General features: G+C 37.8%; 18 protein-coding genes and 1 long non-coding RNA gene across 38 annotated transcripts; 11 read left to right on the top strand and 8 right to left on the bottom strand.

The window, feature by feature from the left end:
• The first annotated feature begins 3777 nt into the window (after positions 1–3777).
• On the top strand, positions 3778–10413 carry fibpa (fibroblast growth factor (acidic) intracellular binding protein a). The gene is made up of 11 exons (XM_058397907.1): positions 3778–4116; positions 4202–4313; positions 5430–5628; positions 5714–5840; positions 5920–6020; positions 6551–6684; positions 6852–6960; positions 7072–7135; positions 7283–7369; positions 7450–7547; positions 9530–10413. The coding sequence occupies exons 2-11, from the start codon at positions 4229–4231 to the stop codon at positions 9597–9599; spliced, it is 1074 nt and encodes a 357-aa protein (XP_058253890.1). The 5' UTR covers positions 3778–4116; positions 4202–4228; the 3' UTR covers positions 9600–10413.
• A 780-nt stretch (positions 10414–11193) lies between these two features.
• efemp2a (EGF containing fibulin extracellular matrix protein 2a) lies at positions 11194–20250 on the top strand. 2 transcript variants are annotated; one of them, XM_058397975.1, is made up of 11 exons: positions 11194–11410; positions 15078–15319; positions 15448–15496; positions 15617–15829; positions 16392–16514; positions 16793–16909; positions 17506–17625; positions 17744–17863; positions 17993–18119; positions 18615–18810; positions 19348–20250. In XM_058397975.1, the coding sequence occupies exons 2-11, from the start codon at positions 15224–15226 to the stop codon at positions 19507–19509; spliced, it is 1323 nt and encodes a 440-aa protein (XP_058253958.1). In that variant the 5' UTR covers positions 11194–11410; positions 15078–15223; the 3' UTR covers positions 19510–20250. The 2 variants fall into 2 exon arrangements, with proteins under 2 accessions (XP_058253958.1, XP_058253959.1); XM_058397976.1 differs by having other exon boundaries at positions 15126–15319.
• A 13283-nt stretch (positions 20251–33533) lies between these two features.
• Positions 33534–39558, top strand: npas4a (neuronal PAS domain protein 4a). The gene is made up of 8 exons (XM_058396289.1): positions 33534–34132; positions 34527–34690; positions 34822–34924; positions 35030–35330; positions 35435–35544; positions 35761–35896; positions 36006–37768; positions 37888–39558. The coding sequence occupies exons 1-8, from the start codon at positions 33958–33960 to the stop codon at positions 37914–37916; spliced, it is 2781 nt and encodes a 926-aa protein (XP_058252272.1). The 5' UTR covers positions 33534–33957; the 3' UTR covers positions 37917–39558.
• Positions 39559–51453: 11895 nt separating this feature from the next.
• mrpl11 (mitochondrial ribosomal protein L11) lies at positions 51454–91928 on the bottom strand. Its single transcript, XM_058396286.1, has 6 exons — positions 91823–91928; positions 75381–75534; positions 59317–59412; positions 53229–53322; positions 52549–52708; positions 51454–51680 (listed from the first exon to the last, which is right to left on the bottom strand). The coding sequence occupies exons 2-6, from the start codon at positions 75501–75503 to the stop codon at positions 51578–51580; spliced, it is 576 nt and encodes a 191-aa protein (XP_058252269.1). The 5' UTR covers positions 75504–75534; positions 91823–91928; the 3' UTR covers positions 51454–51577.
• tmem265 (transmembrane protein 265) lies at positions 67115–73053 on the top strand. The gene is made up of 2 exons (XM_058396285.1): positions 67115–67701; positions 70384–73053. The coding sequence occupies exon 2, from the start codon at positions 70386–70388 to the stop codon at positions 71400–71402; it is 1017 nt and encodes a 338-aa protein (XP_058252268.1). The 5' UTR covers positions 67115–67701; positions 70384–70385; the 3' UTR covers positions 71403–73053.
• A 1936-nt stretch (positions 91929–93864) lies between the features above and the next one.
• LOC131357450 (choline transporter-like protein 4) lies at positions 93865–100156 on the bottom strand. The gene is made up of 22 exons (XM_058396423.1): positions 100123–100156; positions 99468–99516; positions 99183–99256; positions 98988–99066; positions 98289–98388; positions 97918–98049; positions 97764–97824; positions 97572–97683; positions 97345–97428; positions 97121–97233; positions 96868–96990; positions 96610–96712; positions 96377–96469; positions 96123–96225; positions 95648–95907; positions 95485–95569; positions 95238–95339; positions 94791–94864; positions 94556–94626; positions 94363–94457; positions 94175–94259; positions 93865–93982 (listed from the first exon to the last, which is right to left on the bottom strand). The coding sequence occupies exons 1-22, from the start codon at positions 100154–100156 to the stop codon at positions 93885–93887; spliced, it is 2130 nt and encodes a 709-aa protein (XP_058252406.1). The 3' UTR covers positions 93865–93884.
• Positions 100157–108038: 7882 nt separating this feature from the next.
• On the top strand, positions 108039–109494 carry pfdn6 (prefoldin subunit 6). Its single transcript, XM_058396342.1, has 4 exons — positions 108039–108230; positions 108889–108959; positions 109080–109204; positions 109337–109494. Exons 1-4 carry the CDS (start codon positions 108167–108169, stop codon positions 109455–109457), a joined length of 381 nt encoding a protein of 126 aa, XP_058252325.1. The 5' UTR covers positions 108039–108166; the 3' UTR covers positions 109458–109494.
• A 4192-nt stretch (positions 109495–113686) lies between these two features.
• Positions 113687–114962, bottom strand: her5 (hairy-related 5). Its single transcript, XM_058396234.1, has 3 exons — positions 114912–114962; positions 114669–114764; positions 113687–114552 (listed from the first exon to the last, which is right to left on the bottom strand). Exons 1-3 carry the CDS (start codon positions 114960–114962, stop codon positions 114055–114057), a joined length of 645 nt encoding a protein of 214 aa, XP_058252217.1. The 3' UTR covers positions 113687–114054.
• A 2592-nt stretch (positions 114963–117554) lies between these two features.
• her11 (hairy-related 11) lies at positions 117555–119171 on the top strand. The gene is made up of 4 exons (XM_058397793.1): positions 117555–117643; positions 117801–117896; positions 118105–118198; positions 118346–119171. Exons 1-4 carry the CDS (start codon positions 117617–117619, stop codon positions 118927–118929), a joined length of 801 nt encoding a protein of 266 aa, XP_058253776.1. The 5' UTR covers positions 117555–117616; the 3' UTR covers positions 118930–119171.
• Positions 119172–139236: 20065 nt separating this feature from the next.
• fgf20b (fibroblast growth factor 20b) lies at positions 139237–141906 on the bottom strand. The gene is made up of 3 exons (XM_058397574.1): positions 141001–141906; positions 140486–140589; positions 139237–140313 (listed from the first exon to the last, which is right to left on the bottom strand). Exons 1-3 carry the CDS (start codon positions 141266–141268, stop codon positions 140068–140070), a joined length of 618 nt encoding a protein of 205 aa, XP_058253557.1. The 5' UTR covers positions 141269–141906; the 3' UTR covers positions 139237–140067.
• A 67-nt stretch (positions 141907–141973) lies between these two features.
• On the top strand, positions 141974–159154 carry micu3b (mitochondrial calcium uptake family, member 3b). 4 transcript variants are annotated; one of them, XM_058397568.1, is made up of 14 exons: positions 141974–142427; positions 144158–144302; positions 145841–145872; positions 145966–146044; positions 150176–150223; positions 150331–150413; positions 150496–150561; positions 150774–150815; positions 152410–152505; positions 153237–153328; positions 153491–153662; positions 155542–155650; positions 155765–155922; positions 157369–159154. In XM_058397568.1, the coding sequence occupies exons 1-14, from the start codon at positions 142188–142190 to the stop codon at positions 157435–157437; spliced, it is 1431 nt and encodes a 476-aa protein (XP_058253551.1). In that variant the 5' UTR covers positions 141974–142187; the 3' UTR covers positions 157438–159154. The 4 variants fall into 4 exon arrangements, with proteins under 4 accessions (XP_058253551.1, XP_058253553.1, XP_058253552.1 ...); XM_058397570.1 differs by lacking the exon at positions 152410–152505 and having other exon boundaries at positions 141975–142427; XM_058397569.1 differs by lacking the exon at positions 150774–150815 and having other exon boundaries at positions 141976–142427.
• A 3016-nt stretch (positions 159155–162170) lies between these two features.
• zdhhc2 (zinc finger DHHC-type palmitoyltransferase 2) lies at positions 162171–177702 on the top strand. Of its 2 annotated transcripts, none has more exons than XM_058397573.1 (13): positions 162171–162470; positions 166217–166243; positions 166631–166722; positions 167490–167610; positions 167773–167842; positions 167940–167972; positions 168698–168818; positions 169409–169541; positions 173104–173230; positions 173318–173404; positions 173697–173812; positions 175679–175754; positions 176290–177702. In XM_058397573.1, the coding sequence occupies exons 1-12, from the start codon at positions 162344–162346 to the stop codon at positions 175717–175719; spliced, it is 1095 nt and encodes a 364-aa protein (XP_058253556.1). In that variant the 5' UTR covers positions 162171–162343; the 3' UTR covers positions 175720–175754; positions 176290–177702. The 2 variants fall into 2 exon arrangements, with proteins under 2 accessions (XP_058253556.1, XP_058253555.1); XM_058397572.1 differs by having other exon boundaries at positions 162173–162470; positions 166628–166722.
• A 2049-nt stretch (positions 177703–179751) lies between these two features.
• Positions 179752–185377, bottom strand: cnot7 (CCR4-NOT transcription complex, subunit 7). 6 transcript variants are annotated; one of them, XM_058397511.1, is made up of 7 exons: positions 185204–185377; positions 184084–184296; positions 183814–184007; positions 182205–182366; positions 181883–182027; positions 181603–181713; positions 179752–180925 (listed from the first exon to the last, which is right to left on the bottom strand). In XM_058397511.1, exons 2-7 carry the CDS (start codon positions 184198–184200, stop codon positions 180794–180796), a joined length of 861 nt encoding a protein of 286 aa, XP_058253494.1. In that variant the 5' UTR covers positions 184201–184296; positions 185204–185377; the 3' UTR covers positions 179752–180793. The 6 variants fall into 6 exon arrangements, with proteins under 6 accessions (XP_058253494.1, XP_058253495.1, XP_058253499.1 ...); XM_058397512.1 differs by lacking the exon at positions 185204–185377 and adding an exon at positions 184818–184957; XM_058397516.1 differs by lacking the exons at positions 184084–184296; positions 185204–185377 and adding an exon at positions 183519–183578 and having other exon boundaries at positions 183814–183954.
• LOC131358030 (uncharacterized) lies at positions 184921–188202 on the top strand. Of its 2 annotated transcripts, XR_009205334.1 has the most exons (4): positions 184922–185060; positions 186002–186150; positions 186245–186364; positions 186491–188202. It is a non-coding gene; the product is annotated as an uncharacterized LOC131358030 (long non-coding RNA). The 2 variants fall into 2 exon arrangements; XR_009205333.1 differs by lacking the exon at positions 186002–186150 and having other exon boundaries at positions 184921–185060.
• Positions 188203–188806: 604 nt separating this feature from the next.
• mtmr7a (myotubularin related protein 7a) lies at positions 188807–201009 on the bottom strand. The gene is made up of 14 exons (XM_058398049.1): positions 200775–201009; positions 200337–200459; positions 199336–199498; positions 196217–196374; positions 195920–196048; positions 194754–194888; positions 194523–194655; positions 191903–192012; positions 191677–191802; positions 191153–191202; positions 190864–191064; positions 190593–190727; positions 189829–189955; positions 188807–189717 (listed from the first exon to the last, which is right to left on the bottom strand). Exons 1-14 carry the CDS (start codon positions 200796–200798, stop codon positions 189436–189438), a joined length of 1896 nt encoding a protein of 631 aa, XP_058254032.1. The 5' UTR covers positions 200799–201009; the 3' UTR covers positions 188807–189435.
• Positions 201010–203574: 2565 nt separating this feature from the next.
• On the top strand, positions 203575–218951 carry slc7a2 (solute carrier family 7 member 2). 2 transcript variants are annotated; one of them, XM_058398009.1, is made up of 12 exons: positions 203575–203860; positions 205202–205572; positions 206406–206561; positions 207401–207566; positions 207684–207820; positions 208402–208624; positions 210275–210411; positions 213127–213229; positions 214453–214640; positions 214939–215105; positions 215826–215934; positions 216331–218951. In XM_058398009.1, exons 2-12 carry the CDS (start codon positions 205209–205211, stop codon positions 216483–216485), a joined length of 1905 nt encoding a protein of 634 aa, XP_058253992.1. In that variant the 5' UTR covers positions 203575–203860; positions 205202–205208; the 3' UTR covers positions 216486–218951. The 2 variants fall into 2 exon arrangements, with proteins under 2 accessions (XP_058253992.1, XP_058253991.1); XM_058398008.1 differs by lacking the exon at positions 210275–210411 and adding an exon at positions 209869–210008 and having other exon boundaries at positions 203576–203860.
• A 1200-nt stretch (positions 218952–220151) lies between these two features.
• Positions 220152–225374, top strand: pdgfrl (platelet-derived growth factor receptor-like). Its single transcript, XM_058398010.1, has 6 exons — positions 220152–220312; positions 221082–221352; positions 222457–222608; positions 222737–223036; positions 223146–223282; positions 224215–225374. Exons 1-6 carry the CDS (start codon positions 220258–220260, stop codon positions 224404–224406), a joined length of 1107 nt encoding a protein of 368 aa, XP_058253993.1. The 5' UTR covers positions 220152–220257; the 3' UTR covers positions 224407–225374.
• Positions 225375–225899: 525 nt separating this feature from the next.
• On the bottom strand, positions 225900–255584 carry mtus1a (microtubule associated tumor suppressor 1a). Of its 6 annotated transcripts, none has more exons than XM_058398003.1 (14): positions 255185–255584; positions 250749–252480; positions 249759–249996; positions 248265–248435; positions 244933–245040; positions 236198–236421; positions 232521–232587; positions 228957–229171; positions 228586–228691; positions 228426–228499; positions 228145–228240; positions 227628–227741; positions 226766–226863; positions 225900–226572 (listed from the first exon to the last, which is right to left on the bottom strand). In XM_058398003.1, exons 2-14 carry the CDS (start codon positions 252432–252434, stop codon positions 226356–226358), a joined length of 3414 nt encoding a protein of 1137 aa, XP_058253986.1. In that variant the 5' UTR covers positions 252435–252480; positions 255185–255584; the 3' UTR covers positions 225900–226355. The 6 variants fall into 6 exon arrangements, with proteins under 6 accessions (XP_058253986.1, XP_058253984.1, XP_058253987.1 ...); XM_058398001.1 differs by having other exon boundaries at positions 227628–227744; positions 255185–255582; XM_058398004.1 differs by lacking the exons at positions 249759–249996; positions 250749–252480; positions 255185–255584 and adding an exon at positions 248697–248714 and having other exon boundaries at positions 227628–227744.
• A 1780-nt stretch (positions 255585–257364) lies between these two features.
• LOC131358062 (acid ceramidase-like) lies at positions 257365–267533 on the bottom strand. Of its 3 annotated transcripts, XM_058397552.1 has the most exons (19): positions 267389–267533; positions 267245–267291; positions 266990–267080; positions 266468–266551; positions 266280–266358; positions 265835–265909; positions 265680–265725; positions 265442–265586; positions 265299–265353; positions 263631–263712; positions 263335–263466; positions 263082–263205; positions 262331–262387; positions 260152–260326; positions 259909–260068; positions 259467–259564; positions 259246–259334; positions 258938–259125; positions 257390–258668 (listed from the first exon to the last, which is right to left on the bottom strand). In XM_058397552.1, exons 1-19 carry the CDS (start codon positions 267455–267457, stop codon positions 258509–258511), a joined length of 1956 nt encoding a protein of 651 aa, XP_058253535.1. In that variant the 5' UTR covers positions 267458–267533; the 3' UTR covers positions 257390–258508. The 3 variants fall into 3 exon arrangements, with proteins under 3 accessions (XP_058253537.1, XP_058253535.1, XP_058253536.1); XM_058397553.1 differs by lacking the exons at positions 257390–258668; positions 258938–259125; positions 259246–259334; ... (1 more) ...; positions 259909–260068; positions 260152–260326 and adding an exon at positions 260558–262225 and having other exon boundaries at positions 267389–267526; XM_058397554.1 differs by lacking the exons at positions 262331–262387; positions 263082–263205; positions 263335–263466; ... (8 more) ...; positions 267245–267291; positions 267389–267533 and adding an exon at positions 260491–262128 and having other exon boundaries at positions 257365–258668.
• Positions 267534–267761: the final 228 nt, after the last annotated feature.

Consider the following 267761-nt stretch of genomic DNA (forward strand, 5'->3'; position numbering starts at 1 on the left):
AACCATGACCTCAGAGAAGCAACTGTTGTTTTTCATTAATCTGGGAAAATTTATAAGGCCATCTTCAACAATTTGAAATTGTTGATGTTGGCCTTATAAATGATGTTGGAAAGGCCAAGTCAATTCCAGACCATAACCCCATCAAGATTTGGCAGGATCTCAAGAGAACTGTGATTTAAACAAATGCCTTTAAACTTCAATGAACTGAAGCAATGTTGAGGAAGACAGGGCCAATTTTTTTTTTGAGAGAGACTGAACACATTTACTTCGTGTTATTATTACACACTGGTGCTTGTACCTGTTATTATATATATATATGTATTTATTTATTTATTTATTTTAAAAATAGATGAGATCTGTTGGGTTTTGTTGTTGTTGTCATCTGAGGTTATTTGTTTGTTTATAGAAGTTTATGAGGACCGTATTGAATAATTATTAACATATAACAGAAGAAGGGCCTTTTTTTTTTCACACGACTCTATACATCGATCAGGCATAACATTATGAGCACTGAGAGGTGAAGTGAATAACACCGATTATCTTCTCATCATGGCACCTGTTAGTGGGTGGGATATATTAGGCAGCAAGTGAACATTTTGTCCTCAAAGTTGATGTGTTAGAAGCAGGAAAAATGGACAAGTGTAAGGATTTGAGTGAGTTTGACAAGGGCCAAGTTGTGATGGCTAGACGACTGGATCAGAGCATCTCCAAAACTGCAGCTCTTCTGGGGTGTTCCCGGTCTGCAGTGGTCAGTATCTATCAACAGTGGTCCAAGGAAGGCACAGTGGTGAACTGGCGACAGGGTCATGGGCCGCCAAGTCTCATTGAATCACTTGGGTGAAGTCTGGCCTGTGTGATCTGATCCAACAGATGAGCTACTGTTGCTCAAACTGCTGAAGAAGTTAATGCTGGTTCTGATAGAAAGGGGTCAGAATATACAGTGCATCGCAGTTTGTTGTGTTTTGTGCAGCAAAAGGGGGACCAACACAATATTAGGCAGGTGGTCATAATGTTATGCCCGATTGTGTACATTATACAAAGTAAACAGGTATAAATATTTTCAGGCTTTTTCAATAATTTAAAAAAAAAGAAAAAATATTTTTATTGCCTGGAATGCGGTTGCAAGATGCCCAAAGTGTCTAATTTTGTCATACTTATCAAAAATAAACCAGGATAAATAAGCACTCTATATATATATATATATATATATATATATATATATATATATATATATATATATATATATATATAGATATATATATATACAGGGGTTGGACAATGAAACTGAAACACTGGCCAATTTAGTGTTGGAGGTTTCATGGCTAAATTTGACCAGCCTGGTGGCCAATCTCATTGATTGCACATTCCACCAGTAAGAGCAGAGTGTGAAGGTTTAATTAGCAGAGTAATAGCACAGTTTTGCTTAAAATATTGCAATGCACACAACATTATGGGAGACATATCAGAGTTCAAAAGAGGACAAATTGTTGGTGCAGGTCTCGCTGGCACATCTGTGACTAAGACAGCAAGTCTTTGTGATGTATCCAAGAGCCACGGTATCCAGGGTAATGTCAGCATATCACCAAGAAGGACGAACCACATCCAACAGGAGTAACTGTGGACGCAAGAGGAAGCTGTCTGAAAGGGATGTCCGGGTGCTAACCCGGATTGCATCCAAAAAACATAAAACCACAGCTGCCCAACTCACTGCAGAATTAAATGTGCACCTCAACTCTCCTGTTTCCACCAAAACTGTCCGTCGGGAGCTCCACAGGGTCAATATACATGGCCGGGCTGCTATAGCCAAACCTTTGGTCACTCGTGCCAATGCCAAACATCGGTTTCAATGGTGCCAGCAGCGAAAATCTTGGGCTGTGGACAATGTGAAACATGTATTATTCTCTGATGAGTCCACCTTCACTGTCTTTCCCACATCCGGGAGAGTTACGGTGTGGAGAAGCCCCAAAGAAGCGTACCACCCAGACTGTTGCATGCCCAGAGTGAAGCATGGGGGTGGGTCAGTGATGGTTTGGGCTGCAATATCATGGCATTCCCTAGGCCCAATACTTGTGCTAGATGGGCGCGTCACTGCCAAGGACTCTGGAGTCCAACCATTCTGGAGGACCATGTGCACACAATGGTTCAAACATTGTATCCTGAAGGCGGTGCCGTGTATCAGGATGATAATGCACCAATACACACAGCAAGACTGGTGACAGAGTGGTTTGATGAACATGAAAGTGAAGTTGAACATCTCCCATGGCCTGCACAGTCACCAGATCTAAATATTATTGAGCCACTTTGGGGTGTTTTGGAGGAGCGAGTCAGGAAACGTTTTCCTCCACCAGCATAAGGTAGTGACCTGGCCACTATTCTGCAAGAAGAATGGCTCAAAATCCCTCTGGCCACTGTGCAGGACTTGTATCTGTCATTCCCAAGACGAATTGATGCTGTACTGGCAACAAAAGGAGGCCCTACACCATACTAATGAATTATTGTGGTCTAAAACCAGGCATTTCAGTTTCATTGTCCAACCCCTGTATATATATATATATATATATATATATATATATATATATATATATATATATATATATATATATAAATCCATGTATGTTGACAGACGTTTAGAAAGTACATAAGTTTAGAAAGTACATACATTACTGTGCAAATTAAATCTCATTCTAAGAAATTCCTTACATGGGTACATGTCACTGATTGTTTTGAAGTGTACTTCTTTCATTTTAGGTAGCAAGGGAAATGACAGGTATCTAGTTCTAACTTTAATAGTGTCAGCTTTTGAAAACCTCTCAGATAAAACCTTTCTTTTAACAGGAAGAGGAAAATATTCTTCTGCAGTTAGTGCTCTTAAAACCTTGTTATTACATTTAACATCCAAGAACTCATAATTGTCAATAAACAAATCAACCAATGTAGGTATTACACAAGAATATAGTAATATACCTTTAATTAAATTTATCAAAGCTACAGGAATAGCACTGACAACTAAAGAAAATTGTCTTGAAAATGATCATAACTTAATATATTACCATCTTCATCCATTAAATGGATTAAATTCCAAACTCCTTTGTCAATCCAGTCTTTATAAACTAAGGATTTCCTCTTGTGTTCCTCTTCTCCATGGTGTCGCTCAGGAGGACGTCAGGACTGGCTTCACATTCTTCCATCACACCTCTCTCTATCCTTACCTTCACTGCATCATTCACTAAAGAGAAAACACATTCTGCTCATGGCAAATCCTCATCACTTAGATTTATCATCAGGAATAAACATTTGACACTATTTTCAACCCTTGAAATTACTTGAGGTGTACCAATACACCATGGTTCAGATTACTGATATCAGGAACTGTACTGAAGCCATAATTTCTGATACATGGTCTATTTTATGCTGTAATAGAGATCTTGTGACCAAAAAAGAAAACATAAACTGTCTTAAATCATGATGTTTCATACATTTTGGTGGCATAAGCTTGCAGGGAGAGAGTCAAGCACAAAATCAGATTATTACAGTATTTGTTGTTTTTCAGGGATTATTCCAAATTATAACATTAAGTGGAGTAAAATTATGCTTGCACAACATTTTCCAATGTCGTAACACCTGCACATGAAAATCAGATAACTTAAAGGGCAGTTTTAATGGGTCAAAATCACATCTTAAAAGAAAAGAAATTCCGAATATCAGGAATATTTGATTCGCACGCGAGCTTTTTCGCTGCCTGAAACCATCACAGGAGGCAACAAATCATACTGACCAAAGGCGTGTCGTTTTTTCATTGACCCGGAAGTGTTTTTCATCTCTCTCATCAGTTAGCTAAGTGGTTTGTTTGTTTTTGTAAGATGGTCGGCTCATATCGAGCTCAGTTTATAAATCCAGTTATACATTTCAGTGGTTTAATTTGATCGCTTGTGTTTAATATGTCTTAATCAGTATTCAGGCTTATGCTGTCCGTCCAAAGTTTTCTGGCGCTAGTTAGCAAGCAGCTGCGTGCTAATGGCAGCTAGAGTGTAGTGTTTATAGGGCTAGCGACCTAACGCTACATTTCCCAGTAACAAACAAAAACCACAAAACCGAATAATATAATCTCTTTAGCGGGTGAGTGTACAGTCCAAAATATAGGCATTCAGCTCGGTCATTTGTATAAATGTTTTAGAAATGTAACGCATTTCCTTTATGCTAGATAAATACATACAGATTTCAAACCAAGATGTCAGTGGAGCTTGACGTGTTTGTTGGAAACACGACCATCATGGACAAGGAGGTGTACCAGCTATGGCTGAATGGATATACAGGTAGCTACATTCACTGTTTAGAGAAATGATCACACATTAATGACCATCTGTATAGCTGGGGGAGGACTAAAACTAGAGTTGTTGGTATTTATTTGATCTATTTATACACTATATTGCCAAAAGATATGGGACGCCCCTCCAAATCATTGAATTCAGGTGTTGTTTTTAAGGGGTGGTGCACCAGTGCACAAAGCAAGGTCCATAAAGACATGGATGAGTGAGTTTGGTGTGGAGGAACTTAACTGACAGTACAGAGTCCTAACCTCAACCTGATAGAACACCTTTGGGATGAATTAGAGACTGCGAGCCAGGCCAAAACTGGGACGTCTGCTTTTACATGCACATGAATTTAATATGGAGTTGACCCACCCTTTGCAGCTATAGCAGCTTCAACTCTTCTGGGAAGGTTTTCCACAAGGTTTAGGAGGGTGTTTATGGAAATTTTTGACCATACCTCAAGAAGCACATTTGTGAGGTCAGGCAGTGATGTTGGATGAGAAGGTCTGGCTCACAGTCTCTGCACTAATTCATCCCAAAGGTGTTCTTTCAGGTTGAGGTCAGAACTCTTTGCAGGCCAGTCAAGCTACTCCACACCAAACTCGCTCATCCATGTCTTTATGGACCTTGCTTTGTGCACTGGTGTACAGTCATGTTGGAACAGGAAGGGGTCATCCCCAAACTGTTCCCACAAAGTTGGGAGCATGAAATTGTCCAAAATGTCTTGGTATGCTGAAGCATTAAGAGTTCCTTTCATTGGAACTAAGGGGCCGAGCCCAACCCCTGAAAAACAACACCTGAATTCAATGAAAAACAAAACCTGGTACTCAATAATATCCTGTAATGATCTGATTTTGTGCTTGACTCTCTCCCTGCAAGCTTTTGCCACCAAAATGTGTGAAACATCATGCTTATGTTTTCTTTTTGGTCACAAGATAAAATAGACCATGTATCAGAAATGATGGATTTGGTACAGTTCTTGATATCAGTAATCTGAATCAGAGTGTATTGGTACACCCCAGGTAATTTCAAGGGTTGAAAATAGTGTCAAATACTTATTCCTGAAGATAAATCTAAGTGATGAGGATTTGCCATGAGCAGAATGTGTTTTCTCTTTAGTGAATGATGCAGTGAAGGTAAGGATAGAGGGAGGTGTGATGGAAGAATGTGAAGCCAGTCCTGATGTCCTCCTGAGCGACACCATGGACCAGTTCCGAACCTTCCAGATGTGTGAAAGGCTTCTGCACAATCCAGCAAAACTAGCTAACCAGCTTCTTTTCCAGATACCGCCAGATCGACAAGCCATGCTGATTGAAAGGTGTGCAGTGTTAAACGACTAATCTGTCTGTTTAATTAGTTCCATGAACATTCCCTGACGGTTTTTGTCTTTGATGACTGGGCAGATATTACGCATTTGATGATGCCTTTGCACGTGAGGTTCTTGGAAAGAAACTCTCCAAAGGGACAAAGAAAGACCTTGATGATGTTAGTGCAAAAACTGGCATTACTTTGAAGAGCTGCAGGCGACAGGTGAATATAACAGTAAAGCAGTTTGTAAATGACATTGGATAAAAGTTTGGTGGTACTTGATGCATTGTTTGTCTCCTAGTTTGACAACTTCAAGCGAGTTTTTAAAGTGGTGGAAGAGCTCAAAGGCCCCCTTGTGGAAAACATAAGGCAACACTTTCTACTCCCTGACCAGTTGGCAAGGTGAGAGAGAAGTACAGTTGCTCATGCTCATGGCTGAAGGGATATCTGCCTTTAATGATCTGCTTCTGTGACTCTCTGACTATTTTCTGCAATTTTACTTTCATTCATGTTCATCAAGGATTCTCCAATTTTAACTTAACTGTGACGTGTACTGCACATACCTTGTGTCAACTCAGTGATGGTACAACTATTACTATTAATATCACAATAGTAACACTTTCTACAATTATGCATTCATACGGGTGCACCAAAAACAACAACTCAAACCTTCCTTTAAAATGACTTTAATTGTAAAATTAAAATTAAAATCTGAGCTGTACCAGAACATGAAACTGTGTTAGTGCTCATCTGTGGAAAAAATAGTTATAAGAGACATTGTTGAAATGTCTCTGGATTATTATTATTTATGCATTTATAGCTACAATCATCCATTAAACAAATTTAATTGTACTCTGGCAGTGCTGCTGATTCTGCCCTTTAATTCCTCTCCCCTATTTTCTCTGGACACTGCTGCCAATTTCATTTTACAGGGATTATGCGGCCATTGTGTTCTTTGCCAATAATCGTTTTGAAACGGGGAAGAAGAAGCTTCAGTATCTCACTTTTCAAGACTTCGCCTTTTGTGCTGGGCAGCTCATCAACAATTGGACAGTTGGAGCTGTTGGTAAGAGAATTTCTTTCTTTTTTTTTTTTAAATTATTTATTTATTTGACAGTCAGTCATTTTAAATACATCTTTGGATTTTTAGTTTATTTGAAGGCTGGGATTTATCAATAGTTGAGAGCCTTAAAACTATTACTGTTGCTGTAATCTTTTTTCTTCTGCACTAAGACAACATGGTGGAGGACATGGATGTGGATCTAGACAAAGAGTTCCTTCAAGACCTCAAAGAACTCAAAATGTTAATCACAGACAAGGATCTTTTGGACCAGCACAAAAGGTATTAGATTGCAACCTGGCATGAGGTGGGGACGTGGATGGAGATTAATGGAATGGATGTGTAAATGCCAACATTTTGCGTTGTAATGAAGGCAATTTCTTGTCTCTTTAGTCTAGTATGTGTAGCTCTGCGAGGAAAGACTAAAGTCTTCAATGAGATGGAAGCCAATTTTAAGGTACGAGTCATTGTAACCTGTACTGCATGCATTACAGTACACACTTAAACAGTATATCAGTGTTTTCTTAGAAGAAAATTAGTAGTTTCCTGTTGTGTTTGAAGCATAAAGAGGCTGGGTTTTTATTTGTTAAATATTTCTGTTTAGAATCTCTCCAGAGGCCTTGTGAACATTGCTGCCAAATTAACGAACACAAAAGATGTTCGCGATTTCTTCATTGATCTTGTAGAAAAGGTAATATTTATATCTAAGGTTCTTGGATTGTAAAATACCCTTGATTTTGACTTGAGATCTCACTTATGTTCCTTTCGTAGTTTATCGAACCATGCCGGTCGGAAAAATGGTCATCTACAGACGTCAACCTCTACCTCACCCACTACACAAACTCGGCACACATACTAGACAGTTTCAAGTAAGTGCTCTGTCGTGACAGCAGAACATGCGTGAATGAAATTTCTTCTCATGTAAAGGTCTAAAGGTTTTCTCAACTTGTCGTTCTGGTGAAATACAGTACTGTGCAAAGTTCATGGGTACATTGAGAGAAATTTTGTAATGCATTCTGTAATGCAAAAAGTTGGTGAAATTATAAGAATGGAGAAGTTTTAAAAAAATATATTTTATTTATGCACTGGACTGACACAATTAACAATACAAACAAATGAATTATTGAGAAAAATATACAAAGAATATTCGGAATTGTTTTGTAAACCAGTTTTACACACTGGAGGAAAACAAAAATATATTGAAAATAGAAAGAGGTTGTTACAGAAAATACCATCATTAACCTTCTGTCATATGACTCAAGTGAAATCCTCTTGTGGATTCAAATAGTTTTTGTGAGCTGGACTTACTAAAACATAGCTGTTCTGTGTAAATAATGAAGACAAAGGGCTTGAGAAGATTTCCAGTTAAGAAGTATTAACTTTTTGGCTGTCATCACACCCACAATTAAGGCCTGCTGATAAGCATGTTCAGAATATCCAACAATTGTGATCAGGTTGAATGGTTTGGACAAGTGTGACAGTGTCCCATCTGTCAGCTTGCACCCATCACATTGTGAGGATATGGAGGTATATATTTTGTTTAAACTAGTTTTTGAGTAATGATGCATAGGACACTTCATTCGAAGAACCACCAACAAACATATATTAATGGACAGTTATGCTCTAGACAATTCATTTACTCAGAAAATACATATTTAGGAATCATCCAGAATGACTCAACCAACTAAAATTCTGGAGTTCTTATTGAGTTTTAAAGTAAAAGACCTCATATAGTTGGCACAGTGGAAATAACCTAAGCTACTCTTGTTATAATACTGTAATAACTACTAAAACATCTCACTTTACCTACATTGATCCTGCCATGAAAATAGCCATTGAAAAGCATTAAAAGAACAAAAAACAAAGCATCATCACTCATCTTGTTGGACCGGCTACTTAAAGGTGGCCAGTGCTCACAGATGTTGCACAGATGTAAAAGCACGAACAAAACAGCGCACTCCAAGTTTCAGGGTTAGAAGATAGAAGCCTGTATTACTATAATTTATCTCTTTTAATTTTTGCGAATAACTGTAGAAAAAATGGGACTGAGGAATATATTTGAATTTGGTCTTCTATATATAGAACTCCTATACAAAATAGTCCATTTCCTCTCCATGCTGAAAAAACTCTGCCAGTCTGAAAAGGCACAAATGAATGATTGCATAATATCGGGGCATTCATTGAGACTTTCTGGAATTTACAGACATGACTGTAAGCTAAGGAATCATTTAAAATGGTAAAACTGGGTAAATTATCCACTGTGCAGTTTTAGAAGAAGGAAATTAGATGGTGGATTTCTCCAAGTGTTTTGGAGAGGGTTTACTTTTCTTCTAATCAGTTTGGTTCCCACTTTCTCTCAGTCAGACCTGATGATGGTTTTATCTGACTATATACTTCCTTCAGCATTAACACAATCTCTACAATAGTCTTTTTTTTTTTTAATGAAAAAGTTGAAAATGTTTTAGTTTACTGATGTAAAATCGATATCTAAGGCAAAAGTGTGTAGGATTTTGCACAGGACTGTACAGTGTTTTACCAGTGGAGGTCACTGTGTCTCATATTGTTTTGAAGTGAATGCAGTTACCTTCTTTCTTGTCTTGTGATTTATACACTCAGACCACTGTGGAGTGTTTGTTTGTGTTTTCACGACACCTACCAATATACTAAGCGATGACACATTCACCCCAAACCATGTGAATTAGGGACTTCTCATACAAGAGTTCTTGTGTGGTTTGTGCAGTTACAAATACATAAATAAGTCAAGCGTTATTTGGTTTTACTATAACGTAGCTTCTCCGTGACATTTTTTTATGCTGTTCTGCCTCACTCTTTCTCTTTTTCTTGTTCTCAGGCACCAGACAGTCTGGACTAGGTATATGGGAGTTATTAAAAGCTGCATCCTCAGAATGTATCACGAATGAGGAATAACAGTTCTTTGTTGTTTCTTTCTCTCCTCTTCTCCCTTAATCAAAACTGCGTTGGACTTATCCCAACCCAGCTCGCAGTCTGACCCTGTCTTCCTTAAATCCTAGTGTTCATCATTTTCCTCCTCTAATCCTTACCCAAATATCTCCAACAGCTGGCCATCTCCTGGACTCCCTCCTCCCACCTCCCCCTTCCCTTTATCCTGTCTTTATTTCTTCAACCATTGGCCACTGTCTATCCTGGGATGACTTGTAAATAAACAGAGTATTCTATGAGACCTCCGTACACTGCATCCTCACTGACTTAACTATGTATGGCCCAAATATTGCTGTTGAAATGGTCCTCAGTGCTAAGATTAAGATTTAGACACTGTTAGGTTTCTCTAAAATTCTACAGTTGGAATAATTTTGAATTCACAGATTGATCACTGAACCATGTGGTTTGTCATTTGAACAGTTAAACCAAGTGTGAGATTTTGGAGCTCGATGTGTGTGTGAGATGGATGTCGTGTGTGTGGCCTGGTGAGAGGGTGGACTGTGCGGGGGGGGGCGACAATTTGTCAAGATTTTAGGGGGGTACACATGGTGTGTGGGAGTTCACTGTTGTCACAGACCTCAGGCAAATGCCAGTACATGAATATTTCTGCTCTCCCAAAATCATTAAAAGCTGTTCTTTTAATATATGTATGATTAAATATAAAGTGCATTTTATATATTTATTAAATATAAAAATGTCTATAGATATGTCATAAAATTATCTTTTGTCATATTGTAAAGCACTGATTTGGATAAATGTGTCAATAAATCCATGTTGAATCCATATGAAATGCTTTAGACCATAATTTGGGATAGGGTTTGTGTTACTACTCAAAAGAAGAGTCTAAGCCAATGTGAAAGCAGGCAATCTGCCTAGAATAATATTAATGAATTAAAATTGTAATCTGTGTCACTTTAAACTGCATGATATTTAAACATTTCTTACTTTATGTTGTCAGTAAGGTCCTCCATTTTAAATATTTGGACAGAACAAAGAAAGGATGTTTCCAAGCAGACGTGTGTGCAGACGTGCAAAAAGTCTCTTCCTCCGCCTTGTTGTCTCGCGCTCTCTGTCTCTGTCTCTGTCTCTCTCTCTCTCTCTCTCTCTCTCTCTCTCTCTCTCCTTCTCTTGCTAATTTTTGACCACATTCCACCAGCCTCTCTCCCATGCTATAAATATCTGGAGTATGAAAGGGAGCAACTGAGCAGTGGAGTGGAGTGAAAAAGATGGGTGAGATGAAGGTTGAATTGAGGTGGGAGGGGGGAAAAATGGAGAGAAAGTTGCAAGCTGTGGGGGGTAAGTTTAAATGAAACCAGGTGCGTTACAGCCCTAATGTGCATGTGTGCAACTGTGTGAATCTATGCACTGTTGTTCTCCCGGCAAATCGGACAGATTTGGAATTTTGGAATTTGGGCTGGAGACCAGGAATTTTCATCCTGGGGGGTGAGGCGGGGGTGTCTTGGGGGGCGGAGGATGGCTACACAGGGGGGCCTAGAGGGGGGGTCAGAAGGGGCTGTCCCACTCTTTCTTTTTTTCTTTTTTTTTTGTGAACACGCTCACACTCCAGCTGTCTGTCTCCACACTCCCTCACTCTTGCACTGAAGAGGCAGAACAAGGCAGTAGAAGAAGAAGAAGGGCCCGAGAGGAGCAACAGAGAGCAAAAGAGGCCGGAAGAAAAGAGGAGTGTAGAGGAAGAGCCAGAGACACACTCTAAAAGCGGAATCAGAAGAAAGTTCTTGACCAAAAAAAAAAAAAATAATAAAAGTGCCCTGTAAGTAAGCATGTGTTATATTTTTAAATGAAGTATGTATCTGAAAAGTAAAGAGAATAAAAATGATGCTGTTCCAATCTGAATAGATGATTATAGGATAAATTGATGCAAAAATGCTGATGTGGTCATCATAATGAAGTGAAGGCCATGAGGCTGAGAGCAAGCAGACAATGAGACAGGAAGAGAATGTATGAGTGTGTGTAAGACAGAAAGAGAGGGTGAAAACGACAGTTTTTAATCATTCCAAGGCTCTTTAAAGATCTTTCTATGTCAGACTTGCTCTTAATGAACAGACTTTTGCTACTTTCGTTCAGCCACAACCCATTAACCAGCACAGACTATAATCACCATGCAACATCATGTAATGCCATTTATATATCTTCAGCTAGTCCCCTGCGATGCACCAGACAGTAGTTATTATTCCTTTGGTGTATATTACCCAACCATCAGCATGTTGTTACACATCATGCGTCACGTACGTAGTATTGCAAAACTTTCCCAACCATTTTCCAGCTACTATTTCACAACTAGTCTAAATGTCACTTCTCGTTTGATCTCCATTTAGACAAGTGGGGTGCAGTGGCTTTGGCTTTTAAGAGTGGATTTAATGTATGAGGACAAGTTGTGTATGTGTGTGCTTCTCGTTTCGGTCTCATTGTATTAAATAGACAACTCCTGGGTTCCCTGAAGTTTTGGGCATACAAAAAATCCCTGAGGTACTTAGTGGTGTGAACATTTGTGCCTACAAAAACATTTTGGCCCCCTGAAGAAACACAGGTGCCATAACAAGAAGAGAAAACACACACACAATTAAATACCCACATGACGTCACAGCTGAGAACAGTAGCCTACTATACTAACACAAGCTACTTCTATACTGCAAAGAGCTTCTGACCTTTATTTATGTATTTTTAGTAATTACTGACATTTGCCTGCATTATTTTATATGGGTTAGTGCTGACTTGAGCATTTATTCAAATTAAGAGAAGCATGTTGTGCCCTGTGGCTCAGTGTCACTGAAGACACTGCAAACATTTGTGCTCTGCATCTTCATTTATAAAGAAACAAACCTGCCCTTGTGTTTTACTTCTAAACTAATCGAATATCTTTGCGCATTACAGTGTAATGTAACCCATTCAAAATATTACCTGAGAACCAAGTAACACACCTCCTTGGCTAGAGTCATATATTTCTATTAAGTATCATGGCAGACTTCACACATGATGCTGAATGCTGAAAAAGCATTAACACACTACTCTGGTTTACAGTGATCAGTGGTAGAGCTATGTCCAGCATGTCCACACTGAGAGTGTTTTGAGCAACATTGACAGAAAATCAACTTCATAGTTAGCTGAGAAGAATAGAACAGAGCACAGACACCTCACCAGACAGGATGATGTGATTGTGTGTGTGAAATTCAAAGAAATGTAGGAAGAAATCCTTTGTTTTTATACATGTAGTGTTCCTCAAATGTGTACCAGTGAAAGCCAAATGACTTCGAACTTAGAGGCTTACTTAATATGCTGAGATGTATAGTTGTTTGCTATTATGCACCAGATACACCATTTCATTTTTATAATTCATAAGTATGAATGGAATATAAAGAAAAAATAACTTTAATATCGCACCACTGGGAGCATAATGTGTGAAATACCCAAGAAAAGTCCATGCCAGGTAGGTCTGCTTACTCTCTGGTGAACTTCAAGGGGCTTTCCTGAGGATGCGAGACTCTGGGAAATCTCTGCCACAGTCCGGATGACCCGAGTGTAGAGCTGTGGCCACATCCTCAGCAGTGGCGTTCCATAAAACCAATGGACACTTGGCGCGCCACAGTAGTCTAAATTGCTCTTACCACCAAACATACTCTGACCAGTGTCCAGCACAGTTCTGCCCTGCCCTTGGGTTGCTACCATTGCTGATTGTGGGCTTTCTCAAACTATATGCTTGCTGTAGAGGCTGTGTGTGTGTGTGAGAGAGAGAGAGAGAGAGAGACAGATTCTGTTCTTTTTTGATTCTCAGGGTTTTATGAATTTCATCACTAGTGTTTCTTTTTGATTATATTGTTGAATGTACATGAGTTTCTATTTGAGTTTATTAGTTTATTCTGTGGTTATTTTCTGACCTTTCCCATAAGTCTGTATCTAAATGGAGAGAGAGGGAGAGAGAGAGAGAGAGAGAGAGAGAGAGGGAGAGGGAGAGAGAGGGAGAGAGAGGGAGAGGGGGAAGGGGGGGGGAAGCAAATGAATACCTAGTAGCAGTTGGATGAATAAAGCTGGCAACTAGTGTGTGGAAACAGCCACATCAGTTAACCATAATAATGATTTTTATAAAATCATATAAAATATCAGTTTTTCCCCCAGAAGACTCTTCTATGACATTCCAAAGGATTTTGTGTCACTGGGTGCCTTGATAGCTCATAAACTGGCCCATCTACCACACCACATACAGGTGTGTATTAGAAGGAATGTCTTTGAAACATAGTATTAACACGGGCTGTGCAAACTGTGTGCAAATATGTGAATTATGTGGAGAGCTTTTATTGTAGGCACATTGCAATCACGACTTGAGAAATCATGAGAAACAGCAGTCTGTCAGAGGAACAGAGTAAAAGGTAATTCTATCACAAATCAAATTTGCTGGTGCATTCAGTGTTTAATAGGATTTGTTTGAGTTTGAGGTTTCCTTGTGTGTACTGTAAGTCAGTATGAACAAAATCGTGTGGTTTGGGCCAAAGCAAAGCAATCTCATTTGGTGGCTGATGTAACAAAATCAGAATGTGTGTTTGCGTGTGCATGTTGCCTTGTGGCTAGCTGTTTATCACTTTGAGTCAGCTTTACTATACCAGCACATAGGCCAAAGCCTGTGAAACTGTGACCACAAGGTCTGACAAAGAGATTCATGTTTTTGGAGTCCAGACAACTTGTGCTTTCTTTGCATGCGTATCTGAGAGTTTGTGTGAGTGAGTGTTTTCATGCGTCAGGAAGACAGTGGTTATGATCTTCCCCCATGCTATTTTCTCTCTGGCACAAACCAGCTCACTGCACTGCACTACACAGTCCAGTTTTATAAGTACTGCATTTGGCTGCTTTTCTATTTATTCTCCAGGCAAGAGACCTGAAAGACAGGACTTATTCAAGCTGACAGATTTACTTAGAAATCTCAGGCCTCTCTCCTACCAAGAACAGTAACTGAAGTTTAAAACTCTAAATGAGCTCTTTCAGGACTCTTTTGATTCAGTAACATGTTCTAGCTAAAAATGTCTGAGAGCATGAAAGGCAAGCTGTTAGACTTAGTCTGGTAAAATATTAATAAGTGTGTGTATGTACAGCATGTAAAAGATGCTGATGCCATGCAATTGTAATATAAGGGTGACTATTTGTGTGCAATTCAAGTTCAGCCACGAGAGGGAGCCATCAGGTTGCTACATACATGGTGACCATGTGATGAAGGCCAATTTAGAGGTCATTTAAAGTACATATGAAATCTGTGGCAACATTTAAACAGGGCATTAAACGCCTTTACAAAATATGGAGATAAAATTTTTTAAAAGAAAATCACCTGATGCAATTAAATCTGACAAATGAACATGAATGAACCGAATGTCAGAATTTTCAGACCTAAGGTACTTATTTGGTTCTCTTGTGCTCTCTATTTTTGTGTCCTTCAGATTCTGTAGTCTGATTTTGAACCTCTGTTGTTCTCATCCTTACCCAAGACCCTGCAGCGTGTGCCAGCGTGTGTCTGTGTTTGACACGCTACTCGTACGTTTTCTCAGAGCTTCAAAGAGGCAGGTGAAAGCGTCTGTGTGTGAAGATGTGGTCCGCGTGTGCTTCACTTTTGTGTGTGTGCTTTTCTGTGCTCCTCCACCAAGCTATTTCACAGCCACCCACAGAAAGTGACACCTACACGGTAAGGAGGGAGGGAACTGTTTCCCACTCTTTTCTGTTCTCTGTTTATTTCATAAGCACACAGTATGTCTTCAAACATAATATCTAATAATTTGCATTCATGATTATTATTCTTTGCTGAAACTTCAGGAATGCACAGATGGCTATCACTGGGATCCACAAACTCAACACTGCAAAGGTAAAACATCTTCATGCTTCCGAATCAATGCACATATTATGCTTTACATTGACATGAAAAAAAGACTCCGGTTATAAAAAAGTGAAGTTCCAACTCTCTGATCCCTTTTCCGCCATTCAGACATAAATGAATGTGAAACTATCCCAGAGGCGTGTAAGGGTGAGATGAAATGCTTCAATCATTATGGTGGCTACTTGTGTCTCCCGCGCTCTGCCTCAGTAATCCCTGCCCATGAGCCACCCAACCAAATCCCTGCTGGTGTGGGCAACACCTCAAGCGAGCCCTACAACCCCTGTCCCAGTGGCTATGAGGCGGATGGAGACAGCTGCGTGGGTGAGTGTGTTTGGAAATGTGTGTGTTTTGGGGAGGGGGGGTGCAATGTGGGTGTTAACGAACAGGTGGCAGAAGTGAGTGTGAGTATTGTAAATGCACGCTGATGTTTACATGGAATGAATAAAAGGACAGAAATTACACCTAACATTAGGGTTGTATATGTGTAGGAGAGTGTTTAATGTGGGTTACGGGTTCTAGGACAATTCAGCTAGTAATTTAGAAACAGGTGGTATGTTAGAAAGAGGTTGTCTGGGAGTTTTGCAAAACTTGGCAGGGGGTAGTCTGCAGGAGGTAGAGGGGATTTGGAGGGCTAAGCTATTTCCCAGCTGCTATCAGCAGTTAAACCCTCATTACAGCACCCCACAGTTGGATTACTCAGCACTCAGCAAAAAGTCACACAGTTAGCATTTCTTTATTCCTTCAAGCTGTTAGTCATAAATCAGTATGGCCGCTCTGCTGCAGTAACAAAATACCAGAGCAGCAGCAAATATGTAAGTAACAAAGGTGAACTCGAATGTGGCTCACGCAACCTGCATGGTGAATTGTTTTGATGCTCTCACAGATGTGGATGAGTGTGAACGGGATGAACATGACTGCCAGCCCAGTCAGGAGTGCATCAATACAGAGGGCTCATTCACTTGCCAGTGCCCGAATGGATACCGCAAAGTGGGAACGGAGTGCATCGGTAAAAAGCAGCAAATTTTTTTTAAAGAGGCATAAACAGAGTCGGCATATCGCCAGTTCATACCGAATGGACTTACGTACTCATGCTCATTTGTGAATTTTTCCCAGTGGACTTTTTAAAAAGTTTTTTCCCAACTCTAATTTAGTAAAGCAGTGTCATTAGGATACAGAGACATAACCTTTAACTGAGTGTGATTGTGCTGATGAATGTCTTAATGAAAAATAATGGACCGAGCTGAATGTGTAGTTCACCTGAATTTCTCTTTTCACTTTTGTCAGACATTGATGAGTGTCGGTACCGGTACTGCCAGCACCGCTGTGTTAACGTGCCCGGCTCTTTCTCCTGCCAGTGCGAGCCTGGCTTCCAGCTGGCAGGCAACAATCGGTCCTGCATTGGTGAGTGTGCCCACACACTGCCACCCCCACACATAACCAACAATGCTGTGCCCTGAGTCATAGTCCATCCTCCACACACACTCAAACAGTGCACACACAGTAATTTGGAAAACCAGGCCCACATGCTGTTGTACAATATCATCCTACACCTTCAGCTCCGCTGTATGTGTGCCAAAGTCAAAACAAACTGCCACAACACCTCGAATAAGGTGAGTAAGTGACACTGTGGCGACATAAGGGAACAATTACTGTGGTATTGCAAAACACAGGGGCAAATCCTACGAAAGATTTTGGTGTATTGAAAAAAATAAACCTGCCATTACTCTGTCCAATACTTTGTATAACCTCACACAAATCATTATGAGTTTAAGTACAAACACTATCTACAACTTTAGCATTTATAAACGTGGCACATGGTCTACATGAGGCACATAAAAAATTATTTTTATGTTGCTGATGTCACAATAAATGAACAAAAAACAAAGTTCAACATTGGCAAGTTTCTGAATACATAATGACTGTGCTTTTTCCATGAAACGTGCACTTTAAAACGTACATGTAATTTCTGTTTGCTGTGTCATGATTTGTGGCTTCAGACGTGGATGAGTGCAACATGGGCGCCCCCTGTAGTCAGAGGTGTTATAACACCTATGGCACTTTTGTTTGCCGCTGTGAGCAAGGGTATGAGCTGGGGCCAGATGGATTCGCATGCAAAGGTGAGGCATAGACCACTACAGCAAATACACAGTGTAACATAAACAACATATTACTAACTTCTTTACATTTTGCTACTTTTTAGCCCATCTCCTAGTGTCCTCTTTATTCTTTACACAGACATTGATGAGTGCAGTTTCTCAAGTTACCTCTGTCAGCATCATTGTGTAAATGAGGCTGGCAAATTCTCATGTGTCTGCCCAGAAGGCTATCAGCTCCTCGGGACTCGTCTCTGCCAAGGTGAGCGTCAGTCTCTCAATATCTACTGCAGGCTCTGAGCTCATTCGGCCTTTCATTATTTTCTCATTTGAACAATTAAAATTGTGTTACTTGATAACATTTTTTATTTGTATTTGTGTCTTAATGTAGATATAAATGAGTGTGAGACAGGAGTGCACCAGTGCACTGATAGCCAAACGTGTGTGAACATTCATGGCGGTCATCATTGCTTTGACACGAACCGCTGTCAGGAGCCCTACGTTCAAGTATCAAACAAGTGAGTGAAGTGGTTTTAGCCTAGCTGCTCCATGTACTCACATATTCCCTCATTCATTAAAATAGCATTTTTGTTCTCTTTTTGCCTTTACGTGGATTCACGTCAGGAATAATGTTGTTTCTGAAACTGCACTATGAGCTTTTCCAAATCTGTGGATTGCCTTAAAGCATAATTTAATATATTCTACATCCTTCCAAAACCTGACATTGTTAATAAGTGGTGGGGGTTAATGGAGAGCATCCAGGGTTATACATTTGTCTAACCTGTAGAGAATACGCAGGTGAAATTTGACACTCTTAAGGCTTAAGTTTCTCTACTGATGAAACGAATAATGCAATATCTACTGGGTTACTTCTGGACAAATGAAGATGTGAGAAAGACTGTGTAGTAGCTAACAATGAGCCCCTTCAGCTCCACATCTCATTCTTATTTGAAAAGAAGAAAAAACACATGCTCCATTAAAATCATGTATCTGCTGTAACCCTCTTTCTCTAGTCGCTGTGTGTGTCCTGTCTCTAAAACTGGCTGTCGAGACTTGCCCTTCTCCATTGTGTACCGTTATATGAGCATCACCTCAGAACGGTCAGTACCCTCTGACATCTTCCAGATCCAGGCCACAAGCGTCTACCCCGGAGCTTACAACACCTTCCGTATCCGCTCTGGAGATGACAATGGAGACTTCTACATAAGGGTAAGATGCAATTTATTCACGTTTACTGATTTAAAACACCCTGGGGCTACTATTCTGAAAATTATCCTAACAATCTTGGCTTTTGAATTGGATTGTATCCTGCAATCTGTCTATTTCTGGGATTTAGACTATTGAAGCCAGAATGTGAGCAGTTAATATGTGAGAACATGGCCCTGGGAGGAAGGGAGGGAGCGAAGGAAGGATGGGGAGGGGGAGGGGGCACTGCTGTTAACAGTGGAAAAGTGCCAAAGTTTGAGGACAATGCAGTTCTATTTTGGTGCCAGATTTTCTGTTTATAGCTTTTAATAGCTGAAGGAGCAGGGGGACACTGCACTGTGCTGTTACTAAACCTTTTTATTTTGATTTCTGGAGCCATAAATGTGCAGAGAAAACTGTAGAACCGTATATGTGTCATATAGTTACATCCATCAGTTTCATTGATGAGCATTTATTTAGTTATCATAATATCACTATACTATACTATGTTAATATCAATTATGCAGACTTCTTAACCAAATGTGTTGTCCTTTCCTTTAGCAAATCAACAATATTAATGCTATGCTGGTGCTAGCCCGTGCTGTGACTGGACCCAAAGAGTATGTCCTGGACTTGGAGATGGTTTCAGTTAACCACCTTGTGAGCTACCAGACTAGTTCAGCTCTTCGCTTAACAGTCTATGTGGGGCGTTATGCTTTCTAACTTTGAGTTACATTTAGAGCAGGGAGGGGGAGAAGGGCTAGCAAATAAAAAGAGGCAGAGGTGTGAAGTACGGATGACATATCCATCGAGGATGAGGAGGGACTGAGTTGGCGTAATTAGCAGAACATCTCCCCAAGTTTGCTGGAAGAGCAGTGCCAAGCTATCTCATAAGAAATCAAAACAAACTATACAACTACTACTTCACAAGTGAAGCTGGTCTTACAGAAAGGTAATATAATTGCATACACAGCCATACCACACATATTGTGTATGAATTCCAAATAAAAAGGAGCTGCACTACAGTTTCAAAATCTGCTGTACAATCCATATAGCTTTTACTTTTGCCCTTTCTCATACCTCTCTTGACATTCTTTTTTTTTTATTAACTTGAGAATGTGTTTTCTGTCTATTTTTTTGCCTCTTAGCACAAATTCATTCCACTGATTAATTTTTGCCACAGCCTTTGCTGATGGCCTGTGCATCTTCCCTCTCTTTTTTCAGATATATGTAGCAGCTTTAGTGTACAAATAATATATGCAGCTCTGCAAACTTCTTTCTGTGCATTGTGTGCCATTACCATTCTTTAGTAACCACTCAGTCCTACATCTACATGTCTATATCTTCTTTCACCCCCAAAGTGATCACTAATATTCACGTCATTTGTGTAGTTGTCATACCATGCTGTCATTGTTGTACTTTTGTTGAACTTATTACTGTAATAAATATGATAATACCATATCATTATGGCTGTAGACCCCTATGATGAATTGATTTTTATTATGGTCTATGTTTTGCCCTCTTTTTTTTTTGTTTTCATGGTTCATTAACTGAGTCTATGCCAATGGGGTGTTTTATATTTCTTACTTTGTGGTATCTCACTGGTATAGACATAACCGTTAAAGTCACAGCAAGCAAATGAATAGTTTACTATATGTCATTTTTTGCAAAGTATCTCAGCAGACAGAGATGAAAGATTTCATTGATTGTTTTCCATTTCTTTATAAACAGAACATAACTAAATTATATTTAAATGCATTGATCTACTTGGTCAAGAGTATCCTTTTTTATCAACCCATCGTAAAAAAAAAAAATATATAAGGGTGGAGAACCTTGCAATGTGGCAACTCTGTTAATAGCATTAGGTCTAAGGAGGGATCCCACTTGGTTAGGAGGAACATTTACTGCTTGGCAACGGGCAGCTGAGTTAATTATGGCGACGTAATGAGTCCAGATCACAGTAGGCTCACTGCAAACTCCTAGAAAAAAAGGTTAAATCTAGGTCTCTAAAGTTATCCATATTTATTATTTCTTTAAAAGCCTCTAGAAAACCCTGAAAAACCCTTGTTTTTACCCCAGTGGTTGCAAATCAGTTATTTAGAGAGTTATTTACCTGCATCCTGATCATTAAAATCAATAAGTAATTTTTAATAAAATATATTTTTACCCAGATTTCCGAAAGCTTTACCTTGTAAAACTGAATCCTAATTCATGAGTAGGTGGAAGGTAATAAAATCTTAATTTCACCTCCTTAAATCTGTGTCTCATACAGGCACCAAGGATGTTAGTCAAACTTTACACAGGCGAGGACGACAGCAAGATCACCATTTAACTTTTGTGAGGCAAGGAAAAACAAATCGGAATAATCTTCAGTAGTAGAATATATAGTTTGGCGAGTTGTCTTCAGTGTCTCTCAGTCAGCATAGTCGATTTTACTTTTTCTTCCAAGGATGATGAATTGGGGTTCAGATTCTGGTGAATTTAGAGCTACAGTGCATAGTTTGTTGAAAGAAATCATTATTATAGTTTGTGATATGATGTTTTTGACACTGACAAGAGGCATAAAGGAAGTAAACAAACCAGAAAATCAAAGAGCAAGAAGCAATTAATCAAAAGAAAAAGGATTCAGAATTAGTGAAGGTTTAGCTGAATTCTTTCTGAACATGTAAAGAACTTATTTATGCTAAGGAATAATAGTCGTCTGATTTATCCTTGTTGTATAATTGAAAAGTTACGGTTTCCAGTGTTCAAAAGATGTCCACTGAATAGCCATAATAGATGTTTTTATAAGATCTTGTTGGATGACTGCTGAACATCCATTATTAACACCCACAGAATATCTTTACAATATTATACTATACTATATGTTTACTATAACTTTTTATGACATTATTATTAATAGCTTTTTAATAGTAAATACATATTATACTAGAGCTTAACCAGCTTTACATTTTAAATGGAGTACAGAAACATTTTCTTAACCACAGTGGGCCACTATTCCACACACTAACTACCATAATTAAGCCATTCAACTTCATTTTCACTTTCTCGCTGGTGCAGTGTCTGCCTCTCCTTCCCATCTAATTCATGATGGCCCCTGCCCTAGAATATACCTGAAATATTGTTCATCCTGGCTCCTGCATAACAGTTTTTTTTGGACATTTCAAAGGATTCCGCTTGGAAAACTATGATCCATTATAAACCTTCAAGTTCTCTTTCTTACTTGCAGTACAGCTCTTCTCATCCCAAACACTGCAAAAAAAAAATCCATTCCCTACTCACAATAATACTGCAATACATTTGCAGTGACAGCAAAGACTTATTATTTTTTATAAATGTGAATTAGCTAAGGTCATAGATGATGCCATGCCCAGTATTAGCATTACTATGAGCCAGTATGTGCTGACCTCTACATAATCCATGGCTAAGACATAAAGAATTCCTTTTGTACTCACTTTTCAGCCCGCTAATTAAACAGTGGCTCAAATTATACTTAACCTCTTCATGAAGATCCTGAGCTTTTTAAAAAGCTTCCCATCATCTCCTATAGATTGGACAAAACTCCAAAGACATGCTTGTCAGAAGTGAATTAATTTTGTATCCTTTTAAATTTGTAGTAGTCTTGCATACAACATTCTCGAGGTTTCACTGGCAAATATATTGATACAGCCACTAAAATCAAAGGCTGTAAAGGATCGATTTTGATCACCTATTACTCCTCATGGATTACCACTCGAGTTGTTTACTGTCTCTTCTGTAAGGGATAGAAATGACATACATTGGCATACCTACCAAGACAAGCCTGGAGAGACACTTCAACAGCAATGGCCACAAAACTGATCACATCTCTGTTCCCATTGACAGTTGTTGTGAATATAAACAGCTCTATACTCTCAGAACTCCAGAAAATCATGGAATGAATGGCATTTTTTGATGGCATCATCAAGCATTCTGAATTTTTAGTGGTTTCACCGACTGCCACAGATACACTTTGTTTCCACAGCTGTTCATGTTTCTGCATGAAATGTCCAGTTTCTGTGTCCTTGAACAGGGCAGTGTGCATATAGCAGAGTGTATATATTTCTTGTGATGAATTAGAGACAGACAAAGGTAAACAGAAAGACTCATAAGTCAGAATAGAGCTGCCACATTGGCATGGAATATACAGATTTAATTAAACTAACTATTCACGATAAATTATACTATATGGCCAAAATTTTATGGACATCTGACCATGACACATTTCTTTCTTCGCTGCAGAAGTAGAAGCACACAATTGTGCAGGATATCTTTCTTTCACTGACACTAAGGGGCCCAAATCTGTTCCAGCATGACAATGCTCCTGTACTAAATTTCCCCACTGTGGGACGAATAAAGGTTTATCTTATCTTATCTTATCTTATCTTATCTTATCTTATCTTATCTTATCTTATCTTATCTTATCTTATCTTATCTTATCTTATCTTATCTTATCTTATCTCACACAATGCAAAGTCCATGAAGACATGGTTTACTAAGAATGGTGCGGAAGACGTTGAGTGGCCTGCACAGAGCTCTAACCTCAACCCCATCAAACACCTTTGGGGTAAACTGGAACGTCGACTGCCCACCAGGCCTCCTCTGGAAGGGGATGTTCAAACATCACCCAAAACCAATGATCAATCAAAGAAGCTAAATTATACGTAAAGCATTCAGGATAATTTCTTTGTCTAAAGGGATTAAATCAATATACTGGCAAGACTGGAACCTAACTAAAATATTGGTGCAGCAATAGACACTTCCACCAGTGTGGCCAGCAACAGTTACAGACAGGAACAATTACAACGTACACCTCATGCAATAGTATCCTGTCCATCACCAAGATCAAGAGAAAAGGGCCCAGAAAATCATTAAGTGCACAAACTATTTGCTTCGGCACACACCCGTCACTCAGAATCCTCCCATATATAAAAACACCTATGCTCTTCGTTCAGTTGTCGCTGATGACTCATTCTCTGCAAAGCCTTACATAATTATGGCAGAAAGTTTGGCGTTAGTCTGCCACAAGGGGGCAGTGTAGCACACGGAGTTTCTCATAGGCCCAGAATAGAAACCAACCTGAAGTTAGAGAATCTCGCTGCTCGTTTTACAGCCTAATTGACCAACTTGATAATGGTGGAGGTGTGAAGGAAGCCAATAAAGAAATGTCAATAAATTTCCGTAACTGGTGAGAAACATTCACATATCTTGTTTTCATCTGGTTAGTTAAAGAAAGATATAGGCATACACTCCTTTATTAATGTTTAAAGTCATATGAAAGACACACACACACACACACACACACACACGTTTGTCTAAGTTCCTTTTAAAGACCTTCCATTGACATAACTGCTAATGTAGCTAATTAATGAAAGGCTCCACATTAACTCTAACCTATATAAATCCTAGCCTTAGCTTCAGTAACCAGAAAGAAACTTTCTGGCTCTTCTGGAATAATAATAATAATAACAATAATAATAATAATAATAATCATAATAATAATAATAATAATAATAATAATAATAATAATAATAATAATAATAATAATAATAATCATAACCATAATAATAATAATAATAATAATAATAATAATAATAATAATAATAATAATTTATTGATAAATTTCTTTATTAATGTATGTTTTTTTTCTATAGAAGTTGTTGTGGGGATTAGCCAAATATTGCTATCCTAGCAATGAGGTCAGTCTGATCAGTGCCTCATAAAGGAGAGCATGACAAATTAGGTGAAGTTGATAGAGTGGGTGGCTGGGTGGGGAGGATGTGTGGTGAGAACGGGACATAGTCGTGCTGCTTCCTGTCGGATCTCCGGCAAACCACACACCCAACTGTGAGTACAGCGGCAGGAACGAGCCGTGCTGTACCCGCCCTGTGGGCACATGGAGAGGTGGGCAGGAGAAGCCGTGCCAATGAGCCCCCGCATGCGGAGGAGGTTGCGAGCAACAAATTGTGTATACACTCAGTTTTAAGGCATGCTTCAATGTGTATGGAATTTTGTGTGAAAGAGAGACAGAGAGAGATAAAATACATATCAGGTAGGATTTCCCCTTTGGTTTAATTTTCCCTAAACTGTGTGTGTATGCATGTGTGTGTGTGTGTATTGATGGGTGAAAGCAGGACACATTTCCATAACTGGTGGACATCAACAATCACACACCCAGAGTAAGAAATATTTATGATGATCATATCTCTGTATAGCCTTATACATTGTGCGCATACTGTATCCTGTCTAGTGACGAACATAACGGACAGAACAGATGGTAGACTATACAAATGACATCTCTGCAGCTTGCCATTGCTAAGGTGTATCATAAAAGAAGGGATTTAAACATTATGGCTGCAGCAGCACAACTGAAAGGGGAAATACAGATTCAAGCAGTTATGCTGCACCATGCACATGCAGTCCATATACCAGACAATTTGATGATATAATCTTTTACTTAAAAGCAGTAAATTATGTCCAAGCCTGTTAACCTTGCAACTGTGACATACCATATACATGTACACAATCAGACATGATCAGATATCACATGCGTCTATGGATGGATGTTGGAGAGAATCGTATATTACCTACAACCCTATATTATCAATATTAGCTATGAAAGAGGCAAGAAAGGAAAAAAATGAAAAAATTTTTCTCATCCACCAGGGCTTTGTCTGAACACGGTGAGCCTCCTACGTGGTGAGAGGTAAGAGGGGAAAATACAGCTTATCTGATTACTCACTGCCTTTAACGAAAGACTCAGCACCACAGCTACCCACAAGCAGCTGCCAAAACCCCAGCTAGAACCTCAGCCGTTTCCCTCAGACGAGAACAGAAACTGGGACCGTGTTTTCCATCCTGGACTGTGTGGTACAAAGATGGCATATAGACTGGGGAAAAAAATGCTGAACAAAGAGTTTAAAACATTCTTTATACCACAATTTGTCCTTCAATGTGGAGGGTTGATAGAAAATAAAAATATTGTATGTATGAATTTAATAAATAAACTTATTAAATGCCCAAAGAACAGGCCTTTCTTTAGTTTTAGGTAACAGCTATAATAAGGAAAACATAACACCACCGAGGAGCTTCAGTAATAGCCTCAGTTACAGTAACAACCCCTGTCAATCACTGTTATAGTATCAGTATCTTCTTCTAGTTGGTCTTGGCATTTTGCCCTGTTCATTCATCTAAACAAGCACTCCAAAACCTCAGCAGCATTAATTACCTGAAAACAGAGATATGAGGATCATAAATATTTCATAGACATGTCTCCATATTGAAGAAACAGATTCAGTACAAATAAGAATCAGCAAACAGGAAAGACATTGGCCTATAGACCCCAGGTTTACTCTATCTAATGTGTAGTGCCCGGGTTAATTGAAAGTAAAAGCTAATGAAGGATCCAATAACAACTCCAAATATAGATACATGATTATTCCATGACCCAATACCAAGGAAGAAACCACCTGTTCAAGTGGACTGTAGAACATCACAGTGTTTGCCCCCAATAATGAATCTAATTAGATCTGGATCTTCATTATCACTGAGCAGTCAGGAGGCCAGAAAGAGACACTCCTGAAGGGGCAGAACAGGAGGAGACATGTTGGTCACCCTTAATTGAGTCATTTACTGAAGGGAATTACATTGACCTCTGACTATTGTAGGGATGTCCTGATTATGGTTCTGTCTAAATTACAATGACATTGACAACAAGAGTCATCTACCTCAACTGCCACTGATTGTATGTAGATGAATCAAACAACCAAGCTAATGCTTCACATGGCACAGCTAATAAGGAAGCCATGTTTTGTGTGGATGAAAAGCCTTTTCCTTTTAAAGAAAGAATTAAGTCACAAAACATGCTTAAAGGGTTTTGGCTATTTATTATTAATAGATTGTACACTGTGAAATGCAAGAATGTGCAGAGTTCCATGCTACTTAGTGTATACATATTTGCTGCCCAGCCTCGCCTAATGTTTTAATATTGATTAATATTGAAATTAATTTCTTTGTCCCTGTTAAAGCTTCTGTAACCAGACCCTCACAACTATCAGCATAACATTATGAGCACTGAGAGGTGAAGTGAATAACATTGATTATCTCCTCATCATGGCACCTGTTAGTGGGTGGGATATATTAGGCAGCAAGTGAACAAAGTTGATGTGTTAGAAGCAGGAAAAATGGGCAAGCATAAGGATTTGAGTGAGTTTGACAAGGGCCAAATTGTGATGGCTAGATGACTGGATCAGAGCATCTACAAAAATGCAGCTCTTGTGGGGTGTTCCCGGTCTGCAGTGGTCAGTATCAATCAAAGGTGGCCCAAGGAAGGAACAGTGGTGCGTCAGAATTGGACCATGTGAGCATCAGAACTGGACCATGGAGCAATGGAAGAAGGTGGCTTGGTCTGATGAATCACATTCTCTTTGACGTGGATGGCTGGGTGTGTGTGCATTTTTTACCTGGGGAAGACATGGCACCAGGATGCACTATGGGAAGAAGGCAAGCCGTCGGAGGCAGTGTCATGCTTTGGGCAATGTTCTGCTGGGAAACGTTGGGTCCTGCCATCCATGTGGATGTTACTTTGACATGCACCAACTACCTAAATATCCTTGTAGACCATGTACACCCTTAATCTGCCGTGCCACAAAGCAAAAATGGTTCAGGAATGGTTTGTTGAGCACAACAAGGAGTTTAGGGTGTTGAATTGGCCTCCCAATCTCAGTCCAATTGAGCATCTGTTGGAAGAGCTGGACAAACAAGTCCGATCCCTGGAGGCCCCACCTCACAACTAACAGGACTTAAAGGATCTGCTGCTAACATCTTGGTGCCAGATACCACAGCACACCTTCAGAGATTTAATGGTGTCCATGCCTTGGCAGCAAAAGGGGGACCAACATAATATAAGGCAGGTGGTCATAATGTTATGACTGATCAGTGTAAATGCTTACTTAATATTCTTCTCTGTATGTGTGGTCACCATAAAATTGCCACATGGTGCTATAAAGGAGTAGTCAATCAAGCAGAAAGGCTACCATTTGAGGCAAAAACACTCGAAACAGAGGAAACAAAGAACAGAGACCAAATGCTACACAATGCAAGAACAAGGTAGTGTGTAAACGATTCTAGTCCAATTAAAATGGACATTTTCATAGCTCTAATGTAATTTGACAAAATGTACTGCAGATACATGGTGGATAGAGGCAGAGTGTCCCCTACTCGCAAATTAAAAACCATTTCTGTATAGTGCACTAGGCCAACAGACTGAACCTCATCTCATTTTTGCTTTCTTGTCTACGCAGCAAGGCATATATTGTCTTATATAACTGTCTGCCACTAATTTATGAGTTAGAATGCAAACTGTATCAAGAGGAAATTCTCTATGATTGTTGCGTTTAACCCTATAAATATGGCTACCATAGTTGGAATATAGCTAAATACAGGGCTTACATACAGGAATACAATACAAATACAAAGAGAGAATGGTTGATAATAAAGAATTCCAGTGATTACTGAGTGAGATCATGCTAACTCACCCCGACAAGCCTATATTCATTATTAGCCACAAGCTCAATCTTCTCCTTTACGATAACTAAGCCATTTCAAATATTTCCTGTGAACACTTACAATCCGTCACAATCCGTTTGGAGATGACAGAATGTCCTGATGGTGAATCATTGAGTAATGTGTCAGGAAATTTCTCAGTGGATGCATCTGTGTTTGAACATAAGGTGTCAAAGAAGCCTTCATTCAGCTGCCAAGCTCAATTCTGAGTCGACTATTTTGTCACAGCATCTCCCGCTCTGAAAACACCCACCAAGACCAGGCCAACTAATACAATAGACTCTTGCTTTCATTCATTTGGTGTGATACCTTAATTTCCTACTCCATATCTCTCATCCCTCCCTCCTTCTCCCTCTTTATCTGTAGCACTTCATTTTCTGCAGTTAAACATTGTAAACTCACTGGGTGGGGTGAATTTCTTTGCACTGGAAGAGTCAGTGAGGAAGATAAATTGTCAGTTAAATAATAGTCTCTGGTGGTCTTTCTTAGACACTGTTCATTTACCACCTGTTTTAAATAATTACAACACTGGATTTTGCATCAGTTTCCTTAAAATCTGTAGCAGGTGAAATTTTATCCACCAAAACCTGATTTGCAAATGTCACAGCTATGAAATGAGACAGGTACCTGGGGGAAATGTATTTTAGTTTTCAAGGAGAAGGAGTCTGGGGGAAATTGAGCAAGATAAAAGCAATAATCATAAACCAGCCTGGAGCTAAAACAGGCACTGAAGTGTTTATTTGTTCTCTTACTCTCTGGTTAAATCTTGCTGCTGCCCATAGTCTATCCTGCTCTAACAGTTAGGCACCAACCTTGATCTTAAAGGTGAAAATAAAGAAGAAAAAAAATCTATGTACAGCTTAGATATACAGTGCCAGGACAAAACCATAACCCACTCAATTTATCAACCCATTTAGGGTTTGGCAACAAGATATATATATATATATATATATATATATATATATATATATATATATATATATATATATATATATATATATATATATATATATATTAGAACATAAGGTGGACATCTATAGCATCTATAAAGACATGTTAAAACTGCAGAGCTTATGAAGGATAAAGCAACACTTAATCTCAGTTTAACAGCAACATGAATTATGGCAAAAATGCAATAGTGAAGAATAAAGCTACAAATGGTAATTAATTATAGTCAGAAACTATGTAGTATTAAATTAGATGGGAGAAAAGAGAAAGTGACAGACAGGGAGGGAAAAAAAGCTTCTGCTAGCAGGTCTGTTGTGATGTCATACATCTACATCACATCACCATGGCAACCTTGCATCAGCACCAACTTACTGAAAAAGAGAGAAGAGAGAGAAAAGAGAGAGTGCTGGCTTAGTGCTGGTATGTATTGCAGCAATTCGGAGGCCAATTCAATTAAAAATATATATAAAAAGGTCGATGAAAGCTTGATTATTAGTAAGGTTATATAATGTTTCATATTGGTCAGCTATAGCATTGCATGAGCTTCCCAATATGTCACCAAATGTATAACATGCTTAAACATTATCCTGACATTTATCAATGAAAAAGCATTGTGGAGTCCTGAATGGGAACTTTACATTAGGAATAAGCCAGACTCCTAATTTATAACTACCTTCACTGAGTTTGTATGGATAGAATGAAAGCCTAAGGGATAGAAGTCGAATCTAGAGAATGAGGGAGTGAGAGAATGACACCAGAATCAAAAGTCCAGCTATTCCTACTGTTCTGTGCCTCAGCTTCTAAAAATAGACTGCACATGGAAAAAAAAAGAAGAAGAAGGCAATGGGCTGAGGGGAAACATTGGGAGTTGAGGAAGAGAAGGAGAGGCAGTATGTGGGTGTGTGTGGGCATTTGCTCACTTAAATTAGGTACATGTACCTAGATAATGCAGAATAAATTTAAATACCATAAACATATTGAAGTATCATGCATATTGTTCTGAAATGTATATATAATAAATAATATATATAAAATAATCAATCAATCCTAACTCCTGTGGTGACTACAAGTATGCTGGTCTACCTAAAGCTGGACTGTACAGTAGCATCACACTATCACAGATCCATCAATCTATCAATCTGAACATCTATCTGTCTATTTATACATGCATCCATTCATAATCTTGTGCTACCATTCAATTCTACAACCCCGACTTTACCTTTGCAATGCATTATCTCTCTCTTTTATAGACCCTCTCTTCCGTCCTCTTCTCTCACTCCAGCTTCGGAGGGAGTGGGAGGTGTTGCTAGGCGACAGATTAGCTCTTTTCTTTCAAGAAGCAGAGTGAAGACCTTGATTCTCTCTTGGTAAAAATAAACACCAGCCAGGAGAAAGAAGCTTGAGATGGAGGACAAGCATCCTTCAACTGCAGAAGAGGTTGCTAACATTTTTTTTCTCAGTCGAGCATGTTACAGTTCTATCTCCATTTTTAAAATGCTTTCAGGTTCTGAGTTGGGCAGTATATGCCTGCCATTCTTGTGATTCCTAATTCTGCATAATTAATATTTGTTATAACTGGTCCTTTGTTTTTGTTTGCGTGTATGTTCTCTCTTTTTGTCAGAAGCATGATCAGCATCCCAACCATATTATCAACTAAATAACTAATCAAAAGTCAGAAACAAGTTGATGAAACTGTGAACTTTTGTGGATTAACAACGAAGTCTGTGCAATATTTAATTGGTAATTTTGATATAGAAGAACCTGAACAATGAATATGAACAATGAGTGGACAAAAGCATCCACTCATTAAAACAGGTATAAATAATCAGAATTGTAATCATATAATAGTCATATAATAATAATCATATTGTAATGATATAAGAAGTATACACTTGTGCCTGAAAAAACAAGTATTGTGCTTATTTATTTATTTCCCCCATTTTTACACATAATTTTCTCAAGCAAAAAAATGATTACCTATAGTGCAACATATTCCATGACTAAGCATAATCTTTGGTCAGAAAAAAAAAATTAAATCCAAAAATATTCTGTGGACTTCCTGTCTACAGGGATGTTCCAGTTATAAGGCAGAGTTATCATATTACACTAGACTCCCTGGTGTACCTATTCCATGCTTCTTTTACATTCATCTCCTTCTTTCACCATTTACTCACGCCTTTAGCTCTGCTGATGTGCTCCATTTCCTGACCTCCCACAAGGCCCACCAGGAGAAGTGTGACAATGATGGCCATTATCACACGAATCATAACCAAACTAGTGCTCATCCACTGCTGCAGGCTTGAATGTAAAATTTCCACATTCACATGTCCCAACCCCAAAGATACCCCACCCAAAAAAAACCCAAATAACCCAACAACAACCCAACAAGTTCTCTATAAAATACACAGTATGCAATGTCTTTTTTGCAGTTTGTGGACTGAATGCCTGATCACTTTTCATAATATTGTTTATATGTAGGAAAATAAAACTCCTAAGAATTAAATCTCATTGTTTTTATTGTTATATGTTCTTGATTAAACTATTCAGTCTTGCATTAAGGTCCTCTAATCAGCATTATTATTGACTATTCGACCCAGACTTCACACAATTGCCACATTCTCAGTTTCATGTTTTGTTACAAATCACAAACATTGTGTCTATAAATAACAAAAGCCCATTTTCATTGAGCCAAGAGAAATGTGTCAGTCACCACTGTATGGTTATTTTAGGTAGAGTGACGTGAAGTCTAGCGCCTCACACTCCTAATGCAACAAGTCTGAAACACAGCACTGTAACCTTGAGCTGTGCATCCATCCATCCATCCATCCATCCATCCATCCATCCATCCATCCATCCATCCATCTATCTATCTATCTATCTATCTATCTATCTATCTATCTATCTATCTATCTATCTATCTATCTATCTATCTGTGCATAATCTACGAGACCCGCAAGGCTATAACCCTTTTGAATGAGTGTCAAAGCAATGAATAATGAACTAGAGTGATTAACAATCTTGCCACGCACTGCTCTCTTGGGCAATACGCGAGGTGGCCCTGAAAGCAGCTTCACTGCGGAAAAGACAACTGAGTCACTTAGAGTTGCCAAATATAGATCCCTAAAAAAGGTGCCTGTTGCTTAAAGTGAGATCTATTCAAATCCAATGGCAGGATCATTGTTTTCGCCCTTTACAGAACTCACATACTGGTGACTCACATACTGGCTAATCAGGTATTCTGGGCAGTGACAGTTATGAAGGGTAGAGATAAGAAAAAAAACACACATTGAAAGGACACACCTGAAGAGACAGGTTCCTTTCTGGTCAGAAGGAACTGCTGATAAATGAAATGATAGATTTAAACAGATTTAATGTGTGTTTGGAGATCTATAGTAAGATCAAGTAATCAGAGTGACCTAGCAATGTCAAAGCCAAAATCATCTTACTTAAGTTACTCTTTGAATACTCAGGTTGTTAGGTGAATCATGTTTTGTGCTTGGTCTATCAGCCATTTGCGTTGTCATATTTGGACTGATTTATTGGCTGTTTGCCGCAGCGTCAGTTTGCGTGCACACAGTCTAATTAGACAGAGCTCAATTCAACTGCATTTCTGTCAGGATCACACTAGATTTGCCATATAAGGGTAGAAAGCAAGAATGTATATAATACACACAGTCTCAGTCACGTCACATGATTTATCAAGCATAGATTATTCTCAAAAATGATCAATTTAGCCATTTCCCCAATTTCCTCAACATTACAGTGTGCAATAACAGGGTACAAGAGGATTTCCTGAAGTAAATACACGACGGAGGCAACAAACAACACGATACGCTATATATACGTGAGCATCATGCCGTCGAATATCTATCCGAACATGCAACGATGACAAATGGAATAAGATCAGATTAATGTTCTGCATCATAACTGAACTTTCTAGTTAGTTATAGTAACGGAGGTACGTGAGAAATTATTCGTTGCAGTTCATTTAGAAAAACCCCCCTTCGTCTCCCCCCTCCTCCCTGCACACAGGAGCCCGGTGACTCCGTCTACGTTTCACACTCTGACTCCACCCACCGCTCGGTTTTGTCCAAATCGGGCTTTTTGCGTCGCCGGGGCTCCCGATTTCAAGCCTACGTCATCATCAGGGAGAGGGGATGCTGACGTCGGAGCGGAGTCAGAGTCAAGAGTGGAAGAGTTGGGAGGGGTGAGAGAAGAGAGTTTCAGCCTTGTGAGCATTGATATGAGGCACATCAAATCACCTAAAGCAACCCCCCTTCCCCTCTCTCCTTCTTACGTCGGTGTTGGCGCGTTGGGAGCCCCCCTACACCAGCCTATATAAGTACCCGGCAATCATAGTAACTCCACCAGATTTACGGGCTCCCGATATCTGGGCGAGATACGGCTTTTCAGCAGCCAAACCGACCAAGACTCCGAACCGGAGGAAGTATCCAGCCAGCCTCCGGTCCGCAGGCGCTTTGGCGGAACCGAAGAGGAAAAGCCGGACATGTGAGCATACCAAGACAGAGTTAGACTCTGACCGCATTCAGGGAAAGACAGTCGGGGCTTTCCTCCAGTCACGCTACAATCAAAAATACATCGCCAAATTACCTTTTAGCTTCCCCTCGAACATCGACCACGATGTACCGTTCCACTAAAGGAGCCTCAAAAGCTCGGAGGGACCAGATAAATACAGAGATAAGGAACCTGAGGGACTTGTTGCCTATCTCCGATGCGGACAAGGCACGGCTCTCCTATCTACACATCATGTCCCTTGCGTGCATATACACGAGAAAATCTGTCTTCTTCTGCCAAGGTAAATGATGTTTTATTTTGAATATATCGTACATCATTTTGCTATTTTAAATGGCCTGTTGTTAACTGCGTTTGTAAAGCATTCGATTTGAGGCCGATTTTGAGCTGTAGTATTTTTGCCTATGCGCAATATGTGAGTTATAGCAACAAGTGGATCTTGTTGAACAGATTTTTTTTTTTGATGAACTGGAATATATATTGAAATATATTGCACAATGTTTGGAAAAAAACCCGAGAAATATGGATCTGTCAAGAGAACATGTCTTAGAGATTGCAAGCTGCTATCCGTGGTGCTAACTCATAGTTGCTGTCCATGGTGCTAAAGAACGGGGTTGTGCTTATGTCTGGAGAATATATGAATGATTCACTGATTCACTGTACGACATTTCTTTCAGAGCCAGATGCAGCAGGCAGTGCTGAGGAAAGTGCAGGATTCCTCTCATTTCATGAGCTTTCTGAGCTGGTGCAATCAATGCCAGGTTTTCTGCTGTTACTGACTGCAGAAGGAAAGCTACTTTACCTGACGGACAGCGTCTCTGAGCACCTTGGACACTCAATGGTGAGTCTGAATATAGACATTTTTATTATTACAGTATCTCTATTTCCTATTATACAATTTATCAGTGAAATTATGAGTTGTTGGGGTGTGAGGACAATTTGCCTTATGGAACATTTTTAACACATTTTTAGGTAGATTTGGTTGCCCAAGGGGACAGTGTGTATGACATAATAGACCCTACAGACCATGCTATTATGAGGAGTAACCTGGTGCCTCCAACTTCCCCTGATACTGGTAAGGTTTAAGTGTTGTCACATTCCTCAGTGTTTACGTGTGATTGAGTCATTCATGTATGCAGTGAAATAGATATTTAATTTTCCCCCCTCCTTTATCATTTAGATCGATTGTTCCGCTGCCGTTTCAACACTTCCAAGTCAGTGCGAAGGCAGAGTGCTGGCAATAAGCTTGTTTTGATTCGAGCTCACTGCTTGCAACCAGTTTCTGGCCAGTCCCCACCAGGATCCTACTGGACTTCCAATCCAGTGTGGGTGTGCTTCTGTGCACCTCTGGAACCCCATCCACCCCGACCCAGCACCTCCACTGAACAACTTTTGATCCCATCATTGGAGAGCAGTTTCCTCCTAGTGTGTTTTCACTCACAGCACAGTCGAGATATGAGACTGCAGGATGCACATGATAGGTAAGGTCAGGTGCCCCCTAAATGAGCAATTATTGTTTGTATAATCTAATTAAAATATACTAGATGTATTAGATTCTCACTAGTAGTGTCTTTATTCCCCACAGTGTCAGTGTTTATCTGGGTATGGATGTGGAGACTCTTCGTTCTCATTCCTGGTACAGTCTACTCCATCCACAGGACCTTACGCATGCTTCAGCTCAGCATCGCAGCCTATGTAAGTGTCAGATTGAGTTGATTCATCTCATGATTGGAATAGCATAAGTCACCTCACCACCAGCTTTCACTGTCTTTACATTATATGAAACCATCCATAATACATCATTGTAGTAGAGAAGCACTTCCAAACACCCACAGAGAAGATGCATGACTCAAAATCTCATACTGGGTGGAATGTCATGACTCATACGTTTCCTCTTTTCTTTCCACACAGTGAGAGAAGGAGGAGAAGGTAGAGCTGAAATGGTGGTTCGTGTGGAGGCTGGGGATCATTCATGGGTTTGGCTTTACATGGTCCTGCAGCTGGAGACTGGAGAGAACCCTATCAGCAGCAACAATTATGTCATAAGGTAAAGCTTAAGCCTCATACATCTAATAATAGATAAAGTTAGAACATCTAGTAAAATTAAAGTCAGTCTGAATATCATTAACATGTTACTTTTATTTTCTATTCCCTAGTGAATCAGAAGCCTGGGCAGTGAGACAACAACTGAGCTCTGAAGAGACCCAGCTTTCTGTGGTGCTGAGCAGCAGCGCCTCCCAACAAGACACCCTCAGCTTGCAGAGTCCTGATACACTATCCAGTCCTGACCAAGTGTTCACACCTGGGAGCAGTGGTCTGTCGGGTCAGTCGTTTGACTTCAGCATGGCAGTATGCAGCACAGGCTCTACAGAGGAACAAGGTGCAAGCTCTTCTATTGAAGCAATGCCACTGGAAAGTGGCCCACGATCTAGTCTATCCTCTCTGGAAGAAGAAACCTTGTTCCAGCAGCCACCCAGTGAATCAATGGACAGGCCTTCAGCTGCTTCATCCCCCGACACAGTTGCAACTGTGTCAGATTTGGACTTCCTCACTCAGAACATTCTCCTGCCTCCTGCGTTTCAGGTAGATCCTCCATTACCTGCATTACCCCTCCCTTTACCCCCTGTGCCTACCTCCCAGGCCCAGCAGACTAAGGAGTTTGTGTGTACCCCCCCATATACACCTCAGCTAGGGAGCAGCAGCTTTCCCTTTGGAGAACCCCTATTTAGTTTTGATCCCACTGGTGCCACCACACCTCCACCCCTTCCATCTACTGCAACAGTCACAACTACAGTAGCTCCCAGTCTTTCTCCATCTGCTCCCTCAAACCCTCAGGGTAGTCCTTCTCCTCCAACTACCACACTTTCCACCATGGTGCCACTCACCCTGCCAGCTTTGTCTACAGAAATTCTCTTCCCTTCAGAACCATGCAGTGGCTCACTCTATGAGAAGCTTCCTCCAACCCCAGACAGTCCAGGTGATGGGGACTGCACTGTTATGAGTCTGCCTGAAGTACGCGGTCCACTGTATGTTGATGTCCCATATGGGCCACTCCCCTACCCACCTGAAGGCCTGCTCACACCTGAAACCTCACCTGGAAAACAACCGAGCCTGTCTTTCTTCTCACTTGAGCAGGAGAGAGAAAAAGAAAGAACTGAGATCTCACTTTTAGCCCATCATATAAGCACACTAGCTGAGGGCTTCTACCTGGATCCTCTCCTCTCTAAGCTGTTACCCTCTCCTATCTCTCCTCGACCTTCATCTCCATCACTTGACTCAGAAGGACCTGAGACCATCTCTATGCTAGGTGAATTCTACCCTGTCAAACCCTGGAGAGGTTTGGACCTGCCCATCTTCCCAGATGATGACTCTCTGTTTGAAGAGAGTGTCTTAGAGACCATCTTCCAAGATCTCTCCTCACCATCAAACTCTTCCACCCCTTCCTCTCCCTCCAGTCCTCCCTCTTCCCCACCAACTCCTGAGTGCTGGCATCCACCCCTGCACTTTGACAGGGTCTCTGCTATGAGTGCCGGCCACTTCTGTAGCGTCCGATCGGCGCACTCTAACCACGCGACCGGGTGCGGGGTCACACTGTCACCAGTCAACAAGGTTGACATAGTGGATGGGAAGGCGGCAGGCGAAGTTGCCATGGAGACAGAGGGTGTGTCATCACCACTGTCAACCAGTATCCCGGCATCTCCACCGCTACAGCTGACAGCCTCGCCTGTCACTCCGGTGCCTGTCGACTCACCTGTCAGCCCCGCATCGCCTGGTCTGCCCTGCGCCCAGTCCCTCCTCGAGGAGCTGGCCGCCTTGGAACCCATGTTTGGGGCAGGTGCCTCGATCGCCCCTGGCCTGGGGCAACAAACTGAGTTGTATCAACTCCAAAGTCACCTGCCACAACAGTGCTTCCACAAAGGTAAGAACAGTTAATTTTCTGCTAACAATTTTCTGTAACCCTATACTTACAGTAATAGAAAGAGGCAGAACAAAGTATTTAATAACCTGTTTTTATTCTTCTTCCTCATTGTCTTTCAGATGGGAGTGGAAGTGATCCTCCGTTCTAAAATAAGTCTGTGACTTACTTCATTAAGTATGGCATATTGTCATATTTCATGGAGCTACTTTTACTAAAAAGTGAAGATTATTTAACTGTATAATTATATACATAATGTATATAAGGATAAAAAGACTTCCTCATATTGCTCATATGAGAAAAGAAGAGTCAGTCATATTTTGTTCATGTATTTCTCCATGAATTTATATGTCAGGAATGGTGCACCATCTCAGCAATGATGCAATACACTAGCTGTGTTGACCAAGTTGTGAAAGCACTTGGAGGTCAGTTTTTGTCTCTGCTTTACTGTAACATGAGCTTTTATCAGAGACTAAGATCTCTTACTTTGCAAGCGTGGCTCAACATACAGACTTGCATTTGTATTCACTCGTAGTGAAAATACTCTGAAGTTGTGAACTCTGAAGATGTGAACATAAAATCTTACCTTCATATCTCAGATAAAAAACAATCAGTATAAAGCTCAACACTTATTATGTCAGCGTCACAAACACAAAGCCCAATGTATAGAAAATGTACCTAGCCATTTAATATCATAACAAGCAATTTCTATAGAAATCTTTTTGTTATTTAATATTTCAATATTTAGATTAGACTTTCTTCAATGCCAACTGCACTACTAAATAAGAAATCCAGGCAACACTGAGCTTTGGGTTTGTGGCTGCTATGTTCTTTTTTACAAATCTGTGTATCAGTGTGGTGTACAAATGTTTCTTTAATCTGTGAACATATATAAGCCAGTGTGCAATAGAGAGAAGTTTCCAGCACTCTTTAATCAGTCCAGTGGACACCCTTTGGAGAAGAAGCCACCAGCTGACACTGAGAACAACAGACGATGACTGCACTCCACTGGACTGATGCTTTGGCTAGTGTTAAATGGCTCGTTGGTCAGCCATATTCATGGGCAGATGCAAATGCACTGGACTTTTGCAGCATCAATATTTGTAATGCTTGCAATCTGTTGTTGCTCTTGTATGCTTCGCACAACCAAGACTTGCTGAACTCAGCCAGGCAGCATATTTATACAGTGAATACCACAGTAACATCGTAACTTTACTGTGTGCGGTGTAGAGTGGTGAACATGACCGCATGAATGACCAATTCTTCTTTTTTGAGAGGCGTTTAAAAAAACCCAAAACAAACAAAAACAATGTGAACTTTTGTTTTAAAAAATTGAGTGGACAATAGGGATGGGGGTACTATTTCTATTCAGTTACTAGTCGACATGGGATGAGAATGGTTCAATTCCCATGGTGTCGACATGCTAACGTAGAGTTGTCTACGGTCAAGTAAAGGATTGATTCCTACGTTCTACCTATTTACATGCTAAGTTAAAAAAAATTATTATACTGTATGTGTGCTGTTATACAGAATGAATGTTTGGTGTACATGCCTCTAGACAGGCATGTGCTGAGGTTTTAAGTATGGTAATAGGATGTATACATTTGTAAATTTGTACAAACAACAGATCTGTACATAACCAGAGACCTTTGTATTGTATATTATGAAAAGATACTTGACATATGCTCTATATGAAGAATGGACATTGTGGATCAGTGTTCTTTATGTGTCGCTGATAAGTGTATTTGGCTGTCAAAATCAAATGCATTTATATTAAAGTGCACTTAAACCTGCCCATGGCTTCTGTATCATTGTCTTTAGACTTTGCTTCTTTGAGCTTTTCATTCTAAGCCTCTTCTCTTTGCTTGCTTACTATCATCTGTCCATCACTCCCATTCTCTCCACCATTCCATTGCATCCCCTCCCTTCCAGTACACTCCCTCTCTCTTTCTTACCCTGGAGCATGGACTGCTCAGCAACAGCACTGACGCACACTCATGATGAGACACTATCTGACTCAATGTGACGCACACGCTTGACACAGAGGCTCTCGCACATAGAGAGCCACTTCCCACTTTGACGCACACGTGCACTGAATGGTGCTCAAAATCCCTCCCCTCTCCTCCTTCACTGGCAGTATACAACGTACCTGCTATGCATACGTCACACAACAGCCCTGTTAGATTCCATATATGGGCTTTCCTGCTTAGGGGTACCAATTTTAGCTCCCTCCTCCCCTTTCTCACAGCATCCTTCCCAATATGGAGAGAGAGAGCATGAGGGAGAAAAACAGAGGACAATGCATTGGTATGCTCACCATATTGCATATGCACATAGGTACTGGTAAGTGTGTTTAGGCATCTGATATTTATTTAAGCAAACAACCTAACATAGAAACCTCACACATTCCTCCCTATCTGTCCTATAATGTCATTTTTACTTCTCTCTTTTTCTTTCTGTCTTTCTCGCCTATATGTATATATACATTGCAGAAGTGAACTGTGGCCATAATTTTAAAATGCAGTTAAGATAAAGGATAGAACATCTTGATCCAGCACCAGTTATACATAGACATATGCTGATGAAAGACCAAGCGGAACTGCACCGAAACCTAGACTGGCTCTCCTATGCCACACTGTGGCAGAAATAGTACACTCTCATTCTATCACAGAAAGAAACAAAGAAACAATCAGCCTGTTACAGATTTAGAAACCATCAGACTGAGCACTATGTTTAATACTGTAGTCACTCTACAGAGCATCATTAGTACAATGCCCACGTTTCACCCTAAAGCAATCACAGATACAGCTGAGTATCGAATATAGTGACAAATATAGTGATGTTAGATTTACCATTGACTCGTTCAGATTTAATTACAATTTCCACAGGATCTTAAATGACAGTCTAACATAAACATCATCGCCAGTAATGCTCAGTAGAGGATGTGCTTTGTGAGGCAATTAAAAATGTTCAATCTAATTTAGTTAATGTTGGTCCAGTGCTATGTTTCCATTGCCATGAGTCAATGACAGGCTATTACTGATCATTTGGTCAGCCCACCCACAAAAATATGTATGGTCACTAAGACCATAAAACAAGCAAATATATCAATGGCTGAAACTTTTTACCCTGGCTATGATGCAAAGAAAACACTAAATTCATAGTGTGGAGAATGTCACCACATAAGGCAGTGCTTATCACAGATGAAGGGGTTATACTAGTCAAAGACCATGTCAGCCAAAAAGTGGAACAAGGAAGGACAACCTGTGAACGTGTGACAGGATCATAAGCACCTGAGGGTTACTGATGCACTGGGGAGTAAAAGCTATCCTGTCTGGTCTGATCCCACAAAAGAGCTATTGTAGCATAAATTGCTAGAAAGGTGTCAGAATACACGGTGCATCACGGCTTGCTGAATATCAAGCTATGAGGACAAAGGAAAGGAAGCAAGCTTTTTTGAGAGAGTGGCATTTGATTTTGACTTTTAATTACATTTTCAGAAATTTTCATGCAAACTGAAATCAATACACCTATCAAGTGATGTTTTGCTCGGCACCAGAGCGTTGAGGCATGTTTCAAAAAGGTAGGGGACTTTCAGCAGAAGCTCCATCTCAATCCTTGTGCTTATATCATTATAACAGTGGCCTATAAAATGAACACATGTGCAACTAATAGCTCTATGAAAATACAGAAAACAATCTGTACATGCCACATACCATCACTGAGCACTTGAATAGAAACACTATATTAGTACTAGGTAGAGTTTCCCTTTGCTCTCACAAAAGCCTCAATTCGAGGCATGAATTTCACAAGATGTTGGGATCATTCCTTTGAGAATCTGCTCTATGTTAACATGACTGCATCATGCAATTCCTGAGTTTTTTACAGCTGCACTTTCATGCTATAAATTTCCCATTCTACCACTTCCCAAACGTGATATTATTGAATTTAGATCTGGTGACTGTGAAGGCCACTGAAGAACATTCATGTTCAAGAAACCAGCTTGAGATGACTTTTGTTTTGGTGCCTTATCATGCTGGAAGTAAACATTCAAAGATTGTAGCTATAAAGGGATGAAGATAGTCAGAAATAACACTCAAATAATCAGAGGCATTCAAGATGAGTGAATGTAATTAACTGGTCCAAAAGGTGTCAGGAACATCATCAAACCACCTCCACCAGCCTGAACTACTGACACAAGGCAGGTTGGATCCATGGATTCATGTTGCTGGTGCCAATCTATGTACCTCAGCAGAAATCAAGATTTATCAGATCAGGCTATATTTTTCCAGTCTTCAACTGTCCAGGTGATGAGTACACTGCAGCCTCAGCTTTCTGTTCTTGTTTGACAGAAGTGGAACCCAATATTGTCTTCTGCTGTTATATCCTATCTGTCTCAAGGTTTGACGTGTTGTGCATTCTAAGAAGCTTTTCTGCTCATCACTTATATCTGAGTTACTGTGGCCTTTGTATCAGCTTCTATGGCTTGCCGGGCCAGTCTCTGTTGACCTCTCTCATCAACAAGGTGATTTAAATCTACAGAACTGTGGTTCACTGGATATTTTTTCTGTATTGAAACATTCTCTGGAGACTTTTGTGCCTGAAAATCACAGGGAATCAGCAGTTATAGAATATACTTAGTCCATCTGGCACCAACTAAGACCAAATTTTTTTCTTCTTTCTTATGGTTAATATGAACATTAACCAAAGCTGATAATCTGCATCTACATGAACTTATGCATTGCACTGCTACCACATGATTAGCTGATTAGATTATGGTATGTGTAAAGTGTTAAGGATAGTACTGGTGTTCCTAATAAAGTGGTGGGTGTGTGTATATTGCTTAACATTTAGGCCTTGTATGGGATAAAAATGGAATACATCCATTTCTTTTTGGCCTTAACTGGTCTAGATGTTACACACAGAGGGATAAAATAGTTTCTCACGAAAATATATTTTTTCACCACTAGAGGTCTCTAAAGGTCACTTGATGAGAGCACAGTTGGCTGGACAACATCATAATATTTACATCATAATACAAAGATTTAAAGAATCAAATTCATTATTAGTATTGCCATTAATACGCAGTGCAGTAGGCACGCTACATTGTTCTGTTGGACACAGTCAAAATCAAGGTCAAAGAGCTCTCTGTAATATTCAACCCCTGCTGAGAAATCAGAAATCAGAAAAAGTTTTATTGCCAGGTACAGCAAAGGGTGAGCAAGGAGCACTTTACAGTACTAGGAATTTGTCTTGGTGTCAGGTGCAAACATATACACAGGTAAATAATTTATATAAATACTATATAAGGTGACTAGAAAAATATAAAAAGTGAAAGTGACTGTAACATATACACAGATGTGAAGTATGCACACAATGTATAATGAGATAAGTATTGTGTACAAAAGTGTGAGCTTGAATGAACAGGAGTGCAATTTAGAATTTAGAAGTGAGTGTCCGGGTTGGGGGGGGGTCATCTGGGGGTAAATGGGGCACTGTTCAACAGGCTGACTGCAGTGGGGAAGAAACTGTTCTTGTGGCGTGAGGTCCTGGTCCTGATGGACCGGAGCCTCATGCCAGAGGGGAGGGACTGAAAAAGTTTGTTTCTGGTATAAGAGGGGTCGGCTGCGATCTTGGCTGGACGTCTCCGGGACCTGGAGAGGTACAGCTCCTGAAGAGATGGGAGACTGCAGCCAATCACCTTCTCAGCAGAGTGGATGACACGCTGAAGCTTGGCCTTGTCTCTGGCTGTAGCTGCAGCAAACCAGACTGTGATGGAGGATGTGAGGATAGATTCAATGATGGCAATTCCCCAGCATCTTCTCAGGGAGGAGAAACTTCTTCAGCTGCCACAGGAAATACATCCTCTGCTGAGCCTTCTTAGTGAGGGAGCTGATGTTCTGTTCCCACTTGAGCTCCTGGTTAAATAAATGCTGTGATGGAAAAGGAAGGATTTTAAAGGAATAAGTTCTGAACTTCTGTATGCATCAATGAATTAGTCGAACAGTCTTGCAAATTCACATAGGTGTGGATGTAACCCAGTCTTTCTCTACAACTGTTCCTTCCGATCATATTTCGCACCATCACAGAGTAATGTAGCAAAATGGGACAAAACTGAAAGTGGGTGTAAATACTTTCTGAACTGTATATGCACCCTATTTATAACTATAACTCATAAACCTGATTAGAGAAACTAGACTCTAACTGGCCATGAAATTACACTCAATGTCAACGAATTGCCAGTACTCACATAACTTAAATTAAGCAATAGAAAGAGTATAATACTTACGATAAAGGTCATTCTCATTCTCTGTTCCTTTATGATAATGTTGAAGACAAGAGGGGTGTCTGAGTCGGTTAGAAAAATTATAATTACTAAACATAAAAATTCAATAGGGTACAAAGTCATCTCCACACTCTCTGGCACCCCTGTTTCCACAGATTGCAATATTAAGAAGTTTATAGCTCATGAAACCATCAAGGACCTTCAACAACCTGGTGGTAATTGAAAAACTGACCAAAGTCTTGGAAATGCTGGAGCAAACTTTTGGAAAAAAAGAATAATAATAATGATATCATCCAAAGCTAACCTAGAGAGACAAAAAGTGAAAAAGTGATAGTTTCAACTTATGCCATAAACTCCAGACTAAACCAAAAAGGGCCTTATGGACAAGGACCAAGTTAAACCCCACTACTGAAAGACAAAAGTAAAAAAAAAATGACTCTATGGCAAATGCAGTCCCCTAGTTTGCTTATAGGTAATGAAATGATTCTTAATGTAAAAACACTAACTTCAGTTAAATATGGTGGAGGTTCCATAATGTTGTAGGATGGCTTTGCTGCCTGTGATACTGGAGGCCTTGAACAAGCTGAAGGAATCATGCAACGAGTCAATTATCAGGGCAAGAAATGTACTACCCACTGTCAGAAAACTGGGTCAAAGGTCATCAATCTTCCAGCAGAACAATGACCCTAAACATATATCCCAAATCCCCAAAATAGAGAAAGTGGACTATATTAAACTGTCCAGCAATGAGTCCTGATCTCTATTAAATTGAAAACCTTTGGATAGAAATCTGCTATTGTTAAAAGGAATTCTGCTAAAATGAGCTAGAACAAAGTGAAGCTGAGGATTAGAAGAATATAGCACTAGAAAGGTGCTTACAGAAACTTGGCAATCAGAAACATTTGGAGGCTATTAACCTTGCTGAGGGTTGTAAATTACATTTTATGGACAGATACCTGCAGTACTGCCCAGGCCATGTTTTCTTGTTCTATTTTTAATTTTGTTGTGTAATTTTAGACATTCCCAATCTCAAATTCTGAAATGATGAGACATGCTATATATGAAAAACATGAGTGCCACTAATGATCAAAACAATTCATATACTTTTTTATCCATTGAGAAAGAACAGCTGTTCACAATGAACAGTATTGCCGAATCACAGTTGTAGATGTTACTCAGTCTTTTTCTGCAACTCCTCCCTCCAATCATATCTGGCATCTGACCACACCATCAGAGTAATACAGAAAAATGGGAAAAGACTCAAAGGGTGTGAATACTTTCTGAAATGTATATGCATCTGATTTATTACAATTCTTCATGAGCTTGATTAAAGAAACTAGACTCTAACTGGATATGAAATTATACTCAAAGTCAAAGAATTGTCAAGTGCTTCCAGTGCCTTTAGTGCTGCCCAGGTTATGTTTTCTTTCTCTAAACTAAACATGAATTGAAGACAGCATCTTTTTTAGTGTATAATTTTAGACATGGGTTCCAATGATGCTGACCAGACCTGTTTATATACTTTTCCTATCCGCTGAGAGAGGACAACTGTGCACAGTCTGACAGAATGTTGCCCCATGGTGAAAGCACATGCACATTAACATTAAATAAGCTGGAGAAAAGATCAGACATTTCACCTAAATGAATTCTGATGGCTATAACTCATTTATTATGTGTAGAAACGTTTTGTTTCACCATGAGATATATCCACATAAATTGGGTTTTATTAGAGATTCAACCAATAATAAATCTCATGTGGTTATTTTGATGAAAGCATTCCTGAGAGTTCAGTGAGGTAAGTGGCCCACTGTGTTCTGCAGTGGCCCCTTGAAAAAGACAAAAGGATTTCATGACTACATTATGCAAAGGTCTCTTTTGAAGTGTGTGACAGCGGCTGGCACGGTCATCAAAGTAAAGCCATTTACAGTGGTCAGAGAATGGGTAGTCACAAAGCCAAAGGAAATAAAGTGCATCTGAGACATCATAGTCACAGTGTTTTATCATATGCTCTCTGTAAATCACATGAAAAGGGAATACAAAATAATGTCCACAGTGAACTTGATAATCCACTTCCATGCACTATTCAGATAATTAGTAGGAAGGTACAATTCAATAGGCCTATACATCAGTAGCTCTTATAGCTATTAGGATTGAGCAGGGCATTATATCACAAGGACTCGATGGCATAATAACAGTCATTTGGAATAAACTACAAACACTCACACACTCACCTTCAGGCACTTTGGCAGCTGCATTCATGATTCTAAATGGTTTTTTTTTTTGTATTGGTTTGATGCTGTGATCTATCAGAATACTAAATATCGCAAATAGAAAACACTTTGGATCAAACTAAAAAAAAAACCCAACTTTGTCCTTTTGTAATTTGTACTAATATTGGACAGAGTGTGCTTTTAGTTTCTTGCCCAAAGGCATGAAAGAGAAACAATTATCAAATCTGAAGCTGAATTTCATGTATGATACACCTTTTTAATCACTCTGACAGTGTGTCTGACATGACTGTCAATGATAGGCTTCATTAAGCTACTCTCTGGGCTAGAAAGAATACATCCAGCATTACTTCTGTATACCATGATGTGTATTTTTCTTACAGCCATAGGTGGTGCTGTTGCACCTGGCTCCACAAAAGTCCAAAATAATCCAAAACCAGGTTTAGAGACCAGGTTCAGTTTAGCACTCCACATCAGGCTCTTGAAGGTGCATGGCAAATAGAGACACACTGCTAATTTCAAAATGTCTGTGACAATTTATTAGAAACAACATCCATGGTGCAGTCATGCACTGTCATGGCAACCACATATACCTACAGTCTAAAGGGTTTCCTGTATCTCTGTGGAAGACACTTTAGCTGTGTCTGAACAACCCTAATATAGTAGGCAAAAAACAATACACCAAAAGAGCAATATGTCTGGATTCTCAGTATTCATAAAAGAATAGGTAAGAAATACCCAACTGACTTACTGCTTCTGCTGAGATTCTACAGTATGGGTGAGCTGAGTAGAAGTTAAGAAGTTTAAGCTATAGCTTAAACGTTGTTTCTTGTAGTTAAAGTGTACTTGTTTAACACCTGAGTACATTGATAACTTAAGTTTAAACAAAAAAAAAAAAACAGTTGCATATTTTTTTCTTTTAGTTAATCTGACATTGAAGGTCACATGACGTGTGTATTAATACCACACACATGATCAGTAGATACTGTCACAATACACAATTTTGAACACACACTTTACTTCTAATGCATCACTGTTCCCAGAAGGACCCCTTTTTATGAGAAAAGCCTTACGTCAGTGATATTTGGGGGTTAGCCACAGCCTGATAACCCACTTCCTTACTCCTAACAGGCCCCAGGAGGACTACTGTTGCAATTTGTTAACAAGCCTAGCAATCTCAGCAGGAGCTTGTGCCACACATTGCAATCTGTCTGAATCCAATTGGCAAGCTATAATGTTTTCCACACTTTTAGGTGACAGGGTTGCCAACACTGTTAAAGAATCTATCTTGAGAATCATGACAAAAAAAATTCTTTGGCTTGCTTTACTATTAGGGAAAGCTTCCCCCCACGTTCATGCAAGGCCAGTGTGTAATGTATGTGAGGATAGAGTTGTCCCAAAAGGCTTGCTTCTTTGTGAGCGCACACGGCTGCCAGTTGTCCAACTATGGCATTATCCTTATGATTCAGACCAGCAGAGGTAACAAAGCCACTGTCATGCATCTTGTGAATACCCGTGGTGGTCCAGAAAGGCCAAAGTGTAGGACAAATATGATGTACATAGTCACTTTGTGACTTTGTTGAAGGTCTTGGCATGTGTATGTATTCTCACTGCACTTTGTGGTTAAGACTGCTGAAATGTCTGATATGACTGTCCATTAGTTCAGCTGCATCTGTTTGAAGGAAAGCTAAATCAGTATCGATGGATGCACAGAGGCAGACTAGCAATTTGATCATGGGGTCTCAATAAGTGCAGCTAATAGATTTTGGCCAAGGATGTGACAGCTTCTCGTTAGAAATACAGAACCCAATCTAACAGACTGTGTAACATTATTCCAGATCAACAAAGCATGTATTTGTATATAGTAATACTACATCAACAAGTAAGCTAAAACTATGCCTTTATGAACTTAAATAGCAATTGAGTGATCTATTACAAAATTAAATCATGATAAAACCCTTCAATATCATTATGAAAATCTGTCATGATGATCAGTCCATCAGCCCAATCCACAAAAATCCATTTCCATATTGGAGCACTTGGGCAAATATGCCTTGCATACCCTTATACTTGCTTTTTAAATATAAGCTCTTGTGCATGGAATTAATGGCTGGCAAACAATTTCATCACAATGGAAAAAATACAATACATTATATCCATATCATATGTATATATAATGATATGATATATTAGTGAAATTCATATATACTGCAGATGCTAGATAAAAAAAATTTGACAGTTAGGCACTAAGGCTTGTGCGTGACTAGTGCAGTGCCACCCTGTGGCAATTCACGCTATCAGTTCCTACCTCTATGATTGACTATTTTCCTGGTGAAATTGAAAATGCCCAAAGGGAGCTCATAAGACGCAGGACATTGCATGTCAGAAACATTGCACTTCTAGTTCATAGAACCTTCAGGCCAGGAAGGAACATTCTGTATATAAAATTATGTGAAGAAAAAAAATCTCTCCTATGGTGAAAATTTCTTGGTGTAAAAGTATTTTTCAATACACAATATATACTCAGAGGTCATGCACACTCCCATGATTCTGGGTCTACTTGTCCTCTTAGAGGGATTACTGCAGGTCAATACTGATCACCTTTATCCTTATATCCAATATCCAGGTAATATATATCCAATAGTATTTTTCATCATATCTGATTGCTGATAATTTCTTTAACTATGTGGAAGAAATATGACAAACCTAGAAGGACAACTGGCTTAACAGGTGTTTGCACTCACCAGGGAGTGTTTGCCCATCTTTACGGGAATGCAGCAGTATTGAGTATATTTGTGTTTGTTCTGTCAGTCTCAGAATGGGGAAGTTGAGTGAATCCAGCAACCTCAATCTTTTTGGAATCACACGGAGACAACCATTATGTACTGCCCAGGGCATAGAAATATTTCTGGCCTTCACTTGCTTCTGATAGACACCTACTGTTGCACTGCAGCACTGTGTGGAAAGTGATATAACAGTTTTTATGAGCTCTTTGTTTCTTGGGCCCTTACTAGATACTCAGTGGCAGACAGGCTTATCAAAGGACCTTTTTGTGTGTCTGACTACTCTGTGCTCTTAGCACTATATACTATGTAACATTTGCAAAAGCAAACTGCTCTTACATGAATACATATTTTGAGCACTTTTTTACTTTCCATAGATGCGTAATCTCAAGCAGAACTTGGAGCCTATACAAAAAACACTGGATGCAAATCAGGAATACGAAAAAAATTAAACTTAAATAAATCACAGGGCCTCCCAAGATACATGATACCATTTAAACCTATTGTAACTGGAAATGGGGAGCACAGTAACTTAGTGATTGGCATGTTTGCATTGCACCTACAGGATTGGGGGTTCAGTTCCCACCTCTGTGCTGAGTGCATAGAATTTGCATGTTGTCTGTTGGGGGTTTCCTTCTCTAGTCCAAAGAAAAAAAGCCTTTATTTGTCCCATACACATTACAGCTAAGGAAATTGATACAGCGAGAGTTAAGTGCCTTGCTCAAGGGCCAAAGATTGGCAGCTTGGCAGTGCTTGAGCTTGAACTCCCACCTTTCCAATCAGTAACCCAGAGCATTAACCATTTGAGGCACCACTGCCCCACATGCATTGTAGATTGACTGGCATCTCTAAATTGCCCATAGTGTGAGTGTGCACACGATTGTGCCTCGTGATGGGTTGGGCACACTGCTTAGAGTGTCCCTTGCCTTATGCCGAGTCCCCTGGAAAAGGCTCAAGGTTTCCTGCGACCCTGTGAAGGAGGAGTGGTATAGAAAATGGATTGATGGACGGATATAACTGGAAAATATGTTGGAGGATGGTTTGTCAGCTATTTAAAGATCCCACCAGGACTTTGTAGCAAGCATAATCAGTTTTATAAACACTCAGCCAACACTTTATTTGGAACATCTATCCACCTGCACATTTGGGAAATTATCTAATCAGCCAATCATGTGGAAGCAGCATAAAGCATACAATTATGCAGATACAGGTCAAAAGCTTCAGCTCACGTTCCCATCAAACACCAGTAAGGTGACGGAATGTAATCTGAGCGACTCTGACCATGGTGTAGTTGGTGGGACCAGGTTTGGTATTTCAGAAAGTACTGATCTCCTGTAGTCCCCATATAAAAAATGGCACAGGAAATTAAAAAAAAAAAAAAAAAAAGTTAAAAATTCATGGAGTGAATACATTATATAACTCAGCCATGGTTATCAGAGAAGCATTTCAGATCATGACAAACCTTGAGGCAGATGGGTTACAACAGCAGATCATCACATCATGTTCCACTCCTGTCAGTCCACAGCAGGAATCTGAGGCTACTGTAGACACAAGCTCACAGACACTGGACAGTTGAAGGTTGGACAAAAAAGTTGCCTGGTCAGACAAATCTCGATTGCTGCTGTAAAATGCTGATGGTAGGAGCAGAATTTGGTATCTGCAGCAGGAATCCTTGAACCCAACCTGCCTTGAGTGAACAGTTCAGGCTGGCAGCAGTGGTGTAACAATGTGGGCAATTTTTTCTTGGCACACATTAATACCTGTCAAACATCATTATCGTGCCACTACCTATTTGAATATTGTTGCTGACCACATGCATCACTTTTTGGAAACTATTTAGCCATCTTATAATGACTTGGTCCATTATTTTAATGCAGCATGACACAAAATACAAGTGGTTAATTAATTGGGTTAATTAACATGACGGGGAGTTCAAACAAACTTCACTGGCCTCCAGTCACCAGTCTGAATCTAATAGAACACCTTTGGGATGTGGTAGAACAGGAGATTTGCAACATGAATGTGAACAAAAATCATACACATATGAATACCTCTTGTTGGCATGGACCAGAAGAAATGTTTCATAACGTATAATACATGCCATTGTAGATGTACTGAAAGAAAGGAGGGGGTCCTACACTGTATTAGTATTTTGTTCCTAATAAAGTGTCCAGTGGTGCAGTTATACTTGAATTTTTCATACTCTTCCGCTCCTAACCATTGCACCTGACATACTAGTGGGATGAAGAGACAGACACAGAGAGGGCAATTGAAGAAAAAAAAAAAGAATCTAGAGTGAAAGATAAAAAGAGAGCAAGTGAGATGGGGGAAGGGAAAGAGTGTGAGTATGAGAACTAGTAGATCCAATAACCACTAGGAACACAGCGGAGGTAATATAAATTTATTTTATTACCAAAGGGGGCCTTGTGTAAATTCGGGGATTCTGTTGTCTGCACAATGCAGGGGCGTATTGACATGGAATATAAATAACAAGCAGATACAGTGAGATTATTATTTATTTCTTTTTTCCTGTGGCTGCCTCCATGTTAGCTGCTGCTTCCTCCTTCAGTCTCTCTTCGCGCTGTCGGAGAAACTCGCCGTAGTCTTCGGGTGACAAGCTGACAGAGCGATGACAAGAGAGGAGTGAGGGAGCAAGCGAAAGACATACCGCAAGAAGAGAGGAGGGTACAGAGGCAGGAGGTGGAGAATGAGAGAAGACGAGAAGAGGAGTGGGGGGTGGGGTGGGGTGGGGGTTGAGAGATACATCAGCATTACATTAGAATTTCAAAATTCTCTTCAGTTCATTGAAATGCAGAACAAATGTCTTTCATGCATGCATGATGAGTCAGGCTGGTTGTGCTTTAGTGACAAGGTTCATTCACCCAGGAGCAACAATGTCATCTTTGAGACATCTGAGACCTAGTTAACTAATGTAATGAGGTTCCGTTCTCATACCCGTTCCAAATGCTAATAAATCACGCTGGCATGATGCCATTTCAAACGGATGTTTGTACATCAGTTAACAGAAAACTTCTTTGCCAGGAGGTAAAAAAAAAAATCTTTGGCTATAAATATGTGCATAAAGCCATTACCTAGCTCTCACCAAGATTCCTCATCTTTATTTAACTATTAATTATGCAAACTATAAAAAAGCATTTTTCAGCTAGAAAACCGGGTGCAAATTGAGTTCGCTAGGGAGCACAGAAATTTTCGAATGTGGATGAAACAGAAATCTGAAGAATTTGGAATGATGGCAAGATGATTTATCTACACCGTTTAATTTTTTTTTTTTTTTTTTTTTTTAAGTTTTGCATTATGAACTGAATAAAAATGTGTGACGAGGCATCTTCCCAGCATAATACTCACCAAATGCTAGTTTTTATATGAAAGTGGTGAAGATGTGCTGCATGTATAAAGTCTTGTGTATTTGATGTCAATGTTTGAGTCGGTGTGTAACAGTGCGAGAGACAGATTTGTGTTTCTTACTCGTCGACAACTTTGATGCCGAGTGATCTGGCTGAACCGATGATGCTCTTGACCACGTTCTGCATGGACGCATCCTGCAGCTTGAAGCACTCGTCCTGTGCCTTGACCTTTGCTATCTCATACACCGCCCTAACAGACACCATACCCGCCATCTCATGCCCTAGTGGGAACAGCAGAGGCACAGAGCTGGTTAGGAGTGAAGAGATAGAATCAGACGTAGAGGAAAAGTGGGGGAAAAAAACCTAGAGCACAAGAGCAAAAGCATAAAAGTGTAACAGTATGACAGTGAGAACAGCACCAGAGTAAGAGGGGTGCAGAGGAAGAAAGAGAAAACTTACAAGCAGTCAGAAGGAAAGGAGAAGAGAGAGTATTAAAAGTGCAGCTGTTAAGAGAGGGTATAATTGAAGCAGACTTGAACATAGGAAAATGAGGCAACATTTACAATTCTCTTTCCATCATGCAGCACCTTTTTGCCACGGATTTTCTCTGAATAAATTTGCTGCTTCTTCTGGCATGGCTCAGCATAAATATATCATCAATCAAAAAAAAGCAATCTGAAGACAGTCTGTCCATTCGTAAAACATAAGCTGGGACTGTAGCATACAAATGGCTGGCCCAGAGCTGCATGAAGGCCATGGCGATGTATGACCACAGCTTTAGTTATAATAGGGCTAACTCACCAGTTTTTCCTGCACCTTTCTCGATGCCCGCTGCTTGTTTCAAGAAGTAAGATACCGTGGGCTGCCCGATCTTCAAGTCATACGTCCTATCTGGCTGTAGAGAGGAAAAAGAGACACACTCAATGGATAGTTCATCCATTAAAGATAAAAAAAGATTAAAAAAAAAAAAACCTAAAAAAGGGTTTTGAAGTCAGAATGACAGCAGTAACAAATTGACCATATGCTAAAAACATGGTCAGCACAGCTGCAGTGCTTAATCTCACTAGTGTGAAGACGTGAAAAAACTTTTTCATATTTACAAAGATTTGTCCACCTCTAAAACCACGGCATGTAAACATGCAGCTATTAGTGACACTCTGGGCTCAAACTCTGCAGGTGAGCCCTGCAAAAAAAAAATCTAATTGCTATTCACAGCCTCAAAGAGTCTTTTGTAGACTCTCTGATGTGTCCAGTGAAGCTAACATGTTCGCACACCATAAGCACACACTAGTCTGGGCTGCTACTGAAGCTTTAAGGCAGGGATTAAGTGTCACAGAGTGGATCAAAGACAATGAGCACAGAGCAGACAGCCTAATGGGACCGCTGGGAATTCACAAGAGACCGACATGGCAGCATGGCCCAGCTAGAATCGACTGCAGCCATCCAGCTAAACTCTGAACACAACATCGCCAATTAAACGCCACAAAATGATCCTTACTTAGTTGAGGCCAGCTAATCTTTTACTTCTGACATCCTTAATCCATGTCACTACAAAAAAAAAAAAAAACTACAATTGCTCTAGGGCCTGCTTTGCATTCAGCTGTTAATCATTATTGTTATTTCCTCTTTTGTCTTGAATGCCAGGACATTTCTTCACTAGCCATTTGCATGTTGCTTAAATCAACCACAAGACAAATACAAAGCAACAGCAACTCAAAATTTCAAAATGATGAATTACAAATGATGCTGCTGTTAAGAATGAAATACAGTAAATAGTACATTAAGGTATATAAAAGTCTTCTTTGACCGGATCAATGACTTCAGACAAATTCTCTGAGAAATTTGTTAGATATTATGGGCTATTACACAATATGCTAATGCATTTAACGATTTTTTTTAAATCGTTGTGTTATAAATAGATTAGACACGATCATTTGTGAATATTCATTCCATCAAGCCAATTAAGGTCAGCAGGTAGAATGTCCTGGTTAAGTGTTCAGTGTATCATCCTATAAAACAGCTCAGTCTAGCATTAAATTTGACTTATTCCACACTGACAGAGTGAAGCTGGCAGGACACTCGGCTTCTGAAAGCAAGATCCAAAGTATGTTTATGAATGTTGTTTATGATCAGCACGCTGCACAGAGGGATATGGCCATTCACCAGCTTCCCCAGGCTTCAGTGAACCATGGTCAGGGTCATAATGTTTGAAAGGAAAAAATTCGGCCCAGTAGTGAAATTACTCATGCAGTAACAACAAAAAAGAATTCCGACTGCGCCACAGAGCTCCGGGCTTTGCATAAGAGGCATGAACCGTGGACCAAAACACAGTTGTTTATGTAGCAAAGTGTTTTTTGTATCCATTTTCTTAGAAGACATCAATATAAAGTAGCAACAATGCTCTAAAATAATTAAATAATTAAGAACAGTAATTAAAAACAAATAAGATGTTTAATTAGCATTTGACAATGGGAAGCCATCATCATTATTAAATTATCATCATCATCATCACATTATTAAGACCTTTTGGATCTAAATAGGATAAAAGTTTCCATTGTTAATAGACAATAGTAAACAAAATAATTGGTATTTTTTTATATTTCCAGAAATTGTTGGTAATTGCTGGTATGTAGAGCTGAGACTCAATTGTTCTTTTCAGACTTTCTATTAAGATCTCTCAGCTGTTGTTCCAAAGCACATTTAGTGACTAGAAGAGCTGCTGCATTTGCCAAAAGCACTTCAAAACCAGATCCATGAGAAAAGCAAGTCCAACATCAAAACTCAACCATTTAGCCTTTGGACATCATTAATTAAAGCATCAGGTGCTCAGACTAGGTGACAATCTGTGCTGCATTTTGTGCAGGATTCATTCAGTGAATCACACCTCATGGGCTTTCAACACCACCACAAACAAGTAGCTCTTAACCAAATGAAAAGAAAAGAAAAACCTTGACAAAGAAGTTTAATTTAGTCCTTGCCATGTGGGAACACTCAAGTGCAGGTACATTTGGGGGATTAAAATATTAGGCATAGGCAGCAACACTGATTTTATTTTTGATCCTTTAAAAGGGATAATACCAAACCTGGTATCTGAATAAAGACTTCTTGTCTATTTCAAAAGAATAAAAACAAAATTTCCATGGTGGAAATTTGGTAACATGGAGATTAAGGTGATTATATGTGACATAAATAATTTAAGACTGTTCTCTCTCTTTGTGCTTAATTACAGAAATAAGCCATATATATATATATATATATATATATATATATATATATATATATATATATATATATATATATATATATATATATATATATATTCTCTCTCTGTCTCACTCTCTTTCTGTCTCTTTGTCTCACTCTCTCTCTCTCTCTCTCTCTCTCTCTCATGCCTGGAAGGCTGCCATTATGTGTGAGTGTGTGCATGAAATGGACTGGCAGGTGGAAGGAAATGGTGGAGGGAGCTGTCGCTTTATATGAATCTTGCATATTATTCGTGAAACAAATGGTAAAATGGTTCAAAATGGTCCTTCATTTATTAAAATTATGTCACAGTTTTCTCCACAAAGTAATTGAAAAAAAATAATCCTACTTAAAACGCCAAATTTGTTTTGGCAAAATTAGTCAGTTAAAACATAGTTATGCCAGATATTTGGTGATAAAATTAATTAAACTTATTGGCATCAAGCGAAAGACTCGTGAAAGAGTAATAGTGCTGCGGGGAGGGGCTGTGTTCCCAGTGAGGAAGAAAGAGCAGTGCAGGATGAAAGAAGACTGAAAGATACATACAAATCATCTCAGGAATACTGTGGTTAAATTATTTATTTAATCTACTTCACTGTGTTAGTCTTATTTTAACATGAAGACAAAATGAAAGTGTTATTTCATGTGTGATGGGGACAGTGAGCATTTTATCACCACACTGCTGGTTCAGGTGAAGCAATGTTAACTCAATCATGGCTAGCTAATAATCGCTAGCTAAACATCTCATGCTACTGTTTATGGAGTAATATTTTGGACCAAACGAGCACACACACACTGTGTAATGTGACAAAATTAATCATTCTAATTGATTAAATTTGATTAAATAATGATCAGCTGTTCTTGTAGGATTTCCTTCACGTCTTATCTTTTTTATCTGGCTGCTGAAGACATGGTCTGCAAACAGCTTATACACTATATTGCCAAAAGTATTCGCTCACCCATCCAAATAATCAGAATCAGGTGTTTCAATCACTTCCATGGCTACAGGTGTATAAAATCAAGCACCTAGGCATGCAGACTGTTTTTACAAACATTTGTGAAGGAATGGGTCGCTCTCAGGAGCTCAGTGAATTCCAGCGTGGAACTGTGATAGGATGCCACCTGTGCAACAAATCCAGTCGTGAAATTTCCTCGCTCCTAAATATTCCACAGTCAACTGTCAGCTGTATTATAAGAACGTGGAAGTGTTTGGGAACGACAGCAACTCAGCCACGAAGTGGTAGGCCACATAAACTGATGGGGCGGGGTCAGCGGATGCTGAGGCGCATAGTGCGAAGAGGTCACCAACTTTCTGCAGAGTCAATCGCTACAGACCTCCAAACTTCATGTGGCCTTCAGATTAGCTCAAGAACAGTGTGCAGAGAGCTTCATGGAATGGGTTTCCATGGCCGAGCAGCTGCATCCAAGCCATACGTCACCAAGTGCAATGCAAAGCGTCGGATGCAGTGGTGTAAAGCACGCCGCCACTGGACTCTAGAGCAGTGGAGACGCGTTCTCTGGAGTGACGAATCGCGCTTCTCCATCTGGCAATCTGATGGACGAGTCTGGGTTTGGCGGTTGCCAGGAGAACGGTACTTGTCTGACTGCATTGTGCCAAGTGTAAAGTTTGGTGGAGGGGGATTATGGTGTGGGGTTGTTTTTCAGGAGCTGGGCTTGGCCCCTTAGTTCCAGTGAAAGGAACTCTGAATGCTTCAGCATACCAAGACATTTTGGACAATTCCATGCTCCCAACTTTGTGGGAACAGTTTGGAGCTGGCCCCTTCCTCTTCCAACATGACTGTGCACCAGTGCACAAAGCAAGGTCCATAAAGACATGGATGACAGAGTCTGGTGTGGATGAACTTGACTGGCCTGCACAGAGTCCTGACCTCAACCCGATAGAACACCTTTGGGATGAATTAGAGCGGAGACTGAGAGCCAGGCCTTCTCGTCCAACATCAGTGTGTGACCTCACAAATGCACTTCTGGAAGAATGGTCAAAAATTCCCATAAACACACTCCTAAACCTTGTGGACAGCCTTCCCAGAAGAGTTGAAGCTGTTATAGCTGCAAAGGGTGGACCGACGTCATATTGAACCCTATGGATTAGGAATGGGATGTCACTTAAGTTCATATGCGAGTCAAGGCAGGTGAGCAAATACTTTTGGCAATATAGTGTATATGCAAAGTGTCTGCTATACAGAACTCTTATCCCCTCTTGGGTTATCATGTTTTTTTTATTTTCAGACAGACTGTGCATTTCCTAAACCCTCTAACTTCGATCATTAGCTTTACAGTAAAATCAGGATATAAAGTGTACCTCAGGAACCAGAGTAGAACATCATTTAAAGCATGACTACAAAAGTGATTGTAGGCACTCTTTTCCTCTGAAAATATCTCCTGCTCACAGTGTTTTTATGCTTTGTACACCACAAAAACAACAGAAGCTGACTTTTTCCTGCCTCTTGGTATTCACAGCAGCCATCAGTAGGGAAAAATCTCAGGAGGATTAAATCTAAAGAAAAAAATATCAAAAACTCCAGCGTGTGTCATGAGAGGCCCCAGATTGATATCACAGCAAAACAAGATCAATATCAGATGCTTATTCACAACAAACTATATATTTTTTTCCACTTTTCTTCAGATATGCAGGTTGGATTGGATGACAGTGCCATGGTTTAATGGTGCAAATATTACTCAATGATAACACATGCCTAAATTTGCAAGAACATAAAGTGTCTCCCTACGAGACATTGTATATTTATTCAGAAAAAGACAGAAAGCAGCAGTTTATACTATCAGACAGAGTGCTTAACTGGAGCACTGCTAAATGAAAGAAAAGAAAACAGAACCTGCTTTAAGAGCTTCTGGTTAGTCGTGCGACCCCTAAAGTTTGTCATGAGCAACCCTAAAGAAATGAAAAGAAATCCTTCACAACTTCAGTATTGAGTCTCACAGCCTGCCACCCTGGCATTAATTCCACATGCAGCACAGCACACATGAATCCATCTTTATGTTAGAGCTTGAGACAGGGTGCATTTTGCCCATTATATTACTTTACCTGCCTGGTAAAAAATATAAGCAGAAAAGGAGGAGACACAAGGACTGGATTGAAGGAGACAGAGAAATAAGAGGAGTCAGGTAAGGCTCTCCTAATGCACCCAAGACACAAATCATTCAGGGTGCTCCCATTACTCCACGAAGCACTGAAGCGAGTACATTACCAGTATTAACTCCAGGGGCTGAAATGATAACAGTGTCTTTGGCGAATATACTATAATAAAGAAGATCAGACAAGTTCAGGCCAGGTGAAACCTATGTGAATTGCATTGCGGCGGCTACTAATTCCAAAGTCTTTGCACCGCAGTTGATTCCAGTCAAATCAATGACTCCATTTGAAAATAATATCCATGCAAGCTTCAATCTACGATTTTACATTCATACTGCATCAGTGGCTGCTTATAACAAGTGGGTTAGAACCATACATGAGCATCTCCAAGGACTCATATAAATTGGATAAATGAATATGGGCCAAGACAGATAATGATAATTTGCCACAATCCCAGGGCCATGTGGGAGAGTGGGCTACACAATGCAGAATGAATTTAATTATAAAAGCTAATTAAAAAAAGTGTTCACATTTTACCTTGACGTTGATCTTGATGGGAAGAGGAATGCCTTCTTTGAGGTCTTTGGTTTTTTCATTGAAGTCCTTGCAGAACGCACCAATTGGGATCCCTTGCTAGAATGACAAAAAAAACAGGAAAGAAGACTCTGTAAAAAAAAATTCTGAATAGGTGCAGGAAAAATGATATGATACTGATGAGATAAATTAAGTCAATTCACTTTCTTGATATATTGCAGGCATCATTAATTTTCTTATAGCAACTGCAACCTCTGATTTGAAGCAGCTGATTAGAATGTAATAACTTGCCTTATATAACTTTTCAGTGTTAAATAACTTTTGTAACCTGAAAGGTATAATTTAACAGTTAATGAAAAATATATTGTGATGCATTGGGTGTATTGATCTAATATGATATTCATGTCATGATATAGCTGATGTCACCTGCCCCTCAATATAAATTGATACACTGAATATTTCAGACGGTCAGCTTCTGGTGGCTTTCATTTTAGGAATACCAATTACCCTTTAAGAAAGGCAGCATGGTGAGTGTCAATCATTCAATAACTTATTGGTGCACTGCAAGTGCCTGTGCATGCTTGGATGCCTGTGTTAGCACATGAGTGGGAGAATGGAGGAGTCCATTTAGCCAAGGGTGAGTGAGTGAGTGAGTGTGCATGTGTGTGTGTGTGAGTGTTTTTAGAATATGGCGGTCATCACGCCTGTGAGACGTGATAAATGAGATCCTTGTTACTGCTCCCTGCCAGATAGAGAGTGAAATGTACAGCTGACATTAAGTGAGCACTGGCTGCCATTTCCCCTGCGTTCCTTCTATTCAACATGGGTGCATTTTCTGTGACACTAATTCACAGGCCACTACTAGTCAGTAATTTAATTACAGGAAATAGAGAGCTATGCTGACCTTCCCAAAGGCACCATGTTGACTAAGGCTCACTTTTCAATCCTGCTGCCAGATTTAAGATAAAGGTAGGCTCTGAATTTCTGAACCAAATCATTTAGGGTCAGCCTGACATGTCAAGAAATGTCAGGCAATCATTAAAAAGCCTGAGCCTGGAAATTCTAGCCCCAATACACACTGGTTCCAAAGCACCTTTGCTGTGCAAGGTGATTGCAGTTCCATTTACATTTCGAGTTTAGTTGATCTTTTTCAAAATCTAACATTAATATGGATGTTTAGTCCTGTTTAGCAATATACATTAATGAATTACTAAAGTTTTCTTTATGCAGTGGTGTCGAGATATGACATAAAATGGGATTCAAAACACTGACCTTATCTTTCAATCAAATACTAATAAAACCTATATCAAACAGATAAGAACAAATATCCTTGGACAGGACCACAATAATGCACCTAAGAAGAACTATTTTCAAAGGAAAGATTTATTTGAGGACATTTTTTTTATATGACAAAAGTGCTGCCGTTGCCATGCCAACTCAAAGAAAATACTACCGGTCTGGATGAGTTAAATGCTTTTGGACGCAGGCACCAAGTAATCTTCCTCATGGCAGATGGCTGGTGTGTTGCATTTGAATTTGGGGGAAAAAAGAAGAGGAAAAAACAACTTGTGCTAATAAAATGCAAAACAAAAGCGCCCGAATTCAGTCTCCCTGCTGACTTGCTTATTAACAGCAATCTCATGTGAACCATCCTGGCATCCAAGCTAACTCTCATTCAGCTGAAAACAACAGAGCTGAGTAAACAAGTGGGGTGGGGTGGGGTGGCTGGCAATTAAATACAATTTTTTTCCCTATTAGTTTGTGTTTTCTGGCACAGGCTCATCAGATCTTCCTCTGGTAAAAAGTCTAGGATTTAAAGCTAATGCTGTCCCACGTCTTTCCATCTGCCTTTTAACTACAAAGCAAAGTAAAACACTGCAGCTGGAAGGTAGTTCTAACTATAAAATGGATCATCTGCTAGACAAACTGCAGACAGTTTTATAAGAAAGGCACGTGAGTGTCGCTGGAGGGGACTGAGACTAGAGATGTGATATAAGCAAGAGCATACTAGGGGCACAAGACCAAGTCAAATCGAGTCAAGCAATGGCAGCCATAATGGACGTCTAGATGTTTCATTATCATAAGTGTGGCCACTATAAGATTGGAAAACTGTCTAAGTGAAAAGGAGAGTCAGTCTCTTTGGCACTCTTTCTAAAGCTTGGTGTTGGTTCATAGAGATGCCAAGTGTTTAATACAAAGGCCACAGAGGTTTCACTTTGATGCTCTGGCCAAATTGACAGTCCAGCCTGCTAAAGCCTAGGGATCTAATCATCCTGATGTCAAGCAGTCCAATTAAATCCTTTCTTTCCCCCGCCGTGACTGATAAAAGAAGAGTAGTCAGGAGCAAAATGGTTGCTCTACATCACCTTGATGGGAGCATTTAGCTTCCCCTAGACAACTTACTCAATACTTCAGAGGGATATTAAAGTTCTTTATCATTTTGAGACTCTCATAATGTATCCTTTATGACAGGAGGTCTTAAAAAAAAAAAAAGATGATTCTTCTCAGTCATGCCTGATAAAATTTATAAAAGTAGATGCTGTCACAGCAAAAGAAGCGATATAAACATTCCACTTTACTGGAAACCATGTTTTCAAAATGACCTTAAAAATAGTCAAGTGCTCTTAAATATATTATTCCTTCAGTCAAGGTCTCCTCAGCAGGGAAAAAAAACCCTTTAATGAATAACTAATTTCTGCTCCAATGTTCTAATCAGCACAATTTGACCCCCTAATTATGCCTTTTATTATAAAAGAAGAAAAAATGGTGCTTAAAATGTTTTGCACAAAATAGTAATCAAGTTGTTGCCCTCAGTTCTTGTTATTAACAAAACAACAACAACATTTTTCATGTTTTAAAGTTAATGTTGCTTAACCTGATTCTTCACCAAAATACTAGACACCAAAAGAACCAAGCCCACCAGAGATGCAGTCTCAAAATTTATAGGTCTTAGTATTTAAAATCTGGCAGATCGTAATAATAGAGTCATTTTATAAAGGGCGCCAATAATATCTTATGACCCCAAATATCTGTAAATGTGTCCTTCATTCAGCTCCTGTCTGGTCAGTGGAACAGGAGCTTTCAGAAAAAGGTCATTTCAGTACAAGTCTGGCAATATGTACTTTCACTGAACTGTCTCGCTGGATTAAACTCAGAATTAAAAATGTAAAAATGTATAAAAAATATTTTTAAAAGTGTGTTTAATTAGCATGATTTTACACAGAACTTTAACTGGAAACGGAAATAAGACAAAACTGTTATGAGGTTCATTTATCAGTACTGGCTATAAAATAAGTGACATGATTGAGAATGCTTATATCTACTGATCTGCAGAATGTGGTAGCATTTTGGGGTCACTGACTCCTGATACATTTATTCTGACTTACTATTCACCACCTTTCAAAAGAAAGCCTGGCTTTCAGCACCTGGAGTTCACGATTGTAGCTTTTAATGGAACCTGGGAGCCTGGGAACTTGTCATAATGGACACAATTAATTGTGCAGAGATTGAAATCTGGGTATTGCTGCCAAGCAGCTACAGTTGGGTCGTGGTTAGCTCTCCTAACACAATAATCCAAAATATATGCAAATCAACAAAACAATTGTTTCATGAGCATAGAATCAAACACATGACATCCAACCATTGGTCCCCTGATCTAAGCCTCACTGAAACCTGTGGAGTGAGCCGAAGAGAAAATTCCCCATAAGAGGACATCTCAATAAGCAGTGATTCTGACTCCTTGCTTCATATTTTTAAATCTCAACATGCATTATAAGCGAAGACTCTTGAACAATTGAATTACTAAATGCGCTTTCCGGATGAGGGCATATGAAGTTTTCTTATAATACATTTACTTCAATGAAAACTCATATATATAAGCTCTTATATTTTCAGTGTGCCAATAATTCTGGAGTTGACTGCTGTTTGATGGACAAATTTTCTATGCGGGATGTTTCAGATATTGATGGATAGTTATTACGAGGCTGTATATTTCCATGTGTGATATGACATGATCATCAGTGGTGGAATGTACAGTCAGTGCAAACAAATTTTCTCCCTGAGCACATTAAACATTCCAGCCTAACTCAACAAAGAGCAGTTCTGCGAAGCATAAACACGAGAATTAATGAGCACTGTCCTATGTGAACAGGGACTGATCCTTACAGCTGAATTTTGAACAAGCTGAAGTTTGAATAGAGCAGGATACAGAGAGCTGATCAAAATGCAAGTACTGACAAGAATGCAGAGAAATTTGCAGCGAGGTTTCAGTGTTCATTTTTATAAAAGGGTTAATTGTTTGAAAGGTTCAATTGATCATTACTTTATGGGGCTATATATGTTTTTTGTTTTTTTCTACTAATGGTAACATCACTGCATCCTTCAAAACCAGCATCTGCTTTGGAAAAACTGGCACTTTAAGGACAAAAAAACCCACTTGAATAACTTAATAAAAAACAACCAAGTTGGCATCAAAACTGTTTTCCATTGTCATTTTAAGGTTATCCCAAGGCAAATTAGTTTAGCAACTCAATAATGCATCAGGGGACGATGACAAATCAAATCAGATAAATAAACTTTCAAAATCCATTATATCATTTAAAATGTTGACAGTTTAAAATTGATTCCTCAGTCTGGTGTTATATTTTTTCCCCTAGCAATAATTGAAAAAAGAAAGAAAGAATTTTTGAGGGCACTTTCTATAAATGTGATCTGAAATGTACAATGCATAGTTCTGAGTGCATATATTCAGAAACAGAGCAGATAGCTTCAGAATAGGCAGCTTTGTAGTTTTCAGTGCCTGCTACTTTAGTGAGTCTCACAGAGATATATTAATGGGTCAAGACATTCAGGAAAACGCAGAAGAAACAGGGTTCAGTGTATTAAATGCAATATACCTTTGCAGCTTCTTACTGTTGTACTGTTCTGCAGTAAATCTACTGTACCCTTCACTACTACTGTACATTATATCTTTTGAAAAAGACAAGGTAACAAAAGGTATAGATACAAATGCTATATAAATATATCACAGACACACATTGTATATGAACATGTACAGCAGATCCTTTAAATCTTGTAAGATTTTGTAGGTCAGTATGCCAGATTTTTTTGCCCAGCACATTCCACAGATGTTCCTCAAACCATTTTTCAACACGCATTATCCTGCTGGAAGAGGTCACTGCTGTTAGGGAAAACCACTGCCATGAAGGGGTGTACTTGATCTGCAACATTGTTTAGGTAGGTGGTATCAACCACACAAATTCTTCTTATAGTCCATTTTAGTGCCATCTCTTCACTAGGTGAACACCCAACATTACCTGCCGTTTGTGGAGATGCTTTGACCCAGCTGACTAGCCATCACAATTTGCCCCTTGTCAAAGTCACTCAGATCCTTACACTTGCACATTTTTCCTGTTGCCAACACATTAACATCGAGAACTGACTGTTCACTTGCTCCCCAATATATCCCACCCCTTGAAAGGTGCCACAGTAATGAGAGAATCAATGCTATTCACTTCAACTGTCATTGCTTTTAATGTCATGGCTGATTAGTGTATAATACCCATATAACACCCATATAACTGAGAGAGCTGATGCACTCATGAAACATCACATTTAAAAAGCTTGAAAAACAATGTAAATAGTAATTCAAGGTAACACTGATTTTTTTTAATTATATCCCTGACTGAGAGAAGGAGAGAGCTCAATTAGTATTTGAAATAGTTAGAAGAACAGAGCAGTGTTTAGAGGCTAAATGCTAACAGAGGAAAGTATGGGATTTTATGGTACAATGACCAAATATGGCAGTTGAGTAATGGGTGAAAGTGCAAGAGTGAAGCAGAAAAAAATGGCCATTTTTAACTTGCAGAAAGATTTATTACAGGGAACATTTAAAATGAGTGAGGAACCATGTGTGGAACAGGACACGTACATGAGCATGATGAAGGACTTGTGGCAGGAAAGAGGATTAATTGTGCTATGTATGTAACTATGGGAAATTCATCGCCCTGGCAGAGGGTGGCAGGGTATAATCAGGGACAGGGTTAATTAAACTGTGCAATGTGAAACACTCTAATTAATTACCCTGATTCCTGTTTTCCTAATTTCATTTACTGCAATATCCCTTGTCTTATCACATTCCTCCCTACCGGGGTGGCATGCAGATGATTAACTGTAGACTATTAAGTTCCCTGACTCCAACACAAGACTTCAAACTTGGAGCAGGAACCCAGCAAACAAGGTTCATGCAATAAAAATCAAAAAGTACATTAGTGAGGACACGATTAAAAATTGAAGTAAAACATCTGGATGTTTGATACCCTTGATAAAAATGTTAAAATATCTAATATTTTATAAACTGGACATAAAGTGTTCTTTGACAAATACTTGGAAACGAAACGAAACGACTACTGAAACGAAACCTTTCGGATCAACCACTGAAACAAATCCTTTTAGACAAAGCACAGGCATGAACTCAGAAACTACTGCCTCAACACATCAAAGCTGCAATTGTTTTGGGCTTCCCTTATTTTCATAGGTAGACCATCTGTGTGTAAATGAGGTGTGTGTGTGGTGACAGCTCACTGCTACTGTGTGAGACAGATGGCCATGGGGTATGTGAGTATGCTGTTGGATTGAGACTTGTTTGCGCTGGAGGACATTTGGGCAGCAACCAGGTCCTCAGCACTCCAGAGTTATCCTTCACGTCCTTCTAAACTTCACTGTGCCTGTCAGGGAGGGAAAGTGATGACTGTGCAATGCTGGACATTTGCAACTCCCTCCTTCCCCTTTCTTCATGCCCTCATTTTCTCTTTCTCTCTCCTCCTATGCTGAGAGCCACAGAGCTCACTGACCTTCAAAGACACCCATTGGGACTAAAGACAGAAAGCTTGAGTGCAACTGAGGGGGGGCAGGCCAAAAAAATTGAAGTTGGGTAATAGAAAATCTCTCCGTGAAAATCAGTGAAGCACACAGATGATTGTGACAAGAAAGATGACTTGGCCTCCCCTTTCTCTCTCCATGGGTCTGATTAAACCACACACTCAAATGACCCCTGCAACCACAAGAAGATGAGGTGGTAAAGAAAATGGCGCACACACACAGAGAAAGAGAGAGAGAGAGAGAGAGAGAGAGACTGTGTCAGGATCATTTGGAATTTATATGTTAAGAAGACAAAAACCTGCATGGCGGGGCACTTAAAGAGGGTAGGGAACAGATAACAAGATCATGCTCAATTTCTTTCTATGATGCTGTGCAAATTAGATCTGAAAATAAATCACCTCCTCTCATAAATTCAACACTATTCAGAGACTGTGAAAAGGTAATACGTTTGACTATCAGTTCATTTCCTAGCTGGTGCAAAAATTAAAAGAACAGAAGGTCAATCACCATCAAATATGCCTATGATGAAAGAAATGAATGTTCAAAATAGGACCTAAAACTGCTAGGAACCTGAAAGAGTGAAAGATTAAGCTATGGTAGTAAAAAAAAAAAAAAAAAAAAAAAAAGAAAGCTGGAGCTTGGCAACATCTCGAGTACTAAAATAATTAGAATATGAAATAATTTATGACTGAAGATCTGGGACCTCTCGTTTCTCATGCAGTGGCAGTTACTGTGTCTATGACTGAATTAGTATCAATGTAATTAAACAAACGAAGACAGCTGACTAGTGACTGCCCTCCCCTAACACACTGACAATTCAAACATACCCGCCTGCTATTTCGAGTGGCTTGGCCAGAAGTGAAAACGGGAGAGAAAGACGAAACTATATGGGGGAATGGGGGAGGGGAGGGGGGCGAGTGCACGTAGGCTGCCTACAAATCACACGCCGCAATCATAAACTCGAGCCATGCGCGCGCTTCATTATATTATTTTCCACACGCTAGTAAGCACACCTCGTCTCGGCTTATCGTGAGAATTAAACTTTTAACATCCGAGCCGCTTGCAGATTTCGATTCTCCAGCACTACTCGTCGACTTTTCCTCCGAATCGAGCCCTGCACAGAGCACCGAAAGAGCGCGTGAAGCTGGTGAGACTGCGCGCGACAACCTGAAACCGAATCGACAGGCGCTCGCGAGAGGTTTAGGGGAAAAAAACGGTTTCATGGAAAAGGTCCGTGGACTGTGAGGGGGTGGGGGTGGGGTGTGAGTGGGGGGCAAAGACAGTATAAGAGAAAATCTTCGGATTTTCCACAAACCTGACCGGAATAGCAGGCGACTTGAGGTTTGACAATGTAGCTATTGAGCTCTTTCGCATAGCCTAAATGGCTTCTTTGGATTTACCGGTATGTGGTGAGATTGGGGCGCAGCGACCGAGACATTTTAGCCAAACAACCGAACTATTCCGGACGAATTCGACTGAAAACACGGCATCGGATTCTGTCGATTTAAGGTAAATACGAATCTACTGATACACAAGACGCTGAGATGCTTAGTTTGGTAAATAGTCTGCCTCCTCTAAATAATGCAACAAACTTCAGCTCATGTGCCTGAACCGCTGCTTCATTATCCACACAAACTTTACAATTAAAGTTTATAATGAAAATTCTGAACCTGCCAATAACAGTTATGTACACTTAGAAAAACTACCTAAAAGCATGTGTGTTTATTTTAATCTGACCTGTAAAAAAAAAAACAACAAAAAAAAAACACCTGTTCATCCAAATCCTTGCTGATCTCTGTGATGGACACACATCCAGGTTATAACACTGATATTATTTAAGCAGTCTGATTATATTTGTAATGCTTAACAGTTCAATGTTATTAAGCGAGTACATAGCTGGCGAATATGACCTGGCCAAATCAACACGACATTGTTATGTTCATGTCACTGAAATGGATACTTGGCTCTGTCCAACAACTGTGGAAACACCTCAGTCTCTCAGTAGTAAGCAGTCCATCTGAGACAAGTCTTTTGTACTGAAGGGAAGGCCAACAGGGAATCTGTGCCTGAATAATGCATGCAAGCTCACACTTGCGGACACACGATCACCTGTGTACTTTCCACGCCATTACTCATACCCGCCGTAAAACAGGGCACATTGTCTATTGGCACATTGCAAGCCTAGTCACTATTGATGTGCCTGGAGAATTTTCAACCAAATGTCTATATTTATATCAAAGTGAATTACAGGTTGAAAGTTGTGTCTGGGGAAAAAAAGGTCTACCTCATCAGACAGACATACCAGGATTTGATTTGATAATACAGCGATTATCAGACGTACCATTTCCAACCCTAATCCTCAGACACAGCCGTTTTGAAACCCACATTTCATTTCAGGGCTGAAAGTGTCTACTTTTAATCAAATATCAGCAATGCAGACTCTCTTTTCATCACACAATGAACCAGGAAGACTAACAATTTCAGGTCATTTACTAAACATTTCCTTCATTTTGTCCATTCTATGTATCAATGCATTTAATTTCCACAGTTCCCCAGGACTGAATAAATTTGTCTGTTCCTGTGGATTGATATTCCATGTTTTCATCCTCAGCAGTCTCATGTGCCTTTTGTCTCTCATTCTGTATCCTGTCACTAACCACCTCACTCATTCCCCGAGACCTATTTATGAACTATCACCATCATGCACTAACATTTTATTAGGTCTGTAAAAAGCCAAGGGAATGAATCATTGTCTCTGTCTCTCTGTCTCTCTCTCTCTCTCTCTCTCTCTCCTTCCCTCAACAATAGGATTCTCGGTTTAGTTCTCTCAGTTTCTTTCAGAAAACAAATATATTTGTGTAAATAAACGTAAATATAATATTACTTAATACTATTAATATATAATGTAATAAATCTAAAAGTGTACATACCCAATCTTTCGCCCCAAGCTGATTATTCAAAAATAAAATATGTAATTGCATGTAATATAGTAATCTAGTGCAAGCCTTCTCATTAGGACAGATTTAATTAATCTCAGCCATGGACCATGTATTCACAACGATGCCATTACCATATTTCTTAAATGCTAATGATTTTTATATTAGGATGCCATTGATCATTGCAGCTCCTAACACCCAAAGCTGCCTGGTGGGCTTCACAAAGACAACTAGCCATAGAGCGCAACTAGCTGAGGATGTACACATTCGATTTGACTGTAAAGATTGCAATCATTTCCTCACACAAGTCAATAAGAAGAGTAACAGTGTCCTTGGAAGAACTACTGCTTTAAAAAAAAAAGAATGTATATTACATAAACAAGCATGTGATAGTTTGGTAGAGGTGTGCATGGACTATAAGTATTTGCAACACAGTGCAAATGCTATTGTTTCAAAAATTGATCCTGCAAATAAAAGCCATTTTAATAGCACTATCCTTTAGAACATATTGGCAGCTCAGCCACAGAGAAAACAAGTTTTATCAGCAAACCTGACCTCAATTTTAATACAATTAATTAACAATAAATAAGGCAGCAACACCGTAATTATTGTTCAACCGATGCAGAACTTTTGAGGATGTGCAAAGACAGAAAAGAAAAAATAAATGGATTAAAAGCATTCATGATGTAAGAACAGGACAAGTCTGTATTTGAATGACCTTATGGAAAAATCCACAAATATACTGGGATGGAGAAAGTTGTACTCATGTATAAATAAGTATCCAGCAGTCCATCTTAGCTGTTAGGGAATAACATGCCATCTGTGTGTATTAAAAGATCACATGTATCTTCAGTTTGTTTCTTTATTCTGGATAACAGACAAAACTGCTGGGCTCCTGTTCGAAAACAGCTGAAATAATAAACATAGCCACAGGGACAATGAGTCGACTGCCTGTTTCAGCAAATAATTACTGGAATTAATACTGAAACGCTCACTCTGCCCAGATATTGGATATATGTGTGTTATAGCTTATCTGGTCTATCTTGCAACCAGGATGTAAGTGAATAATTTTAAAGCAGAAGCATGGCAAGTGCAACATGTAAATATTCTCTTTCCTCAGCATATTCTAATTTTATGCTTATCAGTATGCCAAGCCATAGTGAAAAATATAAACCCTATAACCTCTGAGTATATCCCCTGATACTTGACACAACTTTGCATTCTAACAGTGTCCTTGTTTCTTCTTTTGCTCCAGGCATGTTACCTTCACCCCAGGTGTGTTTGTCCACCCTGGTGACAGTGAGCACAATGGCTGTGCTTGACCTCTATCTCCTGGAACAGAGCATGCTGGGGCGTGGGAGTAGGGCTTGGCCGGCTGCATGGGCATGCACAGCTGTGGCGCTGGGTGACCTGGGTTTCCTTCTGGCGCTTCGCTTTGTGTCAGCTGGTGTTGCGTCTGAAGCTCGCTCGCCCCGGCGTGCTTTTGCCAGCGCTCTCTGGTTCCTGTTCCTATCCTTGCTGGAGCTCAAGCTTTTCTTTGTGTGCCAGAACTACAGGCATGAACGGCGGCCAGCTGACCCATTGGCGCGCAAGACCCTCACTCTTCTGCTGTCAGTGGGGCTGCCCTCGCTCTTTCTAGTACTGACAGGAGCTGAGCATGTAACACCAGCACACAGGAAGCAGGAGGTTCGTGCCAGGCTCCTTTGGGTGGCCCTAGACCTTCTAGATGTGTTGGACCTGCAGGCTGGCCTGTGGGAGGAGGCCCAGAGTGGTGCAGTGGTCCCATTATGGGTTGATGGTGTTGTCTTCTTCTACTGCTACGTGCTGCTGCTTCTCTTGCCCTGTGTTTCACTCACTGAGCTGGCACTCCCAGGGCTGAGGCGAGCACGCAGGGAAGCTGTGTACCCGTGGCTCAGTCTGTTTGCCATCAATGTGATGACACTGGGGCTCAGGGCCGTGGGTGTACTCTGGTATAGGGACCCAAGGATATCCACAGTATTTGTGGGGAAGAATGTACTGGCACTGGCTGTCAAGCTTAGATCAGCTTGGGACATGCACAGAAACGGTAGCGCTGGGGGACAAGGAGAAGGAGGTGAGGCTGGAGGGAGAAACCAGAGCTTGGGGATGGATGCAGGGCAAGTGGAGCAAGGGCAGGGTGGCACAATTTCATCCACTCGGGACAACACACTCTTGCGCACTCATGGCCAAAGCCATACAAGGCTGGATCATGCTGATAGCTCCCTGGGACCTGCCTACATTTCACAGGAGCTCTAGGTGGACAGAACACCACTGTGAATAAGCAACAATGACAGACTTACTTTTTGGTCACCAGTTATCCTTTCAGTCTGGATTTCGGCCAAATACCAAGTAATAACTATTCTTCTGAGCACACTTTCTCTAATTGATGGTTGCATTCTGTTTAATCCTGTTTAATTCACCATCATATGAAGAGAGTCATTTCTGCTATCCAGTGCCTTTTCTATGCCTGAAAAAAATTCATTTAACTGCAAAGAATCACTTAGAATGCTTTTTATGTTTATAAACAAAACAGCAACATTAATACAAAATTTTATTTTTTGTGCATTTTTTTTTTTTTTTTATGCAGATGATTTTTGCCTGTTCCCAACATTCATTTCTACCATGTTAGTATGCAGTGCTTTTAATTAAAACAAAACAAGACAAAACACAGCCCTCTCATCATCTTTATCCTTGCTTTCATTAATAGGAATTTTCTATGCTGGTTAAGGTGCACTCCTTTTCATTTTTAATATATGACAGTCTGCTTCCCATCATACACATTCTACCCTATTAGGCCAAATTACACAGAATCAGTTATATTTTTCATTGTTTTGAACTATGTCAGAGACTAATCTTACATATACCATAGCCAATCCATTCTTCATATTTTCACCGTTAGGTCTGTGATTTCTAACAGCAAGAAATAAACATGCAAGATGTAATTTATCTTAAATCACAAATGTTCAATTTGAATCACAAATGTTTTTTAACTGTTTAGTAATATAAATATTATGCATTTTTATACACTTTTTTCACATTTCTGTTGAGTAAATATAAAGCATGTCGAGCTTATAAACAATGGTAAAAATTTTAAGTCTGTTATTAGCTAGTCTTTTTTAAATGCACTGATTATGTAAAAGATGAAAATGCATGAAACAGAAACATCATTCACTGCTTAATAATTGCAAGACCCATAAAACAAACATGGCCGTGACAGACCAATGGGCACTTAACACACTGAAAAATATAAGATATTTGATCCATTCACATCACTATTTTATTTACATTATTACATTTCCAGAAGGATGTTCACATGATTCCAAGAGGACGGGATTCAATGAATAGAAGGCAGTTTTGTTATGAATTAAACCCTAAGCCTGTGTGTATAGTAGTGGATATTATGTATGCATAGTAAGGATTTCAAAGAAAGCAAATTCCACAAATGGATATTCAGAAGTCAGTCATAAATATAGAGCTATTCATTATAAATACATTCGGGTAAAACACTATGGAATTGGAGACCAATACTAAATACATAAATATGGGACTATTTTAAAATGAACAATTATAACAGTTTAAAGTCAACTAAAATGTAATTTTCTCCCAATTAAGAGACAGCGTCTTAATCAGAAAGACTGCATATCTGGACTGATTTTTTTAAATGGATAAAGTTATGAATTAAATTTAATGATGCTGTAAATGTAGCAGATGAGTGTTCAGTCAGCTTATGCTTTAAACCACTGGCATGTTCTCCTTACAGAAAACCATAACAAATTAACAACTCCCTTGGTCTTTTATTTTAACCTTTTTTTAAATTGTACATTTTAAAATGTAATGAAATCACCTAAATCCTGCCCCCACACACATTATGATTTCATGGCTTGAGTGAGGTGCATGAGTAACTGTCTGTGCATGATATATATATATATATATATAAAAATAAATAAAAATGCTAATTAATAGGATGTGTTGGATCAAGTGCTGTTTTATAAGCTGCCAGACAACAGGGGAGGAAGCCATATTGTTACGTTAGACACAAATTTGCAGTGATTAATTTGATAATTAGCTTAATTACGACTATTCATGCTGAAATTCCTTGGCTATATCCTACACTCCTGCTAGATGTTTTAAATCAGTGCTTGCCATCTTCTAATTCATATAATTTAAAAAAAAAAAAAAAAAAAAAAAAAAAAAAAGTTGGCAGCCCTCTGAAATTACTGTGCTCCTGAACAATGAACATACAATAAATGTTTTCATACATGTTATGAGGTTTAAAATACAACAGGAACGACATAAGAGAAATAAAAGATATACTTCAAAAATGCAGCACATTAATCAAGTGCCTTCTTACGAGCATCAATTAAACCTAAACTTACTCTACAATGTGTAGTGTGAAGCATGGCTCTGAAACATTAGTACTCTACTGTAATAAATGTTTGTTGGACACCAAATTATCCATTAGTCTGGATATAGACTGATGAGACAGCTCAGACCCGGAGAAATCTGATCAACTCTATGACCTCATATTTTATAAGAGCTACAGCGACTCCCCGGACACTGTCTGAGGGATTTGCATTGACATTCTTGTTCATTTTTAAAGACAGATGTGTCATCTCTATTAATCAAGTTTCCCTGTTGTGGAAACACTGTCAGTGTATACACATCATCATCATAATCATTGGCATCCATAATAGATTATTTTAATGCATGTGAAATGGCATGAAACAAATATATGGGGAGAAAATGGCAGAAAATGCTGATTCACTTCAAATCCCTCGTTTATTACAGCTATTATCATAATTATCAGTACAAAAAGTGGAGCGATTACTTGTGTAATTATGGCATCAGACTTGTGCATGTCTGACTGAAATGCCAAGAACAACAAGCCTTATGAGGTGGTGATACAGTAGGTCATGGCCTGGAGGACTGATAGAGATTTCATTCAAGCTCCTTCAGTTGTCACTAATGGACTGTTTACTTGCTTGCCTCTCAACTATAACTCTTACTGACGTAATTAATTTGAAAGGGACTTGTTTGTCAATAGGCTATGTATTCACATGCAGCTCCATGCGTGTGATTTACGGCTAATATTTGCGGGACGGATTGAAATAACACAAAACATGCTGATAAAATTGAGGGAATGGGGTTCCCTTCATTACGATGTATGAACAGCACTGCTTTAAGTGTGTCACTTGACTGGAGATAGATTTCAGATGGATGAACAGAGGGGGATTAACAGAACTGCAGTCGATCTCTTAAATGTTCATCTTTGCCTTATTCTCCATGGCAAATATTTTCTTTGTAGAGCATTATTCCGGAAAAAAAAAATTCCTTCAGCAAAATACCCATTCCTTCCATTTAAGCATTCAAAGCATTGTGCACATTTTTGCTGACATTCTGTGTACTGCTGCCAAGCTAGGTTACACTTTGTGAAACACCAGTAGTGGCTATTTATCCCTTGTTTTCTTTTACCTTTTGTTTCTATCCTCCATCCGGTCTTAGCAATTTTGCTTTGAATCATAATTTATTCACCTCAGCTGCATTTGTCAGTTCCATCTTCCTTGCTTGTTTCTCCTTCTTTTATTTCTCTCATTTGTTTAAGTTTGCTCCCAGGCCGACATGCAGCCTACCTCTATATGTTTACTCTGTCAGGGTTGGTTAGACAGAAAGGAGGAACACCGAAAAAGCGAGAGAGGGAGATTAAAGGGCTAGTGCCTAAAGCTAAAAGGATGATGTGGACAATTTATTTACAGTTTACTACAACCACACATATACACATATTCATACCCAGTGTGCATGCACACACACACACACACACACACACACAAAATACAGTGTCACAGCATCAAAGAACGGGATCAAGCAAAGATGCTGACCGTGTTTTGACACAGTTTAAAACACATGGCATTGCCTCGCTTGACTGCTACTCATTTTATCTAATTTCCAAGGCTGAACAGATTCCCATATGCTGGAAAGCACACTCTGGAGGCCAAGCAAAAGTGCCTTTATAGAGAGGCACGCAGGCCTCGGTTATTGTCATTAAGACAGACAGCAGCTTAATGGCATCATTAGAGTTTCAATTACACTCTTACTTAACTAGGTGTTTTATGTGTAAACAGCTATAAGAATGTGTCAGTATACCGCTATATGAAGCATCAGTCTTTTAGATAGACAGCATAGAAAAATGGAGGAGGAGGGGAAAAAATGAAATGTACAAATAAAAATTCTGCCTACCTGTCCCAGGATGGGGCCCAAGGGAGGCCCTGGAGCCGCCTGTCCTGATCGAACAATAGCTCTGATCACACCACCTACTTCCACCTTCTTCACTGCTTTCGCTGCCTTGGATATTTTGGACATCTTCTGTGTGTTTGCCTGGACCTTGGCCTCCCTGTTCACAAAAGTAATTGCTGAGTTCTAATTTAAGCCATTAAAAATTCAGTGTTCTTCAATCAATACATGACCGAAGGCAAAACAATGTGTTGCACACCATCTCTTAGGCATGCTTGCTGTGGAGCCTAAGACTACATTCACATAGCCGTGGCCGAAATCTGACTTCTTTCCAAATGTGACAGATTTGTTACTTGCATGAATGTGTGAACGAACAAAAAAAAAAAAAACACAAACAAAACCAGACTAACATTTTCAATTCCGACTTGAGCCCATTTCAATATGTGGTACTGAAACTTGATGATTATCGGATATGTGAGGGAACTTTTACATCAATCCTACTTGACATTATCATAATTCCATGCTCCTGGGAAGGCATGATGGAGGATAACAGCGAAGGAGGATTTCATTAGTGGGATGTTGAAGTAACAACCCTCATGAACATTTGGGGTGATGAAGCAAAATTAGACGGCACATAATCACAACTACTCAGTGTTTGAAGCGATCTCAAAAGAAATGGCTGAACGAGGCCATATGAGAATCTTACTGTAGCATCAAAGGAATGCTAAAAATTTAAAAGCAATATTTAAAAGAAACCAAGTATGCGAACCAAAGAAGTGTCTGTGGCTGAATGAGTTTAAGAATGTGATCTGTCCAGAATAATGACAGATATAAGCCACAGTAAAACAACAACAAAACAATATCGGTCAGTAAATGGGATTTGGGCCAGTTTTGCCAGATGTGTGAACTCAAGTCACATCTTGAGTCAGTGCGGGTGAATATGTTTGCAAAGTAAAGAGCAGTGAATGGAAATAGGGATGGAAAGACAACAGAAAACCCAGATATGTGGGGGCTCTTATATGGCACACACACAGATCCATTATAAGCAAGCTCAGGCCCTATAAGGCACAGTAATAACTACAGAAAGGCTCATACTGTGCTCTACACAAGAGTGCTAGAGCGTGGCTGGAGTAATGCCTGAGGATTCATTCAAGACTGAATTCAATTGACAGATTCGATCAATTACTTGAATGATGCAATGGCCTCAACTTTTGTTCACACAGAGGTTATTTTAAACACACACACACACACAATCTTTAAGCTCCTTACACACAGATGAATGGGCTACTCATTTGTGAAATCAGTATGGAAGAATGGCTTTGCAAATAGGCTAACGGGATACAAAACCCACAGGGTGTCTTAAGTGCTGTTTAATCAGTCACGGTATAGTCACATTAATGCAATGCACAGCGGTTATGAGAATCCATGAGACACTACACCCAGTAAAAGGAACACACTTTGTAGAAACAGGCACAATGGACCTGCTTTAAAGCTTTATTGCAGCAGATCACAGATCGAGCACACAAAAGGGACAAAAGCAAGGAAACCCTTTGAAGAGCACTGAGGCAGCATGAAAAGCGTGACCAGGACCTGCACTTTTAATATGTGTACTGTATAAGACAGAACAGTGTTCAATGAAAAAACCCACACTTGATTTGCTTTAAAATGCCAGGCACGTCAAGCCCTTTATTTCCATCCCTCTTTACGCTGCTGCTCTAACGCATTTACGCTCTTTAAGAAGTGTGTTGCAGGTTGGATCAATTTATTAGCCAGCAAGAGAGTGAACGCCTGGCAACCTTCCACTCCTGTGCAATCTCTATGTAGTATCCAGAATCTGAAAAGTCCTGACAGCAAGTCGACTGCCTGAGCGAAGCAATTTACTGAAAAAGAGCTATTTGATCTGATTCCTGGTTTATCTTTCCAAGAACGATGTATGCCTTTGTTTTGTTTTGTTTGATAAGGGGCAGTTTCCACAATTGCTTCTTGCTTCACAAGACTTCTCTGGTCTTACAATACTTTTAGCCAGAACAATAAATAATAAAATGATTGTTTTTCTTCACTCCAACAGCACACGCAGGGGAGTGATACCCTGTTTAAATGTCAGCCCACCAATTTCAGGATGTCAGTGTTTATAAAAGCTTACACTCTGTATAAACCAAAAGGGTTCTCGAAAGACATTTTGAATGCTAATCCACTACCAAATGGCTTCTTAGCTCTGATTTGATTCTGTAGCTAACTGAACGAAGCGAGACCAGCAAAGAGATTAGTCTTTCTGATGAAGAAGCCCTGACAGCGTCTAAATATGGAACTGCATTCTCGTTGTTGATGACAAAGTTGTATCTAGATATGACTGGCCAAAAAATGCTTGCTTGCTTTCCTGGAAATGATAAACTATAAAATAAAAAAAAAACTCATATTATGCTTTCATTTCAGGGGCCTTTAAACTTAAAATTGTGAAGGTATCACTTTTTAATGAAAGAAAATAAATCAACACAAAATTTGTTTATGACGTGTTTTTAAAGATTTCATTAATAATGTACAATGTTCATTACTGAGTATTTTTAGATGCATATTAGACATACCAGAATTTCTCTTACATATGGGATGCTTCGGCACTGTGCACTGGTTTATTGACAACTAAACAAGTACATTTTATTTCATTTAAAAATACATTTAATTTATGAATACATTAAAAAAAATCACTGTGCCTTGTTTGTAAATTGGCTGTGGCAGGAGTGCAGGGAGAGATAGAGCAAAGAAGGGGAGGAGCAGAGTGGCAGTAATAAACTAATGAGTGAAAACAGCAGATGGAGCTGATAAAACATTCCCCTTTCTGGTTAATGTTCAGACATTAATTATCTTTTGTGTTTCATTGCTAGCTAATAACTTGTAATTGTAAAGAAGCCAACAAGCTAGGGGTGAAACAATACACGTCGGTCATGATTCAATTCAATACACGGTATAGAATGCACGTTTCGATTCGATTCGATTCTCAGAATAATTGAACACAATTGTAATGAAGAAAAGTTTGGACTGCAGAGACTCTTTTTCAATTTCTGAATCATGAAAAATGCAAAACAGTATTTCTTTTTTGGATTTTTTGTCTGTATTAGATTAAATAAATGAGAAGTTACAGACAATTACAGAGAAAAGGCACTACATTCAACTGAGAAAAAATATATGTAATTGAATAAACAAAGCTCTGAGCAGGTGAAAATGATCTATTGAAACATAACAAGCGTCACAGCAGCCTGGCATCAATTTGAGAGAGAGAGAGAGAGAGAGAGAGATGTGTATGGGGAGAGGAAGATGGCAGTGTGGAGTGAGACAATAAGACAAAGCTGAGGATATGGAGGTGCAAGAGCTGACTGTGGGTGTGAGAGAAAGAGAGAGACATGAGTGTAGGGCAGTGAGAGAGAGAGAGAGAGAGAGAGAGAGAGAGAGAGAGATGAGAGTGTTTGCATTTCATGAAAAATTCCAAAACCTTGAAGAAAACTTTCTGTATTAATGTTTTCATGAAGACGATTAATTGAAATTTGGAATGTGCATTGTTCATTTGATTTGCTTTTATTTTGAAGCATAGATCCTCCGGATGTAATATGTATTAAGTGGGTACCTCTAACATCTGAGGTGAACTCAAAATCTCAAGAGTTACAGATATGTTGGTTTACGTATTGATTACACCAATATTACATCATTTTTTCCACCCACTACTGAAGAACTGTGAAGGTTAAATGTATGCCAATAAGCAGCCTAATCAACTGTTTAATTCAATTCTCAGATGAAAATAATGAAGTTTAGATAAAAAAGGTAAGACCCAAATCACAGCAGTGCGAGCAAGAACAGCAGCCGGCGATATTTGATTTATAGCCCAGAGACCAAATATGACAAAGACACACACGACTCTTCGTACAAAGTGCTTTATGTAGCATTTGCATATATAGATTTACAAGCTGACATTTTGAAAGCCAGCCAGTTCATCAGGTTTCTCCGTCTATTGATATATTTATTTTCAGTTTGAAACAAATTGAACTTGCACACATGGGAAAACAGCTTTGTTTAGACCCAAGAATAACCAATTTGTAAGACCTGCTGAGCAAGGCATCACCCCCCCATCCCTTTTTTTCTGAACAAAATGAGCTGCATTTGTAACAATAAATAGTATACGAAAGTATATGCTACTAAAATTGGCTACTCATGCATCACAAAAAGCATTCATGTGGTAAATTACTAAGTGAGAAGTTATATTAATGATGAAAGTGTAAAAAAAAAGCTAACCAAATGGTGCATAGAATTTACTGCAATCACAATCTGGCTAGTTGTTTTTCATGCTTTTGCATCAGTTTTAAGAAAGCAATAACTGCACGGGTGAAGAATATGCTATTTACAGGAATAAAATACAGACTTTTTCTTGTTGACAACAGTGGGTTTTTTAGTCCTTACAACACATATATTGTATAAAACTATCCGTATTTGCAGGTATTACAAAATGGTATAAAGAAACACACACACACACACACACAATCAATTTAACCTGCTATGGTGCAAATGAAAGTGACACTAGGTGCACTGCAGAGGCAACAGCAATTTAACCCCTAAAAAAGGAATGGTTTTACTGGTGGTAGCAAGAGACAATTGCTCTCTCCTTATCATTCCTGAGAGATTTGTCTCTAGTTTTGTGGGTAAACTCACTCCATTAAGGGTGGCATAAGGGCCTGACATACTCTAGTAGGACCATTGCCCATTTGGCTTTTACCAGAGAACACTGGAAATGGCAGATCTGTCACTGGTGTCTCATTCTCTTCACGGATGAGAGCAAGTTCAAACTAAACATATGTGACAGACGTAAAGGAGTTAGGAAATTGTGGGGAATGTTATGCTGCCTGCAACATCATCCAGCATGACCAGCGTGACAGTGTGTCAGTTCTGGTCTGGTGAGGAATATCCTTGGAGGGTTGTGCAGACCTCTATATGCTAGCCAAGAATACCCTTACTGCTATTAGGCACCGGGATGAAGTCATCAAAGCCAGTGTCAGACCTTGTGCAGACCTGGTGCAGTGGGCCCTGGGTTCCTCCAGTTCCAAGACAATGTCTGGCCTCAGGTGGCCAGTGTGTGTAGGGAGTACACTGTCTGGGATGTTATGTATCAAATCATCCGATGTAGCACAACAGACTGTCCAGGAGCTCACTGATGCCCTGATCCAGGTCCTGGAGGAGATCCCACTCCATCTCATCAGGAGCATGCCCTCAGGAGTGCAGATTAAAGAGGAGTAAAGATTTTCAATTAGAACATGGGGGCATGCTCCTGATGAGATGGCGTGGGATCTCCTCCAAGACCTGGATTGACCAGAAATACACCGACCAGACATAACATTATGACCACCTGCCTACAGTAATATTGGGTTGGTCCCCCTTTTGCTGCCAAAATAGCCCTGACCTGACAAGGCATGGACTCCACTAGATCCCTGAAGGTGTGCCATGGTATCTGGCACCAAGATGTTAGCAGCAGTTCCTTTAAGTTCTGTAAGTTGCGAGGTGGCCTCCATGGATCAGACTTGTTTGTCCAGCCCATCCCACAGACGGTGGATTGGATTGAGATCTGGGGAATTTGGAGGCCATGTGAACTCCTGAAACTCATTGTTGTGCTCATCAAACCATTCCTGAACCAATTTTGCTTTGTGGTACAGTGCATTATCCTGCTGAAAGCAACAAACTCTGATGCACTGTGTATTCTGACACCTTTCTATCAGAACCAGCATTAATGTCTTCAGCAATTTGAGCAACAGTAGCTTGTATGTTAGGACAGATCACACGGGCCAGGCTTCACTCCTCAAGCACATCAATGAGCCTTGGCTCATGACCCTTTTGGCAGTTCACTACTGTTCCTTCCTTGGACCACTTTTGATAGATACTGTCCACCCTACAAGAGCTACAGTTTTGGAGATGCTCTGATCCAATCGTCTAGCCATCACAATTTGGCCCTTGTCAAAATCGCTCAAATCCTTACACTTGTCCATTTTTCCTGCTTCTAACACATCAACTTTGAGGACAAAATGTTCACTTGCTGTCTAATATATCCCACCCACTAACAGGAGCCATGATGAGGAGATAACCAGTGTTATTCATTTCACCTGTCATAATGTTATGCCTGATTGTTGTATATACATATATAACGAAGACATTTCTCTACAAACTGTTAACTTTTTTTTTAACTTTCTAAAAATATAAATTTATTTAAAATCCCCGTGTTTAACCAAGAGTATTTCTTCAAAGAAATATATAAGTGTGCTTTATGTTTTCCTGTTTTGCATCTTTTCCTAAAGAACTCTACCCAGCTTTTAAACTTTCTTTAAGGTTTCATCACAGCAAACCCATAAAAACAGGTCTGAAATGTAAAACATTCATTAAAACAAATCAAACCAACAATTTAAACAAGCATAATAATTTTGACCAGTCTGGAAAGCAGTTCATGGTAGAATTTTGTTTAATTAATAAATTATAATATAAATTATTCCAAACTTTGTTGTGAAACCTTCATTGGTGTTCTGGATCAAATAAATCATGCCCATGATTGCTGCTCTGATTCAAATAAATCATGCACATGGCTGCTTAGGCATAGAAACAGCTGTGGCAGAAAGATTTGCATTTTTTTTCTTTTTAGTGATGAGCTTCAGGGAATGAGCCAACCTTTTAACACTGCAGTAGTTCCTGTAAAACTTCCCAGGAGGAACACCATCCAGGAATGATTACTCAATTAACTTTTTAACATTTATCATAGGAAAGGTGGAACAAGGCCTTTTACCTGCATGTGGCCTTTACTTCATGGCTGGCTGTGATATGTGCTCTTCGAATGAAGCTGTGATGCTCAGACATGTCACCACCTATTAAAGGCTAATTTAACTACAACTTCATGCTGCAGCCTAGCTTTTATAAGCCACAGAGTTCATCGAAACATCGCAATTCAAAGAGCACAGTAGTATATTAGTATTCTGTCCACTGTTCCAGAAGTTGCATATTGATAGAGGAAGGGCTGTGGGAGGGTCAGTGAGGTGCCCCAGAGAAGAACTCCTCCTCTCAGGTGAAGTTTGGGAGAACTTTTTAAAAAGACAAATCACCGCTACATCAATTTTCCATTCCCAAACCCCAACGAGCCAATTTTCCATTCCCAGCTACACCCAAATGCAGTATATTAGCTCTAAAATTAAAAGATTCTACACACTGAACCACCAGACCACAGCATCCACACTGCTTGCTCTTGGAGGTCACGTAATATTGATTTTACCAATTAACAAACCATTTCATGTTCTGATTGTGGCACATTCCAGAAATCCACTATTAAATAGCATTATACTGAAGCACTGTTGAATACTCCATTCTGTTTGGTCAGAAGCCGCTGATTCATTTCTAACAGAGAGGCAAATCATAGGTTTATATTAATGTGCTAATTCTGATACTTTATCATTTCTATAGCAACATCTTACACTGGGACTTGTATAGGAGAGGCACTCCACCTAAACGTGTGTAATCTGTTATACAGTGATGTTTTCTGTGAAGGGACATTTATTTCACATTTTTGAAAGGACTAACATTCAGAGGTATAGCTGAGAGACTGCAGAATTCAGAGCCAATTTGTGCTTTCTTGTCAAGATGATAATCTGCATTTTACTTGTGTTATAACCTCCAAGAGAAGCTGGTAAGGATACATCTGTTTACAGCTGCTATCAAGTAAGTCATAACAGGAAGGAACTTATAATGTGTAGTGGACTGTTCACAACATTAACGATAAATGTATAAAATGTTCGTTAATTAATTAAAAAAATACAGCTATTGGGAAATATTGTAACTGGAAAAGAAAAACAAAATTCAGCATCACACCACCTTCTTGTTGATTATTTTAAAACACTCACAATGTGTTTTATTCCTAACTTAAAGGTTATATGCGTTTATGACCCAGTTAGTGGTGTGTGTGTGTGTGTTTTCTGTCCTTTTTCTCTTCCAGGCTCAGGTTGATGCGATTGGTGTTGAGGCTTGTTTCTGATGGCTGATTTAACTGCAGTCCTTCCACTTAGATGGTTTGCATCTCCTCGAGATTTGCTTATTGTTTAGTTTGACCTTGCTTTTACAAAACTTCAAGTTTATTTGCATGCGTGACTGACTGACACCTCCGATAACTGATGTTATGATTCTGTTATTCCCATTTTTTAAGACATTTATTTGTGTTAAAAAATTTCAGATCTAGTTTACCCAGCTGTATTACATTTCCTTTATGTTGCATCTTAAAGCCAGGTCTAACATAGTAATGGAAATATTTAAATGTTGTATAACTGATGTAGTGAGAAAGTAAAATGTATACTTGTGCAATGGTCAGAACAGAGGGTGCAGCTAACCAAGGTCAACTGAAAAAATTAAAGTATGCTTAGACACAAACAAAAGTAAGTAGCCAATGAATGTTTTTGTTACCTTATAATGAGTGTTTTTTCCCCCCAAATCTCTGGTTTAGAAAGATATCTATAATAAACTATGAGTATAAGTGTAATGAATGAGCAAGGCCTTTCCGTTCTAAGATTTCTTGGAGAGCGATGGGTCTTGTTACCTAGCAGTACAATAAAACTAACCTTTTTTTTTTTTTTTTTTTTTTTTTTTTTTTTATCCTTGCCCTTGTCTACCAGTGTACTACAGTCTATGAGTGAACATCACTGTGGTTGGTATGGCTGAAATTTACACACTTTCATTTTATGATAATGTCAAAGAAGTGCATGATAATGGGTAGAATCTAATGCCTTCTGTTCCTGAATTTCATACTTTGCTCCTATGGAAATGTAAAACTCCTTGAATGCTAATTTTTCTACTCTCTGCTACTCTATGCATGCTCCATTAAAGAAACTGGCCAAATGTCAGGAATCTTTATAGAATTAATGGACTGTAGATAAAAAGCAACCAGGTCATACAATCCCCAATACAGAACCGTTTAGACATATTAATTCTCTGTAATCCCTGAGCAAACCTTGACTCACTGGTCACTGGTTCACCTGCAGACACAGCTTTTAAAACCTGCTTCTGTCATAAATGCCTGTCCTTTTTCATACACTCGTTGACTGAGGCAGACATATTGAATGTTAAAGCTCAGTGTTCACAAATGCCACAGTCTCCTAAGAGCATTGCAGCACAAAGATCATTGTTAAATGGTAGAGCGAGGATCATGGTGAACACACTTTCTCACTATGTTAAGATGATCTTAACTTTGCAATGCTTTTAGGAAAGTCAGCCTTGATTTCTATGGGATGGAGCTGGGGGGATGTCTGGGATTATGTTTCTTATAATACTCAGAGGCAATACTTGAGCATTTTGTGTCAGTGCCATCTCACATAAACCACTAAATAACCAATTACCTAGAAGGCTAAGCTTGTTAGTTAATAGGCCATAATATCAAAAACAATGTTTCTTTTTCAATTAACTTCTCTCAGCAATGCATTATCGATATCTGATGAAAATATGATGAAATAACTGAAATGGCAACCACTGGTATATTTATAGTTGAAGCCAAAATAAATCTCCTAACAATATTGATGAAATACTAATCTATATTTATAATTATACCCATCCTGGTCTGTATACTTAAACAATGCTGAAATCTATGATTAAACACGCTCAATCTAAGTTTTTCTTTCTTTTTTTAAGAATATCGACTGATATGTTATTGCAAGCAAAATATTGCTGTGGCTGTGGCCCCTTCTCCCATATGGATTGCTGCAAATTTCTACATGGTACTGACATCGCTGAAGCACTGACATACTAATCAGTACTGCAGCATGCAATTTGGGAACACGCATTTGACAAAGTCACAAAAGAACTTTTTATTGTGTGCATCGACGTGACCACGTTACTGAATGTTAAGTAAAATACTTAGACCTCTCTTGCACTCTGTGGTGCTCAATTTCTGGAATCTGAACTTTTTTTTTTTATCTTTCAGCCCACTGGACATGATGTGTCTGTCCTCTTGCTTTGCAGTGCTGAACATCTCTGAAGCTAGGTGGGTGACATGAGCTGGCTAGACAATATTGAGAATAAAAGTGCATTGTGCATTATAAACATATTGCAGTTTCTACATGATATTACACTGCCACAATATCTAGTGATGTTTATCACAGATTATATCATATTACCAGTCCTGCTATCTGTTATTCACATTGCGTAGGAGATCTGCAAAAACATCAGAGTACAGTTACAACAGTTATCACTCAAACATTAGCCCCAATGAAAAAAGATGAATCTGGAATGTTTTGATCTAAGCAGTATTAGTAAACTAATATGCGGAACCTGCAGCCTCTTCCACAAACTACTTCTTATATTGTCTTTTGTCTCACTAAGAGATGTTCACATGGGATCCCTTACATTCTGACAAGGTAAATGGATAATATTTTCAGTTTCTAATGCGAAATCAAATTTACCCCATTTTTTTCCTAATCCCCACCCTCTACTTAGGTATCTCTTATCAACCAGGAAGGCTTCCTCTGAGGCTCGTAAAGCCAGCTGACCAAATCTATTTGAACTGCTCATGCAACGACTGCTGTGATAGAGAAGAGAAAGTGAGTATGCCACTCCTCTCTCCCTCCCTCCTTAAGAACACAGCCAGCTCATGTCATTGAGATTCGAACCCATGGTGATGGGTCAACAAGGTGAACGCTTTTTCTGTTGTATCAGTCAGGAGCCTATCAGTGTATGCTTGACTTTAGATAACATGCACAGGTTTTGGATTTATATCTGGTCCCTAACTGGGCCATCAAAAAATTGTCTTCTGAAGCCATTCTTTTATTGACTTGGATTTGTGCTTGGGGTCATTGTCATGCTGTGAGGTGAAATCATTCACTTTCAGCTGTCTAACAGAGGCGTTTAGCTTTCATGGCAAAATAGACTGGAAATCAAGATTTACTCCATCATGAATACAGCCCCAGTCCAAGCTGAAGAGATGCTGTCATCACCATGCTTCTCTGTGGTTATGAAATTTTCCTTCAGTAAAAACATGTCTTTTGGCATACAAGATATTTTTGTATCAGAACAAAAGTTCTACATTATGAATTATGAAAGTTTTCATCCTTTTGTCAATTTTGGATGGATTTTTTGGTATTTCTTTTGTACTCCTCTCACGATTGATACCTTCAGATCCTGGACATGCTCTGTAAGCTCTTTGTGGAGACTCAAGGCACAAAGCAGGGTACACCCTGAAAAGGATGCCAGTCTATCACAGGGCACAATCGCACAAACACTCACACACCCAGAACAAGTTGGAGATGCCAATCAGCCTACAACGCATGTGTTTGGACTTTGAGAGGAAACCGGAGAACCCAGAGGAAATCCCTGGGGCACAGGGAGAACTCCATACACAGAGACAGAGGCAGGAATTGAACCCTAACCCTGGTGGTGTGAGGTAATCGTGCTAACCACTAAGCCACCATGCCCCCTGACAGGATTTATCTTGGTTTATTTTTTACACTCAAAACCTGCAATTTTTACAGGGGTATGTAAACTTTTTTCTATCCACTGTCTTCAAAGCCTTTTTGGGGGAAAAACAAAAACAAACAAACAAAAAAACGAACAACGTTTTTAACCCAAAACTATTAAAATAGGCATCAAATACTGTTAATGATGATAATCGTTATAAAATGATTAAATATAAGGGTTTTTTTCTGCTATGTTTTTTGCTCTCCTCTTTTATCTGGCACTCTCCTGCTCAACAATGAGCATCGACAGAGAAATGTCGGCCATGAGGACATTTGACACCTGATTTTTGAAAGGATAATGATGAAATTGTTGAAAATTCTGTATTGTTTATTTTACTGTACACTACTACATAATAATTAATAAATCCAGCATCCAGCTCCAGTTTTCACATTTGCTGCAGTTTCCAACTCCCTTACTGACCTTAATTCTGAAACGGGACCAAATGCTACCAGTTCTGGATGATTACATAGTTTATCACAATATTTTGAAATGGAAAAGGGAAAAATTAGGGAGGAAAAACTCAACATCGCAGAAACCTAGTGGAGACCAAATCTGTGTTCTCTGTGTATTCTGACTTGTCTAATTTGAGATCTCATCTGTGTATTTTGTTCTCTGGCGTGTCGTTTAGTTAACAAGCTAAAGTTAGCCAGCTGGCTCGCTACAATCAGCTCTATATGAAGCCAGATGTCTTTCAAACAGCGTAGTATAATGAAGCATGACATCTAAAACAACGTATGATTTGTGTGTCCAAAAACTCCTGCCAAATCCGGCTTGACTGTAAATTCCTAGGACCGCAAAGAAAACTCACAGTAACTCAGGAACACCATTTATTCCCCCTTTATCCCAATAATAATGCTTTTAATTATCCTACACACTGCAGCTTTAATGCTACAATGAGTCAGAAACACACTTTGGACAAGACTGCGTTTAAGTTGTTTCTGTATTATTTAAATTCTATAATCATGCTGCACATTTGTAACTCTAGCACTTTTTATTAAAAACAAAACAAATCCCATTTGCTCTGCCTCCTTATCACAATTTGTTGTTTTGTTTGCAACTATTTAATTGTTAAATGATGTATTATTAAGAATATGCTATTTCATGCATTTGTTCATAATGTAATTATAGTGTTTTTGGCACAGCTGTGAGGTCGATATTTGTGGTGACCATTTTGAACATAATTAATTCTCAGCTAATGCAATAAACTGAATAGGGCTAAACATGTTTAGTTTAAATGAGGTACTACAAGAATTAATTTCAAGGCAGTTTACTAATGCAGTTGCTAAACTATAGTAATAAAACTCCTAATAAAGCAGACTTAGTATATAACTACCTGTGAAGCAGGGTCCTTTCACAAATTGAAACACATTCATTATAAAAGTGTCTTGCGCCATCACGTGGTATAAAAATGTCATTACACGCTAAGATTACAAAATAAATATCCTGTATAGACAGGTCATTTTAATAAAAAATAATACGAATTTACTTTTTTAATTAATCCCAAGAATAGTAATTGTCTACAGAAACTTTAATAAGACTTTCACCAGTTTAGAGATTTTGGAATTATTCTTGTAATTTAGTGAGCTGCAGGAACAATGCATGAATTGTTCTCCAGTCATTATTATAAACAGAATGACAAAACTGGTCACATGACCTTAAAGGACAATCAGTGACATGCAATGAGACACTTATTATATAAAACTAATGATGATTCCTGTCCAAGTACCATAATATAAACTCATCTCAATAGACTAAATACCTATATCAGAATGAGGTTTACTTGGCCAAGTATATTTTGCACAGAAAAATATATAAAAACAGTTTAGTTTAGTTTACAGGAGCATATAACAAAGAACAGTACAGTAGTTCCCTTATGCCATTCAGTTATACTCACAAATACAAACATGGAGACAAACACACTTGCTATAACTGGCTCTAAATCATCATGCTCTGATCTGATCAATTCAGATCTGGATACTAGGGCTGTAACTAACGATTATTTTCATATTCATATAATTGGGCAATTATTTTTTCGATTAATTGATAAATCGGATAAAAACACCACATTTTAAAATACCATTTTATTTTTATTTCAAATTAAATTTACACATTGGGTGTTACAAATATGAACTTAAAACTAAACCTTAACACTACCACAATGTTTTTTCTAGCTTTTAAGAAGAAAACTTTTGACCTTTTAAAACTTAAACCACAAACTGTTTGTGTTTCTTAAAGAGGCAGAACTACTAGACTACCAAGTTATGATCCATTCAGTCTTCCAGAAATATTACATTGCATTATTTTTAATTGGTAACAAATACTGATTAAAAAGAAATATTGTTTATTTATTTTGATCAAACTGTTTTAATTGGACAGTACTTAACGGTCTTACACTACAACTAATTTACCGCTGTCTATCATCTACATTGTGAATGGGGAGTAACGCAGTGCTCTTTACACAATAAACACAGGACACTGTAAGCATGCAGATAAAGCATTCAGACAGAATAAAGCATTCAGACAGAATAAAGCATTCAGACAGAATAAAGCATTCGGACAGAATAAAGCATTCACACAGAACGTATGTTTGTGTTTACAAATACAAGACTCGGTGTTTAGGAATGGTTTTAAAAAGCGCAGTACAGAAGGCCAAGGTCTCAGGATGTGCCATGAAGTTGCCATGACAACCTGCTACTGTAAACGAAGCTTGCAACGCTTGCCCCGCCTCTGGGGCCTTCTGATTGGTCCAATGTTCTGTGAGTGACTTGAAATCATTTGAACGTGAGACGCGCGACGGGCTGCAAAAGATGCACGCGCAGCGGTCAAAGACATTCGTATATCGCATTCATTGAAAAATAATGGAAAAGGAATTAGGAATAAAACACGTTCTGTGTGAATGACCCACACATTAAGCACACAAATATGTGATTCCCGAATGCTTCCGTTTTATGTGCTCGTTCATCATTGTCGTGTTTCCGTGTCACTGAAGATCCGCTTTGTAAAGTTTGCAAGTTACAACATTTGGCGCGGAATTTAATATGCATTTCATAGCATTTCATATTAAATATATATATATATATATATATATATATATATATATATATATATATATATATATATATATATATATATATATATATATAGTCCAGTTCAGTCCAGTTATATAGTCCAGTTATACACATATATATATATATATATATATATATATATATATATATATATATATATATATATATATATATATATATATATATACATATATACTATACTATATACACATATACTATACTATATATATATATATATATATATATATATATATATATATATATATATATATATATATATATATATATATATATATATATATAGTCCAGTTCAAATGATCATGTTATGCCTATTTGTTTATGCTCAGAAAATAACAGTGCTACATACAGAACTAAAAGCGACAGCATCATCACATCTAAGCTAAGATGCGAACCAAGGAACCAAATAATAAGCCAATAAAACTGGAATTTCTTGATCAATGCTAATAGCAATCCAGCTAGGCCAGGACCGAGTGTAGCTGATTGAAATGAACATTTGCTTCAAATAAAATAACATTTATGATGTTGTCTCATTCTGGGTAGATTACACAAAATCAAAATGTAATAGGAAACCTATTTGAACACATGACTCCAGGCATTTGAAAATTTCTGAGAGCCTGATTTAAAAACAGACCCCTTGTGACTTTTCTGAAACCTTAAATCAAGTCAACTTGACTTGCCCTACATTACAGATTAAACCTGAATAGATTGCCGCATTTTAAAACGTAATTAGATGTTAAGTTATAAGATCACGTAAACACTGATTGTGTATAAACAACACCACTGCACTGACTTCAGAGAGAAAAGAGGCTACCAACATGTTAATGACTACATCATTCTAAGTCATAGGGTTTGTAGAAACAATTTTAGGAACTAGTATGTATAAAATGCACAGAACATGAATGAGCTTAATTTGTAGGACTGATTTGAGTAGTTTTTATCTTTACACATCTAATTTCCCGCACTGATAGATTAAGTGAAGTGATGCTTGTCCTTGTCCTAGCTATTTCGAGTCTGTTATTGAAGAGGTTTGCTGAGTTATAAGTTACATTATATGGCCAAAATTATGTGGAATAGAATGTTTTTGTATGCTGTAGCATTACAATTTCAACACACGTGTGTATTATGATCAAGCCTTCTCGTGTTAGAAAAACAGACTTTTAATGTAACAGTGCAAACAATTTTAAAAAAATTGTAAAGAAGCCCTTTTCCTTGAACCTTGTTCATAAGTATAACCTGCACAGGACAGGATTATGATTATTATGAAAATATAACATTTATTTATAAATGATTGCAAAGCAAGGCCCCATCTTATTGTATAGTGAACTATACAAAAATAAGCTTTGAACACTATATAAAAAAAGCAAAGACTAGAGGATAATAAATTTATATTATCAAGCAAGCATCATCTTATATGATTTGATCATTTTCATATTAAGAAATTTTAGAGTGACTGTGCAAGTGGTTCAATAGATTGAAAGAGAAAACAACAATTTAACAAAAAACAAACAAAACAACAAAACAAAACAACAAAACGTTGTCTCACTGCTAAAACCTTAGCTCCCAAAGTTACTACTCTTCCAGCATGTCTAAATATGCAGAGCAACCGGCACACAGATGTTACAGAATATACTTAGTTTACAAGTAACTCATGCATATAAATACTTAAGGGGAAAACACAGCTCTGTGTTACAATTACAGTGAATATGTCATACAGCATAACACTACACAAGCAGAAGCAACACATGACAGCTGTTGTCACTTATGCATTAAGTAATTTTTACCTGAAATGAACAACAAAGACAAGATACAATGAGGCAAGCTGCACATTTTTAGGGAAATGGTAAAATAATATGTACTCACCTAGCAGGCTGAAAACTGTGTTCACACAAACCCGGCAAGACCTTCACGTTAACACAGAAGCATGTGCGCTGCCATATTGCAGCCACGAAACTACAATAAACCTTGAGAGACTGCCTCCTAACGGAGAGGAAGAAGAACTACATGCACCCTAGTGGAGATACTGTGCAGTATAGTGCACTACGCAGGATGTAGAAGGCAATAGGTACTGAAAGGCTGTTTGTTAGTTTATTTTCTCAATTCTAAAGCTATTGAAGTATTGAAAGGTATTGCACACACCAGACCATAACACCCACATGTAGTTCTTCCCCAAAAGCTGGAAGCACATACTTGTTTAGAAGGCTTTATATACTGCAGTATTACAATTCGTCTTCACTGGAGCTAAGAGCTTGAGCCCAAACTTGTTCCAGCATAACAGTGCCTCTCTGCACAAAGGAAAGTCTAATAAAGACATGGTTTTCCATGGTTGGAGTCGAAGACATAACACATTTTTATCTTCAACTTAAACAAGTAAACTATTCATTCTATGGAAATAATATCATGCGAATGATATTCTCTCAGATTGTGAAATAGACCCTCTGCTCCACATGGGATCAACTTCTAGTATTTGAGAATGTTGAATTATATGGTGAGGCTAGTGAGCTGAGGGATGACCTTCCAATTATTGTCATCAAGATCTAGGACCAAGACAGTATGGTAAGCAAGTCAGTGCTGACAAGGTACATTTTGATACATTTGTAGAGTAAAGCTGATTTCATGGGGAGGATATTTGCAAAGCCAATAACTAAGCGAACTAAGTGAGCATTACAGGCCACCACGATTTCCTCCTCAAATAGAATACTACCAGATGTACCGTGGAAATGCTTACAGCTTTTGAACTACTGTAGGTAATAAGTCTATATTACTGTATTAATATACCTGACAGATTTATAAGATTGTATTAATGCAAATAAAGGTCATTAAAATAATACAATTTGCAACACATGTTTTAGATTGGGCTGATACTAGGGCTGAAGCAAACGATTATTTTCATAATCGAATAATCGGGCGATTATTGTTTTGATTAATCGATAAATCGGATAAAAACACCACGTTTTTAAATACCTTTTTATTTTTTTATTTCTAATTAAATTTACACATTGGGTGTTACAAATATGAACTTAAAACTAAACATTTACACTACCACAATGTTTTTTTAAGCAGAAAACTTTTGACCTTTTAAAACTTAAACCACAAACTGTTTGTGTTTCTTAAAGAGGCAGAACTACTAGACTACCAAGTTATGATCCATTCAGTCTTCCAGAAATATTACATGCATTATTTTTAATTGGTAAATAATGATTAAAACGAAATATTGTGAATGGGGAGTAACGCAGTGCTCTTTACACAATAAACACCGGACACTGTAAGCATGCAGATAAAGCATTGAAACAGAATAAAGCATTCAGACAGAATAAAGCATTCAGACAGAATAAAGCATTCACACAGAACGTATGTTTGTGTTTACAAATACAAGACTCGGTGTTTAGGAATGGTTTTAAAAAGCGCAGTACAGAAGGCCAAGGTCTCAGGATGTGCCATGAAGTTGCCATGACAACCTGCTACTGTAAACGAAGCTTGCAACGCTTGCCCCGCCTCTGGGGCCTTCTGATTGGTCCAATGTTCTGTGAGTGACATTGATGAGCTGCGCAGCTTGGAAAAGTTGAAATCATTTGAACATGAGACGCGCGACGGGCTACAAAAGATGCACGCGCAGCGGTCAGACATTCGTATATCGCATTCATTAAAAATAACGGAAAAGGAATTAGGAATAAAACACGTTCTGTGTGAATGACCCACACATTAAGCACACAAATGTGTGATTCCCGCATGCTTTCGTTTTATGTGCTCGTTCATCATTGTCGTGTTTCCGTGTCACTGAAGATCCACTTTGCAAGTTACATCGTCCAATCATATGTACCCATGCTTTACAGAGTACTTTAGTAATTATGATTCTTTAAGCAGTCACAACCTGTTGTGTTCTTTTTTTTAAAAGAACTCCGACAAACTTATTCACATATTTTTATTAAACATCAAACTCTTTTTGCTTCTGAAGGAGCTCTATCATGCTCCTTGACATGTAGGGTCTCTGCAGAGTCCCGTCACTGCGCTCCAGATCATCCACTAAAGAAAGAACAAAACATGAGACCATTCCACTGAAGCGAAAATGACACTTTTTAAAAAAATTTTTTTTTACATAAGTTGTAAATAGGATCTTCTAGCCTTTTGCTGTTAGACTGAATCAAACACAATAATGGACAAATATATGTGTGTTCAACGATCAGATGAAGTATGTGTCTTCTAAGTGCTACTTACTGACACAGATGGTGAACGTGTCCACACCCATGCTGTAGACACTGAAGCAGCCGAGAGCAATGAAGTAGGATCCAACCATCAAGATCTTTAACAAAGAGAAAAAAGTTTGTACCACTGTAAAATCTAACCTTTATTCTATTGTATATGTTTGTTTGTGTGTGCTGCTTGGTGGATGTGGTAGAACCTACAAGAATAGGCAGCCAGTAATAGTGTAGCAACTCTGCCTGGTAGATGTCTGCCGACACTCTGATTTCTCCAGAGAAGAAGCAGAAAGCCAAAACACCTTAAAGGACATAGGAACAAAATCTTAGTCTGTTGATCATTTCCAGCACAGGTCTGTATTTGTAATATGATGTTGTAATGTGACATTGTGTTTCACACCTATTGCTCCAACCACCAACAGTCTTGCGAAGAACAGCAGCAAGTCCGTAACTTGGTCCACCACCAGTACTCTGTGAATCATAATGTGTTAAATACTATGAAAACAAATCAAGTACATTAAAGTCATTCATCAAAAGTGAATTCAAGCTCTGATTTGGCACACAATGCACACACAAATACACTCACACACGGTAAATCAAATGAAACATGTGAAAGATTCTTTGTGACAGCTTACCGGTCCTTGTTCCTTCCCCAGAGCATGCAGGCATTCCTAGATGACGTGAAGAAGTTGTCTCCGTAGATCGCGATCTGTATAATAACCACAAGCACATATAAATCCATATGATTAGTCAAGTTGTACACTTGTTACTTGCCAACCCATAATAAACATTAATAATGTAACATATAGCTATATAAGATTGTCACAAATGTTGGAGGTAACATTAAGGTGACAGAAGAGGTATTAAGTGATCATTGGGGACATGTGATTTGGACATGTGATGTGCTGGGGCTGATGGGTAATGCAATTTAGAATTGATTGTGGCCACAACCATGACAAAGGCATATTCATGTACAGTATACACCATTTAAATTCATGGTATACCTTAGTTGTCTGAATTAAACAATACATTTGCTACAATGAAATAATTAATAACTACGTTTTTGTGAATTAATTACTGACCATTATGTAGGCATTCCTGTTAAAATATTTAATGACGGTATCCAAGACGTAGAAGCATAATCTCAGCATGATCACCAGTGGACAACAGCACCAACTGCATCTCTGTCCACCTGGGAGAACCACAGAGTAATAATTATTAGTCTCATAAATCAGCAACATGAAATACACATACACTAAGAATAAAGTGGCATAAAGGAGTAGGGAGAAGAGGACTGAAAATATATATATATTTTTTACCTTTGGTCACATTTTTAAGATATTGCAGCACAGTCCTGATGCCCTGGAACATGGTAACAAAGACAGCACCAAACGCCAAGGAGCCAGTATGGTACCTTCAGAAAGCAAAGTTACAGGGATTAATACAGGACGTGAGCAAAGTAGAAATGAGACCAGAGAGGAATATACCATACCGTAATGTCTGGAACAGGGCTTTGGAGAGAGTAGATCGGGCAATGTCCTGTGGTTTACTCAATGACCAATAATAGGCACTGAAGGTTCTGGCTAGTGTGCACTGGCTCAATGTGATAATAAAATGAAGACACCAGAAACATGCCAGGAAATTATAGATCTGGAAATATTTGGCATTTCTCTGGAAAAACCCGTCTTCCTCATCATATTTAGCGAAGACACAGCGCACAGGACATTTGGGGTAGTCTGAAGCCTTGAAAGACTAAACAGAAAAATAAAATTAGAGGGGCAAAAAGAGGAAGACAAAACAGGGTGCACAATGTGAGCAGGAAATCCAAATGAATCACTATTACAAATCAGCACCTATAACTGTAATGTGAATCTCATACTGTTATGCTTGAAATGGCCATTTACCTTTTCTGTGTATGAACCTATTCATTTGATTGATGTGTGTGTGTGTGTGTGTGTGTCACTGACCTCTGGGACACATGTTTGATTGCCTGTGATGGCATCACATTCTGGATTTGATGAATTCAGTGCAACTTTGTAGTACACTGGCAGTCCAGAAGTAGCCAGATTTCTAAGGTAATTGTCAAGGGCACAGCTCTCATACACTAGTGATGCAAACATATTTTTTAGGTATTTTTATAGTTTTAAATGTATTACTTATTCACTGTTCAGTACTGAATTACAGGAGGTACAGAAATGATGGGTGTGGGCAGAAAGGATACATGCTAGTCACTGCGCAGAAGCTCAGACAGAGTGTGACCAGCAGAAATGTGACCAACGGAAATGCCATTACAGAGACCATGGCACCCATTGCCCTGCACACAACACAAAGCACAAAAGTCAACAATGGCCTAAATCTATATCTTAAAGACAAAATATACTTCTTGATTGATTAGATAAATGCCGATAACAGAAAGGTTGGTTTGTATTATTTTCTGTGCTGAAAAATACTTACTTGCTACACTGCTCCATCATTGCCAAAGCTTTCACAAATCCTTTTCTTAAACATGACACAAACAGCATCAACAGGATGAACTCCAGCAGGGACACAATCACCACTGTAACATACACATCAGATCAAACATTATTTTCTGTTCAAGACAATGCAGTAAAGGCAGAATTTGTTTCTTATTTGAATTAACTGCCATTAACTGTTGCATGTTTGACTCCATGTCACTTTACAGTTTGGGATAAAGAAGCAGGAAGTACTCACACAAAGCCAGCCAGATCTCCTTCACTTGAAGGATGTCTGACATTGTGGATTGAAGACTGAGGTCACTCAGCATGAGCTGTGAGTTTATTATTGCCTGGTACCCCTGGTAGCACTGGTAAATGCCTAAGACAGAGAGCGCAGACACTTTAGTCACTCAGTTATTGATTCTCTCACATGCAGGACTTGCAAGCATGTGAGTAAATCAGTATCAGCAGTATGTCAGAATCAGTGTTTAAGAAAATCAGAAACCTACCATATGCTCCCACTGATAGAACACCGACGAGAAGCAGCACGACCACCACTGACATGCAGAATCGCATCAGCAGAATAACCACCATACTTACCACCAATGTAATCACCAGACCTCTGAGAGAGACAGAGAAATTTATACATGTTTTAAATGTATAAAATGTTTTACATTTTTTAATTCTTTTTTTAATGCATAAGATCATTGCCACTGATATGAAATTTGCTTACAGTATTATCCAATACCACGTAAAGGCAAGGTCTTCAATGATCTTGACTTTTATGGATTTCGCATTAAATCCCGAATGGAGACCTCTGCAAACACAAGTCATTTATATCAGTCAGTACAAGACATTTATTTTAAAAATAAATAAATAAATAACAGATATTGTGTGTGTGTGTGTGTGTGTGTGTGTGTGTGTGTGTGTGTGTGTGCATGTGTGTGCGTGTGTTGTTACCTTGTAGCATCCATTATGTTCTTCAGTGTTTTTTCATCTAAAGTTAATCCAGGGACACTGAAGTCTGATGGAATGCTCTTTGGGTCAAAACTTGGCAAACATTTTCCCTGAACTAGAGAAAGTGAGAAATCATTAAAGAACAAAACACAGGGTGAGTGATCATCATCTATTTGGCATGTACATGGTCCATACCTTTTTTGGTTGGCATATAATATGCTGGGCACAGATCTTTGTTCAGGATCTCTTGCACTGTCTGTGAAAGAATTTGTATTAAAATCTGCAGCAGAACAATTTCATGCAGAATATTACAAAGAGAGATTTATAAAGAGCTAACTATCCAGCTTACCAGTGTGGTCCGAGCAAGGTCCAAACTAGGGTCACAAAACTCCTGTTGGAAGAATTCACTTGGTTTTGCCCCTGCAATGAATGCTTTAGGGGGCAAAAACCAAAATGCAGAGGGGCAGTTCTTGACGCACACCTACACACACACACAGAGCAAAAGTAATAGTTACAGGCCCTATAAAGGAATATGTTTTGGTGGTTATATGTTACAATATCTACAGCAACTTCACAGCATCACAGGGCATAAGAAAGATTGAAACTGCACAACCTTGTGATAAACGCTTGTGTGCTGGAAAGAGCTGCATATCTACTACATATAGCCTATTAACCTTTGTCTTTATATAGGTAAAAATATGTGAAAGTGTGTAAACATACTTGGGTTGTTGGACACTGAAGGCCCTTGAACGTTGCAGCTGTTACATTGGCTGCAGAGGCACACTTCAGCACATCAAAATAAAACACGTTGGGTTTGTCACTGAGAAGGAAAAGATACAAAAATACAAATGAGGCTTAGCACCCACACATAAATCTGATTAACATGTTTTAATTGTTTTGTGTTTAAATTGTTCTGTTTTACTTATATAATAGGAAATACACCAATTGTTCACTTTATTAGGAACACCTGTACACCTCTGTCTCTAGAGTTTACATAGCAAAAAAAAACTTCTGCTGTTGTATCTTATCCAACTCAAGGTCTGCTGTGTTGTGTGTTCTGAGATGCTTTTCTGATCACCAAATTTAGAAAGAATGCTTATTTGAGTCACTATAGTTTCAAGCCAGTCTGGTCATTCTCCTCTGATCAGTTATCTGAAGTACTCAAACCAGTCATTTTGTCACTAAAAAGCATGCCATGGTTAAAATCACAGAGAACACACTTCTTCCCCATTCTGCTCTTTGATCTGAACATTAAATGAAACTCTTGACCTGTATCTGCATGATTTTATGCATTGGGCTGTTGCTACATGATTGGCTGATTAGATGAATGTGCAGGTGTAGAGCTGTTCCTAATAAAATAGATAGGTGAATGTATAGCTGTAAATATCTATAGGTTATGTGTGTATCCCAGAGGCTTACACGTTGGGTCCAATTCCGCAGAATCCTCCAGCAGAGTTCTGCTCATTTATAATATATTGGGGGTTTCCATAAAGCCAAGCTGTTGAAAATTAGTCAAGATAAAAAAATTACAAATCCTGACCATTTTAATACACATAAAGCATTTCAGGCTCGGTGTTGATAGAAAGCAGTAGTAAATGTATTATTTTATCTTACCAGCCCCCCCAAGAATAACATATCCAACCATCGCCGCAAAGAAAATAATACAGCACAAGACATCAGTACATGCCCTAAAAGAAAAAAATAATAATAATGCATTAGTGTTCACAACTTCGTCTGTTCATGAGGCAAAATTATAGCTACAGATTATTAAAATGATTTCTATTGTCTTAATTTAACATTTTTATACAGGTCTTACAGGTCTTGTGTCTGATGTGGATTGATGATTGAATTTTGTTTTCTAAAGTAAACATTATGTAAAATGGTGAGTTCAGGCTTTACCTTTTCTGAACAGGGCCACTGAATGTCGGGTCATATGGGGCAGGTTCCCCTGAAAGAGAAAAAATCAATGATTTATTTAGCAGCATTTTAGAGCTTCTAAAACTATTTCTAAAAAGCAGTAAGAGCAGTATGGGGTCAAATTCTAAAAACTACAAAAACTACAAACTATAACCAAGTTTCACATTGTGAGACAGTTGAACTGTCAGGAGATACTGGGACAGTTCCCTGCCAGGCCAGCAGGTGGCAGGTGTTTCTCTATAGCATGCTTTATGTCGATTTTTCCCTCGTGTCTTGTGGCACGTCCTTCCAATTGTTCCCATTTACCGCTTCCCATTTCCCCTAATGTCCTACCCTTTATATATCAGACATTTTGGAACTACCTTCGCTGTTGTGTATTCCAGGTATCTATCTGATAATCATGTTTTCGTTACTCGTGTTTTATATGTTTATGTTCACGTCTGTTGTCGCGTTAGTTTTGTTTTATGTTAATAAAGTACTGCTTGGTTTTAAATCCTGCTTATGGGTCTGACTACCGATGAGATTCGGGTTCAATCCCCGCTTCAGGCGGCGTCTCCCGACCGTTACATAGATTTTTCTTTCAGACTCAAATAAATAAATAAATAAATAAATAAATAAATAAATAAATAACACTTACCGTAGTCGCTGTTTTCTTCTTTATTCATCATCATTTTCATCTTCTCTGTATTTGTACTATGAAACTGAAACATATGTGTAAAACTTATAAGTTTTATATAAATCGCTTACAAAGTTTTAATGCAGAATAATAACTATAAATAACGTGAAATAACGTTTCAGTGCCTAATAATAACAATAATAATTGTCCTGACCTACCAGATAAATGAGTTTTTTTTTGTAAATTGCTCAAGAAGCGCTGAATACAAACTACACTGTTTGCAGTCGAGTAAAGAATGACCGATCAACCGATCAACAGAACTAGAATCAGAACCAGAATCAGGATGACGTCACGCCACGCGTAAAGGTGACGTGTGTGCGTGCGCGCGCGTACCTTACATTAAATATATACTGAGCAAAATATAAAAATGGTACTCAGGAGGCATATACACTAAACATTATGACACCAGACCATCATATATATATATATATATATATATATATATATATATATATATATATATATATATATATATATATATAGAAAAACACTCTGGTCATTGAGTATTTAGGGAGTAAAGCAGCTTCATCTGATGCATTCACTGTGTCTGACAGATCCCTGGACAAATCTAAACTCATGAATCTCTGCGATGCTTTTTGTTCACTGACAGTGCACGTGTCCATGCACAAGCTTACCATAAGGCCCTGGTGGCATACACCATGTTTAGTGAAATTTGGGGGTGTTATACTGAAAAACAGATTTAAACACCCCAACACAGTTTCTGTGTTCTCAGTTGTCCACCTGGTGGCCCTGAGGTGCTCTGACCTTCGTTGCTGCTTGCAGCTATATTTAGTAGGGGTAGTAGTGTTGATGTTTTCTGTTGTTTCTGATGTTCCTGTTGTTTGTATTGTCTTACAGTTGCTTTGGCAACATACACGCATTAAAAAATCATGCCGATAATGCTGTTAATTTGTTAGTAATACATAACTGGTATCAATACTACACCAGTGGATCCACTGTGCAATATATCCAATGTGTCAGAAAGGTCTGAGTTATGTCTGCTTTGTGTTTTATATATATATGCAGGCCAGTCATGTTCCTCCACACCAGACTCACTCATCCATGTCTTTATGGACCTTGCTTTGTGCACTGGTGTGCAGTCATGTTGGAACAGGAAGGGGTCATCCCCAAACTCTTCCCACAAAGTTGGAAGCATGAAATTGTCCAAAATGTCTTGGTATGGTGAAGCATTAAGAGTTCCTTTCACTGGAACTAAGGGGCCAAGCCCAACCCCTGAATTCAGTGATTTGGAGGGGTGCCAGCACCACTAATCCATTTTAAAGTGTAATAAAGTATTAATAACGTTGACGTTAATTTTAATCATCATTTCTTTTCTTTATTCTTAATTATTCTAAATATAAATATGTAAAATGTTTATATTTACATTTGTTTAAAAAAATCTCAGCATGCAAAGCCTTTAATTGCCTGAAGAGGGCATAGAAACACAAGATATCTCTGTTTTTTGTGGTTGGAGGAGGAGGGGGGTCAAAACAAAACAAAAAATCAGCTAGAAATCTATCATATTTAATCATTCATTCATCTACAGTAACTTCTTTGTCCTGGTCAGTGTTGCAGTGAAGCTGGAAGGTACTGCACAGATCATTTACTTTCCTCACACAAGACAAATGTGCACAATATACATTTCCCCTCAGAGGTACTCATAAGGTGCTGAATATAGTAGGTCTAATACTGTACTGTTAACCAGCATATTATGAATAAATATCTTATAGCAAATACTTTAGTGACTGCTATGAATTAATCAGTAAATACAGTGAAAATCATAGGAAAGGTATATATGTACTCTAGCTGTACTCTAGATGTATGGATTGTAGCTCCGGGCCCACTGATATATCCTCAAAGAGATTTAGAGAAATTTATTTTTAAGAAAACTTCTATCACTTTCACAGGAAAATAATATATATACAGACATTTTTAAGGCAAATCTTTAAGTAGACCACTCCAATGTCATGCCCTTGTACTGTGGAATTTATTGTTTATTCAAAGTTTTGTTTCCTGCGGCTTGTCTGAACAGAGCGATCCCCATTTTTACTATACCATGTGGAAAAATATTTCGGTCCACACGAAAGGTTCACTATCTAACACTACTCTGTTAACATGTTGTAATTATCTGACTCCTAACTCCACATTGACCCGACAGCTCAGCTTGTGCAAGACTCTAACTAAAGAAGACGAATTCATGCAGACTGGATGACTGCAGATACGAGGTTTTATTTGCAGTCAGCGCTGATACAAGAATTGAGGTGCTCACGCATGATCATCCCAACAACCTCTAAAATGGCGTCTCAATACACAGTCCTTTTATACATTTTTCTTATGTATGTATGTCTTTCTCACATGTTCTCACGCTAACACCTCTTTGCTGAGAAAGTCCCACCTATTTTTCTTTTGGAACATTAGGTTCTTTTTGGACACCATTATCTTTTAATTTGTAACTTTTCCACATACCATTATAATCAAATTTTCAAGGATTATTGTATAAAAAATATGGGCGTTTTCGCCCTTATCAGTAGGACTTTATCCAGCTCACTTTCATCAAACAGCTCATTTGAACACAGAGGACAGCATGGGTAAGTTCTCAGGGCCATGGCTCCATTGTTGTTGCTTAAATTTAATTATCATTATTCTTCTTATTAAATTTTTGTACTAGCCGTTCCCTTGTGTATCTTTCTGCATATTTAATCCTAGATATTTCTCCTGGAACTATCATTGCCATTCAAAGCGCCCTATATGAGCTCAGGGACGAGATCTATCCCTCTCGAGGTGTCAACACACTCATATCTTGGCACGATGACCCTGGGCACATCCCCAACCCTGGCTGCTTTGATTTTGACACTCCTGTCCGAGTTGTCCCCACTGCTGAGAAGGCCTGCCAGACTGACGCCATCAACACTGCCACTCGCTTTTCACAGGCCGTGCAGACTACATACAAAGCTAACAAACGCAGCCAGGCTTCTCGACCTGCATATCGTGTTAAACCTTATGTTGTCAAACCCAAACGATCTAATCAATAAATGATACCTGATAACTCAATCATGGTGTCCCCTGGTTATTTTACACAAGTTCAAACAAGAATCCATTCATATACACTCTTAAGTATAAAATTATTTCCCACAACCACTAGTGACTAAAAAGTTGTTTCAGATTCCAGGATTTCTAAAGACTCACCAAGCTGAGACACTGAGCAAGGCCTTCAAGTCTCATTTGTAATAGCTTTGCATGAAAATTGCCTCCAAATAAACACACTTGTCAGTTTGTTTCTATGCCTAATTATTACACTTTTAGAGGGAAATAGATCTTCTAAATAAATAGAAATAGATAGGTGTTTTGGATAAATTAGGGTTCTTAGCATCCTAAAATGGTTCAATTACAAGTTTTCTGATGTTTTCCTGATGCCTGAAAATTCTGAACACTTTAACAAAACAAAACACAAATTCATAAACATGCTGACATGAAGTCAAAGCAGAATGCTAGGTCCTTAACGAACATCACCTGCTCATTGCTGATTGGACACAGCCTATGACCGTTACAATGAAGAAGACTTGCACTTTTTCATTGCAACATAAAGGCTTAACGCAAAGTTACGTATTGCTTTAATCTAAATACCTGGCTTCCTTTAGTTGGGGTTTCAGCATACACATGCTAAAATTAATGGTGTCAATATGACCACATATGGAAAAATTACTTCATATGAATGCCCTGGTGAAAAATAAAATTAAGATAAATTGCGTAAATTAAGATTTTACTGTAAACATCTTCCACCTTTCTGTTTTAAATAGTCTCTCAGACTGATACATGCTTTAGCCAAGGTCTTTCAGGAAGGACTTACCCTTTCTGTTTCTGTAAGATGTAGATTTAAACAAGTGCTCTTTAAAGAAAAACCTCAGCAGTGTGCATCTAATTTTTCTACTACACTATTTAATATTATCCTTCTCTTTTCTTTTTTACTTGTCCCTCATGTCCTCTTAGCTCATCTGATCAGTCCTCTTTCTACTTTTCCCTTCAATGGGTCTGTCTGTAGTTTCTGTCATTATGATGTCTGCCTAGATGAAAGACCCACTTAGATGGAGATCTGTCCAGGGAATATAAGAGCCACAGCTAAGGTGCATTAGTAACCACACAGATGTACATTTTGTACAACGGTAGCTGTGGTGTTATTTTGCTGATTACTGCATATGTAATGAGACAGGATCTCATCAGTTAATGAATTAGTCTGTGATTAGTGAATATCTTTCACCTGCTCCTAGTTGTTTCAGTGCAGAATCTTTAAAAGAAAACAAAAGCTATAAATGCTGTATTGCAGTTTTAGCTTATAATGTGTGCTAATCCTTCTGTGCATGTATGTGTGTGTATGTGTCTGTGGCACTGCTCTGTCTCTTTGGCTTTTTGTTAAGAGCTGTGTCACATGGAAGCAGGCCTGCAACAGAAGATAAAGGCTGAATAGGGAGGCCACCTTCCTCCAGCCGCTGCCTTAAAGTGACCTTTCCTATTGAACATGTTCAATCTCATTGACGTTAACAGCATGGGAAAAAGAATGACTTAGAGCTGACCTCTTTGTGATTTAACTGGTGGAGTGAAATGATCCCAGTTGGATCACAGAGCATGGTTAGGTGTCCAGTTTCTGTAACAGAACTAGAAACTGTCCTAATATCACAGGAGAATGAATGGTATGATATGGAATGAAATGCAGTCATGAACTCTTACTGTAGCATAATCCAGTAGGAATTGGTGGCAGTTTATTAATTGCATCATACTGCTGCTAAATTAATAAATATGTGACAACTTTGGCTACATTTTTAGGACTTTAGGACACACACATTTCACTTTCAAGACAGTATGCACTAATTGTCTGTTTATCAGTGATCATCAAGCAGTGGTGTTGGCCTTCTTCTGGATCAGGCTCCATTCTGCTGGACCAAGAGCATACTGCAAGTTTCATCCAGCCATCATACAGATAGAGAGAAGAGACAGAGTGATGTGTGATGGAAGACAGAGCAGTTAGGGAGTGTGACAGAGGGAGACAGAGAGGTAAAGACCATATTGCTGTCTAGAGAAGAGCAGGGAGACATCAGCAACACTGGAGCAGCATGTCTCAAATGATGAGGTACACTTACAGTAGGGTGAGACACAAACAGGTAAAGAATTATACAAATACCTTAACCCTGTGTCTGTTATTTATTTTCTGTGCACCTTAAAGAAGGACATGTCTTTGTGTAATGTCAAATAATATTGGATATTAATGGTTCCATGTGGCTGAGTGGTTTTGTATTTGGGGGAAGAGTAACATCAGATTGGGACTGTGCTCTCCTAAGTAGTATAGCATACTACACACACACACACACACACACACAGAGTTGACCAGTGCTACAGACCTGTAAAAATAAGTAACAGTCTGTCAGGGTGGCTTGCTTGAAAAGCTTTAATTCCAAACAAAACATATCTAAAAAAAAGCACTTCTTTATTTAACTGTGTTTAATTATTTATTAGGTACAGTGAAGACACCAATTTGCTTAGTCATTAAAACACTTTCTCTCTCCTTTTAGTCACCTCTAATATAGTCACCATCATTACCCATTGGTCCATCTCCTGGAGGAGATTTTAGTTTTAAACTCTTCCTGTCTCTGCCTATTTTTGTGAAAGTTCCCCTTGTGCTACCAAAACTGGCATCAAGATGTCATCAGCAGATCTTTTAAATCCTGTTAGTTTTGAGGTGAGGCCTCCCCGGATCTGAATTTTGTCTAGCACATCCCACAGATGCTCAAATGGATTGAGATCTGAGGAATTTGGAGACCAACTCAACACTCTGAACACTTTGCCATATTCCTCAAACCATTCCTGAACAGTTTTTGCAGTGTGTCATGGTGCATTGTCCTACTGAAAGACTCTGCTACCATTAGGGAATACCACTGCCATGAAGGGGAGTTCTTATCTACATGTCTACAGCAATGCTTAGGTAGGTGCTATGGGTCAAAGTAACATCCACATGAATGTCAGGACCCGGAACAATTGCCCAGAGCATCACACTACAACCACTGGCTTGCTTTCTTCTCATAGTGCATCCTGGTGCCATCTCTTCCCCAGGTAAGTGATTCACATGCACCCAGCTGTCTCATGATGTAAAAGATAGCAGGATTCATCATACCAGGCCACTCTTCCACTGCTCTGTGGTTCAGTTCTGATGCTCATGTGACCATGGTCAGCAAGGTCAGCATGTGCTCTCTGACCAGTCTGCAGCTACACAGCCTCATATGCAGCAAGCTGCAATGTACTGTGTGTTCTGACATCTTTCGATCATAGCCAACATGAACTTTTTCAGCAATTGGTGCTACAGTAGCTCTTCTGTGGAAATGGACCAGTTGGGATAATCTTTACTACCCAACACTCTAAGCACATCAGTGAGACTTGGGAGTCCTGTCGCTAGTTTACTGGTTGTCCTTCCTTGGACCACTTTTGTTTTATAATAACCACTGCAATAAGCAACAAGAACTGCTGTTTTGGAATTGCTGGGACTCAGTCATCTAGCCATCACAATTCGGACCTAGTCAAAATAGTCAAAGTTGCTATTTTAAGATCCTTACACTTGCCTATTTTTCCTGCTTCTAAAATGTCAACTGACTCTTCACTTGCTGATAAGTGCCATTATAAAGCCATAATCAATCTTATTCACTTCAGCTGACAGTGTCTTTAATGTTATGTCCGCTATTTTTGAACGTGTCTTTTGCTCTTGCTCTTGGCACAACAAAAGAGGAGTATCTAACTAAACAGAAATTGAATATGGAGCATGTCTCTGAAGAACTGCATCCCTGCTAGTTGCGCCTCTGTGTGCTGTGAAATGAATGCAGGTATTTGGACTACTTTCTCTGAGGCGAACATTTAGGAGCTGTAGGATTTGTTCTATCTGAGTCATAGTTTGAACTGAAATTTAAATTCAGAATGTAAGTGATTTATCAGTTCTGCACTGCAGTGCTGGTTAGTATTACCCACACTACTTCATTCTTCTCTTCCAGTGGGCAGAGCAGTATTTTGCAGATCAGATATTAAAGGGAAAAAAATGTATTATGCTTCACCATATCTTAATTGTATTATACAGTATATAAGAAAAAATGGAATTTAGCTTAGCATAGTCTCTCTTTTTCTCTCTCTCCCTGTCTCTCAGACTACTAGTAGTGGCAGCAGCAGGAGGAGTTCAGATGGAGGAGGACGGCCAGTGAAGGTGGGCTCTATAGTGGAGGTCATTGGCAAGGGTTATCGTGGCATCGTGGCCTACATCGGCAATACACTCTTTGCCTCAGGAAAATGGGTAGGAGTCATACTGGAGGCCAGAGGCGAGAATGATGGCACGGTGCAAGGCAAGCACTACAAGACTTGAGAGAATCATTTTATAAAGTCAAAAAATGTAAATAATGTGAGACTCAATTTCCACTGTTAAACAAATGGGAGTTTGAAAAGAGCATGTGTGTGTGTGTGTGTGAGAGAGAGAGTGTGTGTCCGCGTCCCCAGTGGAAATTATGCCCCTGGGGTATATAGAGAGCAGCCAAAGGAAAGCAATATATTTCAATTAAAATTGGCTGTATACACTGCTCCTGAGTATTTTCTATTGCATATCTCCTGTTAAATCTATTAGATAAAAATCTTTATTCATTTAATTATCTTTATATACATATATGATGTTTAATCAAAAATATTCTTATGCATCCTTATGATCTTTAAAGATATTGTAAAATATAACAATACTTAGTTTGTAATACTGGGGATAATGCATAGACTGACTTATGGTCAAGAGGCAAATATAGCATTTACTCTATATGGACTTTAGGCGGCGATATTACCATTGGACGTTCTCAGTCAGTCGCAGAATGATTGCGTCATTTGCGCTGCGCCTCCCTTTAATCTGCATGGTTACGGAACAGTCAGCTAGCTAAATCAGCAGGTTGTGTTAGTGTATTTGGTAAAAACGGATGTTTAATTAGTATAAATAATCATCGGAATGGCGGACGCAATACAAAAGAAGCTACAGTCTGAGTTGGAAAAATACCAACAGATCCAAAAAGGTATTTGAGCGAAAACAATGATCGACCCAGCCCAATGGGATTGATGTGGACGAGCTAATTTAGGATTTTACAATTAAGCACGCTGAATGTTTTTTCACTGTGGATTTGGAAACATTGCCTGGCTACGATTTATTATTATTATTATTATTATTATTATTATTATTATTATTATTATTATTATTATTATCATCATGCCCAGTTATCAGAGATGCAGTAAATAACTGAAATCGTCGGCATTTGTGTTACCGGTATTAAACACATCATCTGCCTTAACTTCTAAGCATTGTTGTTTGACGTTCATATCACTTAGACACTCTAATTTGTGTTCACAATGTTGAGAATTTAAGTCTTGACATGCCACTGTTTAGTATAATTGTTAACAATAACTGGTGATAGTATTGAGATTTGCATGTTCACTATTTTATGCTATATTTGGCACATTTTGCAGTACCTCACAGAAGTCGGTACATTATATGTGGGATTCTGTAAAATATGACAACTTTCTAATGATTTTGAATAACATTTTTTTTTTTTGTTATTTATCTTTCATTTTATACTGCAGCAACTGGGTCAATGTGCAAACTAAAAATTTCTTTGTATAAGGAAGTTTGTGCACATGACAAAGTTCTTGAATCTCGTATACTGTCTCCTATTGCAGATGTCAGTAAAAGCATGACAGCCCGACAGAAACTTGAGACTCAGCTTACTGAGAATAACATTGTTAAAGAGGTAAGATATACTGTTATGTGAACATTTCCGGAATTTGTGGAAAGCGTTAGGTGGTGTAGTGGTAATGGTTTCAGTTATAAACATAACACAAGTATTTATTCTATTTAATGTGTTCCTCAGGAGCTAGACTTGTTGGACAGCCAGAATACAGTTTACAAGTTAATCGGACCTGTCCTGGTGAAACAAGATCTAGATGAAGCAAAGGCAACAGTGGGCAAGAGGCTTGAGTACATCAATGGAGAGATGTAAGTTGGTTAGACGTTATGTATAATGTTGTGTACATCTGCAATTATAATAATGTCTTAATATTTAACACTTACAGTTACTCAGATACATCCATGAAAAGCTTAATCTGCGTTTCTGTTCATTTTTTGCAGCAAACGATATGAGACGTTATTGAAAGAGATGGAGCGAAAGTCTGAACAGCACCGTGAGGTCCTCGCCAGTCTACAGCAAGAGTACCAACGTGCTCAAGGCCTTCCTGCTGGCAAAGCTTGAATTGTGAATGGATTATAAATAAACCTGTTTATTTAGACATCCCTGGTCCTATTTGGTGTTTCACTCCCCCCACCATTCTTGTTCAGTTATCATTACAGCTTTTTTTTTTTTTTTAACAGTTTAACGGCTTGGTAAAATCAATATATCAATTCAGGTATAATTGGACATCAGGAAAATTGGGACAGTTTAACTTGGCAGCATTTGTTTCTGGCCTGATCAGTGCAAGTAAATAACTTAAGTGAGGACTTCATATTAGAATAAGCACCTAACAAAAATTTGAGAGGTGGTTATTATTATTATTATTATTATTATTATTATTATTATTATTATTATTATTATTATATACATTTGTTATGACTAACATGGATATTTTGGATGCATGTATACATACCATGAGCTACTGCAACAAAATATGTGTACAGTTTGTCCACATTATGTACAAATCACTTTTAGTTGTCCTAATTTGACTCAAATAACTCCAAAATATTTTTCTTCCCAATTAGACAATAATATTAATCTAATATACATTTACTGCTCCACTGATCATACACTTAGCCTAATGCAAAGTAGAATGCCACTAAAGAGACAGACAGTGATACAGGGAGGCAGAGTAAGAGGTAATGCAATGTAGTAAGCAGATATTTTCAGTAAGCCTACTTTGTTCATTTAATTTTAATAATAATTTAAAAGATTGATTTTGATGTTTATTATTTTTTAAATACTGTGTTATGCTGCTACTGCAAAACAATAAATCATAAAATGCTAACTTTTGGTGTTTTTCTAAACTTATTTTAGCTTCATGAAAATCATGAATAAGAACTCAACAAATAAGTTAATGTTCTGTATTGATGTATTTGATTACTAATTATACACTATATTGCCAAACGGTATGGGATGTCTGTCTTTACATGCACATGAATATAATATGGAGTTGACCCGCCCTTTGCATCTATAACAGCTTCAACTCTTCAACAATGTTTAGGAGTGTGTTTATGGGAATTTTTCTCTTTTGGGAGGTCAGGCATTGATGTTGGACGAGAAGGCCTGGCTCAGATTCTTTGCTCTAATTCATCCCAAAGATGTTCTATCGGGTTGAGGTCAGGATTCTGTGAAGTTCCTCCACACCGAACTCGCTCATCCATGTCATTATGGACCTTGCTTTGTGCACTGGTGTGCAGTCATGTTGGAACAGGAAGGGGTCATCCCCAAACTGTTCCTACAAAGTCGGGAGCATGAAATTGTCCAAAATGTCTTGGTATGCTGAAGCATTACGAGTTCCTTTCACTGGACCTAAGGAGTCAAGCCCAGCCCCTGAAAAACAACACCTGAATTTGGGTGCCCCAACACATTTGGCTATATAGTGTAGCTTTAGAAAATTGCAAGAATCGATAGTCCACCCAAATCAAATTTGATCTGCTCTAAATAGTTATTTGTTAGTTTACAGAGAGTGACCCTGGTGCGCATTAGATCCACGCTGAGGGTCGCCTAGAGAAGCGCGCGAGGTTTCTTTAATTATGTGGGCAGGCGAGTGGCGCGCGATGCCAGCTGTTCACCCGCCGACGTCATTCACTCAGCTCAGGTATGACGCTATGTCAATGCTATTTCAGCCCCGCCCACACGACGACGGGCATTCAGACACAGAATGCGGAGGCGGCGATGCGCATACGCGCTCATTGTGACTTCTCACCTCCAATTAATACCCCGCCGAGGGCAAGCTGGTCCCCCTTCATTTCCCACCCGCAGGGGCTTAAATAACGTGAATAAAAGACATTTAAAGGAAATTTCAAAGGAAAGGATGCGCTTGGCTTTTAAGCAATAGCACCCACCGCAAACTCTGCGCTCTCAGCTGTAACGAAAAGCCCATAAAGGGATTAACAATTCATGAGAGGTTGGGTATCTAGCCTAGCCTTCACTCTCTGTTGCTCTTTTAGCTAGTAGCTGTGTTACTACAGGCTTCTCCACATGTTGAATTTTGAACTGTATCGCTTTCTACTATAGTTGGTCTATATAAGTAAAACTAAGAGAATACTATTTTAACACTATATATCTTTGACACAATGCATTAAAGTTTTAGCTTTAAAACTGCGTCTTTGTGATCCATCACATGAATACAGTAGACACAACATTCGAAATACATCAACATCATCATCATGAGACACCACAGAAAAGATCTCGACATTTTAAACATAGAACTCACTGAGACACTGATTTGTGCACAGCTGTTATTTAGTTATTAAGTTATTTAGCAGTCAGAAGTTATACACAAATTTGCAACTGTGATAGCAGTTATGGCGCGCTATACATTTAGGGGGGTTTTTTTGCCATAAAACATTTGCAGCAAAAGTCAAACCCAACTCTTTGAGAGCTGTGAGAGCTAGTCGCGGCACTTGCACCTGCACGTGAACGCGTGCTACAATTCTTTGCTTAATTACAATTAACCCCCCCCCATAAACGTTTTTTTTTCACGTTTTTGGGTCCGTTTTTACGTGTTAAATTTATAAAAAAAAAAGTTGTACTAATATAAAGCTATCTCTCTATAGCCTACTTTAACGTCTGATAATGTTTATATTTACTCTTTCGAATTGTAAACAACTGTTACAACTTATCGATTTTATTTTTTTTTTAATTTCCTTTACAAAAAGGTCATTTCTGACACCCTATGACAAACCAGCTTTATTTCAACAATAAATTCAAATAAACTAGAGCTGGTCTGCACCGTGTTGTGGTCGCAGCGGTCAGTAAATATAATCTATTGTTCCATGTCCGGATTGGCAACATAAAAAGAAACATCCGCTGCTGAAAAGAAGTTCTTTGCAAATCTAATCTCATTTACACCCAAAGTAGTAATTGCATTTGGAAGAATGATCCCCCAGTAATGGCCACCTAAACCGTCTCTGTTGATCCTCTGATGTGATTCCTATTGAGGCTCGTTTTTAGAGATTATCCATAGGTAACAAAGCGAGGCAGAGAAGCGCAGAAAAGCTGGGTTTGTTCATGCTTCGCTTTAGCTGGGTTAAGCCATTTTCTTTGATCCAAAGGAAATAAGAAACGTGATAGGCGTCGTGGATTTAAAAAAAAATTGGTTTTGTTACATCCAAGTTAATTTACTGAACTTCGAAACTACTTTGACACAATTACATAATCTGCAAACTGTACATTTCCGTGTCTGAACATTTGTCATTAGCACAATGAATATTTTATCCCATAATAAGGTCGTGTTACACAATATGTTTGAGAGCATTACATTTACATTCATAACATACAGGACATAGATTTTTGCTTGCAATAAATTTAAGAGGTTAAGTTAAGCAGCAGAAAGTGATGAAAGTAATATGTTGTTCTCTAAGCTAAATAAATATTAGGTTTTGTATTTGCAAAGCATATCGAGTAGAAGATTATATCTAAAATCAAGTATTGATGAAAAATATGATGGCATATGAGGAAACTGAAAATTAAAAGGTAACAGATCTGATAATCAAAGTTTTGTGAATCGATGCTTTCATAAGACAATGATTATTCTCATTGTTCCAATGTTATTATTCTGTTCTGTTCTGTTTAGTTCAGAGCAATACTCTGTAATGTAAAAACACCCACTGATAAAGGCTTTAATGAAAAAAAGCATTTTTATTTTGTCAAAACATTTTAATCTTTGGATGAAAGTGTAGAATATGTGTAGCAATGGTATATTTTGTTGAAGATGGTCAAATACATTCAATACAAAGTGTTCACTTCACTGTAAATTGTGTGGGAAGAGGGTGCAAAAGACAACAATTAAGATGAGAGCAGAAAGCCTAATCAGTTATTTGCATCTGAATGTTTTAGGTTAGCCAGGCAAGTGCAGCATTCTGCACGATACTGAGATAACAATGAAGTGAAGTGGAACATTAGTGAATTGAAAGTCTGGAAATGTTTGACCTGTTTGCAGATTATAACACTAAATGTTCAGAAGAATTCTAAAGAATGATGTATTGTGTGATGTAAGTGTGCCTCAGGAAATAGCAATGTAAAAAAAAACCCAACTTGTTCAAGAATATATCCTCAGACAGGTTTATTCTTTCCATATATACAAATATATACACATTGTTTGCTTTGGCTACACTGGAAGAAGTCCAAGATTTGTGCTGTCAAGAAAAAAATAGCACATATTAAAAAATATAAAAGCAAAAAAATCAACCAAGTCAACCATATATGCATGCATGTGCATAGTAATCTAAAATCTGATAATCCAGTTTAACTCAGTTAATTAAATGAATCCATTACAAAGATTCATATTCATTTCATTGAAAGAAATACAAAAGGTGTGGGAAAAAATCTTTCCAAAATTCCTTATATCCTCCAAACATTTTTATACAAAATTCTTTTATACAAAAATATATACTATCAAGTACAAAGCATACCTGTGACACACACAGTTTACTGTCAATGTCCATATCAAAATAAAGATTTCAGTATTGTACAAAATCCACATATTTACATCTGCTGCACATTTACACATTTCAGTCTTTTCCATGTAAATGAGCCAAGGACAACTGACTCATAAACATTTTGAGCTATTGATAAATTCAGTTTTTGGATGATATTTGATAAAGGTTTTTGTCTACTGTGGCCAAGGCCTCCACACAGAATCACTTAACATCAATGGTTGTTTAGAGCTGGAAGGTATCTTCTTTGTAGGTTCATATATGGCAGTTCTTTGAGATATGATGGACTGGCCCAGTGCTGAGCAGGAGCTGGTCGACTCCACATATGTAAGTGCCTGCTGCCCTGGTATAGACCCGCTGAGGTGCAGAGCGGGTGTTAGATGACCTTGAATGGAATGTTCTGGAAGTTCCTGTTGCATGTTCACCTGCATCTTCCCATCTATCTCTTGGCTCTTGCTAGCAATAAAATTGCTGACCCTGAGCAGACATGTTCTCATACCATCTTGGTAGTTCAGTTGACGTTTATAAGGAGATCCTGGCTCATCTTCTTCCTCATATTTTCTTTTTCCTCTTTTGAGGGGATATAAGTATGGTCTGGATCGCTGCTCAGCCTTCAGGAAATTAACGACACTCTCCAGGATTTCAGCTTTTTCCACTTTGGGATTCTTCAGTTTCTTTAAAAAGAAATATAGATAAATACTGTTTAATATCACCTGAAACATCTGGACAAAGACATTTGACATGACTGTAAAAAAACACTTATGCATTTGGCATGAAATTCAGAAATCACCTCATTGCAGGTGTTTTCCACTAACAGAAGCCTCAAGGTTTCCAAACTGTGGTTAATTCGGTCTCGCCTCCGCTTCTCCATGAGGGGTTTGGGAACCTAGAGAATAATAAATAATAATAATAAAAAAACAATTTTCAAATTGTTGACAGTTCTTTAAATTGTTATTTTGGTTTAATTGTTTGATTAGTTAAGGCAACAGCTATTTTTTGCTTTATTTTACAGAAAATTATTAAGGTTTCTTACCCGTTTCATTAAATCTTTCTGGTCCGGTATTTCACTAGACATCGTCCTCATGTTTGAAGGCACACAGGTCACCAACTTTACTTCAATACACGACATTGGTAAATGTTTTGAGATCAGACCCATGTTATACACTGACGCTACACGCAACCCCCGCCCATTAGTTTACTCAACCAATAGCAATTACAATCCCGATAAAAACACACCCACTTTATTAATATTCATACATTAATATTTATAGCAATTAACTACAATAATGTTTATAATAAAAGTAACAAAAAATTATCTATAATGCTCAATTAGTATGAAAATCCAGTTCTTAATTGTTTTATTTTGTCAGTGATCAGAGGAAGGCTGTAGTAGGATTTGTGTTTGGTTTAATTCGGATTCAATTTAATTAACGAATTAAGACCAACTTTAACTTGTAGGCTATAAACGTAAACGTGAAATAGGGATCGTAAGAACATTTGCAGGCAAACCACACTAATCCATTCCAAACGTTTCCTGTGACTTTTCAGGATCACTCGGAAGGAGAGCTTTTTATCCTCGGGATTTTGTACTGGCTTATCCACCGCAACCGCAAGACGGCTCGAGCACTGAGCATATTAACCCAATTGTGTTATCCAGACAATAACACTGATTATCCAATACATTGTTACCAGTCTAGAGAGAACGCCCAAAAATAGTATAGAGTATGAGCTAAGGAATCACGACAAGTGCTTAAGTCATCTAATCAATTTCTGTGTAGAAAAAAAAGTCGTCCTTGACTCTCAACTTTTAATTGCACTTTCAGATTTGGACCACAATGGAAATAAATGATTTGTGAAATGACCTCACACAACAGATTTGGGTGGTAGTATATGTAGATACCGTTTTCAAACCACTTGTTTAGGGGTTAACCTGAACTACAACTGATTCGGGTGATGTCTACATGATAACTGTTGACTTTTCTCACCAATTCCTTCTCACTTAAACTAGCCAATTCATACACACTTAACGGAATAGTGCTAAACGTTTGGCCATTACACCTCCGGCATATTACACCTCCACCTACTCTGTTGTGGACCCCCGTTCTCCCGTGGCCACGTGCGGAATTCTCACGTCACAAATTTCTATAATAATATTAATAATAATAGTATAATTTGTTGGTTATCATAAATTTATATGCAGCGACGTATAAAACAAACAAACAAACAAAAAACATATCCTAAACAGCCGTAGTGTAAATTCAGGGGACATGAACATAAATACATCATTTAAAATATGTTTTTAAAAATAATCAGTCGGGCAGAGCAAATCTACAGGATTTTACATAATCTATGGTTAGAGATGAGTTGATTTCTCCTGTAATATATGTGTAAGAAGTTAGGACATGCACAGACGTGATAACAGGTCACAATTAACGCTGCCAATCACCTGCTTCTGTCAGGACTCGTGAATACACACGCCATACATAAAGAACAGGATTCGTTCTTGATTTTCTCATCAGAATGCCTTTCACTGAAGCATTCAATGTAATACTGTAGACTGGGTGGATTGATATGTAGTGGTGCTTAAGGCATGGCCAATCAGTAGCACTACCCAAATTCTGTTATTTCACTGCACGCATTCGACCTTCTGAAAGGGTCACTTAAAAGTCGAAATATTTGAGGCACAAAGTTCACCAAGAGTCCACATTCCCACCCTATGCCTGCAATGAAATGGTTTGGCACAAGGTCTTGGTGCCTAATGTGACACTTTAACTCGGTTCTCACGACAAGATTTCTTTAGGAATTCTTGAATTCCACATTCTGGGGAAAACGTTTTATCGATGGGAACCATACGGTATTAAATCGATAAATTGTTGCGATAACCGATGTCAGTTTAAACCAAATGTTTAGTGTTTAAGTTAAACTTCTTTCTAAAAAGGTCACGTGTGTCAGTAGGTTAATTGTTGACTCTCTCACTAAGCTTTTCTCACCTAACGCACTTGACTCACTTGCAAGCACACTTAACGGAATGGTGCTAAACGTTTGGCCATTACAACACTGGTATATCCCTCCTCCTCCCTCCTTTATCAGACACAAACTCCCAGTTTCCTCATAGTGGATTTATCCACTGCTGAATAAAAAACAATAACAATATATTTTGTACGAAATAAAACCATAAAATAACTGAGTACGCATGTATGTAAATTAATTCTATATATGAGAAGCTTATAGAATTTATAACATATAGCATAGAGCATGAATGCGTAAGAGTAGCATGCAGTGCTTCTGATGGCTCGCAATTCCCAAACCATATTCTATATTGCGTTATTACGTCACACTAATTTCAGAGAGATAATATAAGTACTGCCTTCAATATCCTAGCAACTCAAGATTATGTCTATATCTAAACAAAGTAAACAAAAAATGCACCCACCTAAAATATTTCCATAAATACTAATAATTTTGTCTTCAGCTGAAACATTTCAGTCATTAAGACTGACATACAATGTTACAAAACATGGTTAAACAAATCAAGACAGAAACAAACATCTGGATGCCTAACAGATTTTTTTTACGCGCACAGACCACAGAGATGACGTCACCACCGACCCTCCACCAATCAGAAACGTGCATACTGCACCTTATAAGATTCAGTCTCGGTCATTTCGACGCAGTTATTCATCAGAGTTTCGGGAAGATTCTTTACAAAGCAACAGTGTTCAGTTTGGAGCATCCGCCATGGCTAAAACAGAAAATGGGAGACGAGTAAGTATGATTTCTCCTCTTGAATCAAAACCTCAACTCATCAACTCATTATTTTTTAGCCTACATAGTTTCACATTGCATTCCTATTAGGCGACGTAGTGATGCTTTAAAATACAGCTTTAAACAGACGTTAACACATTTTAACTTGTCCTCATAGAAACTGAAGCCAGTGATTGAGAAGAAAAGAAGAGACCGAATCAATCAGAATCTTGCGGTGCTCAGGGATCTGCTGTTTAACAGCACCGCAGATACGGTAAGTAAACCGGAGGAAATGGCTTCAAAACACATTTCACTGTTTTGATATGGTCAGTTAACATTAGCTGTTTGTGTTATACATTCCACTCATTGTTTGTAGTATGCCTACAGCATACCTACCCTTATACCAAGTAATCTGCATTATTATTTTCACATTAATCTGAATTAGCAGGAATAACTTTTCTCTTTCCCTCTTCACACCACAGCGTTTACAAAACCCCAAACTGGAGAAAGCAGAAATTTTAGACCTCGCTGTTCAATATATTCGAAAGAACACACATGACAAAACAGATAAAAAAGGTATGTTCTATTTTACTCTATTTATTCTATTTTCTTTCCCCCATTTCACTTCAAGTTGTATGCTATAAAAGATAAAAATCTTCTATTCTGTTGTTTAGCCCCCCCCCCCCCATTTAACACAACTTTTAATCTTCCCTCCTTCTGTAGGGTCTGTTAATCAGACGGTCATTGAAGTCACACATACTCAAACAAGCTCATCAAACCAGGTCTCTGCTGCTCCCACCCAGCAATGCGTTTCAGACTTTACTTCCTTTGTGGGACAGATGCACAACTTTGAGGGAGAGAAATCAAGAATGAGTCTGGAATACTATCTGGATCACCATCGGGGTCATTCTCTCAGAGCTGGAAGAGAATTGGACATCAAATCACCCAACTCTCATACTAAATCTTGTTCATCTACCTCAGTGTCTCATTCCTACACACAAGATCTAATCTTCACTGATTCATCTTCAATTGCTTCTAAATCTGCTTGCCAAAATCCTATTGTCTTTACTACATCAGAAGAGCTCTCCCCTCCACCCTCTCCACTCTACCTACCATTTGCTCCCCCTGTGTCACCTCCATCATCCTCCTCCCCTCTATTTACAACATTCTCTGTCTGTAGTCCTGAAGGTTTACCTCAGCTACTACATCTTCATAAACCCAGAGCTCTCGCTACATCACTGTCTCTTAATTTTGACACAAGAGAAGTGTTCCATCCATCACAAACAACATGGAGACCATGGAGCTGAAATGGTATGGGGTACTTGTGTCGCAAGCTCCGACAGGACAAGTAATAAGAGGGTGCTTATAGCCACATCTACTGGACAGATTTGGCAACTGATGACCAGAATATTTATAATCCAAAGTTCAATATCCCTTTGTAAGGCATTTCACTGTGTAACGTTCGTATGTAAACTATTTATCAACAAATGTGGATGCCTCTACACTGTTGTATTGTAAATATATAAATTGTAAATAGTATTTTACTGTAGTCACCACTAAGTATTCTTGATTCTTGAAAATACTTAACAAATAAATGACAACTTTGTCTCCCATAATATATTTTCTTGTTGATTGTCTTAATATTAAAGCATTTAAATATACAAAATAAATATGTTTTACCATTACAATTATAAAGTCAAAATAAACACTAGAAAATCATAATTCCTGTATATTATTCTATTATGTATATTATTTTCAGGAAATTAAAAAAAAAAATCACACTGCCCATGAAGTTAGGTGGGCTGGGAACAAAAATCAGCCAAAAAAAAATTTTGCTTTAAATTAATTTTAATTAATTGGCTAATCCATGTCTTTATAAACCTTGCTTTGTGCACTGGTGTGCAGTCATGTTGGAACAGGAAGGGGTCATCCCCAAACTGTTTCTACAAAGCTGGGATCATAAAATTGTCCAAAATGTCTTGGTATGCTGAAGCATCAAGAGTTCCTTTCACTGGAACTAAGGGGCAACACCTGAATTCAATGATTTGGAGGGGTGTCCCAAAACCTTTGCCAATATAGTGTAGGTTAGCCAAGCAACCACATATCAACAACCTAGCAACTAACTGGCTTAGCCTATCAGACACCCACAACACCTAGTAACCAAATGGTTTTGCACAACACCACCCTAGAAATTCTCAGACGTAATAATGGCCGAATGACACCATTTTTCCCATAGCAACACCCTAGCAACGACCTGGAATATCATAGCAAACAAGTGATATATCATAACAAATGTCTACCAACCCTATCAACTAAACTGGTTAGCATAGCAATGACCTAGCAGTGCCCTAGCAGCCAAGTGGAATATGGTGGGACCCACCTAACATACTAGCAACCAACTGGGTTAGCAAAACCTAGTAACACCCTATGTTAGCAATCACTTTGCAACATTTTAGTACAACTAACCAGTTTAGCATAGATACGACCAGGCAACTTTAAGCATGTTTCAACATTTTTAACATATTCAGCTTTTACGCATAATAAAATTTAACGACTTCATGATGGCCAATCCTCTCCTGCAAAACAGCACGTGCAATACTTAAAGCCCATAAGCCTTAGCAAGACATTGAAACTTGTGCCTTATTTGCCTTTGCTGCCACCTTGTGTTCACTACAAGCATACATAATGTAGTTCTAACAGATAATATGCTTCTTAAATGATCATGATTTACCCAAATCTAAGACGATGGTTTGCCCAAACCAAACAGTGAAAGAAGGTTTATGCAAATATAATGTTAGTTGACGTCAGAAAGAAATGCATGGCCTATTGAACCAGTCTGTAAGCTGCAATTTGAATCTGCATATACTAACTCAAAAGTATTAACAATAATTCATAAAATAAAGAGTATATTCGGTATCGACAATAAATTCATTACATTTAAAAAGCATCCATGTCAAGATGGCCACCATAGTACAGACTCAGGTTTGTAGGGAATCTTAAGAGAGACTGGTACTTAAAATATCTAATGGAATCCAAACTGGCAACACTGGGGTGAATGGTAAATGATATATCATTTCAGTTATCCAATCCTAAATATGTCAACATTTTCTTTTACTGTTAACATAAAATGACTGTGGTCAGCAGAGGGCACCCTCACATAGAAAAAGGCTATAAATTCAAGCGACTTCAGGATAATCACTTCACAGAGTAACGCACTCTCAAAAACATAGGGCTCGGCATTGTTGCTGTCCTGACTGGCCTTCTGGCAATAAGCCAAATACTCAAGACATCTCTCTTTTATAAATGACAGTATTTCTCTCACACTCTTTCAGCTGGGGATAAGTGTGTGCCCTGTTCCTTATCTGCTGCTCACATCTCTATTACAAGGCCTGAATATTTTCTGCACCAGGCACCAAGGGATTTACCTGAAGAAAACAGGCTCTATGACATGATAGAACATGTCTTCGGATAATGGTTATTTCTTTTTTTCTGCCTTTCTGCCTCCTCTTCTCTCATCTTCATGTTCAGAAGCGTCTCTCTGTAGTAGTGCCATTTCTTCTGAGGTAGCTATTGTTCATTGTAAGGCAAGCAAGGAGGCATAGCATGGCAAGTTTTGCTTTTCTCCAGTGTCTACTCCAACTCCAGCACAGCAAAAATTATAGATCCCTCAGACACAGTAGATGAATGCTTCCAAAATAATAATTATTATGAAGAGTGTGTTGAGAAAAGAAACCACATTGAGAAAAGGTACATAACAATTTCTTAAATACCCATAGATTTATCAGGACACACTGATTGCAGCTAATCTTGTTCGTCACAGCTACTTTAATGCTGACTGTAACCCATGCATTCCTGATTTGGCCCAAACAGGGAGTGACTTAAAGAAAACACTGAGGAGGAACCAACCCTGGAGAACCAACCCATTGCTTTTGTCATGGTTTATTGGGCTCAGAGCTAAATACATTTGTGTTGGCACATCTCGAAAGCAATTTGTTGAGGCAGAGCCGCTGTCAAACATTTCCATCACACGTGCACACACTTGCACATGTTGGATGTTGAATGCATGCACAAATAACATTTCATCGGATGCATTTTTCAAAATATACACATTTAGCCAGATTGGCTGGAACTCACCTGTACTTTTAACAAAAAAAAGTCAAGTAAAGGTTTAAAAAAGGATCATACAATGGTGCATATCTCTTTCCAATATTCTGATTTATTTCAGATTAACAGACAGTAATCAGGAAATGCCTAAGGCAATGGGATATAGTGTTTAAGGAGTGTGGCTGGCTGAACACACCTACATTCGAGAACCTTGCATATTTTAGCCCGCAATCTCAGTCTAGTCAAATGAATACAACAGGTATTCAAACATGCTATTTTCCAGCAATCTAAAAACTTTTAAGTATTAATGCATTCTACTTCCTTGTAAGCCTGACGATAGTGCCTGGTTAAGAGAGAGCAAAGTGGTCATTTTCATTTCCTCATTCTACAGATTCAAAGTATTTAATTATTAAGAGGTGCAAGATTACAGTGGTGGTTAGTCTTAGGAAAGGCTAAGCTCAGGTAATGCTGAATCAACTTTCTGAGAGCAAACAAATAATATTTATTTCAACCTGCAGTAATGCATATTGTGACGTTTGTATTTATAAAGAATTATCTGGTGTGGTAACTACATACATATATGGCTGTCCAGGAGGAACAACCAAATATATTTTTTCTCAACTGTACAGTATATAATCTATTTATATTTATATTTATATTTATATTTATATTTATATTTATATTTATATTTATATTTATATTTATATTTATATTTATATACAAGGAATGTTTTACCTAACTCTGAAAACGATATGTGGTGTATGTGGTGTAGCACCATGTAATATTTCAGTATTTAGATAACTCTCTGAAGATATGGGTTTTTGGATTCAGCCTAAATGGACACAGTGCAGGAAGACACTCAAGAATGTCGATCTGTCGCTACCCACAACTAAACACCATTTTCCCCTCTTTCATTTCTCTCCCCCCCCCACTGCAAAGAGGGCTTTGAAGTCATCAGAGAAAGAAGACTGTAGCAAAATTACCCACAGTCTGGAGCATTTTTTTTAACATAAGTCTGAAGGGGCGGGAGAACCACTTTTCCTCGCAGCTCGGCTGGGAGCGTTTAATCTCAGGCCACAAGAGACAGCAGCGCTGACAGACTGACAGGACTACTGGACATGAATTCAGGGAGCTGTGAGGGCCTTAGTGGCTCCCAGAGCATATTTCCACTGTCCATGCATCACCACACGAGTAAACACACCACAATGTGGTGCCTTGGTGATGAGCAGAGCTTGGGCCAAAAAGTTCTACTCATTTAGTCTGCAAGTCCCTGTGACAATAATCCCCATAATCAAATTTAATAAGATATAAATATACTCTTCTATTGATCTAGACACTTTGAACATATCTGAGCAATACTAAGGGCTGAAGCTATTTTCATTTTTACTAAAAATATTTACATTCTCGCTAAAGAATCCTACTTGATTATCTCCTTATATTTCTAGTGGAGTTTAGGTAAATTTTTATCCTCTTACAATAAAACTGGAACCATCGAGACATTCATAAGAATGTTGGCTATATCAGAGCTCTTTTAAAATGCTTAAATAACTGCTCATAGGCAAAGTAGTTATTTAAAGTATTATGTAGGCAGGGTCCTCTCCCAGTTCTGCAACCCATAGTTAATAGATACTGTATCTGCCTCTGGTCCTTGATAGTCAAAACAAAGATTACTTAACAATAGCTTTGGAGAGCCAGCGTTGTGGTATTAAGACACTATTTTAGCACTTTGATTCTGTTGAATCATAACTTTCAATAGCCTACTGTGTGATTTCTCTGTATTAACTTTTAGAGTCTATTGTTAGAAGGCATTTCATTGATGTACAGAAATAAACATTTTCATAACTTTCACTGCTTTTATTTTTTTTCTAGAAAAATCAAGAATAAGTATAAACTATATATCAATATAGAGAATAAATTATGTAAGTATTTGCTGCTTGTTCTCATAAAACTTTTACAGATATATGAGTGTGGCCCTTAGATATTTTACAAGTTATGCCTTGAGGTTATATATTAGAAGAGCGGTCGTGTTTAGAAGCAGTAGTACTTTGCTGCCTTGCCTGACCCAGCTCCCCTCTGCCATGGGTGGGCTGTGACCCAGCTAGCCTGCAGCCATGCTTACATAAAAAAAACCTCTGCACTGCACTCTTGTAATCCTTCAGGATGCACTTCACTTCAGTTAGAAGGTTACACCCCTCTCCCCCTTTTTCCTCTAACCCCCTTAGTAAAATCAGGAAAAACTTAACATGTCAAAGGTTGACACAAAAAAACCTGATGGCAGTTATTTCTGGTGGCTAAATATATATAGGGAGAAAATAGTTTACTTTCTAAAGTGCCACTCAGTGGAGCACATTAGTGTCATTTAAACTACCCTAAACAGAGAAGAAAAAGCATAAAATGCATTCTGCAGATTAAAAAAAACCTAAGCTTTTTTCTTGTAAAATATGTATTTGCCTTTTCATTAGAATAATTTTTTTATATTTCATTATTAAATATTGAAAGAATTTATTTCATACTATCTAAATTATAAATAATGTTGCACCTGACTCTTACCTTTAATCTTGCAGATGGCAAGCACACAACTTGGCTCAACATCAACATTTTGGGCTGGCCTAGGTATGTGGGTGGCCCTGTCACCATATGCTCCCCTGCAGACCCCATCCCTAGGTGTAGCTTCACAGGGTATACATCAGGGTATGCATCTTTCATGGATGGTCTTTAGGTTTGTTATTTGCCTGACCTCTCCTCCTAAATCTTTTATCCAATGGAAGCCCTACTGGTAGCATTAAGTTCCCAGTGTCAAAGCATTGAAATTTGACAAATTACACGAGGTCCATCACATACAAAACACATCATGGGGTCTGTCCTGGGGGAGGTCTCTCTCCTACACTATAGAAAGAGGGGCAATTTGATCACCACTTGCTGGTTAGTTAAATTTGCTGCACAGGCCTCTGGCCAGATTTACCTGGTAAACACAGGAGAAATTAACTTGTTTGCAATCACGTGGCAGAAGCTTTTGTGAGAGACTAATTTAACTCCCACCTCGAAAGGGACTTATCCCTTTTACCAAGATAAGGTTGGTGAGACATTGAATGTGAAAGGGTCATGTTCAAGTCTGCAGTTGCAGAGGCAAAAGCAAGAAGCTTGGCCAGAAATCTATCACTGCCCTAGGATTTGCTAGTGGACACCACTGGGGAGGGAACTCATTAAGTTCGGGGTAATGCACACAGAGGGATCTTCTGATTGAATTGATGGGTCTAAGAGAGCCAGAAGGGCTGCAGCAAAAGCAGCTGCACAAGCAGGGGCCTCAAACATGTTCTGGAAAATCATTCTCGACCACAAGATGGGGAAAAAAGCAATGCACAATCTTTTCTAGACAAATGCTGGAAAACTTTGACTTTTACTTGATCTATATTGTTCAGTAATGGAAGGGACACTTAGATGATGGAAAAACTCTAAGAACATGTTTTTGTTCTCCATCTCATCTTTGTTGCTCAGGTTACTATGGCAGTTAGATCATTTCAAGGTGGTAGGGGTGGATGAGTTTTGGCCATGATGAGATGTGGTGAAACCTGGACAAGGTTTGGGTTGTGTTTTTAACATGCCTATTCAATGTTGCATGGACATCTGGGGCTCTACTGGGACGGTAGTCCCTATTTTTAAAAAAATAGAATAAAATATAACTTTCAGTTATAGTGTAATCAGTCTTCAGAGGAAAAGTCTATTTCAGAGTTCTGGAGAGGACACTCTATCTGATAGTTGGAGAAGTTCTAGGAGAAACAGCTATGGGTTTGCTCAGACTGTGGAACTATGGACCAGCTCTTTATTCTTGCACAGCTTTATGAGGGGTCTTTGGAGTATGCTAATCCAATTTGTGTTTTATTGATTTGGAAGGTGCTTCAGGAGTATGGGATATTTGGGTCAATATGTCTTAAAATCCAGGCTCCCATTTGAGTAGAATTATGTTTTCATTTTTATCAGCAAGTTTTTCAGACACCATCAAGTATGTGTTCTTAACTTGTGTGAAGTAGAGTGGGCCAATAGCAGCAAGTCTGAGACCATAGTTCTTCACAGGAAAAGTGTGTAATGCTTCCTTCCATTGAGAGGCCTTGTCATTGGTGGGGTTGCAGTACTTTGGGACCTTATTCATCATTGATGTTAAAAATGCTTGATAAACTGAATTGTTTGTTGTAGTGGTCTGTGGTGATGTAATAGATTTTTGGATAAAAAGCTTTCTGTTTTCTAAGCCTACGTCTCTATCCTCACGAATGGCCTCAAGTTGTGGGTTTTGACTGAAAGAATAAGGATGAGAGTACAGGCAATGTAAATGAAGTCGAGAATTTTGGCAATATGGGCTTCCCATTTGAAGGAGACCAGTGAGTAGACCCAGAACCAACAATAAAATTTACTGTGTATCTCACAGTGGGTTTGTGATTGTCTGGGGATCCTACAGGAGTTTAAATTTGTGGTAAGTTGATAGAGAATTTTGGACTGATCTCAGCCTGCTGCCACTGAATACCATCAAGCGCAAAGAAAACGAATAAATGAACAAATAATGCTGCCAACAGGCACACTTAACTTGTGTGGGATGAAAATGTATGGCTAGAGCAATGTTATTTTTTCAAAAGAAACATATATGGTATTTAAAACACTTGGCACAAAAGAGGGGTTTCCCAAAGTAGCACCTGATAAATCCATGTACACACAAGTTAGTCACAGAGCAAACATGTATGTTGGAAGTGAGCCAAACACTGATTGCTTTTATTATATTGTTGCAACACACATGTATTACCAAGTTAAATAGCTCAAAGAGTTTGTAACAGCATTTCAGGTGCTTATCTGATTACTGCAGGGTAATATATGGTTTAAATATAATCATATTTAAAACTGTAATATATAATTTTATATCTGTGCAGAAAGGGAGTGGCATTAAAAAAGAAGATTACATATAAGTTTACAAGACTACAATACATTCTATTACTTAAGCCTGTAATTTATGAGGCAATAAAATATTTGTAACAGTTATGTGACACATCAGCATCAATGCTACAGAAGAAGCACAACCTCACTGCTACCACAGTTTAACTGTGAAAATAATGTTTGTGTGTCATGCATGAATGACTGATTACACAAGTTTGAGGTGGGGTTGGAAGTTAATTAATGAGCATGAAGGTTTAGTCTGCTTTGGAAATGTGTAATGGTAGTTGAATCTTTCACACCTTCCGATAACAGATGTTGAAATGCAACATTGATAAATAGCTTTTTGAGAAGCTTTCCATGTCTGTAGGTCTACATTTCCGGCAAATGCACATAGGTATACAGATTACAATGGACAATCAGTAATGGGAAACTCAGTTCCTGTAATTAAACTTAACAATGCATTGAAACTTCATAAACAATCAATAATCTACAAGACAGGAATATACAATGTCTATTCTGACAATACATTTCATGTAGGGCATTCAGTGTCAAAGGTAGCGTGACAGTGTGTGTGTGGTTCTTATGATCTATGACAAACTCTTTGTTCCACCTTTTTTTTTAACCAAGGTGAAAACAGAAAGATATTATCTATGGATAAAGGCAAGGATCATTATGGAGTATTCAGACGTAATGAGTGGACCACCAAGCAAAGATCTTCATGGAGGAATACAGGCAAAATGATATGAGCCCAGTTCTTCATGTTAAGATACTGAAGATCAAGCTCTCCTTGGCAGAAGCAAAGACAGAGACAAACAAAGATACTGTGGCACTTTGTGTCAGTTAGATATGGTGATAGAACATAATGATAAGTATCATGAAAGAACCTCATCCTTGATGTTTTTTTTATTTTTTTTTTTATAATCGTTTCTCCCACACCACCACCATAATCATGACAGACGAACTTTAAGAACTGAAGAGTTGGCAGAGAAATAGACATGTTTGGTTGACAGGCAAAGTTTTAGCAATTGACAGGACAGAGACATAGGTGAAAAAAGTGAAACTGATGAGTTTGCACACGCATGTGCAACAAATAATCTATTCTTATATACGATTTAACGTGTATAGAAAATCAAATATTTAAAACCATATTTTCACTTTTCTTTAGGAGATGGCACAAAGATAAGGGTACTACAGAGACCGCAGAATCATATTCATAAGCATGCATCATTTTAATCATGTTGCATAAATTAAAGAACATAAAAAGACAACAAAGATAATGGACATGCAGTGTTACCTTAGAACATGTGCCTATATTGATTAACTTATTTTTAATTGTTTTTCCCCACAATCAGTCTTTACAGATCAAAATCTATTTAGAATTCTACATGAAGCATAATTCTATTTTTTTTTTCTAATCTAGGAAAGTGTTAGCTTAGACCATTAATAATAATCAGTTTCAGGAGCATCTTTATTATAAAATGATAAAAGTCTTTATTATAAAAGGATCTAAAAGTCAAAGCAAAATAAAATAAAAAAAAATCAAACCAAAACAACAACAACAAACAAAAAAACAACAATCTTGCCTATGTGCATACAAATGTATAATACTTTGAAAAAAGGAGACGCTTTCTAAGATGCTGTTGTGCTGCACAGGTGAAATAACAGACTCAAAAATATTATTTTTAGTTAACAGTATTGCACTTCACTTTCCTATGCAATGCAAAATGCAACAGATAATAACAAACAACAATTATTATTATTATTATTATTATTATTATTATTATTATTATTATTATTATTATTATTATTATTATTATTATTATCATTATTAACAAGAATTTACAAATAAGCAAGACAAGTCCGAGTCTGATGTCTATGAGATATGCTGTGGGAATTTGGTGAAATACGTAACCTGTCTCCAATGCATAACACAGCTCTAAAACCTTATAATGTTACCCTGTGTATTCTGCTGCTCTTGAGAAAACACACTAACCCTGTGTTATCAGTTGGAAATGACAGCGGACGTCAACATCAAGCTTAAAAGGGTTATTTCCTCTTACCCAGTATGTTACCTATATGTACTGAAGCCAATATTATAGCTGTCATCTCCCTGAGTGCTGCTGCCATAAAGGAATCTTTTGTTCTGGTTGTAACTTAGACATTGTTAAGCTCTCAGGTGCACAAAGTATGCTGAAGAATGGAATAGTATATGTGCTTGTGAACATGGCATAACTGTTTCCTGTTGACAGAGCAGGATTCCTTAGCAAGTGCTTGCTACATGTTTTATCCCTTGTTAACTTGCCTAAAACATCATGTTATCCATGTTGACCAAGCTCAGAATACGAATGTGAAAGGTGTTCTTTTCCTGTTCAGATTTTCCTTCATTGTCACTTTCTGCCAAAATGTTAACACAAATATGTGATGCCTAAACTGTGACAAAATACACAGCACATTTTTGCATGAGGGCTATGAATTCTGTTGACTGTTATGTTCAGTCACCATAGGTGAAGCTCATCTTTGGTCTCACCCCCTCCCCTCTGCATTTTAAAGGGGAGAAATGCTTTTGTTTGACAGTGACAGGGGGAATGCATGGATAAACATGGCTTGAGCTCTTCAGAACCTCAAAAAAGGTCCTTAATATGCTCTGAGCTCAACTTTGATCTGCTTGTTCTTACACATCTGCCATGAGCTTTACAAAGGTGAGTATGGTTTTTTGCTTATTTTCTGCTTGGTCTATGTGAGTCACTAGATTACTGTATTTTGAAGACTAAGGAGTACAAAAATTTGCCAATACACTTGCCATTCTTTAATCCAATAAAGATAAAAACACAGTAAAGCTCACAGAAATATAAAGATTTACATCACAGTTTATGCCTTTGTTCACATTATCTATCAGTCTGTACATCCAGTCATAATTGTCATCTCATTAAATGCAAATAATTTTTTTTCTAAGGTCTGGAATTCAGCAGTTGAGTGTGTGATCATAAGATTATTGTTTACATAAAGTCTGTCTTTAACTTTATTTATATCCAGGAAGCTGTCAGCTTAGACCACCTCAAGCTGCCAAGATGCCAATCTCCTCTTTGGTGCTTGAATACTTTGTTGTAATATTTGATGTTAATCTCACTTTGAATCCATTTTGGGAAATTCAATCTCTTTCTTTCTTCTTATTCCAATTGAAGACCCATCTGTCCGTCAGGGTTATGAGATTTTTATTATTGCAGGTTTGTGACAAGGTGGTGGGAAGATGGCCGACTGCTTGACAGCAGCGTTGTGATGCCTCTTAGATTAGACTGACTGCAATAAAACAAGCACCTGCACCTCTCTGAAGCAACCCTGATCCAGCATTTCCTCCTGTACAAAATAATGGGTCTTTCACCAAGCAATCAATGCATTCAAGGCAAATAAAGTAGAGAGCTCAAAGACTTTGTAATTATTATATATTATATTATGAGTATATTATTTCAAATAATATTCATGAATCTGAAACCGTCAAATAATGATAGAGAGAAGCACAAACCCTATTTACTGATTCATGTGAATCGTCTATTATGGCAGAAATGTAACAGTTGTGATGGACATGAGATGCAAGGCACTGTGGAGGTTTGGGCACATTACTTAGGCATAAATTTCATAATCAATATAAGCCGATCACTTGCATGTAGTTATGAAATTAAAAAGCTCTACCGTTTTCCTAGCTAACTTCCCACAAACTCCCTCTTATTTCCTTCACTAGTGACAAGTTTCTGCACTCAACATATCCTCTGTCTCCTCACTACTACGTACACACGATCTTCTAGCATAAAGAAGCACTTCTTATACTTTTTATGTGATTTAGTTTGTAAGAATACTGGTGCAGGCAGTCATTATATCGGCCATATACGTTGGAAACTGTGATGTTATCAGCAGAAGCTCCATTTATACTTTCCTGTGCATTTACAATCAAGATAATTACTGCTGGAATAAGAGCTGCTTCTACAGAGAAACACAGCTACAATTTCAGAAAATCTAATTAGAGCTATAAATTCAAACTGGCTGATGACAAATACCCTTCTAGTATAAAGGTATACCTTTCTTTTTTCTTTCTTTCTTTTTTTTACCTAAACCAAAATATCATATTTGGACATATTTCATCTGATTTAAGTTTGTTTTTTACAATTCATGGTCAAACAAGTTATTATTTTGAAACCCATGAACATTAAAAATCCCCACAGACTTTAATAACTAATCCTAAGCTCAAATTTCTAATTCACCATCACTCACTGCAGACATTCCTTCATATGTCACATGGCATATATCTTATCACCTGGTGTAGCATCTTGTTGTGGTAGCTTGTGCTGCCTTTGATATTGGAGAGCATGGAGGTTTCACCTAAATAAAGGCCCCTTTGTACTCCACTGATTAACTTCTGTACATGAGCTGTTTGATAAGATGAAAAAGCCTCTTTCGTGCAACATGCAACCATGAAATTGTTAGATTTGTGTTGCATTTTATGAAAGTGCTAAGCTGTTCATTTCTATTATTAAACAATTTTGCTTCTTTGAGAATTGTTTTAAAATTGCTCTGTATTCCAACACATTTGGTTTGGTCTGAAACAATGAAAATAAATCTCAGTTGTTAACTTACTAATCTCAGATGTTAACTGTTAATAATCAGGTAAACAACATATTTTATGATAAACAGACAGAGGACTGTAGCATAATATGACATAAAACAGTACTCTAAATATATGCAACTCATGTGGCTGTGTGAAATTTGTCACACATAAGCTACTATGCAATGGACATCTTCTTTACCATGCTTTGTGAGGCCAGTAATGTATCAACCTTTAATCCCACCTCGTTTTGGAGGCATTTTATCTTAGTGAATGAAGATGGACTAAATTCTACTCTACAGTCTACATTTAGGACTTGAGTAATGACTTACGCTATATGGCCCATTAAGCCAGTCTGGGCACTGATGTTAGGCAAGAAGGCCTGGTGCATGGTCAGACTTCCATTTCATCCCAGAGTTGTTCAGTGGGAATGAGGTCAGTCTCTGTGCAGATTATGTGAGTTCTTCTACACTAACCTTTGCAAACCATGTCTTATAGTCCATATACTTGTGGCCATATAGTGTTTTAACTGCTACAAAATAAAGCACCCTTAAAGAACTTTTAATGCATCCTGTTATTGCTGTTATCAATATCATTAACAAAATAGACAACTAACCCAGTTTAACTGCATCGATTCCTGAATGACACCAATTTGTCAGTGGTTAATATTTGCCTGGCCTAAGCTACAGGCCCTTTTATACATGTTTTGGCAAAACACTACATAGCCTTTCTGTTCTTTCTTATCATCGGATTGAATCTTGAGATGAACCCTCTGAGATACCCTCTGCTTACTATCAGATTGTTAGCTGTTACTAAGCTCACCTGTGTGGTTGCTTCTTAAATACGTACCAAACAGCCAGTTTTGCATGCCTAATATTTTTATGTCTGCCACAAACTGATTCATTTTGCACTCATTTACACTTCTTTTGAAAACAGCCACAGATTCCTGTCACAATTGTCCCATGTAACATTAAGTCTAAAACACAGCTGACTAAGAAACATTGCACATTAGTGAAGAAATCAAGTATATATTAAATGACCAGGATTACATCTGTGAAATTTAGTGTGAAATTTACATGTTTGAATTAAATGAGTAATTTAACCTGAATTTGCTGAAGTACAGGACCAAAACACTGTCTAATCACTTACAAACTACTCTGTATTTAGATGTATATAATACTAGCGTTTTAGTTGTCACTGTGGCAGGAGTATCTGTTTTGAACATGAATGCAAAACATACCTAGTACTTATGAAAAGTGCTCCTTTGATAAACTGTTGGTACACATGAGTCATTTGAATTTGTCAGACATAAACTTTCCTAGTAGTATATTGGCCTGAGGCCATGTTTGTACAAGTAGAAGGGAAAACCTATATAGTTTAATTTGAAGGTGTTTTATAGATTTTATAGATTTTTTTTTAAGTTATCCATGTTCCCTGTCATTTTTCTTTTTCTGGGTATATACACCATACACAAGTCGCCACTTGTGTATATAATAGCCGTTTGTTTAAATAATATCAATTGAATATTATTCCATTCTGGCTTCAGTGTCCATAAGGATACCTTTACTTGAAAGTGTAATAAAGTACTGTTGATCTTAATTTAATAACTAAGATCTCTGTTAGGCGCTCTTTATACTTGTAATGTCCTCAAACCATTTTTTTTCTAGCCCACTTGATCAACTCTCTGCCAGGGGATTTCCTATCCTCAGAAGCTTTCCAAATTACTATGGAGGTGGTTCAGTGTTGTGCCGAAATGCCTGTTTGAAGTTTGTCTCTTCAAGTCTGGGTTTTCACTCCAGGTGGACAAATCTGCCACAAATAAGATGTGCAATTTCACGGCCAATCCAGTCTAGCACACTGTCTTGCCTGTGTCTCACCTGCACTGAAAAAAAAACATGACGGTATGATAACTGACATTTAAAAAACAGTTTGGAGAGGAATAGTGCTGTCTTCTCACTTTCATTCAGAATTTTTTTTTCATGGCTATGACCTCATTGCAGGTTTGGCAGCTGACATACAATTGCACTGTCTTTATTTTCATTTTTGAACAGATGCCAAGGGCTTGTAGTGTCTAATATAAAGTTAACCAAAGTACGTCTTGCTGAAATTTACAAACTGGTAGGAAGACAAAGTGCAGTGCATAAAATACACACTATATATAAATCCAAAAGTTTGTGGACACCTAACCGTCACACTTCTATGCTTTTTGTTTCAGATTTAACCCATACTGCTGAGACTTTGTTTGTTCCACTCTTCTGAAAGGCTTTCTACTCGATTTTGGAGTGTGGCTGTGGGGATTTGTGCCCATTCTGACACAAGAGCATTAGTAAGGTCAGACACTGATGTCAGGTGAGGAGGCATGGTGAGCCAAGGGTGTTCAATGGGGTTGAGGTCAAGGGCTCAGTGCAGACCACTTGAGTTTTTCCACTTCCATTCCAGTGAAGGGAAATCTTATTGCAGCAGTACACAAAGACATTCTATACAATTGTGTGCTTCCAACGTTGTGGGAAAAGTTCGAGGAAGGCCCACATATGGGTGTGATTTTCAGGTATCTACATGAATTTTTCCTACATCTCCTGACTTGATATCTTGCTTCCCAAACTAACCTTTATGTTATTCTGACTTAAATGTTAATAACTAATAATAACTACATAGTCTACATAGTCTTTTATGGCTTGCAATCCATCAGGGTATTCTGTTATCTAGAGTACATTTTGTAATTAATGTATTTGTTACATTACCATAACCCCAACTCTTCTTGCAATTTGCAAACACTTCTGAATACTTGCTGGGTCTTGTCATGTTCGATGCTGTTATTTATGGAGGACATCATGAGAGCATTTTAATTGCAGCTGCACACACTGACAGGTGGCCACTCTGTTTGATATTCACACTGTGATCCTGTACAAATCACAATTAAAAAACATCACATGGAGCCACTCTATATGCACACTATAAACATGCTATAGATAGTAGATTGTTGTTACTGTTGACTGATATTGGTGTGGACACCAGAATTTATGTTTAATTTTAAAACCATAACAATAGAATAGACTTTTCAGATTGTAAAGTGTAATACAGGTACACTTAAGTGTATTACAGGTACACTTAATTTAATTATTTTTAAAAAATAATTTTCTTTTCGTTTTCTATTCATGAACAGTGAAACAGCGGGACCAGAAAGAAAGAACTATGGTACAAGGAAATCACACCACTGGCTGAGAAGTGAAAACAATTATCCTTATTGTGCTTATCAATAAGACATCAATAGGTTCAAAAGGTTATTTGCAACAATCGAAGACATTTGCATTTAGACAACAAGCAATCAGTCATGCCAACAGAAATCTTTGCTTATCCTTTGTGAATGAAATTGTGATCTATAAAGAAATCTAATTTGATCAATAATATGACTAAAAATATTTAGATGATCATTTTCAGCAAATACAGCAAAATAATAATTATTGCATTTTATTGTAATATTGCATTTGTTCAAGGTGACATAAAATAATATTTCCAGTTGAACAACACTTTTTCTAGCATGCAGTATCTTTTGTAAATGGTGCATGTACAGTATAGCATCACAATTTATGATCATGTTTGCTCATGCTTGCAATCAGCTGTCTACTCCAGTTACTCTAAGCAATACAACAAACCATGCTGCCTCAGCTTAGTGAAAAGTATGTGTGTGTGTCTCTTGCACAGTTTATGAGTTGGAGGTTACTGAGTTGCATGAAAAAGTAAACCCTGATTATTTTTTTGTCATTGGGCAGAGTTTGTATTCTGAATTGAACTGAGGCAGTCAGTTAAAGTGCTAAGTTACCCAGGACATTCTTCTAACCTATCAGTTTTCCTTGTGTGTAAAGCCAAACTCTACTAAACCCCCTTTTATTTTCTCACCTCTTGTTTTGTTATTTTACCTGGCAGTCCAGGTGTGAAAGGGGTGAGGCCATGGAAAAACATTCAATTCTGTAAGCTTGTCATGAAAGAATCCATTGATTGACCTCTACATGCACAATGACAAATGGGTTAGCAATTTTCCGCCTCACTTATGGGTAACAATGCACATTTCCACTTTCACTTGGAAGCACAGAGTGTATCGTGTGCATACCTTTCTCAGGTTTGGCAAACAGTTCATCAGAGTCCTTGCCAGCAAAAAGGACTAGACTTTAAATCAATCACGCACATATCTGGCTTTTGATCAAATTCTCCATGTTCGAAAAAGCATTTTTTCTAGTCACCTGTGACTTATGTATATCAACATCAAATAATACCGATCTCCCAGAAACAGGCTGTGTTGAGATATGTTATTGTAAATGCCTTAGCCTAACTTTTTAGACATAAATGGGCTCATTTGAAGTGGCTTACCACAGTTAATTTCCTGCTGTGCTACACAATCAATTCTTAATGATTTCTTTTGTTATTCAGGGATGTTATTCCATGTTTTGGCTGCTGATTGAATTACTCCCAAGTGCCAGAAGAATGTTTTAGGTGAAAACTATGGAAATTAACCAATTGACCTTTTTTCTGACCCCTCCAATAGGAGAACCCTGTGGGAAAAGTCACTCTAATGCAAGAAAATCAAAGAGAACTTTGAGCCCTTAGACCTTCAGGCAATCTGTGAATTCCCACATGTGAAAAATTATACTACTACAACATACAAAATCCTGAATGAGTTAAAAATAAAAAAAATGGCAGAACCGAGGTTATAACACTGACCAAAAGAGTCCCAAAATAATCAACACAAAACATTCTTATGCAAAAGGTCTGGAAAAATAATAAACTATCCCAGACAAATAATAATGTTTGGCACTTTTATGTATTTTTAGCTCTAATCATGTGTCCTGTAGGGGTAACCTGTCACATTGCTGAGAGTCTAATTGATGCCTCATGCTTTCAGGCACAATTATTTGTGCCCAAATGTCACGAACTAATTTGTGGCTTTACACCTTGGATACATGGGCCAAAGGCTCGGAGCTGGACTCCGACAGGAGATACAGGGTGGTTTGCTCAGCAGATGTGGGGTGGTCTGGGTAAAGTGGTGAAGGATTATCCATTTCAAGAAATAAAGCACATTGCCTGAGGTTCTATGTGTCTACAGGGAGAAACTCAAAACATGACCATTCAGGTCTTCACTAAAGTTTTGATGTTTTCTTTCTAACTTTCATATGTATGTATGCATTTATGTATGTATGTATGTATGTATGTATGTATGTATGTATGTATTTATGTATGTATGTACAAATTTGCATGTGTGTATGTGTATGTGTGTGTGTAGTTTTTACATGTGACTAAAAAGGTCCAATATCTAATTCTGAAATGACATTAAATATTCATTAAATAGTAGCAATAAGAAAGAACTTCCTTTATTCCAAGACATTTCTGACACGAGAAGTGTTTATCGATGGTTTCTAACCATAGGAAAGCCCCAGAGGTTTTCCAAAACATGCAACCATTGGCTGGATGTTATACATCTTCCTAAGGTCTCCATAGCAATAAAAATAACAGACGAAACACTCCCAATGGAGTTGACATCTTCAAAGTCAAGTAAAATAAATACACTGAGCTTAAATACATAAATATACCGAACTAAAGAGCTCATGTATGACATGCCAAATACATATATGACATTTGATGTACAAGGCATGGTGAAGAATCACTCTTTTCTGTATTTAAGTAATCCCTTCATTGTCTTGAATATATGTTATGAATTTCCTACCCAATTCAGTAGACCAACACTGTTCTGTGCTAAGCCATGTAAACAGGATTGCATTGTACTTTGGTTTTAAGGAGGTAATTTACTCTTAAAGGGCTTTAAATAAATACTTGCTGTGTGTATTGTCAGACACCACCCTTATGCAAACAGATACCTGTCCTTAGAAGAATCTACTGCTTAAATCAGCAGGTGAGTCTTAGTCCCATCCCCAGGGCTCTTCCCTGGTCAGTCTGCAAAAATATGAATTATACTTTATCATAATCCGGACAGACAACAAAGCCATGAATTTCCATGTGGCTGTGTGCACACCCTCCTCATATTCACAGCTGACAAACACAGGAGACTGCTAAGAGGAACACCTGCACTGTGACTGAAGTGCTGAGACAGAGAAAACAGAGAGAGAGAGAGAGAGAGAGAGAGAGAGAGAGAGAGAGAGAGAGAGAGAGAGAGAAAGTACGGAAACCATGCAATAAAACACACACACACACACACACTGTATGCCACTACAGCACCAAAAGGACACCTTTAGGCTCTCTTATAATTTTAAAATAAAAACTACAATTTGTGTTTTAAAAATGGGGGACTGGCTAGATGCTAGATGTCTCTACAAACTGATGGGAAATTTGGCCCCCACCAAGATAAAACATGCCCATGCATGCACACACACACACACGCACACACACACACACACACACACACACACCTCTGATTGGATTTCCTTCAGACCTCTTTCGGGCCACATCAGAAGTGATGAAAATAAGGGCGCATCCATTAAGTGCATGAGTTAGGCCTAAGCGAGGGCATGGATGAAGGGTTTAAATGTTGGCTGTAAAGTGCCTTGGACCACCTGCTACAGGGACAAAGGCATCATTTTCATTCCAGACAGACTCCAAAACACCGGGTTAACAAGTGCCAAAAAGTATTTCATAGCATCAGGTATCAAACATGATAAATTTACTCCCTACTTGAGCTGAGCTCTTGCCCAGCTGGACCTTTTACTGGACATTTAGAGCAAAGTTACCCATCTGACAAGCCTAATGGAAACGAATACCTCAGCATTTGAATTTTTAATGTGATATTTTCTGTTACACACACCCACACACACAAACCAAAATGGTGCATTATATATATATGCGATGTATTAAAAATGAAAGATGATTGCATTGAAATGAAAGATGATCCTTACTTGATATAAATATTAATATGCATACTGGAAAAGGGAAATTGGTTGTATAAACTGTAGATTATAATTCAAGATGCTGTTGAAAATAGTTATAAAACCTGACAGCAGATACAGTAAAAACTTAATAAATAGCTGTAGAACTTTAATGTCAGAAATGTTTACCCATATAGAGCCCTATAGAGTAAACCTCTCTTTGTTTCCTCCCTCTGTCTCTTTCTCGCCTCCATACACTGCTCCTTGTTATAAGTTTTTTAGAGGGGAAAATCCCACAGTATCACATAAAGGTTGGCACCATGTCGACTCCCCTGTCATGACAGCCTCTGGCTCACCATCACAGAGATGCTGAGATCACACAGCACAGCTTTCATGCTTCGACACAAATATTCATCCAAGCATTACGGAAACTGTAGCTTGATATGCTTTTTTGCTCATTGTTGTGGAAATTGCTCATTGAGCCATTCAAACACAGTAAGGAAAAAAAAGGTGAGCCTCAGGTATCAGAATCTCATATTGTCTAAGTGACAGTTGGTTTAATTGCAACTGCTGGTACAGACAATTAATCTCATTCTCAGACAATACACACAAAACCATATGTCACAGATATAATGAAAAACTGACCAAACAAATGATTACCTTCCATGATTAATATTTCAGTAAGACATCAGTTGTCATATGTGATATGTGCTTAAGTGGTTATATTAAGCTTTTTTGTTCTGAAATAGTCAGCAGAGACGGCTTAATACTTATCAGGTTGACCTCTTTTGTACAAGACTGCCAAACCACTAGACTGCAGCTAAGGTTGAGTTTTTATTTCACCCTGATCTTGTCATTGGGAGGTTGTTACATGAGAAGGTCTCTAAAAGGAGCTTTGTAGTTGATGAGTGCTGGACATTTTGTTCACAGAATAACTAGGACCACAGAAAACAGACAGAAAAACACACATATACGTATATAAGTAGATATATATATATATCCTTAAAACTATATACATACATATATATATATATATATATATATATATATATATATATATATATATATATATAGTTTTAAGGAAACATTCTATTTTTATATCTCTAACTTTTCAAGTGATTTATTAATGATTATTAATGATTTATTAATTAATTCTGGGGTAGATAAGATATTGTATGTGCATTTTAAAACATTATCCTATATAAAAAAGACAATTTTTGTTTGCTGTTATTAGGTGAATTGACATTTGTGATTTGGACCTTCTTGAAATTTTTATAGAAAAAACAACCATTTTACACATGTCTGAAAAGAAAAAATGAAGGTGTACTTATTATATTATAGTGAGAATATAAAGTCATATTTTGCATTTCCATCCTATGAGCACATCTGATTTCACACAAGCTTAAGGCACCTTCTACAGTGTATCTAATTAGATAAGTCTACATTTAGATGTAAAAATATATATATATTATCAAATAAATAAATACATAAAATAAATATATGTAGTGTGAACTGTATAAATAATATCCTGCTTATGTGTTCTGTTCTCCACAGCTTTCAATCTTGACATATCAGCACATCACATAAGTAGTGTTCCTTCAGTTTACTCCAAAGCCAGTCAATAAACCAACTAAAGAACTTGTCATATAAATGTCCTTTCCAGCATCCGACAGGAAATTTTTTCTTCTTACTCTTCAGCAGCAGGCCTAATGCTAACTTGGTTCAATTAGACCCATGGACTTTGGGATGCCTTCTGTATCTAGTAGCACTTAGGAAAAGGACCAGGACTGAGCATTTCACCATCATTTCTGATCTTTGCTTTCCTGAAGCAAGAACCCATGTCATCTTTGTGGCACTGGCGAGTGTACCTGGGTTACTAGACAACCATCCATGTCCTCTGTTCCTATGATTAGAACAGGGCTTAACAAGCCTATTCCTCTTCATACACCACGCTGCTGGTCTCAACTGTGTCCTAAAACTTCTTTGTAAAGTTCAGGCACTTTATCAGGGTCTACTGGCCTAGGGAGAAAATGTGTGAACTTCTGATGTCGCCTTGACTTTGTCCCATCTCGTGGCGTTCCATCCTTGTTGAGTGCCACATAGTAGCGTGCCCCCTTCTCTCCATGTTTGTAAAGGTTGGAGGAATAGGTGTTGTACCAGTTCTCTTCAAACTGTTCCCGGAAGACACACTCAGCTGTCAGCTTCTCCTACAAGGCAATAAAAAGCAGAAAAATTAACATTTATACAAAATCCTAGTACAAATAAGCATTTCTTCTTTTTGACCTCTCTCTCTCTCTCTCTCTCTCTCACACACACACACACACACACACACAGACAGAACTTAGAACTATTCACATAAACCAACTAAAGAATACTTACAGAGCCATAAAGTTCCCCCTTGTCATTCATTCCAAGGTAGAGGCCACTGTCCACTCCACGGATGCTGATTAATCCAACTGCAAGGCTTATGAATTCCAAAATACCTGGAGAAGAATAAATCAATTGTTCTAAGTATGTACTCTGCAGTCTAAGCCCACAGTGTAGTCACACATTGTGAGTAAGCTGTTCTGAAATACTAGCTAGGCATGATTACTATACACTGCCTCTATTTAAATTATAAAGTTGGTCAAATTTTCAATGATACACAGGTGTTATAACTGTGCATTACTGCAGTGTACCTAGCAGTACATAATAATAAAACTATAATAACAGTATATGCCATGTATATTCTGTACATGCAATGAATAATTGCACGTTAGATTGTAATGTGTAGATTGTTATGTAATATAAATATTTTTATTTATATGATTAAAACATGTTGATACACATCTGTGTGAAAATCAGTTTCTATCTGAATTAAAGCATTGCGTTTAAAATAAAACAAAATCTCATACCGAAGCGGCTGTGGTCTTTCCTCGTGCCCTGCACTGTGCCGTCCGGCAGGATTTCCAGGTGGAAACCTGTTCTGCAATAAAGCTGTCTCCTCCTCAGGATGCCCTTTAAGTGCACCAGGTCAGCCGGTGTGCTGCGGGACAGCCACTCGGCTGGAAATCGTTGTTCTCCGAGCAGCGCGAGAGTCTCGGCGAGCGGCGGCAGGAACAGGAGCGAGCTCGTGGCTCCCGCACCCTCCGCGCCCTGCAGCAGCGCGCCCACCTCCGCCATCACTCAAGCCGAGCGCAAAACCCCTAAAGCCACGCGGTCATACGATCCATGCGGCGCACAGCTTCAGAATAGCGCGCAAGGCAAACGATTCAACAGTTTCCGAGTGCAGGGCAAGAGGCGTAGATGCAATTTTAATACTCCGCGGCAGACTTCCCCAGATGTAAAATATCCACCGATGAGGAAACTTAATTAAACTGCGGCTGAACTGTCAGTTGCACACGAATTTATTCACTTTCAAATTAATTCCATGCATTTGACATGACACCTCTTGCTTAATATGAATTACATCCACCGTGCAGGAAGTAGCCTATTTAGTCTTGAAGCGTGCAACTGATAAATCCGGCGAACCTCTAGGGCAGCCCCACTTCAGGTTTAAGGTGTGTGTGCGTGTGTCTGTGTGTGTTTGTGGTGCTGTGAGTGTGTGCGTGATCGCTGGAAGTGGTTTATGCTGTGTGAGCACAGGGCAGGTGCACAGCGGCGGCAGGAGGGCTCTGGTGGGCGGTGCTGGGATTGGAGACCTGCCTCACCACAGCGTTTCCTCTTCGCACTTAATGTGTCTATGCTTATGTGCATCTCTCTCTCTCTCTCTCTCTCTCTCTCTCTATCTGTTTGTGTTTGTGTGTGTGTGTGTGTGTGTGGTGTACGCCCGAAAGGTGAGTTGCGTTTGTAAACAGGACGCTACAAAATCATAGCATCTGCAAACACCACAAGCCCATAAACAGAACATATATTTTAAATACATGCCTGAAAGTGCAACTGCATTGTACCCAACTCTTATACCTTCAACACAAATACGAAATATTGGCTTATCTGCCTTATTTACTCTACTCAGAATGAGCGCGCTTGATTGGACTGGGCTAAACCCACGAGCACATCTCGCGAGGAGTCGCTTCGCAATGACCACTGTGACACTGTAATCATGGCGGCGGCCGCACGCCGGTTCGGCACGATAATAAACACCTTTAACGCTTATAAAAACGGTGCAGGCATTTATCTCTGCACAACTCAATCGTCCAAATGGAAAATCTCCATGCGACGGGTTGTAACAGGGCTGTGCATCGCGGCAGGAGGAATAGCTGTGTGTCAACACTGCTCCATGAAAGGAGTCGACAAAACGAGGATGATCCACGCAATCCCGGTTGTTTTTGCTAGAGAAAAGGTACGGATTAGAAAATCTGGACAAGGGTACATTTATATATTAAACACACGTCTTTACATGCTCATTATAGTGTGATGAAGTAAACAAGGCGTTCTCTCGGGACGTGTGTCACTGACGCTTTCCACTATACAGAGGTGCTGAAAACAAGGAAATCGAATTTTTGTAATCGAAATCTCCGCCCTCGAATAGGATGTATATAGCCAAGGAGACATTTACTCGTGCATAAAATGTCACCTTCACACACATTCATTTAAGTGCTTAGGATATTAATATGCGAAGCAAAAAGGCCACTGTTGAATATGCACCATTAGAGCTTATACACTTGATTATATGGTTAAATCTAAAACTTTTAAGGCTTTTTTTTTGTTGTCCACATAGAAGAATGCTTAAGGGGAACACAGCAGCAGAGAGGTTTCCAAAAAGTCTTCACTTTGAGAACTCATTATCAATTCTTCTCTCAGTTCTTCAAATGATTCTTTATTTGTTCCCCTGGAGGAATCCTAAATGTTCTATAAGGAACAATACAAGAACCATTTGTGGAGACAAAAAATATTTATTATCTAATTATTCAATGAACCATTAACAGATGGCTGAAAAACACTTATTCTAAAAGTGATATAGAAAGCTTTGTAGCCTTGAGAACTATCGATGAATACTTGAAAGTTTTTTTTCCTAAGGCTGTTCAGGTAGACACCATTGGAAAAAAAAACTATGCTATTAATTCCTTGACATGGATGTTTCTGGAAAAAAGTTTAGTGTTATATGGTAAGGCAGCATTGTTTTACCATGGTACAGCAGGCACAGCATTTGAATTACAATAGTAATGAATGAAAATCTAAGGAAATCAAAGCCTGTTTATTTTGGGTAGGTGCTTGTTCCAGAAAGCTCTATTGAGAACTACTGGTTCAGTCCTTACTGTGCTTAAAGAAGAGTGAAAAGACAAGGCTGTGCTCTAGTCATATTCTTGGCACGAGTCTGTCTGACAAGTTGGTGCAGCAGTAATCTGTAGGGGACTGCTGTCAAAAGAACCGTCACTGATTTGTTGGATCATTAAACCATACAGGTTTGGCTCAGCCTACTGTGCAATTGCCCTTACATTGTGTGTGTTTATTTCTTTGGTCTCTTATCTTGAGGTGGGTGGGGAAGAGGGCACTGGACATAACCTTAACTTGTGAAGTGAGATGCAGGAATCCAGGGCTGAGGTAACAGGACTCTGAGTCTTGGCAGCAAAGCTGACATTTGATGTGGATAATAAGTAGCATAGGCACACCTTCCCATGGTGTTTGCCTAGTGCCCAGTAGGCCTGGCTGCCTGCCACCTGGGAAAGACATCAACTCTGTCCTTGTGAGCTTAGGCTCAGTGTAGAGGAGCCATAATGTAGTTCCTCTTTCTGACTAAACATTCAGTATTTGGTATCAGTATTTGGTTGTATTAGTCTAATTTTTTATCTAATTTTTTTCTTAGAGGCACTTATGTGCAATCTAATGTCATATAAATTTGTCATAAATTCTGAATGAATTATAAGAATTATAGAAGGTTTATATGAAGGTTTTTATCCTGGCCCTTCTGCTAACACTGATTATTCACAAGTTTTCATACAAATTCTTACAACTGTGAATTCCTACAAAGTTGCAGTTACGACATGTTCATAAATACCTCACCATTTTTGGTAATTCCTTTGTTTGGATGTCAATATTTTAATCCAATGTGATTTTTTTAATTAATTGTAGACCAAGATAACAGCTGATGATGAAGAAATGGCAATGTCAGCTCATGAGCACCGGTTCCGTCTGTTTAGTTCAGTGGAGTATGAAGGGCAGCTTTACATGACACCACTAGATTTCATCGAGTCAGTTACAATGAGTGAGCCAAAAAGTAAGCACATACCCACACAACTACTCACACATAGTTTACACTCTTAAGACTACATACACCATAGCACCTAGAAGATACCACTGATTGAAAGGAATGAATGTGAAACTTTATGTCTTACTGACTGAATGAAAATGAAATCATCTGGACGTTTTTCATACAAGCAAACCACCCAGGTGACGCTTGAAAGGTAGCTATGACTGGTCATTATGAAGTCATAACACCTGCATTTAGATAGGTATCTCCACCAGCATTTTATTTAAGGACTGAGATGAAAACACTGTAAAAACTATTCCCAAATGGGTTTGAGCTCTAAGGCATCTTTCTGATGGTACTTACCTGTGGTGGAAGTTCACATCAAGACAGGTGTGGTTGGTAGTTTTGATCTTGATTCCATTTGTTTAGGAACCCTATTGTACACATGTTATTATACACTATTGTTAGAGGCTGTTATACAGTGCCATTTTTATATTATTGGAGGAAAGGTTATACCTAGGATATTTTCACAACACTTATGGCTCCACCCTGATTGGCTCTTTCACACTGCCGGTTTAAACACCACTGTAATATTAGAAAGCCACTGACTTTCTCTAGTTCAGTTTTTGTGGTTAAAAGAAAACCAGACTGGTTGGCCCTGACTTGGAGGTGAATCAAGGACTGTGTGTGGTTTCAAAATTGCCTCTGGTGAGTTGTTGGCTAGGTTGATGTAGACTAGCTTGGAGTAGCTTTAGCTTTCCTCAGGCTTAGGTAGAAAAGGGCAACTAATAGTTTGAACCTGTATGCTGTTCAACCCTGTGTGTATATTCCTGACTTAAAGTGCTTGGTATATTCAGACAGGAATAAAATCTGAGCACTAATATAAATGATGCACATTGCTTCACTATGTCAGCCACATTATTTTTAATGGCACATGCTCAGCAAAAAGGCATTGTGGTATTTATGGTTTTATGCCATGGCTATAAAGGCTGTTTGAGTGTGCTATAACAGCATATTTCTGAAAGCCTGAGTAGAGAATGTCTAAGCATAAAGAATTTAATTAAACAAATAGTAGATATTGACTATATTAATTGGTGGTTTTGTATTTGCTGGTGCATTACACTTATTATTATTTTAAATAATATTTAATAATAGTATGCATTTATGGGCCTATTGCAGTGTTCTTAGGTTCAGGACCAGAGTGCTTTGAGAAGCAGAAAGATGCACCTGCATTTTGGTGCAGGGTCAGTAATGATTTTGCAGTGGCAAGGAGAACAGCTTCATGTTTGTAGGTGCAGTGCTGAGAGAGGACAAATGCATGAACTCAGTCATGCATTTTATGACCTCTTGGCTGGATCTCAACAACTTAGCCTTGCTATTCCTTCAGAACGTCAGAGTTCACAGCATTGTCTAGTAAGATCACGAGATAGGTTTACGTGAATCTCCTATGATAAGGTTAACTAACCTAATATTCAGACTAAATAATCGACTACATTAAACCACGTTAGCATATTGCGTTAAGCTATGATTCAATAGCTGTTTAAATTTTCTTTCTTTCTGTCTAGAAAAAAAGTTTTGGCGAGCCCTGACAAGACAGGTATGATAAAACGTTCCTGTTAATGTGGTGTATGATACAGAATTTATTTGTATTTCATTGACAGATTATTTAAATGTTTATTTCTTTTTGAAGGATTTAGATAAGATTCTCTCAGATACACCTCCTGTTTGGAAAGGATCATCCAGGCTTTTCAGGAATTTAAATGAAAAAGGTGAGAATTCACAACAAGTAAATACTTGTATATATTTGTTCTCCTCAGGATATTTACATTTATATTTTGAAGGCTGAGCAAAAGTACACAGAGATTTTAAAAGCATTTATAACTCAAGTGAATTGATTAGTAAGTGCTTAAACAGTCTTTCTACCTGAGGGTCTGAGTTGTCATACTGTAACGGGAAGCAAAAAAAAACATTTTGTATTTGATCCTTGTGAGCTACTGTAGTAATCCCAGTAAGGCAGTTTTATAAAAGAAATCAGATAGCTGACTTACTCAGTGAGCTGCTGTCTTTTTTCCAAGAGAAATGAAACCATATGAACAAAGGCAAGCCAGTAGCAAGCTGCACTCCAGACTGGAAAAAGCAAAGCATGGATTACCCTCTGTTTTCAAGAAGGACTGTAATTTGGTGCAGGAATATATTGGATCAGATTCTACTGCAACATTCTAATGCAGGTTTATTTAGTCATCCAGATAGCAATGTACAAAAACATTTATAATTTATGCTTTGCAATGTTTGAAAAGCACAGACGATTATTTGATGCACTGCTAGTCAATGGTATCAGTAACTGCATCAGATGGACAAATGTAGAGGATGTAGATCTGGAATTTTGGAGTAGTGTGGAGCTGGACATCTAGTGATGAATAATTTGTAATATTCTTTCATAAGACGTATATTGAGTAAGTTGTGAAGATTTGTGAATCTCGAAGTGGTGAATGCAAAGATTTTTATCGTCTCATGACTCATTTATAAAGAATTCACACCCACATATGGACCTTCACCAAACTGTTGCTACAAACTTGGAAACACACAATTGTCTAGAATGACTTTATATACAGAAGATTTATGCTGACCCTGTGCGAAGTGAGTTCCATGAAAAAAACGGTTTGCCAAGGATGGTGTGAATTAAATTCAATTAAATCTGGAGTGTTTTGTTCAAAAGCACATATGAATCTTGTTCAGCGTCCACATAATTCTGGCCAAAAAGGTATACAGTATATATTCATTTTTTCAGTTAATTTCATTTGTCAACAAAAATGATCAATAAAGAAGTGTCAGTAAAGAAAGGGAAATATAGTGTAATATACCACTTTTCAGACAAAAAAAAGTCAAGCGTTTTTCCTGTAAAATTGGCAAAGTCAGAGTCTCCAGAAGATTGTGACAGGCTCTCCAAAAGGCTTAAAAAACTTACCCAATTTAAAGCACTGTGACCCTGGCCAGGCAATGACCGCTGCAAGCTACTGTTAATTAACCTGATCACTGTTTGCCCCGGAAACCTAAATTATCAACCAATCATGTGGCATCAGCACAATGCATAAAATACTATAAAGTGCAGTAAACATTAATAAAATTAAATATTTTGTGTGACAACCATTTGCCCTTTTTTAATTAGTCGTCTAAGGTATAATTTGTGCAGTTTTGTAACTCAATCAGCTGGAAAAAATGACTTAAATCTGCCACGGTTCTTCTGGAGACTCCATCTGTCACATATGCTGTTTGCCATCATACAAAACCCAGCAGCCTTCATTATATTTTTATCTGAAAAGTTGCATAATATGTTGCTTTCTTCACTGACAGACATTTCTCTCTAACATTGAATGTATTTGTTGGAAAAGTTCTTTGAAATGTTTTCATACTGATTTACGTTAAGTTATAAAATTAACATCTATAACAAAATTTGTTTGGTGCATGAGACCTTTGCACAGTAAAGTATCTACATAATATGGCCAAAGTATGTAGTCACCATGTAGTGACCATCACACACATATATGTGTCTAACACAAACTGTTGCCTCACACTATAAATCTTTATAGCATTGTAATTGCCTTTATCTTAAAATAAGAGATCCAAACCTGATCCATCATGACAATACCATGAACACAAAGTGAGTTCTATGAAGACATGGTTTGCCAAGTTTGGTGGCCTGCACAGAGACCTGACCTCAACCCCACTGAAGAACACCTTTGAGATTAACTGGAATGCAAATCTGCAACATAGGCCTCCTCGCCTTACATCTGTGTCCAGCATTGCTCTTGCTCTTATGGCTGAATGGGCAAATCCACAGCCACAATATAAACAGAGTTATAGTTTATTTTTAACAGAATTAATTATCATGGAGTCTATCTATCTATCTATCTATCTATCTATCTATCTATCTATCTATCTATCTATCTATCTATCTATCTATCTATCTATCTATCTATCTATCTATCTATCTATCTATCTATCTAGATAGAGAGATAGATAGACAGATACTGTTCTTTTAAATTCTAAAGGTACACTTTTCCTCCGTACACTTAAGTTTTAAAATGTTTTTAAAAAGACAATGACTTGATCTATAAACAAAGCTTGTGTCAGACGTTGAGGAGATCTGTTTGAACTCTGCAGTGTTGAGACTTGTCCCTCTGACAGCTCCCCATCACAGACGATAGTATGAATTCTAAGAATGGCATTGGATTACATTGCTCACACTGACACTTTGTGTGAATCATTTCTGAGAATGTTTGTATTTCTGACAGCATCTGCTCAAGCATATGGGCTCAGTTTCTTTCTGCAAGACTGAAGCTGGCTCTTGTCTGGATGTCTGCAAAACCGTTTAACCTTCATACACAGAACAGGCCCAAACCTATGTTGTTACTTTGCTGGTTCATCATCTGTCTTATTGTGGCTGGCTTGCACAGTTAAAATATGAGATTGCGGAAATCTCCAAAAAAATAGCAAAAGATCTAGATCATTTGAGATGAAAAGATTTGTCCTGATAAAGACGGTTTAGATTAATATAGTCTACTTTAGAAAAAAGAACAACTTTTCCTAGTAGTTTATTTACAAAAGTGCAAGAGGCCACATATGTTTGAGCCCACAATAGTTCTAGTATAGATGTGTCAGGTTTTATGGCCTAATAAACATTTGTAAAAGCTCCTTATGTGTTTCTCAGACAAGTTCAGCAAAAAAGAAATTTAGTGCCAGTTGCACTGAGTATTAGGTATTGATTATTTTAAGCACTTTGCTAGACATACTGACATCCTTCCCCACAAGACTCAAAGCAGTCAGCCCTTAGCTATCTGTGTTTGAGTCACTATCTCTGCCTGCAAACAAAAGCTTGGGAATGCTTTCAACGGTCACAACAATTTTCCTTAAGTCTCTCCCTGACTGAATCCTGACAGTTGCTCTTCCTTTTCTCGCTTCTTGCACAACAAAAGGACTAGCAGTCCTGAAAGAAGAACACACACCCCACATCAAGCATGCCCAATCAGCAACAGATCACTTGAGAATATTTTACACCTAGGAAAACAAACAGAGGATGGCCCAGGAGCCAGGCACTCAGGCTGCTTTTGTTTGGGTTTGTGGCCAGCCTGATTACTTGAGTTTAACTGTCTCTATTTGCGCAAAAAAAAAAACAACAACAACAACAAAAAAAACACCAAATAAGAGTAAAAAAGGGAATCCCCTTAGATGTTATCAATGGCTAAGGAGGGATGTTGTGTTTGAAATGACATATGGTAGTTTGATTTTGAGTTAGCTTAAGGTCTAGGGATCTAAAGGCTTTAATTAAGCCTCTCTCTCTCACCTGTGTGGACACACACACACATAACTTATATTGTTCAATACTTATTGCACTACCTCAACCCTTGTGTTTATTACATCTGCTGCTATATTTATATTTATGTTTATTTCTATTTTGCACTACCTCAACCACTGCTATTGTATTTTTGCACAATACATTGTCAGGTCTCAAAATTGTACATCATCTCATTTTATTTCATTTAATTTACATTTCATTGCACATGTTCTTTTTCGTTTTTCGGCGCTAAATGTCCTGTGTTTTTGTGTTGTCTTTTTTGTACTTATTGTCTTGTCGTTGTTTGTGCGCAACATTGTCTTGTTTGCACCTAAACTTTGCACTTTATGTGGCTTGAACAAACTTCGGTCCTAGCTCTGTGTTGTTTTTTGTGTTTGAACTATATATTGTATGTTTATGTAGCACCAGATCCTGGAGAAACGTTGTTTCATTTCACTGTGTACTGCGTCAGCTATATGTGGTTGAAATGACAATAAAGCTTCTTGAATCTTGAATCTTAATACTTTATCATATATAACTGTTAAGAATGATGTATTATGTTTTTCAGGCATCATCTCATATACAGAGTATCTATTTCTTCTTTGCATTTTGACAAGTGAGTATGAATGAGCGTTCAACGAATGGCATGATTTTTTTTAAACGTTTCAATGTTACACTATTCTAGCTGCGTCAATGTCAAATTTTTTTTTTGTCATTGTCTAGAGCCTCAGGCAGGATTTAAGATAGCTTTCAACATGTTTGATGCAGATGGCAATGAAATGGTCGACAAAAGGGAGTTTATGGTGGTATGTTTTCCCTTTGTTTATACTTATCTAACTAACTCAACGTGTGTAAGCAAATGTCAAATAAAACACTTTTCTCCCGTAGCTAGAGGAAATATTTCGTAAGAAAAATGACAAAAGAGGTGGAGAGACTGACAGCTCATCACAAGTGGTAAGAGAAACAAGAAATTCTTTCACAGTATTCCGATAAAAGACAGAATCAGTGCCATCTTGATATACGTTAACCAAGTTTAAACCAGTAATTGTAAAAACTGGAGTAATATTACCAAATCGTCCATGATGGCTGTACAATATAGAATGGTATGGAAGTTAACAGATGGCTAGAAGAATTGTATTCTCATTTTCTTTGATGTTATCTGCAAGAATGTGGAACTGTATGGATACCAAGGTTCGGTCAGCCATGCTGTATGTATCTGAACACATGAGAAAACCTGTAAAAGTTTGCATGCTTTGTTTCTTTGTCTGCCTGTTGATGTGTGTATTGCATGATGCAATTTAGAATGTGTCCATCAGAGAGATTTGTGAATGTCCATTTTGTGATGTGATGTTTGTACTAGGAACAGTGGTTGAGGTAGATATTTAAAACAAACTTGGGCCTGCTTCACCATTATTGAGCTTTTCTGACAGGCCCAGAGTGATGTCTTTTTTTTTTCACCATGAATTGTGTCACATTTAAGTAAAGTCAAAGGAAGTGACCCTTATACACTGCTCTGCCTTAGAAAGGCAAGACAATGTGTTCTAATGGATCTTGGCCGAATGCAATCTGAAACATGTTTCCATTGTCTGCGACAGCACCAAAAGAAGACCAGATGATTTATGTTACTCGTCTACTGTCAGGTGGGGTTCGCTGAGGCGTGGTTGCCCAGATCGTGCTTAAAAGGCCCTCACCCAGAGACAGACCATTCCTCCTGGACCCCCATGTTTTATTTTTACAGTTACTTGAAAAGTGGTATTCAAGCTCAGATTACCTTTTTGTAATAGTCTAACTATGAAGAGCCATGTGTCAGTCACAGCAAACACTGAAGTGGGAACCAGTCTCAGCAGGGACTAGGAAAACCAGCAGGTTTTTTTTAACCTTTTTTTCAAGGGAACTGTATGTGTACCTAGGGTCTCGTCTAACATGAATTAGTCTTAATTGCTATCTGTGAGGTCTACTTTTTGATTATAATGTAAAGCCAATTTTTGGACAGTATAGACATTATAGAACAGTTTTGTAAAATAGGTTGTCTTACTGAATAAAGGAAAGATAAATAAAAGTCAACACATACAAAAAGTATAAATAGATGAATGAGATCATGTTGATATCAGTAGGCAAAGCAAGCTGTTGTACATGAGCTGACAGTTCAAAAGCACAAGCCTTCAAGTTCAGGGACGCTGTGTCACAAGCACTAATCACACAAGTCAAAGGGTAAATAATTCTTAAGAGACAGCCAAACAAGTTCAGGCCTTGGAGGATTGTTATGATGGTGTGATTTTATAAAAGACAAAGGTACATGTAGTAATTCCTCAATGATCATCAAGATAAAAATAACATAGTTCCTAGTATTAACATGTTGTATTGGAGTATTGTTTTGTTTTCAATGTCTAACCAAAACTAGATTTGTAGGTGTGAGTTCATTAAAGCTCTGTGATGTTTCTCTTTCTCAATACAAATTGAAAGAACTGTCATAATGAAACAATTTTAAAAAAACAGTGACTTCATATTTGTGCTGTCTTCACAGATTTCTCTATTGCCAGTAAACCTAATGGCAGCTGACTAACCTATTGTTTACGGTTCTCTCTGTATTTGGGAGTGGTGCATGTTTTCCATGGATTGCATGGTTTGCATGGTGACAAAAAAGTAATTATTACCTGTCATGATCTTGTAGATTGTCCCTGTTACAAGCATGTTTTTTCCTTCTGCCTAATTGTGGAAGACACTGTTTCTGTGCATTTTCCAGTCATTTAATTGTTGAATGATTGTTTTGAAGGTGCTAACAGCTGTACATTTGATATGCAGGCTCTTAAAAAAGAACAACAAAGGTTTGAACCCAAAAGCTTCTGGGATGTGCTGAAGCATGGTGCAAGAATTGTTCTCTTTTCAGATCTGGTGGAGGTACAAACATCCTCTGTCTCATCACTGTTCTAACTAACTAATTCTATTTGTACATACTATCAATACATTTGATTTCTCTGAAGTTTAGTTTTCATATATTTTCCCCATCATTTAAGATTCCAGTGTTGCTTCAGACCATTATCACTACCAGGATGAAACAATCGTTCAGTTTAAATATATCATTCAAAAGCTGTTTACATCTGCTTGCTAAGAGCTTTGCGATCTAGTGACTAGAAAGGTCAGAGTGCATACGGTTACAGTGTATTTCTTTTGTTTTTGGAATATTTTGCAGTGATTGGACTTAGGATAAGGTACAATGGGAGCTTGTTGCTAAGGGGAAAGCCTCATCATCCTCAACAACAGATCCACCTTATAAGGAAAGAACAGTGATATGACTAAAGTGCAGATTTTTTTTTTGTTCGTTTGTTTTTGCATGAGACCCTGTTTGATATCTGGCATGGATCAACTGCTCTTAAATACAAAACTAGCTTCCTAAGCAACTAAACACCCAACTGATAACTAGTGCACAACACTAAATGTTCAGAAAGTCAAAAGCAAGGATGTGAGGCACTGACTTCCTTAAAAAACAATTCTGTGGTGTTTCTTTGGAAAAAGGTTGACAACTCATGTATGTGTTGTTTTGCCAAACATACCACATGTAATTGTCTGTGTGATTATCTTCTCAACCAGACGTTTATGATGAGTAATTACTTTCACTTTATTCATCACAGCATGTACAAGAGAATATTGCTGACACAACTCTGTTGGTGCATTTCTTTGGAAAAAAGGGAAAAACTGAACTGAACTTTGAGGACTTCTACAGGTAAAAGGCAAATTATGTAATTTTGTAAAGAAATAGTTCTGTTCTATTCCTTATACATGGATCATGCAGTTGCTTCTGTTTGGTTGTAGCTCTTATATCACTTAAACATTCAACGGTGGCATGTCCACTCAGCACTGCATCTACACCTTCTACTCTCTACAGATTCATGGACAACCTGCAGACAGAAGTCCTTGAGATTGAGTTCCTTGCCTATTCGAAAGGCATGACTACCATCAGTGAGGAGGACTTTGCCCGAATTCTTCTGCGCTACACCACTGTGGACAACATCAGCAGCTACCTGGAGAATGTGCATCGGAGCATACCTGATGAGAAGGTAAAGGCTTCTGCTCTTCTTGACCTCTTTATCCACACAATGTTGTGCACAAAACAGTGACCTTTTTGGACTAGCACAATTTAAATCTTTTTCCAAAGGCCAAAAAATGAAATCACTGCCTGTTATTGCTGTGCCCATGTTCATCATTGAATTTCTTTATCATGTCACACTCCACAGTGGTGGTTAATGGCTCCTGTGAAAGTGGACTCAGGCCTTTAAAAATTTGTAGATTTTTAAAAAATAAGTATTTCTGTGTTTATCTAGCATAGGGATAATATTCTTATAGAAAAGTTCCCAAAAAATCAAATGCTTATTTAATTAAAGTCAGTGGTGATATAAAACCAATATTGCTCTGTTATTTTCAAAAGTCTGTGTACGTTTATCTGAACAGAGATACTGAAAGCCAACAGTGTCCTTATAACCGATGACCGATGATATCAGTGATAAAATAATTAATTTCTTTATATTGAATAAAATGTCCAATATGTTGATTTCCATTCCATCTGCACTATGGAATGCCAGTGTCCTGGTAAAAGGGTTACATGTATCTCTCTCCTTCAGTGTTTGGATTTTTAAAAAGTAGTGTAAGGGCTATACCTGGAGTTAGATTATAATACAGCAACTTTTTAGAACTATCACTCATTTATATCAACCAAAATGTACTTGACTATTTTAAATGTATTTAAACATAAACAAACAAACAAACAAACAAATAAATAAATAAATAAGCCAAAATATTAATTTGTATTATGAAGGCCACAGCTTTTATTTAATGATGCTTGGTTATCCTTAGAAAAGGTTGTTCATTTTGTCAGTATCCATTTGTTTTTCATCATACAGATATTAAACAAGCTAAAGACATGTTCTTTTTTTTGCAATATTGAACAAACATTCCTCACTGTGTTCTTTCATACCAGTATATTGATGATGCATATTGGCCACAGATTAATATTTCCCTCCAGAGGAATTGCTTCATTGCTTTTCACAAGTTAGCCTAAATTATACAGCAGAAATCAATGAATATACTCAGCTGGGATGTTTACTTGAGACTAATAGAATATAGAGTCCTGGTTTTGATTTCGTCTGTTCAAACCCACTCGTGCATAGAAAAGTTTGTTCACCTTCTGAGGTGGCTGTTGGTAGATGTCCGTTGATGATCAAGTGTGTCTTATCACCATGTTAAGTGATATTTTATGTAGTTCCACTTCTAACAACAGCCAAGCATCACATGTTAGTCATTAGTTCATTTGTAAAACAGACATAAGAATGGTGCTGTAGAAAGAAAAAGGGTCTAGTGACTGAAAATGGATGAGTGGAATTCAATAGACTGGTAGGCGGTAATCCACTAGTCCTGAGGTGTTTTGGATAGATTCCCTTTGTTATTGTTTATGTGAGAATCAGGTTAATCTTCTTTGGAAAAAAAATCTACAGACTGCTTGACCTTAAAACCGAGTGCTGACAGCTCGAGTCATAGGCCTGGAACAGGACCTGGGTGGGTATACTTTGACTGTTTGACTAAGTTATTTCCTGTCTTTGGATCTGTTATCTGTCTGACAGCTTCAAGGTCCCTGAGATACTTAAGGTTTCCCTCTGATTGAGAGAGAGTTAAGTCTGCCATAGTTAATGTGTTGTTCAGAGCTCTGCATTTGTTATCGGCAACATTATTCTCAGGGTTGAGACATCTGTTGGACGGTCATTATTTTTATGAGTTTTCTCCCAGAGAGAGCACCTTTGATATCATAAGCTCTCTGGTTTGTGTAGAATGTTTTTTTTCTTGATGTAATGCTTAAGAGGGATTAGGTTTCTTTAAAAAATACATTTATTTTGCATATATAATCCTATTTAGAATCTCATGATAGTTATTTATTGTTTCTTGTAGGGAATCACTTTTGAGGAATTCAGGTCATTCTTTCAGTTTCTCAATAACTTAGAAGACTTTGCCATTGCCATGCAAATGTACAACTATGCAAGCCGACCAATTGGACAAGGTAAAAAAAAATTCCATACCAGTATCACCCATTTTGTCCATACTTTTTGTTGCCTATTTCATCCTTTAAGCAGATGCTGTACACTGAAACATTTCCACTTGATTTCATGCACAGATGAGTTTGCACGTGCAGTCTACGTTGCCACAGGCTTGAAACTCTCCAAACACCTTGTGAACATTGTCTTCAAGATATTTGATGTGGATCACGATGACCAACTTAGCTACAAGGAGTTCATTGGCATCATGAAGGACCGCCTGCATCGAGGCTCCTGGGTAAATGGGACAAGAGGGTCAGCCGTTCCACAGCTGGGGCTGTTTAAACACTGTTTATCTTCCTTTTACAGCAGCCTGGGTGACAGCAGGGTTATAAACCCCCAATCAATCTGAGGGAAAAATGTCCGTGTAGAGGAAATCACAACACAACAGTAGCCTAATGTGATACAGACTGAAAGGGCAGAGTGCTGTTAGTTAATAAGTTATTATGTACGGGTTCATTTGGATCCTGTTTGAGGCATCGGTCAATAAGGTATTCCACTTGCTATTTGAGAACATAGATTCTACTGTAGATGAAGCTCTATGTTAATTTTTTGACTTCTGAAGGTCTTATTCAAGGACCCAATAGTGACAGAACGGGGATTCAAACTCACAAACTTCTGATCTGATGTCCAAAGCCTCTAACAAGTGAGTCACCACAGGGATTATAAGCTCAGTATTGCCAGAGAGCTACTGAGCCTTGACCAAGACACCGTCACACTCCTAGACTTGTTCAACACTTTTATTAGGATTTTATCCTGTTGCTTCTCTATTTTCAAACTACAGATACTATACACATTTAATAAACATTTCATACTGTATTCTTGTGCAAAAGAGAATATAATGATACTTATGTTTTTGCTATTATTAGTTGGTAATCTATAAAACAACTCAATTTGTTTAGAGCTTTTCCCTCCCGAGGAATGCTCTTCTTTATCTTAAATTACACAGCAGAAAGCAATGCGAGTGCTCAGCCAGGATCTGGATGTGGTGGGAAGTCTAATCCAAAACAGAATCCTGTTTTACTTAGTCAATCCCATCCATGCATAAAGAGGATAAAATATTAGAGATATTATATATAATCCTCACAGTACTTAGTTAACTTGTCAAATAAAACAGAAGAAAGCCCTGATGAAAGATAGGTCTAGTGCCTGAGAATGGTAAGTGGAATGACTGGACTTTTGGACTTTTGGAATTCACTAGTCTAGTACTTTTTCCTTTGTATTTGCTTATGTGAGAAACCTGTGGGAAAAACTTACAAACAGCGTCATCAAAAAAGATAGAGAGAAAAATCTGCAAAATCAACAAATAAAACTATGCATTTCAGTGCAGTGGCATATACTGTGTGTAGAGGTGTATTCTATAGCATGGCTGACCATTTGCCTGAAGATTTTCTGCCATCTAGTGGTCTTAGCTACAGCGTTGTGCCTATTTTTATTTTTTTTATTTTTTTTGTAATTTTGCACTCAATGACCTTAGGACTGCTGTTCCATTTAAAATTGCTGTCTTCTGTCTTTTTAAATGCACACACACACACACACACACACACAAACACACTCTCTCTCTCTCTCTCTCTCTCTCTCTCTCTCTATCTCACACACACACACACCTGTAATTTTTTGCAGGCTCAGTTGATTTTTGATATTTTGACACTTATTCTATCTTCTGTTTCTTATTTACTTTTAGGGATATCGAGGAGAGGAGAGGTTCACCTCCTTTAAGGCCTGTATGAAGAAAGAACTGTCTGCAAAATAGTTTGGGAAAAGAAAGAAATATATAGCCTTAATCTTACCTTTATAGTTATTTAGTATTTGTAGCTACTCTCAGTGAAATTAGCGATATTGTCTTCAATAGACAAAAGCAGGCTTGGTAGTATGATTTTGCTTTTGGGAGCTTTAAACAAATGACTAGAGCATAAAAGCATGGTTCGTTTTGACTGAGGCTTTGCCTAGGCATCAAATAACTCTGTAATATTAATGTGCTGGTCGATTAACAGATACTAGATACTGGCCAGACTCTAGGTCAGTGAGGAGAACTGGCATAGTGTTATATATTATTATACAGTTAAGATTCATGAAAAAAACTAGTTACTGCCTTTGGATGCTAAAAGTATATGTAGGACGTTAGCTGTTACATTAGGAATTGCGTAATTTAAATTTTACTATAGCTAGTTGCAAATTAGACTATAAGTTAGACTATAGCTACTGACCTATTTGTAATATTAATGTCTTAAATGCTTATTTGATGTCAACTAGTAAAAATTCTTGCTTAGCATATCTTTTTACAGCAATAGCCATAAGACTGAAGACTCACTCAGAGAACCTCTATGTGATAAGCCATTGAATCAGATTAAGCAAGTACCTCCAGGAATTATGCCAGTACATTTCCACTGAAACACTTGCAGGGCCCTTTAACTCTAATGAGAGCAAAATTATTAAACATTTCAATTATACATACAAGCATTTTAAAAAAACAGAAACATTTCGAACTATTTTATAAAGATTTTATAACCTCAGTTTCACCTATACAGGATTCTTCTCGAGGCCTTATGCAGAAATGCAGCATGCCTTCATTAAACAACTAAGGCGAATTCATACTGGGTTTATCACTATATTTTTCTATGTAGTCTTATATATATATTATGTCAGGACCTGTTAAATTTATATTGAAGTTATTTTCAACTGTTTTCTGAAGTCAACATGTATGATGATGATGTTGATGATGTTGCATGAAATCATTTTAAAGATCCTTAAAGGTATAATTTCAGATTTTAATACTTAAATAATAGCACATAACCCTGTCTTAATGTATTTTGTATGACAGCCTAATATGGTCTATGAATCATCATGACCTTAATATCATAAGCTGCTATATCCTTGGAAGCTTATCATTCTATATGTTTGAATAGAATCTGGCTTCAGAAGGCATTTCTTATTAGACATCACCTTCTCTGGCCACATTTTCAATCAGGATTATTATCGTTTGGCTATAAACAACATTTAATACCAGGTTATATTTAAATGATCAGGACCATGCCCTGCTCTCTGTGGAGGTGATGCCTTCATAGTGAGAAGGATGAAATCACAGATATTTTTAAAGTCAATCCAGCAGTGATGTCTGTGTATTAGTCTTTTGAAAAGACGGCTACTCTGAAAACACAAAAACTGTATCATCAGGAGTAGATATTAGACTGAAGAAATAACCTACACTTTACATTGTGTACGTGTTTAACTTTTGTTATGTTGTGGTTGCTACATTATCTTTATAAGCTATGCTAATTATTGCCTCTGTATTTTGCTCATTTTAATGTAGGGTACAGCATAACAGTACATTTTGATTGGATTTATATTTTCCAGATGATTGTCTTACTGCTTTTTTTCTCTGCTATGATTAATATGATTTGTGCTTAAAGTTGACTTGTTTGCTTGGAAGATTAAATATGAAGGCGAGTTTACAGTAATCCCTTTAATAAAGACTGATAAAAAAAAATTTTTTCTTCTTGCTTAAATTTGGAATGAGCCCATGCTCTGAGTGTTTTCCCATCAAAAATTTCCTAAAAATTTTGCAGCCCTGTAGACTCCCAGACTAGGTGGAAATTGATGCACATATGGAGACAGAACCTGTAAATTAGCCAAATTTATGTGATTTAAATCATAATTATCTAGCGACAGTCTACTTTCTATTCATTAGCACACTTTCACTAACACTTGTCGGGAGGTTGCATGATGTATAGATGCAAGTGCAGTTGTATTAAAAAAGAGCAAAGCAGACAACCCAAAGTTAAAAGCAGACAGGGTCAGACTATAAGCAACCAGAATACACTAGGCAAGGACAAACTCAAAGTTGTTGTTGTTGATGTTTTTGTTGTTGTCCTTCACTGCTGCTCCCTGTTTGGATCATCCAATCTGCATATTGTGATTTTGGCACAGGTTTTTCATCAGATGCCCTTCGTGACGCAACCCTCCCATTTGATCTGGGCTTGAGAGTTAACCCCTCAAAGTATACAGTCAAAATTTCAATCCAGAATGTCAATCAAAAGTAAAGGCTCAGAATCAACAATGGAAAGATAAAGGAGTGAGATTTCAGGAGTGAGGTTAATCAAAGGACTTATTGTGACTAATTTATAATATTATAATTATAATTTATGTTATGTAATTCATATATTCATTAATGATTGAATTAATAATAATAATAATAATAATAATAATAATAATAATAATAATAATAATAATAATTGTTATTATTATTATTGTTTTATTTATTTTTTGTTTGTTTCTTTCTTTATATTCCAATTATGAATAATTTTTTAATAAAATGCTGGAAATGTCATGTTATTCTTGAAAATTTAAAAAACACTTAATGAGCCCAGCTGTATGTAACCTGTTGGCACTTCAGCAGCATTGGTGTATTTACTTTCCAACAACTGCTAAGCCACATAATCTTCGCTAGACACTCACCACATTGCTAACATACTTTGTGTGAGCCTCTAACTGTCTAACTGCTCAGATCAGCTTACTTAACAAGACAGAGCTTAATAAGAAACTCTTACATAGCGTTCAGGTAGCTGCTCAAAATACCTCACAATAACTTTTTGTTCCTCTCTTCTATACATGCAGCTACATATTTACATAAAATAAGACAATATGTAAAATGAGAATAATTCACAGAAATTAGAATAATTCATTATTTTGTAATATGAGTATACAGTATAGTTTGGTATAAATTTGAATTATGACAAGCACTGAGAAATACAAACATGTCTCTTACAAAATATTAGCCATTGCACTGGACAATTTCATTAAAGGTGGCTTTGTTTTTTTAGATCCATATATTTTAGTCTTACATAGCAGTACACATAAAATTTACAAACTGTGTTATCATCAAGACTGGATAAAGGGAAAGTGTGGAACGGTGGGTAACATTATCACCTCACACATCCAGGGTCCTGAATATGATCTGCTTATATTCTGTGTATGCTCAGAATCTGTCAGTGTGGAGTTTTGCATGCTCTCCATGTATCCTCTTGGATTTCTTCCAGATTCCCTAGTTTTCCAAAACATCCCAGTAGGTGGACTGGCTATTCTAAATTGGCTCTAGCTGTAAACAAGTGTGCAGATGGGTGTGTGTAATGTCCTGTGATAGGTATGTGTATCCCTGACTTGTGTTAGGTGTTTCCAGGACAGGTTCCAGATCTACTGTGGCTAAGAGCAGCACAGTATTTTCTAACTGGTTGTATGGTGAGTCCAGATGCCTTCATGTTTCCCTGGTGAAAACTTACAATATTACATTTGTGTGTGGCACAGACTGTCAATATGTTGCCTATTCTGCAACAAAGAGCTGCAGCTTCTTTTGGCTAAGCAGTTCTTCCAATCTGCATCTACTGACTGATCTGCAAGGAGTTGACTGACTCCTGGTGGTGGACACTTGGGCCAAGATATCAGGCAGCTCTCAAGACACTTAGCTTATAAATGTGATCAGGTGTGGTTGATAGAAAAACTTATGTGCAACTCAGCTCTGCAGAAAACACCTTGGGCCTGCTGCTTAGATAGGATGGTAAAGGTTATAGACATATTTCCATTGTGCCTTGCTTGGGGGTTCTCAAGCTCCATCAAAGTTGCCACTCTGTCCCAAGACTTTTGTTCCCCATAGAACAGATATGCTATAGGAAAGTTACACCCCACAACATCAGTTTCCAACCTGAGAAGGATGGACCAATCCCTGAAATCTCTCCTGAAGATGTAGGCTGGCACATGCAGTAAAGGAGCCTGTTGAGGATGCTTAGTGATCCCACTGGGTTTCCTAGAAATGTGAGCAATCCAAAAGTGGGTCATTAGCCTGCAGATGGACCCCAAACACCAAAAAACTGAAATGTGTCCTGGTTTCAGTAAAAGGAGCCCAAGAATGGACTAATTGGAGACGTAGAGCACTCCTACTAGTTGGATTGGGTACGCAGCCCTACCGGAGACGGATAACCCCCTCTCCCTCTGCCCTAGTGTAAAATCATACCACATAATGAGTTCATGATTATTTAGGGCTATATCTGTTTAATACCACTGTTTTTATTAGACTTATTATTTGTTAGTAACAAATAGTCACTTTTAAATGTATTTTTATATATTGAAATAGAATAAATGATTATAAAGTGAATCAAACAAATAAATGACAAAAACTAAGAAGATTAGATACTGGTGAAGACAAAGTTAGTGTGTGTGTGTGTGTGTCTTTAAAAAATTGATTACTACAGTCTTGGGCTTGGACCTATGACTTTATGTTCTTGTCTCCATTTGACCCTTAGTACTTTGAGAGAAAAAAGTGTTGAGTATTTAATTTGTGTGCACAACAATGTCCGAAACTGAATATCAGAGTATTAAACAGTGGGTAAACACACGCTGTGTACTCTTTAATACAGTAGTACGTGATTTTGGCCGTAGTCTTGTCTGCGCCTAATGGGCGTCATGGTAACTTGGCGAGAAGGAGGCGGGGCCGTTATTGCTCGCCGTGCGCGTACACACACACACACACACAGGACGAAATGACTGTGCGCGGGGCTGGAGGAAGCGGGCGCATGTCCGCTATTTACGAACACCCACTGTCCTGACGGATCGAAAGAGCTCGGCGTTTTGGGTTTTGGCATGTTTGGGTCAGCGAGCGGAGCTGAAACATGGCGCCGTCGGGCTCGCGCAGCGCCAAGCGGAAGTGTCAGCGAGTAGTGCACTGGATCCCCGTGCTGTTCGTGTGCGCGCTCGTGGCGTGGTCCTACTACGCGTATGTGGTACAGCTCTGCGTAGGTAAGGGCGGATAGCCCGAGATCTCTGTGAACCTGAACCGTGTCAGGAGACTCGTGTTTTGTGCTTTGCATGTTTTTATCTAAATCTGGCATTGCTTTCATGAACGAGAAACCTAAACACGTTGGTGCAAGTGCATTTACTTGAAGGTTAGTCGTTGGGACATTGAGATGTTAATATACTCATGGGGAAAAAATAGCCAAGAGCTTGCATGTGATTATGAAGATGTCAGGGAGGTAAAGCACTAAAACAGTCACACTGCTACAAAGGAGACAAGTTGCTGTTTAACATTGTTTAAAAGAGAATTTAATTTAATTTGCAATCCCATGTGTAGTTATTATTATTACATGTTTGTGGGGTTTTTTTGTATTTAAATAAAATATAATGCTTTCTAAGTTGCCAAGTGTCAACCTATTGGCCTTTCTATTTGTTTACTCAATTGATATTGTGTCAGAGATGTCACAAGTTCATCACCGTGGACAGCCAGATAAATGAGGACAGTGTAGGCTTTGTTCTGCATTGTGTTCTAAAGATACAGAACAGTTGGCTTCATGCACTTTGTTTCAATATGAAAAGCAAGGGAAATGGCCCTGGCTAAAATGCAGTGAAGCCAAAGGTTAGTTTTTTATGAGGTATATTGGAGGCTGAGAGCATACTCCCAACTGCTGATGCTCCTGCTGAGTGAGACCAGCATTTATGCTGAACCGCAAGCAGACGGTCTATATAGACAGCATCGTTTCAGTTGGCACTCAGACTCACTGTGGCCTAAGGACAGGATAAATAAAATAAGCAAAGATGTAATAAAATCATCAGCCTACAGAGGAGTATTACATTAGAGCTAGTACATCATCCAGAAGGGTGCTTTGGGATGTTTTACCAGTTGAATTTAAGATTAGACTAAAGCCTGTTAACTCGCTTTAATGTCTACCAGCCAGTAGGTTCCACCATAATTTACTACTAATAAAAAAGCTTTTCTTTTTTCTTTTTTTTTTGGTGATAAACTTCTCTGTGAGTGTTACTATCAAGCAGAAGGTAGAGGCTGACTCATCCATGAGGCAGCATGTGGCCTACAACAGATACAACAGAACTTTTTATGAGTGTCTGATCAGCTGATTAAATGCCCCAAAGCTAATCCCATTACCTAGCTGCTACAGAGAACTAATCTCCTGCTTGACCTGTTTTATTTTTTGGTCATACTCTCAGTTGTAGCATGCCGTGTCCTTGCCCCACAAGGTGTGACATTGGGTCAAATAGATTGTTTGATTTTTTTTTGTTTTGTTTTTATCCACATGATTTTTGCTCCTGTTGTAGTCAGTTTTTCATTTCGCTGTGTGTTTCATATAGTTCATTTTTTGAAGCTGTTAGTTTTATGTAAGGTGCTGGATGATATGATGATATGCAAGAGATACAGGAAAAAAATGTTAGTATTCTCTATGGAAAAATGCAAGATTATTTTATTAAAGAACACAATAAGGTAATAAGTGAAGTTGTATTTCTGTTTATCATAACCAAATATTTGGCTTTACAGAGAGAATACCAACCACAATGAATCAGAAAAGGACCAGAAAAGCAAAACATGCATATGAGAAATGGGCTGCAGCAATGGATGTGAAATAATAAACTTAAAATAGCACGGATGGATCAGTCTGTGGACATCCAAAACCTTGTATATGTATCATCAGTCATCTCATCTCTCTTTCCTTGTCCTTCACCCCACACTCAGTTCTCTGTACCTCTATCTCACCCCCACACTCTCTCAGCTTTGTCTCCTTCTCACACCCCCACACTCTTTAATTCGTTTAATTGAATGAATTAAAATTCATTAAAACTATGGTGCTCGAGCACAATTAATGGACACATGACTGATTCTGAACACTTTAATCAAAAACCTCTCTCTCAAAGAAGTAAAAATTCTCATATGATATTTGTAGAAATATTTTTTTCTTTAATCTAGTCTGTTAATTTCTAATGCATACTTGCATTCCCAGTGTATGGGTGCAAACTGAAATTATACAGGCATCCCAACCATGATATAGTCTAAATATAAACATGTGTTACCAAAAGAAAACAGCTTATTTTTTTTAGCTCTCACGAAGAGGAGAGCGAGTCACTCGGTTGTGTGCAGTTGTTATAAACCAAGACGGCTGAAAGTGTCCCCAGTTTTCATACTGATATTTAAAAATGCACTGCTTGATTACATTAGTGATTAAATTCTCGGAAATGACATGTAATGTGCTAACTACATGTGAAATAACAAACAACATTAGCAGCTTTTTTGTTTAACACATCAGTTCGGGGTATTAATCTGGATATTCTCATGTGCTCTGCTGTTGTACAAAGTGAGCAGAAAATGGGAGCGTGCTAATATTAGGAGCTTCTCAGACAGAGGGACAGACAGACAGTCAGACATGCAAACTGACTACTAATCCAGCAGTTTGTCAGCTTCCTTACAATTACAGTTATTAGCTAGCTCATGGTGTAATTAGTGTTCAAGCATTTATAGGAAAGGAGAATGTTTTGCCAGTACCATTCAGCTTTTTTCTCTTTTGCTCTGTATTCATGCCACTGGCAAATTACTAAAAATGCCAATTCATTTTTGTAGAATGGATTTTTAAAAAATGTTATTTTTTGTTTTTTAGATAGGACAAAATATATTTGTAAACCGGGGCATAGTTTCGGCATATCATCTGTGTATGGGAAACACTCCAATATAATGGATATATACTTTATCTTATAACAGGAAAGAATATTTATATCTTTCAGATGGACAAGAAGTCACAATAAAGGTCAACAGGACAGAATAAAATTAATTATATGCCGTCCCCCCTGGAAGAATTGGAACGACAAGGGCAATTCTCTTCTTTTTGCTATACACTAAAGACATTTAGGTTTGAGGTCAATAGATCAGAACTGATTGCAGCACTGATGATCAGAAGAAATGCAGAGTAACAATTTCATTGTACAGAGTGACTGCATGTTTTACTCTTAAATCTTTTGCAAGTGCTATGGGACACAAGTTGCAGGACTAAATGATTCAATTCCATTATTATATTCTGTGTTAAGAGAAACAACCAATGCCAACATCTAACAGCTCTTGGGGTCTGTAGGGTTGATGTTGTATTTATTCTATTAGAAACCTCCACTGTTTTTAGGCTATATCTTGCACCATGTTATAAGAAATATGACTTATTACCTTATCATCAACTTGACACAAGTAAACACAATTTCCCATTGGGATGAATAAAGTATCTCTCTGTTTATCTGTCTGTCTGTCTGTAAAGAAAAGGCCTGTGTGTGAGTGTGCGTTATACATGAAGCGTGATCAGCAGCTCTCTGCCATGTTATTTAGGTTCCAGCATCAGCAACTGCTGCAGCTGTACAGCATCTGCTGCTGTTTTCAGATATTCTGCATATACACTGTCATGCTGTTCAATTTCATATTTAGGTCAAGTCTTTGAATTTTCTCCACAGAGCTTCTACAGTGAATCTTGTGTTGCTTTAATTAAGGTGCATGATGTTTCTTTCTAGTTCTGGATTTTACTAATGGATTCTTGTACATTACTGTTAAACCAGAGGGTATGTAAAGAGGACTACAAGATAAACAAGCTACGTAAACTGCAGGAATACAAGCTATCCTAGAATGTTTTTAGGGCTAGAGCTAGGCACCATCAGCTGAAGCTCTTACAATAAGGTTTAATTAAACCATATTTTGGGTCTAACCTTTTTTTTGTTTTCCATTCTTTACACAGAAACGATTGAAAACATGGGAGAGAAAGGTAAGCCTGCTTTTTTTATAATAATGAATATATATTTCAAATAGGTTTTATTGGGAAAAATAAGGAAATTAGAATGGAAAATCGGCCTGTTAAGCGCTGGAACACTTGACAAAATAGAGATTATGTTAAAAACAGTTTGGTGATACCGATTTGCTATGGATAATGCAAAATAAAAAAAATTAAACTTTTTATTGACTCATACAGTATCTACACTTGTTCTACACTGTTCATCAGACTTTTAACTGTTGGGTTGCCAGTTCTCATATACTCACATACCTCATATACTGGTAATTTAAGACAATATAAATGTGTCAAATTGCTTGATGTTTACATAAGTATGTTTAATCAACTGACAGGTCAATATGAATGATTTATGTTTTTCAGTAGTTTACCTCATGGCATACCATGTCTCCTTCATCATGTTTGTATGGTCATACTGGCAAACCATCTTCACCAAACCAATGAACCCACTCAAAGAGGTATGCAGTGTTTTTTTCAGTACTGATGATATTATTCAAGTAGCTACTGTATGTGCAGTAGATTGACCACCAAAAATAATATATTTTATTTAGTGTCACTATTGTATCAGTAATGTTTCATATAAACGCTATAATAATACTTCACATGCCTCATGATACAGAAACCATACAATGTCCAAGGGTGCATCTCACTCAGCTCTCTAGTTCACTAGTCAGGGCACTGTTCAGGGACTTGGCCATTTTAAAGGCTGTATCAATCACAAAACATACACAAAACATATATTGCCTAGATAATGAACAAACTCTCAGCCAGCTTTGTCTACAAATGTTAGTATCTCGTTATCGTTGTTGTAATGTAAGTTTACTTAAATTAGTGATTTGTAACTTTATTTGACTTTCTGTATATTTGTTTGAGTCTAACAACCTTTAAGTGTGGTAAATGTTTGTTTCTTGTTTAAGGAATGCTTTTTAAAAGTTTTCTAGCTAGCCTACAATCTTGCTTGAGGTATTATGACAGAAATATAGTTTTTACAGAGGAAATAAAAAAGTGAGCCAGAATCCTTACCATATACTGATTCACAACCTTGGGAGCTGATTGAGACGCACCCCAAGTGTGTGTCTGTGTCTGTAATGTGCGGTGTTTAAATTATAAAATAATATTTCATCCAATTTGACAGCAGAATCACCGTGTGACAGTGTAGACCACACTATTACTTGTCGAGTAAAAATAGAAATCAGAGCATTGTGTTTTTGTCTGGTCTGCTCAGTTCCACCTGTCACACACTGACAAAGAACTGCTGAAGCAGGAGGATCGCTCTGAATCTCAACAAGAGATTCTGAGAAGAATAGCCAAGGATTTACCCATATCCACTCGCACAACGTCTGGAGGTGAGCTGTCACTGCAAGACTTTCTTACTGCCAGGTGAACTGTGACCAAGAAATATTCTACAGATGCAGGCCACATAACAATGAGTGCACATTGCTTTTTTTTTTCCAGTCAGTCTTTAGCAAATAAGCTTTATTCATTCTGTAGAAAAATTATCTCCATAGCTATTCGCTACTGTGATCGGTGCCATCTGGTGAAACCTGACCGATGTCATCACTGCTCAGTCTGTGATAAGTATGAGTTTCTTTGATATAAAAAAAAAAAAGACTTGAAATTTAGGAAGAATGTATCCTGTTGGTGTGTCCTTTCAAAATGTAATACTGTTTCCCAGGTGCGTCTTGAAGATGGATCACCACTGTCCATGGTATGCCGTAAGTTAGAATGTTAAACACAGAGGAAGTGCAAAAAATACTTTGAAGAGAAATATTTAAACAATGTCACATAAGCAAGTATGTGAATGAGAGTGTGATTTTGCTTTTATACAACAGTTTTATGAACAAGAAATTAGTATTGTGTAATTGCCATTTCGGATGCAGTGTTACCGAAATCATTTTTGCTCCACAAGTGTGAAGATATCCAGAAGAAGTCACATTCCCTTAGCACATCATATCACATCAGCTAGCTGACTAGCTAGGTTGACTTCTTGTTCATTCCCGTTGAAGTTGCTTTGGGTAAAATTGGCATCACTTCATACTTTTTATCTTTATCTACTAAGCTTTCTTATTTTAAGACAAAAGTTATATTTTTGAATAGTTTCATTTGCCATGTCTGCTGAGGCCGTTAACACTACTGTAGTAGCCATGTGGAAGTTTACCTGGCATTAGTGGAACTGTTGTATAAAAAGTGAAAAAGCTCTGGCCAATTAAGAATGATATGCATTCAAAATATTATGGATGATTTAAATATCAAAAGATTTAAGAAGATTTATTAACATATGAATTGCTTGTTATTTTGCTTTATTTATGAATAAAGATTATGAACAGCTTCATATGCTGCAACAAAACAGATAATTTTGATCACTTTTTTACAATGACATTGTTTTTTTGTGTGCGTGCGCGTTCAATAATAGAAAATGATTTCTTCTTACAGGGTGAACAACTGCGTGGGCTTTTCAAACTACAAGTTTTTCACACTTTTTCTTGCATACTCGTTGCTCTACTGCCTGTTTATCACTGCGACAGACCTGCAGTACTTCATTCAGTTTTGGACTGTAAGTATACGTGTATAAGTATTTCTTCTTCATGATGTGATTCAGTTCAGTTCAGTTAAGCTCAAAACAATTCTGATGCTGTTCATATTAAAAAAATCTCTTAAAGCAAATGATGGTGTTCAAATCTTATACAGAATGCATGCAGAGAAGGTCTTTTACTATTCGCTCTTAACTCCAGTATTTTGGAAAAGTGGTGTTCAGAACACCTTGCATTGTCTTAGTGTTAATGATGCTTGTTTTTATCTTCCTGCATTTGTATTTTCCTGGAAGGTGGACGGTAAAACACATGAACGACTTAAACAATACTGGGTAGGAGTTACTGGGTCGAACAGTCAATGACTGATTGAGCTTCTGATAAGCTCCTGTAGTGGCTTTAGCTGCAGACCCTTTAGAGAAGTGTAGAGTCACTACTGTAGTAATTGTTAGTCAATATGGACCGCTGTGTTAACTGTTGAAATAGGAATTTGGTGTGTTTAGTTTTGTTGCTCAATCTTAGTTTCCATAAGCTTTTACTCCTTTTTGCTAAATCCATAAGTTGTGGTTTGTGCTGTGATTGAGATTCCTTTTTAGGGTTTCATGTCTTTTCTCAGAACGGCCTGCCAGATACTCAAGCCAAGTTCCATATCATGTTCCTGTTCTTTGCCGCCTCCATGTTCTCAGTTAGCCTGGCTTCTCTGTTTGCTTATCACTGCTGGCTAATTTGCAAAAATAGATCCACCTTGGGTAAGTGACTTGACCTTAAACTTCAAATCATCAAATGTTTTTCTCAAATAGCTGTTGATGACCTTGAAATCTTTTGAGAATTGATTGCTTTCCTATCTGCTGAAATCTACTTACATGTGCTGTTTATCGGGTGTTATTGTTTAATTTTACTGATATGCAAAGACTAAATAGGTTATAATAGTCATTTTAGAAGCATTTACACTCTAAAACAAATAATAGAATCTTTATCTATATATCTTTATATCTATTTAATAGAATAATCTTTAATAGAATATACACCGATCGGGCATAACATTCTGAGCAGTGACAGGTGAAGTGAATAACACTGATTTATCTCCTCATCATGGCACCTGTTAGTGGGTGGGATATATTAGGCAGTAAGTGAACATTTTGTCTTAAAGTTGATGTGTTAGAAGCAGGAAAAATGGGCAAGTGTAAGGATTTGAGCGAGTGGATAGATAACTGGATCAGAGCATCTCCAAAACTGCAGCTGTTGTGGGGTGTTCCTGCTCTGCAGTGGTCAGTATCTATCAAATATGGTCCAAGGAAGGAACAGTGTTGAACCAGCGACAGGGGCATGGATGGCCAAGTCTCATTGATGTACATGGGGAATGAAGCCTGGCCCGTGTGATCCAATCTAACAGACGAGCTACTGCTGCTCAAATTGCTGAAGAAGTTAATTCTGGTTTTGATAGAAAGGTGGCAGAATACACAGTGCATCACAGTTTGTTGCGTATGGGGCTGCATAGGCACAGACCAGTCAGGGTTCCCATGCTAACCCCTGTGTACTGCCAAATGTGCCAACAATGGGCACGAGAGCATCAGAACTGGACCATGGAGCAATGAAAGAAGGTGGCCTGATGGTCTGATGAATCACGTTTTCTCACTTGAATGGCCATGACACCAGGATGCACTATGGGAAGAAGGCCAGCTGGCAGAGGCCGTGTCATGCTTTGGGCAATGTTCTGCTGGAAAACCTTGGGTCCTGCCATCCATGTGGTTGTTACTCCAAGTGGATGCAGACCATGTACACCCTTTCATGGAAACAGTATTCCCTGATAGCTGCAGCCTCTTTCAGAAGGATAATGCACTGTGCCACAAAGCAAAAGTGGTTCAGGAATGGTTTGTTGAGCACAGCAACGAGTTTGAGGCATTGACTTGGCCTCCAAATTCCCCAGATCTCAATCCAATCGAGTATCTGTGGGATGTGCTGGACAAACAAGTCCAATCTTGGTGCCAGATACCACAAAATACCCTCAGGCATCTAGTGGAGTTCATCCCTCGATGGGTCAGGGCTGCTTTGTCCAACACAATATTAGGCAGAATGGTCATAATGTGGTCATAATGTCATGCCTGATCAGTTTATATTTGAAGATATTTTCATACTTTTGCTCAAGTTTGGACCCGAGATTGAATCGTAGATTATTTATTTGAGGTGACATCACAGGTTTCTTTACACAATGGTAAATTCCATCTGAATAATACCTCAGGTGTACAATTTATGTAAATTTTCTGTGTTTGGTTAACTTAAATATTAGTAGCAGTTTGGATGAAGTCTTTCAGTTAAAGCTACTTGCTTATAAATGAATAATAATTGTTGTTGATGGGTTTGCCTTTTTAATTTCTGCACTCAGTTTATCTAGAAGACCTTATATTCTATCTTCGGACCTCAGCATATCATTTCCTGCCACTGAGAATCAGGAAGTGGTTGCATTTTCTGTGGAACATACACTATATTGCCAAAAGTATTCGCTCACCCATCCAAATAATCAGAATCAGGTGTTCCAATCACTTCCATGGCCACAGGTTTATAAAATCAAGCACCTAGGCATGCAGACTGTTTTTACAAACATTTGTGAAAGAATGGGTCGCTCTCAGGAGCTCAGTGAATTCCAGCATGGAACTGTGATAGAATGCCACCTGTGCAACAAATCCAGTCGTGAAATTTCCTCACTCCTAAATATTCCACAGTCAACTGTCAGCTGGGAACGACAGCAACTCAGCCACGAAGTGGTAGGCCACGTAAACTGACGGAGCGGGGTCAGCGGATGCTGAGGCGCATAGTGCGAAGAGGTCGCCAACTTTCTGCAGAGTCAATCGCTACAGACCTCGAAACTTCATGTGGCCTTCAGATTAGCTCAAGAACAGTGCGCAGAGAGCTTCATGGAATGGGTTTCCATGGCCGAGCAGCTGCATCCAAGCCATACATCACCAAGTGCAATGCAAAGCGTCGGATGCAGTGGTGTAAAGCACGCCGCCACTGGACTCTAGAGCAGTGGAGACGCGTTCTCTGGAGTGACGAATCGCGCTTCTCCATCTGGCAATCTGATGGACGAGTCTGGGTTTGGCGGTTGCCAGGAGAACGGTACTTGTCTGACTGCATTGTGCCAAGTGTAAAGTTTGGTGGAGGGGGGATTATGGTGTGGGGTTGTTTTTCAGGAGCTGGGCTTGGCCCCTTAGTTCCAGTGAAAGGAACTCTGAATGCTTCAGCATACCAAGACATTTTGGACAATTCCATGCTCCCAACTTTGTGGGAACAGTTTGGAGCTGGCTCCTTCCTCTTCCAACATGACTGTGCACCAGTGCACAAAGCAAGGTCCATAAAGACATGGATGACAGAGTCTGGTGTGGATGAACTTGCCTGGCCTGCACAGAGTCCTGACCTCAACCCGACACCTTTGGGATGAATTAGAGCAGAGACTGAGAGCCAGGCCTTCTCGTCCAACATCAGTGTGTGACCTCACAAATGCGCTTCTGGAAGAATGGTCAAAAATTCCCATAAACACACTCCTAAACCTTGTGGACAGCCTTCCCAGAAGAGTTGAAGCTGTTATAGCTGCAAAGGGCGGACCGACGTCATATTGAACCCTATGGATTAGGAATGGGATGTCACTTAAGTTCATATGCGAGTCAAGGCAGGTGAGCGAATACTTTTGGCAATATAGTGTACTTTAGGCTCCTAGACCACTTTCCCCCCAGTTTTTAGTTTAGTGATGGTTCTCAGGATGGCACTTGTTTCTGAAAAAAAAATAAAGCTTTTGACACATGACCACATGAACACACCACAATGTAAACAGACAGAGTATAGAAAAATAAGTGCAAACATAAAACATTTAATGCCTCTTAATGATGGGCTTATAGAACTGCATACAGTGGGTCTTTAAGATGCTTCTCAAACACCAGTAGAGTTTTTAAGCTACTCGGAAATTATTATGTATTACAGACATCGCAGTTCTTAGGCTAACTCAATCCCTCAGGCCTCAAAGTGGCCATCTAACAATTTGAGCCAATAAAGTATTTAAATGGCCCTTGATGATGGTGATAATTTGTTAGGGGAGGTCAGTAAGGGAATGTTAAATATCAGTATTAGAACACAGCTGCTGTTATAAAGTTTGGATTAAGGGATTAAAATAGAGACAGTGATGGATGTCTGCTGTTGACTGCTGCCTTACATATAGACATAGTGGCAGTGATAATAAACGTTAAATTTGTCGATCTGCATTTATTTCTCATATATAAGGTTATTTTTAATCTACTTCCCCAAAATAACTTCCATCCTCAGAGGTCTTCCGTGCACCTGCCTTCCTTCATGGAGCTGAAAAAAACGGCTTCAGTCTCGGAGTAAGCAAAAATTTCTGCCAGGTCTTTGGGGATGAAAAGAAATATTGGCTTCTGCCTGTGTTTTCCAGGTATTTCAGTTTGCACATTCTCACTGCACATATTACTTGAGTGAGGAAGATTCTAAATCATATTGGCTTTATTTGTGGTGAATTTAGCCAAGGCGATGGATGCTCCTTCCCCACGTGTCTCGTGAACCCTGACCCAGAACAGCCTGCCTCACCATCTGGACATGCTGTCAAAAGGTCCATGTCTTTGTATAAATGATCAAGATCAGTGGATTGTTTATTGTGACTCAGTGGATTGTTTATTGCTATTTTTGACTTTCATTTTAATGTAAAGACATGTGCTTTACAAAACAAGATCTTCAAGTAGAACGTGCAGACCAGATATTTCTGTTTCTGTTTTATTTTATTTCTGTTCTATTTAAAATACATTTGAATACAGCAGTGCACAATCTACACCCACCCAGTTAGTTACACTGTTTCTATATCGTTCAAAAATGTATTCTTGTCTCATCTTTTTGTTGATTGATAGTGATGGAGAAACCCATCAATTTCCCTCTAAACCTCTGAGAGAATCTCAAAGCCGACTGCTGAGCAATGGACAGACCTGGACTGAGAATGATGAGGCGGAGGAACAAGACAGAGAAGGTGGGATTGGTGGTTTTATTTATTTATTTATTTTTTGGAAAAGCAGAGCCTAAATTTGGGGACCTGAGCAAGTGCTGGTACTCAGAGATACTACAAGCAACCAGCAGTATGAATAATACAAGTCAAAAAAGCTTGCATTAAAGTTGCAAGTAAATAATAGTTCTAAACGTCATGATTATTGCCACCATCTAGAAAAAAATAATATATATAAAAAAAGTAACTAAAACTGAGTTACCTGTTTTTGTTCTCTGAAAAATCTTGTTTTCAAAATGGTTGGCATCTGTACAATTAATATTTGGTGAAGCCTCCTCTGGAGTACTGAGTTTCTGCAGCGATCAATATTCCCCTCTGAAAGTATTGGAACAGTAAGACCAAATCTTTGTTTTTGCTATATACTGGAGTAATTTGGGTTTGAGATCAAAATAGTTTCTGCTTTCATTTGCTGACATTTACATCTAGATGCGTGTTTGGTCTACCCATTTTTCGAGTGATCAAAAATTTTGGATTGTGTGACTGACAGGGGTCTTGAAGAAACCCTTCAAAAACAAGTCACTGGCATCACCAACAACCTCCACAGGGCAGTGTTATAGAATAGAGAGCAGAAATACAGAGGCAGTACCACAAGATGAAGAATAAGAAAGTTTTGGAAAGGCCAATGTGTGAAGAACAAAACAAGGGTCTGATCATGATATAAATCATACAAGCTTATCAATCAATGGTGGAGGCAGTGTCATGGCTTGGGCTTGCAGGTCTGCTTCACACTCACTAATCTTTATTGTTGGATGTTACTCATGATGGTAGCAGCAGAATGAATTCATACATTTACAGAAACATTTTTTCTGCAAACGTAACAGAGGAATCCTTCCGGTTTAATTGTGAGGATTACATAGCAAGACAATGAACCAAAGCACACGGCCAACACAACAAAGTACTTCATCAGGGGAAAGGTGGAAGGTTTTAAACTGGCCAAGTCAATCACCAGACCTTAACCCCAACTAAGCAGCATTTCACCTCCTGAAGAACAGACTGAAAAGAGAAACCTCCAGAAACAAACAACAGCTGAAAGATGTTGTAGTGCAAGCCTGGAAAAGTATCACGAAAAAAAAAGAAAGCAACAGTTTGACAGCAGGTCATCAGGTTGCAGTTATTGCAAACAAGATATGCAACCAAATTTAAGTGTTATTGTTCCTAATTCCATCCATTTCTGTACTTTTTCACACCTAGAAATTGAGTGATCTGCCACTAGAGATGCAGTGAAAGCCGAAAATCTGATCTAATTAGATCATATTCATCTTTTGAGCTTAAACCCAAATACCTTCAGTCTATCAAAAAAAATGATAAGAATTGGCTTTGTAGTTCTAATACGTTTGGAAGGCGGTGTATGTGTTGATCATCTTGTTGAAAGGTTTGTTCAGAACTTGGACAGACAACCAGGTTTATCCATTACTGGCATCAATACAATCCACCTCCAAAGCAAAACACTTTAGTCTTGTACTTATATTTGCAGCTTTATATTGCTGTACCATGTTATAATATTTTTAATAGCAATAGATTTGGATGTAAAACATATAATAAAACCTAGATAACACAAATAATAACTTTATAAATCTTAATCTAGGTCAAGCCACCAGCTCACCACAAGTATAAATGAGGGTGGTTTATATTGAAACAAAGTGTGTTTTGTTGTCACTATTCTCATATGATTCGGCGCTTTGAGCATTTGTACTGCATGTGATGTTATGAAGGAAATGTTTGTGGTGTTTGTAGACTGATCAGCTGATCTTATGACCGATTCCACGGCACATAGAAACCTAGCAGACTGTAGAATGGTTTTTAATGCTTCTTTATTTATTTGTGTTTTTTCAGGAGCAAGCAACCCGGCCATGACTATAGAGAAAGAAACATAGTTTGGTGTCATTGCTGACTTGTTTAATGAAACAAGGTTTGTTTGTTTTTTTTCATGTTTTATACTGTTTATGAAAAATGACAGTTGTCAACAAAATAAGCAAATAAAAATTTCTTTCCATGATCTCAGAGCATGCAAGAAACGTAATGTCAACAAAATAGAATTTCATCATTTGCATAATATTTAAATTAATAGACAGTGGGATCAAAAAGTCTAAGCGTGCAAGAGAAAATGCTTGTTCTTCTTATTTAATAAAAGAGTTTTTTAGCTTTAATAAATGTTGTGCAAAACCTTATGATATTATTAGATCAAATCCATCAGTGTTGAATGAACACTTGCTTCAGTGGAAATTATTCACGAGGAAAATCTGACCTTTTGTACAAAGCAGTTAACTTGGTCGATATCACGCATTTGTTTACGAGAAATAAAAGATGAAGTAGTGCAGAATCTTAAATATTAAATGTTCAAGATATTGAACATTTACTGGGTTTTAATATCTCAGATTTTCAGTTTTCTCTTAGACTTTTGGAACCCTTTATACATTTGGGGCCTTTCTCACTTTCTTTATCAGATCCCTTTGTGGTCCTGTGTGTTTTCTGTGGAACAATGAAGACACTTCTTTGTGCTGCAGGGAGGCTTCTGCTACAGGAAACGGCCACTGTCCAGTGGGTTTCCATGTAATTGCTTGAACAAGGTGCTTCTTATTAAAAGCTGACTTTGCAGTGTTACCAGAGTGTCTATAATCATTAGGACCTCTACAGTCTTTTCTACAAAGGATGAAGACTTTGTGTGTATATTGTGCCTAAATCAACACAGAAAAAGGTGCACTCTGAGTTACATCAAATAATCACTTGATGACTAACAGCTAATGCCTTGTTTATACCTTGTGAACTCGAACTTGAATATGACTTTGGGGTGAAACGTCGTGGTTTTGTGCATGCTGTGTGGTGCATATGTATGTTACTGAAAGTTACAAAGAAAACCGAGGAATTCTTAATGCCTAATCGGTGTCATGAGTTGCTGACAAAATGTAGCAAAGTCCAATCAAATGGCACTTTTTTACGCTTCAGTTGTTGCATGTTTAGGCAGATGTTTGTATTTTTAATGATGTGCACATTATGATGATATGCTGTTTCACTGGCCATGTGCATCATTCGTCATTCTGAAACCCTTCAACAGAGAAAATGTGTCGCAGTGTTGAGATATTTCATTCAAGTTTTCACTTACTGTAACATGAACACACTACATTTTTTGTGCCGGACTATACAAACTGGTTTTAAATCCAAGCCACTAAAGGAATTAAAGTACACATGAAACCAGTGAAATGATTTCCCCCTCATAAGCACAGAAAGAGAATATGTTCGCTCTTTTGCACTTCAGATGAGTCAATATGTGAATGCGTTTCAAGCTGCTTGCACTTTTTGGTCAGTGTAATTAACAGTGCAACGCATTAAGAATAATGTCTGAAAATGTTGATTTGTTTTGATTTTGCGGTTACTGTAAATGGTTAAAAGAATTCACTTGTTTCTTTTAGAAAAACAACCAAAAATGAGGTCTGGCGTGTTGAGATGAGCATTTATATAACTGTATGTACAAACCCATATATGATGCGTGTGGACACCGTTTGAAATCTGTTTATACAATTACCGAATCATATGCAAAAGAGTTTTGTGTTTTTTTGGCACCAACTTATAACAGTGTGTCTATTGTGAAAATATGGTTTTTTTTGGTGCATGAAAAACATGCGATGTTCCACATTTCTGAAGAGCAGAGAATCTGTTTTGTGTCTCAATATCTTGTTCTGCACATACAGTGGCCTCCAGAATTATTGGCACCTTTCTTAAAAATAATTGAGACCCAATTTTTATCTTTGTTCCAAAAAAAAAAAAAAAAAAAAAAGGCTAATAATTTACAACTGTGGTATATTCTCACAAATATAAATAATATGGCGGAAGATTATTGACACCCCTAATGAATACTGTGTGTGTGTATGTATGTATATGTATATATATATATATATATATATATATATATATATATATATATATATATATATATATATATATATATATATATACACACACTATATATACAGTATATATACACACTATATATACAGTATATATATACACTACCAGTCAAAAGTTTGGACACACCTAATTCTAATGCTGAAGGCGGCTGAAATACACAATGATGTCGTTTGAACAGTTGATATTGAGATGTCTGCTACTGATGCTCTGTAAAGCCTTCATAACAGCTCTAATCTGAGATGCTGTTAATTGGTGATTTCTGAGGCTGGTAACTCTAAATGAACTTCCCCTCTGCAGCAGAGGTAAGTTTTGGTCTTGCTTTACTGGGATGGTCTTCATGTGAGCCAGTTTCATCACGGTGCTTGATGAGTTTTGCAAATGCACTTGACAATACTGTTCTTGCAAGAACTATTCCAGAACACCTGACCTTCGTGTCTTAAAATAACAACTGACTGTTTTGTTGTCATTACATATGGATTATTTAAATCCATGTGTGTTATTTCATAGTTTTGAAATCTCCAGTATTATTCTAGAATGTAGAAAATAAATCCCTAAACAAAAAACATTGCATTAAAAGGTGCGTAGTGTGTGTGTATATATATACATACCCTAACCCTATATATATATATATATATATATATATAAGCTGCTTTTCTCTTCAGCCATGACCTGTTTCTAAATATGAGTGTGCACGTGTACAAATTTTTACTATGGGAAAAGAAGTATTTCCAACACAGAGGCAGATGATTGTTGCCCTTTAAAAATCATGTTATAGATATAAAATACATACGCAGTTTAAAAATACACTTAAGCACAACCGAGGCCATACAAAAAGTTTCTGCTGGAAAATTTCCAAGAAATGAAACTGTAAGCACAGTCCCTCTCTACAATGAGGAAGATTGTGAAGGAAGAAAAAAAAGTTTTAGAATTGCAGTTTTGTTGATTCTTGTGGTTTTGAAGCATCAACAAAAACGTATTAAAGTAGCAGTTCCTGAGAGCATCTCACAACATGCAGCATCTGAGCTTCACCTATCACCATTGCCATCGTGAGCTGTGGTCAGGTGGAGGTGATGTTTTTGAGCTATTTTAAAGATGGAGGTCCAGGGCTCATTGAAGATTAATTGCATGACTTTTCATGCAATTGATTTCATGCATGAATTGCCGGGATTTTTCAGCTTAAAACCTGGTTGCCTCTTCCAGGAGGTTTATACTTGGTTTCAGTCAGATGACTAGCATAACATACTTCCAGATCAAGCTATGTAAAGCAATAGAACAAACACTGACTATCTCTTTGCTTACATGCACAAACTTAAAAATACAAAGGAGTTTCTGCATGGAGGACAAAGCTCCCTCTACAGCAGAAATAAGCTGCTCTCTCTCATGTAATAACTATAATTCTGGAGGGCACTGTCCATATTTTGAAACATTATTATTCACTTTGAACTATTGCTCATTGATTTGGGGTAATCATGTAATTTTACACCATAGTATTATGAAAATCAAGACCTGCCAAGAACTAAAAGTCTTGAAGTGTTTTCATGTGCCTGTTTATAATCATAAGACATGTAGTGTTTCAACACATTATTCACCAGCAGACTATGCTATACATTGTAATCCATGTTACGGCATAGTTTAGCTTCTGTTTCTTTGTTTCTGTTTCCCGAAACCATTTACTAAGCTGTACTGATTATGTTCAACATAAGCTACATGATTTTTGGTTTGACAGACTCATTTACTAACGATTTGCTTTTAAAATACATATATAAAGCCAGTGTTTTTGTACTGTACATGTTGTTACCTGCAGATTATATTAATACGACTCATATTAATATACTTGCATAGGTAATGATGACAGACCAAAGAAAACTGTCAAACACAGTGATTTGTTAAAATCCTCAAGGCTACGAGCAATTTCTGATGTACTGTGATTGAACGGAAGATTAATTTGCATGCACGTGTGAATGCAAAACAATACACCTAAAAGTGGCTCCCAATTTTGCAGATGATAGAAAATCTGAGGCCTTTATTTACAAAAGCTCTAAAAACAGTCACCTTTGTTATTGCATATTCTTAACATGGACATTCTACACAAGTGAAGAAAATTAGCCAGGTGACATTCAACAGAAGAAAAGCAGTGTCCATGCAGTTCACACCTCTGTAAAAGCTCAGACCATGACTCGAACACAGCATTTATTCAAACGCTATCAGTACATGCAGCTGATCTACAACAGAGTCGTAAACACAAAACAAAACCCAAACAGCACAAAACACGCATGAATGAAAAACCAGTGCTACAAGTAAATCTAATTCCACTGACAGAGTACTTGAGTTGGTTAAGATTTTTTTAAGAAGCACAATGAATAAAAGGCTTTGATTTTCTACTAAAATACTACAAAACCCTTTAAGTCACTTTTTAAAATGAAATGAAGACAGTCTTAATGCAGAAGAGGTGACCTCAGTTCAATTAAATAGTGGCAGTTATGCATCACTCTCCTATTTTGTGGTAAAACCTGTGTTAGCCCAACAAAAAAAGTAAAATCAGTGCAAGGCTTCACTCGTGCCATTAAGTGCCAGGATCTTCCGGTGTGTGACTGTCTCTCGCTCCATCTGTCTCAAGCTATTGCAGGATGTGAGATATCAACAGGTACTCCTTGGATCAGGGAACAACTGTACATGTAGGTAACTGGCATACTGTTTTTGTTGTAATAGTCTGTGCGCTACTCAACAAAGCATGTGAACGAATGCAATAAATTAATGATAAAAAAAACATAAAATATAGCTTAAGGCTGAGCTTTGCAGGGGAAAAATAAAACACCCATATTTTTTTCCTTGTCTCTTATGATAAAAGAGTAATGTTTTGTGAGAAAAGGTTAACGTAGAGAAGGCAACAAAGTGGAGGAAGTTTTTTAGCTTTTCATCTAAAACCAAGAGTCTCATTAGAGCTTTAAAGTGCAAATTCCTATTCAACGTCTCATGAAAAACTAAAAAACCCATGTTTTAAGCCCTGCAGGTGAAGTTCTTTATAGTGAGCTGGCTCTTGTTGTGTCATGACTGCTGCTTGTTGGCCTCCTCTTCATAGGCGTTGCCGGTGCCATTCTGGACGTAGGATGAACCGGAGCCCAATCCGTACAAATGACCACAGTATTTAGCGTCATCAATATGATCCTCAAAAAACATCTGTAATAAGAGGAAACACTGTTGGCCACTAAGATTGCATTATATGAGAAATTAGACCTGCTTTGGCAAACACAATACATTAGCATTGGCTTTATAACTTAATTTAGCAATGGTAGAAACATTTTAAACCAAAAAGGTTTAAAGCAAGTGTTTTCACATATTGAAAACCAAACTACAGCAGCACTTTCTGAATGACATGCAAACAAGCAAATCCTTAATGATTACTGGAATGCTCCTATATATTATCAGACACCTACCTAAGAAGGGAAACGAGTATCAGTAGATAATAGAATTTTAGTGGAAATATTATGTCCAAGAGTAAAATGTAATGCACTTTCATCTGAATTGTCTAAAGAAAAGTTGTTTTAAGAATGAATTGTCTAAAGAATGTCTTGAAAAACCCAGATTTCTGATTCTGCTTGAAGAAAATGATTGCTTTAACATCATTAACAAATATCTAACATTTGCTCTACTGAAGCACAGTACTCGTGAGTTTTGTGTCCAGTGATGATAGTGAAATTACATGCTTTGTCGTAACAGTGTGCAAATTTCCACTTGTCTCATTTCTACCAATATATCAACCTTTACATCTCCATTTCCTCTGTTACTTATTAAACAAAATACAAGTTAGGAAGTATTCTTGCATGCAGGCTGAATCCGAACAGTTCCTGACCCACCTCTCTCATCTTAAAGAACGCCATTCCTGTGAGGAGGGAGTCTGAGCCTGCCTGATGCTGAGGCCCAATCCTCTCCAGTTCCAGCTGCTCAGCCACTTCCTGCAGGCCACCCTAAACATCATACAACCATTACTTAATACACTGCTTTCATGTGATTTAGAATTAGGTCTATAAAGCTTGGCAATACCTAACTTCTTGTACAACTCCATTAAGTTGTCTTTTGGCAACAGTAGATTCCTAAAATATATCTGCACATTTCAAATACAAAAAGTGTGCATGCCTTCAGGTTTTTACAGCTCTTCATGAGGTATTTCACATCATAGATAATAGGGAAAAATAAACGAAGAATCTCAAAGAAGTCAACTTCTTCCTCCGGCAGCTTGGAATTGGACAAGATTTTGATCAAGTATCCAAAGTCATAGCCACTAAACAGAAAATACACACACACAATTAATAATACATGAATAATCAGGTATAGTAGAAAGGTATTAGCATCTCACAGGTCTAAAAAAAAAAAAAAAAAACAAAACAAAAGAAGCATGCATTGAATTGCTGTATTTTCAAAATAACTGTAAATGTAGCAAAATGTACAGTTAAATTACCTATGAAATGACAACCACTTGACACCTTCACAAAGCACCACACCTGAAGTCATGAGGAGCTCTGCAAAATACAGTGTCTCAATGCCTTCTTCTTCATGCTTTTTGAACTGGATACCTGATGTAGTCAGTAGCTCAATTGAATCTTGTGCATACATATCTTCCCTGAAATTGTTTTCAGACACAAGGCATTATCATCATATTTACCACAAAATTAACACACAAGAATCTTAATATTTTCAACTGCATACTTGGCACAAGCAATCAGAATAACCACCTGCCTAACAGCTCTAATCTCTAGAGGCATTCACACTACAAGACCTCTGAAGGCCTGTAGCAGCAGATCAAGCAGAGGTCACTGCCATTAGACATCTTTTCTATCATAACCTGTACTAACTTTTTCAGCAATTTGTGCTACAGTAGCTCTCCTGTGGGATCAGACTTGGCAAGCAAGGACAATCAGGTCCTTACGTTTGTCCATTTTTCTTGCTTCCAAAACAACCAGATCTGTATTATTCCCTTATTAATTTAATGAAGTAGATAAAGCTCTAGACTTCATTTTAACTATGGTATTTAGATCTGAACTCTGTTTCTGTTAACTCTCAATATAAAGTCCAAAGTGCTGAGACAGCTCTGATGTCAGTGAAATGCTCCATCATTAGACTGAAAAAAATCAATATTACATGTGGCCAAATCAATGATTTGGTATGATCATTAAAAGAAAAAAAAAAATGCACTGGTAAGCCCAGGAACACCATAAAGCCTGAAAGACCATGGAAAACAACTGGGTTGGATAATAGAACATTTTTTCTGTGATTAAAAAAAAAAAAAAAACCCTCCCTAAGAACTGATTGCATGAAGATCATCCAGGCATGTTGTAGGCATATTCATCAACATTCAAGAGAAGACTTCGCCAGAGTAAATATTTAACAAAAAGAGGAAGACCAGATTAGAGTCTGCTAAAAGTTACACAAAAAAAGCCTGAATACTTCTGGAACAACATCCTATGAACAGATGAGAGAAACTTTAACTTGCACCTCAATGATGAGAAAAAAAAGAAGTATAGAGAAGGGAGGAATTGCTCCTGAACCAAAGCATACTACCACAATTGTTGACAAAATGTTACTGTTGATGAAAGCAAGATGAATTCTGAAATATTCAGGACTCATTAGACGGCACTTCACACCGCAGATAGACAATGAGCCGAAGCAATCAAAGGCAAGGTAGTGTGTATGTATTTCAACTGCTGAAGGCAAAATGCCCCAAGAACAAGCAAGAATTGAAGGCGGCTGAAGTAAAGGCCTGGCAGAGCATTACCAGGGAAGAAACCCAGCATCTGGTGGTGTCTGTGGGTTCCAGACATCAGGAAGTCATTGACTGCAAAGGAGGTGTAACCAAATATTAAAATTGACAATTAAATTACGGTCATGTTTGTCAATTACTTTTGGTCCCTAAAAAGGGGGGCACCACAAATAAAAAGTGCTGTAAATCCTACACGTTCACTCAATTTGGATGTAAATAACCTTAAATTAAAGCTGAAAATCTGCATTTCGAATCTAGCATTTTAGAGCTATATATAAAATAAAAAAAGATACAACAAAACTGTCCTTACGTGAGGTTAAATCTGAAGTTAAACTGCCATGTTGAAGTTCCTGGTGGATATTCACCCTGTTCATTCATGAAGGTAAGGCCAAGCTGGATGATCTTCAACAAATCAACATTACACCGCAACAGCTGATACTGGTAGTCTGCATTACTTCTGAACTCTCCAATTGGTCTAGCGACTACACCTGGAAACTCTGTGTCCTGTAAACAAAATGAAGATTGCAAACAGATCTGACAGAAATCCGAAATACACGAAGCTACATTTAAACCGGCTTACCATTGCAATGTAGTTGTATTTTCGGATCACCTGGCGAATCCTTTTCAGCTCTTCGTCCAGGTTACTAGCCCAAACCTCACATATTTTTTGGCTATGATCCACAGTGGCTGCGGGCATAGTGCCACTTTCAGATGGAAGGCATCAAAAAAAAAAAGAAAACAAAACTCCCTTGGGAACAATTTCATAAAGTTAAATCCTATTCTCCGTTCTGACCTGGGGGGAAAAAAACAAGTTATTAGACCTGGTAGAAAAGTAAATATCAACATGTCTTTCAGCTGAATCAGTACATCACAACCTTGTGTCACTGAAAAATGTGCGGCTGTCTTACCAACACTCAAGAAATAAATGTGATACCATTAAGATTTAACATGCTGCCACAGTCACTGTACACAAACATACTGATGTACAGTACACTGTTCATTTCTTGAATGGACAATTGCTGATAAGTGATTTACTCTGCTGTCTGCACAGCAAGTTTATTCAACAAATTTGTAATCATTGATCACGTTTATATGAGAACACGCTCGTCAATAGAGGAAATGTGTGTTATTTTACTGTAAGGAGCTTCTGAAAGAGGCGAACTGGCCATATCCATAATACTCAAAAGAAACTGTATTTAAGGACAACTAGTAGGAAAAACTAGAGGGAACTCCATACTATATCTAATTCATCTGAACTCAGTTGTCTAGCCTATTTTATGTATTTTATAACGTTATACACAACGCCAAACTCACCTGACGCTACCGAACAAGTAGTCTGTCAGTTCCTCGTGTATTCACTTACACTAGGAATAACCGCAGGCTTAGCAACGTAGCTGAACGAGCTAGCTCTCGTCCATGGAAAACATGGGAAAATCACACAACAACGACCCGACCTGGAGCATGCATCTCCAACTACATACAGCTCTTAATTCCAAAAACAAACCGAAAACACAGCTTCGTATCTGTGTGGACTTTGACAAGCTGGAAGCCCAAAACGTGAGTCAGGAATTGTCGTGTTTGGTGTTAGCCAACAGCTAGCGAGGTGTGTATGCTAGCCAATGCTAACTACACTGCTAGCTACTTAGCCACATAAGTTTGCTCTGCAAGTTTGGACAAGTTCACTTATTCTCACGACTTACCTCTGCTCAGTTAAGGTACATCTAAAATGTACTGATTCAGTAACACGTTGTTCTCTTTGTTTACAAAGGAGTGGGGTCTTAACGTTTAACTTTTATATAGTTTTATTTGTCTAACACCGACATAAACAACCAGCCGCCACCTCTCAAACTCCATTACAGCCCTACGCGGTGACGCCGTGCGTTGTGATCACTGACGTCACCACGTTACGAGAACTTTGGAAACTTAAAAAGAGAGAAGATTCTCGCGCCTTCTCATAAATTCACATTCATGTTGTAGGGATTTGTAAAGTAACTCGCATTTAACTTATTTATAGATAGCTCCTCCGTATAGTGGATTTTTTGGATTAAACTGTATTCATAGACACGCTAGTCCAGAGCAGTGGTGGCTCATCAGCTCAGGGGTTCAGTCCCCATCACTGCAAGGCCCATAATCCCTTCTGCTCCAGGAGTGCTGTATCATGGCTGAAACCTGCACTCTGATCTTAGCTTCATAACATGCTGGCAAATGTGAAGAAAAGAGAATTTCAGTGTACTGTAATGTACACTGATCAGATTTAATGTTAAATCTACCTGCCTTATATTGTGTAGGTCCATTTTGTGCCACCAAACCAGCTCTGACACATCAAGGCATAGACTCCATAAGACCTCTGAAGGTGCGCTGTGGTATCTGGCAGTTGGTATTAGCAGTACATCCTTTAAGTCCTGCAATGTGTGAGGCAGGGCCTCTGTGGATCTGACTTGTCAACACTTTTAAATCTTTGTCATGTTCCTAAAACCATTTCTGAATAATTTTTACAGTGTGAGAGGATGCCATTTTTTCCAGAGGAAAGCAATGCACACACACACACCTGGCCATCCACATGATGTAAAACAAAACATGATTATTCATACCAGGCTATTTACATGCTTTTGGTGGTGGACAGGGGTCAGCATGGGCTCTCTGACTGGTATGTAGCTATGCAGCACTGTAGACAGCTGCAATTCACTATGTGTTCTGACACCTTTCAGTCATAAGAATTAACTTTTCTATTTGTGTTACAGTAGCTTTTCTGTGGGATGGGACCAGCTAGGCTAGCCTTCGCTCCCCACACACCTCATTGTGCATTTGGTGCCCATGACCTTGTCGCTGGATCACCTGTTGTCTTTCCTTGGTACACTTTGGTAAGTACTAGTGTCTGATGTAACTTGGAACTGCATCATACAGCTGCAATGCATTCTCAAACTTCTTCTCTTTGATGTGATATTGAATGCCACTAAAAATAGTCACGTTTGCTGTTTTGTTTTTAGGAGCTTAAGGAACGGAGAAACCTGGTCATTACTGGCCTCATGTCTGAGACCATTGAAATTGTTTGTCCTGTTAAACACTATTGTAACTGCATTTGCACTGTCACCCTGTGCATCATTTGGAGGCTGCACATTGCTGCTGAGGATGGCCCCACTTGGACAGCCTAGAAATACATGGGATTACTGTGGATAGTATCAAGCTATTCCCTGCTCAAGTTTTCATCTTTGAACATTTGATTACTTCAACAGAATTAATTTATGTTAAAACTATAATACATTCAGGGTTGGTACAACTTCAGGACATTATAATACTGGAAATATCCACAGCTCGGGTGAACTTGGCACAAATATGTACATTAAAGATCTGGACTATACAGTGCCCTCCACAATTGTTGGCACCCCTGGTTAAGATGTGTTCTTAGGCTTCTAATAATAATAATAATAATAATAATAATCCATTTTTTATTGCAAAAGCATAATCTCATACTGAAAATTGTAGAAAACGCTAACCTTTAACTCAAGTGAATTTAAAAAAATACAAAAAAATCCATGACTAAAAAATAATTTTTTATTTAATTACCTGTTCCACAATTATTGGCACCCCTAACAATTCCTATAAAATAAATGTAATTGAAGCATTTTTGTAATTTTTATTGTAGTTTTTAAAGTTGATCAGAGTATCCAGAAACTTTTAATTAATAATTCATGACTTCCTGTTTCCCTAGGGTATAAATATGATGTGATACAGAGGCCTATTTCTCTTATCCACTATTCAACATGGGAAAGACAAGAGAACACCCCATTCAAGTAAGGCAGATGTGTGTCGACCTTCATAAGTCAGGCAATGGCTACAGGAAAATAGCCACTCACCTAAACCTGCCCGTATCTACACTCAGAGGAATAATTAAGAAGTTTAAAACAACTGGAACAGTGACAAACAAGGCTGGACGAGGACCCAAGTTTATCTTGCCACCACGCACGGTGAGGAGGATGGTACGAAAAGTAAAAAAATCTCCAAAGCTCACTGTTAGAGAACTGCATCAAAGAATGGCATCTTGGGGTCACAAAGTCTCCATAACAACCATCAGATGCTATCTACATGCCAACAAGCTGTTTGGGAGGCATGCAAGGAAAAAGCCTTTTCTCACCTACAATCACAAACGTAAACGTCTGGAGTTTGCTAAGCAGTACTGGGACTTCAACAGGGACCGTGTGTTTTGGTCAGATGAGACAAAGATAGAGCTTTTTGGCAACAAACACTAAGTGGGTCTGGAGTAAAACAAAAGATGAATATGTGGAAAAGCACCTCATGCCCACTGTGAAGTATGGTGGAGGATCTGTGATGCTGTGGGCCTGTTTCTCTTCCAAAGGCCCTGGGAACCTTGTGAGAGTGCATGGCATCATGAACTCTTTGAAATACCAGGAAATCAAAACCTGATGGCCTCTGTCAGAAAGCTGAAGATGGGTCTTTCAGCAGGATAGTGACCCAAAACATGAATAATTGTATTTCAATTAAAGGATGGATTTTTCTCTTTTTTTTGCATTGTGGTTCTATATTGTTTTTTTGTTTTTGTTTTTTAAAAATGAATTTATTAGAAGCCTAAGAACACATCTTAACCAGGGGTGCCAATAATTGTGGAGGGAGCTGTAGCTGCTGAGATCTCCAAGTATATTGCACAAAACTATCTTTCTATCCATTAGCTACCCCATTTTAAAGAGACCGCAGGGGGAGGGGGTGGGGGGTGTTGAATTGATACGTGTTATCATGTTGTTATTCCAGTTTGTATACTGCTGTTAATAAAATAATAATCATAAATAAATAAATAAAATAAAATAAATATATATATATATATATATATATATATATATATATATATATATATATATATTGATATATATATAAATATATATATATATATATATATATATATATATATATACACATATATATATATATATATATATATATATATATATATATATATGTGTATATATATATATATATATATATATATATATATATATATATATATATATATATATATATATATATATATTTATATTTATATAAATATACATAAAACAGCTCCTAGTTAAACAATTGTCCTTGACTATATAGTACACAAATTATTTACTATCCAGTGTCACCCAGATGAAGAATGGGTTCCCTTTGTTCCCTTTTTTCAGTAAATTTGATCTTTATAATAAAAAGGAAAAAAAATCTAAGTATTTTCCCCATGAATGTATATCAAGGCTATAAGCAATTTTCAAGATTAGAATAAAACAGAATGTAATGATGCAATAGTGTATAATTAACATTGTTTATTAATATTTGTGGAACATTGCAATAGTAAAGTATAAGCTCTTACATTGAGAAAGAACTTTTTTTTATTAACATATAACCTAATATTAGACGTTTATCATATCCTCACATTCAATCATTCACCATTATAAATAAAGTCATTTTTAGGGCTAATTATATAGTTATTAAAACACACATTGAGAACACATGCTTTACAAGTTGTCATACTTGCTTTGGTCCAGTGTTTTTCTTTTCCCCCCAGAAATATTAGTGTATTTGACCCATTTTGTAAACATACTGACCTACATTCTGAACAAAAGAGTGTTATTTATTATATAGGTTAGAGATAACCTAGTGGATCTAAATATGTTGGCTGTTTGTTTTCTCTGTCTCATATGTTTGACTTAGTATAAATAAATATACTAGCATTACGAGGTATTTTCACTGTGCAAATGTGAAACACAAACAACTCCATGCAAATGTAAAATCAACACGTAATAAATATTAACCCTGGCAGAAATACAGGCACAAAGACTTAAGGAGTACTGAGTTAACAAGTCAAATGCATACATGAAAATTCTCACACTCTTTGTATAGTTAGATAAAATCTTGTTATATGGCTTTTTATTTGTCATTTGCCCCACTTTTAGGCAGCATTGAAGGCAGTTTTGTCCGAGTTAAGATCCTTGACTCCATCTTTATTTGAAAATGCGTTGCCATTGCTTGAGGAATGACACTTGAAGTGAGCCTGTCCTGACTCCAGGTCTGAGCTTTTCGGTGCCTCTCCAAGCAGACTGAGAACTTTAGGACCATTGCCAAAAAATCCTCCATTGTCATCCTGAGGTATGTTGGCTAGGTTTATGTACATTGGCACATGCTTTTTCACACAGAGGCCTATCAGTGGCTCTTTTGCCAGTACAGCCAGTTTCTACAACACAGAATTATTTAAAGATTTACTATGCACATTAAAAACACATTTGTATGAATATATCATAACAGCCATGGCTTGTAAATTTTCTTAGTGGGTCTGAGAGCCTACCTGCTCACAAATGGCCAGAACTTCTTCTAGCCGCTGAGTTTCCTCTTTCACAGCCACTAGGCACTCAAGCGCAGACTGACGTGGGTGCAATCGTCGGTCAAACTGATTGTACAAACTCCTCCAAAACCTAAAACACAAAACACACACGACAGTATCATTGAAACAATGCTTAAATGCAGTGTGTTGTATTCTTACTCAGAAACAAACACCTTAATGCTGTCTGAAGGAAAACAGAATGCAGGTCTCTAGAACTATAATCTAAAATCAGCATCTATAGCATCTTATGTGTTGTTTATATGTGGAAAGGAAGATTGTTAGTGTACTGAACTGCACCCTAATATGATAACTACATATTGTTTATGATCATTTCTAATTATTCATTATTACTAGAATAATAGATTACAGTAGCCAAAGAGTCAAATACTTGCTACATATAAATCTTCTGAAAATTCTTGAAAGCATTTGTAGGGTTATTTATGTAGCAATGTGGGTTTTTTTTGCAGGTATAAAAATTAACTAATATCAGACAGTGTCACACAAAAGCTCCATTAAATATATTCAGTTAAATGTATATACACTTTATTTCTTCTGCTTATATCTACAATGTTTACACCTCCACCACACCACATATTCTTTTATAAATATATTTATTCTTATTTTCATTCTTAATGAATTATTTTCAAAATGAATTATTTTTAGTTTACGTTTCTCTCTCTCTCTCTCTCTCTCTCTCTCTCTCTCTCTAAAAATGTGTTGTAACACACTTGAAACAGTAGGGGGAAGTATTGGGATGTAGAACTCCTTGGGTCTGACTGTGGTCTAGTCTGAACAGAGGGTTCACATAGTCCAGTTTATTCTTCCACATATGAGGCCAGATGGAGTGAGTCTTCTCTCTAATGCTTTATACAAAAAGAAACTGGTTACTTTTTTAATAACAATAAACACACATTTTATGTCAACACTATAAATATGATTATCATGCACAAGACAGCATGTGTATTAATTTGATAAAAAAAAATAAAAAAAATAAATTACCCCAGATGTTTTCTCTCTTTTTCACTGTTGCAAATGAAGTTGCCATAGTGACAGGAATTAATGTGATTGTGGATGCTGATAAGCAATCTCTCATTGTATTCGAAGGCACATGGAAACTGCTCCATAAGCTGCCACACACACTCTAAAAACTGGTCAATGACAGGTGACACTTCTTTGGGATCTCCGGTTAGGTGGCTGTACCTAAATACAGAAGAATTGAAATAGACAGCGGGCCTCTTTTAGAAAACTGAAATACATTTAAACCTAAAATATTTACTGTAGTTTTTACCTATGAGAAAACTTGTGTCCAAATGAAACCCAGTCTTTTTCCATCAGCACCTGCACACAACACGCAGTTATAAAACATAAAGATATCATTTACAGTAAACTCGGTGGAACTTGCAAAATGTTTCATTTATTCTGACTTAATCCAGTATATATTAGTGACCTACTTATTCTATTGTGTACAACAGGAAATTACATTTTCTTTAGAAATGTGATCCAGAAACAGATCTAATCCATCCTGGAGGGCATGTTCATCTCGTTCACCCCAATGAACTTTTCTCAGAAAAGTCTATGAAACTGGCCATGCACTTCGCTGACTGATCTCCAGAAGAGTTAAAGAGTCTCAACCTGACTCAGACACAGTAAATCCTATAAAAATACCCACAAGGCTTAAATTTGCCTAAAAAACAAACTTTTTAGAATTGCAGACAAAGTAGAGTAATATCATCCTCATTAACTATGATCAATGATATACAGCCAGGTAGAAATTCTAAAACCTATCAGAAAAATAATAACATTATTGCTTACCATAAATCCCTTAAGAGTCCTATAATAAGGGTCAAGAAGCACACTGGCTACGGAGCACACTTGAGCTGTCCGATCCCAACCATCAGAGCAGTGGATCAAGACGCTGATGCCTTCCTCTGCCACAGCCTACACACACACACACACACACACACACACACACTCTATCAATCAACACTGGAGATTCTGGAGTACTGGAGTTTTGTTCAAAGTCAGTCTTGTGTTTTACCTTGGCAACAAAGATTCCAGCTACCAGGATTGATCTGATGTGTTTTAGCCATTCAGAATTTTCTAGGCCCGAAAGGAATTCCCCCATGGATGAGGAACAAAGATCAGACACTGTGGAATGAGATATTATTAAGAAAAATGACCCATGGGATAAATAAATATAACCCAGCAATGTACAGTATAGGAAATTGAATAGCAGCTGTTTATAGTCTCTTGAAGATGAAAACCAGCAATGTCCATCGTTATATGTCATAAGAAAAATATTTTATTTAGACAAAATAAAATTAAAATTTGGTTAGTTTAGATATTAAAAAACCCACTTATAATATCATGTGTTGCCACATTTGTTACTAAATATATTTAGAAGAAATATAACAGTGCATCCATCCACTATCATGTACATACACTCACACTACAGACAATTTATAGATGCCAATCAGCCTCCAATGCTTGTGTTTGGACTGGGGAATTTGGGATTAGCTGGAGGAACCTCCCAAAAGAGGGGAATGCACACTCTGTACACACAGGGCAAAGGAGGGCATTGTATGCACAAACCCTGGAGGTGTGAGGCAACATAAGGCACCATGTAGCCTCAAAGGACATGCAATAAATAAAACATCTCCCTGTGTTGAAAACATCATTAACTTAAAATGAACATGAACACAACACAATATGCAAAGGCATGGACATGTGTAACTGTATAACACTCTAAAAGCGTGTGTTTATATGTGCTTTAATTAAAAGATTATACTGATAAACCTCTCATCTGGGAGAACGTACAATAACCTGGTTTCATTATTGCTCAAAGATTTGGTCAAAATTCATATAATACCTTCATCTAAAACAAGCACAAAAAATTCCCCGGAAAGCTAATGTCTTTTCTGGAAATGAGAGTGCTTTAACCTCAGATTCACAAGTGAACAGGTTCAGTCAGGTCTTAAATGCAGTTCTAACCTGAGTTCTTGGAAAATTGTCATTCTGGGAAGAATTAGAGAGTGAAAGGCTCCAACTGGCTTTAATGTAATCAGACCTAAAACTGCCATGCTGTCTCAGTTGGAAAGCTACTCTCTGCTATACAGTCTCCGGGCCCCCTAATGTTTCTTAGGATAAAATCAAAGCTAAGACTACTATTATTTTTACAAGAGTAAATCAAATCATTCTCACGCTCCTCAAATAGGGGTAAAGGGTCCCTGATCATCAACTTAAAAATAAATAAAAATAGTCGAGCAATGAAAGCCAGATGGATTCATGCATTCTTTAAATAAAAAAAAAATTGACTCTCGCATTACCATGAAACCCCCGCTACAGTCTACAGTCTAGTCTTGATGGTCCAGTGTGCTCGTGTTTCTGTCTCACTACATGCAGTGTAAGGATAATCAAAGGACATGTATAGCAGATGTATGTAACAGCTTCCCTCCATTATTTCTATTGTTTAAACATAACAGTTTAAGTTAGCTCTCATAGCTCTTATAAACATGCATGTGAAAATATTAGTTCATTTATTCATCTTTAAGAACCACCAAGGTCATGGTGGATCATGGTGGTGGCACAAGGCAGGAGAATTCACCCTGGGTTTATGGGTTGCCAGGTCTTTGTAAGATATGTTATGCATCTTGTGCATATATGCATTCATACACTCCTTCCATGGGTGGAAACTGAAGAACTCGGGAGGAAACCCACACGAATACATTGAGAGTATGTGAAAGTCTTTACAGACCCAGGGTTGGTTTTCTGTGTAGGTTTTCCTGCTGCACCGCTGACACCATGCACCAATATTATTTTGTGGATTGTGGAACATTTATCATGCTTTCCAAATTCCTATTTTTCCAACACTGTAAAAAAAAGTCAGCTTGTGAAGACAGAGATTTCAATTCCTCTTTGAACTAATGCACCCGACAATAAATCTGAGTCTTTGGAGTATACTTGACCTCAATAAAACAAATGGCCTGAACTGATTAAGCAAACCCAAACAAGGAAAAAATGACTAAGCTTGCTTTTAAGCACCTATCAAACAAATGAACATTGAAAACGTCTTTTTGGATTCTTCTGGGGTAAAAAAATACACTTTAATGTTTATTTTGAGTAAGTTCAGCTACCCAGAGGAAACCCACGCAAACAAATTGAGAGCATGTGAAACTCCGGAAGGACCCAGGGGTGATTTTTTTATGTCAGTGCTTCCTGCTGCATCACTGTACTGCCATACGCCAATAGTAAATGTTCATATCATAATATAATTATTGAACATTGTATTATGCTTTCTATTATTGTTGCAACAGTGTAATAATATCATCTTATTAAAGTAGAGATTTTTACACTTTCTGGACTCTTCTAGGCATCATCGTACATTACCACTTCTAATACGAGACATCAGTTATGTAATGTAGCTAAGCAAATGACACACACTGCCTCAAGGTGGTGTGATATCAGTTATCAGTTACATATACAGGACCACAGGAACATCATATGGCATTTGATACACAAATATCAAATTTTGTATCAAATATAAAAAAAGCCCCACAAAGTTATTATACTGTTCTGATTCATTTAGTAAATACCTGTAAAGTGTACTTAAGTAACGGTTACAGGTTAAATGAAGAATGCATAAGCAACAGCATCTGTACCTTCAATCAGTTTCTGCTGACTGTTCCTCATCACATGGATATTTTCAATACCGAGGAACTGAAACTTTATATTGGTGTAGTTATCCTCATTTTCATAGCCCTTTCCTGTAGCCCGGTTTGCCATTGCATTTAGCTGAAAACAAAAGAGGGGTTACTTTATTCTCTAAAATCATATGCACAGGTTATTAAATAAGTTAAATGTCTGTCATTCTGACAGAGATTAGAGCTCACCTTGGGTCTGGTGTCCACAACGTACATGAACTGGCTGCTGGGGTTGGACTTCATGATGGCCTCTAGCATCTGTTCATCTTCTAAACAGCGGGCACTGAAGCCCGACAGAGGCTGACTGCTGCGACATATGGCTGCCTGGCATGGAAAACATAGTTGTGGAAAAATGAAGACTTGATTGCATAAACCACATTATGAGAAAAAGCTACACTGGATAATCAAATGAGACTAAAACAATAAACAGTGTGGTGTACAGTTGGTTATTTTAGTTAAGGTATTAATTACTTTACCCCATTATTTTCCCATTTGATGTATTTTTACTTTGTTTCCATACGATGGAATAAAAAGAAATGAAAACATATGTCTTTGGGGCACAACTGATGCGCTGTTTTTCTTTTTCTTTTTTTAAAATCATTAGACTTGTTCATGCATTCAGTCACAGATAATAAATCATCCACAGAGACCCTGACTGTTCTCTCCATGAAGTGGACTCTATTCCATGAGAAGTTGACCTTCGTTTCCCTTTATAAAAATCTAAAGTTATGCTCAAATGATTTTTTTTAGACCCTGACCACACTGGGGACACAGACATGAAAAGAACTGATACTATGATGGAGCCATTTCTGTCACATCACCCTGGTTTGCATGTAGAGGTCACATATTCTTAACTGCTCTTTGAACTAACACAACCAAAAGCAAATATGAGTCTTCAGAGAATACTTGACCTCAATAAAAACAACTGGCCTGAACTGATTAAGCAAACCCATACAGATAAAAAAAAAAAGGACTAAGCTTGCTTTTAAGCGCCTACCAAAAAAATGAATACTGAAAATTTCATTTTGGATTCTTCTGGGTAAATAATACGATTTAATATTAACGACAGATTGAGTAAATTCAGCAATGACAAAATATAGCTAATTCCCAGTGTAGAAGAGGGAAAAAAAATATGCAAAGAGACCAAAAATGTAAAGAAGTCCAGTCTATTGGTGTCTAAGGTTACAAAGGTTTTTTATTTGAACTACTATCTGATACACAGATGACCAATAACATGCAGGCCATAAGTCTTTTCGAAGGAACAAAGGATCAGACTCTCCAATCCGCCATTAAAAGGAAATCCCTAAAAAGCTACTGTTCACTGTAAGGATTTAAAGACTGTTTTGAAAACTCACTTGCGTTCCTTCGCAGTAGTATGACAATGTAGGAAAGCGGCCCCTGCTGCGAAATTTGGAGCTACCTATGATGACTGGAAGTGTGGCTGATTTAGGCACAAACAAATCAGCCGGGTAAGTGTCACATACCTGGAGAAGATGGATTCACAGTGAAAGGCTTCATTGACAAGCATATAGATATCATATGCACTTCTCACACATTGATTAAATGTCACCACAAGCTGTCTTGCATACTGTGTTTGACATGGAGGCAACCGTCAGAATGTAAGTCAAGATATACACTGACCACACACTGACCCTGTATTCTTGGTTGATAGAGGTGGCATGCCATAGTTTATTCGGAACTCCCATTCGACTGTATTCAGCCTTCAAGGTAATAAAGTCCCAATTTTTGTCCCTTTCATCCTTGCTGGTATTAGGCTTGAAAGAAAAACAATAAAGCTCCTCATATCGCTCTGGAAGATACAAAAATGCCAAATGACAAAAGGTAACAAGACAGTAAAACTGTATCAAAGCAATGAAAAACAAAAAAAGCCATATCAAATAGTGAACCCATGTCTCTTCAAGCACTGCAATTTATTATTACAGTTTTTCTCAGTTGCTTTGGAGCATTTCTCAGATCAGAAATGAAATTCTCAAAACTACCTGTTCAACCGCCACATCATTTAGTCACTTGTGCACATCATATGAACATTTCTCATTGCTTTGATCAAATTGCAAATGCTTTTGCACATTCATATAATTGATTGTGTACAATTGTCTGCTGTTTCCTACATTATCACTTGTTTATGTCATGTTGATCAAAATATATTATACTAGTTTCATCTAAATAATCTTAACCCCCAAAACATTTCAGCATCAGTTCATTGCAAAATAGATAAACCAGTTGTCAAAATCTCAAAAAAAAGAAATAAAAAAACCCCCCGTTTTTTGTAAATGTGTCTTGAATTGACGAATTGTGCAGACGAGATTTGAATGTCACTAATGAAGGGGCGTGAAGAACCAGTGATCAACTAGTTCTCTAAAATAGGTCAATCTCTCGAGGTGAATCTCGTGAACCTATAATTGGCATGCCTATATAAAGAGCAAAACACAGATTTACAATTGTTGAAAATGGATGAACAACCAGGAAATGAACGTGGTCAAAAGCCAAGAATAAGAATAAGGATGCATGCTGGAAGGGTAAGGAGGCAAAATAGAGGAAGAGGAAGAAGAGGCCAGAGACATAGACACATTTCTGATGACATTAGAGCCACTATTGTGGACCATGTTGTCAATCATGGCCTCACAGTGGCTGAGGCGGGTCGGAGGGTACAGCCAAATATTGGGAGATCAACTGTTTCTTCAATTATTCAAGCATTTCGTCGAGAGAACAGGTATGTAATCCACCAGTGTGAACTGTGCTGTTATAGTGTATATACATTCTGTAACACACAAACATGTGTAAGTATATCTGAATTGTATTAGTGTATTTTTTCCACACAGGACTGAAAGATTACCTCGTAGGGGTGGCAGAGGACCCCTTTTCACACCTCAGCAGGAGGAGGCTATATGCACCATGGTCAGAGCAAACAATGCCATTAGGCTAAGGGAAATACAGAGGGCCATTGTAGAAGACAACAATGTATTTAGAAACATCCAGTCTGTTAGCATCTCAACTATTGACAGGGTATTGAAAAGACACCACATGACCATGAAACAGCTGTACCGTGTACCATTTGAAAGGAATGGGGACAGAGTGAAGGAGCTATGGTACCAGTATGTACAGGTAAACATCTACTGTATGTGCATACAGTAACTAATTTACATAAACTTCTTATATTGACTTATATATATTACAGTATGTGTGACCTATATACATTTGCTATAGCTTTAGGAAAATAACACGCAGTATGTGTGTACATTTGATATAACTGTATCTTGTGAAATGAAATGAAAATGTATAACTAATTGGGTATCTTCTGGGTTGTAGCATATAATGGAATTGGAGTCAAGTGAACCACCTTACAGCTTCATATACGTGGATGAGGCAGGCTTCAGTCTGAACAGAAGCAGAAGACGTGGTCGAAATGTCATCGGCCACAGAGCTACTGCTGACTTGCCAGGCCAGCGGGGAGGAAATATCACTATGTGTGCTGCTATTTCAGAGCAGGGTGTGCTAACTCATATTCCCCTTATAGGCCCATACAACACACAGCATCTCCTCACCTTCCTAGAGACCCTCTATAGGGCTCTCATCCCTGATGATGAGAGGGGTCCATTTCAAGATGATTTGCCAAAATATGTGATACTTTGGGATAATGTGAGTTTTCATCACTCAAACATCATCAGACAATGGTTTTTGACCCATAACAGAATGTTGATGCAATTCCTCCCACCCTATTCCCCATTCCTTAACCCAGTTGAGGGGTTTTATTCAGCATGGAGATGGAAGGTTTATGATTGCCAGCCACATACTCAGATGACCCTTCTGGCTGCCATGGATGCAGCGTGTGAGGATATCAGAGTGGAAGCCTGCAGAGGCTGGATTAGATATTCCAGAAGATTTTTTCCACGCTGTATTGCAAGGGATGATATCTGTTGTGATGTGGATGAAAATCTGTGGCCTGACAGACTGGGACATCAGGGGGTATAGACAGACAACGGCATGCACAGTTTTGCCTAAGAGGTGTTTCCTATGTTTACCTTTTGTAATTTTAAATTTTTCCCCATTGTGCTTTTGTGTCCTTTCCTTTTCTATCACAAGGACATTATATGATGTTATATTGTAATTCTTTTTTTCAGTCCACTAGTAAAGTACAATAAAACTGTGAATCCTGTTCGGTCTCTTACAATCAATATCCCACAAACAGTAATGTATAAATTTGTGCAGTTGAAATTCATAGATCCCATACAGAAGAAATTCAGCCTTTTGCATTGTCACTCACTGTAATCCAAACCATAGTTTATATCAGGAAATCCTGAAACCATGCACTGTCATTCTGACAACATGACTAAACATTTTGACTATACCGTATATAAACAATGACAAAAGGACTTGTCATTCTGATGGCGATGACATTTTCATTGACACAAAAACTTACTTTTGAGAGAATACTTAAGGATTTTGAGTAAAGTACATGCTTTTGCAAGAAATCCAATGTGTTGTGCTGTTTGTACAAATTGTTTTGTACTTACCCACTTACTGGTTTGCAAATATTAAGGATGATTCGAGAAATGCTCCAAAGCAACTGAGAAAAACTGTAATTCTACCAGATTAGAAATGCTGATAAAAATTGTTGTTGATATCTGGATTCATTTTATCCCATTTGCTCCGGTGAATTTATAAGATACCTGTCTATCAACTATGTGTTGGAATGAAGTCCAAAAACCAACCACATGATCATGTCTAAGGTTTGTGAAAAATTTCGGTTTACCTGCCCTGGAGAGACGCAAGAGTGACATAAAAACATCATTGCAGTCACTCTCTTGTGGAATGATGAGCTGAATAAGCTGGAAGTTCTTGCACTGAATGAGCAGAGGGTATCCTAAAGTAGTAATGCTTTGTTTCTTAATGTTACACACCAGACAATGTAGCACCTGTGATTAAAAACCAGAGCATATGTAATTGTGAAGCTTTGGTCATCACAGATTGTCATATATGTAAACAAAAATGCACTATAACAATAAGACCATTTTTACATTTCCATGTCCCTGACATCATTCTTCATGCTTCTTTTTATGACAGACATTCATGCCAGGTTCAGATTATTTCTTCATTTATTTTTGACAAATTTCTTAATTTATTTTTGATTATATTTAAGTAGTATTTAATTTGATCCCTTAGGAAGAAGAAATAAACCAACTGATGGAGAAGTGATTGGATGGAGACCAATATCACACAAAGAGAAATGTCACGGATGATAACCAAACCATCATCCTTTGGAAATGTTCACATAATTATTTCAGTCATGCAAATAGTTATTTCTCTGCAAGTGAGAGATGATAGTAATATGATCTGAATTCCCCAGAAGCAGCTGGAATCTGTGCCTGGGGATAGAGAAGGCTGGACTGACCCTCTCAGCGGGTTACCACCATGATCCCATCAGGAAAAGGTAGGAAAATGAGTGAATGAGTGAATGATTTATGATTATGTTTATTTATTTAGGTGGACAGGGCCTTTATATATTGCCTATGTATATATAGGCAAATGGTCAAAGGCCCTGTCCATATAGATAGATAGATAGATAGATAGATAGATAGATAGATAGATAGATAGATAGATAGATAGACAGGGAGACAGATAGATAGACAGACAGATAGATAGATAGACATACATATAGACAGATAGATAGATAGACAGACAGACAGACAGACAGACAGACAGATAGATAGATAGATAGATAGATAGATAGATAGATTAAACAATGTCACTTACCCATAGTTCAGGGAGATCCTCAGCCTCATTATCCACAAACACTGTATGAAAGGCTGTTAAATACAATGTTCCAACTCGTACCCTATGAGAAAAGCCCCTGTCCACTAGCTGGACTTTTTCAACCTGAAATATGACACAGCACAAATTCAATAACAAATACTTTATATAATTATACATTTGGCAAAAGTCATTATTAGATCTGGATATTAATATAATGTTAATCAGCATTAGCTTAACCAATGTCTATGCACTAGCCTACGAAAGGTGAACGCACTGAAACCAATTTATTCCATAGTTATTCAATATATATGCATTAAACAAACATTATAAAATTACATAATACATAAAATCAAAGCTATGGGGAATTTAAATCATGTTCTTGCCAATAAAATAGAACAGTTATTATTAAAATAGTAGGAACTATTATTTTGTGTTTACCTTCGGCAATCTGATGTGCTCCATCTTTCACTCGCAAACACCACAAATCAACATTTATCAGCAGCTTCCGGTAGCAGTTGTAAGCATCATACTATAAAGATTTTTCTGGTATATTGTCTCACAACATTTTGAACGATTTAGACAAATTACGTAAAAATAAAAATTGTCGAAGTGAATGATGTGATCATAGTCTGCCCTGGTCAATAGGCTGAATCACCGTTAGAGCCGTGGAAACACCGCGCGGTCCTAAAGCCGACCAAGTTCATCTATCCTATAACGGTACCAAATGTGCTGCAACAAGAAAACATAGATGTAGATCTATAGATAATAATAATAATAATAATAATAATAATGTAATAAATAATATTTATTTAATAAATTATACATAATTATTCTTAATAATAAATAATTAGAAATAATATTTACAATTTATATACAAATAAAATTAATATTTGTAATGTAACACTAATTAATAAATAGAACAAAAAATTACATTTGAGAAAAATAGTAAGTTAACATTCATCATTACTCTACTCATCTAAATCTAAAAAAAATCTGTCACGAACATTTGGGCAACAAGCTTTCCTAATATTCACATACATACATAGGAGTGTGTGAATGCGAGTGTCTGTGTGTGCAATGGACTGGCATCTTTTCCAGGATGTATTTCTGCCTCACATCCAGTGTTCCTTTTTTAGACTCCACCTTGACTCTGATCAGAAAGACAATAAATAAATAGTTATAGTAATTCAAAGCCAGGGATGGAAACCAGTAATTTAGGAATCTACATTTAACTACCACTTTATTATGAACATTATTCTATTATGTTATATAGGATTCAGATCTGATGAGTGTAAAGGTTAATGAACTACACTGAACTCCTTATCATGATAACAGACCCAGCCAATTTGTATTTTGTGCAATACTATGCTGGATGTAGCCATTATAAGATGGGTCAATTGTAGTCATAAAGGGATAGACAATTAGTTTACAGATATATTATATTAGTTACATTCAAGTTACAGCCTAATTTTATTGTCGAAATATTGCCTTATTGTTTTAAATATAATATATGCAAGCGTTCTCTAGTTTGCAGCTATTATGGCTCATATGGGCAGCCTATCTTTTAAAATTACTGCTTTCACCATCTTTAGTCTTGTCACTAATAATTGACCAGGACATTTCCCGGTGATGGCACAGTTAAGTGGTTTAAAGCATCCCATCAACAAACAGTGTTAGATGCCTTGTGTGGCTAAGACACTTTATTGGAGCAAAGGACCAGTGTACTTGGTGGCTTTAGATTGATCATTACACTGGTAGTGGGGATAATGAATTGGCAACACTTGTAACATAGAGCAATACAATATCCAATACTCACTTTACTGTACTCTACACCTAAAGGCTGGACTGTTCAGTATGTAGCAGCTTTTATGAGAGCATGAGACCTCTGTGTATAGTGGAAAAATTGTAATATAATTCTGGGGTGATTTAAACTGACATTGAGTTAGGTCAGTAGTATCACAAAGTCTGTTAATTGGTCATGAGTGTCTTAGTGTTTTAGCACTTAAACTTTGGAACACACTGTATTAAGCCCTTTCTGTATGCTGTGCTGTTTTTTAGTATTTTTGGTGAAAGTATTATTGAATTCACTGTATTATTATTATTATTATTATTATTATTATTATTATTATTACTGTTTTTTAAAAAATATTTTGTGTTATAGAATTGTTAAATAATGATAGATTCTGAATCAAATATTCACCTACAAGAGGATACCTGAAATAATACCCACAGTGTCTATAATTACATCATTCTAGGCTCTATCTTAACTGCCTTAACTGATACACAAGCTTTAAATCCTTTAAATGAATTTGTCTCCCAGGGCAGCATGTGTATGAATGTTTGCATCTGTGGCTCCAACTCAGCCATCTATTAGAGGTGGCATTTGCTTTCACTGTGGCATTCAGACCACATAATGAGCTTAGAGTGATGGAGAATTGGGAGCTTAGGACGTTGCCGACATCAGAGTCCAGTTGAAAGTAAAGTAGCCAGGCTGCAATAGGATCTAGAGAAATATTTTTGGTGGGACAGAAGCCATTTGTCAAAATAATGTATTATTTTTTAATTCTTTTTTAAAAACTTTACTGTTTTACGACTATGTTCTGTCAGTGTAATATTTTATTCTGTAGGTTGTTCTATATCTTTCTGCTTCCTTCTGAAAGCAGTCCTGGGATTAAGAATTTCTTTTTCTTATTAACAACTATTATATAAGCATAACCAATAAATAAGCTTGTGTATATGATTAATATTTAGGGTTCTTGTTAGGTCTTGTTCTTGTTTTCTGGTCTTGGAATTTTCTTTTGTGAGATTTGTAGTGTGTTTTGGATTTAACATTTGACTTTAAAATAAATGTATTGCCCTTTTTGTGCTCACAGACTTGAAGAAGTAGTTTTCCATATACCTTTTACCCGTGATCGCTCCTCTGTAACCCCTGTCCAATGAGCGGCCATGCTTTTAGCAACCTGTCCCCACTGCGTTGGGCAAACAGAAGTGTCTGTTCCAGTGTTTGTCAATGTCAGTTGTTTTACCATTTATCAGTGAGCATTAAGTGCTCTGGCAGCTGGATATGTTTGGCCTGTGTGCATTTTTTTTCACACACACACACACACACACACACACACACCACTGTCTATTGAGTATGTGCCTCACTCTACATGTTTTACACACACTAAATTGCTAAACCCTCCCTCTTCCTCTCCCCTCCTTCTATTGGGGCAGTGTAGCTGTCAGACCAATCCCAATCCCCCAGAGTCCATGCGCCAGGGCAGAACAAGTTAAGACACACCAGGATAGAATGAAGGGAGGAATAAAAATAGAAATGTTAGGAGGTTCCATGTCAGAAGCAAGGGCTTGAGCTTGAGAAAAGGAGCAACTTTAATTCAAACTTTTAACACATTTAACACAGCACAACAGTCAAATCTTTAAAGTAATCAGTGACACAATTCTCTGAGAAGTTGTGTGGGTGCTGTACAACTTCCCTCTGCAACTCCCACTGCAACTGCCTGCTCAACTTGTGGCTTCTACAGGTAAGACTAAATACTTCTCTAATCCTATTAAAACCATTTTTTCCTGCATTAATGTAACTGTAACAGTATTAGTGGTATGATTAACACAGTAAAAATTCCTAGAAAATACTTTTTAACAAAGTCTTGCACTCTAAAAGATTTTTTTTGAATATGAATTTTAATATGTAAAATTAGGTAAAAAAAAAAAAAAATAGGTATGCCGATTCATGTTCCACCTTAATTAGCAGGAAACAAAGTTCGTACATATACACCAGAGAGTTCCTAATCCACTGACAAAGACTATTTATGTCACACGTTTTATTAACAGAGCACAGTCCATGCTTGAGTTGTAAGAACTGGATCTGCAACCCTTTAATCTTCATACAAAAAATGTTTTATACTGATATTTTGGTGCAAGTTGTTGTAAGTGTGTACGCACACCATGAGTAGACCTGTAGTCAGGGAAAAATCAAAATACTTGCATGTACAATCATTTGTAAAGATTCTGAGATACTGTAATAACTGAGCTTAGTGAAAAGTCCCGACTGTTAAGAAATACCTCTAATGCATTAGTTAATATATTGTACATGTTATGTTATACTTGTTTAAAAATTTTTCATTACCTTTTTTCTTTCATGAACCAGCCCTAAAAAAAAACCTTCCCAAACTGTAAACACATGCATAGGCAGTGACTGAAAATGTCCAGTTGCTGTCCTTTGGGAAGGGAAACAAGTAAGGTGTTGTAACAGTAAAGTCTAAAATGAGGAGTATTCTAGCACTCTGAAATAAACCAACTACTCACGTCAATGACAGAATTCCATGAAAGCAAGCATAAATCCACACAAGGACTGACTGCAGATCTGTTGATGAAACATGAGCTCTTTTGGCCTCTCAGATTTTTGCTTCAGATATAAAGAACTGGCCAAAAGTCTTTATTTATTATAAATACCAATTTAATCTTAGATGCTCAGTAATATTTTTGGTTAACAAATTTAGCCTTTCCAACATAATGAAAGGAAATAAAAATGATTACATGTCAGTCAAGAAAGTAACAAAAAAAGCAACTTTTCAATAGAAGCATATCTGAGACGCAAAATTCATTAAAAACTGTTTTTCCAGCTTGCTAAGAAAAACTTGCCAGTCAATTTATTTTTCAAACAAATTGTACCTCTGACTGCTGATGCATTTATTTCAACCAAAGGGTTACACCAAATATTAATTCACAGTGATTTGTTTTGTTATGTAGAAATGTCTCATTTAATTATTAAATGTATTATTTTTACAGCATATGCCTTCAATTCCTTTGCATAGTATTATTAATATTCATGTAATTATGTGACTTTCTTGGTTTCTGGACTTAAGTTGAAGAATGCTGGCACACCTGCTGTCATTCAGCCGCTCTCTGGTGAGAAGGAAAAATGTGGATTGTCTGGAGGATTCCAAGCTGTGTCGCTGCCTCTCCACAGTGGACCTCATTGCCCTGGGTGTGGGCAGCACTCTGGGTGCCGGGGTCTATGTCCTAGCTGGGGAAGTTGCCAAAGGCAACTCCGGCCCTAGCATTGTTGTGTCTTTCCTCATAGCCGCTCTGGCCTCTGTCATGGCAGGCTTGTGCTACGCTGAGTTTGGAGCTCGAGTGCCCAAAACTGGCTCTGCATATCTGTATAGCTATGTGACAGTGGGGGAATTCTTGGCCTTCATCACAGGATGGAACCTGATTCTCTCATATGTCATAGGTGAGCATAAAGTATTGTTCTACTACTGGATAACATCTATTTTTCATTCTTAGAAAAATAAGATGGAATATTTTCTGCACATATGTAGTATTATTTAAAAAATGCATAATATAAAAATAATTGTCAAAATCTAGTGTCCAATTGAGGGTATATTTATTTAATCCAAGTGGTTATTGAATAATCAGTAAATGATGAATGTGGTTAAAGATCAAAAACTTTTTAAGCAAAATAAAAATACATAAATCAATCACTGAATTTTTTTTCTTACCTTTTTTTTCATATCAATGTGTCATGATCATCAGTGTAGATCATGAAATATAGTTAAAAATTGCTAACATAAGTGATCATTTGAGAATTACATTTATAGACAAAGTTGGACATTTTTTTTCCCATCTGAGAGACTTCAGAAAATATGACATAATTTCCAGTAATGGATCATAGTAAGCATCGATGCTGGTTTTTGTGGTGCATTGTGGGCTTTTTCTGACAACCCTTAACATGGCAGATCAGTGCCTTGACTACTCAACTAGAGAGCTGATTGAGAAATCTCATGGTAAAAAATAACTAATATAATTAACCTGCAGATTAATTATATAATTACATCCTTATTAGTTCTTAACAAAATTCTCCATTGTAGGTATTTTTCATTAACTGGTGAATCAGAACATGCCATCTAAACTATTAAAAAAAAAACAACAACTCTGAAATGTGCAGAAAGTATTCATCATTATCATATTTCATGAGAATAAATTGTAAACTTTTCTATTAACCTTTAGAGGGTTGAATTCACTATTTCCACATTCACAACATGAGCTGATTTTCTTTTAATGAAGGGTCTTCAAGTGTTGCCAGAGCTTGGAGCGGAACATTCGATGAACTAATAGGGGGCCATATTGAGCAATTCTGCAAATTACACTTCAGAATGAGCTTGCCAGGCCTGGCAGAATACCCCGACTTCTTTGCAGCTTGTCTTATATTACTGCTATCAGGTATTTCATATTTTTCATAGTGTCATTTTGACCACGTAGAACCAATTTTTTTTTTTGTTTCAAAGCAAGTAACTGTCCACTATGTAAACAGTCTTCTGCTTTCTACAAGATTTCTTTGGTATGCATGGCTTCACTTTTTATCATGTTATCAGCTGCAGTAAACAAAATCATTTCATTACAACTGGCAAGAGCTTCAGCAACAGTGCTCCTTTCTTGCATTTCTCAGTAAAAATTGCACTTTCAATAAAAGATGGTACAGTGGTGCATATATTTAAGAGGCCTCATGTGGACCTGATCATGGTGTTTTGTTGTCTGTTGGCATTTGGTTTGCTCTAAAATTCCAGCTAGAATGACGTCTGAACTGCTGGACTGAGCATACTATTATCACACTATTTCAAAAGGACATTCTGTCAATGTTTATTTAATCTCAGTAAAGCCAGGTTTTTCCAAGGCCGCCATGCTAAGGTAATGGGGAACATGATGACTGTATTGCGTTAGAGAATCTCAGGGGTAGAATATATGCTTTCTTGAATGAAAGAATAATTTAAAATAGCTTACTCCTATAATAAAGATGGATGTAATTATTAATGCAGCAGCTAAATGATGCAATGTCTACACCTAAAGCCTAACGTTTACATCAGTACGCAGTATGGTTTTAAAAATGCTTTTTTATTTATTTATTTGTTTGTTTACATGCACACAAAATTACAACTGCATACACATCACTATGTCACTATTACTTTCTCATCTATGTCCCAAATAACTGGGAACACAGAACTGAACCTTCTGGGAAACAACAATTTTATACTGAATGTTTTCTTCTGACTTTATTTTTCCAGGTCTTCTCTCTTTTGGGGTTAAAGAGTCAGCATGGGTCAACAAAATCTTTACCGCCATCAACGTGCTTGTGCTTTTGTTTGTCATTGTCTCTGGCTTCGTCAAAGGAGATTCTTTCAATTGGAAGATATCAGAAGAATCCCTTATAAATGTAACTATTGTGACAAGGTGAGACATATTTACAGTAGATTCAGATTTGCAAAGCTAAGCTAATCCCAGGGCTTGACTGTATGTGCATGGAGAACTAAAACCATAACTAACCTTATTCGTGGAATTAAATTACAGAAATCTGTCCTACACTGGAAATGTTACCAGCGATTACGGTGCTGGTGGATTTTTGCCTTACGGATTTGCCGGAACCTTGGCTGGTGCAGCTACATGCTTCTATGCCTTTGTAGGATTTGACTGCATTGCAACTACAGGTATTAATACAGACATATGAAGGCTAGACATAATCAAGCACCAGTTAACCCTGTATACCAGTACAATGGAACTCGACTTATCTGGCATATCAGGAACAAACAATTGGATTATTTTTTGCTGCAAGTCTGTTAGAAATTTAGGCTTTCCATGTAAGATTTTTTTTTTTTTTTTTACCTCTGTTTGGATCACCATACACAGAATTTTAGTGGTTGAAGTTAAAATTTAGCTGATTATGAACAAGCACTTGGCACACCCCATTTATTATGAAGATGGAAACATTTGAGTGAATAAAAAACTCTTTTGGTTAGAAAATTACCCCTAATTTGGCTAGGTTAAAAACAGAAATATTTATGAATAAATACAAAATTTTTAAAACCCTTGGTGTTTATTTTTATACAAGCCATTAACCATCACTGTGGAGTTTGACACAACAAAGAAATTCAATGCTGAATACGTGCACAACAAAACAAGTGGAGTTTCCATCTGTTGGCATCTGGCAAAAAGTTAAATGTGTGTGTGAATGAATGTGTCATTATTGTGTTATTTTTGTGCATTTTGTGAAACACACTTTCTTGATCAGGTGAAGAAGTGAAGAATCCACAGAGGGCTATTCCCATCGGTATAGTTGCTTCCCTGCTGATTTGCTTCTTGGCTTACTTTGGTGTGTCTGCTGCTCTTACCCTCATGATGCCGTACTATCTTCTGGATGAGAAGAGTCCTTTGCCTGTGGCCTTTGACTATGTTGGTTGGGGTCCTGCTAAATATGTAGTGGCAGTGGGATCTCTGTGTGCACTATCAACCAGGTAATTATACTTTCATGGTTGGTTTCAAATCTTATTTCAGATTTCCTTTTAATGATGTGTTTTAAAATGCAAATATTAGACTTAAATAATTAGGTTGTGAGGCCTAATTAGTAGTAATGATGTTTAATGGGTCTGTTGTGGATTGATTCTTAAAAACTCCAATGATTGGTGGTGGTGGTTGGTTTGAAAGAAAAACAAACATAAATTGCTTTTCACTTCAATTTAATTGATGCTCCATTGTTGCACTCTTTCAGGACAAAAACCTAAGCATGCACAATGACTTTTTTTCTTTTTTTTTCCTGGAGAGCTCTCTAATGCAGAGCATTTTGTTAGAGTATGTATGTAGCTTCAGTTCAACAGTTCAGTATGATTGATAAATTGGTCTCTTCAACTCTGCTTATATGGCATTTTTTTCTCATACACTCACTGGTCACTTTATTAGGAATATTGGTGAATATTGGCTAGCTGCAGATTTGTGAATGCTGCCCATCCACTGCATGCACTGAATCCTAGCACATCCCAAAATATTGCATTTAGATCTGGTGACTTGGGAAACAACAGAAGTATGGTCAAGTGTAATGTTCATGGAATTAGTTTATGACTTTGCCACATTAACATTCTGTTAATAAGCATTATAAGATGGCTAAAACCTTTGACTGTTCCATTTTGGTGAGCCTGTGCCTAGTGTAGACTCTTCAGGTAAGTCTTCCTATCTGCCTCAAGGTTTGTCATATTCTGAGATGCAAAGCTATTTCTCAAATACTCAGATCAGTTTTTGGGATGTACCTGCCTGATTTTATGTGTTTTATTTCCACCATATTTTAGGCTTATTGGATAATTGCATGAATGATTTGTGTTCCTATTAAAGTGGCCACTGAGTGTATATAATCATACAACAAAACAAAACAAGACCTGGGGTGTTATTATTTTTACAAAAAAAATCTTAATATAATAAACATCATTAACATAAGTGTGAATCTACTTCAGTGCCTTTAGGGATAATCCAGGAAAAAAATGGTGACATAACTGATTGGCCAAATCCCTAAATGCTGTAAAGTGTGCACTTTATAAAGTTAATACACATGCTGGAAAAGATGTGTAATGCATTGAAGAAAGCTTTTGGGGAACTGGTCTCAGGTATGTACTTGTTCTGCTTTGTGGCAGTGGTGCAGTGTGGCTTGTGTACAGTGTGTGTTGCCTGATTTAATGTGTTCGTCCCATGCATGTCTCTGCTCTATATGCAGTCTGCTGGGCTCCATATTCCCAATGCCACGTGTAATCTATGCTATGGCAGAGGATGGGGTGCTTTTCAAAGTGTTAGCCCGAATCAATCCTAAGACGAAGACCCCACTCATTGCCACAATGGCCTCCGGTGTAGTTGCAGGTGAGAGCTGGGGGTGTAAGTTGCTGTGTAAACATGCTCCAACAGGTAAATGTGAATGTTCAACATGAGGATATTGGTGAAGCTAAAGAATAAATAATCATGCACAGGGAAAATCCAAACAGAATCTTATCAAAAGAAACAAATTATCTTGCACAATTCCCACAAATTCATTTACATGTATTTACACATTCACAATTGCCAGTGGAATGATTCTTAACTGTCAGGAATACTTTGTGTTTGAACCATGACCCCTTTTTTGTTCCTAGCCTGTTAGGCGCCATGTTTCCTCTGCCACGTATTCTGTTTGCCATGGCGAGAGATGGCATACTTTTCAGATTTCTTTCCAAAGTGAGTAAGCGTCAGTCACCAGTGGCTGCCACAATAGCGGCAGGCACCATAGCGGGTAAGCTCCCGAGGAGAGAGGGACATGGCTTGGACTGCTGCCTCTTTGTGTGTCAGCTTGGTTGCAGTTGTGGTGTTTGCATGACTGGGCTTGCAGAGGTAGTGGTGGATGCATGCTTTAGCTGTTGTGGTGGTAGCAATGACGTGATATATTGTCTTTTTGCCTGATGTCTTTTTGCTAATTGATTTAATCTCAAATTTACATGGTACTTAGTTTAATTCGGTGTATTTTAGTATACGTTAAAATATTTTTCTATTTTCTATTTTTCTATATTTTTTGTGGAAAAATGGTTCTCAAGAGTTGTTTGAATGCTTAAGGGTTCTAAGCTTCTTAACAGGTTCTACACTGAATCTTTTCTGATAGAGAAACTTTCTGTTGTAAAGTTGTCCATAAAACCTATAATGGTTTCCTTTAGGGTGCAGATGTTACCTTATTGTTAGTGTATGAACAATGCCAAGCAGTAAGAAATGCCAAGAATTTGGACTCATTGATTTATAAGGCCCCTAAAGAGGAAGATATCCTGGAGTGAGCAAAAGAGAGCAATATTTGTTTAATATGCAAGCACTGAACAAGGACAGGTGCAGCTGGCTGTAAGATCAGACACAGAGGAATGTCTTTTGGGGAACAGTAAAGGATAAACACTTTCATGCTAGTAGGAATGAGGGAATGAATTTAGCAAGTGTTTGAAGAGTCTACATACAGCTGCATAGAGGGCAGAGTGTAGTGTAGAGAACAAACTACTAGGAAGAGGGCTCCAGGAGGTCAGGCTTTGCTTTGCAAGGCCCCTGTGATTCACTCTGTACTGAAACAATCTGGGTTTGATAGATTACATTGCTAGCCTGCTGAGTGTTTGTACGTTTGGACACCTGTATCAATGCTCTGGATTTCAGTGCTCATGTCTCAAAATGATCCCATACAGTACACCAGCAAAGAGATTTCATTTTGAGGATGTCAGGGAGATCTTTGATGATACGTAATGACATAATTCCTCATAAAACATTTTACTCATAATGTATTATTGCAGAAAACAGAGGTGTCCGATTTTATAAATAATTAGTGTGGCTGCAGGTTTTTGGTTCATCCAAAGAGTTCCTCCCATTTAATTAATTACTTTTGGTCAATCTTTAGTCGACTATCCGGTTTGGTTCCGGCTTGGTTGGAATGAAAACCTACAGTCCCTTTACAGATAAGATTGGACACCCTGGCAGAAAGTATAGATAATACAGTGACCATTGGTTATACTGTCCATTATAGCAGTGATGGTTTTTCATGTTTCAACTACTGATAATGATGGAGAACTGACTTTGCATAGTAATACATTTTCCAAAACTGAAAATTTGAACATCTTTAAATTTATTTATTATCTCCTTATTGTTATTAAAAAGGGGTTAAATTGACAATAGACAATGTATGCATGTAATCATTATACAATAACATATGAGTTTCCCACATTTTTACAAGTTTTCAGTGTATCTATTTAAAATACGTAATTTAAATAACAATAATAATATTGGCAGACCTAATTGTTGTGGTTATTATTTTACTATTTATCTTTTAACTCCACCTCTTAATTTAACCCCTAAATGTCAAAGCTGAGAGAATTATTTATAGATTAAGAACCACAGCTAGGGATTTGTAAAGCACTTGCCAAATCTTTGAATGTTTTAGATAATCTAAAATATTGTAGGTACTGACTAGTAATAATAATAGAAAAAAAACTGAAGCCAGCCATTTGAAGTCAATATGTGTTACAGTCAGTTATTTGCTATTTGCTTTCTTGTTTATTTTGTATTTAATAGTTAAGCTATCAGGTACCTGGCTGTGTTGAACTGAAATCCCTGGTTGTGTTTTTGAAAAGTCTGGTGATGGAGATACAATTTTTCAAGTTTTGTTTGGTGCATTTTTAAAAAGAAAAGGATTCAAAATACACTGACTGATATTTCTGTTAGACATTTATAACAACTTAAAAGTGATGTTTTACCATAAAACAACCACAAAACAATAATCCAAGCTAGAAATGTACACAGGCAGTTATTATAATAATAAAGTCTATTGTTGTTTTATGGTAAAAGTTCACTTTAAACATTTACCTTTTTGCTTTCAAATGTTAAAATAGACCATGGTACAATTTATTAAAGCAAATAATAAGTTATAATGAATGTCTACACTAGAAGAAAAGGTTCTATATTGAGACCTAAAGGGTTCTATTAGGTGCTTTATATTCGGAGCTGCTGAAAGATGCTATATTAATAGTTCAATCAGACGAACATCTGAAGCCTGTCATAGGTTCATTCATTCATTCATAATTTTTTGAGTAATTTCTTGTTATAGTAGTAATAACCATGTAAATATTGAATGCAATTTACTGAAGGCAAAAATGATTTTACAATTCAACCAGGCACTGTAAAAAGATAATTAGAAAATATGAAAGAATAATGTTAATACATTAAAAGAAGAACTCTTTGTGCCAAAAGGATTTTTTATGGTCAATATAATATCTTTTTGGCAAATATTGTTCTTTGGAGCTAAATGAACCAAATTGAACCTTTTTTTTCTAAGTGTTTACTGATAACAATTGTCTGAAAAGAGATTTGAACATTTTGTTGTTGTTATAAACTATATGTTCTTTACAAGGTAGAGAGTATAGTTTAGCACTAACGTATTTTCACTGTTGTTTTGTTAATCAGTTTTTTTTGTATATATCACATCCTACAGCTATCATGGCTTGCCTTTTTGACCTAAAAGCCTTAGTGGACATGATGTCCATTGGCACTCTGCTGGCATACTCTTTGGTTGCTGCTTGCGTTCTTATTCTCAGGTTAGTGCTAATAGTTTCATTTTCTTTGCAACTTTATCTCAATGCAAACATTTCTAGCTGTTCGTTATAACAGTTTATAAAAATGCACCCACTATTATAAACAGTGCTGTCAATGTGTAAAAGTGCATAGGTCTGTAAACTAAATATAGCTATTGCGCAAGTCTCAGCAGCTTCTGTATTTCTGTTTATTCAGCCTTGTTTTCTCAGACAAGCTCATGTCAAATGGTGCACAGTTATTTCCAGAAATCCTGAAAGTGGCCACTGTTTAAAACAAAAAAACAAAAACACATTTTTCAACAAGTGGGGAGGAGGAATTGTCGACCTATGAGAGATTAGGCTGTAGTGAAGACAAAAAAAAGTAAATTATTCTAAAACAGTGCCATGAATTTATTTAGTGAAACAAGGAACCATCAGCAAACCATCATACTAAACAGGTTTTGATATTTGGAACAAATTTGTTTATTAATGTTTAAGGGCATGCTGTGACATTGATTTGTTTTCTATTTGGTCTGAGCCAAAAATGAAAAAAAAAAGGGGGGGGGGGACAGGGCAGGGCTAGAAATCAACCAATCCCAGACCATAGAGAACTGGTGGTAAATTATAAACAAATCATGTTGTTGTTCCTAAAACGATTACATAAGATTACTCTGGATGGTGCAACTTCATGAAAACCATGGCCCCTGAACAGTTCCATGCAAGTTTTGACTTGTTAAAACTAGAATGAATCTCCTGGTTACATAATTATGCTATTTTGATCATGCAGTACAGTTACAGAAGGAAAAATGTGATAATCACACAAATCATTGTCACCCAGATGAGGATAAATTCCCTTTTGAGTCGACTTCCTATCAACAATTTTTCCTTATCTTTTCTCAGAGGGTTATTTCTTGCCACTGTCACATTTGGCTTGCTCATTAGGGATGAATTAATCAATTTCTAAATTTAAATTTTATATCTTCAATTGATTATATTTTATATATTTCTGTAAAGCTGCACTGTGGCAATGAAAACTGTTAAAAGTGCAATACAAATAAAATGTAATTTTATTTTGTTTATTTTTTAATTTGTGTTATTTATTTATTTTCATCTCTTATTTGAACATATCGTTCAGGCAAGATTCAAAGCAAACCTAAAAAGCTGTGTATAATCAATCAGGTGACAGCATGATGTCTTTATTAGTAACAGACAGTAATGGTGTCATGATAATGAGTCTTCCGTTTCAGGTATCGTCCTGACTCTGTCCTCAAGAGCTCTAAAACTAATGAGGTTGCAGAGTCTGAGCTCACAGAATCCGAGTCTCATCTTAATCGACTGAAGGATGGAGAAATATCTCTGCACACTATCTTTAATCCATCCCTGCAGCCAACAAAGAGCTCATCCACTGCTGTTAACATGGCTGTCGGGGTTATAGGTAAGCATCATGCCATTGTAAATATCTGTGGCTTTGCTATACTATAAAACATGATAACTCCATTACGAAAATATGAAATTATTTCTTCTCTTTGACTCCAATTCTCCTGAAAAGTTTTGTATATTCAAAATTAAACTAATCCATTGGTCCATAATCCATGACTACTTGTGAGTGTCTAGGTAACTTCTGAGTTAAAACCAAGCTTGAGAATAGCATCAGGGGAACTTTTGTTTCTAAGTTTAACCAGTATACCACTTGTTAGCCCTTTAAGATATTGATGCATTTCCTCCTTCTACAGCTATCATAGTGTGTGTTATGAGTGCTCTTACTACACATTATGGACAAGCCATACTTGCTCTGGAGCCCTGGATCCTGGGAGTGCTGGCAGCATCCTTTCTCATCTTTTTCATGTGTATAGTCTTGGTCTGTAGACAACCGCAAACCAGTAAAAAGGTGTCTTTTATGGTAAGTAGACTGCAAGGGTTTGAGATCAGTAGAGTATGTGTGATAAATAAGTGGGGTAGGTAAATTATTCAGATTTAGATACTTGCCTTAATGAGCTGAAAAGCAACAGAAAGATCTTGAGCTATAAAAACAGATCTGAGCTCTGAGCATTAAAAAAATTAAACATTAACAAAACGTTCTTTTGTTTATTGTAAATAGTTAAGTTCTGATACAGTAACAGAAAAAATGGATATCTTTGATGCATGTACTAATAGAAAGTACAACTAAACAGGCAAAACAGGTTAGGAGTGAGTGGGGATAAACATGTTCAGGGTTAGAAGTTGTTGATTAACCACATCCATCAAATGTGTGTTTTATTTCAAAAAGCCTTCAATGGATTAAAAAAAACATTACAGAAAAACATTATAAAGTTTACATTAACGAAACAAATAACAAGGCTCTCATGGAACTATAACATCAGCTAACAGAGGTAAATTTAATGATAATTTAAACAGGCCAACAAAGATGTGTTCAATTAGCTTCTAACTAAAAGCTAAAACTAAAAAAAACAGAAGAAGAAGAAAAAAAGAAAAGCGTATTTATTAATGTACAGTGCATGGTTCAGTTAACTGAGAGTAATGTGGAGTTTCATTTATTTGACTTAACACAGAGACGTTTCAGCGTGTGTATTAATGGGCACTGCTGCAGATGTTCATTTCAGTGTGTTTATTTGCTTTGCAGGTTCCCTTGCTACCCTTTCTGCCCATTCTGAGCATATTTGTCAATGTTTATCTCATGGTGCAGCTGAGTGGAGACACGTGGATCCGTTTTTCTGTTTGGATGGCTGTCGGTAAGTGCTCTCTCTCTCGCTCTCTCTCTCTCTCCCTCTCTCTCTCTCTCTCTCTCTCTCACTCTCACACACACACACACACACACACACACAGATATCAAACACATGCACACACACACACACACACATTTTGAACACATGCACACACACTTCATTCAAATACAAACACACACACACACATTTCAAACACATGCACACACACACACACAGATTTCAAACACACACACACACACATTTCAAACACATGCACACCCACAGGCAATCAGCAATTAGCACTCCAAAACAATTTACATAAGCATGACTGGCGCTACTAAATGCTTGAACTCCACCGTAGTCCAAGAAAAAAATGGAGTGATCTACACATACACAAACAAACTGTGCTTTACTCATCTACAGGTTTCCTCATTTATTTCGGTTATGGGATATGGCACAGCAGTGAGCAGCAGAGGCAGCGCCAGAGCACCAAAAACACACCAGAGAAGCAGAGGATGTTTGTAAAGGATGGTGCTGTGGACAAATACATCCACTCAGAGAAGACCAGTCAGCTTTAAAAAAAAATGTATTGCTGTTTATAGCCTTAAAACTCTTGCGTGTATCAAACCATTGCGCTTTACCAGCTGAGAGAGCAGCTCAACTCTGAACCCAGCGTCATACATGGGTTGACACTGCTTTCTCTCTTCAGATCTTAAGATTAACACTGACATGGATGCTGTGATTTGTGAAATATGTATGAACTTATAGTGTATGGATGATCATACAAATATGATAGTAAGAAGCATCTTAACTCGAAGCGAGGACTGATTTTACATGTTAACCAACTAACTAACACTACATCTTCAAGGTATTTCAGGTGCAGAGAGAATGGTTGGGTCAACCAGCACTGTCAGGTAGTGTCAGGTTTTTCTTAATTATTTCCCGTCCCCTAAATACAAATATAGATATTCTGATTTTTTTTGGACCTCATGTTCTTAGTTTGTAGTTTGTTTCTCTCTGGAAAATCCCTCTTCTACTTCAAAAGACCTATAATGCAACTATTGCTTTTTTATTTTAAGATAGCAGTTTTATACTGCAATACAGAATTTTTTTTTTTTTTTCAAATGGAGCTACAATAATATTCACAGATGTCTGGTATGAATGGGCAAAGCCCTCCTGATTTTCACAGGTAAAAAGACATAAGATATACTTTAAACTTTCATTTTTGGAGTCCACATTAGTATTATTGGCTGTTTGCAAATGTCTGAATGTGGATTCATTAGGATTTTTCTGACACCAGACGTGACAGCACAATTAATAGTTCTAAGAAAAATACACAGAATGGTGTGAAAAACCAACACTGGAGCTGATTCTTTGCAGCTCAGAGAGTAAATTAATACAGCTTGTCATTGATAGGTGATTACCTCCTTAAATTTGATCCCCATTTGATTTTGATCCTGATATTTCTCAGCCTGCTTGACTGGCATGTTATTAGCAGTGGCTGAGATGTGAAGTGTAGAGTAGTGTAGGGGTGTTCAATAGGCTCCAGAAAGGACATAAGACTGTGGGTGCAACTTTACATTCCAACCAAGCAGAAGCTACACCTGAGTCTACTAAAAGCCAGCTGATTCAACAAGTGGCATCAGGTTTGTGTCCTGATTGATTTGAATCACCAGCTCTTTGCAGATAATATTAGCCACCCCTGAAACTGAGCACACAATATTAAAGTATGAATTATGAAAAGGACAGATGAAAGAACAGAAGTTCATGTTTTTTTACTTGTAAGGGTTATAACTCTTCTTTTTATTGAAGTAAAGTACATATTACATACTGTACTTTCAAAACATTCAAAACTGACTTTAAGTGTGTGTGTGTGTGGTGTTTGTGTATGAGAGAGAGAGAGAGAGAGAGAGAGAGAGAGAGAGAGTGGGTAAAATATAGTTTGCCCAATTTCATTTCAATCCCATTAACAAGAACTTGTGATTTAATGCATTGCTTAACCCTAAAAGTTCAAGATATTCAATTTGATCTATTTCACCTAACATCCCCTCTAGCCATCACAGATGCTGTAATATTAATGCTTTAATATATTCTGATATTCTAAGACTACATTCCTTGCTGTAATTTTGCTACATACTTGATTATTTGGCTGTTTTATCTTTCTGTGTTTACTTTATACACACTTATGGGTAATTTCATACTAAGCAAATGTTTGCAAAAGCAATTAAAGCAGAGGTTTATTTCTGTTAAAGGCAAACAGTTCTATTACTATTATTACTTTTACCAGCTTTTTCCCCGTCACTGTTCTTTGTATATTTTCTGAGACGTACATAAATTTGTAGGTAACTCAGAAAGCAAATGAGATCAGAAGGTGGCTGTGGTCTGGATAGTTATAATATTGTTGTAATATTACTACAATTCCAGCTAAAAGTTAGGACATCTGATTGTATGTATAACTTTCATGATCCTAAAGACATCTTGATGACATTTATATCTAAATATAGATAGCAAAGTTGATGCATTTACAAAATATTCGGTTTAAAGAATTTTTTTTTATGTCTTTCCAACCTATAATTTCATTCAGGACTTCGGGGCAGCAAGTAAGCAATGCTCAGTATCTGTGGGGTCTTCCCCAAAAAGTGCTGCAATGACATCTCAAACTGCTACCTCATGAAGCAGACCAAGAGTTTACAAAGCTGTCATGAAACCTACTTTCAAAGAAATCTAAGATCTGTTTTGATGTGTTTCATTGTTTTTAGCAATTGCATTATAACATTTGTACCATTTTGTAGTTTAAATCATCAGTGTCATTTTGAAAAGGGGAAAATCTCAAAGAGAGAGAGAGAGAGAGAGAGAGATAGTCTGGGGAAATAACCTTATCCAAGTATTTAATTTGTAGAATAACTCTTATGAGTGTCTTCTGTAAGATATGAATTGATTAATAGCCTTATTAATAAAACGGTATTACAAACTGATTCTTATAAATTCTTGAATAGATTTGTCATTCTTTTCGTTCTCCAATAAAAATGTTCCATATTTCTATATTTTATGTTTATTTGTGTGTCTGTGTGTGTGTGTGTGTGTGTTTTTAGGTGGAAAGTGTATGGGCACTTCTGTGAGTCATATACCTAGTTAATATCTACAACAAACACACACACACACACACACACACACACACCACTATGCTGGCTCTCAAATTGATGAACAGCAAAAGATTGAAAGATATGAAATGAGCTAAATAATACTTGAAATATTATTCCACACATTTTCAGGGCCCTGGTTCATTCCTGAGCCTCGGTCTGTGTGGATTTTCTGTGCATGTTTCCTCCAGGTTCATTGTTTTTTCTCATCTCTGGTAAGAGAATTTGTGGTTTAAAGTATCCCTATGTGTGAATGAGTTTGTGAATGTGTGTGTGTATGGGGCCCTGCGGTGGACTGAAGTTCCAGCCAGGGTGTGTACTTACCTCTGTTCCTGAGAGAGGCTCCAGATCCCCCACAGGTCCTGCATGGCGGATCAGTGGTTTGCCTTGCAGGTTTTATTTGATTCCTGCCTCCCAGATTCTTGGGTGTGAATCCTGTCTCTGCCCTGTGTGTGTGTGTGTGTGTGGAGTTTGCATGTTCTACATGTTCTGGCTTCCTATTCCAGTTCAAAGGCATACATGGTAGGCTGACTGGCATCTTGAAACTGTAGGGTGTGTGATTGTACCCTGCAATGTGTTGGCACCCCATGCAGTGTGTCCCTTCCTTGCACCCCCTGGGATAGGCTCCATGCTCCCTGTGACCCTGTGCAGGATAAGTAGTACATAAAATGGATGGATTCATTTGATCCTGTTTCATTAGGCCTTTGTTAATTTTCTTCTCATTTGCTTCGTTTTTAATTGATATTTGGTATAACTGTCCTTTGTTAAAGGCTCAGAAAAATACTAGCTTGCCTGTTTGTGGACTTCCATCCTGAAATCTTTGGTTAAGGTTTTAACCTAAAAAAGACTTTATCTTTCATCAAAACCCTAAATCTTAAACTACTCCTTTATATCTTGTCTCAAATGTATGTCGCTCTGCACAAAAGTATCAGGAGTAAATTTAAAATGCTGTAACAAAATCGACATCCTATAGAGAATTATTGCACTGCATATGTATAATATTTAGCAAAAGCAGCTTTGGGCCAGCAGAGGGCAGCAGAGGATGGACATTGGAGAAAATTGGGGTCGGTGGGGGAGTTTTAAAGCGTTACCCTCTGTTTTTGTGGATGATTAATCCCACAGTGCTATAGAGACAGTCAGTGTTTGCAGAGTTTTAGAGCTGCTCTCTGGTATTCCTGTGACACTGAACAAGTCCCTACAACAGTTCACTATGAAGCTCTGGATACTTCTCTTATTATCACTCTTCCTGCTGGAGATCCAAAATGGTGAGTCTATCATTATTTTTTATTATCTACCGTTATGTATTGTAGATGTTTGGCTTTTGTATTTTGTCAGGAGTTTCCTTGTTTTTGGAGGGGGATGATGGAGATTCCACAGCTGAGACAATGACAGAGGTTGGAGAGGGAAACAAGCTAGAGGAATGTAAAAAATCTGGATTATTTTGGAGGAAACTTTGAAAACTCCCTGGACTATCCTTATCTTCAACAGCATGGTTTCCCTTTACTCTGAATATGCTGCAATGGAACATTTCTTTATTTATTCATTGATGTATTAACTTTGAAAATAAGAAAGTGTAGATAGACAACAAAATTATCTAATTAAAGATCTGTTAGATTGCTCGGATTGTCACAGTGTAATACAAAAACATTATGCATCAACTTGAAAGACTCATGGTGTCTGGCTATTGAAATAACAAGAAAAAGCAAATTTCCTGCAATTCTGTTTGTACAGCTGTGGAATTGTAATGCAAAATGGAGTAGAATTCCAGATGCTGCTCTGTTCCTGCTGCTCTGTTCTTGTTCTCTGCTCTCTGGCTTTATCTGGAACATAGTAATTAGATACACATTACTTGAAAACGCTAATGTTCTTATATAAACAGTAATATTCTTTCCATTCTCTTAAATGTTCCAAGCCAGTTTGACAAAACTTGTCATGTAGACATAACATGTTATCTTTATTCCTTCTCTTTTCCAAGTAAAGATTAGCATTTCTGATCAAGGCTTGACATACCACTTCTTTCTCGTGGTAACTCAGGTGCGAGTCAACAGACCAAGAATAAGAAAGATGCCAGTCTCAGACCAGGGCGAAAGCGGGTCAAGGGGCGCAATCCTAAAATAAAAGACAAAGAGGTAGGAGGAAAACTTCAGTCCATTCTCACCCAGGTTCTGGACAAAGGCCGTTTCCTTCGTCTCGGTGACGATGTAGTCTTGGACTCTGGAAAAACATTGGAACTAAGATGCAAAGGGACCAAAATTGGCTGGGCATACCCATCTTATCTGGACACTTTTAATGATTCCCGTCTCAGGTGCGTCAGTTATTTTGTTCAGTTGCTTCATTCTCAGCCCCTTGTTAAGTTTTTGTTTTTAATCCATCCTGAGATTATATTGTTCTACTTGTTATGAATATGAGCAGAACTTTAATTTAGAGTCAAGATACAATCCACACCAAATATTTGCTCATTGAAATCTAGAAATTCAACCTAGAAAATGTAATTCAACTTAGACATGTACAACAAAAGACTGCCACAAAACAGCATTATAGAAATCTGGATATAGAAATCTAGTGTAGATGTTGATCCCTAATAAACTGATAGTGGCAAGGAAAAACTCACTGAGATGACATGAACATTGCAAAATTTAGAATGATGCTAAATGCTATAATTGGGTAACACTTTGCAATAAGAGTACATGAGAATAATTCTGCACTAAATACCAGAATTTACACTTAAATATGAGCTAATGATAAGTTGCGCCATGTACTAATAATGAACTAATGAAGAGTTAACTCTAACTGCAACATGTCTTATGAGTTCATGGATGAATAACAACCATGTACATGTTAATACATGTTTATTAGTTACCTTTTTAACACATAGCTGTAAACTAAATCAAACATGCTGTAGAAGAAAGAATATGAATTAAATTTCATTTCAAAGTCATTATGTAATTTGCTATATGCAGCTGTGTACACAAACATCATTGATGCCGGATTATTTTCATAATTTTCATTGCTCTTCTTTCTTGAGCAATGAAAGACTCATTAATAATAAACACCGATAATTGCATCTCATCCCATCTATTTCTCTTCCTATCCCACTGTAGTACTAGTAAATGCTCTGCATGGCTCAGGCCTGGGACACTGCTTTACCCAAAAGGCTGACATATTAATTTTTAGTAATTTATCATTAATTAGTTCATTAATTAATTAACTAACAAACATGTACTAACATGCACTTAAGGTGGTCATTATTTATGCACATAGTTAAGGTTAGTGCTTCATTAATTCATGATTAGCCGTGACATGCCATAACTCATAATTAGTTCATATATAAGTAAATATTAATTCAAGTATTAGTGCAGAACCTTTTTTTGTTTTTGAAGCTAAAAGATTGGCCTTCTTGTTATGTTAGCATTAACCAGAATGAGAAGTTCAGCCAGTTGACCCTGACCACACCCTCTGCTGCGGACACGGGAGAATACAGCTGCTGGGTGATACTCTGTGATGGTGATGAGTGTGAGAAAGACACGGATCGCGTCTCCTCTTCCTACATATACTTTACAGGTACAGGTTTGACAGATCTTACAGCACAAAAAAAAATTGTTCTTAATAATATTTAAATTGTTTTTGCAAGTATGACCGTAACAGTTAGCCTAAAGAGATCGTGCAAATGTCTTTATCTCTATGCCAAGACAAAGATGATCTCTTTGTACCATCAACCATCCACTTTGAGATTGTGTACATGCGGCCTGATAAACCTGCAACAGTGCCCTGCCGAGTCACGACCCCTAAGGCAACAGTGTCCCTACACAGGGAAATGCCTCCGGAGGAGGTACAGGTGGATGGAAAACTTATCTCCTACAATCCCACCAAAGGCTTTATCCTGCAAAACCCTGGCCCTGAGCACATGGGAGCTTTTTACTGCAAGGCTAAGAGCACCACAAAAAACACAGCACAGGTCTCCACTAAGTACCAGCTGCTTTATCTTGAAGGTCAGAAAGATGCTACTAATAAACATTACTAATAGACATTGAGATGTGAGAAAGCTGAAAAAAAGTTATAGTAAAAATAAGTTCTTTTGTCTTTTTTTTTTTATTCTAGTACCTAGTGGTCCTCCATATGCAACTATTCAGGCTTCCTCTAATGAAGTAAGTGGTGGGGATATCTTTAACATCACCTGTACAGTTCTCGGTGAACCTGAGATGGACGTTAAATTCATCTGGACCTATCCTGGACAGGTAAATAACACAGTACCTAATGTCAAAAAGAGACCAAAATAAAAAGTTTATTGAATTAAGATTTTATGTTTATCACACATCAGCTTTGCTAGTGTTTAGATTCTGTACAATTTGACATTCAAAATTACCACACAAACATCAGAGCCACTAAAGCAAACCATCAGAAACATTTTCTCCTTTTAAACTGAGCTGAAAAAAACAATCCTGGATATCCTGGTGTAAAAAGTTCAATTACACTTTCCAGATCCTGAAAAGAAAAAAGAGGTTTGTTTTTGATTATCTGTAATATTGTAATGATTACTTAGTTACTGAAAAGATAAAATGTAGAGAAGAGACAGCACAGGCCTGTGATAAGTGATAGAATGTAAGTTGCAGTATTTAACTTGACACACACTGTTATATTAGTTATATTTTATGTGAAGTCCAACACCTAGCAGCACAGTGCCAGGTTCACCTTGTCTTAGAGTCTGAACATTATAAAAAGAGCTCATTCTAGTAATTGGCTCATTAGGCTCTCAATGAAGAACACTCCAATAAAACTCAGTGTGACTGTTTATAGAGGCTGAGAGTCAGGCTTGAGTTAAGTGGAGGTGTTTTAAACTGAAGTTTCAGAGAAAGAAGTTCTGGAGACAATTCAACTTCTTTTTTAACATCATATAATTTTTTGCCATTTCTACTTGTAATAATGTTTCCACATCCTGCACCCATTAGCGTCCACCCTGCAGCTCCTACATAAGACTCTACACTGGGGGAAGCAAAAACAACCCAGTACTCCACACAAGCTCTCCTCATTACAGTACCACATTTACTTTCCCATTAGATCCTATGCTATTGAACTGAAGGCCTGTATTTGCAACTTAATGAACGTAATAAATGAATGCCGTTAAAGTAAGCAAACTCACATTGAGTTCCTTTCTCGTTTTCCCATGTAGGACCAGAGGCCTGTGAGTATTCAGGCATCACATAGACTGATAAACAGAGGTGTAGGTCAAATCATGCGCCTCTCCCAGAGTGTCATGATCGTGGATGATGTGGAGACTATTGATTATGGGAACTACATGTGCACAGCCAAAAACACCCATGGAGAGACATCTTTGGCCACACAAGTGAACTCATATCATTAGGCCATTAGATGGCACTAAAACTGGACTCTCTTTACACCTTTGGCATCTTGCTGCTTGTTTGTATTGATGCCTTTGTGAGGAAAAAAAAGACTGAATCTTTTATATAATAATATAAAAGTCTGAAATATCTGAAGTGCAAATACCTTTTACTGGTTTCCTGCTATTGTCATATTATTGTCATATGCAAAGGCTTCATTTGGAGAAAACAGCTCCAGTGAATGCTTGTCAATGTTTACTCAGATCTGTGCTTTTTTTTTTTTTTTTTTTTTTTTAAATGTTAATCATTGTCTGTACCTCAATATTAACATGGTCTTGCATTGCTGGAAGTGAAAATAAAAGAAGCTGATGGTGGAGCTTGTGGTGGAAAGTGTGCTAAAGCCTCTAATGGACTCCGTATGTGGAATGTGGAGTGCAGAGTGAAGCCTGGGCTTATTTTTGGTTCAGTGTTACACACTCTTCACTTTCCACTTCTTCTCAGTCCAGTCTTACCTTCTGTAACGCTGCCTTTGTCCTGGTATCATAACATATTGTAAGTTTTAATAAACTTCCATCTGAAAGGTTCCGACTCATTAAAATACTAAAAAAAAAAAACATACATTGAAATGAACAAAATCAATTGATTTTAATGTGACTTTATTAATTGCATATTTAAAAAAAAAAAAAATCAGCTCAGCTTCACACCAATAAACTTAATACTCACACAAATATCTTAGTGACACACAATCAAGTTCCATGTTAACTCAATTTCTTTTTACTCTCACAACCAAACCATAGTCACACGTGAAGTAGTTGAACCTTAAAGCTGCATGAGGAGAGTTTCAACACTGGGGGGTTCCTCTTGAGGCCACTTGAACATGCACAAACAGTCATATACGTTGGTCCCATGGTCATAAAAGATAGTTAAGAAGAAAAAAAAAAAGAAAAAGAGGACGAACAAAAAACAAACAAACCAAAAAAAACACCAGTTTCTCATCAGGGGTCAACAGTAGTCAACAATCCTAAACCCGTATTCATATTTAAAACACACTGACAGGAGATTCCTAGAAGTAGCTGGTAATTGGACTGGCTAATTCTGGGAAATATCAAATACACAGCTCATCAGTCTTCAGTTTATGGGACTGTGTCTTTAAAATACAAGTTGTAATAGGTAAGGTTTAAATATTGATTCAAAATGCAGAAAATGGATCTGCATCCTTTAAGCATGTATTTTTTTTTACTTTTAGGAATACTAACATGAGAGTATCTGTCCATGTGTATTCATTCACTCAAGTATAAAAATGACTTGTGGGGAAAAATTGCATGAGTCTACATTAATATCCATTTTATTTTAAATATTTCATACTTTGCTATTTCAATGTAGAGTGGACAAGAGAACAATTTAATGTGAAATTAATCTTAACTAGCATCAGGAAAGTTTTCATGAATATATTCCTAGGAATTTGGTTTTTAGGGATGGAATACAGGCCCTCCTAAAAGGCTGCTAGTGGTAAAGCTTTGTAAAAAAAAAAAGTCAAACACTGTCATAATGTTTTTTTTTTTGATAGCACACAAGTCATATGCATAGACACCGAAGACGTAAAGCTTTTTGCCAGCAACGTGCCTTCCCAGATAATGAAGGACAAAAAAACAAATCATGTGGTATGACAGTCTAGTGGCATGAGAAATTATATACAAGCCCTGAGATATTTTTTTTCTTCCAAAATCAGATGTGAAAGGCAAAATACAAAAAGGCGGCCTTATTGATTAAGTGCTTCTGTGCAATCTTTTTATCAGTCACAACGTTCATTCAACTGTACAAGGTTCACCTGAGAGTCGATCCATTTTGGATTAATGTCCTTCAGGTGACAGGCTGTGGACCCACACGACTAATATAGCCTTCAAGTGTATACAAGAACTCTGTCCCTGGCAAAATGTTTGAGAAGCTGCTTCCTGGAAGCTGATGACCAGTGTTATCTGGGGGAAACGGGAGGACTGGAGAAAAGGCCTGAATGGCGAGGGGACTGCAGAGTCATGGATGGAGATGAGGGAGATATCTTACGTGGACTGCTCAGGTCTCCGTTCTGTAGCTTCCACAGCAGCTCCTCGTTTTCCATTGACAGACGCTTGTTCACTTTTGTCTCCTTCTGAAGTGATTCCTGCAGGACTGCCTGCTCTGTAGACAGTTGCCTAAGCGGAGGGAAAAAAAAAAAATACATGTGATTATACATTAGAACTCAAGTTACAAAGTAAGCACAGCAAGTGTACTGTTACTAAATTTAAGGACATAGAAGAAAATATTTAGCACCAGGAAAAAAAAAAGTAAACCAAGGGTCAGGAAAACCAATAGAATATCCAGAGACCAGTAAAAGATGCACCAGACCTTGATAATGCAGCATGTCGGTCCATCCTGGCTTTCAAATCTTCATTTTCTTGCTGGACTTTATTAAGACATTCCTCAAGCTTCACATTTTTCTCCATCTAGAATAATGCAATTAAACACACATCATACAATATGTAAACTGATATACAGTGGCATACAAATTTAATTCGCTCTGGAGGAGAGTTCTGAAGGCGAAAATTTGTATTGCAAAACGAATTTTCTGAGAAGAAATAACAAATGCAGATAATCCGTTTCAGCCACCCAAAAATATTCCAATACAGAGCGCATGTAAACTGTATGGCTGCTTACAAAGAACTGACCCAAGCCGAGCATTCCATGTCAAGGAAGTCGTGCCACCAAGCTTGGGCTAAAAATAGAACAGACCACCCACGTCAACAATCTGTCAACAAAAAAATGCGTGAAAAATCTTGTAGCTTTTGAATGCATGAACGCATGCCTAAGGCATCAGTGGTATTGTGGGTTGACTCTTGCTAAACAGCTTTCGTTGACTGAAGAAAAAAAAAAAAAAAAATCCAAAACGTAAAATTCGTAAACTCGCTCCGGTTTGCTTTGCTTGGTTTTCCACTGACGCAAACAAATTTTGATTGGCCCCTGGACATATATGCAACTTAGCCGGCGCTCGGTTCGGTTTAGTTCATTGATATGCAGAAAATGCTTTGTATGCCGACGCAAATTGTTTTGCAAAATTTAAATTCTTAATGTGAAAATTCATAAGGGAGGGCATTCGTATGCCACGGTACCAGATTTTCACATTTATGGATATAGGAGACTTGAAGAAAGTATGAAATGGAAGAAAGAGAAGTCTGAGGGAACCAAGGGCTAAAATGAGACTTGAGCTCACCAGTTTTTCCATTTGCATCACTTTCTTGTCTTGTTGGTGGATCTGCTTGTTCTTTATGTCCAGCACGACTTTCAGGCTTTCGAGCTCTTGCTCCAGATACAGGGTGTGAGAATCCTTCTGGAAACATTAAATGTTATCAAGCATGAGCGTTTTTTAAATGGCCACTCGAATGTATGTGACTGTCTGATCTTGCATCACATTAACATATGTAACAAGTTATTATGTAGTGACACAAAGGCAGTGGAAACCAGGCTGTTGATATGATATCTCTATATATAGGCTCTGCAATGCGTTGGAGGGTTATTATCTAAATCCCCTTTCAAAATGCTTGGGGGCCCACTTCATGTGAATCAGACAAGAGCGTTTAATATTAACTTACCACTCCACGAGAGTCACTGATAGACTAAATGGAAAGTGTTTAACCTTTGCTATCAGTGGGCACTATTCCTGTCTATCTGATAACATGTATAAACAGTAGAGTATAAGTGAAGGTTTGAGGGGCAAGGCAAAAACGTACCAGACATTTGTCAGCAAGTTCTTTCCTTCGGTCCTCTTCTGCTTTCAGCCTCTCACTAAAGTACCTGTTGGCTGTAGTGAGCTCCTCAATTTGATTCTGATGAAGGCAAAATATTTCCCTGTCAGTTTCCTATACTCTGAACATACACTGGATAGCTGCTAAGTAACTTGTATATGGACTGGATTTTCACTTGTGCTGATGAACTGCTTTTATAAATGTATAAATGTAAGGCAAGAAACTGGTTCAATGGAGCTAAATTAACACTCTAGGTTCCTTCTTACAGTTAATGTCGATTCTGTTTCTTTTTGCAATTTTTCCAGCGCTTGCATCTCCTGCTTGTGATATTTTCTGAGTTCTGAAAGAGAAAAGAAAATCTTAACATGGCTTTTCAGACATATTAGCGGTTAGTGTGGGTGGAGACAGAACACTAATTTTAGTCACCTTCAAAAGATTCTTCATAGTGCTGTTTAAGGCCCTTAACCTTCTCTCCGTGGCTTTCTTCCAGGTCTTTCTGCATAGCCTCATGTTTGGCTCTCAGTTCCTCCAGCTACACAGGAACACAAACACTTTCAGTATCAGAAGCAGTTCTGGCAAATGTTTGAAGCGTTCAGCAGTGTGTGGCTTGTAAGCCTAAATATAAATCTTTTGCGTGTGAACGTGAAGACATATGGAAAAATGGTGGCCTAGCCAGAGAAATGTAGCAGAGGAAATAAATCATGGTATTAAAAGAGCTTGTGGATACATTTTACAGCACAGAGGAACTTATAGTGACATTGCATAAAAACTGCATGAAAGCAAGCGTTCCTCTTCACCTGTTGCTCCATCAGGCCTTTGTACTTCTCTGCTTCTTCCTGATAGGACTGCTGGATTTTCTCCCACTCATTTGTGTAGAAGGTTTTCAAGCGCTCCTCCAGGTCAGCCAGGTCCATGCGGTGCTGCTCCTGCACTTTCTGCAGCACTCCATCGAAGGCCGCATGCAGCTCCTCCTTTTCCTTCTCCAGACGCTCGCATGACTGCACGGAGTTCACTGTGGAACACAGTCACTTCTTTAATTCATGCCAATGGGTGTATTGCTGAACATTTTTAACAGATCATCATACAACTACATAACAGCTAAAACAAACATGTGTATATAAATAGACAAAATGCTGATCATCTATTTAAAGGTCATTTTTGTGCTGACAAATTTGTTTTGATCTTCTGATTATCCAGTGCAAGATTAAAGGACTGATCACTATACACCAAATCTGGAAAGAACAAGCTGCTGGCGTTAAAGCACATTTGCTGTCTTGACATAAGGTTCTGCCAATGCTCCACTGTGTGATTCATTTGAAAAGCATTCTTCCTGGCACACAGTTGTTACTGCACTTATAGCATCTTTGACAGCACTACAAAGTAAAGCTACAACAGTATATTCAATATTATGCAAGAATAACAAATAAGTATTAATAATGAGAAAATAACATGCTCATTTGTCAAAACTCTTTTACAATACTTTTACAATCAGAGCAAAGTTGGAGATTTATGAATAGCTTCTCTTATTACTGATAACAGATGCCTCTTTGCCCAGTCCCAGAGGGGGCTCACACACACAAACACACACACACTGCTGTTCTTTATCCACACAGTCAAGTGACTGCTGGAATCACAGCTGCCACTTCTAGTGTTCTAAGGCATGTGTAAGGCCGCACTGTCAACAATATCATAAAACAACCGGCTACATGTAATTCCAAGATCCAAAAACAATCACCAGTGTCCTTTGGCATTTGCCAGCCTAGAAGTGTCTCTCCTGTCTGCAACAATGGCACAAGTTTGGCAAACAGGACAGACAGATGTGAGCTAAACAATCGGGACATTTTGCGTGTTTGAAAGCTACTAAGAAGCCATCGCCTCGAAGATCTCACGTCAACATCTCAAACCCAGAAAAAGACTGAAAGGTCATTTTTTTTGGACATTTATCCACAGGACAGAGTGAGTCACTGACCCTCATCTGACTTTAATCAGAAAGAAAGAGGAGGTGCTTTGGATTCGGTCGATGTGTTGCTGTAATACATAACAGTTTGTTACACAACCCTTGGGCCCAAGTCACACCCTGTGTAAATACCTTAATCAAATCATGTTTATACTAGGAGCGATTGTGAAGGAGTCATGAGCATGCTCTAGAAAAAAAAAAAAGTCTGTATACTTTTAGCTAGAGGACTAACAGTGACTTGTTCCCTGGTGTAGAACAAAACCATGTCATCTGTAGTTTCAGGGAGGGACAGCAGAAAAGCCTGAAAGAACATTCACTAATGGCTGAATGCGTTTCATAAATCTGCAGTGTAATTCTATTATGGGTTAAATTTATGCTGCAGACCTCAGACACACAGCCTATAAATAATCCAAATAATGCAAGTGAATGGAAAAGCAACTGATACACATCAGGAGTGTTTGTCACTAGGGAAAAGGGGATGGGGAAAGCATAAGGCCAGTTGTCAGTGCTGTATCAAGCAAGCATCGACGTAGAAAACTCAAAAGGGATGGGAGGATTATCACTTGCAATATAATGACCATCTTTAGGAGGATTCTATTGTAAAGCGAGACAAATCCAACAGGTAGTGATGCTATGCTTGTTTTCTACATGGCACTACATGCTACCATATGGAATGAGCTTATGATCAGGAGTGATAGAAATTTGTGGAATAAAAACTTTAAAAGCAAAACATCTTTCTGACTGGGGTGGAGAATCCCAAAGCATTAAATTACACAGATCTCTCCTAATGAAGTTATGAATGTATCCATGCGTAGTGACACAGTAGGGGGGAAAATTACATAGAATTATAGAAGCTTTAAAGTGAGGTGTGGGCAACATTTCCCTCATGTGCTATAATCAGTGTTACCCTGATAAATGGTTTTGTAACGGACACACCAACGCTAATGTACAAAGACAGGACTGTGAGTTTACTGAAGCCTCAGAGAGTAATCTACATTAGTGCGGTTTTACAAGACGGAGCTTTTTATAAGACCAATCTGGAGAGAAGCCAAAACAAAACAGCTCTGGCTAGAGCAAGCAAAGTTCAGTGGATTTATTGAAACACGCACTTCATGTCGGTCTTAAATAGCAAATGGAAATCAATATTTGAAACTTTGTACTGGTACAAGGATAACGGTCTTCAATATTAGTATGGTTCGTGTTGTGAGATGGCCAAAGGGAGTCATGTGGGGGTCTTAAGCCTCTAGATGTTTGGAATGCACTAAGAGGCCAAGACAGCAGGATTATAATCATACACAGAATTAGGAATGTCTGATATGGCAAAAAAAGCAATAAATATAGAAAAATACAAACTGACAAATCCCTGAACCCTGCCATTTGTAGACTGTGTCAGGTAACGAATACATCAAACTAAACTATTATGAAAAGAAACAGATTTCCATGTTAACGATACAACGATTCAATTCAATAAAAGCATGACTGTTAAACATTTTTCAACCTATTCATTTAGAATTGCCAAACAAACAAAAGTAGAAAAATATTGACAGTCATTCTGTACACCATTAACAAATGCCATCCAAGACGTGATCTATACACCAAACTGCAGCATAAGCAGTTCAACAGGTTATATATTTTTGACAAAAATAAACAGACCTTACTGACAACCTGGTGCAATTATATGAGGAAAAAGTTCACCTCTAATTCTCTCTTGCTTAAAGAACAGAACAAACAGCGACACTCAATAAAACAGCGGTGTCGCAGGTGCTCAGGTCTTCTGGTTGTACTGATCAAACGTTTTCAGCAGTCATAGCATCTACACAAAAGTCTATAGAAAGACGATATGGTTTCAGTAGCTGATAATCACCACAGAGGAGTTAATGGTATGTAAACTTTACCCTGTAGCACTTCTAGCACCTCTATTTCTGTAACTCTGTATAATTAGAGTAATTCAGATTTCCTTCATACATAAGTAAAGCCTCAGCCTTGGGGTACGAGTGCATGCTAGGACGGATGCCTGTCCCCATGTTTCCTGTCTGGAGGAAAGAGTGTGTGGGAAAAGGCACACCTCTGAAATGATCCTTAAATGAAAACAATGCTCTAGTGACTTTTGCACTGTCATATTACAGGGCAGTAAAACAAACAGCTCTACCCTCCTCCCTGCCCTAACATTACTACCAGCAGACTGGCTCCATGCCTCACGGGAGATGTGTGGAATTAAACAGAAGAGGACAAAATTTAATGACAGAACAGCTTAATAAGCCACATTGCAGGGCACAGCACATCCACTCCTCGTCTAATTACAATGCAATTAGGTTATTAAGGCAAATTTTCAAAGGAGGGACTTTTCATGGACTGAAAACACAACATCCTCTGGGGCGCAGTTCATCATCAGTACTCTACTCACCGAGTTCTTCACGCAGGTCGAGCAGTTCCACAGCATGCTCCTGATACCGTTTCACTGATTCTTCATTCTGCACACAAAAGGAGACACTCACATCAGAAACACACACAGTACACAGACTTTTCCCTTCATGTTTATATCCTGGAACAAGTATAGAAAATAGGTCTGCTTGTGATTCTATATGGTTAAAATATAACCATGCTCTGCTTACAGCTTGGCATTATATTACGTTAAATAGGCAACCGGTATAAATGTTTTCTTTTTCCCCCAACAGGGACACTGTTCTGCAGAAAACATGATCTCTTTGAAACAGGCCATATGACAACACTGCTGTACTAAAGCTTTTTTCAATTACCTAGATATTTGATTGTGAATACAAGCCTGACAATGCTGCACATGCCCAACAATTATAAAGATATAATGCATGTTTGCATTATGTTGCTTTCTACGCAGCACAGAATACAAAAAATAGAATAAAAACAAAAGCATCTCAAAACTAATGGGCTTCCTTAGGAAACTGGTTTAAAAATGATGCAGAGTGGCATAATTAGTCTTCTAGTCTCCCTCCTCTGCTCTCTCTTTCTTTAATAAAGTGGATTTCAGCCAGCCCCTCAGCTGCAGTGCTCCTGTCAGACTCCCAAAAAAGACGCAGCGGAGATCCAAAAGCTGCCTGCTAGCTTCCCAACCTGCGCTTTCCCCCACAGCTCAATAAAATCCACATAGGACATGCATCAGGCAGATGTGAACTAATCGCCCCCCTTAATTACAGCAGCCTGGGAAGACTGCACAAGCTGCATAAAATAAGAACACTACTAATTCCAGACGTTAGATGAGTCAAACACAACTCTCAAACGTCACAGCACATGCTTAATAATTAACAAGAGACAGATGCATGTAGGCATTTGTGTAAGCATCCACAGAGATCCTGTTTGTCATCCTAGTCCAGTCCCAGAGGAGAAGCTGAATGTCTTTACCCGGGGTGTAGCACAGAGAGCATTAAGGCACACTTTGCTGCCGGAGCAGCCCATGGTCCAACAGTCCAGAATCAGTGAAAGACAGCAGCTCAGGTGAAGGAATCACCACCACCTCCACGCACGACTGCTCTCTCTCTCTCTCTCTCTCTCTCTCTCTCCCTCTCTCTCCCTCCCTCTCTCCCCCTCCCTCTCTTTTTTAACAACAGGGGGATGACTGGAAGGAGCCTTTCTATTGGTTTACCCTCCTCCAACCACGTGCCTCTCAATGTCTTACATATACCATAATGTCACTAATACTGGAGCAGCAGCAAAAACACTGCATTGTGCACATGACCAAGAAGCAAGTCATTGCACAGCCACCACAGGCACAGCAAAAAAGGGGGAAAAAAAAACAGATTCTGACAGAAAGCTGATTGAGTGGCACTTACTAAATTGCAGCATGTTATAGGAGAGGACTAGAAATGACCTTTTCACTGAGGGACAGCAAGGGAGTACAGTGAAAACAAAGAAGTAGGCATTATACTGTACTGAATTTATTATTCAATGGATATAATCTTTTAAAACGCTAACACATTGCTCACCAAAAACTAAATGTGTTGCTTACTATTTGTGTACCACAATGAGAGATCAAATAAGGTTGTCATTATTAATCTATATACTGTAATAATATACTGCACATGCTATATACACACTGAAAACTCACCGTCATAACTGATTCTAATGCATATAATTCTCAAAGGATGCATTTACATACTGATAAATAAACTGCATTATTTTTTAACAGAAGCAGTCCTTTAGATTAAGGCCGATAAGCATCCTTGCTGTACAATGTTTCACAAACAAGTGATATGAAGCAGCCCAGTCCACCTTGCTGAATGCCTGACTTTGCCTGTAACCATTTCATGTCAGCAGCTGTACATTCTCACGTGACAAGGTCCAAGCCCCTATTATTAGGGTAATAAATTTTTAATACATTCCACTGGCAGGCATCTCCCCCTAAACAAAATAGAATTACAATTGTGCTCATATCATTTTAAGCTATTATAGCATATGTTGTATATCTGTAAATATAAATGTCTACAATTCAGAGATAAAAAAATAAGATGTACATAAAATCTGAGATCAAATTAACAAAGGGAATAAACCTCCGTGTATAACCATCTGATCTGTGCTCTACTGCTAACTGATACCTCACTGCTTACTTTCAGCCAGATCAATAAATGGTCAAATATAAGCATCGGTATATAATCTAAACCATTTTTCAGAGCAAGATGTAACTAGATCAGTGTAACATGAAGCATGGACTATGAAAGATTACATGCAGCTATTGAAACCCTAAAATCCTTATTATATATAAAAAGGATTAAAAACCCACATCACCCCCTTATAATGGTAGTTTTTAAAAAAATGAATTCAAGATAAATAACCATGGTTTTTCCACCCTTTGTGTAAAACTGTCCATCATCCTACAGCAGCTTGATCAGATTGAGATCTGGGGAGTTTTTGGAGGCCAATTAACACCTTGACAAGTGTGACTGATCCTTCAATTCCTGAACAATTCTGTAATGTGACAGGGCACATTATCCTGCTGAAAAAGGCCACAGCCTTCAGGGAATACCACCATGGAGTGTACTTGGTCTACAACCATATTCAGGTAGGGGTCAAAGAAACCTCCACATGAATGCCAGGACCGAGCAAAACACAGCCCAAACCATCACACTGCCTCTGCGGTCTTCCATAGTGCATCCTTTTCCTCAGGTAAGCGATGCACACATACACACCCAGCGGTCCACATTATGTAAAAGATCACATAATTAATCAGACCAGGCCACCTTCTTCCACTGCTTCATGGTCCAGTTCTGATGCCCATTGTTGGCACTTTTAGCAGTAGACAGGTCTGCCTCTACGTAGCCCCGTACACAGCAAACTGTGATGTGTGTGTTCGGGGTTTTTTTTTTTTTTTTTGCACCTTTCTTTCATAGTCAGCATTAACATTTTTCAGAAATTTGTGCTACAGTAGCTGTTCTGTAGAATTAGACCAGGCATATCACTGAGACTTCATGACCGTCACTGGTCCACTGGTTGTCCTTCCTTGGACCACTTTTGGTATGCATAATAGGATCTCCCAACAAAACCTGCTGTTTGGAGTTTAGCCAACAATTTGACCCTTTTCAAAGTCGCTCAGATCTTTACGCTTGACTATTTTTCCTTCGTCAAACAAATCAACTTAGAGAACTTGCTGTCTAATATATCCAAACCCTTCACTGGAGCCACTGTAATGAGAAAATCAAAAGTAATTCACTTCACCTGTCAGTTGTTTCAGTGTTATGGCTGATTAGTGTAAACACACACACACACAAACCCACGACTGAGGGTGTGTGGAAGAACACACAATAAGCAGACTAGCATGGTCAAACTTGTCTTTCTAGAAACTTACGTATAAAAAAACAATTAGGGCATCAACAAAACAAACAGCACACACACATACCACATTCCAACAATCAACAACCCATGCAACAAGACGATAAATCTCTAACACTGGTATTGCCAAGTAAACTTAGACTGTCACCTTCTAACAGCCTGACTGTCATTTAAACGTAACTGTCACCTTCATAAATGTTTCATGTCATGATTAAGTGATATTATATTAATCGATCAACATAACACAACTATAAGGATTGTTAACATGACAGAAAAAGAGCATACCTGTATGTAAAGGTTTTGCACAACAACAGCGATGGCTTCAAATCTGCGGTTGCTGGCAACAAAACTGTTCTTCAGCTGCTGGATGGTTTGGTTCTTTTTCTCACACAGAGCCTTGTAGTACTCCAGCCCTCGTGGCTTGGTCTCTGGTGGCACCAGGTCCGGATGACCGTTGGCGTGGCCTTGCTGCTGGCTCCGTGAGCTCCCCTTTGCTTTGCTTTTGTCAACTGTAAGAGAACATCCATTTATTTTTGATGCAGCGTTCAGCATGCTTTTCCTTAGACCACTTTCTAGCTCATGCACCTATGTTAAGCATGTATCAGAAGCGCCAGTGTCCACTGTCTGCAAGCTCTCCGATGTTATACACTCAAGGTGTCCTGTTGAACAACCTGTACCCCAAGCATGATGTCTATCTCCTAATCCATTTCCCTGTCTGCAGACAGACATCAGAGAGCTCTTATTTTAGCATGGCCGTGCCACACTAGTTTTGATTTACACAAGCTTTATAAATACAACACTAGGTCATAATAATAGTCAGAATGAGGGGGAGGCATTACCAGCATTACAACACGAAATGCTCAGCGATAGAGAAACTGCTGAAAGGATAAAAGCATTACTTTCAAAAAAAGTTACACTCTTTAAAAAACTCAAAAGATTATTCAAGAATTATTTGATTCACAAAACAAGGTGTTCATGAAAATAAATAAATAAATAAATAAATAAATAAATAAATATCCAGGATGATTTTATTTTACTGATTCCATGATTATGATGAAGATACATGATTCAATAATTAACATTTAGTATTTTAGCCAGAGGGTTTTGTTAAATCTTGTATCAAAAAATAAATGCTAATAACCATATTCCATAAAATTGCTTATTTAATTTTAAATGATTTTTCCACAGCAACGTTTTATCTTCCTCTTGTAATGTATTAATAGATCAACTGTTAGTTCCTCCTTTGATGTCTAACAAGTACAACTGGGGGAAATAATGAACTGTATGGTCACCAGTTCTAAGCCTAACCTGCTAATCACAGTTGGGGAGAGTGGAAGGCACAAATATGTGTTTTTCAATTCTTCTCCCAGCCTCCTGTGGCATAAATAGTAGCAGCATAGTACTTTCTAAATCCTTTACTTTCTTAAACAAACAGTTCACAACCTTCCATGACAGTTTCGTTCCGGTTCACACCCTTAAAACTAATATTAAATGTTCATACTGGTTGTAGTGTAGGAACCGGGAACACTGCAAACTAAATGCAACAGATTCGGGTAGGATGCTAATTCACTGACATGGATGTTATGAGATGTTAAATAATTTAATAGGTGCTTATTATTTAAACATTCCATTCCATAGATCACATTAATCCATCGTTCTGATTAAAGCAGAGCTCTTAAAAGGTTACACATTATGCGCACAACATAATTCAGTAAACCTGAACAGCTGAACTTTTATATAAATCCTTAATCAATGTAAAAGGTCATGGCAGTGTCGATTATTCTTTCATGGCAGTGTCGATTATTCCTAAGGGTTGATTCTTTGGAAAGATGAAAATATCAGTGGCAGATGCCTCTGCCCATGTGGAATATTGGCAAACATTCCTTCCAAAAGTAAGGAACATGTTGTGCAGAGGTTTCATAATTTGATCCATAACTGTATCATGGCTGGTGAATGTTTGCAAAAGTGAATTCAAAGGATAGTGCCTCTTGCTCCCTCTACTGGTCATGATTTATCTTCATGCTGTACAAGAAGCCAGGAATGAAACTGTAGAATACTAATACTGAGTGTGAATGTGTGTGCGCACGCGCGCGTGTGCGTGCATGCGTGCATCCAGATACAGAGTTGACCTTTACACTGTGCTGCTGAAGAGATCTTGTGTATAGCAGATCATCATAGCTTGTGCTGTAAAGGTTAGGTCTGTCAGTAAGCTTGGTAACCTGTAAAGTAGCCCTGGCATATCCAAGATGACCTTCTTGTTCACAACATAAAAAGGTACAACATTTTGCTAAGACTCACAGCAGCTTCTGAAATTCTACAGACACACTGGCATTCAGCATGAGGTGAATGTAGCTTAAAGACCGTGTACACACTGGGGTCCAACAAGCCCTGAGGACTGAATGCTGTCCGGCAGCCAAACCCAGTAAACAGAGAACGCCATGGGCATCGCCATGGTGAGCTCAAGGATGGCTGGCTTCCTGTAGGCCAGTAGCCAAAAGCCAGGGAGGGAGAATAAGTAGAGGTGCATAAGGTTAGCACCATGCCATGCCACTGGGATGGCACCCTGCAGGTTAATGTTAAGAAATGCCAAAGCCACACAGGAAAGCAGCTGGTGTGGAAAGAGCCCCTGTAGAGACACTGCTACCTCTGTGCCCATTAGCAAGAAAATGAATACCTCTTCAGTTCTATGCTACTTATTTTTTTTTTTTTTTTTACCTAAACTCACTCGGAGTGTATTAAATAATATGTAAATTTCCCTGCTGGATAATAATATAATCCGAATAAAGGATCATCTTATCTTATCGAGGACTTCACAACAATACATAACAGTACAAGCACTGTTCAAACTGTGCAAGACTCATTTTATCAAGCTGAAATTATGAAAAAAGGTTCTTAGTTGCATGGTGAAAGGCAATGTATAAAATGAATTATGTACTGTATAATACGATAGATGTTTGGAGTGCTCATTTTGCAGCTCTCTCATCAGTACAAATTTGCAAAGACAAGCAATCTCACAGGGAATACAAAATAACTAAGGAGCGGACACAATAAGTGTGTGTTAGAATGCTTATTTATTCCACAACAAACTCCTCACAGTAAAATCCAACACTGACATTTAACACTAGAGTACCTCAAGATGCCAAACGTAACAAGTGTATTGTGACTTTTGGCCTCCAGAGGTCTCACGCCTTCAAATATTTGCCTTGCATACTGCTCTGAACTTACCCACAGCTATTTACCTCAAGGCATCCCCAGAGTGGAAGTTGCCAAAACGATTTATATGAAAACAGACAAGACTAAAATTCAGCCTTAGGCACCTACTGTACTATCAGCCAAATACCTCAGGGAAGCCTTGAATCTGTACTTGAAGTAAGTGGATCTACATGACCAGGGGTCATAAAATGATGTATTTGGTCAGCTGCTTTGGTTTGAAAGACTTTAAGTGCGAAGAGATCTCTAACCTTGATGATCTGAGGAGCAGTCGGTCAGTTAATATGCACTCTGCCATGGCTGCTGAAGGCTGCACTTAATGTCATGCATGAATAATGCTACTCAATTAAGTGTTCAGGTTCCCTCTAATGTCGGTGTACACATGGGGATAAAATTTCAAGTCTAAATTCTACACAGTAAGGAGAGATTTGGAGGTAAAAAAACAGTTATGAGGTGCTAATCTAGTCTGTGTCCAGAGCCAGATTATCCAGAATCACAGATTACGGACCAGAAAACTGTCCTAAAACCTAGAAAACTAGAGCAGCTTAAAATAAATAACTATCACAGATGACAGAAAGCTGTTCTAAATGATTCACGCTGGTCTTGCAGGCGTGAATTATTCATACAGATCCACTTTGTGTCAGAAATAGCAGTGCAAACAGAGTGCAATCAAGACTTCCATGGAAACACAGGTGCCATATTCACAAATTCACATCTTATCTTGACCTGAAAACTTCTTCTAACTGACACTAAAAGCTCCTAACCAAGGATTTCTCCATCAAATCTGTTTATAAAACTGCAGTGAGAAATATTTGTCTGAAGATTTCCTATAGTAAAGGTAGAATGGATCCGGTTGCTATAGGTGACCGAGTGATTCAGGAATCAATAATTAATACGGTGAGTACAGAAAACAATGCTGAATGTCATAGAAATGAACTGTTATTGACCTCGCATACAATAAGAATGATCTACATTCTCCAATATAATTATGTTTGTAGACTCTTTTGTAGTGTATCTATGGTTTTGTTGTTTGTACATTAATAACACTATTAGATACATAGATGTGTGTGTTATGAAGTCAATAATCATTATGATTTCTTTTCATTACTGTAATATAATAATGTGTATTGGTAAGGTTTTCATGAACAAGCTTTACTGGCAAAGTGTAAGCCAGTCATTTAGAAAAAATTCTGTCATCAGTAGCAATGATTAATTAATAAAGTCTACAGAAGCACTCAGTTTGAATTATTTTATGACTTGTGCATTATATTTAAAGTTAATATGTCTTGCATAGCTACAATTGTCAAGTACACAAGTAGTGTTTAGGTGTGTAAACTTTGATCTCTGGGCATTACTAAACCTTGATCTCTAATGCATTACTTGATAGTGAAGTGAACGCCCTTATTCCACGGAAATACTCCTGCAATTGACACAATGCCTTTTTTTTTTTAAAGCATTAAGTAAATCAAACAACAAATTATTCTTACACATAAAAAATAGGATCAACACACCCATTTTTATAAAGAGGTATTGGACGAAATCTACTTATGAGTCTACACTGAAAACAATCAAAATTAAAAATAAAACAAAATGCTTCTTTATATTAAAGAAGCATTCAAATAAATCCATTAAAAAATGAATCAAATAAATCCATTATAAAATGTTAGAATTACATGGAAAGATCTTCAGACTGAAAATGATTATTCAGTTTATTGAGGCCACAACAAACGGATTGAAGTATCATGGCCTTAAGAGTCTTTAAGAAACTAAAAATATTTTCTTTATGGCACTGCACTTTCCTGCTAACACTGAAAAGCTTAGGTGTTCATAAAGAATACCCATCCCCTTTTACTCGATTTCCACATTTCCCCCACAATGCATTATTCAGTGCCATTTCTAGCATGTTAAAGAGGTTTTTATATTCGTCACAGAAGAGATGACGAAATCACTGCTTTTGTGTCACTTGGGGATTGCTCTACCAGTCTGAATGGACAACAGCTGTCCCACAACAGTTTGTTTACGAATTAAAATCTCTTACTATATACCCTACATAATATAGATACTTAAACAATAAATGAAGCTATTTTATGATGATAATTCCTATATGACTCAACGTACAAGAGTAAAGGAATCGTCTCTTGCTACTGTTGCATCTATGTTGCTCATCAGCAATCTATACGTTTCTGCAAAGCTGCTTTTCGTAAAGGTTTATCGTAAAAAGCCTGGTACAACTGAAATTGAATTAAAGTAATGTGTTTAATATCTGAGGCTTAAATACGAGGTCGCTTGAAGCCTAAATGCACTGTAAAAATTTGATTTGCATATGAATAATCACCATAAACAAATCAAGTATGTAAATGTACTACTATACACCATCAACAAGGTTCATCAACATCAACAAACCAGTTTATGCAAAGCATAGATTTATAGAATTATACAAAGTTAATAAAAAAAAAATAGAAGGGACTAATTAATTCTGATTTGCTGATTTTGATTATTTAAAGAGCAATTCACTCCACTAAGGACTGCCATCACTAGGTCTATTTTAATTCAACAAGTGACTTTAAACCCTTTCATAAATCACCCAGTTTAAATATAGTGACTTTCCTAGCTCAGTAAAAGAGGATTAAATAAAGTCTAAATAAAGAGTCCTTATTTGGCCATTTGCTATACAAAGGAGGAGAATCAATCCCAAATTTAGAATGATCCTTTTCTATGGGAATGAAAATGTTTACAAATCCCTCAGTTAATACAACCTAAAAAAAAAAATCTTCTTACAATCTAGTAACCAAAGAAGCTTTCCAGAACTGTATCAGAATAAATATACAGGTAAACAGTCATCAAATTTGAGGAAAATGTAAGCTGGGAGGGAAAAAAAAAAACAATGTGTTCTTATAGCTAATGTAAAAATGGGAGAAAACACTTGTCAAGTGCTCCAGAGAGTAAGTGGATACACAAGCATGTAGATGAGCAGTAAAAATGACACACTGAGCCAGTGAGAGCAAAGTGTCAGATTAAAAATAGACTCCTTTGCAAGCACCTTGCAAAAGATACAAACAAATCATTCCAACACACACCTGCTTGAAACACCACCGTGTTCTTTTTGAAGCCAGATAGCAGCTGGAGCCTCCGTAGTAAACCTTTAGCAGTCAGCTTCACATGGATGTTGGACAGGGAAAATTTGGGAGAGAACAACATTGTGCCGGCGCGAAAATATATTAAAATATATTATATCCACACTCTACTATCAGGATCTATGATGCAAAACAGGATGAAAAGGAGCTTCAGTGTGAATCCACATGTGCATGGTTCAGAGCATCTTACAAAAGTTCAGTGAAGCAGTGAGCTGCAGGGAGGCGAAGAAAATAACAGCAGTTTTGAAGACAGCAAGGGAAAATTAAATTCCGCTTCACAACAGTATCAGTATATTTCTTCAATTTTCTCCTTGCTTGCTGAAGCCTAGCCAAACCAGACAAGGATATTTTGGCAGTGAAGCTCCTCTGACGTATGCAAGGAAAGCAGACAAGCGTAATCCACCCAGATCAAAAACAGGCTTTCATCCATCCATGTTGAGACAAAGCTCTATCCGCATCTCTCCATGGCACTGCCACTGTGGAGGATGCTAGAGGAGAGAGGAGGGAAGTGGGAGGAGTGAACAGCACTGCCTGAAGCGGTGACGCAGGCCTCCCTCTCTCACACCTTCCTTCTCACTCGCTCTCTCCTTCTCGTACTAGAGCGAGCGCGAGAGGATAAAAATGGCGGAGGTCAAAGCAACATCTCACAGCAAGGCTGTGGCTGCTACAGAGCTGAAATCAGCCATGCTGCTTTCTAGCCAACCTCCATATAAACAGGACTGGCTTCTATCCTAGAAAGCAGTGGGTTAATTAATTAAATATTAACTAATGCCCGAGATATTAAATATATATTTATAACAAAAAATAAACAAAATTAAACTGGTGTGACAATGCACAGGAAAACTAACACAACTAAAGCATTGGGTAGAGAATAAATCAAATAAAGATGAATATTAATAAATCATTTGGCAAGGAACTGCAATAAATCCACTAACAGGGGAAAAAAACTATACACTAAATACACTAAAAAGAAATAGACTTAAGAATAATCTTGCATAACATTTCCAAAACTAATTAAAAATAATGGCATACAGTGCATATATACAATAAAATATAAGATTTTAGATTCAGTGTTTCAGATTTTAGATATCATAAGTCATTGATATTTAATTTTTATTAAATGGATTCCAGCACCATTATTTCTATAACATCCATAATACACAAAAGTGAGAATTGATAAATTGTGCAAGGGCAAAATGCCTGTCCTATTATAAGAGTATCCATAGAATCATATACAATGTGTCCAGACCTGAAGCAAACACAGCCTGCACTCTGCTGCAGTCACAATTTCATGTCTTAAGTGTCTGCAGGAAGAATGTGTGGCTAGTTGCTGACACCAGCAAACCCTGCCTATGTACACAAACCAAGCTGTTTCAACAAGCACTAATTTTAGGTGCGCACAAAGACTGCCTATAATGAGTGCTTACAATGTTGTGTTCTAACAAACAAGTACAGGAAAGAGAGAATTGCAGAACACTGACATTTGACCAGGATAAAGCATATACTACAGCAGAATGAATTAATTAAAGCTATAAAAAGGACTGTTACTGTGTGCACTGCTCAAGATTAATTCAATTTTGCTAGCCAGACATGTAACTCCTACACTCATCCTGAATCCATAAATTACTAAAAGAAAACCAGCGACAGATCTGCAAGATGTTAATGCCTGTTCCGAGCAGCTGATGTGTTTATGCAGCATGTTTATGAGAGCACGTAAAAAGGTGCGCTCACATGGCTGTATCTGTGTACCTCATCTCAGATGGGTCATATGGACTTGGCTGCAGAACACAGCCCTCATGCTGCTGAGACGACAACCCGGTGTAGAGCCCACACAGTGAAAACCACCTGCTACTATAATTCATACGAAAACACACGAGTGATTCAATGCCCATGCTGCATATCACTACAGCACACATACACCTTATCCTCTTACTGTGCCAGGATGAAAATGAACAGCGGTGTTGTGGACCGGGATGATGATGATGATGAAGATTGAATGGATTTTAATCTGCCAGCTGAATGATTTATTTTTTGTCAAGGTGAAAATTGATAAATTGGTGCAGAATTAGGAACAGACTGTGTAACACCAAGAGAGCATTTGAAAAAAATCACTGATTAATCAGTTCCTCCAGGATTTAATAACTGCAGAAATTAACAATTCATTACAATCGGAGGGACATGGAAGTTTTTACAGCATATTTTCCACAGATTTGGGCCAAGAGACATCATGTGACGTCATCACAACACACATTCAAACAAAGCCCTCTTTGATTCATGTTTGTCGAGCATGAATACAGCCGTCACAAGCACTGACTACAAATTTATCCTCGTTAGTAGTAGTTTAAAAGAAATTATGCTTCTATAATTCTAGCAGTTTTCCAGAATTTGTGATGCAAAGTTTTTTTTTTTTATGCTGTTTTCTTGTGCTGCTGCTGCTACAAAAATGCATTTTTTACCACAACAATCATAAAAAAAATCTCTGCAAAAATCCTGGAGTAACGGATTAAAGGATTTCAAAATGACATTCATCACCCTTAGTCCAATTTACTGACCTAAAATAAGTATGTCAGTATTTTTTTTAAATTATTATTTCAGTGTTTTTTTAACTGATACATGAAGCAATTTGTACATTTACATGTACAGCTTAATAACAACGACTTCCTTGTAAGCACTCACCTGAAACGGTAGCAGGAATTCGAGCAGGTCGTGATGAAACAGAGGGTTTCGGTACACTTACTGCACACCTCCCAGGTGTGTTTGACAGTGAAGATGTTTTCTTGTCTCCTGCAGAAATATTCACAGCACAGGAAAGATTTTAAGCTCACTTTACATGGCCAAAGTAAGAACACAGGCACAGGAGTACTTCTTAAACACAAACATCAGTACTTTGACAGGTAAATTTTAAGTAGGGAGAAGAGAATGAGGGGAAAAAACACCCTTTAACACGATGCCATTAAATAATAATTTCCTTAAAAAAATCATGAATGTTTATAGATGGAATTTGTTTCTTTCTTGTGGCAGCAACACAAGACATTACAACACTGGAATCTAAAATGGTTATTAATATACCGTGGTCTGAATGCATTATTTCATTAGAAATTGTGATCCAGTCAATGAACAAAACATACAAATTATCCAGAAGGAATTTTATGTAACTGGACCTTTGCAAAATTTTTATTTAAACCCCCACACAAACTTTTTCAGACACTTTTATTTATGAGTATAGAAAAACTGCTATGAGAAACAGGTTTGCTGCCACATACTGCTCTTATTTTACATAAAACTGTCAATAAATAAATAAATAAAAACCAAAACCAAGTGATTTACAACAAAAGTCTGAACACACAAGCACATGCATGCACACAATCAATCAGTATACACAACGATTTTTTTCTAACACTCAACATCTACCTAATGCTTTTTCCCCATATTTACATAATGCACTAGATTACACCACATGACTTTTACAAGGAAAATTTAAAGATTTGTTGAATAATTGAGCTAAGGATTGGGTCTTCTGCTGTGCAACTAGGGTTCTGATTTTTGATCTAGGGTTCTAGATTTCTAAGAGTCTCAGTATTGCTGTGGCCATCAATATGATTTAATACGAATAATAGTTTTGCTAAAGTGTCCTAGGACTACAAGTGCTTTGATAACTTTAGTTGATCACTTTAACAAGACAAGACTTCGTGTTAAAACGAGACTGAATTTCCTGGTTACAGAATTCTCACAGAGTTTATCCTTCTCACCTCAGGCTTGCTCATTAGGAAAAAAAATATATAAAAATTTATAAATGTAAAATTTATAAAAAAGTGTCTTTAAAAAGTATCTGTAATTAAAGTAAATGTAAACTAAATCAAATCAACAATGTATTAAGTAACCATATATACCATGCATAAACATTAAAAAAAATAATACAGGTGTATGCTCCAACAGTACAGATTCTATGTAAATTCTTCCAGAATATTAAATTCTATTCATCTCTGATGGTCTACCGCAACTTACTTCTCTGTAGTGAAGTCTTAGATTTTCCATAACAGGCAGCTAACAAAGGAATGATACAGAAGCGATAGGATCCAATGAGGAGGCATGTCAAGAGAGTGAGATCATATTGAGAGCCTGCACTGAATTGGGGGATCAGGGTTGAGTTGTCAAAAACGTATAAGGAAAATTCACTCCAGGTGCAGCTGCGGAGGCCCCCGGAAGCCAACATTAGTAGTATGTATTTTGTAACTTCAACGGCGGGCAAAGAAAATAAGGTAGTCCAGGATACTTGTAGCTTCTGGTGATGTATGGTTGTGTCGATTTCTCACTCCCTCCAAATGAACTGGAGTGGAACAAACCCAGCCTGTTAGACATGTGGGATTGAGGAGCCCCACTCCTAGAAAAGCTTGCCGATCCACCAATGAGGATGCAGCATAGTAGTGAGGATGCTCCGGGGGGGAAAAAAAAAGCCTCTTTGTCTGAAAAGGGCTCCCCTTCTCTGTCTGTGCGGACAACACTGGCCTACTTTTCATCTGGCCTTACAGCCACAAATTTACAATTAGACTTATTTATGACTCTGTCCAAAAGAAAACTGGATTTTATGGGTGAACACTGTAACGATTGTTATCATTAATCAGAAAAGATCATTCCTGTAAACAAACATGAAACCATTTAAGTATATGTCATATTTGTGTTAATCCTAAAGAAAAAAAATGTAATTCATCAGAGCTTAAAAGAGATTTAAGATTCGAGCATGACAAAGTGGGTCAACAACTAAACTGTAAGGATGATCTACACAGTCTACACTGACTAGTTATATTGAGCACTGAGTATTACTATTTCACTGGCAACATATTTTTCATAGGACATAACACACAGATTGTGGACTGTCAGTGTAAAGCATGCACAGGGCTATACTTGATGTTGAACTGAGCACATTTCACGCTTCCAGTTGGAGCAGTAACTCAGACAGAGCTATTTATCTATTTTTACCCCTCAGAGTTTGTATACACTGATGTGTACAAAGCAGTATTTGACAGACCGGAAAATGAACACCACTCTTGTGATCAAACAGAAAATACACTGTGTACACAATGCACTGTAAAATTCTAAGAGAACAAATGTCATTTCAGGCTCCTGTACTCTCCGAAAATCCATTTTAAAAAGCTATTCACACAACCCATTTAGTGAAAGGATAACCAAATCATTACAACACAAAATGTTTAGTATTTTCAATGTTGTGTTAGGAATTAAAATGAAATTGGTCCTTGATCAATCCTATGAGCAACACCATTTGAAATGAAAGCTCTACTCAGTGAGCAGAGCTATCTGACTCTACAATGAGTCAGAAAAGAGTATGGGAAACTATGTGGGCATTGGAGATGAGGGATATGCCTACTGATCTTGTATACCCAACTACTACATGGCATATTGCACAACACATGCACTTCCACTTTATTTATGACTATAATTTTGAGCACTGGATATTTATTTTATACACACTACCAAAACTGCTCAACGCACATGTTTAAACTGCTAATCTATAATATTTTTCACACAGATAATCAGTACAGAAATCCCAGCCTCCCAGTCTGTAAATAAGAGTTATTATATATAAATATATATATATATATATATATATATATATATATATATATATATATATATATATATATATATATATATATATGTATATATATATATATATATATATATATATATATAAAAATTCTTTCTTCTTTGTGATATTTTGTAAATTTAATGTGTGCTTTAAGTCTTGTGCTGCTCTGCTCTTGTATCAAGTCCTAGTCCTCCCTATTGCTCTTGTGTTGTGGCTGTTCCTCAGGGAGATAAATAAAATGCTTTTTTTCGTTCATATTATTCTCTACTCATATGTGTATTGCACTTCAAAACCTACCTTCATAAATAAATTAATCATATCATAAAATATTAAATCACAGGTCTAGGAGAATAAACTGAGTGCATCATAAGCAGCTTCGGAACAAGCATAAATAAAGTCTCACCAGGCTTGGTGAGTCCACTGATGGTACTCAAGCTTTTGACTTGGGTCCTTGTCTTCATGGGCAGTTTTGAGGCTGATGAATGTGGGTGGCCAGCTGTAAGAGAGAATCTGGAAACGGTTCCCCCTGAACCCTCGGCTCCTGAACCTTCAGTAACACGCTTGGTTGGATTACCTACATCAAAAAGTGATAAACATTGTTAGTGATGCTGTAAAGCAATAAGCATTTATGTAATGCAAAACACATAACTTTAAGCGCATACATAGTGAAATGCACGTGCTTTCTGAAAGAAATCAAAATTCAGCTGTCCTTTCCAAATCTCTGAAAATAACAGTGCTCACAGACCACAACTGCTCTCTCTCTCTGTTTATTAGTACACTACAGTAAGTAATGCTACTGCCAAAATAGCAAAGTAGTCTAGATTCATTTTCTTACCTTCACCTAGAGGAGCAGTATTTAGGAAAACAAAGATGATAATCCAACACCTTCACTTAATAATGGGGTCAAACAGTTCCTGCTCATGTTTGTGTGTTCAACAGAGCTCCTTTTTCTATATACTAATTTCCATACACTGCTGGCAAAACAGTGAAAAGCACCATACTGAACAACTAAACCACATCAGGGATTTATTCAGCACAGCACTCCTTTCCTTCCCCTGTTTTTTGCATTAGCCCTATTGCTTTCCAGTCAAGGTTGACCTACTCTGTAGGCCTCTAATTTTCTTCTGTAACTATAAGAGCAGTCAGGAGGGACAGGAAGAGGTGTGTTTTTTTTAATAAAAGTCTGTAAAGATAGAGAAGGCACATCTGTATCCTCTGCTTGTCCTTTGGGAACATTACACAAGATTTGTTCATCAGAAACAGGAAAACCTTCTCTCTGTAGTGTGTAGGGCATCCTGCTAGTGAAAATGAGAACTGCAGTCAAACTGAAGACTTCTGCTTGTCTCTTTAACTATGGGTTGCCATCTAGACATACAATGTTTTTCCATTTACATGTAATTAACTTCATAAAACGCTCAGTAATACGTTGATGACCGGTTAAGCCCTAATCAACAATATGAAATTACGATGCAGTTATGGATTAGACATTAGTATATTTGTCATTTGGGTATAAGTGTATAAGATATAAGTGCCTTTGCCTAACAATGATATTCATCATTCGAGAATCATACTGTTGAAGTATGCAGTCAAAACTGCTCAAGCACTATATTTAGAAATGAGTAAAGATTTAATGGCAGCAACATGTTATGATATTAGTCTGTGAAAGAACCGATTTCACTTTGTGAATAAACGCAATTATACAGTTTACTTCATTTACCATAGAATTTTACAATCTGGCATCACTCAGCATGTTGTCATATGACACTACAGACAAATGTAAATCCAAGGTCTATTAACGTTACTTAAAATATTACAATGCTCCAAGTCTACTAACAAACTGCTATAAAATAAAGCTAAAACTAAAAGAATGTACCATGTGCATGCCATTTATCCATACCTCCAGATGTACTCAGTTTTCTCCTCGGAGAAGGAGAAGGCATGGCACTGGAGGTGCAGCCATTTTTCCGTGCCGTGCCAGGCTTAAGCTTTGATGCAGACGGAGGTGGTGGCCGAAGGTTTGCAGCTGGAGTTTGTGCAGGTGAAGCACCTCCTGGCCTGGATGACAATGGCTGGGAGCCAAGACTGCTTTTGCGCCAATCACACAGTGCTGCTCCTACTGGCCGGGATGAGTCTGCCTGCAAAACGAGCTTCCTTTCACTTATACGGTCCCATGAGAAATGACTGAAGTCTGTGTGCCCCACACTCACTACGGTGTTGGCCATAACAGAGCTGAAGAATGCAAGCTGTGGTCGAGAACTTGTGGTCGCACACTCAGAACTCGCTATTGTACTACAGTTCTCCTGGGAATTTAAAAATCCCTGCCAAGTAACACCCCCTTTACCTCCCTCCACCATCCCCAAACTCTATAAACATTGTGGGTGTGTACACATGGAATGCATTTAGCAGAGAAGCAAGATCATATTAAATGCAACAATTAAAGCCATTCATGTCAGTAACATGGTCTTTGATAGTAATTTGGTTCAAGATGGTAAACCAAACGAATGTTGTATCATTTGAGGCCACATGATTCACTGAGCAAAGGTCAAGTGCCCTATATTCCAAGAATGTTTACAGTGTTTCTCAATCCTAATTCTACTTTTCAATTTACCTTATACAATTTGATCAGCTAATTATCAAACAGTAGGTACAGGCCTGAGAAAAGAAACACTGCTTCATTACATACTTCATTATATGTATTGTTTTTTCTAAAATATTAAACCATATATATAAACCTTCTAAAAAAAATAAAGACTAACGCAAGTTGCTTGGGATAAGGGTATATGCCAAATGCCTTAAATGTAAAAGTAAATACATACACACTAATATTCGTTTGACACAAAAACACAATACAGTTCAATATTTTACTCAAAGTCAGATTTGAACTCACTTTTGGATTGGCCTTCTGTGGTTTCTTGAGACATTTTTCCACTCTAGAAGAAGCATGTCTGGTCAGGCTAGTCCGTCTGAGAAAACCTCCTATGGATGAGCTTTTTGCATTAGCAGAGGTGTTTTCAGTCCTAGTGATCTGGGACTCCTTTACAGTTGTGTCTTCTCCATTTGTTTTTGGCTCAGTCTCCGACCACATGCGAGGCCGGGACTTCCGAGCAGGTGCAGTATCTTGACAAGTGGATGAGTGTGCTCTTTTAATCATGTTGTTCTGATCCATCTTAATGCTTCCACATGTGAGTGTGGAGCTGGAAGAAATTGCAGAGGCTGATTTGTTAGGAGATGCTATGCTTTGCATGGAATGTGAAGGTTTAGACTGGATTTTGAGCTGTTTTATATTTGAAGAAGCATTGACAACAGCCACATTTGATGGCTTCAAGACACTGTTGGGTTTAGACATGATTTTAGACCTTATATTACTGAAGTCAGGCTTAGCATACGTTTTAGTTTCTAACTTAGTACTTTTAGTGGATGCCATCAATGATGTTTTAGGTTTCTGACAGACAGAACTCTGCTGTTCCTTCATGACTTGGACCAACGGACTCCCAGAAACACTCTTACTGTTGTTAAGAGGAGATTCTGAAAAGCAAAATGTTTTAGAGTTTAAAGACTGAACAGGAGTAGAGGTCTGGGCATTACCACTAATGTCTAGTTCCTCAGAGTTTGGAACATGGAAAGTTTTGCCTTCAATCGGTGTGGAGCGAGTGGCTCTCTCAGCTTCAATATGACTTTTTTTCATATTAGTTGGTGTGACACATTCAATATGATTAACTCCTGCAACCAAATTTGAAGCTCTGCTTCCCTCAGGTCCATTATGAAAAACTGTTTGAAAGACATCCTCTTCCATCGTGAAAGTCTGATTGCATGGCTGGATGAAGGTGACTCCAAAGTCAGGATGTGTATTGATTTGTCCTGTAGTACTGACCATGTTATTAACCAGACCCTCACAAACATCAGGCAACAAGCTAGGCATCATGCCGGCGTCAGAAGGCATGTCTGAAGATTCCTCTAAGACCGAGGCACTGAGTAGTTGTTCGGATTCATGAATGATAAAACTGTTGCTCCTAATTAGCATCTCACCAGAACTCACAGAGCTGTACTTCTCATTGGAGCTAGAGCCTGATGGAGGAACAGATCCTATGACAAAGGCCTGTTCTGCATCAGTGTTGGGGCACGTCTTTGAAACGGCCTCACCATTCTTCACGGGGAGATCGCAGACATCTGATGTGGTACTTTCAGAATCAATATTGCCATTCTGTAGGCCCATGACCATAAAAGTCATATTCTGGTTACAGTTGTCACCTGCAGTTTTCATACAGCTGACAGCAGACATGTGTGATTGTTTATCCACTTTTTTAATGATGCTGGTTGATGAAATCAGATCACTGACACAGTCCACTGTCATCTCTACATCAGCAGGGCTATATGTCTGACCATGACTACTGGTGTCCCTTGGTGAATCAGATGAAGTGTCAGTAAGGCAAGAAATGTCATTTCCATTTTGGTCTTCTGCAAACAATGAATGGTGCAGTGTGCCAAGAGGAACCTCCATGCCTTTAGTTTCCGGAGTGATTTTTGGTTCAGAGGAGTTGACTTCAAGGTCCAAACATCTATGGTTTGACTGCATACGTTGTCTTGTGTTATGCCTTTACATACCAGCCAAAGCAAAGCACCTAAGAAGGAGAAAATGAATTTCAATACTTCTGATTTTAATCAACGTTCATGTTAAAGAAAGAAGCAGCCTTCTACCCCATTTTACCATTAAACCTAACAATAAACCACTCAGCATCAGTAGTTTCATTAGTTTCTTGGCAGCCTTATAAATTGTCCATTTAGCTAATTTCCAATTACTTGGATGTATAAACCTAACCATCAACATGTTTGCTGTTTACTGTTGCTATGAACATTAAATATTAATGTTTATGGCAAACCTTTTGTCTGCTAATTAAGCAACAGTCTTAATGTTTTATAATCAATTCACAGAACAATCTTTCTTGTAGCATGCATATGACACCCTATTAATTTTTAATATCTCCAAGGACACCTTTGTATAAGTAATAGAGTTTGGACTGTGTCACTATCCTCCACAATTAACCATTCTTTACTGTCCAACTGTAATGACTACCTAGGATCACAGATTCTGGGAAGGAAAAAAACCAAAAAAAACCAAAAAACCCACCATCACCACCACCACCACAGGTGAGGGAAGCAAAATCCAGTCCTTTATAGCAGCGGGCCTTAATACTTAAAATATTAACCAAATTGCTGGTTAGGGTTACACACAGCAATGTGCAAGTAGCTGGAAATGAACTAAAACAATTTAGTGGGCTAACAGGAAACTAAACACACTACTGAAACTGAGCATTTTGTTGTCATAAGTGCCTAGAAGAGCTACACAAAATGAGATTTTCTTTTAAAGCAGAGTTTTATATGTATAAGTCAACAACAAATGCTGAACAAAACAGAGATTAGTTTATTGCAGTACTGGGTGTGCTGTGCTGCAACAAACTTACAAGATTTTGAATCGTCAGCAAATCAAGAGAGTTGTGCAAAAACGCACCTTGGACATTTTGATATTTTACAGATAAGAAATGATAAAATGTACGCCACTTAGAAATTAAACAAGAGACAAACAAATATAAAGTGCATTTTTGCTGAATTAATTATTTAAATAGATAAGTTAACACATCTCTATTTGTTTTAGGAGTAATAGAAGCTCATCATGAGTTATAATAGAAAATCAGGAATTATTATATTTTAGATTCTATTAAAATATATACAGAGATCAGTGGAAATGCTGTAAACTCCAGGTGCCTATTAAATACAAACTAATAAAATCCTCCAGTTCTTGATTTTGTTAGCCTAACTCATCAGAAGTAGAAGCAGTAGAGGTTTGACTTCTCATATGATTGTTGTAGTGCTGCACCAACCCCAACAGTATTTGGGACAAAATTATTGGAACATTGTACAAGCTTTAAAACATAATACTGGCCTAAAATGGTGGAAAGTTACTACTTCAAGCTAACAGATCTCATCAGGTTTTATGTTCTGCCTGCTTACACCATAGCCACAGGGGTGGAAATTGCTTGGTATGATTTCAAACTGCTGAAAGAAAGACCCTGCACACTCCACTGCACTCTTGGCAAGTACAATAAAAGAAAGAGGTTCTAGGCAAGGGATAGAAAGACATTCTTTGCTGAAATTAATTCAGCGAAACAAACCTTTAATATATGACAATTTCATAACCAAAATAATATTATGAAATGCTTAGTCTGGAGAGATTCATATGTTCTATGATTCCTTTCAAGAATAGCTCTGTGAGAACAAACAAAAATCACATTTTACTCTGTTAGCGAAGAGGGAGGTGTCTGTAACACGTAACAGGTACAGACAGGAGGAAACAATGATTATCCACTAGGTAAAGGTTCAAGTTTTTCTCAAAGAACCGAGACAGTTGCTTTAAATTACACACATCAGGATTAGCTGTAGGGCTGGGTTTGCCTCTTTAGGAGTCTAAATACCCTCAATGCATTCGTATAGAGTTCACCTACAAGCTTTATGCTGGATGCGATACTCAGAGGTCTAACCTTATATATATATATATATTATATTATATATTATGCATGTTCAGGTCATCTCAAATAAAAACAAAAGTTAGAAAAGAAAGCTTGAAATTTCTTCTGAACTGCGGCTAGTCAATTCTAGTTATTTTTGATCTAGTTATTAAATGAAAATTTAACAGTCCTGATTGGGGGTCTTTTTCAGTCAGCAAAAACATACATACACAGGAATTTTCCTCTTATTAATAACAGCAGGGAAAATCTTGGAAAATTGCAGTCTCACTAAACATTACTTCAGGGACAGGCTGCTTGCTTAGACTTTGAAACCCTGACTTCTCAAAAAAGACAAGAAACAAGCAGCTCTCTGTTAACACACTGGCATGAATGGGAGAATCGATGAAGTCATATACCAGCATACCTCTACTGGGACATTAGTGCTTTTGACAGTCATAAAAATCCAGCTAAATCCTTGCACCTCTTTAGTTATGCTGGTCGTAAAAAGAGTTAACTGCTCCAGTCTGCTAAGATTTTATTTACCCAGAACCTGTGCTGAGGGACATAATAGTGCTCCTGTTTGTGGTGTAGAACAGACATATTGCGTAATAAAAGTATATTTCCACATTAAAAAAAAAGCAAAAATCTAATGTTACACTGATTCTACACAACATTATTATAAGATATAGGGAAGTCAATCACATCATATCAAACTTGTTTACTAACAAAAACAAGCAGCTTTTTTGATTAACACTAGCATAAGCCAAGGATTTTTAAGTTTGCAAGTTAGTCATTGTAGCTGAAAGGGGAAAAACAGACCTACCAGCTCTGTTCCACAGTTTTCTTCCTCAAGTCAAGATCCTTTCCCATAGAATTGATCCCATCAGTAGCAGAGCAAAGTCTCAGACTAGACCAAACACATAACTCTGTACACTCTGTGCATACTCCTCAAATATTCATCTACCAGCCCCCCAACTCATAGTCCAACTTGCCAGAGCATCATTAACACACCGCTAAAGTGTGGGCTTGTGCTCTCAGAGCCCTCTGAACTTGCAGAGATGATTCCTTGCCTAAAAAAATATATATTGTCAATGCTGTCTTCTATCATCTTTGGGCAATTAGACTGGAACACGCCTCTGCAAGGTTCAAGGTCCAGCTCAGGCCCGTGGTAATGTTACAAGGCTAAGTTTACCAGAGAGAGCATTTGGTTACCTTATCCTTAGCAGGACCTTTGCAAAGAGGGAGGGGCATAGACATGGCAGGACAGAACGGCATTCGCTGTTGCTATGCGACCAAAGGCCTCCTATTATGAGAGAGTTCACGACAGACAGTTTTTTTGTCCAAGGCTGAAACTGAGAGCATGCATGCATGCCTAACACACACACACAAATTATTTCAATATGCCATAGACAAATTAAGAAGAGACCATTTGAAGTCTGTTTAGAAAGATCACCATAATAAATTCTCTCTCTGTCAAATATGGTAAATAAAAATCTATTTTTATTTTAAAGAAATGTACATTCTTATGGCATGCACTCTCTTCACTCACAAAGTTCTATTCCCACCTAATCCAGACTAATGAAAATGTATATTCATGAATCACAATGTGAGAATAGCTTAAGTGAAAAATTGGACACCGTTCAGTGATTAAAAACTGATGCTTCATTTTAAATTCAGGCATGAGATTGCTGGCAATGAGTGAAATAAATGATTCACAGCATGAACCACAAGATAAACACCAGCACAGAATTTCACACATATCCACTGATTATAGCTTATCATGACTGTAAAACCAAAAGGCAAATATTTGGTAAGATAATTTTAGAAAGAAAATTACTGTTTACTTAAGAAACAGTAGAAAGTTGTTTCAGCATGGTCAATTACAATCACATTTTCCAAAGAAATTATCAGCTTTTTTATTCATATATGCACAGCTGCTTGTATATTTGACATATATATATTGCGCAACACAACTGAAAAATCTCAAACATCAAATATACAAGCAACTGCATATTGCTGGTATTCAAAAATGTCTCGAAGGCACCTGTTCTCTGACTCTTGTGCCCTTCTACAACATTCATCTTTGTCACCTAATCAGTGCAACGGCCATGTTTGTGCCAGTGAATCTAGATTAGTACACGGAACAGCCTAGATGGATTTATAATCAAGACAAACTTTCATTACAAACTTTAAGAGAACCTGCACCAACACTTGCTCTGGCATCTTAGTTATTTAAATTCCTTTTGGATGCCATACAATGCCCTAAAGGACAGAAGAGCAGTACATCGAGACACAGCATGCCAAGACCTACCAAGCTGCTCTCTTGGTAAAGAGAAAACATGCAATAAGGAAACTGTGCCAAACAACCCAATAAACATCTCACACCTTTTAAAATGATTTCTTCCAGCAAGCTATAAGTAACTCAGTTATTAGATTAAGCAATTATTAGAAGCTGCTTGCAGCATTTGGGAATGGGGTTGATTACATGAGAGCCAGAAAAACAGCTTTTTAAGTTATTTCTAGTAACTTGTGTCTGTCCAGTTCTGCTTTCCCATGAGGTGACATCTCCTTTAATGGCACAGTCTATTTCCTGAACACTGTTAAATTCTTTTTTTTCACCTGATTTACACTCATCAGAAGGATATATTGGATGCCTTGGACTGCTTTCCAGAAATAGTTCAGAGAGGGAAGCAGTCATAAAGCTATATGGTTTGCTGTGAATCCTTCATGGGAGTGAGAAAATCGAGGTGTAGATATTTAAGCATGAGGTGTAATCTATAGCTGCATTATATGGGTTAAAAAAAATTACAAGAGGCTTTACTAGAGTTTATAAAAATACTGCGGCCCTGCTCATTTGCATCATTACTAGGTCAACATTAAAAGCAGGAGAAAAAGAAGTGAGAAATATTTGCAACCTTTTACTGAAGTGCGTAAGAGAGAAGCCACAAACCATACAAGTAAAACACAAGACTGGAGTTAATTTACCGGAGTTTTTGTTCCTTTTTTCACTTTTTACAGGATTTAACGGTGAATGCAAAGTTGCGAATTTGTATAACTCGTCATTTGACGTTCTTATGTTTGTGCAAAAAAAAAAAAAAAGCCATGCTTCTCACCTGTAGAAAAACAGTACACCCAACAGGTAAGCGCGAGCTCAGCAGTCTTCTCGCCTGCAGACAAGTGGCGTCACTTCCGGGGTAGCAATCTCAGCCCTTGCTTTTATATAGTTTGATATATCTTTAATCCATTATAACACTGATATTATAATAAAACATTATTACACTTTATTTTACTAATGCAATTACATTTGATCCAGGCTCCTACGCAATATTTAGAAGTTTATTTGTCTGTATTTTGAAACCCCCATCTCATCATGAAGAAAATAAATGCATGCTGACATTTTACCAACATTTTGTGATTAAATAGGTGTAAAGTTTATATATACTATAAACTACATACATTGTATATACTATAAACAGCACATACTACAAACTATATTCAACTGAGGTCATAAGTTTACACACACCTTACACTTTACAATCATTATTTTGTTTAAAAGATCCTGTTTCTTTCATTTAGTGCATCTCCTTCAGAAGCTACATAAAATAATCACAAGAAAAAATAATCATTTACACCAATTATCCTTTTGAAAAGTCTATACCCCTTTTGTAATAGTTGTGTATGAGTCCCTTGGTGTGAAAAGATGGATCTCAACAACATACAGCCATTGCTGAAAATGGATCAAATATGTAGAATATGCCAGAAAATCAACTATTGGATAAAGAATAGTGGGCAGTTTAACTGCTCAAAACAAACAAGAGACTCATGAACATCTATCGAAAAACAGTCATGTAACAACACACATTAGTACTCAAGCATATGTAAACTGGTTCATTTGTGTAAATTCACTTATTATTGTGTCTTGTGTACTATATGTAAACATCCCTTATGTTAAATATTCAAGAAAATATTCCCATCTTATTATTTTTCTAATTTTTACCATTTTATAGACTATGCAAGGTGTATTTTAACTTATGACCTCAACTGCATGTTCTACATGACTGTAATCTGTATGTAAACATATTACAAATATGCATACAACATCTAGATATTTTCCATGAATAACTGGACAATGGTAAAATGTGTTATGTTAGACTTCATTAGTTTCAAAGGCACTTGGTCTGATCTTCATTTCCACTGTTTTCAGAGAGTACCACCAGCCATGCCAGGTGTACCACACTATCCCGTTGTCAGTCACTGCGCTGTACGGCCCCTTATAGTACAATCCATTCAGATTGGCAGAGTGACACCTAGAGGAAAAACAACGGAAGAGCTTCAAGCAAAAAACATGCAGGGTATTTATTAAGACTGGGTTAAAGGGTTTTTTTTCTCACTTAATAATGATTTCTTTCCATATGCTAATGACACATGACAGTACATGATTTCTGATATTCAGAGGGTTTTTTAAAACACATTTTTCACATAACCATTACCATTATCATTAGGCTGTTACTGAAATTTATAAAGAAAAATTTCAGCTTTTTATTAATTTGTTTGGATAAAAATACATTTACCAGACCTGTTAAACCACCAGCCAGACATATCTTCCAGAGCACAGTTGCGCTCATATCGATCATTGTCCCTATCTTTTGTGCTGAATTTCATGCCCTGGTGACTTGCCCAGCCCTGCACCTCAGGGTTATAGCTGCCTGAGAGCGAGTCTCCTGCATTCCCTCTGTATCCATTAAACATCAACTGGTAATGGTTCTAAAACCATACAGACAAACATTATAGTTATAATTCATTCAAGCTTGTGCTTATACAATGGGATAATCTCCCTGATTAAGCCTCAGGGAGATTATCAAGCCTATACAAGACAGGTGCTACCTGTTCACTGTCAACTTGGAACTTTCTGTACAGGGCAAAACGGTGGCTGCCCTCAAAGTCTTCCAAGTTGATTCTCAGGCTGTAATTACCTGTCACATGATATTAAAAATCATACACAATGTATATTTAGGAATAAATTGTGATTAATTATCTTGGAATAATATTTATAGTATATACCCTGTTTTTCTTTGTTAATGATTTAAACATAAAGAAAGGCTCACCTTGGGATGTCAGATAATGTAGGTTGTCATTCCCTAACCAGAATTCTCCATTTGCAGATTTCATGTCACCAAAACCAGTTTTGTAATCATTCCAATCCCTGCAACAACAAGCACTAGATTCACAAGGAAAGACCTGTAACGCAACATTTCTCTAATTCTTTATTACTGTCTGCATATACATTTAGTCAGTTTGAGGTTAGAACATTACACATTGCTGTTAATTTATATCTAATGCAAAATGAAAACAAAATAATAAGGGAATTTTGAACTGAATAATTTGATACTAATAAAGTAAGAATAATAATTCAAATACTTAATACTAATTCAAAGACTTAACTCTGCCAGGTTGCAGTGTGAGGAAAGTGAAAAAAATGACCCTCTTGTTCCATACTCCAGTGTGACCTTTGTACAAATGATACACAAAAGACAGAATCTTTCTCACCTGTCAAAAGACTCGTTGCCATCAGAGCGTCTTTGGAACACTGTCCATCCGCCTCCATCTCTCATATCACAGTACACTTTGATCTTAGCTGGGCTCTTTTCAGGTTTAATCATGTAAAATCCACTCTTTGTGGAGCCATTAGTGAAAATCTGAGCACAGTCTGAAATTAAAATAAAACCATAAGCATTCTATTACAGCAAAAACTTTGTTTATTTAAAAATTACAGAAATACACTTTATTTACCTGCATATTGTTTATCTTCTAGGTCAAAAAAGATGCTTTCATTCTGAAGAAGCTGAGGCTGCTGATTGCGGTCCAGTAAGTGCTGGATCATCTTCTGCTGCTTAACAGCCCGAGCCTCCATAGTCCTTAACTGTGCCTGAAGTCTGTCTCTCTCTTGGTGGCATTCATCCGAGGACTACACACACATTTTTTTTATTTTATTTCAAACAACAAAAAAAATATTACTAGGCACTGTAGAGAAAGGAATCAGATATTGACCAAAAGGATAACTAAAAATCTTTTTTTTTTAATGAATTGCTATTACATTCATATAAGCCCAAAAAAGTTAATAATACTTACAGAATCAACCAGGTCCAAACAGAAAACAACCCAAATCACAACACAATATTTTGCCATCTTGCAAAAAAACCCCTAAAAAAGGTAATAATGTTTGATGGGGAAAAAAAGTAGTCCTTTATGATAATTACTGCACTGGATTTAAATCCTCGTTCCAGCTCCTGCACCAAAGATCTTTCACTTGTCTGATCTGTCCTGCATGCCTTTTGAGAAATTCTGGACCTGCCAGTGTGTTTTGTGGGTGAGTGAGTCACTCAGAAACAATGCAGATGAACAGATCTCCAACAACAAAGGCATAATCTCTGAAACCAAACTTTATAGCGTCATTATTCAAAAATCAAGCAATAACTAATGCTGAAAGTATTTATTTGAAATGGTAAAAGTAGTACAAAAAATATATGTATTTAAATTTCTAAAATGGTCTGGCTGACTTTCAGAGAAGAATACCTGATTTGATACACACATGTGTGTGAAGGTTACCGTGTGGTGAATTACAGGGTAAAGCACAGCCAAGCACCTCTTTCAGAAAGGACCCAGAGATATGCAGATACTCTTCTACACTGCTTTTGTGTGCTTGATATATCAGCGAGCATAAAAATATGTTTCACATCTATCAACCAACAACAAAAAGCAGCAGATCTCACAGCAGATTCCCACAATCACAGTTCCATTCCCTGTCCGGTCTGAAACACTATTAAAGCACCAGATGTTGACTTCTTAAAAAACCTGTTGCTGTTACTTGTATCACTGATGAAAAAAATCGTCTGTGCATGTGTAAACACACCATTCAATAAGAAGAATGGGCATCCTATATAGGCATAAAGCAGTTACTGAAGAATGAATGAATGAATAATTAGGCACAATACAATCATTGTGAAATTTTCTGGTCAAACCTAACAGGAAAAAATGTTATGTGTAGTCCTGATAAACTTAAGGAAAAAGAATGTTTTCCTGATGTATCTGTGCTTGATGAGATAACTTGGTCAATGTCACAAACATACCTGAGGTGGATTTATGAACTTAAGTGATATAATTACAACATTCATCCATCCATTTTCTATACCACACAGAGTCCCTGGAGCCTATTCCAGAGGACTCTGGGTCCAAATCAGTGGCACATAACCAATCACACATACTCTCACACACCTCTTCACACACTGAGGATCATTTCTGAAATGCTTATCAGCCTAAAAAGCAATGTCTTTGAACATAGAAGGAAACTAGAGAACCTGGAAGAAACCCCCAAAGCACAGGGAGAACATGCATACAGTGTGAAGGCAGGGATCAAACCCCCAACCCTGGAGGTGTGAGGCAAATGTGCTAAACACATTTTTTTTACACACTTTTATTTGGAAAAAAAAAAATCAATATTAATCAAACATTATATAAATTATTAATTACTCATAATACTACAGTCAGGCAAGTTTCCCGAACAGTATGGCCACAGCAGAAAACATTTATACAGCATATTTGTTAGAAAGTGGTTATCTCTAAACTATAAAAAATACCCTTAGAAATGACAGTTAATGTAATATGTGAGTAGCATTATAACATTATAATAGGTGGAGCAGCATTATAGCCTTGCTTTAAAAAAAACCCAGCTTGCATAGACACACAGTCGGCTTTATCAGTATGTATCCTGAATCAATCACCAGGGGGAACATGGACTCGGACAGTCTCTGACGTAAGATTCTAGTGTACCAGTTGATACTTCCATTAGGGCTGTATAGGTGGTTAGCTACAGTGAAACACACACACACACACACACACATTAAAATTCAACTCGATTAAAGCATGAATAATTCTAGCTTCATTCTGGGTTAACTAGTGAAAGAGGTCTTACCTTATTTAGAACTGGCTTTGTTGAAAGTACATCATATAGTGTCGGTAAGTTAATGTTCTGAAGAAACAGTTTAGTGGTTAATTACATGATTTATAATCAGTGTTAAAAAAAGCACTCACAGGTTTGTATCAGAGTTTCCCAAATTAGGGGTCATAAAGGGAAATTTTAAGAAATTTCTTTGGGATTAATAAAGTTCTATCTTATCTTATCTTATCTTATCTTATCTTATCTTATCTTATCTTATCTTATCTTATCTTATCTTATCTTATCTTATCTTATCTTATCTTATCTTATCTTATCTTATGATCTGATGTAGAGTCACTTTTTAACAAATTAGAGTCACAAATTGGGGTCAGGAGAGAATCTTTTCTTTTGTTTTATTCAATTATTTTACAAATTCATATGATGAATATGAGCATGGATTTTGCATGCTACTATTTTGAAATGTTACCACAAGCGAAATTCGAATGAGACACGTTTAAAGGAAGCGTGTACAGTCTGCACCAGCCGATGAGTTCAGCATTAAAATTGGACAAATTTATCTCTCCTAGTTCCTCTAAAGCATAGAGTTACTCAGTGGAACAACAGAAGTGAAGAAGACTAACATGGAACAATGGAACAAAATGTTTTCGATTTGTGACAGCAAGTAACAGGAGAAACTCAAACGCAGAGTATCATGCAATATTCATAACGTCCGTTTGTTCAAAAATGGTTTATATTATGCTAATTCCTTCCTATATTGAATACTTACTGCTTGTGTAGTTTTATTCATGCACTTCATAGCCGGTGTCCGACGATCATCCAAAAAGAAAGGATCTTCCCAGTGGTCATAGTTCGTTTCAAGCACGTACCATCTCCCAAGCTTCACATTAATACTACAAGATGAAAGTTATATAAGTTATAAAGTATAAGTATAAAAACAAAGTAAACTGGCAACTCAGTGAACATCCCAGTATATGGACATGGATATATTAAATGCCAGTAGTGTAATAATGTGAGCTTACTCCCAGACATCCAGTGTGTTGATTCTAGTTCTGGTTATTACACAACCTTGGCCTGTCTGGTTTCCACCCAGGATAAAGTAGGCTGGTGCAAGTAACTTGGTAAGAGCAAGCTGTTTTTTGGCATCTTCATAACTGTTGAAAAGACAAGGATGCCATCACATTACTCACAACACAAACAAACAAAAAAAGTCATCTTTGAAAAACAAAAGAAAAAATTTAATGAAGCAGCATCAAGAACATGACATAAATATTAGGGAAAAGTATTTGGAATGGACAGATTGGGAAATTGGTTCAACCTGGTTGCATTTTCCAGGACCTTTCGTGTGAGGAAGCTCATCCACATTCCATCTCTCTTGCCAAGAATCCATTCCAGGATCCCTGGGAGAAATTGTAAGCTGTTATCGACAAGCAAGGACTATGCCAACTGAAGGGACTGTTTGTATACAGTCTTTGTGTATACATACCCCCCACATACCCCCCACACATACACATACCCCCTCAAAAAAAAAAACAACCCAGATTCACCATATGACCAGTGCTGAGTGCTTATTAACTGAGCAGCAACAAAGACATAACAGTGTTTGTGATGCTGGTATGAGCACAGCAGTGACGCAGTGAAAAGGTCTACACACCCATGTTAAAATAGCAGGTTCTTGTGATGAAGGGAAACAATGGCAAAATATAGGTGGGAGCAGCAATTACCAGGTTTTACGCACGTAACATTGATATCATAGTGTAAAAGAATATTATACATTATTATTATCCAAGCATGTAAGATAATGTGTTTCATAAGGATACTCCAATCCATTTGCAATATACAGCATTTTAACACACAATTCAAAATGGCCGAGATTGAAAAACTAGGCATCAGTTGACTCTTTATCCTTCATTAAATATATAAAATAAAAGGTTCCATGATTTTAGGACAAATTTTACAGAAGTTATAAGTAAAAATAACAATTGTTCATATCTCATGACCTACTGGCCTATCTCTGTGCCGCTGCTTTGAAACGTACCTTTACATCATGGCTGTAATAAGACACATCAGGTTTGGTGTTAATGTCCCAAAGCATTGAGGATTGGGTTTAGTGTCAATAGAGTCATAACCTCACATTCTCACTTGAATCCCTAATAAAATTCCCTACAATAACAATCATCTGTGAGATCTGTTCCCATCTTAATGTGATATAGCAACCAAGTGTGCACTCTCAAAATGAACCAATCATATTCAAACTCACGTTTAAAAGAAATCATCATATCATTATATGTCAACAATGCAGTCATTGTGATCAACCACAAAGACTCTCAAAGAGCTTAAACGCAGGGGAGGGATATAAAATCATTGTCCAAAACATTAGATGCACCATGAAACAGGTCATAATCAGTGGGCAGAGAAAATGGTGCACCAATTTAAGAAGAAGACAAGAAGAACATTTAGAAGAGAAGGGAGCCAGGTTATAATGTTTTGGAAAGGCCCAGTCAAAACCCAAATCTAAATTCTATTAAAAATCTGTAGAATGACTTCCGTACACATGGGATCCCCTTATAATCTGATAGATCTGGAGCATATTTGCAAGGAAGAATGGAAATTTTGAACGTTTTGCTGTATCATATTAAAAAGATCAGACATGATTTATCTTGTTTTCTTTTTTGTGACATGACAGTGGACCTTTAATATCCAGTCTACCTTGTTGTGTCCATGCACAGTGTGTGTGTGTAAATGCACTACCTCTCACCATCTGTATTTGACTACATGGATGCTGTTGGTTAGCGGAAAGTTTCTCAACACATTAAAACCCTGGCATAACTTCTTGTACTTGTACTAGTGCACCGGTTCAGTAGTGTTCCTATAGTAGAGTAGTCTTTTTCTATTGATTCATTGATTGATGAGGTAGAAAATTGTGTAGAAACAGCTAGCCAATAAATATCTAACTAAAAAGCATTTATGAACTGTGAACGCTTACCTATGTATCCTCCATCAATGTTGAAACGTTCGTTCATTGTTAGAGTGAATTCTCTCTGCAAGAAAACACAAGGAACTTTTTGTAAACATTTTTTTATAAAAAGAAAAGCAGATCAGTGCCTTTGCAAGTCTTGAAACACTTACAGGTCTAATGCCAGTGAGCATTCCCACATATCCCACAAAGCTGGTGGATTTGAAAACTGTTCTGTTGTTTCGCTTGAAGTCAACATTCACCACAAGTGGCTTGAGCTTCTCAGTTATAGTCCAAGTTTGGTTTTTCCTGTCCCAACTAAGAGAATTGAAACATAGAGTAAAGTCTATGTAAATCCTAAACAGATAAAAGCAAAAAGAATACAAATATAATAGATTTAAAAAATCATACCCCATGAACAAGCCAAAGTCCATGTTCCGAACATGGTATATATTTCCTAGCGAAATAAAAAATATCATGTAATAAAGTATAGTGAACAAATTAAGCAAAATAAGTAATGAATATGTAATATATATGGGACAAAGAATGTCTAGCATATAGATCACCATTTAAGTCCTCAGCCACCACTGATGTGCACACTGTGAAAACTTCATAAAAGATATTAAACAGTACAACTTCCCCTGAAAGGTTTAAAGAGAAAGATTTGCATTAGACACAAAAATGACACAAAAATCATTTTTCTAAGACACAAAAATCTAAAGGAAAAAAACTGACATATTTATATAACCTATATTGCAGGGGTGTACAATCTTTTCATTCCAACCAAGCAGAAGCCACTCCTTCCAGCATTTTGGAAGCCAAGATCAACAAATTAAACACGTGGAATCCTGTGTGGTTTCTGACTGGAACAAAACCCTGCGCATCTAAATGCTGGCCCTTTGCAGATAAGATTGGACACCTCTGCTCTATGGTCATTTTTCCATAATCCTATGAAATACTGTATAACCATAAATGTGACACAGACAGTCTGCATAAAACAACAACCCCTACCTAAAGAGACATCAGAGACGGAAGCAATTCCTTTAATTTCCTCGTTGAATGGGTACGGGAGCATGTCCACAATCAATGGCTGAAAGAAATGGACACAAAAACATAACACACAAACAAAACAGATTGTTGGCTGAGCTCTTTAATTGTGCTGTTGCATAGTAGTATGAGTGCTAAATGAGAATACTTACCAACCCCTGATCCACTAAATGAATCAATTTTCCATGGAAAAAGCTGTTGGCTAAATCTTTTACTGCCTGTATCATTGCTGTCAACTGAAAAAACAAAAACAAAGCACACCTGCATGTTACTGCAAATTCCACTGAACCAGGTTCACTTTCATGTCCTTTATTTCAGTTACCCAAAGAATAGCTTGTTCCTTAATTTGCAAGGTCTAAGGCATGGATCTGAGAGTCTCAATAAGTGCTTCCTTTACATGGTGTTAGTGGGTGGTACACCCATACAATAAACAGAAAACTGAAAATGATAATATTCTGTACTTTTTGACATCATATATCATTTCAACCATTGACGATAATATAGAAATGAAAAACTGATCACACAAGTTTTGTGTTTTGACTTCAGTGCTATAGATTATATACCGACAGGGGCATTGCACAATTATCAGCTGTACCTTGCTTACACTTGTTTACACAGCTAAATGAATACACAGACATGACACAAAGTATCACAGCATGTCGTTAAGAGCTTACTTCAGCTTTTTTCTCCTTTATCACCTGAGTCCATCTCTGGTAAGGGGGCAAATCAAGGTCCAGCGTGTACCAAGTAACATTACTTCTATATCTGTACGAGAAAAGAGTGCAAGAACAGAGCTCAATACAAACAGGCGTCAGAGTATCATGGGATAAATCTCGAAGCAAGATCGGAAAGATAATAATTCAGCAGCAAGTCATTTTCATGCAACATTTCATATATAGGATCTTTACAGTAATAATAGCTTAACCTACGTTGGTCCATTAGGAGGATACATTCTTGTCCTACATTCTTGAGCATGCTGTAAACAAGAGAGACATTAAATACTTCACAATACACTGACAGCCGCTGTGGTCTTTAATGCCAGCATATATCATATAAATCAAATCGTTACTCACTAGGCAGGCAAAAAGTGAGATAAAACTGACGAAAGTCAAGAAAACACAACGATCGTTTGACAAATTCATCTTTATTCCTCCCTCCAACTTTCAGCTTTCATAATGTAGCGAAAAGCACTTCCTAAGCGAGTACATCGAGCAGGATGTACCATGTGCCGTGGGGACCGACGTAGATATTGGTTTTATTTTCATTGAACAAAAATGTATGTAACGTGTATTTTACAGTATCGTGATATTTAATATATAAGATAACTATTTGATATTTTACGTAATTGATTGTCTTTTTGTAAACTAAGTTAATCTATTCAATAGAGTAAACACACTCCCCCTTTAGCAGCAACGCAGTATTTTCTTCCGATGGTGAACGAGGAAA

The sequence above is a fragment of the Hemibagrus wyckioides genome, linkage group LG08 (assembly GCF_019097595.1).
Source record: "Hemibagrus wyckioides isolate EC202008001 linkage group LG08, SWU_Hwy_1.0, whole genome shotgun sequence".
NCBI classification, from domain to species: domain Eukaryota; kingdom Metazoa; phylum Chordata; class Actinopteri; order Siluriformes; family Bagridae; genus Hemibagrus; species Hemibagrus wyckioides.

What these genes read in the sequence shown, in the direction of transcription:
- LOC131358062 (XM_058397552.1), bottom strand. Translation starts at nt 267,457, where the DNA reads ATGAATTTGTCAAACGATCGTTGTGTTTTCTTGACTTTCGTCAGTTTT. An exon ending in TGCTCACTGGCATTAGACCT is followed by an intron (nt 265,354 to 265,441) that starts GTAAGTGTTTCA and finishes GTTTTCTTGCAG; the next exon opens with AGAGAATTCACTCTAACAAT. An exon ending in ACATTATCTGACATCCCAAG is followed by an intron (nt 259,335 to 259,466) that starts GTGAGCCTTTCT and finishes ATCATGTGACAG; the next exon opens with GTAATTACAGCCTGAGAATC.
- pfdn6 (XM_058396342.1), top strand. Translation starts at nt 108,167, where the DNA reads ATGGCGGACGCAATACAAAAGAAGCTACAGTCTGAGTTGGAAAAATAC. An exon ending in ATACCAACAGATCCAAAAAG is followed by an intron (nt 108,231 to 108,888) that starts GTATTTGAGCGA and finishes CTCCTATTGCAG; the next exon opens with ATGTCAGTAAAAGCATGACA. An exon ending in AGAATAACATTGTTAAAGAG is followed by an intron (nt 108,960 to 109,079) that starts GTAAGATATACT and finishes TGTGTTCCTCAG; the next exon opens with GAGCTAGACTTGTTGGACAG.
- fgf20b (XM_058397574.1), bottom strand. Translation starts at nt 141,268, where the DNA reads ATGGCGGAGGTGGGCGCGCTGCTGCAGGGCGCGGAGGGTGCGGGAGCC. An exon ending in GAAAGACCACAGCCGCTTCG is followed by an intron (nt 140,590 to 141,000) that starts GTATGAGATTTT and finishes ATTCTTCTCCAG; the next exon opens with GTATTTTGGAATTCATAAGC. An exon ending in AGGGGGAACTTTATGGCTCT is followed by an intron (nt 140,314 to 140,485) that starts GTAAGTATTCTT and finishes ATTGCCTTGTAG; the next exon opens with GAGAAGCTGACAGCTGAGTG.
- LOC131357450 (XM_058396423.1), bottom strand. Translation starts at nt 100,156, where the DNA reads ATGATGATGAATAAAGAAGAAAACAGCGACTACG. An exon ending in AGTGGCCCTGTTCAGAAAAG is followed by an intron (nt 99,257 to 99,467) that starts GTAAAGCCTGAA and finishes TTTTTCTTTTAG; the next exon opens with GGCATGTACTGATGTCTTGT. An exon ending in ACGTGGTATTGGATAATACT is followed by an intron (nt 97,234 to 97,344) that starts GTAAGCAAATTT and finishes TGTCTCTCTCAG; the next exon opens with AGGTCTGGTGATTACATTGG.
- micu3b (XM_058397568.1), top strand. Translation starts at nt 142,188, where the DNA reads ATGGCGGCGGCCGCACGCCGGTTCGGCACGATAATAAACACCTTTAAC. An exon ending in CAGGAATTTAAATGAAAAAG is followed by an intron (nt 146,045 to 150,175) that starts GTGAGAATTCAC and finishes TATGTTTTTCAG; the next exon opens with GCATCATCTCATATACAGAG. An exon ending in GGAGCATACCTGATGAGAAG is followed by an intron (nt 153,663 to 155,541) that starts GTAAAGGCTTCT and finishes TGTTTCTTGTAG; the next exon opens with GGAATCACTTTTGAGGAATT.
- mtus1a (XM_058398001.1), bottom strand. Translation starts at nt 252,434, where the DNA reads ATGCAGTCAAACCATAGATGTTTGGACCTTGAAGTCAACTCCTCTGAA. An exon ending in CACAGAAGGCCAATCCAAAA is followed by an intron (nt 249,997 to 250,748) that starts GTGAGTTCAAAT and finishes CTCGTTTTGCAG; the next exon opens with GCAGACTCATCCCGGCCAGT. An exon ending in CGACCTGCGTGAAGAACTCG is followed by an intron (nt 229,172 to 232,520) that starts GTGAGTAGAGTA and finishes TGTGTTCCACAG; the next exon opens with TGAACTCCGTGCAGTCATGC.
- pdgfrl (XM_058398010.1), top strand. Translation starts at nt 220,258, where the DNA reads ATGAAGCTCTGGATACTTCTCTTATTATCACTCTTCCTGCTGGAGATC. An exon ending in TTCCTACATATACTTTACAG is followed by an intron (nt 222,609 to 222,736) that starts GTACAGGTTTGA and finishes CTCTATGCCAAG; the next exon opens with ACAAAGATGATCTCTTTGTA. An exon ending in CCAGCTGCTTTATCTTGAAG is followed by an intron (nt 223,037 to 223,145) that starts GTCAGAAAGATG and finishes TTTTTATTCTAG; the next exon opens with TACCTAGTGGTCCTCCATAT.
- efemp2a (XM_058397975.1), top strand. Translation starts at nt 15,224, where the DNA reads ATGTGGTCCGCGTGTGCTTCACTTTTGTGTGTGTGCTTTTCTGTGCTC. An exon ending in GGATGGAGACAGCTGCGTGG is followed by an intron (nt 15,830 to 16,391) that starts GTGAGTGTGTTT and finishes ATGCTCTCACAG; the next exon opens with ATGTGGATGAGTGTGAACGG. An exon ending in CGGGACTCGTCTCTGCCAAG is followed by an intron (nt 17,864 to 17,992) that starts GTGAGCGTCAGT and finishes GTCTTAATGTAG; the next exon opens with ATATAAATGAGTGTGAGACA.
- her5 (XM_058396234.1), bottom strand. Translation starts at nt 114,962, where the DNA reads ATGAGGACGATGTCTAGTGAAATACCGGACCAGAAAGATTTAATGAAA. An exon ending in AGAAAGATTTAATGAAACGG is followed by an intron (nt 114,765 to 114,911) that starts GTAAGAAACCTT and finishes ATTATTCTCTAG; the next exon opens with GTTCCCAAACCCCTCATGGA. An exon ending in TGGAAAACACCTGCAATGAG is followed by an intron (nt 114,553 to 114,668) that starts GTGATTTCTGAA and finishes TTCTTTTTAAAG; the next exon opens with AAACTGAAGAATCCCAAAGT.
- zdhhc2 (XM_058397572.1), top strand. Translation starts at nt 162,344, where the DNA reads ATGGCGCCGTCGGGCTCGCGCAGCGCCAAGCGGAAGTGTCAGCGAGTA. An exon ending in TGAAAACATGGGAGAGAAAG is followed by an intron (nt 166,244 to 166,627) that starts GTAAGCCTGCTT and finishes TATGTTTTTCAG; the next exon opens with TAGTTTACCTCATGGCATAC. An exon ending in ACTTCATTCAGTTTTGGACT is followed by an intron (nt 168,819 to 169,408) that starts GTAAGTATACGT and finishes GTCTTTTCTCAG; the next exon opens with AACGGCCTGCCAGATACTCA.
- mrpl11 (XM_058396286.1), bottom strand. Translation starts at nt 75,503, where the DNA reads ATGTCCAAAATATCCAAGGCAGCGAAAGCAGTGAAGAAGGTGGAAGTA. An exon ending in CCATCAAGATCAACGTCAAG is followed by an intron (nt 53,323 to 59,316) that starts GTAAAATGTGAA and finishes TCCTCTCTACAG; the next exon opens with CCAGATAGGACGTATGACTT. An exon ending in GGCATCAAAGTTGTCGACGA is followed by an intron (nt 51,681 to 52,548) that starts GTAAGAAACACA and finishes TCGCTCTGTCAG; the next exon opens with CTTGTCACCCGAAGACTACG.
- slc7a2 (XM_058398008.1), top strand. Translation starts at nt 205,209, where the DNA reads ATGCTGGCACACCTGCTGTCATTCAGCCGCTCTCTGGTGAGAAGGAAA. An exon ending in GGCCTCCGGTGTAGTTGCAG is followed by an intron (nt 210,009 to 213,126) that starts GTGAGAGCTGGG and finishes CACATCCTACAG; the next exon opens with CTATCATGGCTTGCCTTTTT. An exon ending in GCTTGCGTTCTTATTCTCAG is followed by an intron (nt 213,230 to 214,452) that starts GTTAGTGCTAAT and finishes CTTCCGTTTCAG; the next exon opens with GTATCGTCCTGACTCTGTCC.
- npas4a (XM_058396289.1), top strand. Translation starts at nt 33,958, where the DNA reads ATGTACCGTTCCACTAAAGGAGCCTCAAAAGCTCGGAGGGACCAGATA. An exon ending in ATCTGTCTTCTTCTGCCAAG is followed by an intron (nt 34,133 to 34,526) that starts GTAAATGATGTT and finishes CATTTCTTTCAG; the next exon opens with AGCCAGATGCAGCAGGCAGT. An exon ending in ACAACAGTGCTTCCACAAAG is followed by an intron (nt 37,769 to 37,887) that starts GTAAGAACAGTT and finishes ATTGTCTTTCAG; the next exon opens with ATGGGAGTGGAAGTGATCCT.
- fibpa (XM_058397907.1), top strand. Translation starts at nt 4,229, where the DNA reads ATGTCAGTGGAGCTTGACGTGTTTGTTGGAAACACGACCATCATGGAC. An exon ending in ATGGCTGAATGGATATACAG is followed by an intron (nt 4,314 to 5,429) that starts GTAGCTACATTC and finishes TTTTCTCTTTAG; the next exon opens with TGAATGATGCAGTGAAGGTA. An exon ending in CAAGCCATGCTGATTGAAAG is followed by an intron (nt 5,629 to 5,713) that starts GTGTGCAGTGTT and finishes ATGACTGGGCAG; the next exon opens with ATATTACGCATTTGATGATG.
- tmem265 (XM_058396285.1), top strand. Translation starts at nt 70,386, where the DNA reads ATGTTACCTTCACCCCAGGTGTGTTTGTCCACCCTGGTGACAGTGAGC.
- cnot7 (XM_058397511.1), bottom strand. Translation starts at nt 184,200, where the DNA reads ATGCCCGCAGCCACTGTGGATCATAGCCAAAAAATATGTGAGGTTTGG. An exon ending in AAGTGGTTGTCATTTCATAG is followed by an intron (nt 182,028 to 182,204) that starts GTAATTTAACTG and finishes TTTTCTGTTTAG; the next exon opens with TGGCTATGACTTTGGATACT. An exon ending in CGTTCTTTAAGATGAGAGAG is followed by an intron (nt 180,926 to 181,602) that starts GTGGGTCAGGAA and finishes CTCTTATTACAG; the next exon opens with ATGTTTTTTGAGGATCATAT.
- mtmr7a (XM_058398049.1), bottom strand. Translation starts at nt 200,798, where the DNA reads ATGGAGCACATCAGATTGCCGAAG. An exon ending in CTTGCGTCTCTCCAGGGCAG is followed by an intron (nt 196,375 to 199,335) that starts GTAAACCGAAAT and finishes TGTATCTTCCAG; the next exon opens with AGCGATATGAGGAGCTTTAT. An exon ending in GGACTCTTAAGGGATTTATG is followed by an intron (nt 191,203 to 191,676) that starts GTAAGCAATAAT and finishes TGTTGTGTGCAG; the next exon opens with GTGCTGATGGAAAAAGACTG.
- her11 (XM_058397793.1), top strand. Translation starts at nt 117,617, where the DNA reads ATGGCTAAAACAGAAAATGGGAGACGA. An exon ending in AAACAGAAAATGGGAGACGA is followed by an intron (nt 117,644 to 117,800) that starts GTAAGTATGATT and finishes TTGTCCTCATAG; the next exon opens with AAACTGAAGCCAGTGATTGA. An exon ending in TTAACAGCACCGCAGATACG is followed by an intron (nt 117,897 to 118,104) that starts GTAAGTAAACCG and finishes TTCACACCACAG; the next exon opens with CGTTTACAAAACCCCAAACT.